This window comes from Aotus nancymaae, unplaced genomic scaffold, assembly GCF_030222135.1.
Source record: "Aotus nancymaae isolate 86718 unplaced genomic scaffold, 86718_ANA_hifiasm-v0.15.2.pri h1tg000036l, whole genome shotgun sequence".
Lineage (NCBI taxonomy): Eukaryota > Metazoa > Chordata > Mammalia > Primates > Aotidae > Aotus > Aotus nancymaae.
The window spans coordinates 35,256,251-35,499,548 of record NW_026988450.1 but is presented as its reverse complement, the minus strand read 5'-3'; the positions used below and the strand labels follow the sequence as shown (position 1 = coordinate 35,499,548).

Below are 243,298 nucleotides of genomic sequence, written 5' to 3'. Positions count from 1 at the left end.
TTTAGCAATATTGAGGTAGCTACCAGTAGAAATGCATAAAAGTGATTCTCTCTCTCGGAAAAAAGGCTAGGTTTCAGCAGTTGGGAAGGAGATCTACATATTTATAGAGACAGACTTTAAAGACATAATCCTAAAGAAATACAGTTGATTTAATGGGAACTAGTGGAGGCAGCAATCATATAGTAGAAGGAACACTGGACTCAGAATAGAAAGACGTGGATTCCTGTCTTCTAATATATCCGTGGTTAGGTTAATACATCTCTTTGAGCTACGGTTTTTTAAATTTGTAAACCTGGGATACCAGTTACATCACAAGGCCGTTGGGAAGATCAATACAACCGTGTATTAATTCCCTATACGCTATTAAAAGTATCACAGAAATGCAACCTAATTTTTTAAAACCATGACTCCCCTAATTACCCATAGAATTTTTTGTGAAACCCATATAGTGGGTACTCCATTTGCAGTCCGTGTTTCCACCACCATCAGACCTTAAGTAGGATTCAAAACTTCTTCATTTTCCCATGAAAGAATTTCATTCGAGTAAGAAATTTTATTTTACTTGAGTAAAATAAAATATTTTGCTCGAGTAAGTAAAACATCTTATTGAAGAATTTTAGGGAAAACCAGGTTTTTTTTTTTTCCTCCACACATGCCCTAGCATACAGGGGCATCAATATCCTGTCCAGAGGCCTCCTCCCACTAGTTCTTCTTCCCAAAACCAGCTTGCGCTTTGAATTCTTTGTTCCTCTGCTCTGGCCTCTCTCTTGAATTTACCCTCTTGAGTCGCTCAGTCTCTTCCTTTCCCTTTCTCATATTGGGCAACTTAATTCTTACAATTATTTATTTCCAAAAAAGACGCATTAGTGCCAAGATTCACTCTACTTTTGAAGGCAGCAGATAATTAAAATGACAATTTTTTTTCTTGCATACTTGTATTCTCGGGTCTATTTCTGAGCTTTCAATTGTGTTCTGGTGACTTATCCTAGTACCCAAACCCTGAAAGACTCCTGGAGAGATGTAGCAGAAACAAGTCAGAGAGCCTGAAAACAGCGATCTCACGGCCTCAGTTCTCTGGGCGCAGGTGCGGAAGGTCCACTAAGTCCCACCCAATTGGGGTATTTCCCGCCCCCAAGCCCGTGGACCGGAAGCCATGGGGGGTTGGAAGTGCTGGGCTGGAGGCGGGCGGACACGGTTCTCTCTGGAAGGGCTGAGGCTTATTTAGACCCGCCCGCCTCCGTAGTTGTCTGAAGTAGTGCAGGGTCAGCCTGCGAGTTGCAGGTCATGGCGCTGGCCGCTCGACTGTGGCGTTTTCTGCCTTTACGACGTGGAGCTGTCCCGGGGTCTCGGGTCCCTGCGGGGACTTCGGGCAGCCGCGGGCATTGCGGCCTCTGTCGGTTCAGCGGCTTTAAGGTACCCCCTCGGTCCTGGCTCCCGCTCCCCACCTCCTACCCAGTGGGTTCCGGCTCCCCCTTCTTCAGGCGTGGCGGCCCCGCGCTGCCTACGGGAATGTGAACTGAACTGAGGAAGGAACTCGGGGCCACTGTGCCTGGAGCACTCAGACAGGTCCCTTCCCTTTTGCAGACTTCCGCTATTCTAAACTGGGGCTGTCAGGGAAGGAGTGGGGTTTGCCCCCACGCGCCCAGAAGCTGCCTCCTACCTGTCCTTCCTGTGCGAAACGTAGAACGGGACGGGAAAGAACCCTGACCGCTGTGAAATTATTCTCTGTAGGCGATGACAGATAGGGCCACAGCGCTTGAGGCTGCCCCTCTTTCAGACTTTGAGAAGTGTGAGATGTGATTTTAAAAATTCTGCGACTCAGAAGCAGAGATTTCATACTATTTAGGTTTTTGTTAAAAAATAATTATTTCTGAGTTGCCTGTTTTATCTGCATAAAGTCAATGAAGGATGTCCGCATGTTGTAGTCTCAGTTCTGATATTTCTATTGGAATGCTCATGGGCCTCTGTTATTCTTGTCAGGGAATTGGGGAATGGCATTAGTGCATATGATATATTTCACGTGAAGTAGTTGTTTCATTATTTTAAGCTCTAAAATACATTTTTAACTGCTCAGTTAAAATTGTTCAGAATTATTGGACTGATGGTGGGGAGGGGTGGTTAAAAGTTAGGCATATTTCCTTTCCTTGGAAGTTTATAACCAAATGGGGAGATGTTAGATAATATAGGGAGAAAGATGGGAGGAGTTCTAAGTATGAAACTAGTCTTAAGTTTTCAAATTAGAACAATGATGGGTTTGAAGTCCCGTTGTAGGCCTGGCTCCTTGGCTCACGCCTATAATCCCAGGACTTTGGGAAGTCCAGGCGAAGGATTGCTTGAGTCCAGGAGTTTGAAACCAGCCTGGGCAACACAACGAGACCCTGTCTCTACAAAAAAATTTAAAAGTTAGCTATGTACATTTTTTATATGTAGTAATTACTATATTTCATAATCTTGTCTGTAAGATTCATTTTATTTTGTGTTGGTTTCTCATACTTTACTTCATACAATTTGCAATACCCATGCATTCGCAAATAAGTTGTAGCTCTGCCTTTCCCAGCAGGAATGTGATTTTTAGATGAGCTACCACTCCAGGTGGTATCTTTTTCTTAATAAGATATGCTTTGAGACAGTTTTACTGAATAATTTGATAAAGTAAAAATTTTAAGCTTCCAGTATTATGATAAAAAAATTAATGCAATTTTTGCTTGGGGTAGCAGTGCCTTCAAATTTTCAGTTTGTAACTCTGACCATAATTGTTTCCATAGGTAATGGGAAACCCAGGAACTTTCAAAAGACGCCTTTTACTTTCAGCTTTGTCTTATCTGGGTTTTGAAACTTACCAGTTTCTCTCTCAGGCTGCTGTGGTTCATGCCACAGCCAAAGGTAAGCAAAAATTAAACATACGGAACACTTAGTTATTTTTTGTTATTTTGTTAATAGCTTGGGTATTTTTATATAGATAATGAAACTAATATTGTTATGGTCTAGACTATTTTCTGCCTTTCTCTGCTTCTTAGTCTGATATCTCATTTATATATGTATTTTTTCTAGAAATGAGAGCTGCCTCAGTGATGCTTTATTAACATTTTATATTTTTGTAGAACCCTTAAGCTAAGAATTAAGAATATCCTTTTAAATTTTTAAATGGTTGAGGTTGAAGAGTTGTAGGGGGTTAAAAAAACAAAACAAAACATGCTGCAGAGACCATGTATGGCTCAAAAAGCCTAAACTGTTTTACTCTCTGGATCTTTACAGAAAAAGTTTGCTCTATAATGATGAATGAAACCAGTGTCAGGGTGTTATATTCTTCTTGATATGGTTAACAAAAGGTCATAGTACTTTAAGGTAGATATGTTTTATTTACAAACAGAATGCTGCTGGGTAAGGTTGAAAGTGAAAAAAAAATCAAATTTCTTATTGGCATAATATAGATAAGTAAACATATATTAAGACTTGGCCGGGTGTGGTGGTTCATGCCTGTAAACCCAATACTTTGGGAGGCTGAGGTGGGAGGATCACTTGGGCACAGGAGTTCAAGACCAGCCTAGGCAACAAAGTGAGACCCCATCTCTACAAAAAATCACAAAATTGGCTGGGTGTGGTGGTGCACACTTGTCTTAGCTACACAGGAGGCTGAGGCAGGATGATCACTTTAAATCCAGGAGGTCAAGGCTGCAGTAAGCCGTGATCTCACCACTGCACTCCAGCCTGAGCAACAGAGCAAGACCCTGTCTCAAAAATAATAATAATAAATAATAATAATAATGATAATAAAATTTTAAAAAAGACTTGCCAGTTAAAAAAAGTTAGTTAAACCAATTGTGAGCCAAAATTTCAGTATATTAGAGCAATATTACTTGAAGGAATTAATGGGTTAAGCTTTTTTGTTTTTTACAATTCTCACTTTTTAATTATAAAGGAGAAGGTGATTGGGGAAAAAGTAAAGATTTGATTTTGAATAGATGGTTTATTAAACTTCTGGTAGAAGAATTAGAGAATGTGATCTAAAGGTTACTAGTTATCTATTGATTTCATTTATCTATGATTATCTTTTTCTTAAAAAAGCAGATAATTGAGAAGCCCTGCACTTTTATCTTCTTTTTTTTAATGTATTACATTTATGAAGAAGGACGAAGCATAGGACTTGGTTTTGTTATTGACTGAATGACATATTTCAGCAAATACTTAAAATAATTCATCTTTTTAAAGCAACCTAGACTTTAATTCTCACAGCAACCTTATAAAATAGGGCAAGTCTTATTATCCTATCACATTATAATAATTTTTTTAAATAAGCTCACAGAGTTAAACTTCTTGAAAATCAAAATGTTAGAGTGGAGATTAGAACTTTTTTTTTTTTGAGAAAGGGTCTCACTCTGATGCTTAGACCACACTGCAGTAGCATAATCACAACTCACTGCAGCCTTGACCCTTCTGGGCCCACGTGATTCTCCCACCTCAGCCTTGTGAGTAGCTGGGACTACAGATGCACACTACCACGCCTGCCTAATTTTTGTATTTTTTGTAGAAACATGTTGCCTGGGCTGGTCTCGAACTCCTGGGCTCAAGCAGTCCACCTGCCTCAACCTCTGAAAGTGCTGAGATTACAGGCATGAGCCATGACACCCAGGTCCTTATCTCTATTTCCCTTTGAATCTATCACATTTAGTTTCAGTGTGTTTTTGCACCATTATAGAAATGATTGCAAAGATGTAATGCTTTCTGAAGTAATAAAATACAGAACTTTGAAAGGCAAAACCAGAATTACTTTTGGCTTTATCATAGCCCATTTTTTTCTTTTTTTTTTTTTTTCCAACTTTTATTTCAGATTCAGAGGGTACATGTGCAGTTTTGCTACATGGGTAAATTATGTGTTGCTGGAATTTGGTGTACAAATGATTTTGTCACTTGGGTAGTGAGCATTGTACCCAATACGTAGTTTTTTGACAGTTGCCCTCCTCCAGCCCTCCCCATTCTAGTAGGCCCCAATGTCTATTCTCATCTTTGTGTCCATGTGTACTCGATGTTTAGCTCCACGTTACAAATGAGAACATGCAGTATTTGTTGTCTGTTCCCATATTAATTAGCTTGGGATAATGGCCTGCAGCTGTATCCATGTTGCAGCAATCGATGTGTTTGGGTTTTTTTTTTAATGGCTTTATAGTATTCTGTGGTGTGTATATAACGAATTTTATTTCTCTGGTTCACCACTTATGGGCATCTCAGTTGATTCCATGTGTTTGCTAATGTGAACAGTGCAGTGATGAACTTAAGGATGTGTGTGTCCTTTTGGTAGAACGATTTATATTTCTTTGGGTATATTCTCAGTAGTGGATTGATGGATCAAATGGTAGTTCTGTTTTAACTTTTTGACAAATCTCCAAACTGCTTTCCACAGTGGCTGAACTAATTTATATTCCCACTAGCAATGTTTAAGTATTCCCTTTTCTCCACAATCTCATCAGTGTCTGGTTTTTTTTGATTTTTTATTTTTAAATTTAAAGATAGGGTTTCACCATGTTGGTCAGGCTGGTCTTGAACTCCCGACCTCAGGTGATCTGCCTGCCTTGGCCTCCAAAGTGCTTGGATTACAGGAGTGAGCCACCGCGCCCGGCCTTTTTTTTTTTTTTTTGACATTTTAAGAATAGCCATTCCAACTGGTATGAGATGGCATCTCATTGTGGTTTTGATTTGCATTTCTGTGATGATTGGTGATGTGGAACATTTTTTCATGTTTGTTGGCTACTGCTTAGATTCTTTTTTGAGAAGTGTTCATGGCTTTTGCCCATTTTTTAATGGGATTATTTTTTGCTTGTTCAATTGTTTAAGTTCCCTATAGATTCTGGATATTAGACATTTATCAGATGCATAGTTTGCAAATGTTTTCTTTCATTCAGTAGGCTGTCTGTTTAAGCAACCTGTTGGTAGTTTCTTTTGCTGTATAGAAGCTCTTCAATTAGGTCCCACTTACCTATTTTTGTTTTTGTTACAATTGCTTTTGGAGACTTTGCCATGAAATCTTTGCCAAGGCCTATGTCCAGAATGGTGTTTCCTAGGTTTTTTTCTAGGGTTTTTTTTTTTTTTATATATAGTTGTAGGTCTTATATTTAAGTCTTTAATCAGTTTTGAGTTGATTGTTATATATGGTGAAAGAAAGGGGTCTGGTTTCCATCTTCTGCATATGGCTAGGCAGTTAGCACCATTTATTGAATAGGGAGTCCTTTCTCCATTGCTTGTTGTCAGCTTTACTGAAGATCATGTAGTTGTAGATGTGCAGCTTTATTTCTGAGTTCTCTAACCTGTTCCATTGGTCTATGTGTCGGTTTTTGTGTCAGTATCATGCTGTTTTGGTTACTGTAGCCTTGTTTGAAGTCAGGTAGTGTGATGCCTACAGCTTTGTTCTTTATGCTTAGGATTGCCTTGGCTATTTGGGCTCATTTTTGGTTCCATATAAATTTTAGAATAGTTTTTTGTAATTCTGTGGAAGATGATGTTGGTAGTTTGACAGGAATAACAAATAGGAATCTGTAAATTGCTTTGGGCAATAAGACCATTTTATCAATATTTATTCTTCCTGTCCATGAGCATGGAATGTTTTTCCATTTGTGTCATCTCTGATATCTTTTTAATTGTGGTGAAAGATCTAACTGTATTCCTAAGTATTTTACTCTTTTTGTGGCTGTTATGAATGAGGTTGCATTTTTGATTTGGCTCTCAGTTTGAGCATTATTGGTGTATAGAAATGTACTGATTTTTGTACATTGATTTTGTATCCTGAAAGTTTACTGAAGCTGTTTATCAGTTCTAACAGCTTTTGAACAAAGACTATGGGGTTTTCTAGGTAAAGAATCATCATCTGTAAAGAGAGAAGTTTGAGTTCCTTTCTATTTGGATGCCTTTCATTTCTTTTTCTTGCCTGATTGTTTTGGCTAGGATTTTCAGTACTTTATTTAAAAGGAGTGGTAAGAGAGGGCATCCTTGTCTTGTTCCATTTTTCAAGGATGCTTCCAGCTTTTGCACATTCAGTATGATGTTGGCTGTGGGTTTATCAGAGATGGCTCTTATTATTTTGAGGTGTGTTCCTTCGCTGCTTAGTTTTGTTGAGGTTTTTTAACGTAAAACGATGTTGAATTTTATCAAAAGCCTTTTCCGTGTCTTTTCAGATGATCATGTGGTTTTTGTTTTTAGTTCTGTTTATGCAATGAATCTCATTTATTGATCTGCATGTTGAACCAGCCTTGCATCTAAGGAATAAAGCCTACTTGATTGTGGTGTGTTATCTTTTCAGTGTGCTGCTGGACTCAGTTTGCTAACACTTTTTTAAGGATTTTCGTGTCTATATTCTTTTTTCTTTTTCTCTCTCTCTTTTTTTTTTTTTTTTTTTGAGACAAGGTCTCATGCTACAGTGCAGTGGCTTAATCTCAGCTCACTGCAACCTCTGCCTCCCAGGCTCAAGTGATCCTCCCACCTCCACCTCCTGAGTGACTGGGGCTATAGGTGCATGCCGCTATACATGAGTAATTTTGTTTTATTTTTTGAGATGGAGTTTCACTCTTGTTTCCCAGGCTGGAGTGCAATGGTGTGATCTTGGCTCACTGCAGCCTCCATCTTCTGGGTTCAACCAATGCTCCTCTCTCAGCCTCCCGAATAGCTGGGGTTACAGGCATGTGCCACCACTCTTGGGTAATTATTTTTAGTAGAGATGGGGTTTCTCCATGTTGGTCAGGCTGTTCTTGAACTCCTGACCTCAGGTGATCCGCCTGCCTCAGCCTCCCAAAGTGCTGGGATTACAGGCGTGAGCTACCATACCCAGCCACTCCTGGGTAATTTTTTGAATTTTTTTTTGTAGAGTTGGGGTTTCTCCATGTTGCCAGGCTGGTTTTGAACTCTTGAGCTCAAGCAATCTGTCCACTTTGGCTTCCTAAGATGCGGGATTACAGACATGAGCCACTATGGCCTGCCCATCTGCCCTCATCTGAGTTAATGACCTGAAGTTTTCCTTTTCCATTGTGTCTCTGACAAGTTTTGGTATCAGAATGATGCTAGCCTCATAGAATGAGTAGGCAGGAGTCCCTTCTTTTCAATTTTTTGGAATAATTTCCATAGGATTGGTTCCAGCCCTTATTTGTATGTTAGGTAGACTTTGGCCATGACTCCATCTAGTCCAGGGCTTTTTCTGGTTGGTAGGTTTTTTTAACTACTGATTCAATTTTGGAACTTGTTATTGGACTATTACAAGGATTTCAGTTTCTTCCTGGTTTAATCTTGGGATGTTTCTAGGAATTTATCCATTTCTTCTGTGTTTTCTAGTTTGTACACATAGAGTTGTTTATAACAGTCTCTGAGGGTTTTTTTCTTTCCTTTTTTTTTTTTTTCTGAGATGGAGTTTTGCTCTTCTTGCCCAGGCTGGAATGCAATGGCATGATCTTGGCTCACTGCAGTCTTTTCCTCCTGGTTCAAGTGATTCTCCTGCCCCAGCCTCCTGAGTAGCTGGGATTACAGGCATGCACCACCATGCCCGGCTAATTTTTTGTATTTCTAGTAGAGACAGGGTTTCTCCATGTTGGTCAGGCTGGTCTCGAACTCCCAACCTCAGGTCATCTGCCTGCCTTGGCCTCCCAAAGTGCTGGGATTACAGGCAAGAGCCCCTCATCCAGCCTGGTTTTTGTATTTGTGTGGGGTTGGTGTTAATATTCCCTTTGTCATTTCTGATTATGTTTATCTGGATCTTCTCTCTTTTGTCTCTTGATTAATCCAGGTAGCAGTCTATAAATTTTGTTTATTCTTTTGAAGAACCAGGTTTTGGTTTCGTTGGTCTTTTGTATGGGCTTTCATATCTCAATTTTGTTTGGCTCAGCTCTTAATTTTGTTATTTTCTTCTGCCAGCCTTGGATTTTGTTTGCTCGTGTTTCTCTGCTTCCTCTAGATATTATTTTAGCTTGTCAGTTTGAGATCTTTCTAACTTCTTGATATAGCCATTTAGTGCCATAAACTTTCCTCTTAGCACTGCTTTAGCTGTGTCTCAAGAGATTCTGGTATGGTAAATCTTTTTCATTAATTTCAAATAAGTTTTTGATTTCTGCTTTAATTTCATTATTTACCCAGAAGTCATTCAGGAGCAAATTGTTTAATTTCCATGTAATCGTACAATTTTGAGAGATCTTCTTGGTATTGATTTCTATTTTTATTGAGCTATGGTCCAAGAGAGTGTTTGGTATGATTTCATTTTTTTAATTTTTTATTTTGTTGAAAATTGCTTTATGGCCAACCATGTGGTCAATCTTAGAGTATGTCCCATGTGCAGGTGAGAAGAATGTATATTCTTTTGTTCTTGGGTAGAGCATCTTGTAGATGTCTGTTAATGTCCATCTGGTTAAGTGTCAGTTAAGATCTTGAATATTTTTGTTAGTTTTCTGCCTTAATGATCTGTGTAATACTGTCAATGGAGTGTTGAAGTCTCTCAATATTATGGTGTGGTTATCTAAGTCTCTTTGTAGGTCTCTAAGAACTTGTTTTATGAATCTGTGTGCTCCAATGCTAATTGCATATATATTTTGGTTAGTTGTCTTCTTATTTAACTGAACCCTTTATCATTGTGTAATGTCTTTCTTTGTCCTTTTTTATCATTGATGATTTAATGTCTGTTTTCTCTGAAATAAAAATAGCAGCCCCTGTTATTTTTTGTTTTCCATTTGCTTGACGTTTCTCCATTCATTTTCTTTAAGCCTATGGGATGAGCACATGCATCATCATTGCATGTGAGATGGGTCTCTTGAAAAAACAGCATGCAATTGGGTTATGCGTCTTTTTTTTTTTTTGGAGACGGAGTTTCGCTCTTGTTACCCAGGCTGGAGTGCAATGGCGCGATCTCGGCTCACCGCAACCTCCGCCTCCTGGGTTCAAGCAATTCTCCTGCCTCAGCCTCCTGAGTAGCTGGAATTACAGGCACGCACCACCATGCCCAGCTAATTTTTTGTATTTTTTTTTAGTAGAGACGGGGTTTCACCATGTTGACCAGGATGGTCTCGATCTCTTGACCTCGTGATCCACCCACCTCGGCCTCCCAAAGTGCTGGGATTACAGGCGTGAGCCACCGCGCCCGGCCCGGGGTTATGCATCTTTATCCAACTTGCCACTATATGTCATTTAAGTGGGGCATTTAGTCTGTATATGTTCAAGGTCAATATTGATATGTGAGAATTTAATCCTGTCATCATGTGGGTAGCTAGTTGTTATGTGCACTTGATTATATAGTTGCTTTACAGTGTCATTGGGCTATGAACTTGTGTTTTTGTGGTGGCAAGTACTGGTTTTTCATTTCCATGTTTAGCACTCCTTTAAGAACCTCTTGTAAGGCAGATCTGATGGTAAGAAATTCCCTTAGCATTTACTTGTCTGAAAAGGATTTAATTCCTCCTTTGCTTATAAAACTTAGTTTAGCTAGATATGAAATTCTTGGTTGGATTTTTTTTTTTTCTTCAAGGATGTTGAATATAGTTCCCTAGTCTCTTCTGGCTTATAAGGTTTCTGCTAAAAAGTCCACTGTTAACCTGATGGGCTTCCCTTTGTAGGTGACCTGCTCCTTCTCTCTAGCTGTCTTTATGAGTTTTTCTTTCATGTGGACGTTGGAGAATCTCATGACTATGTGTCTTGAGGATGGTGGTTTTGTATACTGTTTTGTAGGGGTTCTCTGCATTTCCTAAGTTTGCATGTTTTATGTGTGCATGCTGGCGAGGCAGTGGGCAGAGGCTATAAGTGAGTGTGCACCTGTGGGGGTACATCTGCAAAAGTGCTCCCATGGGAAGGTGGGGGCCGCTAGCAAGCATTTCACCGGGACAGCTGAGGCTGTGCTGCAAATGGGTGTGGCCAGGCATGGACCCTGGGAGAGGCTGGCAGACAGGGATGTTCAGATCAGACAGGCCTCACTCTATGCAAAAGACAGCCCCGCCCTCTCCATGTCTGGCTGCTAATAAAGGCTAAGGCCACCTAGAGGAGTATGGTGAGCCTTGGGGAATGGATACCCATGGCCATGCTCCACTGCAGCTGTTCCCATGCTAAACCCTCTGCTCTCCACAGACTAGCGTTCTGTCTCTGGCAACTCTCCAGATAGTTCTCCCTGCCAATTCAAATGTCTTGAAGGAGTCTTGGGGTCTCCTGCAGCTAGATCTCTAAGGTCTGTGACAAGAGTGGGCCACTCCACATCTGTTTTACTCACCCTTTCCCTAGGAGCCGCTAGGTGCCAGGAGTGAGTCCTGGTGCTTGGCAACTCCATGCAGAGTTCCCAGTTTCCTCCTTTTTCAGACTTAAGGTCTGCATCCTCCCTGTATCCACTCTCAATGTCTTCTTTCTGAATATCTGTTCAGCGTGTGCCAGTCTACTTGATGGTGGTTTCTCTTGGGAGAAGGTTTCCTGGCTGTGCCTAGTCAGCCATCTTGGCTACTCTAGTTTTTAAAAAGTGTCTTAAGGACATAAAAAGTTACTACATATTTATTTTTATTTTATTTTGCGACAGTCTCACTGTGTCACCAAGGCTAGAGTGTGGAGGTGCGATCTCAGCTCCCTGGAACCTCTGCCTCCTGGGTTCAAGTGATCCTCCCACCTCAGCCTCTTGAGTAGCTAGAATTATAGGCATGTGTCATGATACCCAGCAAATTTTTGTATTTTTAGAAGAGACAGGGTTTCACCATATTGGCCAGGCTGGTGTTGAACTCCTGACCTCAAGTGATCTGCCCTCCCTAAAGTCTGGAATTACAGGCATGATCCACCACAACCAGCTGATATTTGTTAGATTAAAAATAACTTTTTTTTTTTTTTTGAGATAGAGTCTCACTCTGTCACCCAGGCTGGAGTGCAGTGGCACGATCTCAGCTCACTGCAACCTCCACCTCCTGGGTTCAAGCGATTCTCCTGCCTCAGCCTCCTGAGTAGCTGGGATTACAGGCATGTGCCACCACACCTGGCTAATTTTTGGATTTTTAGTAGAGACGAGGTTTCACCATGTTGGTCAGGCTGATCTTGAACTCCTGACCTCGTGATTTGCCCACCTTGGCCTCTCAAAATGCTGGTATTACAAATGTGAGCCACTGCACCCAGCCAAAAATAACATTTTAAGTTCCTAGACCTCTGTGAGGCCTGCACAAGCTTGTTGAGGCCTTTATAGCCACAGTAGGGGAGGGTGAGGGATCAAATGATCACTGGTTTCTTTCACACTTCAACAAGCTTTTGTTTTGTTTTGTTTTTTGAGATAGAGTCTCACTCTGTCACCCATGCTGGAGTGCAGTGGCATGATCAAGGCTCATTGTAGTCTCGACCTTCTGGACTCAGGCAATCCTCCTGCCTCAGCCTCTCTAGTAGCTGGGACTAAAGACATGTGTCACCATGCCTGGCTAATTTTTGTGTTTTTGGTAGAGGCCAGGTTTCACCATGTTAGCCAGGCTAGTCTCAAATTCCTTGCCTCAAGTGATCTGCCTACCTCAGCCCCCCAAATGCTGGGATTGCAGACATGAGCCACCGCGCCTGGCCTTAACAAGCTTTTATGCCACTTTCCAGCATTTGCTTTGTCCACTTCTTAAGTGAGCTAAGCTATTGAGTTCTGCAGTCTATTCCATTAGCAATTTCTAAATACGCAATAAATTATGATTAACTATGGTTATGCTGTGCAGCAGATCTCTAAACCTTATTCCTCCTGTCTAACTGAAACTTTGCACCATTTGACCAACATTTCCCCATTCCCTCCTGCCACTCAACTGCAGCCTCTGGTAACTGTCCGTCTACTCTCTACCTATGTGAGTTTGACTTTTTTAGATTCCACATATAAGTGAGATCATGTAGTGTAGGTTGAGTATCCCTTGTCCAAAATGCTTGGGACTAGAAGTGTTTCCGATTTTGGATTTTTTTGGATTTTGGAATATTTGCATATACTTAATGAGATATCTTAGGAATGGGGCCCAAGTCTAACACAGAATTTATGTTTCATTCAGGTTATGTGCATAACCTGAAGGTAATTTTATACAATATTTTAAATAACTTTGTGCATGAAACAAAGTATGTGTACACTGAACCATCAGAAAGTAAGCGTCAGGTGTGGAATTTTCCACTTGTGGCTCTCACAAAGTTTTGGATTTTGAAACATTTCAAATTTTGGATTTTCAGATTACATTAGAGATGTTCAACCTATATTTGTCTTTTTGTACCTGGCTTATTTCACTTAATGTATCTTCCACTTAATATAATGTTAATCCACAGTCTTGCAAATGACAGAATGATAGAATTTTCTTCTCTTTTAAAGCTATATGTGTGCTACTTTTTAAAAAAATCCATTCATCCATTAATAGGCATTTAGGTTGTTTCCTAAGGCGTGGCTATTGTGACTAATGCCTCAGTGAATCTGGTAGTACAAATATCTCTTTGACATACTGATTGCTGTTCCTTTGGATATACATCCAGAAGTGGGATTGCTGGATCATATAGTAGTTGAATTTTCAGTTTTTGAGGAACCTCGGCTATAGCTTAATTTTCTTAAAACAAGCAAAAAAATCACTTTATAATTAGTTGATTGGTATAATTTTATAATTTGTGAGACTGCAGGCCATAGCCTTTGAAAAAAAGATTAACTGAAAAATACAGAAACTTTTTTTTTTACCCTGGAAAATGATCCATATGTTTCTATAAAAATATAACTTCACTTGCCCTTACAAGTTTTTCTTTGTCTTGTATCATTCTTCCATTTGCTATATATATATATTTTTTTTAAGGAATTGGGTCTTCAAATAATTCCACTCTTTAAAATTTCTGCTTAATTCTCTTTTAATCTGCTTTATGCTTATTCAAAGCCAATTTAGAAGCTTTTTCATCCTCTATTTACTGGAACGAAGTTACATTCTTAAGTGGGAGTATTTTGGAAATGAGTTGAAGTTTAAGGGCATAAATATCATTGACATTTTAGTTGGATAGGATTATAGGACTGACTTTTAAAATGGTTGTATCTATATTTACCACAAGGTGGTACCAGATACCCACTTGTTATCAGGAACTGAAGCACTCCTGTAAGAACATTTTCATTATATTATTATTATTATTATTTTGAGACAGTCTTGCTCTGTCCCCCAGGCTGGAGTGCGTTGGTGCGATCTTGGCTCACAGCAACCTCTGCCTCCTGGGTTCCAGCAGTTCTCCTGCCTCAACCTCCCAAGTAGCTGGGATTACAAGCACCTGCTACCACGCCCAGCTGATTTTCATATTTTAAGTAGAGATGGGGTTTCACCATGATGGCCAGGCTAGTCTTGAACTCCTGACCTCAGTTGATCCACCCACCTTGGCCTCCCAAAGTGCTGGGATTATAGGCGTGAGCCACTACGCCCAGCCTCATTAGCTCCTTAAGTTAAACAACATTTAAAGCCCCTTGAAGAAAGGTATGCTAATACATTCATAATATTTTTTTGTGCTTGTGAAGGCTCATGTGTAAAATGCTTAATTATAAGTAGGAGCCTAACTTAAGGGTTCCTTTTTATTTTTTAATTTGTTTTTGTGTGTTTTTAAAAATTTCTTTTCTGTTCCTTTTTGAAAAATCATTTATTATGATAGCTTTATGCTTATTTCTACTTTGTTTTCATACAACTTCTTCATTATTTCTGCTCTTTCATTATAGGTCATTTCTGTATCTGATTTCATTTGCTTATGTATAAAAGTTTTTATGTTTCTTCAAATTACTGTCATGTTGACTTGGGAAGACCTATTTTATTGTGTCTTTTTTCCTTTATAATCTTTGAAGTTGAAGAAATACTTGAACAAGCAGACTACCTGTATGAAAGTGGAGAAACAGAAAAACTTTATCAGTTGCTAGCCCAGTACAAGGAAAGGTAAGCAATGTATGATAGGCCTTAGCTTGTGGTTTCCTCTACATTTTTGTTATTTAACAATTAAAATGACCCTTGGTGCTTGAGGTTTTAAAAATAGATTATTGTAGTTTTTACTTCAAAATATTTCTTAGAGTTTATAATACACTATTTGTTTCTTACATTAAATGTTGCATGTATCTCACTGATTTAGAAAGGATGGTTCTACTTAGTCTAGTGGAATGTTGAAATTTATTTTTTTTTTTATTTTTCCATTTTGCTTTAGATCATACAGGATAGTTATTGAATATATGTTTACTCCTTCTAGCTATATTGTGTATTTCTCATTCCTTTTACAAGACCAGTGCTCTAACCCCTGAGCTATGGAGCCAACTATTCTCATTCCTTTTAAAGCAATTTTTTATTGGTATAGATTAAATGAATTCACTGAGATTTAGGATTACTGTATGTCACCATTGAATAGTAACTGTGTATCACTTCAGAAGCATAGTCTTTCAGAGAAACCAAAAATACCCCTTTTTCTATTTTTTGTATTAGATTGTATGTTTAGTGTAGAATATCAGTGTGCACTCATTTTTGGGAGGAGTGTGGAGTGAGAGAAAGACTCAACCCTATAAAGTAAGTCATATGGCCAAATAGCATTTCTAGATCACTAATCTACCTCACCTCATCTGCTAAACTAAACATATTGAGTCATTTTCATCTGCCTTTTTAGATTTTCGACACAGTTTTCACCCCAGGACTCATCAATTTTACTTTCTAGATATCTACAGGATTGATCTTTTCTTATCCATTCTCCCCTCAGTAATTGAAGGTGGCTGGTTTGACATTTTATTGTCATTTCAGTGATAACTTGAAAAATAAACTATAAGATAGTTACTCCATATTCATTGAATAATAGCTATCTTAACTAAATTAACCTTTAGCTTCAAATTTTCATTTTTTGTTAAAAGGCAAACATTTAATAAAAAAGTATTTAATTTTTATAATTATTTCTGTCAGTTGTGGTGGTTAATACCTTATTAACCGTTTCTTATATAATTATATGGAAATGGCAGTTCTTCAAAGCATCCAGTGCTCTTACTTGAAATAACCCATGCATCATGGCATGGTATTCAGACATAGAATTTATTTTGAGATTACATTATATTCAACCATTCATTCATTCATTAGCAAATAATTGTCATATACCTATTGGGTGTCAGAAGCTGTATTTGGGACTAGGGATTCAGCAGTTTTGTATTTTTAGAGCATGACCCTGTCTATAAAATTTATGTATTTTATGATGCTGTATGAACTACTCAGTGAGCTATTTGAAACGCAGTGCCAGTAAGGCCAAGCCTCGAGTTAATATGTTGAGTTTTGTAAGGCAAGTGTTTAAAGAATTCGAATACAAAGATATTTTTGAAGGAAGTCAGTATTTTAGATACTAGAAGTAAGTTAATACTTATGAATATTAGACATTTTCATAGGAAATTTTTTTTTTTTTTTTTTTTTTTTTTTTTGAGACGGAGTTTCGCTCTCGTTACCCAGGCTGGAGTGCAATGGCGCGATCTCAGCTCACCGCAACCTCCGCCTCCCGGGTTCAGGCAATTCTCCTGCCTCAGCCTCCTGAGTAGCTGGGATTACAGGCACGCGCCACCATGCCCAGCTAATTTTTTGTATTAGTAGAGACGGGGTTTCACCATGTTGACCAGGATGGTCTCGATCTCTTGACCTAGTGATCCACCCGCCTCGGCCTCCCAAAGTGCTGGGATTACAGGCTTGAGCCACCGCGCCCGGCCTTTCATAGGAAATTTTAGCAGGTGTTTTATATGAAAGAAAATAATACATTTAGGATTATTAATAATGGCTTTTGATACCATGTTGCTAGCTTCCTAAGCTGAAAGACCATAATGGATTTATTAGTAGTGTAACCCTTAACAATTTTTAAATATGAGCTAAAATGGTTGTTTTATATTTTATTTCAAATTAGTGAAGATGCAGAGTTACTGTGGCGTTTGGCACGGGCATCACGTGATGTAGCTCAGCTTAGCAGAACTTCAGAAGAGGAGAAAAAGCTATTGGTGTATGAAGCCCTAGAGTATGCAAAAAGAGCACTAGAAAAAAATGAATCAAATTTTGCAGCTCATAAGGTGAGTTGCTTAACTAGGCTATTACCATGTACTGAGAGGTACATTATTTTATACTTTTCTATTATCCCTAATTTACATAGGAAAAACAATTTCTCTATCTCAAGGTTTTCTTTTTAATTCAGTCTTATATCTTAAGGATACTTTCTCTATTTTAAAGAAGTAGGAAATATATTTTTTTTTTTAGTTTTTCAAAGAAAAGTCTGTTTTCTTAAACCTTTGGTCTAACTTCATTTGTATTTGATAAATTACTTTTGTGAATGCTTATTTTTAAACAGAAGTTTAGCAATTTCATGAATTACCTATATGTATATTCTTAGTAGTATAAGTGCTTCACAAATATTTTCTCTTTTTCCTCATGTTATATTTCTGTTTTATTTAGAGGTAGGAATATAGCAGCTGGGCAACTGAGGCCTAGAATGATTTCACATGTAACTCTGCTGCTTTCAGGACTTCTTGTTGGTTCAGAACGTTTTTCAGTAAATTGTATGAGGAGACAAGGAGGTGGTGGTCATTAGCCTTCTGGATTAGGACATTTCTTTCTTTCTTTCTTTCTTTCTTTTTTTTTTTTTTTTTGTGCAGGCTGGAGGGCAGTATTGCAATCTTAGCTCACTGTGGCCTCAATCTCTTGGGCTCAAGAGATCCTCCACCTCAGCCTCCTAAGTAACTAGGACTACAGCATGTGCCACCCACCCTCAGCTAATTTTTTGGATTTTTAGTAGAGACGAGGTCTTGCTGTTTCTGGTGCTCAGGCTGGTCTTGAACTCTGGAGCTCAAGCAGTCCTTCTGCCTTGGCCTCCCAAATTGTTGGGATTACAGGTTTGAGCCTGGCCAAGGATTAGCACTTTTTTTTTTTTTTAATCATGTTTATCTGTCTCCAGTAGAGCTCCAAGTCATATGACAACCAAATTCTATACCAGTTTATTTCCAAATGCTCCTTTTAGGAGTTGGTACCCCTCCCACCCCCAAAAATACTACTTATAAAGGATAAAACAGGTACACATTTTAAATGTTTACTGAGACTTGTTTTATGGCTCTGAAAATGGTTCATCTTTGTAATTATGTATTCAGCTATTGTTAGGACTGTCTTATGCCATTCAAGTCAAGTTGGTTGATAGTATTGTTTGAGTCTTCTAAATCCTTAATGATTTTCGCCCACTTGTTCTATAAATTACTGAGAGAGTAATAGTAAAATCCTCAATTATAATTGTAGATTTGCTTGTTTCTTTTTGCAGTTCTATTAGTTTTTACAGCATGTATTTTAAAGTGCTATTATTAAGAATATAACATTTAGGATTATATTTTATTAATTGACCTCTCAATCATTGTAAAATGCTCTTCATTACACATATTCTTGGTTTTTTGTTTGTTTGAGACAGAGTCTTTCTCTGACACCCAGGGTGGAGTGCAGTGGTGCAGTCTTGGCTCACTGCAACCTCTGCCTCTTGTGTTCAAGCTATTTCTCCTACTTCAGCCTCTAGAGTAGCTGGGATTACAGGTGTACACCACCACGCCCAGCTAATTTTTGTATTTTTAGTAGAGATGGGGTTTCACCACATTGGCCAGGCTGGTCTCGAACTTCTGACCTCATGATCTGCCTGCCTCGGCCTTCCAAAGTGCTGGGATTACAGTGTGGCTAACCATTTAGTACATTTACAGTGTTGTATAACCAACACCTCTGTCTAATTGCAAAACATTGTCATCATCCCTAAGAGAATACCCTGTTTCTGTTAAGCAGTCACTTTCCACTCCCTCTTAGCTCAAACTCTGGCAAACATGAATCTCTTGTCTCTATGGCTTTATATATTCTAGGTATTTCATATGAGTGGAATCATATTATAAGAAGTTGTTGCACTTCATGGAACCCAAAGGCAGGGTGCAGTTGGGACTTGGGAGAAAATTGGCTTGATTGCTCCAAGGCTTCATTCATTGTCTTTCCACTCTGCTGTTACCTGAGTATCTTTTTCCTTGCAGACATTATTTTTTCTCCTTATCCTAAATCTTGGAACTTTCCACAGTACCTGGGTTTATGAAGTGTGGCTATTTTAGATTCATTTCTTGGGGAAGAAACTCGGGTCGTCTCAGTTTGGGTCTGCTGTCCAACAGTGGCTGTGGAGACAAGGTCAAAGTTGACATTGTGGCAGTTCTTACTGTAACAATGCACTGTGGGAGGAGATGGGACTCCAAGAAAAGAGAATGAGAACATAAAACAACATTCAATTACATATTCTTTTAAGTTGATACTCAGACCGTAAATATGAACCATTATCTCACTGAGTTGGTAACTTTCTTAGAAAATTGACCACTTTCTACCATGTTACAGTTGTCTATAAACAGGTCCTGTCTCTGAGGGTTTTGTTTGTTTTTTTACTCACTCTGTCACTCAGGCTGGAGTACAGTGGCGTGATCTCGGCTCAGTGCAACCTCCACCTCCCGGATTCAAGTGATTCTCCTGCCTCAGCCTCCCAAGTAGCTGGGATTACAGGCACGTGCCACCATGCCCAGCTAATTTTTGTATTTTTAGTAGAGATGAGATTTCACCATGTTGGCCAGGGTCTTGAACTCCTGTCCTCAGGTGATACACCTGCCTCAGCCTCTCAAAGTGCTGGGATTACAGGTGTGAGCCATTGGGCCCAACCTTATCCCTGAGTTTCTAGAGAGCCATGTCTACTTTTCTTTATATATTCCATTATTAAATGTAAATAATAAATATTTATGATATATTCCATTACATTTATAAATTACATTTAATATAGTTTTTATGCTCAGTAACATTTTGCTGGATAAGAATGACTATTGGGGCCGGGCGCGGTGGCTCAAGCCTGTAATCCCAGCACTTTGGGAGGCCGAGGCGGGTGGATCATGAGGTCGAGAGATCGAGACCATCCTGGTCAACATTGTGAAACCCCGTCTCTATTAATACAAAAAAATTAGCTGGGCACGGTGGCGCGTGCCTGTAATCCCAGCTACTCAGGAGGCTGAGGCAGGAGAATTGCCTGAACCCAGGAGGCGGAGGTTGCGGTGAGCCGAGATCGCGCCATTGCACTCCAGCCTGGGTAACAAGAGCGAGACTCCGTCTCAAAAAAAAAAAAAAAAAAAAAAAGAATGACTATTGAATAAATATTATACAGTTTTACCGTGTATTGAATGGAATATTAAGAATATTGTTCTTACATTTTTTTTTTTAATTTTCAGTGGTATGCAATCTGCCTTAGTGATGTTGGAGATTATGAAGGCATCAAGGTTAAAATTGCAAATGCATACATTATCAAGGAGCATTTTGAGGTACTGATGAATTATTAAAGTTCATGAATTTTAAAAGTCAAATTTTTCTGTATAGATTTTTATTTTCATTATCTATTGTTATATTTCAAACCACCTGTGATAACAGTGGAGTAGAGCCATGACAGTTTGTTCTTTCTTTTTTATTTCTGAGATGGAGTTTCGCTCCTGTCTCCCAGGCTAAAGTGCAATGGCACAATCTCAGCTCCCTGCATCCTCTGCCTCCTAGGGTTAAGCAATTCTCCTGCCTCAGCCTCCTGAGTAACTGGGATTATAGGCACCCACCACCACTCCCGGCTAATTTTTGTATTTTTAGTAGAGACGGGGTTTCGCCCTTTTGGCCAAGCTGGTCTCAAACTCCTGACCTCAGGTGATCCACTCACCTTGGCCTCCCAAAGTGCCGGGATTATAGGCATGAGCCACTGTGCCTGGCCAACAGTTTGTTATTTATTACAATTCTGTGGGTTAACTGAGCGCAGTGGTGCTTCTACATTGCTTGGTATAGCTGAGGTCATTTAGACAGCTTCATTCACCTGGGCCCACAGCTGAGACTACAATGTTCAAGATGGCCTCTCACCTATGAGAGTTTCTCCTCACTTGTTTTTTATCACTCAGTCGTCTAGCTCAAACTTCATTATAGCGTGGTAGTTAGCTTCCAAGAATGAGCGTTCCATAGGCAAAAATCCAATGTGCAAACTTGTAGCAAGCCTCTGCTTGCATCATACTTGGTAATATCCTGTTAATTTAAACAAGTCACAAGGACAAGCTCAATTTCTGTGGGAAGGGACCAGTGACACAAGTTTCTGAATATGGAAAGTGAAGCACGGTCCAGTGTAACAGTCTTTAACACAATTGACACACCACTCCTTGTAGTAATAATTCTGTTTAAGATTGATAGCTGTGTATGTATCATGTGTATGTTTTATTAAAAATATTTTCCTGTAAAGTTAATTATAGTAAGCTGTTAGGTGCTAAGAATTCCACAGGAGTCTGTATATTTCTTAACCTGTATGAATGTCATTGTCTCAAGAAAAAAAACTGCCACAAAAAACCCAGCATATTTTTCTTTTGAGATTACAGGAAGAAAAATAATGGGAACATGCATAGGGATAGTGCAGAATGTGCTATTTAAATAGCTTTTCATAATTTTATGGTTTAGTGTCAATTCCTAGTTAATGTAACTAGTGAAAAAGAATGCCTGGGAATCAAGAGACCTAGCTTTTCTTGTTGAAGCATGGATAGTAATATATACATAATAACTGACATTTTATAATGTAACGATTTACCTGTTTTACAGTTTAAAATCCTTGAAATCAGATTACATGATATAATCACTGGAACCTTACATTGTAATTGGCAGTGATACTTTCTTAGTGGCACATAAACTAATGGTGTGTAATTTTTGATATTTTAGATTCAGGGAAATACAGTAATTTTCTCAGTGGCATAAGGTAAATCGTTTAATTTCTCTGTGCCTCAGGATGTAGAAATATATGACATAACTTCCAAAGTGAATAATGAAAAACTGTAGAAAATATACAACTGTATACTTTTCATTTAAAAAAAAACAGTGAAGGCTATAGGTTGTAAAAAACAATATTTTATATAAGCTTTCAAATGTACAATTTAAATAGATTTTAAATGGCAGTATTTATGTATTAAAAAGATTATACTACTTCTATTTTGAATTCCATTATATATCTAAAGTGGTAAGGAATTACCATCTTTGGATTATTTTTGAAAGACCAGTGACAGGAAGGATTATAAAAGAGTTTGCTGGAAAGTACCCCCTTTCAACCCGTCCCATAAGAAAACTAAACCTCTGGCCCAGCTGCCCCATTTTGTTGAACATATTAGATCTACCTTGATTTTTTTTAAAAAAATACCCATCTCCAACTAAGACACTGTTTCCTGGAAATAAAGCCCTACTCTACAAAAAAGATGAAGATGGCCTATAGGAAAAGATCTTTTCTCCAGGAAGCTAAAAAACAGGAATTACCAAAGACAACACCTTCTTGGCCTGACAGAGACCATTGGTGGGGCTGGCAAGAATCTGAATTTGGAATCTACATCCATTGGGTCTTAGGTCTTCTCCTTCCTTCTTCTGTGTCTTTCAAATGACTTTCAAAATAAAACCTTATTTTGGCAAAGGCAAAAACAAAGAAAAGAAAATTAAACCCTAAGGCCCAAAGGCATCCATTGTGATGAATTAACTTCCTTCCTATGCATCTAAAATGATATGGCAGTATCTCTGTATCATTCTTAGGAAAATGGGAAAAAATAGTTACTTATATAATTTTTTGTAGGGCTTAATTTTTAGTGGAACTCCAACTGGGAAAGGTTGCTTAAAAATGCATATAAACACGTTAAAATACTTGTTTAATTTTTATCATGACCTTATGAGTTAAGTAAGTATATGACTTTTCTACAAAAGGGAGAAAACTTAGTTGTGGCAAAAAATATAGATTTTACAACCCATTCAAGGTCATTGAGCTGTGACTTCAATCCTGGCAGTCTGGCTTCAGAGACCATGCTCTTATAACCATTGTAAACATTTTAAAATGTATATCTCACACTTTACTAAACTGAAAGCGAAAATGTGGGTTTATAGAAAAGCGTAAACTAGAAATCTTAGTTTTTTTTAAAAAGGAATCTTTTAATATGATCAACATTAATCTGTAAGATTTCTTTAGTGGTTTTCAATGAAATAATGGATAAAAGGAGGAACAGTTTAAAGTTATTCTTAGTTTATGCTTTACACTAATTCACATAGTAAGTAGAAATTAGGGAGATTCTTTCAAGACATTTTACATTGTACATAATTATTCTATTAATATTCTTTTTTTCTTTTTTGAGATGGATTTTTCTCTTATTGCCCAGGCTGGAGTGCAATGGTGCAATCTTAGCTCACTGCAACCTCCACCTCCTGGGTTCAAGCGATTCTCCTGCCTCAGCCTCCTGAGTAGCTGGGATTACAGGCATGCGCCACCATTCCTGGCTAATTTTGTATTTTTAGTAGAGATGGAGTTTCTCCATGTTGGTCAGGCTGGTCTCGAACTCCCGACCTCAGCCTCTGCCTGCCTCTGCCTCCCAACATGCTGAGATTACAGGCATGAGCCACTGTGCACGGCCTTCTATTAGTATTCTATGAAGTGGTTTTTTTTTTCCTTTTGGTAAGTACAGATGAGGAAGTTGAACAAAATACATAAAGAAGACTTTGTAAAAATGGAAAGAAAAGACTTCCAAAAAGACTTTTTAAAATTAGTTTTTTTCTGAAAACTAAAATGCACGTTTAGTTCTTCTTTAGGAAAGAATGACTTTTATTCAGTATTCATCTACAGTTTGCCAAGAAAGTACTTTCTTATACATTTTTCTTTTAATCTGGAAGATACATTAAGAACTACAGATTAATTTGCAAAATTAATTCATGTATTTCATGTTTTTTCTCATCGTGACACTTACTATAAATGTCTGAACCTTATGAAATAGTAACCTTAATACAAGTCATTAATAGTGTATTGAAATAAATTTAATCAAACAATCAGGAAGAGAGTTGGTATTAATTAGAAAAATTGAAACACAGGATTGCAATTTTTTAAAAATCATGGCTTTTTCAGCAAATACTGTAAAGCACTTATTGGCATTTAGAAAACAAATACGATTATTTGTTTTTCTCATTTCTTGTTAGAAAGCAATTGAACTGAACCCTAAAGATGCTACTTCAATTCACCTTATGGGTATTTGGTAAGAAAATTTCTTTAAATTAATATTTCAGTAGTAGTTAGTGTGATATTATTTTGTAGAATGTATATCTTCTTTTGCATATATAAGAAGATATTAAATATTTTAACATATTAGCTGACAGAATTTAGAGTGTCATATCCATTAACTAGCACTGTAAATGTATTGCTAGAATACACTAAATTTGATTGTGACCATGTTAAACATTGTTATTCAAGTCATTTTGAAACATGTACAGACTGAAAGGACTATTCTTACTTACCATGCTAAATGAAATTAGATAAGTGTAACTATAGTAATATAGTAGAATGCCCCAAGAGGGTCTTTGTATCTTCAAAGTGTGTCGGAGTCTTGATTAATCTGAGGAACCACATAATCTGATTTTCAGTATCTTTCTATTTTTATGTGATTTTATGCCTACTGTAGATTATTATTTTGCTGGTATGAGGGTTTATCAAAGTGTTATGTAACTTGATGGTTTAAGAGTCTATTTTGAGATAGATAGGCCACTGTTTTGAGTATAGTCTGCAAAGCTAAATATTTACTGCTATCTAAGAAAGGTACCAGTGTAACTGTCCTGTATCAAACTCTTATTTATAAAAGAGAAATAAATATATTCTTCAGGTAAAGGACATATTAAACTAACACTCACTCACTGAGGATCAGTGATAATTGAGGGGCAGCCACTAAGTCAGATGCTAGTAAGCAAACCCAAAATGAAATAGCAATTTCTGCTTTAAGGACTTTAGACCGTAGTAAAAGATCTAACACTTTTTTCCTACTTATTTCTGAAAGTTGTAAAGATCTTTGGAGGTTAGTCATTTGCCTTGCCCCTTTAAAAATGGACTCAAGTTGGTTGCTGTTACTATAAATTTGATGTTTAGTTTTGTTATTTTTCTTGGGTAAGGTTTTTTAACTTCTCTGAGTTTTTCTTATATAAAAAAATAGGGTAAATGATCCTATCTCATATATAATTGTTAAAAGGAGTGACAGAATAATCAGTCCAGTACCTGGCACACTGCACTCAGTGGCAGATGTATATTATATTACTGTTATTAGTATGGCTGCTTATTATTTATATTAATCACAAAATACACCCCCCAGCTAATGGATAAGTATGTCAGTCTCTGGATTACCTAGTAGCCATCATGTAAAGTACAAGCTGTTTAAACATATAGTAGAAGATTCCTTTTATAATATTAAGATGCTTAGTTACCTTTAAGAGAAAAGAAGGTACAATTTGAATGTATAAAATTGTTTTATTTCTCTGTAGGTGCTATACATTTGCTGAAATGCCTTGGTATCAAAGAAGAATTGCTAAAATGCTGTTTGCATCTCCTCCTAGTTCCACCTATGAGGAGGTAGTATGATGTCCTTTGTTAAGTCAGTGCCAATTTCTTAACCACAGTGCCATTTTACAGTGTTCACACATGTGGAGCTCTGATTCAGTGAGGGACTTGAGCAGTTTCTAATGATCCAATTCAACTATGTTATCACAAAGCTAAAAACTTATTATCCATGACTGGTGAGTGGTTTTCTTTTTACCCCTTTTAGGTGAGTGGCTGGTAATTCTGGAATACTGTCATCTAAAATGGCTTGTGGCTAAAATCTACCTTCATTTTCTGTTTGAAATCTAAACCATATTGAAGTCATAAAATAGAACAAGAAATACAGCAACTATTACCCAGCATGTTTTAGGTATATTATACACAGTAACAGTCAGTTAGAAAAAGCGCATGCTAAATTAGCTGGGCATGGCAGCGTGCACCTGTAGTCCCAGCTACTCGGGAGGCTGAGGCAGGAGAATTGCTTGATTCCGGGAGGCGGAGGTTGCAGTGAGCAGAGATCACACCACTGCACTCCAGCCTGGCACCTGGCAACGGAGCGAGACTCTGTCTCAAAAAAAAAGAAAAAAGTGCATGCTTGAGTTGATAAAAGAACACTCATTATAACTTTTATTTTAAAAAGCATATGAAAGGTTCATATTCTCTCATATTTTCAAGGCCTTTTGCTTTTTCTGTTAAAAATAAAATTTTAGAGTGATTTCTGGTTAAACTTTGGGTTTACTCATCATAAGCTTTTCAGAGTAAGAAAACAGGCAATCAAAAAGCTGTACTTGTATTAGTTACATTATAACAAGGAGCTTTTTTTTTTCTTTCTGGGAGGCTATAGTGTAGAAATTGATGTAAAGAATATTAAGTTGTATTCTTTACACACAGTTGAGAATTATTATTATTATTATTATTATTATTATTTTTTGAGACAGAGTCTTACTCTGTCACCCAGGCTGGAGTGCAATGGCATGATCGTGGCTCACTGCAACCTCTGCCTCCCAGGTTCAAGCGATTCTCTTGCCTCAGCCTCCTGAGTAGCTAGGATTACAGGTGTGTGCCACCGCACCCAGGTAATTTTTATATTTTTAGTAGAGGCGAGGTTTCAACATCTTGGCCAGGCTGGTCTCGAACTCCTGACCTCGTGATCCACCCGCCTCGGCCTCCCAAAGTGCTGGGATTACAGGCATGAGCCACCACGCTTGGCCGAAATATTATTAAAATAATGCATTTGCTGGGCACAGTAGCTCAAGCCTGTAATCCCAGTATTTTGGGAGGCCGAGGTGGGTGGATCAGTTGAGCCCAGGGGTTCAAGACCAGCCTGGGCAACACTGCAAAACCTCTACCAAAACATACAAAAATTAGCTGGGTGTGGTGGCCTGCGCCTGTACTTCCAGCTACTCATCTGGGCTGAGGGAGAAGGATCACTTGAGCCTGGGAGGCCAAGGCTGCGGTAAGCAGTGATTGCACCACAGTATTCCATCCTACACAACAGAGTGAGACCCTGTCTTTAAAAAAAAAAAAAAATCATTCATTCTAAGGACAAAAAATATAGTCAGCTTTACTATGTCAAATTAGTTATGTTTCCTAGAAATCATATCATTAGAGCTTGCATTACAAAAACAGTAGCTTAAGTAGGACAAAAAGAATTAGAGAGTTTCAGACTCACAGTAACATTATATGTAGGAATTTCAATAATAATGGACTCTTAAAAATTCACTAGTATAACCTGAATAAATTCAGCTTTTGATTACATTTAGTTTTTACTAAAAGTCACTAGTTATAATTTAAGAGAACTGTCAAAATAGCCAAGTTACATGTGATAATGTGTTCTTTCCTTTCTGCACTTGATGTTACTTTGGTACAAGTTCTAAACAGCAACCAAGTTATTGAAGTGGTCCATGTATTGTTATCTTAATGATGATTTTCAAGTGTTACATTCAGTTTGGGTGTTAGCTCTCACTGTTGAAGAACTGACCAATTAAGATGATTTACTTCCTGACTTTATAGGAATAGCTCTTTGAGACAATGCTTTTTAAATATCATCTGTTTTAATCTTTTTCATTATGTTTGGGCTCTTTTTTGACAGGCCTTAGTCTACTTTCACCGGGCAGAACAAGGTAAGGTATTTTTCGTTACACATATTAATATAGTTAAAATTGTATGAATGCTGAATATATACTATAATAGCAATTTCTAAAGGAAAGATATTTATTCTGTTATACTTTTTTTTTTGGTGCCAGATATTGTAAAACAATTTTTAAAGTCTTTATTCAGTAAAGATATACTGAATGAAAAATAGGCTGCTACTGAACTGCAGTTTAGAGCTGCAGTTCTGGAATGTCCTTCATTTGGTGTAATTCAGTCTTCCTTTGTGAGAGGAATCTCTGACATGGTAATTGTCTTATTCAAGACTGTACATATTGGCCAGATGTGGTGGCTCACACCTGTAATCCCAGCACTTTGGGAGGCTAAGGCAGGAGAATCACTTACGTCCAGGAGTTTGAGACCAGCCTGGGCAACATAGCAAGACCTCATCTCTGCCAAAAAATAAAAATTAGCCGGGTGTGGTAGCACACACCTGTAGTCCCAGCTATTGAGAAGGCTGAGGCAGAAAGATCACTTGAGACCAGGAGTTCCAGGCTACAGTGAGCTTTGATTGCGCCACTGCACTATAGCCTGGGCCTCAGAGTGAGACTTGTCTGAAAAAAAGAAAAGATTATGCATCTCATTAGAGACATTTAGTAGGAATTCTGCTATTTAGCCAGGCTAGTTCTATTGCAGATATTGTGAAAAAGAGTTTCAGGTTATGCTTGGTTTGAAAAACTGACTAGTCCTATAAAACTGTCACCAGCCTATCCTAAATTTATCCTTTTTAATATTCATACACTAAGTTGGGGGGGGATAAGAGACATAAGTATATGTTACCAAATAGACCATAAAAACCATTTAAATATATTCTATAAAACTTAGAAGAAAATTAAGATGTCATGTTTATCAAATTTGAGCTCATACACATAATGGACTTGTTCAGATGTTTTTATGATAACAGTTTTTTAAAAAACATATCCTCTACAGAATTTTATCAGTGTTACATATCTCTAATTTATCAATTATGATTTATTCATTATTACCTTCTATTGATACCCTCTTGTAATCATACTGTTTCACATATCATGAATATGAATCTAGGAATGACCTTTTTATTTTTAAAAGGGACTTAAAAGTTAATTACAAAGTAAAAATAAAGGACCTTAGAGACTTAAGGGTTGGGGGTGTTGAGAAAAACATGGTCCTGCCCTCATGGAGCTAAAATAATCCTTGGTAACTTCAGTCATTCTTCAGTGATCTGACCTTATTTCTTTCTGTTCCATATTTAGTTCAGAAACACCTCCTATGACCTTAATCTTTTATTTTTCCAATGAGACTTAACACTCAATACTATGAAAATTTACATGTCTAAGACTGTAAATTCAGAGAAGATGGGGACTTTGTCTTTTTGGCTCACAATTGCACCCTCATTACTTGGCACAATGCTTGGCAAATTTGTTGAATGACTTGAGTAAATAGATGAATGATTGGATGAATGAATATATGAATATATTTAACCCTAGGACAACCTAAGTATATCAACATAGCATCACACAAATCTGCTCAAATAAAAGAAGTAAAACAATTTTAGGTAAGGAGCAAATGGAGTTAATCATTAATTGTATACAGGAAAAAGTATGCCTTGAATACAGAGGATCTCAGATTGTTAGGAGGAAACTGTGTGATGCATTAAGCGGGTGAGATAGTTCCATGCTTTCATTCATGGTCTCCATTGGTGTTTTTTTTTTTTTTTTTTGGTTTCTCATAGCACTTCAAAGTTTGTGTATCTAGTAAAGCATTCCTATATTACATTTAGTTGTGTTCATGTTTCTCCTTTTCATTATAAAGTTGAAAACAGTAGAGGTTTTGTTTCATTCTCTATGCTTAAGTATAGCTGACATCCAGTAAATGTTGATCAAATGTGTATATATCGTTGTCATGATTTCACTCACTTATTCAGCAGATATATATTGAATGTATGTTATGTTCCACACACTGTTGTAGGCACTTGGGGTACAGTAGAGAACTTAAAGAGATTAAAAAGAATATCACTATCCTCAAATAGCATACACTGTATCAGGAGCTTCAGCTTCTGATCTATAAAATGGAGATATCCACATATAAAATTGTGAAAATGAGAAATGTGTATAATACAGTAATACAGTGCCTGGCACATTTGTAGATATTCATTAAATGGTAATTATTATTTTATAAATATTTGTTTGAGATATAAACAGTTGAACAAAAGAGAATTCCCATTAGTCTCTTCACTTATTGACCACACAAATTTATTGAAATTTAGACCCCAGAATCAAACCTTTAAAAATAAAAGCAACACTCTTTCATCTGAGATAATTTTTTCTTTCCTATGTGCAGTGGACCCAAACTTCTACAGCAAAAACTTACTTCTCTTAGGAAAGACATACTTGAAACTACACAACAAAAAGCTTGCTGCTCTCTGGCTAACGAAAGCCAGGGACTATCCAGCACACACAGAAGAGGATAAACAGGTAAAACATCTCCCATAAAGTAAGGCAGAAAGGTTTTGAGGTACTATTAAATGGTGAATTAAGAACTTTAAAAGTATAATTTAATTTTCTAAATGCATAATATTGCTGAAAACAAGTGTGTTCATTTCAAGTGTAAATTCATTGGCATTTATATTTCTACATAGGAAACGTTTAGTTACTATAATCAAGCAGATGTTATGGGTTGCCTGCTATAATACAGAATTATTCCTATTTGACACACATGGCAGATTAAGATTTCTAAAACATGAAAGTGTGTACTAAACTGGAAGAGCTGAGAGTCTCATCTGGTCACTGTCAAGAAATTTTGTTATAATATCCTATTTGGTTTTTGGAAACTCTTAGAAACTTAAATTTATAACATGTATTTTTCCATTTTAGATACAGACAGAAGCTGCTCAGTTGCTTACAAGTTTCAGTGACAAGAATTGAGAACTTTTCAGAGAAGATGTATGAAATAGCTAATAAACACTGCCTTTTTGTTGAATTATAAAGTTCACATATGAAGCATAACTGTTCTGTGGCTTTTGAAATGTTGTGACCATTTAACAGTGTAAATATTAAAAATTCTAGGTTTCTTCACAAATAGTAAGGTAAGAGAAATAATTGCTGTAAGAATGGTAGAAATAAATCTCCCTGGCTCAGGCAGAGAGATTATTTTGCATCCTGGATACCAGCAATGCAAAATAGTATGAGATTTCTAAGGATTGATCACATTGGGATGGGAGATCAAGCAAAGAAAGCTTTGTAGAGGAGGGGAAATAGATCTATAGGGGATATACAGGGGGATGGATTTTCAAGTTGGACTGATTCTAAGTTGAGATCTTGCAGAGAAGTTGTGGTGAAAGAGTTAGGATGTTGTGGGTTCTTGGCATAAAGTAGTAAAATGATATAAAAATATATGTACTTGGAGCTAACAGGAGAGGACTGAAAATGGAGTGGTTTTCTTTTTTCTTTTTATTTTTTTAAGACAGTCACACTCTGTATCACCCAGGCTGGAGTTCAGTGGTGCAATCTCAGCCCACTGCAGCCTCTGCCCCAAGGGTTCAAGTGATTCTCCTGCCTTAGCCTCCTGAGTGACTGGGATTATAGGGTTGCCCCACCAGACCTGGCTAACTTTTGTATTTTTGGTACAGATGGGGTTTTGCCATATTGGCCAGGCCGGTCTCGAAATCCTGGCCTCAAGTGATCCACCTACCTCGGCCTCCCAAAGTGCTGAAATTATAGGCATGAGCCACTGTGCCCAGCCAGTTTCCTTTTTTAAATATAGTGTAGTCTCATGGTAGATTGAATTTGTCATCAGACAAAGTCAAAGTTCCATTCTCTAATGGAATGGAAGGAACACAAAACTTAAGAATGAAATGGAATACTAAGATGTTTTAAAAAGGCAGGACTGTTCTACTTACTTGAGGCTGGAGTGGCACCACTGCAGATCTTTAAGTTTTGTAAAAAGGAGTATCTTGAATGCCACTTAGATAAAGAGAGACTGTGTATGTAGGTGGATTTTTCCCAAAGTATTTGGGAATTGTAATGTTACAATGAACTGTATGGGTATGTACTGTTTATTGTGTACATTTTCAAACAAAAAGGAAAACTGAGAGTAGTGATTTTTGTACACCCATCTCTTAGATTCAACAATTTTGCTGTACAGGTTGTGTATCCCTTATCTGAAATGCTTGGACTAGAAGCATTTTGGATTTGGGATTTTTTTTCAAATTTTGGATTATCTGCATACACACAATAAGATACCTTAGAGGTGGTGGGACCCAAGAAAAATTCACTTGTTTCATATACAGCTTATGCAAATAGCCTGAAGGTAACCTTAGACAATATTATTTTTAATAACTTTGTGCATTGAGAAAGTTTGTAGACATTGAACCATCAGAAAACAAAGGTGTTGTTATCTCAGCCACCCATGTGGGCAATTTGTGGTTGTTTGATGTCACCATCATTCCTGTGCTACCAATAAGCAGTCATTTTCTTATGCTTATTGACGCATAAATACTTAACAGTAAAAAAAATGACATAACTTGCATGGGAACAAAGATGGTTAAAAAAAGATATGACATAGCATTGATACGGTGAAAAAATAATGTAGCTAAGCAACAGTAGCATCACCAGAAACCTGCATCAACTGTTAAACGGCAACGACAAACAATGGCAGGCTCTCAAGTCTCCACTTAAGATGCTATATTTTATCTTTGTAGGTGAGGAGAAACAGAAGCAGTTGAAGGGTCAGGAAGGTGGGTCTTTCTAGGGATGTGGTGGCATTCTGCTGGGTGGCTTTTTAAAATGGGTTTTTTTTTCTTTAGGGAGACCGAATAAACTGTTGTGCACCTGTGTTTTGACTGACCTGTTACACCAGGTCAGATGTGGAATTTTCTATTTGTACCATCATTTTGGCACTCAGAAAGTTTTGGATTATGGAGCATGAATTTCAGATTTTTGGATTCAGGGATGTTCAGCCTATATTTATATATACACGTGTGTGTCTGTGTGTGTATAGACACATACATTACTATACCTTTTGAAATTCATTGCAAGCTATCATAATAGTTCACCCCTAAATGTTTCAGCGTGCATTTTCTCAGAATAAAGACATCTTCCTAAATAAAAACCATTATCACAACTAGAAAAGTTAACAATAATCTAACATCATCTAGTATCTACCCATATTCAAATTTTCTCAAATGTCCCAAAATGTCTCATGCTTTTTAAAATCAGGATCCACAGATTATACATTACATTTGATTTGTTGCTAATCTTTCAACCTAGAACAGTTCCCCATCTTTTTCTTGTTGGAACATTGACTTTTTGAAGAGGCCAGTCCAGTTGTCAAAGATTCTCTCTCATTCCAGATTGGCCTAATTGACCATACTTTGAGAACTGCTGTTCCATCTTATTTCCAGGACTCAAATTAGTTCTATTAGATCTTTGCCTGACTTTCATATTTATCACTTACCAATTTTTCTTTTAGACTTTTTGTTTCATTTTCTTGGCTCTTTTATATTTTCCATGTCCCATATTTTACCTTTGGTTGAATCTATTCTTTCTTAAATACTTTATAATTGCCTTCACTTCTGAGATGTGTTTATCTCTTTTTCCAAATTTTTTTCCTGATTTTACCCAGTCATTCACATCTGCATTTTGTTTGTCCAGTTCTGAATTTTTAAGTTGCTATTTTGGATTTTTTTCATTTCTTTAATTATTTAATTCACATATTATGTTAAAGTTTACTCTCTTCTTTCTCATTTTCAATTTTCTCTTTAGAGTGACTTTATTTTTTTTCCCTAGGAATGTAATTTTATGTTGCGTTACCAACAATACTAGGTCATCAAATGGGAAGAGGGAAAGGATACTTTTTGCTAAGTTTTTATTTTTGTGATATCAATAATAAAGCTTTTTATGGAGGTGAGGTTTTACTTCCTGATTCCTTAAGAGAACTTTAAAAAATATTTTTACTTTCAAATAATTATTATAGATTCACAAATTGGAAAAAAAAACCAGAGGTCCTGTGTACCTTTCTGTCAGCCTGTCCCAGTGCTAAGATCTAATATAACCATAGTACAATAGCAAAACCCGGAAACTGATACTGATACAGGCCGCAGACCTTATTTATATTTTACCACTTTTAAATGCTCGTATGTATAATTGTATGCAATTCTATCACATATAGATTTTTGGTAACTTGCCACCATAATCAAGATAGAGACCTGCTCCATCATCGCAAAGATCCCTAGTGCTCTTCCTTTACAGTCACACCCATCCACCCCCTCCCCCACCATCCCTAACTCTAGCAAACACGAATCTCTTCTCCATAATTTTGTTATTTCAGCAATTTTATACAAATGGAATCAATCATACAGTGAGACCCTGTGACATTCTTTTTTCACTCAGCATAGTTTCCGAGACCTAAATTCTATCATCAATAGTTTGTTCCTTTAATAGAGTTGACTAGTATTTCATTGTATGGGCATACCATATCATCCATACACGGAAGGGCATTTAGGTTATGCCTGATAACTGGCTATTACAAATAAAGCTGCTATAGGCATTATATGCAGGTTTTTATGTCTACTTAAGTTTTATTTCTCTGGGATACATGCCCAGGAGTGTGGCTACTGGGTCCTTTTATCTTCATTTTTTCCCCTTTACTCTCTGAGGGTAGGTTTCTTCTGCAAGATGTGCCTTCCCAAGATTCTGATTCTGTGCACTAAGTCTCTTCCATTTGACTTCCCAGGAGCCTGATTCCCCACATGTCACATTGGTTCTTGACATTTCCCCTCTAAGGGCGAGACCCACTACTGAGAATGAACCCCAGGAATCCCTTATATTCTCCTTCCTGTACAGTCCCCACCTTATTCTATTCTTGTGGGCATTCCAGAGCTGACTGCTGGCTTGAGATGCTTATTTTCCCACATACATGTATATAGAATTGGTAATACTGTCTTCTAAGCATATTACATAAGTAGGCGATACCCTCCCTTATAGAGGTTTCCTTCCTTCCTTTTGAGCATGTGAAAAGAATGCTGAATTTGGAAAATGGCCATGATCCTATAAGAACCTAAAAGCTCTCAATTTCTTGATGGCAAAGTTAACTGAGTTTCTAATTGGGGGCTGTGTACTAGCTGTGGATGTTGTAAAAATGACTTCTCTCATACTTTCCTCATCTATAAAATAAGCATCATTAAAGAAACAAAACACCAATTTCATGGAGTTGTAAGGAATAAGAGAATAATTTATGTAAAGGATTTACCATGAGATAACTGGTATTATCTCTGATTTTGTTCTTGGTTGAGAATTGAGGAGAGAAATTTTGGAATTTAGATGTCACTTTTGGACTTAGATCAAATCCCCAGTTGACCTAAAGTTTGGCTTTTAAGGTCAACTAATTAAGTGTTACAGGAGAACTGTTGTTTGTGTTATTTGAAAAAAGGAAGATTTTACTTCTGCAACATCCACCAAGTCTTTTTAGGTTCAACCAAACAAACATTCAGACTTAACAAGCCTACAGTAGGCTATATTTGGCACCATTTTACTCAGAAGGCTATAGGACAGGAAACACAGCTTGCCAGCAGGGCAATTTTGAACTTCCTTTCAGAAGATGGTTTCCTAATAGCAGTCTATGCAACAGTATCTCCTAGGAGATGACAGTCTCCTAGGACTGTCATCTCCCCAGATAACAGCTCAGGGTACTCTTTAAAGGACACCCAGTATAGGAGTTTTTCACTCAGGTATGCCCAAAGCTATGGCTTTCTATCATGTATCTGGAGATTTCCCAGTCCAGATGTAACTTACCAGTCAGGGGTCATGTTTACCAGAAAGCAAAGTTGCCTGGCAATACAGTTGACACATACCATCCTCCTATTTAGTTTTCAGGGTAGGAAGAGCTAGATAGTTAACAGAAGTCATCAGGGGAAAAGATTTTGTTAACCTTTTCATTTTCAACTACTTGGGAAGTACAGGGGTAAAAAACCCCAAAACACGGATAAGCTACTTTCCCTGCAAGACAAATAACTAAACTGATCTAATAGACAGAATGGTGTTGGGCCTGTGATCCATTCCCTGGGCCATTTACTGGTGGTGGGGGCAGGGGAGCCACCAAAATTAAGTAGCAATATAAACCCGTCTCTGAGCCTCCCTCTCTTGTCTATTTCCTCATGAACTGTTTTGGGCACAGAGAATCTTGCACTTTTAATTTCTTTCTGGTTGATCCAGCATAGAACAGGAATGGGAAGGGAGAAAAGAGAGAAGGTGAGCGGGGGACCATTATTTCTACAGTTTTTCTGACTGCTACTAGGTAGATAAATCAAGACAGCTCTGCCTCTAGGTCTTGGATATCTATAGTTGGGTGTGAAAACTGGATGACCCTGATGAATTCTCCAAAATAAAGCTGGTTTGGTCTCTTGTAAAGCTCTGTGTAGCCTCACCTGGTGAATCTTAATTTCTTGAGGAGGGAGACCAGTACCCTGAAAACCAACTGGAAAGCCACCTTCTTCAGTCAAATCTGCTAAATCATACCTCCAGTGAATGATAGTCAGTAACTTCTGTCATAGCAAAGTTTATACAGCAGTGGTACCATTTGTAATTCTGATACTTAATTTTTTTATGGTATAAGGAAAATTAATTAAGGCAGTCCTTTTTCAAGACAAGTTAACTCTATCACATAAGCTGTCTTATACATTAGAATTCTTTTTAATTCTTTAGGCTTGAAAATAACCAGTGTCCGCAATTAGGATTTGGAAAAGGAGTCTATTCACCAAGCAGATTACTGCCTTTCTTTCACCTTTACTATGAATTCTGAATAAAATACAGAACACACTCTCAATTAATATGTAGAAAAATAAAATTTTGGTAAAACAACACTGTTTATGGAAGTTAAAATGTATACTGTTTTTTTCCTGTATGTACTTAGCAGTGATATATTTATAGGCAACACATTCTAAGAAGTCAGTTCCATGGCTATAAAAAATGTTTAAGTTAATGAAATTTACAGTGCATATTAAAAGCATGATACAAATGGAAATTTAAAATTTTGTATTAGGAAGCCCAGTTTGCTAAAAATGGCACTAGCATCATTAACATCAGATTTTAATTTGTTACACATTTTTCTAACTCAGCAAAGGCCTTATGATGAAAAACAATGAAAAAGTGTTACTTAGGACAAAAATAATTATCTATATAGAAAGGGGGAGACCCAAAAGATTTTTATATGCTTATTTAATTCAGATAAATAGAGCTGTTACGAATTTGAGAGGAATGAAGATATTCAAACACTAACAGAAAATCATTAGCCTCATATTTGTTAGCGCATTCAAATGTTTATGTAACTCTTCAATCCATCTGGCTTTATAAAACCAAAACTTTGAACACAAAAAAAAGTGGCAGAGTTCACATTACCTTTTATATGTTCCTAAGTATGAAATTGCATCAATTTATTATGAATTAAATTTTGAAGAACACATTTTAAAACAAAGTACAAAAGTGCCTGATTCTTTTTAATTCCACAAATACCTAGCATCCCAAAATAACGTGTAAACAGACTTCTATGCTACTCAATGAATCCTTCCAATTTCAATAATAAACTAAATAGTATCGGATCTAGTATATGAGTTTCATGTGTAAGTTATGGTTTTATCCATTGCTTTGACAATATTACTGATGTAATAGGGAAAATTTTTCAACTATTTAAAACAATCTGATAGGTTCAGGCACCTATCTTCAGAAAAGCCAGCAGCATTTTTTTTTTTAAACATATTCAAAGTAAGATTTGGCCTAAGCCCTTAATACCTTCCTGAATAGCCATGCAACTAAACATCCTCAGGAGATGTTACATAAGGGAGAGAAGAACATGGAGCAATTTGCACTTTTTCCCCTAGATAATATTAACAAGATAAAGCAAATTCAGATATTAATGAATGAACGGCTGTCATGTTTAATACACTTGGAGCTCTATAAAACTAGAGCCACTATCATATATGCTTATATAGATATATACGTATTTTTAATAAAGTCTCTCACTTGCTTCAAAATTTAAGGATGATCTTTTTCCTGGTCAGTCATTTCAAGGGAACAATAAATAAAGTAGAAAAGGATGAACTCTTTTGCATATTTCTGTGGAAGAACGGAAAACATACTTTTGAGAGGTTTGAAAAATTCACTGTACAGAATGAACAGCTTATATACACTATCTGTGCAATTTTTCTTGGCTGGGGTATTTAAATGCAAGAGCCCCTCCAAAATAAGAAGCCACATTCATTCTTGTCCAAATCCCTCTGTCTCTTCTATTGCAAAGAGAAGTTTTTCCTTTAGTTGTTCATAACTCTTATATGGTGGTAGGTCCAAGCGATTAAAACTGAACAGAAACAAAAACAGAATCAGATGTTTTCAATAAAATGAAAAAAATTCTAATAGAATATTTTTCAAAGCACACAGAAAAGCTGAATGGCTATGTGAATACATATTATATATGTAAAAATTTTGCCAGAAGTATTCTAACAGACAATTTACTACTATAACATTACTTAATTGGTATATTAACATTTCTAAGTTTCTAGAGCAATCCAAATTTAAGACTTACATATAAAAACTATTTTAACATCTCCCAGAGAAAAATGGAATTACAAATATTAAGTGTAGCAATATGGATAAAGACTGGAATTTTTTTTTTAAAGCATTAATTTTCTCTTTACTATTCCTGTTACATGTGTCATGAGTCCTCCTAACTTCTTTTAGGATAAGAGTCCATTTCGTTCATCCACTCACTCACTCATTCATCAGTCATTTACCTAGAGTCTTTATATAACAGATACTGTTCTAAAAACTAGTGATACAATAAAGAAAGCTAAAATCCCTGTCTTCGTAGTATTCACATTCTGGGGTGGAGACAGTCAATGAACAAATACATACGTTTCTTTGTCTTTTCAAATAATCTAACCACATATAAAACACTTCTAAAATGATACATTTTCCAGTCCTGCCAGACTCAAATAATTCCATTCTGGGATTAACTGATGAAAAATTTTAAAATACTTAAAAATGCTTAAAATAACCATGTATTTTTCAGTTTACAAAGGTAGAGTAACATTTCATTTTGTGAGGCACAGGAGTGAGTAGCTAGATTAGGATTTGGGTGTTCAGGGTTTTGGTCCCCACAGTAGCAGTGACTAATGAGATAGCTCTGAGTAAGAAGCTTTCTGTACCCTCATTTTCTCATATGGAAGGTTTTTAGAGATTACCCAGGTACTCTCTTGCCACTCCCACCACTTTCCATGTGCCCTTGACCCTCCCCTGTCAGAGTCAGGAAACCTGAAAATTAAGAGCCTTTGAAACAAGGCAGCTAATTAGAACAGAGTTGTTCTAAGACTTTATTATTGTCTTAAAAAAGAAGTTAAAGATATTAATAGCAGCAATTAAGTAGACCATATGTTGCTCTCCCCTTTATACTTGAAGGTAAAATATGATAGCAAGGTCAGAAAAAAATATTTTTAAAATACTTCCTATACAGGACAACCGGTCACTTTCTGTTCTCTTACATCTTTCACATACAGCCTTTGCCAAATTCTGTCATTCTATCTATCATATATTCCATATTTTCTCCTGGTTATTTAGAGACAGGGTCTGGGTCTGTTGCCTAGGCTAGGGTGCAGTGGCACTGTCTTGACTCACTGCAACCTCAACCTCCCAGGCTCAAGTAATCCTCCCACCTCAGCCCCCAGAGTAGCTGGGAGTACGGGCGCATGTGCTACCATGGCCATTTTGTAGAGATGAAGCTTTGCCGTGTTGTCCAGGCTCCTGATCATTTCTACTGCCACTACATCCCTCTGTACATACTTCCTCATCATCTCTTATCTGGATCATGAGAGAATTTCCTGCCTACTTAACTGTGAGTCCATTTTGTTTTGTTTCTTTTTTACTTTTTGCTAAAAAGACATACCAGTTTATGCCACTCTTCAAAAACCTTCGCTGCTTTTGAGTTGCTATGGGTGGGGAGGGGACTGTGGTGGGGAAAGGAAGCTTATGCTCTTTACCATCAACTTGGTCCATGCTCTCCCGAGCATACCACACATCTTGCTTCTCTGTGACCCTGCTCTCTATGGTCTAGAATACACTTTTCATCAAGAACCAGACCAAATGCTACAACTTCCTCTTTAAACATCTTACACGGATAATATCCCTATCCATAAGCTCCCTTTATTTCTGTTTTAGCATCTATTTTAATCTACTCTGAATTAGGACTGACTGGTTTCTCTCATTAGATTCTAAAATTCACAAGGGCAGTCATCTCTGTACTCTCATAAAGCTGATCTGTTTCACATAGGGTTGATATTTAGTAAATGTTGAGTTGAAAAGCATGAAAGTGGGTTACTTGAAAACATCCAAAACAGGCTTCTGTTTTAAAACACTGGCTATTATGTTTTGTGCTGTTTTACAAAAAGACAGACATGCTAAAATTGATTCTGCTTTCTTCAGTCACTGACCCCAAGACTATAGAACCCTGCCATCACCAGTAAAGGAAGTTTCTAATTTAAAAATCCTGTTTTCTTACCATGTCTTTCCAGTTTATTTCAATTAAAATGCCAGCCTGTTGACCCATGACTTCATCATCCTATCCTGTCCTGTCCTCAGCCTCTTGTTCTCTCTTTTTGCTTTATCTACAGCCCATTACTTATAATTACTTTAGAAATCATGGTCCATCATTATACATTATAATGTATTTGTATTTTATTTGTATTTATAAAAGTATTTGCAAATAATTTTATTTTTCATTTATTTTGGAGACAGAGTCTAGCTCTGTATCCCAGGCTGGATGGAGTTCAGTGGCGCAATCTCGGCTCACTGCAACCTCAGTCTCTGGGGTTGAAGTGACTCTCCTGCCTCAGCCTCCTGACTAGCTGGGATTACAGGCATGCGCTGCCATGCCCAGCTACTTTTTGTATTTTTAGTAGAGATGGTGTTTTACCACATTGGCCAGGCTGGTCTCGAACTCCTGGGATCTGCCCACATCAGCCTCCCAAAGGGATTACAGGCGTAAGCCACGTCACCCATCCTACAAATACTTTTAAATCTCACACCTCTCCCTCTTTTGAATTAACTAATCAACTGAAATTCTGACGAACCCAACCTTCAGCTTTCGTGATCCTTTCACCTTAACAACTGGAAATTGCTGGGGTGGAAATCATGCATTCAAGTAGGTTGTCACTTCAAATGTACTACTAATCCAAGTGCACAATCCAGTTTTGCCTAGCAATCTTAGCCATGTTCCTCTAATCAGTACATTCCTATTCTCTAACAATTCTCCCAATTCCTTCTTTTCTTTCAAAAGTTTTTCCTTTGTTCACTCTGAGCCAGTGACTTCTCCTTATACTTCGAGAAAACAGAAATCAATGGGTAGTAATTACTTTCCCTTCACAAAATTTGAAATCTATTTTAATTCTCCCCTTGCCTCAAAAATCTCTCAACACACACACACACACACACGTATGTGTACATATCAGATCCACCACTTTAATCGAAGCCAGAGGTCTTCAAATTTTGATCACAGGATCCCTTTTCACTCTTAAACATGTTGTCAACCTCAGCTGGGAGTGGTGGCTCATGCCTATAATCCCAGCACTTTCAGAGGCCAAGGTAGGAGGATAACTTGAGTCCAGAGTTTAAGACTCACCTGGGACAACATCACAAGACTTTATCCCTACAAAAAGTTTAAAAATTAGCCAGGCATAGTGGTGTACACTGGTTGTCCCAGGTACTGAGGAGGCTATGGCGGGAGGATTGCTTGAACCCAGGAGGTTGAGGCTGCAGTGAGCTGTGTTGTGCCACTTACTAACCTGGGTAAGACAGCAAGACTGTCTTGAAAAAAAAAAATTTCCAACTCCAAAGAGCTTTTATTTATGTGAATTATAGTTACTGATATTTACTGGATTAGTAGTTAAAACAGAAGTTTAAAAAATACTCATCTTGATATGAAAATAAACATAACATTTTAATGGGAAAAACCCAACTACTTCCGAAAAAAATGGTGGAAAGAGTGACCTTGTTTTATAGTTTTGGAAACCTTTTAAATATCTGGTGTAATAGAAAACATCTGGATTCTAATCTATGGCCCCACACAGATAAACAGAAAGTGGAGATAAGCTCTACTCATCTCGTCAGGTAATTATTAATATTATTGATACTAACTAAATTTGACAAATGTATGCACAATATGGGTTTGAAATCAAGTCAAAGAGCTCTCTGTACTTTGTTACACAAAGTCTGTTGTTTTCTCTTGCACTTTGTTTTTGGTTTTAGTTTTTTTGAGACAGGGCCTTACTCTGTCACTGACTGGAGTGCAGTGGTGTGATCATGGATCACTGCAGCTTTGACTTCCCTGGCTCCAGTGATCCACCTCAGCCTCCAGAGTAGCTGGGACTACAGGCTGCACCACCACACCTGGCTAATTTTTGTATTTTTTGTAGAGAGAGGGTTTCGCCATGTTGCCCAGGCTGGTCTCGAACTCCTGAGCTCAAGTGATTGTCCCACCTTGCTCTTCCAAAGTGTTGGGATTACAGGTGTAAGCCACTGTGTCTGGCCTCTCTCTCTTGCACTTTGAACAGATCTTTTACCCATGCATCATTTTGTAACATTCATTGTAACATTCACTGGTCATTTGAAAATAATGGCTCATCAAATTATAAGGATTTTCTAAATGTTGACAAATTTAATTATATAATAGGAAAAAAAATCACGTTTGTTAAAATACCACTAATCTCACTGAAGAAAGTCTTCAGAAGCTGTCAAGCTCATGGTGGTAATTATCACCACCAATAAATGCCTGTTGTTTTCCTTAAAATGACAAGCTAACTTCATTACTTCTCAAGAAAATGTCTGCCAAATACCCAAATCTACATAAACTGTTGGTGGGTCATTTTTTCAAGTAAAAATAGTGTTCCATAAAAGAAAGCAAATTAGTTCAGATTTCAACTCCAACAACTGCCCAAAAGCTTTCCTTCAAGAAAATCACTCTCTGGTATGCACAAGTGCTATTTCAGACTATTCTGTCACATGAATGTTAAAAAACCATATACTCAAGCATCAAGATTAAATATAGTAATTTTTACTGCTTTATAAAGAACTTCAGTGAACCTGCTTTTTTGCTTTTTTTTTTTTGCTTTAAACCTCAAGTGTATGGAGTTGAAGAACACAGAGGTAGCAGTTTGGTGCCATTGTCACAGGTTCACAAACCATTGCTTTTGCACCACAAGTAGAAATTTCAAAGGCAAATAATGACTTAATATGAAAATAGTTTTGACCTCTTGAAAGAACCACCTATCTCTAGGCTGTCATCTTTGTCCTGGGTAACTGTAACAATTTTGTAACTACTCTCCCTGCATTCACCCTTGCATCCAATTCCTTCCCTACACTGTTGTCTGAGCAATTTTTCTGGGATTCGATACTTGTTATTTAAAACTCTTAAAAGCTGTCTAATTTTTCTTTGATATCGCAATTATTTACATTAGACTATAAGGCTGTATATAATTTAGTCCCGGCCTACATCCCCCTATTTGTTCATCTCCCTTTCTTCTGATTTACCAAGTTCCAATCATACCTATCATCTTTACTTCCTTCGAAAACAATTTCTTACTTCAGGGTCTTTGCTTACTTTAGCATTTCTGTTCAAAGAATGCTCTTTCTCTGCTTATTCCCACAGCATGCTACTTATTAAACTTAATTTAAACAAATTACCCCTTCCAAGAAATCTCCTTGACCACCAAACCCAGAGTAGGTTCCTATTAGTTATTCTCTATTAGAGTACTCTCGTTTTTCCCTTCAAAAGACTTGCCAGGATTTGCAAACAGTTATCTATTTGTCATTTGTGCCCCACAAACTTATTAAAAATAGTGAATACTTAAATCTTACTTTATACATAGTGGGTATACTCATATTTGTTGAATCAATGGATGCATTTCTCAAGTATTTCTATTAATGAGAACACACTAAAGTGTTTAGTTATAGAATGCTGTATTAATCAATCTGTACTCAAAATTGAAATTCTGACTAATGAATAAACAGTTATACTGGATCTGACATATTTTTTTTAAAAAAACAAAACAAAAGATTCTCTCTGGCTTTCACCTTCATATTTAGGAATCTTGAACTTACCACGTATGGCTTCTTGGTAACCAGGTGTCTTTGCCAACTTTTTCAATGCAAAACTTTTGAGGCCCATTACTTCCTATACCAGGAAAATAAGACAAAATTTATCTGGTCCTTTAAACTTTTTCTTCTGACAACTATGTAAATAACAGAACATGTTGCATAGTCATATGAATGATGCAAAATAAAGAAGAGATTCACAATGTAAACTGCTTCTGCCTGAGTAAGCTTCTTACTGCTACAGAGATCCAGCAATAAGAATTATATCAGCGGGAAGAAAACTATTTCTACAGAATGTCACTTCCTTCACAATCACCCTAGGGAGCAAAGCAATGGACACCTCAGCTTTATGAGGAGACATTCATTTTTGTTTTACAAGAGCTTTGATATTAGCCATTCATTTTTCTTTCTTCTAAATGAAGCCCTACCTACAGCACAGAAGAGTAATTTTTAGGTTCAAGTCTACTGTATGTTCAAAGGCCATTATTGTCACAAAATTATACACAGAAAGATCACAGTGAAACTACATTTACCCATGAGCTCAGCAAATCCTCCTAGAGGTAAACGGCAGGTTCCAGTGACGAACTGCAATAGTCGCATTCTTACTTCATTGTCTGTCTCTTTCACAAACTGTGTAATGAAATCAAATATACTTTAATATGAAATAAATGCTAAACTATCTTCAATCATGAAAGCAGTAGACACTTTAAGAAATTAAGTAACACTGAATTGGTTCAAAAGACGTGCTAAAAAGTGGTTATAGGGTCTGTCACTTACTAAGGCTGGGTACCATGCTAAGCACACTGTGAATCTCACTTCAGTTCATCCTCAGGAGAACATGGAGGCTGGCCACTATTATTACTACATCCATCTTGCAGCCAGGAAATACACAAGAAACTCGGAAAGGTTAATTCATTTACCTAAGGTCATACCAACAAAAGGTGCAACCAAGGTAGATGTTGTTGCCAGGTTGTAATATAACAGCTATCACCTATTAAGGGTTCCTGCCAAACAGTGCGCCACTGCTTTCAATGGATTTAGTTCTTACAACAATTCTATGAGTTAGGTATAATCATTAGCATCCCATTGTACATATACACATTCCTCTAAAATTATCTATTTCATTGACCATTTTCATAGACATAAATGGGTAATGTGGTGAAATACTAATTTGATTGGTTTGAGTATAACAGAAAGCGAGGAACATAGGGAGCAGATTAAGAGTAGACATGTATCTTAAAAATAGGGAATAAACTTCAGCTAAGGATAAGACAAAACAGCTGTGCTAATCATGACCCAAAATGTTTCAGTGAAGAATTGTGCTGAGGTACATATTTCATCAAAACACAAGAAACAAAACCTATTCCCAGGTCTGGCATAAACCTCACCACTTTCCCTAAAAGAAACCCAATTTAGAAAACAAGTATTCATTTGGATTTATAGGCTTATTAGCTATGTAGGTACAAATGTCTAAACAGAAAGTCAGGGAGCACCAAGTGAAATGAAGCTGATAAAAACCCTAGAAGGGAAGATTTCAGACAGCTGTATGCATACTGTATGTAATGCAATTCAGATAGTTTGGGCTTGAAAATGGATTTACTCCTTCCTACTTATGTATTTATTTATAATACTGTAGAATGCAAAAGGTTGTGAAAGTGTGCTATATGAAAAGCAGCTTTCCTACCTTTGCCTCCAATTGCTCAGCTCCCTTCTAGATCTGTTTCCAGTTTTTTTCTGTCTTCAAAGATGATATATTTCCATACTAACACACTTTTACTACACAGATGATAACTTTTTAACCAAATAGCATCATATTACACACATTGTTTACCACCTTCCTTTTCCACTTAATACTGTATTGAAACATCATTCTCCAATATTTTTGTTAATTTTGCATTTTTAAAAAAGGAAAGAAAGGCTGGGCACATTGGCCCATGCCTGTAATCCCAGCACTTTGGGAGGCCAAGGTGGATGGATTACTTGAGGTCAGGAGTTCAAGACCAGCCTGGCCAACATGGTGAAACCCTGTCTCTACTAAAAATATAAAAACTAACAGAGTGTAGTGGTGCATGCCTGTAATCCCAGCTACTCGGGGTTGGGGCACTGAGGCAGCAAAATCACTTGAACCCGGTGGGCAGAGGGTGCAATGAGCCAACATCCTGCCACTGCACTCCAGTCTGGGTGATAAAGTGAGACTCTGTCTCAAAAAAAAGGAAAGAAAAAGAATGACTCCAAGGTATAAACTTACATAGAATGGATGGATGGATGATAGTTTATTTACTCAGTCCCCTCTTTATGGACATTTAGGTTGTTTCAAATCTCTGTTAGTATACCAATAATGCTGCATTAAATACATTGGTATGTGCCACTTTACACATGTTGAAGTACATTTTAAGATAAATTTCTAGAAATGTCTGCATCTCTTTAAAATATCAAGCAATAAACTCATGACATATATCATTATGAAAAGATGCAACTTTTGGAAAGTCTACTGTAATACAAAACCCAGCATTACTCTTCACCTGAAAATGAAACAGTTAAGCAGAAGTAAACCAGAGGTCCAGTCATTAAGTTGCTCAAATGAGTCCCAAATAGAATACTTATCTGAAGAATATCCCTGACCTGGAAATTTTAAATCCTCAGATAAACACACAAAACAAAAAGTATTAAAATAAGATGTTTGAGATCAGTGTGGTACACTTGGATTTCCTGAGACCATCCTATTACAGTTTAAGCAAAACACACACACACACACAAATATGTAAATAAATGAATAAAGTCATTTTTGGACATTATTCCCTCGATCATTCTAATTCCCTAGCATATATTACCTCAGAGGAATTAAAGTATCTTCACTGGCTCTCTTTACAAACATACTTCCTCATTTACTTACAGAATTAAGTGGAATTTAGACTACTTTGACATCACTAGAAAAAAAAGCTACACATACAACTATTACCATTAAACCATTACTTAAATAAGATTCTGTCATTCACTCCTTCATTTTAGCAAGATAGTCAAAGAAGCAATAGTACTTTTAACGAGTGTTCACACTGTTCACTTAGATTTAGAATTGGAAAATTATAAACTGTGTCCAAAAGCAGTCTCGATTAAAAATAATAAGCCATTTTTAAAACCACCATTTCATCAGAAAATATGTTGAGTACTTTGTTTCAAAAAAGATAAAAGCAAATACCTGCCAAAACCAAATTATTTGCTTGCTGTTTCTTGTATAATGCCGATAAACAGTATTTCTCTGCCAATCTGCCAAGTCAACCTCCTGCATGCCACACAACATAACCTGGGAAATGAGCACAGGATCAGGCCACAATAATGATTTAGTGAAGAGAATAATTATATGACTGAAATTTCCTGATGAACAATTATGCATAAGGCAAAATCATGTGAAAAGCTATATGCACTGCAAATAATGACCACAATTAGCAAATCCCACAAAACTGTGGCAATTTAGCCTAATGGATTCCCTGGTACTTTATTTTACCCATGTTTATTGAACTCAAACCGAAAACCACATTTAGAGTGACTATTCTTCAAGAAAAACAGCTGTACTGAAAAGCATGTCTCCTTTACCATATGTATATATGGTATGAGGTGTGTGTGTGTGTGTGTGTGTGTGTGTGTGTGTGTGTGTGTTTGGGAGATCTCTAACTATATCTATATATAGATATATATAATCAAACTGGGTATCCAAATTGATTAGTTACAAACCTATTTCTGGTTCTCATTTTAAAAAAATCTACGTTATCTTATATACTTAAAAAAAATACTAACCTACTATTAATCATTTATCCAGCTTATCTAAGAATATTCTACATATGTGAAATTGTCAACCTCAACTTGTATATGAAATGAACACTACTTTAGGCATAGTAAAATATGTAATACTTATCTTGGTTTTTTTCATAAGTCAACTTTGAGCTATAATTTACATACAATAAAATGCGCAAACTTAGGTATGTAGATTTTCAACATGTGTAACCACCATCACAATCGAAATATAGAATATTTCCATCATATCCCTTTTTGTAATCAAAATCATCATCCTCACCTCTAATTTTAGGTGATCAATGATTTCACCGTAGGTTATATTTGTCTTTTTTTTTTTTTTTTTTTAAAGGGAAAGAGAGAGAGAGAATAGGAAGGATGAAAAAGGAAGAGAAAGAGAGAGAGAGAATGGGGAGGAGGGAGAAGGAAAAGAAAGAGGGAGAGAGAATGGGAGTATTGCTTTCTTGCCCAGGCTAGAATGCAATTTAGTAATGGGTATTGAAAACCTCTTTTATACTGATAATTATACTTAATGATGTAGTCAGGAAGGAATAAGGGAAGAAGATAACAAACAAACAGCCAACCAATATTTAATTTAAACCTATGAAATGGTATGCGATTACTGAGGAGTGATTTACTTCCAATTATATAGTCACCTTTGGAATAGGTGTGAGGTGGTAATGTATGTTTTGTGTATTTGAAGTGGAGAGTTCTATAAATGTTTATTAAGTTTACTTGTTCTGGGTCTGAGTTCAAGTTCTGAATATCCTTGTTAATTTTCTATCTCGTTGATCTATAGAATCGTTAGCTCTTCTTGTTGCATTGATCCTTTTGCCATTATGTAATGTCATTCCTCGCCTCTTTTGATCTTTGTTGCTTTAAAGTCTACTTTATCAGAGGCGAGAATTGCATCTCCTGCTTTTTGTTTATTAGTTTATTTTTACTCTCTGTTTGATTGGTAAATCTTCCTCCTTCTCTCTGAGTCTTTGTGTATTGTTGCATGTAAGATGGGCCCGGATGCAGCATACCGATGGGTTTTGGCTTTTTATCCAATTAAAATATATGTAAGTTTAATACCGGCGTTTGATGCTAGCTGGCTGTTTTGCCCATTAGTTGATGTAAATTTTTTATTGTGTTAAAGTTCTTTGCTTTTTGATATATTTTTGGAAAGGCTAATATTGGTTGTTCCTTTATATGTATAGTGCTTCTTTCAGAAGCTCTTGTAAAGCAGGCCTGGTGGTGGTGAACTCTCTAAGTACTTGTTTGTTCGCAAAAGATTTAATTTTTCCTTCGCTCATAAAGCTTAGTTTGGCTGGATAGGAAATTCTGGGTTGAAAGTTCTTTTCTTTAAGGATGTTAAATATTGGTCCCCACTCTTTTCTGGCTTGTAGGGTTTCTGCTGAGAGATCTGCTGTAAGTCTGATAGGTTTCCCTTTATGGGTAACCTGACCTTTCTCTCTGGCTGCCCTTAGTATTTTCTCCTTCATTTCAACCCTAATAAATCTGGCGATTATGTGCCTTGGGGTTGGTCTTCTTGAAGAATATCTTTGTGGTGTTCTCTGTATTACCTGGAGTTGAATATTACCCTGCCTTGCCAGGTTGGGGAAATTTTCCTGAATGATATCCTGAAGAGTATTTTCCAACTTGGATTCATTCTCTTCATCACATTCAGGTACACCTATCAAACGTAAATTAGGTCTTTTCACATAGTCCCATATTTCCTGGAGACTTTGCTCATTCCTTTTCATCCTTTTTTCTGCATTCTTGTCTTCTCGTTTCATTTCACTGAGCTGGTCCTCGACTTCTGATAGCCTTCCTTCTGCTTGATCAATTCGACTGTTTAAACTTGTGCATGCTTCGCGAAGTTCTCGTGTTGTGTTTTTCAGCTCCATCAATTCACTTATATTCTTCTCTAAATTGTCCATTCTCGTTAACATTTCGTCAAACCGTTTTTCAAGGTTCTTAGTTTCTTTGCATTGGGTTAGAACAAGTTCTTTTAATTCACAGAAGTTTCTTATCACCCACGTTTGGAAACCTGCTGCTGTTATTGGAACACACGTGTAATCTATTAAGCCTTGTTCCGTTACTGATGAGGAATTGCAATCCCCTGTAGAGGGAGAGGCATTCTGATTTTGAGTATTCTCTACCTTTTTACGCTGGTTTCGTCCCTTCATTATATATTTGTCCGTCTGTCGTCTTTATAATTACCGACTTTCTAACTGGGTCTCTGACGTCCAACTTGTTGATTCCCTGCGCCGAAATCTGAGCAATCCACTGAGCCGGCCAAAACAGCGGTGTTAAGATTGATGGTGCTTTTCTGCCCGGAATCTCCGGACTCTGCACCAAGAACTGGCGTGCTAAGGCACCAGTAAAACCGCCACGTCGGCCACAAGAGTCGCCCTGGCGACCCGTGGGGCTCCTCCACTGGGAATCTCCTGGTCCGTGAGCAACTAATATTCGTCTGAAAGTGTGGCGTCCTCTCGTTCTTTGCGCTTTCACTGGGAGGTACGTGCCCGAGCTGCTAATCATCAGCCATCTTGGATCTCTCTCCCATATTTGTCTTTTTTAAGAATGTCATGTATATGCATACATACATATTTTTGTCATATATAGTGCATACACATACACACATGTCCTCTTGTTTTTCCCATTCAACATGTTTTTGAGATTTATCCATGTTGGTGTTGGAACCAGTAGTTCTTCTTTTCTATAAGTGAGTAGTATTCCATTATATGAATATACAACAATTTGCTTATCTATTCACTTGTTAATGAACACTTAGGTTACTTTCAATTTTTGGCTTTGATGAATAAAGTTGTGATGAACATTTATGTACAAGTCTTGGTTTGGATATATATTTCATTTCACTTTGGTAAACATCTAACAGTAGAACTGATAGGTCATAAGGTAGATGTACATTTAACATTATAAGAAACTACCAAAACTATCTCAAAGTGGTGTTTTTGAGTTGCATTTCTCCAATGACTAATAAGCATTTTTCCATGTGTTTACTTGCCATCTGTGTATCTCCTATTGTGAAGTGAGCCTTTGCCCATTTATAAATGTTTTCCTGTCTTTTTACTGAGTTACATACGTTTTTTGTTAATATATTCTGGATATAAGACCTTTGTCTCAATAGTTTCTCCCACTGTATATAGGTTGCTTTTTCACATAGTAATATCTTTTGAAGAGTAGTTTTTAGTTTTGAAGAAGTCTAATTTATCCATATTTTTCTTTTATGGTTATTGCTTTTTGTGTGTTAGAAATAAGTAATAAAACCAAGTAATGTAAATCCTCCAAGTCTGTCCTTTCTCAAAATTGGCTTTGCTCTTCTAGGGTCTCTGTATTTCCTTATAATTTTGAAATCAGCCTGTCACTTTCTATAAAAAATTCTGCTGAGATGTTTAATCTCTAAATCAATTTGGAGAGAATTGACACTTTTAACAATATAACATGGTGTATCTCTTCATTTATTTAAATCTTCCTTAATTTTTCTGAGCAATGTTTTGAGTTTTAAGTATGAGGTCTTGTGTGTTTTTGGTTAAATTTGCTCATTTTTTGATGCTGTCACAAATGAAACTAAAATCTAAATTCTAAGTGTCTGTTGCTAATACATAAAAATACAATTGATTTTTAAAGTATTAACTTTGTACCCACGCCTTGTTAAATTCACTATTATTTCTAGTAGTTTTTTGGTGGGTTGCCTAGCATTTTCCAATCTAAGCTGAAAATCATGTTTTCCTCTGTGAATATAGGCAGTTTTACTTATTTCCAATCTTTATACTTCTTATTTCTGCTTTTGCCACTGGCTAGGGTATTTGGTAAAATATTGAATAGAAGTGGTAGGAGTAGACCTCTTTGCCTTGTTCCCAAACTCAATGGGAAACTTTCAAAATAGTATCATTTAGAATAATGGTAAGGTTTTTTGTTGTTGATGATTCCCTTTATCAAACTAAGAAAGTTGCCTTCTACTCCTAGTATAGTAAGAGTTTTCATAAAGAATGACTACTGTATCTCTTAAACATTAAAAAGATGTTAATGTATAAAAGGGGGCGTGATTATGCATTACTGTGAATAATACCATTATTGTGAATAATAGTGTGAATGACCATTACTGTGGTAAGAAAGGCAATGATGGCAGTAGAAGAAAAAACAACAGACTAGGAGTAAAACTCAAGACGGAGCAAAACAAGACAAAATCTGTATTTTCTCACAGCTCTACACTCTTAATTGACTGGCATTCTTAATTGTACTCTTAACTGATTAGCTCAAAGCAAATAATCATTAAGGGCTTTAGTCACCTTATATGTAAAAGAAAAGTATCATATGGCCTCCCCACATACAGGGCAGTATGTGAGAACATTACAAACCCTGCCAAGGGTATATAAACTGTATGTTCCTAGTCTTAAACTTCTTGATCTCCTGTTTTAGTTTCATCTCCACTTCAATATAGGGCTCTCACTATATCACTATAACATCCCTCTTTGACTGAGTGGGCCTCTAAAATAGGCATTCTTTTTTTTTTTGAGATAGAGTCTCGCTCTGTCGCCCAGGCTGGAGTGCAGTGGCACGATCCTGGCTCACTGCAACCTTCACCTCCTGGGTTCAAGCGATTCTTCTGCTTCAGCCTCCCAAGTAGCTGGGACTACAGGTGCATGCCATCATGCCTGGCTAATTTTTGTATTTTTAGTAGAGATGGGGTTTCTTGAACTCTCGGCCTCCCAAAGTGTTGGGATTACAGGTGTCAGCCACTGCGCTCAGCCAAAATAAGCATTCTTAATTGGAGGTATGGAATACTTAGGTCTATGAATTTAGAGGATGCAAGATGTCTGTCTTCAGATTAAAAATTAAGTCTGTGGTTTTAAAAAAGATTAATAAATGCTACTCTAAAAATGTCTTCCATGCTAGTCTTCTAATATGCTTCTGTTAATTTGTGTAAGCAAACTGTTAAAAAAGATGTTAACCAGGATTAGTAGCAGTCTATATGTCAGCCAGGCTCAGAGTCCTGATTTTCATACATATCAGCTTTCCATATCCACAGCTTTCATATCAGCAATTCAAACCAATGGTGGATTGAAAATATTTGAGAAAAACAATAATATGACAATTTTAAAATAAAATAATTAAAAATATAGTATAACTATTTACCATAGCATTTGCATTGCATTAGGTGTTTATAAGTAATCTAGACATGATTTAAAGTATAAGGGAGAAGTGTGTAGGTTATATGTAAATAGTATGCTATTACATACTGTAAGGACTTGAGCATCTGTGGATTGTGGTGTCCATGGGTACCCTACAGAACCAATCTCCCACAGATACCAAGGGACGACTGTACTTACTAGGTTAGTTAGAATTGCCAAAAGGCTAATTTCTACATAGGAATATTACTGTAGAGTGCTATTTTTCATAGGCACATTTGATTACATGAATGAAGTTTCTTAATAGCAGGCCCAAGAGGGCTACAGTTAAAATAGCATACCCAAAGTAGGCAGAGAGGAAATGCCAAGGACTGTTCAAATGCCCTATGTTCTAATTTACATAGGAAAATAAGACTTCGAAAATTCTTGGTAACTAATCATTAGGGAAATGCAAATCAAAACCACAATGAGATATCCCCTCATACCCATTAGGGTGGATATTATTAAAACAAACAAACAAAAAACCAAGAAACAGAACATAAGTGTAGGGAAAGATGTGGAAACTGGAATCTTTCTACATGTTTAATAGGAATGTAAAATGGTGCAACTGAAATAGAAAACAGTATGGTAGTTCCTCTAAAACTTAAATAGAGGATTACCATATGATCCAACAATACTATTCCTGGGTATATATCCAGAAGAAACAGGATCTCAAAGAAATATCTGTACACCTGTGTTCACAGCAGCACTATTCACAACAGCCAAAAGATGGAAGCCACACAAAGGTCCCTCGAGGGACAAATGGATAACACCATGTGGTAGTGTATATACCTATGGTAGAGTATTATTTGGTCTGAAAAAGGAAGAAAATTCTGACACATACTACAGCAGGAATGAACCTTGAGGATATTATGCTAAGTGAAATAACCCAGTCACAGAAAGTAAATTACTGCATAATTTCACTCATAGGCGGTATCAAGAGTAGTCAGATTCACCGAAACAAAGTAGAATGGTACTTGCCAGGGGCTGGGGAAAAGGGAGACTTGTTGTCTAATGGATATAGAGTTTCAGTTTTGCAAGATGAAAAAATTCCTGAGATTAGATGCACAATGTGCATATATTTAACATTATTGAACACTTAAAAATAGTTAAGATGGTATATTTTAAGATATGCTTATTTTATCACACACACACATGCCTGATATACTTCTAACAAGCCTAAATACAGTTAGGACCACTAAGTACTCATGGCTTAAAACTCTGATCTTTGAAGCAGTTCACTACTAAACTGAAATTTCAGAATTATCAATAATGTTCCAATAACTCTTCAAGACCCCTAACAACTGACACTGATTGATGATTTTGTGCTCATGGCATCATATGGTTCAGAGAACATAATTAAGACTCTTACCCAGTGCTATGATAAACACCACCTTGACATCTGGACAAATGAGAGGATTCAAGATTGTGCTACAGGATTTTAAAATGTGTGAACACTGTTCTGTAAAAGCACAAAATTAGTCCCTCCCCCTACTAACATTCCCTACAATAGCATAATAAAAGAGCCTAACCTCTAATTCTTTTTCATCGAAGTACTGTAGCCACTGAAGAGGAACAACTTCATTAAAACCATCAAGGAAAGCTTTGGTCTGTTCTTGTACTCCTCGAGAAAAACGCCATTCTGTCATTAAACTGAAAATAAAGATGGTATTTAAAAATAGGTAATTTATATGTGAAGTAAAATACTTAAAAACACCAAGAACTTCTATTAGCTCTTTCGCTTTTTCTAAATGTCACATGTATATGCACAACACACATACATAAATGTGATGTGTGTGTATATGTATGTATGTATATAATTTTAGAGTTAACACATTTGAGGAAATCAGTTCTAGCACATAGGTAGCTATTAAAAAGGATGCTTTTAAAATAAATAGGGAAGGAAAAAATAGAAAAAAGAAAATAAATAGGAGGTTCCTCACTAGTAAGACAGCCAAATCCTAGCACTAATTATTTCCTGTTTATATCTAGCCAAGTAAGTACAAATATCATGTGCTCACTCGGGAAAGGAATAGCTAGTTATTTAATAGGCTCTTCTTACACCAAGCATTGCCATGACAGACCTGAGGACTCTGACTCAAGGGAGGCAAGGGATTATCTCACTATGCAATGACCATATGTCAAGAAGCCATGTGCTGGTGTAGGTTTATGGTCTGAGAGGCCTTAAGGCTGGAGAACAGGTTCCTTACCTGATGGTTTATTGGAGAACATGAAGATTGCCTAACTAGAATAGAAGAACTCAATTAAGATGGAAACAAAACATTCTAAAGAGACATATATAAAGCAGCTGTAAGAGCAGGGAAGTATGATAGAAAGGAAATAAGGAAGAAAATCTGTATGACACAAAATCTGTAAAAGGAGATTCCAAAAGGAGATGGATCTGGAAAGGTCTTCCTAGAGAAGCAACCTACACCACCTCATACACAGATTCTAGCAGATGAAAAGAAAGCCAAGCTATTCACACTCCTCCCATTTCTAACTCTTCTTTTTGTTTCCTAGAGGAAGCTGGCCTTATGCTTTTCTAAGGCTGCCTCCAAAACTTTTCTTCAATTACTAAACCCTCTTTGTCCCATATCCTCAACTCCAACTTTTCTTCCCATTTGTCCACATAGGTATTCAGACTATTCTTTTCCAAAAACCCTTCCTTTAATCCAGTGTCTTTTTAAAATTACTCTGTCCTCTCTTTACCACCACACTCATATATAAGAGTACAACATACTCAGTGTTTTCACTTTCTCACCTCTATTCAACCAAATTTTAAACCAAGGTAATTATAAACCTGGCTATCACTGTAGGCTCCATTATAGCCACTAATTCTCACCATCAACTTATCCCCTTAAAACATCAATTCTGCTCTTCCTGTTTTCCCTGTCCCAAAAACATCTCCCTCTATAAGGCAAGCTTTCATGTATCTTCTTTTTTTTAACATAGGGTCTCACTCTTGCCTGGTCTCACTGCATCCTTGACCTCCGTGGGCTCAGGTGATCCTCCCACATTAGCCTCCCTAGTGGCTGGACTACAAGTGCATGCCACCATGCCCAGCTAATTTATTTTTATTTTTTGTAGAGATGAGGTTTTGCCATGTTTCTTAGGCTGGTCTTGAACCTCTGGGCTCGAGTGATCCACCCACCTCAGCCTCCCAAAGTCCTGGGATTACAGGCAGGAGCTACCAGCCTCCCATGCGTCTTTTAAGACCTAACTTAATATATAATGTCCAATGAAGAACTTTCCTGATTCCTCCCAGCAAAAATAGTTCTCTTCCCACTTTGGATTCCAGTAATTCTTCATATCTATTTCTACCATTCATTTACTTATAGATTCACTGATGGCCTATCTTGTGCACTAAAAAAAAAAAAAAAAAAAAAAAAAAATCACAACTAGAGTGTTATCACATAATTTTCAAGAGCAAGATTAAAAAAACCAAAGTCTGTTATTGAGACTGAAACAAAATCTTCCAAAAACTACTGCATTCATAATTAGCTATCAATAGTATTAAAGTAATAAAATATTTTGAAACAGTGCTTAACAGAAAGTAAATATAAATCTTAAATGGTAAAACTTTATTTAGAGTGCTTTTGATATTTGAAACCACTGATAGCATTTTTTTAACTGCTCAGGTTGTGGTATTTATTTTTGTTGGACTTTGTGGAAGGCTCAGGTTTAACTAATATAGAAAGTCCAGTGCTTTATGAATAATCTTTGTGAATATATTTTCCTCAAAATATAGTGTTACTGTTTTTTTCCAGTTAGTGTAATAAATGCACATTGGAGAACAAAACAAAACAAAAATACCTAACAGAGTACAAAGGTATAAAAGAAGAAATCAGTTATTGGTAATTTCTCTCACTTTTTTCTGGTTTAGCAGAAAAAAGAAGAGGCTGAGAATGCCAAGCTAAGAAGGGTACATTAAACTTAGTAAGCAGATACACTAAGGATGTAAATTTGAAAGGTCATAGCAATTTACAAGTTAAGATGGGAAAAAAGCTGGGCGTGGTGGCTCACGCCTATAATCCCAGCACTTTGGGAGGCCAAGGGGTGTGGATCACGAGGTCAAGAGATTGAGACCATCCTTGTCAACATGGTGAAACCCCGTCTCTACTAAAAATACAAAAATTACCTGGGCGTGGTGGTGCACGCCTCTAGTCCCAGCTACTTGGGAGGCTGAGGCAGAATTGCTTGAACCCAGGAGGTGGAGGTTGCGGTGAGCTGAGATCGTACCATTGCACTCCAGCCTGGGTAACAAGAGCGAAACTCCGTCTCAAAAAAAAAAAAAAAGAAGGGAAAAAAGAATGGCTATGACATTTTATAAAAGCCACATAGCAGTATCTATTAAATACTTTCTGATCCAGTAACTTCACTTCTTAAAAATCTAGCCCACAAAACTAAGTAGCAGGATGTATGGATTCATGCTTAAGGAAGTTTTCTGCTGTCTTGTTTGCAGTGGCCCAAACTGTACACAACCTAAATGATCTCTATTGGCAGGAATAGCTGAAAAGTATAGAATACGTACACCACAATTTACCTAGCTCTTAGAAAATAAGTTAGATTTAACTGTACTGTCCTTAAGATGAAAAAAAGTAAGCTACAGAGTAATATGTATAATCCAATCCATTTTTCAAAACAAATATAAAAAACAAAGAATCTGAAAGAGACAGATGACAGCTAGAATCTAAGAGGGTGAAAACAGTAGTCTATTCATAGAAGAAATCAGTAAGAGGCAACAGCTAGGAGAAATGAAAAGTTGGATTTTAGACACATTACATTTAAGAGTCATTTGTAGTTCAGGTGTTGGCACATTATGGCCTGTGGGCCTAATCATCTTTTTTTTTTTTTTTTTGTTTAGCATATGAGCTAAGAATAGCCTTTGCATTTTTTAAAAAATGGATGAAAATATTAAAAGTATTTTAGGATATGAAAATTATATAAAATCAAATTTCAATGTCTTTAAGTGTTTTACTAGAAGACAATCACACATCTGTTTATACACTACCTATGGCTACTTTTGCACTGTATCACAGAGCTGAGTAGTTAAATAAGCCTAAAAAGTTTACTGCCTGGTTCTTTCCTGAAAATGTTTGGATTTACCTGGCTGGCAAATGGAAATTATTTCTAAAGTTTAGATACAACTTTAACAGAAAATTGATGCTATGTTAGCAAATTATTTAGAGAAGCAGACTGCAATAAAATATTGGGAAAAGGCCTATATTTAAGAAATAGGAGGTTTAGAAAACTGCCATTAAAAAAGAGCAAGTGACCAGAAGTGGTGGCTCATGCCTGTAATCCCAACACTTTGGGAGGCTGAGGAAGGAGGATGACTTGAGGCCAAGAGTTTGAGACCAGTTTGGGCAATACAATGAGACCCTGTCTTTACAAAAAAAATTATTTTAAATTAGCATAAGCCTATACTCAGGAGACTAAGGCAGGAGGATTGCTTGAGCCCAGGAGGTCAAGCCTGCAGTAAGCTATGATCATGCCACCATTCCACCCTGAGTGACAGAGTGAAACCCTCTCTAAAAACAAAATTAAAAAAAAAAACAAAAACAAGAGAAAGTAAAGAAAATCAGTATGACATAGGATCACAGAATTCAAGAAAACACGGAGTTTCAAGAAAGAGGCTGTGGTGAGCACTATTTAAAAACCTACGTTAAAAAAGGGAAAATGATATGAAAAAGTAAATGATAGAATGGTTACAGCAAATGGCAGTGGGAAAATGAGGGTCAACATATATTCTCTTTTCTTCAAGAACATTGGTACTGGTGAGAAGAACTTCCCAAAGGCGTGAAAAGGGGATGCAATTATGGGTACAGACAGAGGATTTAGTTCTGACGTGTTCTAGAAATTAAGCTTAACAAGGTATATCACCTTACCCAATATATTCATCTTTGTTCTCCTCAGTCACCAGAATATTGGAACCTCCCAACTTCAGGTCATGTGAAGTAACTTTTCCCAAAATCTCCATGTCAACAGAAAAGTACATTTCTAAGCCACATTCTTCAATGTTGTTATCTCTGAGTGAAATATATATACACTAATTAACAAAATGAAACAAAATGGGTTTCAAAAAAATAGCTTATTGCAAAATAAAAATCTTCAAACCTTATCCAGATAAGGGAGTTATAAAATTCAGTATCAATAGATTCCAAATCCTTAATAGTAAGTTTTTTACTTAACATACGCTTGTAGAATGGTAAAGAGAAACCAGTATCGATAAACTTTCCATGAAATAATGCCTGCAAAGGAAAATGAAGCATTTTATAAGAAAATTTGCAAAATAACAATTTCTTAGAGAACAATGATAACAGAAAAATCATGACACTTTACAAGTAAACAAAGATTTGAATAAATGAATGGTATAAATTATGAAAATTAAAATATATAAAATGCTAAGTATGAAAAAGCTAAAACAAAATCTATTTTATAACACATAGCTATATAATATATATCAAAAATTGTATAGGGTGATAAATGACTTCTATTACCATACATATAGCTATATAATATATATCAAAAACTGTATAGGGTGATAAAGGACTTCTATTACCATACCCTGCCTCAATCTTCCTAAATGTTTTATAAATTAAATTAACCTAATTGGATAAGGAGTGCAGAAGGTCCCTGTGCACCTGAAAAGGCCACTCTCCTGTTCCTTTCTTGCTCTCACCATTGCCTGTGAGGTTTTCAGGACTAACCCCATTGTGCCTTCACTCCTATTCACAATAACCAGCACGGGAAGCCCCAGACTCCCAGCAACTTTGGAAAACTAAAACATCCACTGAAGCTATTAACACTATACCTTAGCCCCCTCATGAAGTTATGTCTCCCCTTACTCAGTTTAGATTCCATAGTCAATCATTAAAATAACTCCCTTCAAACCCTACCTCCACCAGTGTATTTCTAGCAAAATCACAAGCCTAGCTAAGTTCAACTCTCAAGTTACTAAATGCCTGTACCTAAGCAATGGAACATGCTAGAAATGCATAAACAATCAAGATGACTGCTCCATGACCAACAGTCATATTTCCTTACTGGTCTATTTCCTGGTAATCACATTTCCCTACTGCATTCACTCTCCCACTTTCCTTGATGACTATGTCATTCCTACTCCTCTTTCCTCAAATATTTACTTCTCCCCACTCATTCTGAGTTGATGACCTTACTTCCTATTTCACTGAGGGAAACAGAAGCAACCAGAAGAGAACTTTTGTGTGTTCTACTATATCTGCTCACTACTAGCATCTGAATCCATATAATCTTATTATGGGTAATCTTTCTATTACTTGGTACGTGTGCTAAATAAATTTCTTCCTCTCCAACTCAAGCCCATTGCTCTCATATTCCTTATATTCTGACTTTATTAAATTCTTTCTTTTTTCTTATTAATATAGTATTTATTTGTCTTTTCTCTGTCAAACCCTGAGCCAGCCATGTTCCCCAGCATACCTGGGGAAGTATAGGAAAAGGAACACACAGGGCTCACCATACATGGGAGAAAGAACTATGGAATATGGAGACGGCTCCTTCACATGGCAAAGAGGATGAGAAAGACCACCATCAGGCAAAAGAGCCCCATGGCCTCCGAGAGGGCAAAGCCCAGAATGGCGTAGAAAGAGCTGTTGCTTCAGAGAAGGGTTCCTGGCATAACCAATGATGAGGCTCCCAAACACAGTCCCAATCCCAGCCCCAGAGCCAGCCACCCCAACTGTGGCAGCCCCAGCCCCAGTGAACTTGGCTGCTGTGTCAATGTCCCTTGAAATGGCGCTGGTTTGGAAGCTGCGGCTACAGACAAATGAGGTAAAGGGATGTGAGACTACCAAGCTGCTGGGGCTGTCATCTCTCAGTGTCTCCGGTCGTTTCAGCAAAACTGCAGATAGCGGCCGGCTCACCAGCTGTGAGGTGCTCTTGACCAAGGAGGAAGTGGAGACGAACTTGGAGCAGGCAAACATTTTCAGGGGGTGAGAGGCTGTGGCAGGAGAGCTGCTCCCAGTGCAGAGAAGACAGAGGAGGGCTATTCAATTCTTTAGCCTCTAACTTGGTAGTACAGTTTAGACGTTTGTCTCCTCCAAATCTCCTATTGAAATGTGATCCCCTGGCTGGCTACCCATATACAGAAGAATGAAACTAGAGTGCTACCTCTTATCATACACAAAAGTTAACTCAGGATGGATTAAATACTTAAATGTAAGAACTAAAACTATTAAAATCCTAGAAGAAAACCTAGGAAATGCCCTCTTGATATTAGCCTTGGCAAAAAAATTTCTGGCTAAGTCCTCAAAAGCAACTGCAACAAAAACAAAAATTGATAAGTAGGACCCAATTAAACTAAAGAGCTTCTGCACAGCACGAGAGGGAGTAAACAAACAACTTACAGAATGGGAGAAAATATTAAACAACTGTGGATCCAGCAAAGGTCTAATATCCAGAATTCATAAGGAATGAATTTATATAGTGATTATAAACAATCATATAGACTTTTAATACTCTCTGTGTGCCAAGAATTCCCAAATGCCTATCTCTAAACTAGATATCCCTTCATTGCCAGACTTATACCTCCAACTATTTCTTTAACATCTCCATTTGGATGTCTACTTCAGACTTAATGAGCCAAACCTAAATATTCTTGATTTCCTCCACCTCCAAAATTTACAACCAGATAAGCAGGCCATAAATATTGTTGCCATACTTGACTCTCCCTCACACCCTGCATCCAATCTGTCAGAAAACTCTGTTAGTTCTAACCTTGCAATATACCCAGAATCCAAACCACTTCTCACTTCCTCCACTGCTACAAGACACAAGTCCAAGCCACTATTATCTTTCACCTGGATTGTTGCAAATGGCTTTCCTGCTTTTAGCTAGTTTTCCTATGCCCCCAATTATAGTCTGTCTTCTACATAATGGTAAAGCAAGCTTAATAACATTTAAGTCATATCATGTTACTTAGATCATATCATTCACTGCCCTAGTCAACTCTTATGTGAATTTTCTAAAGATTCCAGACAGCATCTCCCAATCTCATCTCCTACTACAATCTCTCTCACATACTCTGCTGCAGCTATACTGGTCTCTTTCTCAGTCAAGAATTCACTTCCACACTAGAGCCTTTGTCTTGTCATTCCCAAATATTTACCAAGATACCTGCAAGATTCAGTCCCTAGCTTTCTTCAATTTCTGTTCATGTATCATCCATCAGTGAGGCTTCCTAGCAACACACTATTTCCTTCAGAATATATCCATTGATTATTTGTTTCTGTCTAATAGACTTTAGGTGCCTGAGCGCATGGACTGTGTATTTTTTTCATTTCTGGAGCCTAGAACAGTGCTTGGCATTACAGTAGGCTGTCAATAAATTTTTGCTGAATGGATTAATAGATAATAAAATGCAAATAAATGGGTAAATAAATAAAAACACTTCCCAAAAGACAATACTTCCGTAAGAGTTCCTGCAAAGCTCTAAAAATGCCAAAAACAATAAAATACAATTGTTAGATAGCTCAGATTTTCCTTTTATAGAAAAGCAGGCTGGGAGCAGTGGCTCGCATTGTAATCCTATCACTCTGGGAGGCCGAGGCAGGCAGATCACATGAGCCCAGGAGTTTGAGACCAGCTTGGGCAACATGGTGAAACCCCAACTATACTAAAAATACAAAACAATTAGCTGGCACAGTGGGGCGAGCCTGGAGTCTCTGCTACTTGGGAGGCTGAGGTGGGAGGATCACTTGAGTCTGCAAAATGGAGGTTGCAGTTAGCTGAGATCATGCCACTGCACACCAGCCTGGGTAACAGAGTGTGATCCTGTCTCAAAAGTATTAAAATGTTTTCTATTAAAAATAAATAAGCAAATAAAAGTAGTCATACTATAAATGGGTTTTAATTTTAAAAATGAAAGGACTTTTAAAGACTAAGTGGCTCTATCAATAATCTTCATATTCACAATCCTGATTTTATATAGGTACTCAAAAAATATATTTTTATACTCTCTTTCCAGGAAAACTTTCTTGGTAACCAAAATTTGTGAATAGCAAATATAATGTTTATCTTTTTTTTTTTTAAAGCCTTCTCAAATACATTTGTAACAAATTTAAATAAATAAAAATAATAAAGTCAAGAACTCACCATGGCAATAAAACGACCAATGAAACAGAAGTATGAAAGATGGTCTGGATTAATGGTAGATGCTGGATTGATCTGCAGACAATAGTTGTTCTTGCCCGCATACTCAAATAAGCAATACATTGGGTTCAAAACTTCATGTGAAAGCAAGAAAAACCATTCTCTATAAGAAAATAAATCAAAGTTATTTTTTAGCATTAACATGTGAACTTAAAAACAGATCTTAAATATACTCATATATACATCATACCTCTGCTCAATAGCCTTTAAGAACTCCACTGCCCAATTCCTCAGCCCTCCATTCAAGTTCTTCTATGATCTGGCTCTCCATTTTAAGTTACCTGCTAGTTTCAATGTGGCCAAACTACAAATTCACTGATCCTCATATAGATATAACATGCTTATTTTTATGCAACACTTTTGCTTGGATATGTTTTCTCAACTTCAACTCAGCTTAAATCCCACTTCAACAATTTTTTTTGAAGCAATTTCCAGAGTATTTGTATTAATATCAGTCACTGACTACTCTGTGGTAACAATCTCTCAATATTATTAATTTTTATGCACATGACTTGCCCCATCCATCAGACTATAAGTTTCTCAAAGGCAAAAGCCACGTATTTTTTGTATTCTTAAGTCTTACAAGCACTCTAGGACACTTATACAAGAGGTTTTAATGTACACTTACAGGTGATACTGAGATACATAACACTGCTGCTATAGAACAGTTTTAACTTTATTGTCACTGCATTAAAAATGAAATTAATATTTAAAAGGTTAAATCTTTAAATGTGATAAGCAATCTCTAACCTTTTACCACCCATTTTTTAAAGTTCAATATATGAAATCCAACTAGATAAAAGCATTACAAGATAAACTCAGTCTCCAAAAAGGTTCTTTTCAACAGCAATTTCTTCCAAAGAAGGGTTCCAAACTCAAATGCATACAGTGATATGTGAGTACAAGGGGCTTCCTTCTCTATTCTCTAGATGGGGCTCACATTCTCTGCTTAGCCACAATCCTCCATTCCTCATATCCCTGCTAAATTATTGGTTTTAAGGAAGAAGAATGTACAGGCATATTATTGTAGTCCTCAGACAACTGGGCAGTGGAGGACACTGTAGTGAAACAGAGTATATGCTAACCTATGGGAAAACAGCGAGTCTGATTGAGCTCACTGATGCCACATGAGAAGGCGGGATTGTTGGTCTATTGTTTTAAAAAAGAAGTCAGAAATCATTCTTAAGCATAATATAATGATTTTCAAATGTCTAAGTAATTTAAAAATTGTAAAATCACAATGAGGACCACCTCTCTGTAGGCTAGATCTGGCCTGGCAGCCTGTTAATAAATGCTTTTCTAAAGCTTTTAAAACACAATCCCTGACACTGCCTGAACAGTAGAGAAGGGAGTCCCTAAACAAAATCAACTAGAAATGGTAAATGCCAATTCTTAAAACTAAGTCCAGCTGCAACATAGTAGTAGTTGAACAAAGTGACTTCCCTCTATGATGAGGCTGAAGTAAGACATGCCCCAGGTAAGAGGACACAGCAGGACTAGTGAGACTGTGTTTAGATACATATATAAAATCTAGGAATAAACCCTCCAGATGCTTCAGATCATTTTTAGCCAAGAGCCCAGAGAAAACTGAATCAATTCAAAAGAAGAATGGCTAACACATGGCATCTAACCTTTTTCCTGATGCTAGCAGAAAAGGAAGAAAAATTCCTAACTAGCAAGAGGCAGAAGAATTAACTTTCAACATATTCTTCTTGATACTCTCAAATAAACTGAAGAGACACAAGAGGTTGAAAAATTATGAGACAACAGATGAGCTAGCAGAGCCTAAGGAAGAAAATGAAGAAAACAGTAAAACCACTAATGAAGAAAAATCACATTAGAAGCAGCAAAATGTAGGGCAGTACTGCAAACAGTGACATGAGGATAGGCTTGAGAAAAACCAAAACAAAATGGAAAAGCACAAAGATAAAAATGATTAGAGAAAAGATGACAGACATGTAAGACTGACAAAGGAGATTCCACATACCCATGACTGATGTTCCTGAAGAAAAATGGAACAAATGGAACAGAAAAAATATTCAAAGACATAATAGAAGAAAACTTCCCTGACATTAAGGAAGATCTTAATATATTCCTAAAAAAAGATACAAAACAATCAACAATGAAATTATTGAACTTCAAGAAAAAGGACTGTGTGGGCACCCAGAGGAAAAATAAGGTTCCTGCAAGGGGCTGGCCTCACACTTCATAGTACTAACATTCAATGATAGAAAACAGTGAAGCAATGTCTGAGTACTGGAAAACAAGTGCTGTGCAAGAAATTTATATCTAGTAAAATTGTTGTTTATATGTAAAAGCAACAGGGAACATTATGCAAAGACTATAGGAATATATCAATCCTGTAAACTCTGTAATAAACCATTTGATGATGAATCTAGCCCACCAATACATGAATTAAATAAAGAATTTAGGAATAAAAAAATCATGTTATGGAGGAACTGGCTATATGCATTAAAACCATCAAAATATAAAACTTAGACCCAAATAGTTGAGGCAAATTAGAACTCAGACAAGAATGTAAATGTTAATAAAGACAGACATTGTAAAAATACCATATTTCCTCATTTCTAAGATGTACCTTTCTTATATCTGAACATTTCTGAAATTGAGATAAACTCAGAATGGATGCAATATGAAGATTATTGTGGTAGGCAGTGTTTTGTTTCTGAAAAGTTTAATGATGTTACATGTAAACGAGGAAATATGCTAATATAAACAAAACTCTGATAATCCCACATATAACGTATCTGTTCCCACCAGTAACGCTTGGTTCTGTATCTCTTTTTGCCAGTTGTGTTAAAACTGTGATTTTGTAATTCTGTGTACCTCTGAAATATGAGTTCAAAAAATGAATTGTTTCTACGAAAAGTAAGTTTGAATTCTTTAGAAAGATTTAACAAAAATGTTTTGCTAAACAATAAATTGTTGCCAAATTAGTCTAGGGCAGAACAAATAAGTGACAAAATAAAAAAATAAAAGGATTTTTCACTCATATTGCTTCACAAGTGTCTACTGTTAACAATATATTTAGTGAATGTAGAAAACTTTATTCCCAAAAGAAACTAAGATTGGATTAAAAACATAAACATAAAACCAACATGATGTTATAATAGCAAAAAATAAGAATGTATGCATGGTAATCCATTAATTATGATATTTCTATACAATATTGTACAGCCATTTAAAAAAAGAAAATATTCAGACTGAGTGCTATGGCTCACATCCGTAATCTCAGCACTTTGGGAGACCGAGGTGGGGGAATCTCTTGAGCCCAAGAGTTTGAGACCAGCCTGGACAAAATTGTGAGACCCTCATCTCTACAAAAAGTTATAAAAACTTTTTTAAAAAAAAGAAGAAAGAGAAACAAATGAACTATTCACTCACTCACGCTATATATATGCTAACATAGAAAGATGTCCATACTATATAAAAAACCAAAATCAGATTCTACATTTTGTACATTATATTAATTCTGTTAAAAAAGCAGCAAATATTTATTACACATATATACAAATCTACATATACGTAGAGTAAACATATAGAAAGATAACCAAGAGAAGTAGTAATAATAATGGTTACCTTGTGTATTTAAACAAAAAACTCTGGATTGTTAATTCAACAATTTAATACAATATATTCACATATGTTTTCAAGAATACTTCCCCTGTATACAATGAAATATACTTATTTTGAAGCAGATATGCAATTTTTCATTTTACCTTGCTAGGCCACCATAATCAAGTCCTTCTTCTCCTCTAAATATTACATATAAGCGCCTCCTCAAGTCATAGGGTTTTAATGCCATAATCTAATTAACAACAAAAACATGAATATTTAAATACTCACATGCAGTGCAAGTTCCTTTCAAAACAATTTAAATTTATGCTATATTTTCAAAATTACAGATTTCCTTATCTTATGCAACAATGCTTTTAACTCAAGAGATGAATTGGTTTGTTTCACAAACTAGATAAAGACACACATATCAATCAATCCCGAACTCACTTTCACATATAGTTGACCTGTAAACAACATGGGTTTAAGTCAACATGGTGACTGCACATGTCCACTAATACTTGAATTTTCTTCAGCCTCTGCCACCCCTGGGACAGCAAGGCCAAGCCCTCTTTTTCATCCTCAGCCTATTCTATGTGAAGACAATGAGATGAAGACCTTTATGATGATCCACTTCCACTTAATGAATAGTATATGTATTTTGTCTTCCTTATGATTTTCTTAAAAACATTTTCTTTTCTCTAGCTTACTTTATTGTAAGAATACAATATATAATACATATATTATACAAAATATGTGTTAATTGACTCTTCACATTATTGGTAAGGCTTCCACTCAATGGTAGACATTAGCAGTTCAGTGTTTTGAGTAGTAAAAAGCTATACACGGCTTTTCAAATGTGCAAGGGGTCAGCACCTATAACCCCTGTGTTGTTTAAGGGTCAACTATACTCTTTCCCCCTTCTAGTATTAAATGATAGTTATACTTTGAGTTAATGGCATGAAGGAAGAGTTTGACACAAAAGGCTTTTAAGGTTAAAAATACTATCTCCCCTGCTAGTTTCACCAAGCTATACCAAAATCTTTCAACAGGTGACTTGCACATTTTTCTGACAAGTAGCACTTAGAGGCAAAAATTTTGTTCTGCATCCTGCTTATACCATACATTCCACTTCTCAGTAGGAAAGGAACTCTGAATATACAATGATGAATTTATTCACAGGCTAATATAACTTAAAAATAATACCTATACCCAATTTTCATAATCCTTAATAGCTTACATCAAGGTTACTGGTAAGTAGGCTTCTCTTTTGGATAGAAATAAATTACTTCCACCACACATATGTCAGGACCAGAGCCAAGACTGGCAAGTCTGGGTTGGAGTACAGCTCACCAGCATGCCTCCTTCAGGGCAGTCATGGGCTCAGTGCTATATATCAAATAGACCATGATTCTTCCCAAGACAGGGTAAAAAACAAAATAAAGTCTACCCTGAATTCAGATGTACACTTACTAAAATCAACCTAAACAGAATTTAGAACAAGTTGACCTATTTACACTTACTTTGCTAAGAATTTATTAACTAAAAAAAAAAAAATCAATTTGATAATAATTTAAGTATCATACCTAAAGTCCCATAGTAAAATTAAGTTATGGTTTGAAATTCTCTTTGGGCTCAGAGTATCATTACTCCATTTTGGCTTGTACAAAGTTAATAAAAGTCCCTGTATGTCTGAGTACACAGCAAAATTTGGTTCATCATTGTAATACTAAACAGGGGAATGAGACATCTCATTATGAAAAATTCTCCACTACATCAGAAAAAAACTGACAATACAGCCTTTGGATTTTTTATACTTAAATATTCTGCAGATGATTCAGGAAAGGTAAAAATATTGCATTCATTTATTCACTCATCAAATATTTATTGAATACCCTCTATGCCAAAGGCGTCATTCTAGGAACTAGGCAGAACAGCAGTAAATCAATAGTCCATGCTCTCATGGAGCTCACATTCTAGTAAGAGAGACAAAATATACCATGTTACGTGGTTAAGAAAAAGAATAAAGCACCATATATGGCTGGAATGTGACTGTAAGGGAGAAAAGCAGGACTGCCATCTTAAAATAGTAAGCTCAGGGAAGGTCTCACTGAGATCACAACATTTAAACAGAAACTTAAAGGTGAGAATAAACAGTTATTTAAGGAGTACTCAAATGGAATATAGTATCTACCAATTTAATTTTAATTTGATAGGATTATCGAAACATTTTTTGTTTGAGGTAATATACTCTTAGCAAACGATTAAGTGTCAAAACAAGAATCAACTTGTTCCAAAAGCTGTTTAAGCTTTATTTTAGTAAACATGTATCTAAATTCATGATAGAATGTCTCTCAGTCTCAGTACCTTTACCTATAACATGGAGATACAAGAAGAGCTATCTCAAAAGGATGCTGTGAGGATAAATGACATAAAATGAGAAATATAAGATGCTAGTGTTTTGCAAATGATAATCATTCAGTATATGGTAAGGTTTAGTATAACTATTATTAAAATGAGCACTCTGGTCAGATGCAGTAGCTCAAGCCTGTAATCCCACCACTTTAGGAGGCCGAGGTGGGTGGCTCACTTGGGCCCGGAGTTCGAGACCAATCTATGCAACATGGTGAAACCCCAAATCTATAAAAAGAAAAGGCACTCAATAAGTGGCAGTGGCAGTCATTATTATTATAGCTGTGTTCTGAGTGGTTTAAAAATCTCTAAAACACTAACTTTCTTTAGATGTATAGATTACAATGACACAAACAGTGTTGTTTTATTCTGCTAAAATCTTCCTTACCTGTTGGAAGGAATCTTCAAACAATGTCTGCCGGGACACATTGATCTTTACATGACTGGGCAGTGCATTAGACTGAAAACAAAAATAATATCATAATATCATCTAAGTTATAGTATATGTACTGTATAAAGATAAGACTAAATTACTGTGAGTATAAGATTTATTTACCACTGTAGTACCTGGCACAAATAACGGAAGTGAGCAAGTTTCCACCTAAAGCTGCGTTCATATGCAATTTGTGGACCACCTTTAGTTCTAAAGAAAAACAAAAATAAACCAAATTAATTCATAATTAAGTTGAATATTTAGTATTCAGTATAAAATCAGAGTGTACTAAAGTCCTACAAAATACTATAGGAAACTTTCTGCTGGGAGAGAAAGGTATACATACATAGCGGGCCAAAAGAAGTTCAAGCAGCCGGGCGCGGTGGCTCAAGCCTGTAATCCCAGCACTTTGGGAGGCCGAGGCGGGTGGATCACGAGGTCAAGAGATCGAGACCATCCCGGTCAACATGGTGAAACCCCGTCTCTACTAAAAATACAAAAAATTAGCTGGGCATGGTGGCGCGTGCCTATAATCCCAGCTACTCAGGAGGCTGAGGCAGGAGAATTGCCTGAACCCAGGAGGCGGAGGTTGCGGTGAGCCGAGATCGCGCCATTGCACTCCAGCCTGGGTAACAAGAGTGAAACTCCGTCTCCAGGAAAAAAAAAAAAAAAAAAAAAGAAGTTCAAGCAATGGGGACTATCACAGCAAGAGGACTCACACATACATAAAGAGGGACATTGTATTTATGGCTGGATCTTTTGTTAAGTAGTGAGTTAAATGAAATATCAAAGTCTACTACAGACTATTTCAAAGAAAATCTTAGATAATTCTTAAATCTAAGGAGGACAGTGGCTCCAGACAGAGGAGACATGGAAGGAAATTCTACCACGTCCTAAATCTAACCTAAAACCCAAACAAATATTCCTGGAGATAATAAGCAAAGCAAAATCGAATTCCTAGAAACAACATTGTCATCCAGGTCATATGGTTCAGGTGGTCAGTGAGAAAAAAAAGCAAAGTTGGTGGCATGGCACCTAGGAATATAGGTTTTACAATATGGTTTGACTGACATTAACAGAGCCTGGGTCTCTTGCCTATTGACTGAGGGTCTGACAGGCACAAAGAACTTTCATAATCTTAAGGAACACTTTGGAACAGATGAAAAATGCTCTCTTGTGTTGTCAGGTTCAAGTGAATTCGCCTACTCAACAAGCATTTACTGAATGCATAGCTAGTACCTGGCTTTCTTCTAGACAGTGAGAGCATTACTTATTAAAATGCCTGTTTTGTGGAGCTTATGTACCAGTGAAGGAGACAAGACAAAAAAAATAACAAATAAGCAAAGTACATATGTAATATATTAGAAGGGGACAAATGTCTTATCATTCCTGACCTAAAAGAATAAAAAAGGCATTGTTAAAAGGACAAAGGATAAGGAGTGATATGAGAAGAAGCATTTTGTAATTCTCAAAAGGGTAAAATGAGGAGAGCTCAGAGACAAAGTGACATTTGAGTGAAAACATGAAGGAGAGGGCATAAACCATATGGAGATTCAGGAAAAGAGCATAGCAGGCAGACACAAGGGCTAAGATCCATGGTGGAAGCTGAAGGTGTTCAAGGCGCAGTTAGGGCCAATGAAGCTGGAACATGGAGAATGAGGAGGAGCGAAAACCAACAAGAAGTTGAAGAGATAAGAGGGGTCAGATCCTATAAAGCTGTTTATGTTGTTGTAAAGTGTGCTTTTTACTCTGATTGAGATGGAAATCACTGAAGTTTTTTGCAAAGAAATGATTTTTAATTTTTGTTTTGGAAATTCAGTCTCTCTGCTGTATGGCGAATAACATAACATTGTACAAGTTGTGGGAAGAAAGCAGAGAGAAGACTCTGCTACCAAGCCAGCGAGACAACAGTAGCTTGGATCAAAGTGGTGGCAATGTGGGTGGTGAGACATACCTGGGCCCTAGATATGTTCTGAAGTTGAGGTAAGCAGAATTCTTGATGGACTGTTTGTGAGGTAGGAGAAAAAAAGGAGTTGAGGACAATTCTGATTTCTTTTTTCCCTAAGATTAAGTCTTGCTTTTGTTGCCCAGGCTGGAGTGCAGTGGTACAATCTCAGCTCACTGCAACCTCTGCCTCCCTGGTTCAAGCGATTCTCCTGCCTCAGCTCCCTAGTAGCTGGGATTACAGGTATGTGCCATTTTTGGAACGTCCGGCTAATTTTTGTATTTTTAGTAGAGATGGGGTTTCACCATGTTGGCCAGGTTGTTCTCAAACTCCTGACCTCAGGTGATCTGCCCACCTCGGCCTCCCAAAGTATTAGGATTACAGGCGTGAGCCACCACGCCTGGCTGATTTCAAAATTTTTGACCCAAGCACATGTTAGAGTGCGGTCACCATCAACTGAGACAGAAAATATCACAGGTAAAGCTGGGTTTTTGTTGTTGTTGTTATGTTTTAAATTTTTTTTCTTTTTTTTTAAGGATGGGGCCTTGCTATGTTGCCCAGGCTGGTCTCAAACTCCTAGGCTCATGTGATCTACTTGCCTCAACTTAGTGCTAGGATTACAGGTATGTGCCACCACACCTGGACAGAGAGCAGATTTTACAGCAGATTTTTTAAGGAGTTATAAGTGGAGATGTCAATAAGCAGCTGAATATAGAAAGCAAAATTTCAAGTGAGAAGCCTGACTAAATTTATGAGTCATTAGCAGACAGATGTTTTAAAAGCATGATACTGAATAAGATGCACCAAGAGAATGAATATAGTTAGAAAAAAAAGGTGGGGGGGAGCTGAGGATAAAAGGAAGACTTGGCAAAATAAAGACAGACCAGAAAGGCAGAGGGAAATCAATAAAGTATGGTCCACAGCACTACTTTTGCCAGGAGAGAGAAATGGATAGTGTCAAATGCTCCTGATAAGTCAAATCAGACAGGACTGCAAACCAATGCCTGGATTAACAATGTGAAGGTCACTGATGCCCTTGCAAGTTCAGTGTCAGGGGAACTTCCTTGGAATTGGTTTAAAGGAGAAACTATAAACAGCAATACAGAGACAACCCTTCAGGTAGTTTTCCTGTAAAGGGAAGCAGTAAAAATGAACTGTGGGCTGGGCGCAGTGGCTCACACCTGTAATCCCAGCACTTTGTGAGGCCAAGATGGGTGGATCACCTGAGGTCAGGAGTTCGAGACCAGCCTGGCCAACATAGTGAAACCCTGTCTCTACTAAAAATACAAAAATTAGCTGGATGTGGTGGCGAGTGCCTGTAATCACACCTACTCGAGAGGCTGAGACAGGAGAATTGCTTGAACCCAGGAGGTGGAGGTTGCAGTGAGCTGAGATTGTGTCATTACACTCCAGTCTGGAAGACGGTAGCAAAACTCCGTCTCAGAAAAAAAAAAGAAAGAACTGTGACTGAACATATTCGTAAAGGGAAGAGTTGTAATTTTTTGCCTCTTTTTTTAATATAGGAAAAATAAATGCTGATAAGAATTTAGTCGAGAAATAAAACCCGATGATGTAAGATATAAAGATGGTAACTATTGGAGCAATTAAGTAGAAAAGGTGGGGGTAGGAATCGAATGTACCAGCAGAGGGACTAGACTTTGATAAGAACAATGACAGTTCAACTACAGGAACAGGAGGAGGAGAGATGGTAGGAGATGAACAGATATGGTGATACAAATTTGCAAAAGACCTTTTATGATTGCTTCCATTTTCTTAGTTATGCAAAGACATTATACCTTAGAGTAAGAATGAAGGAGAGATCTGTCAACTGCTTAATTAAGGTATCTTTAAATCTAGAAAATCCAGTTTCACTGACCATCTCATTGTAGCAGTGTGATGTGGCAGTTAAGAGCACAGAGACGGACTGGCTGCCATGGTTTGAAACCAGTCCATTACTTGCCTTACAACTTTGCACAGTTAGTTATGCTCCCTATACTTCTCCTCACCTGGTAAAGGGAAAATAATAGTATCTACCTCAAGGGGTTAGTGGAAGATAAAATTAGTTAACACCTATAAAGTACTTAGAACAATCCTTGGCATATAGTAATCACTACATAAATAGTTGCCATTGTTATTATTAAGGAATTACAAGCCACAAATCCATTCTCAAATGAGAGCAAAGACAGCTATACTAAGGTATTACTTGTGTAGGTTTTCTTGAACTAAAAAGTAAAATGTTTTGCTAAACTTGAGGATGAATCTCATGTGCTCACTAAGCAACATTTAAAGGAAAACTTCAGGTTTTCACTTACACAGATGACTTCCCATTGCGAGGATCTTTGAATGTTGTTGTTCTTGTGTTATGATCAACAAAGTACCTTACACCTTCACGAGTATATCTAATTTCCCAGCCTTCTGGCAGGGGTTCTTCGTTCTGTAAGCTAAAAGATAAACTTAAAATCATAAGATGAACATTTTCTAGGTACTAAAAATATCTGATTCAAGATTGGTTGATTCTACCTACAGCTATATGCAAGATGACTTAAGGCTGCAGTATATACATACCCTTGAGTTCTTGGATCTTCCCACTGGGTTGTTTTCGTGTTATGATTCACAAAGTAAACCCTGTCTGTCGAATCCACTCTTTTTTCTAAAACATAAAGTGAGCATAATATTTAATAACTATATTATATATTTCATATATATATACACCTTATAGATTATTACCAAAAATATAACAGCTTACCCCAGCCTGGTGGCAAAGGTCCATAAGGGTCATTTTCTGCAGCTAACATTGAAGCCTGATTGCAGAAAAGATGGGGGAGAGAAATAAAATAACAGTGTTTTAATATGAAAGTAGAAATAAGCCAAGCATGTGGCGGAATCACATTTTATAATAATTTTTTTAAAATATGATAAAAAATAAGCACAGGGGCTCACGGCTGTAATCTCAGCACTTTGGGAAGCCAAGGTGGGAGGATCACTTCAGCCCAGAAGTTTAAGACCAGCCTGGAAGATCTTGTCTCTATTAAAAAAAAAATTTTTTTTTAAATTAGCCAGACGTGGTGGCACATGCCTCAAGTCCCAGCTACTTGGAAGGCTGAGGTGGGAGGATCAACTGAGCCCAGGAGTTAGAGGCTACAGTGAACTGTGATCACACTACTATTGCACTCTAGCCTGGGCGAAAGAGCAAGAAGCTATCTCAAAAATATATCTTTGTTAACAGAGAGAGAGAGAGAGAGAGAGAGAGAGAGATGGATGGATAGACAGATAGATAGATAGATTAAAGAAATATAGCAATTTCAAAACACAAAGGTTTTTTTTATTTTTTTTGAGACAGGATCTTGCTCTGTTACTCATACTGGGATATAGTGGCATGATCTTGGCTCACAGCAGCCTCCGCTTCCCAGGCTTAAGCAATCCTCCCACCTCAGCCCGTTGAGTAGCAGGACTACAGACATGCTGCACCACACCAGGCTAATTTTTGTATTTTTTGTAGAGACAAGGTTTTGCCATGTTTCCGAAGCTGGTCTTGAACTCCTAGGCTCAAACGATCCATCTTCCTCAGCTTCCTACAGTGCTGGGATTACAGGTGCGACCCACCACTCCTGGCCAAGACACAAAGTGCTTAAAATGTCATGAAGAGGAGACTATCAACTAATCAAATTAATTATTAGTTTTTCCAGAATGATTTAGAAATAATATACTGGGATCAATACTTTAATCTCCCAGTCCTTCCATACTAATCTCTAGAGGGAACATGAAATGGGAGATAAATATATAGGAAATCATGGTGTTTAAATGTGGCAATATTATTTGTTTAAAAATAGAACAATTATCACAATTTTCTTTAAAGCAAATGCCTACTAATAAAACTAACACTCAACTCTAGTATCATTTGTAGAAATTTTTAATTAGTACCTTTTATATTTTCACACATACATAAAACATTTTTATGTATGTTTCCACATTCTTATTATAACCTAGAAATATATTCTGAGAAAATATAAGCATTCTATCAAGAATTCTAAAATAATGACAAATATAAAAATCATTACTTGAAAAATTATTTCTTAAAATATATGCTTGATGAATAAAATACATTCTTGATGAATATAATCTTGTAACACACCCTGTTACAAAATAGATGCTTGATGAATAAAATATATGCTTGATGAATAAAATAAAATATATTCTTGATGAATATAATCTTGTAACACACCCTGTTAATTGTACTCAATATTTATCTTCCACCTGTTCTTAAGAACCAAATCCCTGTTTTGTTTGAGGCAGGAATGTGGCCATAAAGATCATTCCATTCCCCCTCCCTTGCAGCTGAGTTGGTAGCGTGACCAATTCTGGCCAATGAGGTATAGGCAGAAGGCCATGATGAGGGCATCCTTCTCTAAGTAAAAAAGACAGGGCTTGCAACAACAGAGCCATCTGCCCTTTCAATTCCTCGTTCTCTTTCTTTATGCCTAGACTGTGGATGTGAGGCCCACAGCACAGTGCTCCATATAAATGAAGTAATAGGCCTGAAGCATGATACAGATGGCAGAGTAAAAAGACAGAAAGAACCTGGGTCCTTGATGGCACTCCTGAGTCAATGCAGCATTTGTTTTAGACCTCTACCCCAGACTTGATGTTGTACTGAGATAATTAAACCTCAGTGTGTTTAAGGGGATTCTATTACTTGCAAGAGAACATTCTTCTGATACTCATCTGTTACTTTATTCTGCCCTGTTCACCAAAGGTTTTCATGTACAGGTAAGTCCAAGCAAAAACAAACCCACACAATATTGAGGGAATGTATTCTCTCCTCGGGTCCACAAGGGGGCATGGTTTCAAAGACAAGAACTTCCCAGTGACATGCTCAACCTGCATTTTTTCACTTCTCCATCTGGGAGCTTAGAGGTTTTTGTTTAACTTTCACTCACAAGGTAAGATAGACTGCCCAGAAATCAAAGGTCAATCCCTCTAGCAGGAGTTTAAAGGAATTCCTTTCATAGGACAAAAAATTTAAATACAGCAGGAATAACTCCCAGGTTAAAAGTCCCCTTCTCTTGCATATGTTTAGACTCCACTTCTGGATCCCCTCTCATGACAGCATGGGAGTTCGCTCTCTTTCTATTTCTTTCTCCTTTCTCTCTCTCTCTGCCTAAATAAATCACTTTCTGCAAAACTCTTTGAGGTCCAGTATTTACTTAAACAAACTCACCATGTCCTGTGGGGTCCTCTTCCCCATTCTTGGGTGAGTGAGGGACCAAGGGCCTGGAAGAACACATCTTATCCGGGAGCTGAGCCTTCCCCACGTCCCGCAACCCAGTCTCAATATTATAACTATACATAGCTAAACTATGGAACCTTACCACAAATTTCTATACAAGTCATGAAAGAACCAGCAATTGAAGGCAGCAGGAGACGCTATGGAAACTAGGCTGCCCACTCCCTCCCTGCTAGCTACATACAACCAAGAGAGTGGGTCAACCTGCAAATGAGAACTTATTATTTAATCTCTGAAAACAATGTGGTTGAGGCCAGACACAGTGGCTCACACCTGTAATCCCAGCACTTAGGGAGGCCGAGGCAGGTGGATCACTAGGTCAGGCGTTTGAGACCAGCCTGGCCAACGTGGTGAAACCCTGTCTCTTCTAAAAATACAAAAATTAGCCAGGAGTGGTGGCAAGTGCCTGTAGTCCCAGCTACTTGGGAGGCTGAAGCAGGAGAATCACTTGAACCTGGGAGGCAGAGGTTGCAGTGAGCCAAGATCACACCATTGCACTTCAGCCTGGATGACACAGCGAGACTCTGACTAAAAAAAAAAATTTGGTTCCAAGAGCCAGACTGCGGGAGGATTATGCAGAAAGTTACTTACATTTTCTTTTTATGTCTCTTTCCTACTTCCTTTCTATCTGCTAGCTTCTACACTTTAGGTTTTTTCAAGTTACTTCAAAACACTATCTGCAGTTGCCCAGTACTTAAAATTTATCTTTTCTACCTTCTATGATCAAACCATTTATCAAAGGAGTTTTGTTTTGTTTTTTCCACTCCTCTCATGGATGTTTGCTTATGGCAATCAGTAAATCACCACTGGTCAAATTCTCAGACAGCATTAGATTTTTTGGACAAAACTTTCCAGTTCTGGAAATACCTTTGATGGGGCAAAACAGATGAGTGTTGCTTTTTAGAATCTAGAAAGAGAATCAGAATAGCTAGAATACTGCAAGACTGGCTCTAAGTAAAATCATAAGGTAACTGGTTTTGTTTAAAGGAAACAAAATTATTATAAAGGTGGAGGATTAAAAATTAGTAAAAGTATTATTTTATTAAGGATTGCATTTATGAAACTATCCCTTAGTAAGGATATAAAACTTAGTGTATGAGTTATGTTAGTAAACTATTATATTTTTAAATATTATTAAGTGCTTATATATATCAGAAACACTATTTATTAAACATTAACTAAAAAATATCTTGTGACACAGTCTATACCATTTCAAAAAGTATCAAAATAAATATGTGATTATGGTCAAGGAATAGCAAAAAAAAAAGAAAAATCACCATAATAGGGGACAAATGCCTGAGGGAGGAAGTTATGTCAACGTCTTATAATTTGCTAATTACCGAATAGAGGTATCGTTGGTTAAACTGTTGCATAGCTCCCTGCAACTGGTTCCGCTGAGATTGCCACTGTTCAAAATTTCGGACAGATTCCATGGTAGGCCGCTGCCATGTTGTTGTTCTGGTGTTATGATCCACATAATAAACTCTTCCACGATCATCAACTCTTCTTTCCCAACTACCACAAATAAAACAAACAATAATAAAAATAAACAATCATCTCTTAATATAAGAAAATGAAAAGCAGTTATTCACTCAATTTAAAAATCAAGATATGTTAAAATAACTTAAAAATAATATAAGTATTGATTTTTTCAGAAAAACAAAAAAACTATGAACTATTTATTTTAGCTAAATTACCTTTCCATTCTACCAATAATATCTTTTTTCTTCTTTAATCACTTTAATGTTTAGTTCCCACACTAGAAGTGGTTGCTTATTTTCCTTTTCTTTTTTTTTTTAAATGTTATTGTAAGTTCTTGGATACATGTGCAGAACATGCAGGTTTATTACACAGGTATAAATGTGCCATGGTGGTTTGTTGTACCTATCAACGTATCACCTAGTTTTAAGCCCCGCAAGGGGAGGGAGAGCATTGGCACTAATATAATTTCTAAAGACTGTCTAAAAAGACGCCACCGAATGAACAGTTTCAGTATCACTCTGGCTACTCTTTCTGCTTTTTTAGGGGGATGGAGTTTCGCTCTTGTTGCTCAGGCTGAAGTACAACGGCACGATCTCAGCTCACTGCAACCTCTGCCTCCCAGGTTCAAGCGATTTTCCTGCCTCAGCCTCCCGAATAGCTGGGATTGCAGCCACACACCACCATGCCGAGCTAATTTTTGTATTTTTAGTAAAGACAGGGTTTTACCATGTTGGCTAGGCTGGTCTCAAACTTCTGACTTCAGGTGATCTGCCCACTTCTTGGCCTCCGCAAGTGTTGAGATTATGGGCATGAGCCACCACGCCCGGCCACTCCATCTTTTTCATCATCATCTTTTTCTTTCTCTTTTTTTGAGATGGAGTTTCCCTCTTTTGCCCACTGCAGTGCAGTGGCATGATCTCAGCTCACTGCCACCTCCACCTTCTGGTTTCAAGCAATTCTCCTGCCTCAGCATCCTGAGTAGCTGGGATTATAGGCGCCCACCACCACACTTGGCTGATTTTTGTATTTTTAGTAGAGACAGGGTTTCACCATGTTGGCCAGGCTGGTCTCAAACTCCTGCCCTCATGATCTGCCCGCTTGGGCCTCCCAAAGTGCTGGGATTACAGGAGTGAGCCACCATTCCTGGCCTCTTTTTTTTGATAAGCATTTACTGACAGTGCCTGCTGTATACCAAGCAATCTGCTCTATAGCCAATGCCCGTGTTCAGGATGAGTTAACTGAACTATTTTTATTACTTTTTAACTCACCTCCCTGCCATTATATTGCTGCCAATTATCTTCCTGAAATGCAGGTGGACTCCATGTCATTCCACCCACAATGGCTCAATGGCATGGCATAAAAATGAGTTGTCCACCTTTTCAGCCTCATCTCCCTGAGATCCTACAAGGGTGATACACTAGTTCCAAGTGTATCACGTGTTGAATTTTGTCATGCCTTTGCCTCACAGAATACCCTTCCCTATTTCCCACCAACCAGAATTCTACTCATCCTCCAGGGTTCACTCTAACTCCCACCTGTTCTACAAATGTAGGAACTATTAAACCTATTTTTGTCATTAATGTATACAATGATCTTAAAATCCTTTCAGTAACCAATTCTAAATTTCTTATATAAACTTGTTGCTAAAAATACAATGGGCTCACAATAGATTCTAAAGATGAAATTAAAGACAATCTCTGCCTAATTTTTGGACAAGAGTTTCAGTGAAATAATCCCCATAAACTGTAGAGAGTTATGAAAGAACACAAAGTTAAAGGAAGACTCATTTGTGAATGGCCTTAAGTGACAGCCTAATAACATGAAGTTTAGTATGTAATAAAAACATTATTAATTTAAAATCTTCTACAATTTTAGGTATAAGTTCACTAGTGGCAATCTATCTAGATCATTGTTTTGAGCCACTTTAATATTTAAGTCATTAAATCTTATGAAATAACATAGTTTAGAACACTATCCATGGAGAACCATATATATAAACTGTCCTAAATATTACCTTTCCTTAAAAAAATAATAAGGACTGACAATTTACCCAATTTTGCAATATCTCTCAGTAACTCATGCCAATGTTTGACAGTCTCTTGAGGAAGCTCTACAGACTATCTGCTCTCATTGACTAAACATTCATTATTTATAAAAAGGAAATGTAAAGAAATTGAATATATGCAGAATGAAAGAATCAAATTTTGCTGTACTAAATAAATTTAAAAACCACAGGTGAGATAAAATATAACTGCAGGTGCATAAAGGTGCTATATTACCCTGGAGGTAAAGGTTGTGGTCTCTCCCATGTGGTAGTTCGGGTATTATGATCCACATAATAGGTTCTACCATGAGGATCTTTTCTTTGTTCCCACCTTTAATAAAAATACAAAAATAACAGTAAGAAATAACACTCTAGGACAATCTTAAAAATGACTCTCCTTTGTAATCAGAAAAACGACCGATAAACTTTACATTAAAAGACTATACACACAGCTATATATATAAAGGATACTATATATATAAAAGTGTTCGTTTTCTCAATTATTAGTACTTTTTAAACCTCTTAATTGTTCCCTTTTTATTACAGTATTGGAAATTCAAAAAGTATAGTTAGCAGAAAAGGAACAGAATACCCCACATTTTAAAAAGGTAGTAATTTATAGAATTCCAAATTATCAGAAAACAGAAATTGAATCAAGAATAAAGGAACCTTCAACTTAATATTAAATCCAAGGCACAAAATGTCTATTAAGTAATATATTGACTTTGCTACAATTTCAAAAGTACCCATCTAAAAGATTTTTAGCAGAAATACCTTAAAGAAATATGTGGTGATACTGCTCCATGAAAATTCTTTCACCTGTGTGCATAGTGTCTTTTTTATGTGTGCATATTTATTTCAACTTTGGTTTTGGTAGGTCTCTGAATTTATAGAAATTATTATTTTATCTTATTCTATTTTGAAGACTCTCAATCTCTCATTTCTCCTATTCTCATTTTTTCTTCTGTGATTCCTGTTAATTTCTCTTCAGTCTTTTCTTAATATGGTATATATAGAATAATTTTTAAAAATAAAAACTGGTGGGCCAGGCACAGCGGCTTATGCCTGTAATCCCAGCACTTCAGGAGGCTGAAGTAGGTGGATCATCTGAGATCAGAAGCTTGAGACCAGCCTGACCAACAGGAGAAACTCCATCTCTACTAAAAATATGAAAAAAAAAAAAAAAATTAGCTGGGCATGGTGGCACACACCTGTAATCCAAGCCACTCAGGAGGCTGACTCATGAGAACTGCTTGAACATGGGAGGCAGAGGTTGCAGTGAGCTGAGACTGCACCACTGCACTCCAGCTTGGGCAAAAGAATAAAACTCTCTCAAAAATATAAAATAAAATAAAAATAAACAAATAAATAAAAACTGGTACTTCTGAGTTTAAGATTTGTTTTCAATTTTTAAGTAGAATAGCCAGAACATATTTTCCTTATTCTTAAACACAAGAACTCAAGAAGGTAGTGTTTAAGAAGGGGCATGAGAGAGTATTCCTGGGATGCTGTCAGTGTTCTATGTTTTGGCTTGTGTGATGGTTAAAATGTGTATTTTGTGATAAATCAGCTTCATCTATATATTTTGGAGGAAAGCACTTTTCTGTGAACGTGTGATGTTTCCTAATAAAACGATTTTTAAAAATGTGAGTGCTTATCAAGAAGCCCTAACCTAGAATGGTGAGCTTTGATAAAAGTTGTCCTGCACCAACAGGGAGGCTCAAGGATCTCCCATAAAGAATCCAACAATCTTCCCTTCTACCTTCCTTCCCCATCTGCAAAGTTTTGAGAGAGGATCAAGTAGCTTTTCCCTATTATTTGTTAATATGGTAAATTTATATTTTCAAATATTAAATCAATCTGTGAGAATCCCCCAAAAGAACCCAATTAAATTTATTTTTATTAAGTGTTTATTATTTTCTTTAAATTATTTTTATACACAATAACCATATATACTGAAACTACTCCCTAGTTTGCACCCATACATACATAAATACTTAAAATGACAAATGCACACAAAAAAATTTAAAAATTTGTTTAGGCTGCATCTAACAAACCTAAGTCACAAAATGCTTAAGTAGTAACCATAAACAATAAAGAGCCCCAAATTCACAACTGACTTGGGGTAACAAAAAAATTATTCAACTTACCTATTATATCCTACACTGGAACATTCATGCTAATCGGTAATGCAAAAACTTAGATATTCTTTATAAAGCATTTCACTAAAATCAGACACTCTGAAAGTTAAGGTTTACTCTATTTGTTTCTATAAAAAACCTCATGGGAAAGAAGGAGTTAAATATAAAATTTCATTTTAAAGGCCTTTGAGGAATATGTCTAAGATGTACCAATGGACTATTTATCTGTATGAAAGCTAACTACCAAAACCAAATGAATACCTAAAAACTTAATCAAGTTTCACTTTTGCTATTATTAGGTACTAATTCCCATAAGCAGTCTTTGAATTTTTATTGCTATCTTATAGTCAAATTTCCTGGTTTCAACTATTTCTTCAAATATCCTTAACTATTTTTAACTTAGCTTTAATTTTTTATCAAAATTACATATACTTTCAGATAGTTTAATATATACCTTCATAGCTATATAATTATATATATCATCACATAGTTTTAACAGTCATATAGTCTATGAAACTTATTGCAAAAAAAAAAGCATCTACTGTCTAGTTCACTTGATTTTCCACTCCCCAAGGCAACATTTTTAACTGTTTCAATTTTTTAGGTATTTACCTCTTTTACTTATTAACTTGCTTAACTTGTTGTGATTTATTTAATTTCAAACATAATGTATTGACTTCTTACTAGGTCTCCTTCCTGCACACAAACACATTTACATTTACCCTCCTCCCAACCATTCCAAACATACACATATGTTGTACCTTCCCTTATAGTTATCATTGTAACTATGAAAACTCTTCCCACAGCCGAGACATGGAACATACCCTGATTTCTTTTTAAAAAAATACTATTAGCTAGAAAAATTATCTCCACTTCCCTTACTTATTGTCTACATTCTTATCATTAAACCCCAAATACTTTTCCAGTTGCATAAATGTCCTCCTAAAATGTTCAGGCTCATAGCTGTTCTGTGATTGCCCCTGCCTTCTGATTAGCTTCCAGTCTAGACTGAGTGTCTGCTGTCCGAGACCACTTTGGGCTTTCTTTCACCATTGTGCTGGCATTCCTTTCACTCCTCTCCAAGCAGATCCTCTAATGCCTGCATCCAGTGTCTTTTACTTTCACTACCTAGTTTTGGGAAAACACAAGTCCTAGTAGCTTTCTAAGAAAGAAGACATAGGAAGTGAACTTTCGGAAACCTAGGATGTGCAAAAATGTATTTATTCTACGCAAACACTAAACAGTATGGCTGGATACAGAATTATATGTTGGGTATAATTTTCTTCAGCATTTAAGGCATGAGCCCACTGTCTTCTAGCTTTTCCTGTTGATTCTGGGAAATCTGATGCCATTTTGATTAGTATGAAATGTGCTTTATTTTTTCAATCTCTGAAAATGTTTAGAATTTAACTGGCCCCACTGTACTAAAATTTTCACAACAAACTGTCCTAAAATAGATCTGTTTTCATTTATCATACTGGGTTTTGGTGAGCTTTTTCAATAAGGAAATTTGGGTTCTCCATGTTTGTGAAAGACTGTTATTTTGTTAACGACTTCCTCCCATTTTCTCTCTTTCTAAAACTTTTCTTATCAGACTGTCCGAATTGGTCCTTATGTTTACTCTCTGGCAAATTTCTTTACCTTTATCAGTCAAATTTTCCACTGAATTAAATTTCAAGAGTTTTTTACTTCTTTGAGTATTCCATTTTTACAGCATTAGGTTCTTGTTTTATGTATGTCATATCTACTTTTATCCCTCAGAGGATATTAAAATAATCTGTTATCTTTTTTTTTTTTGAGATGGAATCTTGCTCTATCCCCCAGGCTGGAGTGCAGTGATATGATCTTGGCTCACTGCAACCTCCATTTCCCGCGTTCAAGCAATTCTTCTGCCTCAGCCCCACAAGTAACTGGGACTACAGGCATGCACCACCATGCCTGCCTAATTTTTGTATTTTTAATAGAGATGAGGTTTCACCACATTGGCCAGACTGGTCTCAAACTCCTGAGCTTGTGATCTGTCCATCTCAGCCTCACAAAGTGCTGGGATTACAGGCATGAGTCACTGCGCCCAGCCCTAGTCTGTTATCTTAAAACTATTTTCTAGGTTGTTTGTTTTGATCTCCATCTTGTAAATTAAGAGGTTTCCCTCAGATGTCTAATGAGCAGAGCACCAAAAACTGGGAGTTTTATGTCCTTGGGTGGGGCTCGTGGATTCTGGGATTAATTAAACATTGATAATAATAGGGCTGTTTTGTTAGAAAACAATCAGTATTTTCAGTCTTTTGGGTAGGTCTTCAATGGAAGATATTGTCAGTCTCCTGGGTGAAGAGGTAAAATCTTGGTTGTCAATATTCTGGGACCTGGGTTAGGTGTGTATTTGAAAATTTACTTTACAACCTTCTTCACTTATTAACCTTTCAAATGTTCACTTATGTCTGCTGATTTAAGACAGTATCTCTGACCTCCAATGTGCCTGGTGTTCCCAAGCGTTGAGTATCTCCAGTGAGGAAACCCATAAGCAGAGCAGAAGTTCTGGCTGCAGGTAAGGGAATTAGGATTTCTCAAACATTCGATCTTGCCATTTATAGTGTCATCTTCACTACCACTTCCAAAGGTATCCTATGCTACCAATGCATAGACTGAGCTTTTCCCCCTGACAGGCCAGAATCCAGCTCTCTTGGGTTTACTAAGTGAGGTGCATTTAACCATCCTCCAAATGACTGCAGCCCCCACCAAGAGCTTGATGGTAAACCTAATGAGGACCCCAGGAAGCACCCAACTAACATATTTCCAGGTTCCTGATGCTCAGAAACTATGTGAGATAAGTTTTGGGGTAATTTATTATATAGCAATAAATAATATACAAGGAAACATTACAAACCGTTCAAAAGAATTAAGGTAGACCTACGTATTTAGACCATATGCTCTACAAAGTTTGGGCCTTCATCTGTTGTGCTGGCAGCACCTAGCACAGAGCCTGCCACAGACAAGGAGTTCAATAAATATTTGTTGATTAAATATTTGGTCAATGTGTGAATTTACTTGTACTGATTTGGAAATATGACTTTTTTTAAAAAAGCAACTGAAAAACCATATTCAGTGTGATCCTATTTTATGAAAATATTTTATGCAAAATAATAATTTATATAGCTGCTCTCTAGCCTCTTCATCCGCTTTTATCTTTTCTCATAGAACTTGTCACTATTGGACATTACTGAATGAGTTTTTACATAAGGCCACTGTTTGTCTTTCCGCTGAAACACAAGCTCTACACAACAGGTGCTATATAACAGAGTCTTGGGCTTTCTTGCCCTGCTGCACACACCCAGAACAAGGCTCTCAAATATTTGCTGCTGGAATAATATATATAGATACTACTTTGAGTGGTGCACTTAAGAAGTATTAATATTTCTATATGACTTAAATATTGTATTTGGTCATGTCTTAATTTTGTAATCAGAAACAGTTTTAATATTGGGGGAAGAAATAAACACAACCAAGCCCTCCATCCATATAATGGGTTATGAAGCCCTTTTCTGTTTTATCCTGAGTTAACAGCAAGTATTTCTAATTTACCATTTAACAAATATTCAGTAAGCATTTACATTCCAAGCACAATGTTAGTCATTGACCTTGTTAGATCACTTCCAGATTTCAGTGCTTTGGTTCTAAATAGAATTAATCTTTCTCAAACTAAATTTCTTGCTACACAGAACATTATATTCAGAACTGCTTTTGGTTATCTTATTTATAATTTTCTAGACCCACAGAATTCATTTTAATAGATCTATAATGCACTAGATAAGGAGTAGGCAAAGTTCTACAAAGAGCCAGATGGTAAATATTTTAGGCTTTGTGAACTAAGAGGTAAAATCAAGACTATTACATAGGTACTTACATAAAAAGAGGCTCCTGCCCTGCTCCACCCACTCTACCTGTGCTGGGGCATTCCATGTTGTGGGCATGGTGTCACCAGTTTCCTCTGCTGACAACATTCTCTGAACACAGTTTTGGTCCACAGGGGAGCAGCCTGGCCAATTTCACTGTCTACCTCAGACACTCCTGAATCCCTGTGTGTGCCCTCTCTCCTCCCCTGGCAGCTGGCCCAAGGGAAGTCACTGTGCTGAGATGTCACTTCCAAGGTATGTGTCCACTGGTTGGGACCTGGTAGCTGCCAAGAGTGTGTCCCCCAAATCTGAAGGTGACCAGAGAAGACCTTGGGCAGCAACAAAGGAGGAAGATACTTTTAGGAAGAAGTGGTCTAGGGGTAAAGGGGGCTACTCTGGCTTTGTCTCCATGACTCACAGTGACAGCCTGCTAGAGCTGTACCTGTGGGCCCTATAAAAGTGGTAGACTGGATTTGGCCAGAGACCAGATAATCCCATAGTGAAAAAATTCATGAACACCCCTCAAACAGGTGCAAATTACCAAATTACTGAGTAATGAGAATTCTCAATATAACTCTAATTTATAATTGCCACACTTCACCTTCAACTATAACCCTCTTCTGCCTAGTATTTACATATGGTCTCCCTGTCTCATTAAAACATTATAATCAAATTTTCAAAACCTAGTACTGAACAAAGACTTTGATTAAAAAAAAAAGAAAAAAAGAAATGTGGAAGAATTTTGTGAAATATATTACAATAAAAATAATAAAATTTGGTGACTGATTGGGCAGCTGCTGGCTTCAAACTTAGATAACCACAATCCCAGAGTTGCCTTGTCATAACCACAATCCCAGAGTTAATCCTCTTTCTGTCCAGTATTGGCCAATCTCTGCCTCCAACGACCTACTCCTATCAGCAGATCAACCTGTCAGTCTCTTTCATTTTATAAAACAAAACAAATATCTACTTCTCAGTTCTGTATGTTCTCTTGCTCACTTCTATCAAACAGTCCTCTTTCCCTTTGTCTTCACAGAGAAAGTTTTCTACATTAGTTCACATTTTCTAAAGAGTTCTCTATCACACTTTCTCCCCTCTCATTCACTCCCAACTCAGAGAAATTTGAATACAGCTCTTATTATTTCCCTGAAACCACACTCTGTCATAGGTCAACAATAAATAAACTTTTTGTAATTAAGTTCAATGGGTGCCTTTCAGTTCTCATCTTACTAAAATTTTTCAGTGGCTTTTGACCTTGTTAACCATTTCCTCCAGAGGCATTTACCAGTCAGAGCTTTTGCCCTATTATTCAGTCATTCTCAATCATTTAATGAAGCACAAATTCACATAGTTAACAAATATATTGAGTGCCGCTATATGGTAGGCACAGTTTTAAGCACGAAGAATACAGAAATAGACAAAATTCCCCTTCAGTCTAGTGGAGAGAAAAGAGACAGTAACACTGTCTGTCATGTAATTTAAGTGTTAAAAAGAAAAATAATAAAGGTTACATCATGTTGATTAGAAGCCTACTCAAGAGTTCATACTTACTCCAACTGTAGTAAGCCCTACAGCAGGGAAAACTAATCTATAGTAGAAAAATCAGAAGAGTGATTGCCTCAGAATCACAACTTTCTAGGGTGATATTAATGTTCTATATCTCGGTAAACATTTGAGTAACATAGACACATACATTTGCCAAAATTCCTCAAAATGGTACATTCAAGACTTGTGCTTTTCTTTCTTTGTAATCTTTACCTAAAAAAAATTTAAAAACATATTGAATTTCAGTTAATGATTTGCAAGCTGAAGTGTTGAGGGGCAAAACATACTGATGTCTGCCACTCACTGAAATGCATTAAAAATCGGATGGATAAACAGATAAAGAAATGAGATAAGGCAAGAACAATAAAGTGTCCATTGTACAATCTAGTGGGAGGTATACGGATTTTCATTGTAAAATTATAATTTTCCATACTTTTGTAAATTTTCAACACAAAATGTTGGGGAAAATAAGGCAGGGTACAGGGATGTGGGGAGACTGGGTTGATGTGGACAGGAGACTCAAAGAAAGGCCTCTGGAATGAGGCAACATTTTAACAAAAACCTGAGTACATTTGAGAATAAAAGAGCACATACAAAGGTCTTCAGGTAAAATCATGTTTGGCATAACATTCAAATGTTATCTCCAGGATAGACTACTCATCTTCAGTTCTGTAACAATACATGTAACTGCCTCCTTGGTATATGACATGAGGTAACGTATAGCAACTGGATGCCCTACAAAATACAGAACACTTTCTCCTCACTCTCCTGCCCCAAGTCCAACATTCTATCATTATTTCAGTCAAACATATAAGCACTCAGTTGCCTAACCACTATTGGGGGCAACGGGAGATTCAGAATGTATTTTTAATCTCTCTGAAAAGTAACTCAATATTAATACACTGTCCAATTTTTCACTGACACACACTTTAAATTAGATTTTGATACACAGAACTTTTTTTACTTCATCTACATTATCTCTATACAAAGTGAATAAAAAAAATGTGGAGAGTAATGGATTGTTTAACAAACGCACTTGAAGCAGCAATTCTCAAACTGGCTGTACATAAAGAATCAACAGGATTTACACACCTGCAATCCTATCCTGTTGTTAGCTAAATGACTCAGTAAGTTACCAAACAAAAGAAAACAAGGAACTAAGGTAACATTTTTCAGCAAAGAGGGAATATGATGTGGAATTGAAAACTGCTGATCCAAAGGGTTGCACAGTCTAGTGCTGTGTAGACCAGAAGGATCCACCTTGGTTCCACTACTTTTCTATTCTATTTCTCCACAACTTATTACCAAGACCCATCTTATGTCAACCTAAAAGATCAGCATTTACCTCACTTCAGGCTCTCTTAATTTCTCCCCTGGATTAGTGGCTTTTTCACTTTTTTTGACCACAGTTTAGATACTAAGAAGTGTGTTTTATATAAACATCTCTGTGTATACCAGATTGCTATTTATCTACTGATTTCACACACACACACACATACACACACATGTACACACACACACACACCAGAAAAACAAACTTTCAGGAAACAATGCTTACACTTACCACATTTAACATCTTCCAATATTTCCCATTCTCATCTATATTTTTTATTTCATTATGTGTTCAAATGTTGGTCATAAATAACCTATTAATGGGTTGCACTCTACAATTTGAAAAACACTAATCTAGATTACTACAAAAATCTAATACAAAGATCATAAATGATGGCAACGAGCCTGCTGAAGCATTTATCTGGTCCTGACAGAATTAGGTTCATGTACTTATTGTTTTGAACTAGAATGCCAGATTTCCTCATTTATAAAACAGCCTAGCCGCTATCCCAACTCCTTAACTCCTCAGCTCTCTATACCACTGCAAAAATAATCTTAATGAAAGCAAAGAGGATTATGCCACTCCCCTGCTTTACTGCTTTATTCTTTAATGCTTATTTGTGGTTTTCAGAAAAAACTCCCAAACCCTTCACAATCACACAAAATTCTTCATAGGGCTGTTTGCTCTTCAGCATTATGTATCTTGCTGCCTCAAACGCTGAATTCAAACTGTGACAAAATAATAATTCCTGGGTTCAGCATACTCATTTTCATGGGTGCTAGGGATTTGAAAATGCAGTCGGCTCTACTGAAAATGAAACTTTTTACCACTTGTGCCTCCACTATTTGCTAAGTCCTACTCTTCTTTCAGAATCCACTGAAGTGCCATAGCTTTCAGAACGTATTCTTCGACGTCAACAGCACAGGTTACTCCTATTCCTCCTCTGCATATGTTCCTTGTCATGGCATCCTAACCTTACGTCTAGTGTACCTTTAATTATACTCGCTGACTGTTTACTTCGCTCCCCCAACCCCACTGAGATGATGAGGTTCTTCACAGTAAGAATAGCTTTTTATATATGTTTGCCACAGTGACTGGCACATGAGAGACTAGGATAAATGACTAACATACCAAAGACAGGAGACACAGGACAAGAGCTTTTTGAGAGGGATAGGAAAGCTAACAAAGGGTCTGAAACATTTGCAGGAAACAGAAGAGGGGAAAGCAGTTGAAAAATAAACTCAGAGAAAAGTCTGGCCTGACTGTATAGATTTAATAAATCTATACAGTTATAAATAGATTGTAAAATAATCTATTCAATAGTTATAAAATAGTTTAATAAATCTAATAATTAGTTTAATAAATCTAATAATCTAATAATTAAATAGTTATAAAATAGTTTAATAAATCTATCATTTATAAAATGATGGAGAGCTGGCCAGAAGTGGTGGCTCATGCTTGTGGGAGGCCAAGATGGCAGGATCACCTGAGGACAGGAGTTCAAGACAAGCCTGGCCAACATGTTGAAACCCCGTCTCTACTAAAAATACAAAAATTAGATGGGCGTGGTGGCAAGCGCCTGTAATCCCAGCCACTCATGAGGCTGAGGCAGGAGAATCGTTTGAACCTGGGAGGCAAGGTTGCAGTGAGCCAAGATCATGCCACTGCACTGTAGCCTGGGCAACAAGAGTGAAATTCCATCTCAAATAATAATAATAAAAAGAATGATGATGATGATGATGATGATGATAGAGAGTGCTAGATCTACTGTGGTAAGCACACAAAAGAAGACCAAAGGCTGAAACCATAATTAAGCACTGGACAACATCAGATGAGCCAGTAAAGGGCACTGAGAAAAAACAGTTCCAAAAAAACCCAAGATGCACTAACATAGTGACTGAGGTAAGACAATGAGAACAATAGTGTAGAGACATCTAGAAGTGCAGTTTCAACAGCCACAAGAGTTGACATTCTGATTACCGTAAGCTGTGTTGGAAAGCATTGTACCCATTATTTTTATTGCAGCACTTTCTGACTATATTGTATATACTGTACACGCTTACAACTCTGAATCACTAAAACTAAATAAGCTTCTTGAAGGCAGAGACAATTAATCATTAATTAATATTAGTATTATCAGTGCCAAAGGTCAAAGAAATTGTTAAGTGAATGCGGAGGAGATGAACAAATAGAATACACATATAGAATACCCTTTAAAGAAAATCATGGGGAGTGGAATAATTACAATGAGAAACTTAAAAGAGATTAAGAATTACTAAGCAGCAATGAAAAACTGAGTCTTTTTATAGAACCAATCAGCAAGGTATGTGACTCCCCAGCACTCAATATTAGCTGAGGAAAAGAAGAGCTGTTTGGTCTCCAGCATGAGGTCTGGAAAACAGAACACCAAGGATGCTAGAGAACTGAGGATATTATATGGAGAGTCATGGTCACACTTATGAAAAGTAAAAATAAACCAAGAATCAAATCAAGAGGGTCTTGCTAATTAACATCAGGTTTTTTCTTTTCCCTTCATACTACATATATTTCAACCAGATGAGCAATTGTTCTTCATTTCAAAAAGTACTTGCTTTGTAGCAAGTAAACAAATAGTGTGATTCAGATTCCAACTTAGGTTTCAAAGTTCTGAACAATGGAAACATTTTATATACACATTCAATAGTTATATGTTAACAGAAAGTTCCTACTTTAATGCAAGTCAAACATTAAAATTTAACATACCCTGATGGCAAAGTTTCTGTGTTGGCATTCCCAGACTGCTGCCGTACAGGATCCATACACCCATCTGGCTGTCTTGATTTGGCTGCTTCAAAAGCAGAACTACTTCCAGAATTAGAGGTGTCAGGGTCTAATATACTTCTAGCTTCAGATCCCAATTCTGCACTGGTAGAAGGAATACATTCATTGTTTTCTGAGGAAGTCAGTATTTCTTGAACTGGAGGTTCTTCAACAGTAGTACTAGTGCAATGTGGAGACAAGGCATTTTCTTCAGACACTACTGGAGTACCCATGACAGAAGCATTAGCAGTTGGTGCAAATGAGGATGATTCTCCATTAACTGAGAAGGGAAAATTAATAAAACAATTTATCAAGTAATGATAAAGCAATCAATTACCTAATCAAATGACTACACTTATTCAGAGCCTAATCCAGACTAAGCAACTACATTCTCCAAACAGCAGCCAAAGTAATTTTTTCAAAATATGTAACATAAAATAAAATAAAGATTATGTTTTTTGTTGCTCAAGATTTCAGGAATGATAAACGATAAAAATTTAAGTATGTATAATAATAACCTTAAGGAGAGAGGCACCAACATTAAGATAACCAACATTTTCCCTCCAAATCACCAATTCTGAGAGAAAGTCTGTATGGGCCAACTAAACTTTAAAATGATCCCTTTCAATTGCCCTTCCCTTGTGCAAATGGTAGCTAACACCAAAATAACTGTTTTGCCAATAGTAGGAAATGTATGACGGCATCAATTCTAAGATAGTACTATAGGGGTTGCAAGAACCCATTCTACACTTTTTCGAGAAATAACCCAGTACTGCAAGCCAGTGACATGGTTTTCCTAATTTTTATTTTAAGTGTGATTGATATAGTTCACCATTTTATATCACTATAAAAATGAGTCACTGTAAAGGTGAATAGATTACAGAACAAAATTTATTGGAAGACCATATATCAAAGTTCTAATGGAAATGGCAGAGGGAGACATAATCACAAATTTCAGGAGAATTAATGATAAAAAAAAAACCACTCATATTAAATGCTACTGGACATGGCTAAAGAAGTACCCAAAGATGTAATAAAGAATAGTAATAAAAGAGCTTAGAATTCATTCCAGATACAGGGAGGAGGGAGGGGGAAGTAAGGAGAAGGAAACAAGTTTTGATCAAGAGACCCAAAAAACAGATCAGGATTTCCTAATGTACTTGATAAGACTCAATAACTTACTGAAAATACAATATCTCAGTTCTCATCCTAGACTTACTGAATCTCTAGGGGAAATTCTAGGAAGGAACCTGGGGATCTGCACTTTCAACAAATAAATATGAGTTTTTAATAAGGAAAGTTTAGAGAAACCATGAAATATACCTTTCCAAATTTTATAAAGAAAAATGTTTAATATAAATAACATTAGAAATACCATGTATGATTTTATATCAATGAGTTTGAATTTGGCTAAACTAACTCAAGAGAAGGAAAAAAGACAAATCAGAGTAGCAATGGAAAAGGTGATGAAAGTTCTAATAACATCCTTCCTAAAGGCCTGGGCTCAGACAGATTTTTGAGAAAATTCTATCAATCCTTTATCAAATAGATCATTCCTATGTTATTTAAAGTGCTATAACACATTAGGGGAGAAAAAGTGAAAAGGAGTTTCCTAACTCATTCTGGGAGGGTAATACAACCTTTCAAAGCGGAAACTGAACAACAGAACAAGAAGACTGCAGACTAACATCATATATAAATTCAAGGATGACTTGAGATTAGGAAACTACATTAGAAAATCTACTATGTTAGCAGATTAAAGGATAAAAGTCATATGATTATTTTCAATACGAACCAAAAAGCATTCAAAAAATCTTGGTAAAATACCTGATAAGAATAATCAGGGAAAATTCACAAGTAATCTGGATTATCTATCACTAACCTACAGTCATTAATATACCACAATTGTAAAACATTTCAAGAACCTTTTTTTTTTTTTTTTTTTGAGATGATGTCTTGCTCTGTGGCCCAGGCTGGAGTGCAGTGGTGCAATCACCGCTCACTGCAACCTCCGCCTCCTGGGTTCAAAAGATCATCCTGCCTCAGTCTTCCTAGTAGCTGGGATTACAGGCACCTGCCATACCTGGCTAATTTTCCTATTTTTTTTAGCAGAGTGGGGGTTTCACCTTGTTGGCCATGCCAGTCTCAAACTCCCAACCTCAAATGATCCACCCACCTTGGCATCCCAAAGTGCTGGGATTACAGGCGTGAGCCACTGTGCTCAGCCTATTTATTGTAAGAACTTCTATTAAGATCAAGAATAAATTAAAATCAGCAACAAAACCAGGAAGATCACAATTACCACTCCAATTCAATATTGATTGTATTTGACAATCTATTAAGAAAAGTTATAACAACATTGGAAAGAATATAGTGAAATTTATTTGTAGCGAAAATGACAAAAAGATTATTTATTTAGAACACACAAAAAACTTAAAAAAAATTAGAACCAATTAATTGGAGCTAAAACATTTCAGAAAAATGAACAAACACAAGATCAACATCAAAACTAAATCTAAGACCTATGTGAAGACATTTTTTTTCTTTCTTTGAGACAGAGGCTCACTCTGTCACCCAGGTTGAAGTGCAGTGGTGCGATCTTGGCTCACTGCAACCTCAGCCTCTCTGGTTCAAGTGATTCTCCTGTCTCAGGCTCCCAAGTAGCTGGGATTACAGGTATGCACCACCACTGGCTAAATTTTTTTGCATTTTTAGTAGAGATGGGGTTTCATCACATTGACCAGGCTGGTCTCGAACTCCTGACCTCAAATGATCCTCCCGCCTCGGCCTCCTGAAATTCTGGAATTACAGGTGTGAGTCACAGCATGCCCGGCTTGAAGAAAACTTTTAAAAATATTACTTAAAAGACAGAATGAATACAGATATAAAATATCTCTCAATGGGAAGATTCAGTATTGTTAAAATAATAATAGACAATAAACAACTCTCATTGAAATGCAAATGCTGGTAAGCACTAGGAATTCTCATTCATTGCAGTGGGAATGCAAGAATACAGCCACTTTGGAAGATAGTTTGGCCATTTGTTACAAAAGTAAACATACTTTAAACACACAATCCACCAGTCTCACTCGTCAATCCAACTGAATGGAACTTATATTTACGTGAGAGCCTGCACACAAATGTATATAGCAACGTTTTTTATAATTGTCAAAAACTGAAGCAACCAAGAAGCCTTAATAAGTGAATGGCTAAACAACTGTGGTACATCCTTACAACGGAATGTTATTTAGTGACAAATGAGAAGGCAAGCCACAAAAGACATGGAGGAACCTTAAATGCACATTGCTAAGTGAAAGGAGCCAATCTGAAAAGGCTACACACACTGTAGGACTCCAACCCTGTAAGATTCTGGAAAGGAAAACACTATGGAAACTGTGTTTCAAAACAGTGGTTGCAAAGTATTTGAGGGATAGATAAATGAAACAAATTTTAGAGTAGTAAAACTATTCTGTATGATACTGTAATGGTGTGTACATGACAATATGCATTTCTCAAACCCACAGAACTAGTACAACACAAAGAATGAACCTTAATGTAAGGTAATGTAAACTACAGACTTTAGTTAATAACAATGTATTAATAATGGTTCATTAATTGTAACAAACATATGACAGTAATGGAAAATGTTAATAATAGAAAAACTCTTGAGTGGGATAGGAGGACATACGGAAACTCTCTACTATCTGCCCAATTTTTCTGTAAATCTAAAACTGTTCTAAAATATAAAGTCTATTAATTTTAAAAAGCTAGCTTAGAAACTAAGAATTTCCATTCAATAATTCAATTATTAAGGCTTCTTGGTTGCTTCAGTTTTTGACAATTATGAAAAATGTTGCTATATACATTTGTGTGCAAGCTCTCACGTGAATATAAGTTCAATTCAGTTGGATTAAGGAGTGAGACTGGTGGGCAAGAAAGCAATACTCCCATTCTCTCTCTCTCTTTCTCTTCCTTTTTCTTCCTCTTCTTCATTTTATTCTTTCTTTCTTCCTTTTTTTTAAAAAAAAAAAAATTCAATGAACATTTGTTTCTCAATATTGTTCAGAACCGCATTAAGATGCCACAATAATCTTTGATTGGAGGGATTACTGTTCATATATGTCAATGGTTCTTGACTAGGGAAGATTCTGCTCTCCCCACTTCCAAAGACATTCATTTAGCAATGTCTGCAAATGCATTTGGTCATCACGACTAGGAGAAGGTAAGATGTTACTGGCACCTAGTGGATACAGGTCAGGAATACTGCTAAACATTCTATTAATACAATGCACAGGATAGCCCCCTACAACAAAGAATTATCAGGCCCAAAATGTCAATGGTGCCGAAATTGAGAATCTTTTTGCTACATCATGACTGCCCCCCCATTTTAACCTGGAATATCTGCCAATGTTCACAGCAACTAAATTACCAAATGGATCCCCTTAATGAAGATTCAAAAGAACAGGATGTGGGGGGAGGGGAAGCTCTCATGTATAATAACTGTCTTTGATGAAAATAATATTGTTTGTCTTAAACCCCTTAGTATTGGCTCACAGTCCCTAATTTGAAACTCTTAGTGTCAGGTGTGTTCCAGAATTCATGACTTTTCAGAATTCAGAAAGATAGCAGACAACATAGTAGCCCATGCCTGTAATCCCAACAATTTGGAAAGCTGAGGTGAGATGACTGCTTAGGAGACTGAGACCAGTCTGCACAACATGGCAAGACCTCATCTCTACAAAAAAATCTTAATATTAGCCAGGCATGATGGCACATGCCTGTAGTCCCAGCTATTCAGGGACCTAAGGCAGGAGGATCACTTGAACCCAGGAGGTTGCAGCTACAGTGAGCCATGATGGTGCTACTGTACTCCAGCCTGGGAGTCAGGGCAAGACCCTGTCTCAAAAAACAAACAAACAAATAAAGGCAGTGGCATATATATTGTATATTACACTATGCCTGGAGGGGGTTTGGGGACCACACATTGTGATTAAATACATTAATATTTCTGCAGCAAATTGTAGAGATGTGCATAGGAAGCATGATAAATAAAAAACATAAATAGCCTTCCATCAGTTCTAGTCATTTTGACATCAAGTGAGTTTACTAAAAGCAAACAACAACAAAAACAAAACAAAACAAAACAAAAAAAACCGTTTGGTTTCAGAGATTTCAAGATTGTGGAATTGCAGATTAAGAGATTAAAGACATTTAATATGTTATACATAGAACATACATACCTCCATCTCATCTCCAGAAACAAAAGTTAATTTTTGAAGTACTTAATTAGAAAAAGTAATGCCATTTTACACCAACATCTTAAAAGAACAGGGATTACCCACTCCTTGAAAAGATACCTGAATTCATCTTCCTATTGAGTGATGAACAATCATAAAAAAAGACATCAGTTAAATGGCTGCTACCAACAGAGCAGATTCCGGAAGCCTCTGTAAACCGGCCAATAGAATGATGACAGTTGGATTGTTTTGCCAGATGTCACTAGCAATAATCAGAGGTGGTGAAAAGGCTGGGGGAATGCTGTTTGAAGCCTAGCAGTATAAAAGATAAACAGTATAAAAGATAAAACTTTGAGATCCTATAAAAACCGCATAGATCCTATAAAAACCACACACATCAAAATGAATAGGAAGAAGGCAAAGTGCACAGAATCAGATAGTGAAATGTCAATTACAGTTCTACTTCCTATCTGTGCCCTCTTGGTGCCTCAGTTCCTTCATCAGAGAAAAGGAAAAATACTACCATCTATTTCAAAGAGTTATTGTGAGAGAGATAAATCAGGTAATGGATATATACTATTTAGAACATGCGGGGCACAAATACAAGCTATTAACATTATTTTACAGATTATCATAGATTTTCTTACAGTAACTATGAATGTCATGAGAATTATTTATGATGGAACCTTCATTTCAAGTTCCCCACATCCATTTTACATTTACCTTAAAATTTTAGGCAAGGATAAATGAGAGAGAAATGTGAGAAGTGAACTTATCACCAATGGAAAGAATCTATAAAGTATCAGATAAGCTGTAGAGGTATAAATAAGATTCTATGATGAGGAAAGCCCCAATTTCTTCTCATTTTTACATCAACATCTGAATACGTCCAAATGCCAAAACATGCATCTAATTAGTAGTCAATGGATACTTTCACCAATGTATTCAATCAGCTGAATATTTTAGGAATAAGAGCAAAATGTCCAAATCCATATTCAAGTTTAATATCCCTTACCTAAAATGCTTGGAACAAGAAATGTTTCAGATTTTAGATATTTGTTTAAATTTTGGAATATGTGCATTTTACTTACCAGTTTAGCATCCCTAATCCAAAAATCCAAAATCTGAAATGATCCAGTGAGCATTTCCTTTCAGCATCATGTCAGTGATCAAACAGTTTCAGATTTTGGAGCATTTCAGATTTGGGGTTTTCAGATTAGGGATACTCCATCTGTATTACAAACAGTAGCAGTTTTAACTGGTCTGTTCTTAATTTAGAGATAATCAGAATAATTCAAGACAATATTTCATGTTCTGCTTTGCTAACAGAAATCTCAGAGACAAATGTTCTTACTAGAAAGTAGGTGAAAATCAGAAAATAAAAGAACTTTGCTCATTATTTTCATCATAGGTGTATCTACTCTTCTCTTTGTTTTCTAGCCACCTTAATTTAAGACTAAAAATTTCTACCTTCCTTGAGTACTTGGGAAACCATCTTTTAGTCTACTTCTTTTTTTTAAAAGGGCAGCATTCTTAAAGAAATTACATTTTACAAATATCATTCATGTGTCAGTTCCCACTGTTTACAAAAACTCTTATACAACTCTTGGTAAACATCCCCCAAACACCAACCTTGGGTAAAAATACACAATTAAGACTTATTACTATCCAAGTGTGGTGGCTCATGCCTGTAATCCCAGCACTTTGGGAGGCTGAGGTGGTTGGATCACTTGAGGTCAGGAGTTTGAGAACTGCTTGGCCAACATGGTGAAACCTAATCTCTACTAAAAACACAAAAATCAGGGGGCATAGTGGCACACATCTATAATCCCAGCTACTCGGAGGCTGAGGCATAAGAATCTCTTGAACTCAGGAGGCAGAAACTGCAGTGAGCCAAAACCTGCCACTGCACTCTAGCCTGGGAGACAGAGTGAGACTCGGTCTCAAAAAAAAAGAAGAAAAAAAGATGGACCTTATTATCAAAAAGGTCCATCTATTTTAATGTAATTACTGAATTGCTTCTTTACATGTTTTTACTTTTCAATACTTTACCATAAATAGACAAACACAGAAAAGAACATAGGCTTTTGAATAAAAAGACCAGGATTTCAACTTGATTCCCAACATGTGTGCTAATTATCTTAAACAAGTCCTAAGATGTTTAAGTTTCAGGAGACTCACCTGATAGAGTTAATATACAATGATCAAACAAAAAACAGTTTATGAATCTTATAAGTGAGTCCACTAAAGATATAGAGGACATCTTCCCTAGGCATTCCTTCTCTAATACAGTAACGCTTACTTTTGGAAAATAAACTTTCTGAGAGCTATTCAACTCCCAGTACATCTTTCCAAGTTAGATGTCAAGAATAATAAATTTGTATACTAAAAGATGGGATAAAAAAACCATTCATTACTCACTTTTACTAATAAATCAATGAATTAACTAAATTCCTTTCAGAAATATATTTTATATCATGAATTACATGTACTATTCGTGGCATAAAGCTTAAGAATCTAGCTCTCATATAAGCACTTGTTTAGTAAAATATGTTGTGACCTCTAAAATACTTTTGAAATATTTTCCTAAATAATCTGTAAAGTTTCAAATTATTAGGAAAAATTTCAGGCACTGTAATTTTTAAATTCCAATCATAGAATAGAAGATTAAGAAAGACTGCACAGGCTGGGTATGGTGGCTCACACCTGTAATCACAACACTTTAGGGAGGCAGAGGCAGGCAGATCACTTGAGGTCAGGAGTTCGAGACCAGCAAGTGGCCAACAAGGTGAAACTCTGTCTCTATTAAAAATACAAAAACTTTTAGTTAGGTGTGATGGTGAGGCAGGGCAATCGCTTAAACCCAGAAGGCGGAGGTTGCAGTGAGCCAAGATCGCACTACTGCATGCCAGCCTAGGTGACAGAGCAAAACTCCATCTCAGAAAAAAATAAAAGACTGCACGATAAGGGAGGTATAGGCATGGATGGATACATCAACTTCATTTACTTTTCCTTTAAACAAAGTGTCATAAATAGCCTTGCTTACCAGTATCATCGGCAGGCTCAGATGTGAGTGGTTTTGGAGCTGGTGTATTTTTGGGTCTGGCAGCAACCTGAGACGGAGATGAAGGTACGTTGTCTCCATTAACTACATACGAGCAGCATGAGTTTTGGACTACAGTGCTTGTAGGTACATGATTATCTATTCCATTAGTGCCTTCGACAGCCAACCTTGAAAAAATAAATGCCTTATTTCAATCATTTAAGTACAATTAAACAACATTATATCAGAATTTTCATAAGAATTATTTACTGAGTTCTTACATTCCATTTTTGTTATTTTTTTCTTTTCAAAGATTCTATTTCCAAACAACTGAGTTCTTATGTTTCAAGTAAAATGATAAGTAAATAATGAACAAAGATATGGCATGTTTTATACTAAAGTTCTAATTACTTTTCAGTTCTAAGTGTATCCATTCTGCAGATAAAAAAAATACTGAGATATACAAACATACTAAGTCAAAATACAGTCTCACAATACATTCAAATCATACATTTTAAATATTTTAAGCCTAATATTAATCTATTTTAAAAGATCTGAAAGTAGTTTCAAAAAGTTTATGAAATTACATGAATCATAAAAATCAACTACAAACTACTGTAATTTTTTATTTTTATTTTTTTAGAGACAGGATCTTACTCTGTCACCAAGGCTGGAATGCAGTGGCTCATTGCAGCCTCAACCTCTTAGGCTCAAGTAATCCTCCTGCCTCAGCCTCTTGATCAGCTAGGATCACAGGTGTGCATCACAATGCCTAGCGAATTTTTAAAATTTTTGTAGAGATTAGATCTCCCTTTATTGCCCAGGCTGATCTCAAATTCCTGGCCTCAAGTGATCCTCCCATCTTGACCTCCCAAAGTGCTGGGATTATAGGTGTGAGCCATTGTACCTGGCCTCAAACTATTATAACTTTATTAAATCTTGAAAAATGAATGAAAAAGTCTGCAAATATTAGTTACAAATTAGTATGTACTAGACACTAAAATTATAACTACAGGATGATCAAAAAAAGCTAAATATTATACCCCAGAACTATAAAAACGTATAATATATACATTAGCAAACAAATAACTCTAACAACAAAGTCAAACATTTTAAGTCTTATTGGCAGTGGAGGAGTTGGGCAACTTGGTGAGACACTCATGTTTAAGACAAACAAACAAAAAATTGTAAAGGAGTTGCAAAATACCAAGTAAGTGACCAGGAGAGCTTTTCCAAATAAACAGGTCATCCCATCTCTGCTCTTCACAGAGCAGTCTGAGCACTATTTTAAAATATAAACCAGATCAGCATGACCCTCTCCTGGTTAGTCAACGAATCTTTTGAAAATCAGCCACATCTTTCTCCCATCTCTCTCTTTCTAACCTATTTCTCTCCAAGCTCCTCCTTGCTCACTTTGCAGCAGATATCAATTTTACTATCAAAAACATACTGAACAGTCTTCAAATGTTTATTACAAATTATTATATGCCAGGTGGTAAAATAACTACGAAATTATCAGAAGAGGTTAAATATCATTCTCTAGAGTTAGAAACATTTGTAGGACATAACTGTAAACAAACTCAGGGTCTCTGAAGTTGCTACTTCCTCTGCCTGGAACACTCTTCCCTCAGAAATCTGCAGAGACGGTTTATTCTTGGCTTTTTAATCTTAGCTCAAATCACAATTCCTCAGAGATGATTCTTTGGCATCTCTTTTAAAAATAGGCTCCTTCCATTCCTGTCATCTTGTCCTGTTTAAATGACTTCATAGTGCTTATCCCTATGTCCAATTAGTATATTTATTTCTTCTGTTGTTCACTATTTACCTTTTTTTCCCCAAAACAGAGTCTTGCTCTGTCATCCAGAGCTGGAGTGTAATGGCGTGATCTCGGCTCACTGCAACCTCTGTCTCCAGGGTTCAAGCAATTCTCCTGCCTCAGCCTCCTGCGTAGCTGGGATTACAGGCACGCACCACCATGCCCAGCTAATTTTTTTGTATTTTTAGTAGAGACGGGGTTTCACCATGTTGGCCAGGCTGGTCTCAAACTCCTGACCTTGTGATCCACCTGCCTCAGCCTCAAGTGTTAGGATTGCAAGCATGAGCCACCACGCCCAGCCTACTATCTACCTTTATCCCATCAGAGTGTACATTTCATGGGAACAGGGCTGGTATTCTTGGTACTCGGACTAATATCTGGCATCAAACAGGCATTCAGTAAGTATCTGCTGAACGAACAAATGATTAATGAATCCTACCCTCCTTTCCCTTGTCACCTATATATCTGGAACAAGATGTGTTTAGGAAGTTTGGGCAGGTAAAGACTGAGATGATTGTGATTTGTAAACCCCTCCCCAGTCAGCTAGCAAGAATCAGTGATTCAGAAGTCTAGGTAAAAGAACCCATCTGAATTTCTCCTGGTACTGTAGAACTAATCTTCAATTCAAAATATGTTACTATGCAACTGACAATATCTGGTAGTAATTCAAGCTCCTCTACCCATCTAAATTGTTTTTTACTTATATAGACACTAAATATATTTAGTTAAGCCAAATTACACTCAGAGGGCATACTCATCTATTCAAGTGGTCTAATGAGAATCACTAATGGCAAGTTAGAAGAAATGATACTAATAACTATAGATTAATAAATGTCACACTTTGTCATATACCAGCATGCTTTATTCAAGGTAATGAGTCAATTTTATAACAATATATTTTTATATTTTCAGGTGTTAATTCCACTTTATGTGATCTATTATAAACTTTTATTCAAATTTAAATTACTTCAAACAAAGAACCTATATTAATTGTCATGAACCACGAATGCCAGAGAGTTCCTGAAATGGTAGAATGAGGTCAGAGAAAAGGCCACAATGATGTCTGAAGGAAGGCCACAATCTGTGAAGCATTTATCTTCTCATGATCTACAGGAGAATGCCAATCCAGAGAGCGGTATGATACCTATTTATCCATAGTATCTGACTGTACTCATAAAATATGCCTAAATACAAATTTTAAAAAGCCATTTTCAATAAAAATAAATAAAACATTGTATATGCTACAACATAAATGAACCCTGAAACATGCTAAGGAAAAGAAGCCAATCACAAAAGGTCACATAGTATATGAATCCGTTTACATAAAATGGCCAGAACAGACAATCCACAGAAACAGAAAGTAGATTCATGGCTGCCAGAAGCTGGGAGCCAGGAAAAACGGAGAGTGACTACTCATGCATACATGATTTATCTTCAAGGTAGAATGTTCTGAAATCAGACAGTAGAGAGGGTAACACAACTCTGTTAATATACTAAAAACTACTAAAATGTATACTTTTAAAAAGTGAATTTCATGATATATGTATGCGATCTCAATAAAGCTCTAATTTTTTAAAAAGCTGCTTTCACAAGAATTAACCAAATGACATGTTTAGACATAGCTTCTAAATTCTGCAGCAAATTCTAAACTCAGGTAAATTACAAAACTTCTTATTCAGGAAATATGTTCCACATCATGTTGCCATCCATATTCAAATAAAATAATTCTACCTGGCAGTTGTCCTTGCTGAAGGCTCTCCATTTTCATGTAAGGCATCACCATTTTGCTGTATTTCTACTGAACAACAAGAAAGAAAGAAACTAGATTTTTAGACACTTCTTGATCATTCTTTTTCCTTTAAATTTTACAAACATATAAAGTTAGCTTACTGGTTGGAGATGAGCTGCAGTTTGTTAGATTTTCTTGCTCAATCACCAATCCATCAAGCACAACTGTCAATTCACCAGTTTGCGCTACGCCGTTCTTGTTTTCCAAGGAAAGTTTTAATTGTTCTTTCACTCTTTCCACTAGAAAGAAGAATATTCTAATTTAAAAGCTTTGCCACATATAAAAATGCTTCGAAAACCAAAACTACATTTCAAGAATCACTTTAATCAGTACTTGACATTTGGAAGGAATTCTTTGCATTTTTATCTATATCACAGCAGTATGAATCACTTTGACACCTAGTTAAGTAATTCCTCTTCTCCCCACACCCCACGCTTTCAACATCACCTTTAATTGCTTCTGTGCATATTATAAATTCTGGAGAACATATAAATATATCTAAATAATAAGTGTAGCGATTGTCTAAACTTGCTCTTCAGCTCAAGGCACCTCAGAGAACTCTTGTGGTTGAGGCAAAATTTCTGCCCAAAAGTCAGATAAGTCTGGTTTCAAATTCCAGTTCTGCTACTTACTGGCTGTGTATTAAGTTATTCAAACGTCTTTAAGCCTTGGTTTCTTAATTACAAAATGGAGATGATGGACTTCAAACTAAAGGGACAATCTTGAGGACCAAACATAAAACCATACAGACAGCCCTAGCACCACCACTTCTGATAGTTTTTAAGTGCTCGATAAATGCTAAGTATCATGACAATTACCATTTTTATATAAGGACAAATACTTCCTTCCCATTATTAGAACATCTAACTCTTATTTTAACTCAAGGTCATTTTGCTTCAACTTCTATGTTATACTATATATTTAGACTATGTATTAAACTATATATTAGACTTCTATATATTAGACTATATATTAATAGTTATTAGTGGGGGCCTGGAGAAATGAGGAGATGAAGGTAAAAGGATACACAGCTTCAGTTAGAAGGAATTTTTGTTTCTTTGAGATACTGCACAGTATGATGTATATAGTAAATAATGTGTTGTACATTTCAAAATTGCTAAGAATAAATTCCAAATGTTCTCACCACAAAAAAAATAAAAGTATTTGAGGTGGTGGATATGTTAATAAGCTTGCTTTAATTATTCCACATTCTATTAACTGATCATAACATTACTCTCTACCCCATAAATATATACAACTATAATTTGTTAATTTATAATTTAAAAATAAAAACTAAAAGAAAAAGTTATCAGTGATCACTTTATTATTCAAACTGAGGCCAAATACTTCAATCTGATCTTCAGTGGCTTTCTGCAGTTTTTGTGATCATGGGACATTTCATGATTTAGATAAAGTCCTTAACTTTAATCTTTCCTATATTTAACAAATTTGGGTGGGGAGGGGAGTTTCTCCATATACGAAATGTCCAGCAAAAATATGTTCACAAGTTATCCATGTACAGAAAAGACAAGACAAAAATCTAGAACTACTAATCACTGGACAGAAATTCTTTGTGGTCAGGCCTGGTGGCTCACACCTGTAACCCCAGCACTTCGGGAGGCCGATGTAGGAGGATCACTTGAGCTCAGGAGTTTGAGACCAGCAACACAGTGAGATCCAGTCTCTACAAAAAATTTAAAATTTAAGGCCAGGCACGGTGGCTCACGTCTCTAATCCTAACATTTTGGGAGGTGAGGTGGGCGGATCACTTGAGGTGGGAATTTAAGACGATCCTGGCCAACATAGCAAGACCCTGTCTCTATTTAAAAAAAAAAAAAATTAAAAAACTAGCCAAATGTAGTGGTGTGTGCCTGTATTCCCAACTGCAAGGAGGCTGAGAGGAGAGGATCCCTTAAGCCCAAAAGTTCAAGACTGCAGTAAGTGATGACTGCACTACTGCACTCTAGTGTGAGTAAGAGCGAAATCCTGACTCAAAAAAGAAAGAAGGAAAGAAAAAGAAATTCTTTGCAAAAAAATGTTTGAAACATGTAACAAAACACCTTATAGAATACTCCAACCATCTGTAGCACCATGGACCTCATTTCTACCTTACATCCAAAAAAACAAACAAACAAAAAAACAATGAAAACAACCAGAGAAACTAAAGGAAATATAAAAGCACACTCAAAAAAAACTACAAAAGTGGCCAAGCGTGGTGGCTAAAGCCTGTAAATCTCAGCACTTTGGGAGGCCAAGGCAGGCAGATCATGAGGTCAGGAGATAAACACCATCCTAGTCAACATGGTGAAACCCCGTCTCTACTAAAAATACAAAAAAATTTGCTGGTTGTGGCAGCATCCACCTGTAGTTCCAGCTCCTCAGAAGGCTGAGGCAGGAGAATTGCTCAAACCCGGGAGGCGAAGGCTGCAGTGAGCAAGAGGCTGCAGTGAGCCGAGATCACGCCACAGCGCTCCAGCCTGGGCAACCCAGTGAGACTCCATCTCAAAAAACAACAACAACAAGAACCACCACACTACAAAAGCATGAATTTCAGCTTTCTCCAATAATCAGTATCTGAAGAAAACTATATTGACCAACAATCAATTTGATTCTTGTCATCTCCCATGATTTCAAGTGTCTGGAATTTGGTGATTTGGCTTCTCCCTGAAATATATAGCTGTTTGAAAAGGTTCCTAAAGAATAGCCTTTTAAAATCTCTTTAGCGTATGTTTCTTGGTAAATTCTTTCATATTTGTTTATCTGTAAATGTTTGCATTCTCATCCTCAAAAGACAGACTTGTTGGGCATACAATTTTATATTGGTAATGATTTCCTCCCAACTCTTTGAAGACATTTTCCCTTTATCTTCTCCTATTACTAATTCTGCAATTCTAATTCATAAATCTTTACAAATAACCTGTTTTTCTCTACAGCTGCTTTTTAAATCTATTTGTCTTTGATGTTATGCATTTCACTATGATATGTCTAGGCATGACTTTCTCTTTGCTCTCGTTTGGGACAGTATGAATCTGTGGATTCATGTTTTCCATTAGTGTCCAAAAACTTACAGCCATTCTCTCTTAAAATATCTCCTCTACTCCACCTTCTGTTCAAGGGATCAGCAAATTAAGGTTTGTAGGCTAAAATCTGGATGATTACCTATTTTTTATAAGTTTTATTTGAACACAGTTATGCTCCTTCATTTACATATTTTCTTGGTTTTTTTTTGAGATGGAATCTCGCTCTGTAGCCCAGGATGGAGTGTAGTGGTGCGATCTCAGCTCACTACAACCTCCGCCTCCCAGGTCCCAGTTCAAGCAATTCTCCTGCCTCGGCCTCCTGAGTGGCTGGGATTACAGGCACACGTCACCATGCCCAGTTAATTTTTGTATTTTTAGTAGAGATGGGGTTTCACCATGTTGGCCGGGCTGGTCTTGAACTCCTGACCTTGTGATCCACCCACCTCAGCCTCTCGAAGTGCTGGGATTACAGGCATGAGCCACCATGCCCAGCCTCATTTACATATTTTCTATGGCTGCTTTCAGCCATATGGCAAGTTAATAGGTGCAACAGAAACCATGTGACCTACATGCTCAAATGTTTACAATCTGGTTCTTTATGGAAAACCTCTGCTTATGGTGGCTTATTCCCTTATGTTTATTCTTTGATGTTAGCTTAAACTAATTTTAAGCTAATTTTTACCAGTGGTTTGATGGTATGCCCTAATTTTACAGTGGTTTGATGGTATACTCAAGAGTTTGGACTAGAGGAGTTCAAGCTCAACTCCCTTATCTCTGACTGTTAGCCAAAAGTTCAGTGTCATGAAATTTGCTATCAGCATGGCCGACTATTCTAATTCTGGTTCATGAGGTTTTCTTTACCGCAACCCCCTCATCTCCTGGCTTTTTCTCTTTTAAAGAATGGGCTGCTACCTATTTGCAAAATCATCAATGTCACAAAGATTTGTTCAATCTAGAACCTAGCTATTCTGTATATATACTGTAAACCACTGGAGGGTGTTTACAGTATATATTATTTCACAGTTCTGAACATGGAAAGTTGAAGTATGACATTTTGGATCATAAAACTGGAAGGACAATCACATAAATAATTCCCATCTACATGTGTATGTATATGTGTGTGTGTCAGAGGGATAAGGATATTCTGTCACAGTATAAACAAAACAACTCAGACGTATTTATCCATTCAATATTTGAGTGCCTACAGTGTCCCAATATTCCTGTAGCTAGGAAGAAGCAGGACAAACCCTGCACCACCTAAAGGAGACCTCTTTACCACTGCTTTGCTCATATCCTTCAATGCACTTACCGCTAAAAGAATGTTTTTGTTTTTTGATCTACCTCCCCAAATGAACTCAAGTCTCTAGCAAAGCAGAGATCTTGTCCATCTAATTCAGTGATGTAGCCTCAGCTTCTGGGAGAAGGTAGGTGCTTAAAAAACATTTAAACTAAGTGATTAAGGTAGTCCTGTCCTAGGGGAACTATCTGTTGTAAGGCAGAAGCTAATTTTTTTTTGTACCTCCTAGACATTTTTCCTTAGCGTTAATACAGCAACTAAAGACAGAACAATTTAAGTCTCTGAGGAGGTAAGCATATAACTAGGTCATCTGTCCTACAAATCATGGATTTGCTGAAAACACGTGTTTCACAGATTTCTACACTCAGCTCAGAGTCACATTTTGAAGCAGTTTTTAAAAATTGCTCAAACAATGTATTATCTATTGCTGAGTAACAAATTATCCTAAAATTTACTGGCTACAAATAACAATAATCACTCAGTATTGCCAGTAACTCAAGAGGGGCACACATACATCTGCTAGGTGGGTGCTGGCTGCTGAGAGGAGACCTCAATGCCCCTCCACAGGGTGTTGTGAGGGTCTTCCCAAGGGTGGCTGATTTCCCATGGTGAGTACTCGAAGAGAACAAGGCAAAAGCTGAAATGCCTATACAACTAAGTCTCAGAGGTCATCACTTCTGCCATAATCTATTGGTGACACAAATCATCTCTAACTCAGTGTGGGAGGGGACTACAGAAGGACGTTAGAATATCAGAAGGTATGAATGCCTGGGGCCACTTTAGAGGCTAACCAAGATACTCGTAAGTATGAGAAAAATAGAATTTTTAGAAACAAAATGAACACATTAGGTTACATAGCTTGTAAGTGACAGTCTCAACAATAGCAAGGTTTTCTAATTCCTAAGTTTTTTCATTACAGCATGCTATAAGTTGATGTTCAACAACTTACAAAAGTAAGATCCCACTTCCTACCATCTAACAAAAAATTTCAAAATTTATAAAATAAAATAATATAGATAACTATCAAAACTAGGGATTGGAAGCAATTCTCTGCACAAAAATAATGTAAGGTTAATAAAATTTAATGACTAGAAAAATATTAAACTTGCATAAAACAAAACTCACAATAAAAAATAAAAAGGCTGGCTGGGCATGGTGGCTCATGCCAGTAATCCCAGAACTTTTGGAGGCTGAGGCAGGTGGTTCACTTGAGGCCAGGAGTTAGAGACCAGTCTAGCCAACACAGAGAAACCCTTTCTCTACTAAAAATACAAAGATTAGCCAGGCGTGGTGGCGCATGCCTATAGTCCCAGCTACTTGGGAGGCTGAGGCAGGAGAATCACTTGAACCCGGGAGGCAGAGGTTCCAGTGAGCCGAGATCACTCCACTGCACTCTAGCCTGCGCAACAGGGTGAGACCCTGGCTCAAAAATATAAATAAATACAAATTAAAAAATAAAAAGGCTAATGATTAACTGCGAGAAAAAAATAAGAGCTCTTATGAATCAGTGAGAAAAAAACTAAACAACCAATAAAAAAATCTACAAAGAACATGAAACCACCATAAATGGTGAAGTATAAATGACTAATAAACATCTGATCTTATTAATAATCAAAGAAATGCTTTGATAATAAAACTCCTCATCTTTTTTATCTATTAATGTGGCAAGTATTTTCAAATGGGCACTGTCATATGCTACAATGTGCATACAAATTAATAGAACCTTTCAGGAAGGCCAGCTGAACTTTCTGAAAACTTTTCCTTCCTGTTTACCTCCTGGTAATTTCAATATAAAATTATTTTCTAAAGAATAAAGAGGCACTTATATCACGGAATATGAAAATACTGTTTATTCAAAGCTTTGACTTCAAAATATCTGAGTTTGTGTTGATAGTAAGTGAACTTATAAAACAAAACTTGTCATAGTAAACTAAATAAATAACTAAACTAAATAAGCAAATTCATTCAGTTAATAAGGCTAAAGAAAATTATAATATAAAATCAAATTTGACTATGCTCTGTCCAGTACCACAAATGACACATTTCTCCAGTGTATTTCCCCACCATTCAATATAAAGAAAGAATTATTCATTATAAATCATTTTGGATATAATTTACTTTGAAATGAACTTAATGGATTTCAACAAGCTTTTCTTGACAAAAACTAAGTTCTTGGCGCTATTAACACCATAAAAAAAAATCTTAGTCTAATTATCAGCATTTAAATGGCAGCCATCTCACCCCTCTCTGAAATATTTAAAGTATTTCTCTCAGCCTCAAAATCGGAACACAAAGTGAAGTTCTATATATAATCTAATGTGTATATTAGCTATACTATTCCTATAGTTTTCACCTATAGGTATAGTGACAAAGATTTTCTCTTTAATCAAACTCCAGTCAGGGTCCTCAGGGCCTTCTTGACTAGGCTTCAATCTTGGTCTAGAAAAACTACAAACTCAGTACTAATGATTTCATCCACAACTCCCAGCACCACTACCACCACTGCACACACACTAAAAGACTTGAGCAAGCACTACCATAGTTCCTAACGGCTCAAGGCTCTTAGAAATGACCCTAACTCCCCTTAAAATACCTGCCTGAGAAAGTTTACGGCTGCCAAAAGAATTTACTGTCTCTAGTAGCCATCACCTGATGATAGGCCCCTGAATACTCTTTCTTAAAGCATTTACTTAAAAGGGATTACAATGGTAAATCCTTCCTCTGTCTCCCAAAACATGTGAGTGTCTTTCTCAAGGCCCTGAAAGACATTCCTTTAAAATGTAATCATCAGGAAGGACAGGGCTTTTGTCTTCCTGTCTCTGTGGGAGGATAGAATCCTGACTTTGTGACTTGCCAGCTACCAAATACAAGGGCCTAATTGCATTTACACTGACCAAGCTTTTGTAATTTTTCATTTTCCTGACTCCACTGAGCCTCCATTGACCCTCCCACCCCCACTCCATTCTCCTTTCAAAAGACCCAGTAACCTCTATACAAATCAAAGTTGAGTTCAGTTCATGCTGGAATCTCTTCCTTATTGCAAAAAGGAATACTGATTAAAATATGTCCTGATCACTCTAAACAATGTCCAGCTTTATCTGTGACAACAGAGGGATTTTTTTTCCTTTGTAATTTAAGAAATAGTGAGGCTGAGTAAGTGAAACATACCTCAGATATCAGTATGTCATACTGACGACATAAAGGAAAGAAAGCTAAAAATGCCACACACCTTTGCAGAGCCAAATAAATAATTTCCATAGTTTGGAATGTTGTTCAAGTGATCTGAACACAGAACTGAAGGTTAACTGAAGCACAAATGATGGCTTAAATCCACAAACATTCTGAGACAATGTATTAGAGGACTACAGGAGAAAAAGCTTTAGGCATCAATCAACTAGGCTTATTCTACAAAACAGATGAAGGTTAAGAAGTGAAAGCTCACTAGGACTTAAATGTGAAGGGAAACAATCTCCCTAATAGCCACAGTTAGTTGGATTCTGGGAAAAACATATAAATAATTTATGTTGGTTAGTCTGGGGTTTTATTTAAGGTTATGAATGGCTATAACAACTCATACCAACAAGGATGAAGAAATAAAAAACCATAAAAATAGAAAAAATATCTATTCAAATAAATCACTCCCCTAACATTACCCCAAATATATCAGAAAAGACTGATATAAAACCATGAAATATATGAGAAAACAATAGGGAGCCTTGAACAGAGGAAGAAACTTGCTTCCTAAATTTGAAAAGGAACAAATGACCTCAACAACTGCAAAATCTATTTTCATATGGTAGACTGTTGGGTTCCTATTATGGTAGAATGGGGGACTGGTCAAAAACCACATATTCTTTCTGTGTTTTGTATGTTTCTTCCTAAAACTCAGTAAATGTTTATTTAATGAAGAAAAGTCCCAGATCTGAGAAAGTAAAAAAACACAATTAATTTTAAGGATTTCTAACTTTAAGCAAGTTATCACAGCATATCAGAGGTAAAATATGCAACTTCTTAGAAGATGGGAAGCTTTGAATCAAATATATCAAAATAACAAAGGAATCTTTATTTTTAAAAAATCATAAATAAGAAAAGCCTATTAACTGTTAGGCAATGGGAATATGAAATTAAAAAGCAACTCAGGTCTGATTTAAAGGACTGCAGAATTCAAAAGAATAAATCCTTATATGAAAAACTTTTAAAATCTTAGGCAAATGAAATAAGAATTATTGGTTAATATAATCTACCAAGATTTTAAAATAAAATTATAAGACCTACCATAAATGATTTTGTGAAAACTAAAAATACAATGGAAACCATAAAAATTTCAAAACAATATTGGAAGCAATAAAGAAAGGAATGACAAACAATATCTATCAAAATCAGAACATAGGCCAAACAGATGACACAGTGAAATACCTAGGGGAAAAAAACAAGCAATATGATTAGATTGTATCAGTAAGTGTGCTGGAGGAAACACAAAAGACAAATAGCAGCAAATCATAATGAAGGAGAAAACAAACAGATTTCAAACTAACAATTAAGAAAATACTCAAAGAGCTTCCAGAATTGATCCTTACAAAAAAGACGACCTAGCCAAGCATCAGGAGGCTGAGGTGGGAGGATCGCTTGAGTCCAGGAGTTTGAGGATACAGTGCACTAGGATAGCACCTGTGAACAGCCACCAGTCTGGGCAACATTCAAAAAATAAAAAAAAATACAACCTGATACCTAGTGATAAAAAAATTAAAACTCGCCGGGCGCAGTGGCTCATGCCTGTAATCCCAGCACTTTGGGAGGCCGAGGCGGGTGGATCACGAGGTCAAGAGATCGAGACCATCCTGGTCAACATGATGAAACCCCGTCTCTACTAAAAATACAAAAAATGAGCTGGGCATGGTGGTGCGTGCCTGTAATCCCAGCTACTCAGGAGGCTGAGGCAGGAGAATTGCCTGAACCCAGGAGGCGGAGGTTGTGGTGAGCCGAGATCGCACCATTGCACTCCAGCCTGGGTAACAAGAGCAAAACTCCATCTCAAAAAAAAAAAAAAAAAAAATTAAAACTCTACATAAGAGAAACATAAAAGTAAGTAGGAAGGAAACGAAAGCTATTTTTAAAAAAAGGTAGAGATAAATTCTGACTTTGCAATTCACACAAAATAGTCTGAGACTGCACTGACCAATACAGTAGCCAGAGGCCACATATAGCTATTTAAATGTAAATTTAATTAAAATAAAATAAAATTTAAAATTAAGCCCTTTAGTTCTACTAGCCACATTTCAAATGCTCAGCTGCCATACATGACTAAAGGCTAAAAACTGGATAGCACAGATATAGACCATAACCATCACTGCAGTTCTATTGGACAGCAGCCTTTAGAAAAGGGTGCTTAAATAAAGCTAACTTTTCATTATGAAGATAGAATAAAATTATATAAAAATATAAAACAACTAGCCAGGTGTGATAGCTCACACCTGTAATCCCAGCACTTTTAGAGGCCAAGGCGGGCAGATCACTTGAGGTCAGGAGTTCGAGACCGACGTGGCCAACATGGTGAAACCCCATCTCTACCAAAAATTACAAAAATGAGCCAAACATGGTGGTGCATGGTAGTGCTTGTCTGTAGTCTCAGCTACTCAGGAGGTTGAAGTGGGATAACTGCTTGAACCCGGGAGGCAGAGGTTGCAGTAAGCCGAGATCACACCCCTGCACTCCAGCCTGGATGACAAAGTGAGAACCTGTCTCAAGGGGAGAAAAAAAGAAAACAAACATATATATAATATGAATGTGTCAGTAAAATTCAGTGGCACTGGGATTACACAAGAATATATGCTAAAAGATTAGAAATCAAGATTATGGTCAGGACAAGTGATAATTTAAAGCAGAATCTATAGAATCTGTGTTATTATTCACAGACTGACTACTTTGGTACTCCCTTCTACCTTTTCCACAAGATTCTTGGTATTTTATCCTTTAAGTGGTTCTAATATAAGTATCTTTCCAATAAAAGATACATGCCTAATATGCAGGACCACTGCTAATGAAAGAATGTGAAAATAACAATCATTTAAGATGTATACAGCAACCAACAAAAATAATTTAGGTTAAAAAAAAGTTGGACCACCTCTGCCTCAGTCTGATGGCATACCATAAAATTCTTATGCTGACACTTAATCAGCACTGTGGTAGTGTTAAAAATTAGGGTCTTTAGGAAGGGATTAAGCCACAAGAGCAGAGCCCTCATGGATGGGATTAGGGACTTGATTAAAGGGCTGAGGGAGTGGGTTTGCCCTCTTCTGTCCCTTCTGCCATGTGAGGACACAGTGTTCATTCCCTTCAGAGGACACAGCAACAAAGTGCCATCTTGGAAACAGGAACTGGATCCTCTCCAAACTCGAACCTGCCGGCGTCTTGACCTTGGGCTTCCAGATCCTAGAACTGTGAGAAATGAATTTCTGTTCTCTATAAATTACCCAGTCTCAAATATTTTGTTATAGCAGCACAAATGCAGTAAGACAGAATCTACAGAAAAAATTTAATCCCTACATCTGAATGATACTCAGTTTTTTCAGTTATAGTTATTATAATTAGTTTATGTTTTCATTTGTAGAACTATTAATTATACCTCCACCCCATTCCAAAACAAATTCTGGGCAAGTTTAAGTGCATTTATGTTGAAAGGTAAGGAGCGTTAAGTAAAAGTTACATTCCAAAAGCACTTAGACAAAAACAATGACTATACCACAGGGCCATCATTGTCAAGACTCGCCCCCACTCCTCACACACACACAAAGAAGGAGGAAAGGAAAGGAGAGAACGGCCTGCTATACGAGTGGAACATAAAATGTGTACTCAGGCTACAGTACAGCAGCTATTCACAGGCACAATGATAGTTCACTGCAGCTCTGAACTCTGGGCCTCAAGAGATCTTCTTGCTTCAGCCTCCTTAGAAGCTATCTTACGCATAATTTTTAGGCACTCTCCATAACAATTCCATCTATGTTAAAGAATGAAATACAAAAACACACTAAACAAATGTATAATAATTGAAAATAACAAGGACATGATTAGTGACAGGCTGCTTTCAATATAGGAGAACCAACAAAGCATACTCAGAAGACAAGAGGAAGACTAGCTGGACAGCGCTGTCAGGGTACAAAGATGTAAGCAGGAAATTAGACAAACTGAACTAAGACTCTGTAAGGCACTGAAACCAGAAGTTGAACTTGATCTTATAGAAAAGTGATTTTCAAACTGGTTTCAGGAGGAGGATCCCCCAGAAATTAACTCAGGAACTGCTGCAGATAACAAGAGTAAGGGCACATGAGCATGTTCATGACTGTGCTGTTTAATACTGTCGTATGTTTCACAGAGTAAAATTTTTATATAGAATAAGATTCCATAGTAAGATTTTACTTGAATAAGCAAGTTTCTCTGTTAACATTTTAAAAATATCTTTGGCTGTGGACTGTGGGAAGCACTGAAAAAACACAAGTGAATAATATAGTCTCTACTTCCAAGTTGCTTATTAATTCCATTTTGTTTGTGGTCTACAACTGTTATAACAAATTTTACCTCAGATTCCTACAATAACTTTCCCACTAACACCAAACCATGTCCTTTCATCCTTTAAAATTACCCTTGAGAGCACCCACATATACTTCTGGTCAAAGTCACCTGCTCAATATTGTAATCTGCCTTCAAGGACTTTAATCCTGTCCGCCATTCATTCACACCATGGGCTTTTAAAAAACTGTCTTGCCAGAAATCATACTGGAAGTTTTCATGCATGCTAGATCCAAGGTACTTTCTATCACAATCCTATCCTTTATAGAGGGCAATTGAAGAGGACTCAATCAAACACAACTGCATAAAATCCGAGCCTACTCCTCAATTACTTACGTAGGTTGAATAATAGCAGTATTAATTCATAACCCAAACATTACCATTCTAACTTAATTATTTATTTTAACAGTTACCGCATTTCTAGCAGTCTGCATTCATTCACACCATAAACTTTTTTTTTTACATGTCTTGCCAGAAATCATACTGGAAGTTTTCATACATGCTAGATCCAAGGTACTTCCAGAAGAGCTAGATTGTCTTTGGCTGTTGTTCTCTTCTTTCATTGCCTCAACATCTAAAATCTCAGTCTACTTTCTTTCCTCTCAGGAGATTCCTCTTTCACTTCATCCCTTAAAAATCTATTCTCTGCAAGGTGAAGAACATAGACACACTGCAGAACATCCCTCCATTGGGCCCTTCTTCACAAATATATACATTTTATTCAAGGTGCTATCAAACATTTTCTGTATAGGGCACACCTCAGAAACATAATACCTCTAATCAATAATCTTGCCCCTCAAATCAGAGTTTAAGGATAGGAACAAAAACTGTTTTTGGTACTGAATATTTTTATTCATCAGTAGGTTGTCATGTTTTCCTTGGGCTACCTATTTTGTTCTTAGCAGTTTTTGTTTACTTTTTTTTTTTTTTTGAGATAGCATCTCAGTCTGTCACTCATACTTGAATGCAGAGGTGTAATCTCAGCTCACTGCAACCACTACCTCCTAGGCTCAAGCAATCCTTCCACCTCAGCCTCCCAAGTAGTTGGGACTACAGGTACATGTCACCATGCCCAGCTAATTTTTTATCTTTGATAGAGATGGGGTTTCATCATGTTGCCCAGGCTGGTCTCAAACTCCTGAGCTCAGGTAATCCACCTGCCTCAGTCTCCCAAAGTGCTGGGATTATAGGCATGAGCCACCATGGCCAGTCTGTTTACTTCTTTTTAAAGGTACCTATATAACACCCCCAAAATTTAACTGGAGCTCATTCAACTGATACCCAACTAAAACTCAGAGTACAAGTGCTAAACCAAGAGGCTGGATCAAAGGCAACCAAGAATTCTATCATTCATTTATAGAAGTATTTTTAAATTGCTTCAAGGATGTCTTAAATCATATTAACTTTATGTTACTTTTAATAAAAATTAAGCAGCTAAGAATCAGAAAACTTATGTTTTAATCACAACCCGGTAGTTAGATGTACACGCTTGAGCAAGTCACTTAGATTAAAATCTAATTTTAATTACTCTATTTTAATTACTAATTTGTCTATAAAATGAATGACTAAAACTAATACCCACACTTAAAATCTAATTTTAATTACTCTAAATTATTTTAATTACTCATTTGTCTATAAAATGAATGACTAAAACTAATACCCACAGGTGTCTTCTATCGTTAAAGGATTATGATTCTATTATGAGATTTAATTCTTCAAATAAATTTATTTACCTTTTGTTTGGAGCTGAATCGTACCCCCCCCACCAAATTCGTATGTTAAAGTTTTACTCTCTATTACTTCAAAATGTGACGTTTTAGACACTAGATTTTTGAAGAGGTAATTAAGTTAAAATAATGTCATCAGGATGGGCCCTAATCTAATGAAGGTGTCCTTATAAGGGGAAATCTGGACACAGACATATATACAGAGGGAAGACCATGTGAAGATACAGGGAAAAGATGTCTATCTACAAGCCAAGGAGCGAGACCTCACAAGAAAACCAACCCCACTAATACCTTAATCACAGACTTCCAGCCTCCAGAAACGTGAGAAAATCAATTTCCATTGTTTAAAATACCGAGTCTGTGGTATTTTGTTATGGCAGCCCTTGCAAACTAATTCACTGACTTCTTAAGTGTGCAGGATGCTACTACTACAATTTCTGAAGTTATCTACTCACTGTATCCATGTTTATTCAATTTTATTTTTCCTGAGTATATCCTACTCAATTAAATCCTAAGAGATAATTTTTATTTATTATTTATCTATTTATTGAGACGGAGTCCCACTCTGTCGCCCAGGCTGGAGTGCAGTGGTACAATCTCGGCTCACTGCAACCTCCACCTCATCAGCTCAAGCAATTCTCCTGCCTCAGTCTCCCAAGTAGCTGGGATTACAGGCATGTGCCACCATGCTTAGCTAATGTTTGTATTTTTAGTAGACAGGGTTTCACTCGTCTTGAACTCCTCACATCAGGTGATCCGCCTGCCTCGGCCTACCAAAATGGTGGGATTACAGATGTAAGCCACTATGCACAGCAGAGGTAATTTTTAGTTTATACAAAAACTAAGGGTTTCATTTTGAAGTGTATTGACATTACAAACTTCTTAGGATCATTTGGCAGATAAGAGGATAGTTATCTTTATATATGGAGGTTCAGTAGAGTCTAACATAACAGAATTGAAAACAATCTAGATGTTCAACAATGGGAACATGGTTAAATAATAATAATCCAGGCAAGCTACTGTATATTTATAAAACTTATTACTTATTTCTGTACCAAGATAAATTGCATGACTCATTGAGAAAAAAAAAAAAGGCATGGCATAGCAGAGAATCAAACTTACAATGCTTTAAGAGAAAAAAAAAGTTTTAAGCCAAATATATAAAAATTACTATGGCTTATACTAACTATTAATTACTATTTCTAATTATTGTAAGACATATCATATTATATTTTAACTCAATTTTTTATTTCCAAAAAATGTATCACAACTGTTCCTTAAGTGACATGTGGATTTGCAGAAAGAACTTTTTTAAAGATCAACTTGTTATTTTCAACATTAGCATTTCATCCTTACTTCATTCAGCAAACCTACTTTTAGGAATTAGTAAGAAAATCTCTAAGGAAAATAAGCGTCTGCACATTTACAGGCACACATCCACCCAGTTATAGGTAAATAAGCACCTGCACATTTACAGGCACACACGCACGCACAGTTATAGGTATGGGCGTGCACATTTACAGGCACACATCCACGCACAGTTACAGGTAAATAAGCGCCTGCACATTTACAGGCACACACCCACGCACAGTTACAGGTAAATAAGCGCCTGCACATTTACAGGCACACACCCACGCACAGTTACAGGTAAATAAGCGCCTGCACATTTACAGGCACACACCCACGCACAGTTACAGGTAAATAAGCGCCTGCACATTTACAGGCACACACCCACGCACAGTTACAGGTAAATAAGCGCCTGCACATTTACAGGCACACACCCACGCATAGTTATAGGTAAATAAGCGTCTACACATTTAAAGGCACACACGCATGCACAGTTATAGGTAAATAAGCGCCTGCACCATTGTGGAAGACAGTGTGGCAATTCCTCAAGGACCTAGAAATAGAAATTCGATTTGACCCAGCAATCCCATTACTGGGTATATATCCAAAGGATTACAAATCGTTCTACTATAAGGACACATGCACACGAATGTTCATTGCAGCACAGTTTACAATAGCAAAGACCTGGAACCAACCCAAATGCCTATCGATGATAGACTGGACAGGGAAAATGTGGCACATATACACCATGGAATACTATGCAGCCATCAAAAACGATGTGTTCGCGTCCTTTGTAGGGACATGGATGAACCTGGAAACCATCATTCTCAGCAAACTGACACAAGAACACAAAATCAAACACCACATGTTCTCACTCATAGGCGGGTGTTGAACAATGAGAACACATGGACACAGGGAGGGAAGCACTACACACTGGGGTCTGTTGGGGGAAAATAGGGGAGGGACAGCGGGGCTTGGGGAGTTGGGGAGAGAGAGCATGGGGAGAAATGCCACATATAGGTGAAGGGGAGGAAGGCAGCAAATCACACTGCCACGTATGCACCTATGCAACAATCTTGCATGTTCTTCACATGTACCCCAAAACCTAAAATGCAATAAAAAAATAAAAATAAATAAAATAAAATAAAATAAAAATAAAATAATAAAAATATAAAAAAAGAAGAAAATCTCTAAGGAAATAAGAAAAGCAAAAATATTTACAGATTTTAGCAAGAGCATATTTTGAGTGAAATGTTACAAGCTAAGTGTCAGACAACAGGAAACTAAATAAATTATGGTGTGAGAAATCATTATATGGCACTTAAAAATCATTAACTAGAGCCCTGGTTTTTTCTGTGTGTGTGTGTGTGTGTGTTTTTTTTTTTTTTTTGAGATGGAGTCTCATTCTGTCACCAAGGCTGGGAGTGCAGTGGTGCAATCTCGGCTCACTGCAACCTCCACCTCCAGGGTTCAAGCGATTCTCCTGCCTCAGCCTCCCAAATAGCTGAGACTACAGGGGCATGCCATTATGCTGGCTAACTTTTGAATTTTTAGTAGAGATGAGGTTTTGCCATGTTGGCCAGGCTGGTCTCGAACTCCTGACCTCAAGTGATCTGCCCACCCTGGCCTCCCAAAGTACTGGGATTAGAGGCATGAGTCACCGTTCCCAGTCAGAACCCTGGTTTTTAATATTCAGTGAATCACACGTTTTGAGAATCTGATAAAAGCTATGAACCCTCTCCTCAGAATTGCACATATATGTATATACCCCCATATTTTTGCATATAATGATAGGAGGTTTACAAATAATTAAAGTCTAAACTACCTTAAAAATCCCAATCTAGAAAAACTATCATGGAAACATAATATTTATAGTACATTGTAATGTTAAATTTCTAAAAGCAGAGGATAAACCAGTAGATGCAAAGAAGAAAAACATATGTATGTGTCTATGAAAAAGAAAAGGAAACAGACCAAATTACTAAGATTGGGTATCCCTGGATAGTAAAATTATAGAAAATTTGTATATTACTTTATAATTTCTATCTTCTTCATATTTTTTCAATAAACTAATTATATAATAATAAAAGAAGACTTAAGTATAATTTATTTTACTCAAATAAAATTATTAGTCAAATGACAAAATAGAGTAGGATCACATAATGATAATTTTCTCAAGTTTTAAAGTATATAATAACAAGAAATAATAAATGACTGATGATCACTGATAACAGTGTACTTGTGGATGACTGAGATCACTTTGTAAATCCACAGAATGGAGAAATATTTCCTATTTCATATAATGCCACAAAGTTAATCAACCACAAGCAATAACTGAAGTTCTTTAGGAATACACAACTATGTTTTTGTTTTTAGGCTTTGGGGTATGTTCAAAGTGTCTAAAATAAACTTATAAAAAAATAAAGATCAGAACAAAAAACTTACATTTTCTATTGTGTATCAACAGAGCTTGTTTCAAATCTATTGTTGCTTTTCCTAATAAAGCATCTGCTTTTAAAGTGTGATGGCTCCAAACTCGAAATTCCAATGTAGTCTGTGGCGTAACATTTCTGGAAGGGTAAAATTATAACAAAAATACAGAAGTAGACATCATCATTATATTAATACATAACAATTCCTACTAAACCATTTATTTTAGTAATGTTTTAAAGACCATGAATTCCATTTATTTTAGAAGAAATATTGTATGAAACAGGAAACTACCTGAATCATAAAGAAAAATATTTTACGTTCAAATACATTAGGACCTTAATAATAGATGAGGATTTTTGGAATTAGCAAGCCAAAACACCAACACAAAAGTCTTATTGAGACTTCATAGTAACACTGTTTCTATTTGAACAAATGTCTAAAGACTTACATAATACTTTTGCTATATACAAATTTATACCACTATATTTTGAAATGCCAAAATTAAGAATGACTAATTTTCAGTCCTCTTTCTGTACCAAAACAGAGAAAATGTCTATATGGAAACAATTTGGTTTATAAAGCAAAGCATGCAATATTACGCATCCTCTCCTTTAAAAAAAATTAACCAAACATTTCTCCATACTTTAAATTGTCGATCCACACTTTAAAAATCACTCATTACTTTTAAGTCATTTTACAAAATAAAAAACATATTCCAAAAAACACACTCCCTTCTGAAGATTCTGCATCTTTTATATAAGGTACTTACACAGTTAGCTGTTCATCCCATTTTGGATTAGAAGAACTACTGGATTTTGCTGTTTTCCTAATTTCTCCATCTACAACTACTTCTGTATATATTGCTGTTCCGAACCAGTTCTTTTTTCTTTTAAGTTTGGCACTAGAAACTAACAGAAAAATGATAATTCACTAGTGAGTATGTGTTGCCAAAAAGTAGTACTACACACTAATTAATCAGTAAGAATGGGGTTGTGCTTCTTGTACAACTAGAACTCTTCTGATTGGCAGAATGAAGGAACAATACAAAAGGGCTATTGATAATGCCTGAGAGCCATTTGAATAAAACTGAATAACAGTTTTATTGAGCTATAATTCACATACCATATAATTCAACCACTTAAACTGTACAATTCAATGGTTTTACTATATTCAGAGTGGCACAACTATCACCACAATCAATTTTAAATCATTTTTGTTACCACAAAAACAAACTCCATACCATTAAGCAGTCACCCTCCTTTCTCTTCCCAATCAACCCTCTCCCCACCCCCATCCCTAGGCAGCCACTATCCTACTCTCCATCTCTTTAAATTTGCCTATTCTGGACATTTCATACAGATAGAATCATATAACATGGGTTTTTTTGTGACTGGCTTCTTTCACTCAGCATTAAATTTTCGAGGTTCATCCATATTGTAACATACACCAGTACTCCACCCTTTTTCTTGCCAAATAGCATTCTATCATATGGGTATATGACATTTTATCTATCATCAACTGATAAATTTCTGAATTGCTTCCACTTTGTGGCTATTGTGCATAAAGCTGCTATGAACATTTGTGTGCAGACTTTTGTGTGGACATATGTTTTCATTTCTCTTGGGCATATACTTTGAAGTAGAATTGCTGGCTCATATGGTAACCCTCTTTTGAGTAACTGCCAGGCTATTTTCCAAAGTGGCTGCACCATTTTATATTCCAACCAACAATATACACTGATTCCTCCACACCCTTACCCAATAACTGCATTAAAGGTCAAGGGAAAAGTGTTTTCAGATGCAACATCCCCATTAATACGCTGCCACATAGGATTAACTTGTCTTTCTGAAATTGCATAATTGTGGCACTTAAAAAAAAATGCTTTAATGCTTTACCTGCAGAGTTAGCTTCAAAAAGAAGAAAAGTAGAATTGACATTTTCAAATAAAAACTTAAAAATCAAAGTTTCATTATAAAAATTAATCCTAACCCCTTCTAGAAAGTGAATTTTAAATCTAATGTACCTGAGATACGAAGAAATCAGGGACTATCTACTTTCTGGGCAAAATACTGATGACCAGGCAGTAAGAACAACTTACCAAGATCACCTCCATAATCAATTACCTATGAACACCTTAGGTCAGCGATGAGGAAGGGGAAAGCCTCTTTCATGTCAACACACTGGATGTTAAGGATATGAAAACAACCAAAGCTATATAAGCTTCTTTTCTATTGTAAGAGAATAATAATCTAAATAAAGAGTCACACAAATAAATCACTGAAATATAATGTGACAAATCCAAGATTCAAATCAAATTATATATTTAAGTACTGGCAACATGGCACTTAAAGAGTGTTCAATGTTATGTCTGAGGTGCTACTATCGGGGTCTTAGTAAAACTCATTTCCATCCTTCACTGTTCCAATCATCTTTAAGTTCAGTACAACTGGACTAATGTGACGGCCCAGACTTGCTCTCTCCCAAGAAACTCCCCAAGATTCTTTGAATAAAAGTGCTCATATATTTCCTTAGTATGTGTAGATCTTAACCATATAGCAGAAGACTGGAAGAAGGGACAGGCAGTATAAAATGGTGTTAAAAATGGAAGGTTAGACATATCTGGGTTCATTTTTCAACTGTGCCACTTACTAGAAGCCTGACCATAGTCAGTCAATTAATTTCTCCATACCTTACTTAAAAACTTAGAAAAGCAGTAGTACCTGATTCTTAGTATTGGTGAGTGAAGGCATGCAAAGCGCTATCACCATCAATGAATGCCTGGCATCCAACAATGGTAGCTGATTATATAGTATTAACTCTTTTGAGTTCATTGCAGATCCATCCAAAATATGTCCACTGAATACCCTTAATTAACAAAATGCTCAACAATATTATAAGCTGGTAAGGTAAGAAAAGAGATTTTTAAAAGATAATAATCTCTAATTTCATGAGGAATTTATAATGTGCTAGCAAAATTGTATATATAAATAACTATAATACTGTGTTTTTAAATAACTAGAAGAGAGCCTTATTAATTCAAAAAGTTGTTCTAGTTAGTAGAATATAGTTTTCTTTTTCCCATTTAATGAGTTTTCTTTGGTGTTATACCCAGAATGTCCTCCACTCTAAAGTTATATAAATATTTTTAAACTATCAGAAAATGAATCACGTGTGGGAGGTAGGGGGAGTTAACTTAAAAATCCCACTCACAATAACGTCCCCTCGAAAAATCTAGCAATAAACTTAAGAAATAGTAAGAGTCACATGAAGAGAACTGTAAAACTTTACTGATGGAAACAAAGACTTAAAGAGAGTGATATGATATATTCTTAGATTTGGAAAGTTTAACACTGAAATATTTCAATTATCTCCAATTTAATAAATTACTTTAAAATAAAAACACCAACTTACTGGTTTTGAGTGTTTTTGGTGGGGGAAAAGGAAAAGGAAGGGAGACTTAAATATTCAAATAAAAGCCAAAGAAAATTTGAGAACAGCAAAGGTTTAAAATGCAAAATAATAAAAGGAGATTTCTTAAAATATTTTTTTAAAGTGCCATAAAGTAAAAATAATTTAAATGGCTTGACAGTGACGTAAAAGAGAAGTGACGAGAACAGAACAAACAAGATGGTAATGTGTAACAGTGGCATTCCAAATCAATAGAAAGATAGATTAGACCATAAATGTTGAAACATTTGAAAAGAATGAAGTCTATAATTCACACCACTCATAAATAAGTGGCATACAATTTTAAACTTTTACTTTAAAACATGAAATTAATGCTCTAGAAGACACAATAGCTAAAAAAAATAAACATGAATATAGCAGCCCAGTTGTCCTTCAATCTCATCCTTTTTATACATCTTGCATACTTTATGCTTCTGACTCTTTCCTGTTGAAAGTCTAAAATCTAAAATATCAAAGATAATACACTTCTATATGCTATTATCTTTAAGTACCTGGTACATTACAGTATATTAACCATATTACAATATGTAGTTTTCTGTTTGATTTTTTCCATCAGTTTTCCTGCGTTCCGTGATCAATGCTCTTATTCTTATGTGTTGCTGCCAATCAGATAAGGGTTAAGAACAGAAATGAGAATAAGAGTAAATATGCTAATAATAAAAATAAATTAGGATATTTTAATAATTTGGCTTAGGGCAGAGAATTTCAGTTTACAGACAATAACCAGCCAGACTGCAATATTAGAGGGGCCTTAATCTGGGTATTATCTGATTGTTTTTAAAAAGAAAAGAAAAGGCTGGGCATGGTGGCTCATGCCTGCAATCCCAGCACTTTGGGAGGCTGAGGCAGGTGGATCACCTGAGGCCAGGAGTTTGTGACTGGACTGGCCAACAGGGCAAAACCTCGTCTCGACTAAAAATACAAAAAAAAAATTAGACGGACATGTTGGCATGCATCTGTAATCCCAGCTACTCGGGAGGCTGAGGTAGGAGAATCACTTGAACTCAGGAGGTGGAGGTTGCCGTGAGCCTATCGCACCACTGCACTCCAGCCTGGGCAACAGAGCAAGACTCCATTTAAAAAAAAAAAAGAAAGAAAGAAGAAAAATCAATACAGAAGTCACTGGAATCTAATAAAAGGAGCAACAACTTGGAGTCTTAAGACCTCAGTTGGTTTCTCTTTATTAATCCAAGGCACTTAGTCCCTCTGACTCTCAGTGTCCTCACTGACAAATCAGGAGAAGTAATCTTTATTGCAGAAGATATGAGATCAGTAAGACTGAGAATTTTAAGGTGATTTTTATTTTAAAACTTAGATCAACAAAATGAAAGACAAAGACAAAAAGAAAAGAAGGCACTAAAATCTGGTGCCATTTAGTACAGGTCCATAATCATTATTTCTCAAAAGGGTCACTGTATTGTAAAGAAGAGTAGCAACTGGCGCTCAAAATGATAAATACTGTCAGGACATTGTTTTGGCTACTTAGACTCCCTTGGTTCACATCTGTTTTCCAATTGGTTCTCCATATTTGATTCACCTGATAGCCTTTCAGTAAGTTCTGAGATGGAGCCTCACTCTATCTCCCAGGCTGGAATGCAGTTACACCATCTCGGCTCACTGTAACCTCCACCTCCACAGTTCAAGGGATTCTCGTGCCTCAGCCTCCCAAGTAGCTGGGATTACAGGCATGCACCACCATGCCTGGCTAATTTTTATATTTTTAGTAGAAACAGGGTTTCACCATGTTAGTCAGGCCAGTCACAAAGTCCTGGCTTCAGGTGATCCACCTGCCTCAGCCTCCCAAAATGCTGGGATTACAGGCATGAGCCACCGCACCCGGCCTAGGTTTTTATTATTTCAATTAAGAACTCTTACACATAGATCAACATCATTTGAAAGTTACACCTCAGGTGTAGTGTCCATAGGTCCTATGCAAGTTATAATGAACTGAAAATGTGGTGAAAATGTGGCTCTAAGCTTTGAATACAGAGCAAAAGTAGAAAGAATTATGTAAGTGGTTCTTCAGTGGAGTACCTATCAATTTCATCAGCAGAACTGCTTCAAAAATATACATGCCTATTATTCACAGAAAACAAAATACAAATATCCCTTATGCTTCAACCTTGCTTACAATGAGAGAAATGCTATTTTAAATAACATTAAGATACCACTTCAGTATCTAATTATGAACAATCCCAAAGTTTAAGAACAGATTTTGGTTAAGCTTTGGGAAAACAGGTACTCTTATGTATAGCTGGTATAGATACAAAATGCTGCATGCCCCATGGAGCAGAACTTGGCAATAACTGGCAAAATTACATGTATTTACTCTTTGACCCAGCAATCTCATTCTAGGATCTTATCCTATTGATACATAAGCAGAAATAAGGAATGACTTTTGCATGAAGCTATTTGTTGCAGCACTATTTGTAATAAGAAACAGTGGAACTCCCATGTCCAGCAATAAAAGACTAGTTAGTTTTTTTTTTTACATCTATTCAACAGGGCATGATGCAATGATAAAAAACAATATTCTGTTATGAAACAAACTCCAGAATAATACTGTAAAGTTAAAAAAAAAAGTGAAGCACAGAAAAGTATGTAAGAATTAGGGGATTAGGAGGAGAGATGAGATACATATACTGTACATATATCTGCTTGTCTTTGCAAAAAGAAGCAACAAAAGGATAAAGCAAAACTAATAAAAATGTGAACCTACAGGGCAAGGGAGAAAAGTGGGAAAAATGAGGCTAAGTAGGCAGACCTCTCTAAATGTACCTTGGTTTTGACTCTGGGACTATATAAATATCTTACATGGTTATAAAACAAAATTAATTTTTTAAAAAACTGAAAACAAATGACATTATCAATTTGGTGACACAACCAAATAGAGAATTACTAAGGTACTTTAAAACATGGTATTTTGCTTATACATTCTAGAGGGGGAAAACACACAAAGAAATCTTAAACTACAATGAGTGGACCTATTGTTTTTGGTAATTTTTTAAATTACATTTTTTTCCTTTTTTTCACCTCTTCCTCCGTTTTTGGTAATTTTCATGTTATTTTGAACTGGTGTAGTAAGATAAAACAGGTATTATGTTAATGTCATTTTGAATGAAGATTTTTGGGTTAAGAGAAAAGAAATACAGGCCAGGCACAGTGGCTCATGTCTGTAAACCCAGCAACTTGGGAGGGTGGTACAAAAGGATTGCTTGAAACAAAGAGTTCAAGACCAGCATGAGCAACATAGTGAGACCCTGTCTCTAACAATATTTTTTAAAAAAATTAGCCAGGCAAGGTGGTGAACGTCTGCAGTCTCAGGTACTCAGGAGGCTGAAGCATGAGGATCACTTCAGCCCAGTGGTTTGAGAGTACAAGGAGGTATGTTTGCATCACTACACTCTAGCCAGAGAGACAGAATGAGGCCCTATCTCAAAAACAAAAAGATATGAGTATAAAGTCATATTAATTTTAAAAATTTTTATTCCTTTTAGTAGAAAATGGTTCTTAAGAGACTACAGTTATTATTATGAATTGGAAATATCAGCATGAATTCAGAAATATTTTTTTGAGATGGAGTTTCGCTCTTGTTGCCCAGGTTGGAGTGCAATGGCACGATCTCGGCTCACCACAACCTCCACCTCCTGCATTCAAGCAATTCTCCTGCCTCAGCCTCCCGAGTAGCAGGGATTACAGGCATCCACCACCACACCTGGCTAATTTTGTATTTTTTTTTTTTTTTTTGAGACGGAGTTTCACTCTTGTTACCCAGGCTGGAGTGCAATGGCGTGATCTCGGCTCACCGCAACCTCCGCCTCCTGGGTTCAGGCAATTCTCCTGCCTCAGCCTCCTGTGTATCTGGGATTACAGGCACGCGCCACCATGCCCAGCTAATTTTTTGTATTTTTAGTAGAGACGGGGTTTCACCATGTTGACCAGGATGGTCTTGATCTCTTGACCTCGTGATCCACCCGCCTCAGCCTCCCAAAGTGCTGGGATTACAGGCGTGAGCCACTGCACCCAGCCATACACTCAGAATTTTAAAATATTTTTTAATTTTTTGCATTCTACAATAAACATTTCCTAGCTCTGTTAACTGAAACCTCCTAGAAACAACTAACCTCACAGTATCATGGGAATTATAGTACTATGTAATCCCACTTAAATATTTGCCCAATGATTGAACAAATGGCTAAACATATGTAAGAAAGCCTTTAGTATCCTGCTCTACCCTATTAATCATTTAAGAACCAACTCAATGACACTTATTCAAAAGCCCCAATTCTCTCACCATTACAGAAGCTATATCTTCTCTTCATCCAGCATAGGTTCAATAAATATTCACTGAATAAATAATATACTTTTGGAGGGCATCTACTTTTGAGGCCTGTTGCAACAAATATGCCATAGTATGAATCTAAAATAAATTATATTTCTGGAATAAGTCTGCTGAATTAGGTATTCAAAAGAAAAGTTCATTGGGAAATCACCATATTAAATATAAAAATAACTTACCAGTTACCTGTAACTGCAACCTTCCACTGTGGTTATTACTAGTATCAGACCTTGGTGAAGCAGTGGCCATGTCCCAAAATTCAGCTAAAACCTATTTTTAAAAAAGTGAATTTATTCATGTGTTAGATAAGAGTTTGTAATTTTCAAAATGTTAAAACTATTTGTTTAAATCAAATAAGTTCTCAAAAAGTATGGAGAAATTATCAAACCTACTACCAACCCATTAAGAAAAAAACTAAAGTAAGTTGAAATAACAGAAAAAAAATGGTGAGTAGTAAGCAAAATAAAAATAAACATTAGAATGTTGCCCTGGATATGCCGGCTGCAGGAACACTGGGATCCAGAGACAAAGCACTGGGCCTGCTACAAGGGGAAGGAGCTGAGTTTCCCACAGTAAGCAAGGGCCCAAGTCAGTAGAAACTTCTAACATACAGCAGAAGCATATATGTCCATTGGTAGAAAAATGGTTAAATAAATTAGGCTAACTCATACAATGGAGCATTATACCATACTGAGAATGAATGAACTACAGGTAGGGGGTGGTGGCTCATGCCTGTAATCCCAGCACTTTGGGAGGCCAAGACAGCTGGATCACTTGAGGTAGAGTTCAAGACCAGCCTGGCCAACTACAAAAAAAAAAGACAAAAATTAGCCGGAAGAGGTGGCAGATGTCTGTAATCCCAGCTACTAGGTAGGCTGAGGCAGGAGAATTGCTTAAACTCACGAGGTGAAGGTTGCAGTGAGCCAAGATCGTGCCACTGCACTCCAGCCTGGGCGACAGAGCGAGACAACATCTCAAAAAAAGAAAAAAAAGAACACAGCTATAAGCAACAACATGAATGTATCTAAGAAAAACAACAGTAAGTAGAAAAGAAAAAAGACAGATGAGTTCTGAGCATTAAAACCTTCCTCTCAGTTCTGTCTCCAAGATTTAACATTCAACACTGAAATCATGAAGAAATTCTTCCAACCACTAACGACAAAGAAGAAATGAATTCTTTCGGTGGTTATCATGACCTCATCTTTCATTATGCATTTCCTTTGAAAACTCCATGATTCCATGATTGAAAAAGAAATCCAGAAACATGGGGTACTGTGGATCCTGAGTCTCAAGAGTCTGTCCAACAAACAATTGCAGGAAGTCCAGTAAAGAACTGCTAAGGTCCAAACGGCCACCAAATAAGTTGTCACTCTTCCAAGGAATACTCTATGAATGTTATGGAAACATTTCTGCACACAATGAAGAAACTAGTATACAGAAATGTTTATTTGTCTATGATACAGCAATACCTACAGAGTCCAAAAATAAGTCTCCACAATTACTTTCTGTATAAATTTGAATTTGCCTACTGAGATATTTCTGTCTATTCTTATGTCTGCTCAAACATCTTTTATGATGTTTAAATGTTTTCCTTGAAACGTATAAAGATTTGTAAATTAGATTTTTCTCTATAATAAAATACCATATGTGCAAGCTTTAAAAAGCCTACAAACATGATTATGAAACTCAAATCAAACAATCATATTTGTGGTATTTTAAAAAGAAAAGATGGAAACAAATTCAGGATAGCAGTTATTTTAGGGCCTGGGAAAAGATAAGAATATGGAATCAGAGAGGTCTTCACAGGTAGCTCTTTAACCACATTGGTATTGACCTAGTTCTTCATTTGAGGGATTGGTTCACAAATGGTTTTTATTATTGACTTCTATATGTTACATATAATCTGGTACATTCAAATTACATGGTTTTTTTTTTTTTAATTTAAAGAATGTATGGAAGACACAGAAGTAGATACAGTAAAGTTTAGTCTTCCAAGAAAAAGACACTTCTTCCTCCAGGCAGTAAATGAGAGACCTAAGGATAGGTGAAGACATAATTCATTTGGAGGTAGATTAAAAAAAAAAAAATCAAAGGGCTTTATGAGGGAACTAAACAGAAAGATAACTACTGAGAATAAAGGCAAGAGGCATAGATTACTTATTTGAGAAGAATCTTAGAACTTTGTAATACTGTGCAGACTGGGGAACAGTGCCAACCAGATAAAAAACTATTCACTTTACTATATGGAACTCTCTCTGTACCCTGATCCCTACCCCCAATCTATGTTTCCCTTTATTCTATATAAACTCTTTCATATCACCCAATCCCCAGACTTAAGAGCACATGTTCTGGTAACCAGTAACTGCAAATTTAAACTGAAAACCATGAGAGATGGTTCAAAAATGATAACATCCTGAATTAAAAGGGAAGAGACACAGCAAATAAAATTAATCAATTTCAACAATTATCCTCCACACTTCATTTAATGAAATAAAGTTGTATGGCACTTAAAAGATAACATAGTGTCATATATTCTCTCATCTGAGCACTACAGTAACACTGTGTGAGGAGGGAAGCACTCTGTGCATCTTACAAATGAGGAAACTGAGCCTCAGGAGTGTTAGAAGTCTACAGCTGTATTTTTTATGACAACATATTACTAGGTCTACATAATTAACTATCAAAATGTATGAAGTCTGACTATTAAATACAGTCTTAGTTTTTAAAAAATGGTTAATCACTTACTATGTATCAGGAACTGCTAGACACTGGAGATACAAAGATGAGTAAGACACGATTCCCTCTTTCAAGGAGCTCATAGTCTGTGAGAAGACAACCCTGTAAACAAATAAATAGCTTTCAGTGTGATAATTCTAAAATAGATGCAAAAGGTAAAGTACTATATCTGGGGCACACAAGAGAAAGTAGATAATCCAGCCTACAGGGATCAAGAAAGGGATCACAGAGAAGATAACCTCTGAGGGAACTAGATCTTGAAGTGTATAATTTTTCAAGAGAGAATTACAGAAAGTGTGACACATCCAGAGAATTGCTTGCATGGTGGACAATGGGACATAAGGACAGTGTAATGTGATCAGGCAAACAGAGAGGGTCTAAACTGCATGGGATCCTGTGGAATGGTTCATATTGTATTTAAAATATACCATGTATAGGACTTTAACGTTTATCCTGATGGTTTCAGTGATGAGAACTGTATTTTGGAAAAATAACTTTGGAAGCTGTGGGGGCTAGATTTAAGACAATAAGCTATCTGAACTAAAGCACTGGTAGGCAGTATGAAAGAAAAAACTCAGGATACATATAAGGTATTTAACCAGATGACTATAGGATAGCTGAGGGTTACAAAAAACCAAGAATCTGAAAAACTAAAATTTCCCACTTCATTGTCTGGGTGGACGATGGCTCCCTAACCAGGATAGAGAGAAGACTAAGACTATTCGAATTTAATTTCCAGTTCTGCCACTTAAGAGTTGTATGACCAAGTTAACTTTTCCATGGCTCATTTCCTCTATCAGTAGACTAGGAAAAACAAAGTCATCTACCTCATGTTACAATGAGAATTAAATGAGATAATACATGTAAAACACCTAACACTTCGAGTATATGGCAGGAAGTAAAGACTGAATAAAGACTAGTTATTGTTTTTATTGTGGAAGAAGGAAGTTAAAAATACAAGTTTCATTTGGATATGCAGTTCAAAAGAAAGCTGCTAACAATTGGGTATAATAGACAGCTAGTTAGAGAAGTATGCAGTTGAGGAAACAGGTCCATGGAGAAGAAATATCTTGGAGTCACAGTTTGTGTAAGTGGTATTAACATCCAGGGAAGACAATGGTTTTGTTTACAGAGGAGATATTTTGGAACAAATGTTGAGCAGAATGAGAGACAGCTGATCAACTTCTGCTGAGCCATATTAATACTGTGCTTATCATAAGCCCTCAGGGACAACAATCTGCATAATGGTATGACTTTTATCTAGTTGTCCTTGGTCCAGGATATGAGAAAACAGAAAAACTGTACAATCAATTTAGGTTCAGGAATTTAGAAAGCAGGGTTGGCAAAAGAAAAAACAAAGTCTGAGTTTTAGGTCAAAATCTATGCTCAGAGGGTATGGTCAGTAATATCTAAGCTGATTATGTCAGTTCAACACTTTAAAAATGCCACAGACTTGTATAAAGGTTCACTATTATTCAACTGTAAAGAACAGAAAAAAGTCCTGAGTGTAGATAATAAACTACATTTCCAGTACTCTTTGATAGAATTTTATAGATCAAATCCTCATTTAGAAGCTTTATCTTAGTTGCCTGCTTACTTCAAAATGTCTTTCCTAAGTCAGAAGTAAAATTATGAGTGAGAAAGAAAGAAACAAACAAACAAACAAACAAACAAACAAAGAAAGAAAGAGAAAAGAGAAAGAAACAAAAGCAAACCATCCAATTAGAATAGATCTGATTCACTATGCACACTCTGCAGTGTTAAGGCTTTGAAAAGTCAAATAAACACTATCACATTATCCATCTGCCTGGATCAATTAATAAACATACTTACTGGCTGCCTAGTTTATAAAGTTGGCATGGCAAGCATACAGAAATGGTAGAAGACAAAGTCCTGGCACTGAGTCTAATTTTGAAGTCAATATTAATACACAAGAAATGACAACTCAGTAACAACATAGGATGGTATGTAACAAGAGCAGTGTAGTCCAATAAATGTGGAACTTAAAAAGTTAGAAAGCCTACACTTAGGCAAAATTATTTTATCACATACAAAATTTAAAACTCAATGAATGTGGCAAAGATAAAAATGGATGAACTATGCAATCTCCCCCCTTGATATGGGTAAGATTCAGCAGCTCCAAAGCATAAAATAAATATTTCATTAAAATATACACTACAAAATAGAGGATTTTAAATTAAATTACATATAGGAATATAGAAATATTATTTCTACATAGAAATACTGTTGGTCCTTTCAATGAATTTATAAAATGACAGTAAACAGGAGAGTGACCAACTCACCCCAGTTTACGCAGGAACATCAGGTTTTAATCTTGTATCCTGGGAAACCTCTCAGTTCTGGGCAAACTGGGATATTTGATAATCTTACTGAACAGTGTAATGGCTCTAACTGCCTAGACAGCTCTTTTGATGTATCTCAGAGAAATTTTTCTAGTGGAATCCTGTTATAAAAAAGTATAATTCTGTTGGATTTTTCATTTCCATGTGACCTGCAAATTCAGAAAGGAAAAACCAATTTGATAAGAACTACTCATCACTAGGGCTCAAAATCATATCACTGGGACTACATGTTGGGAGAAGGAAAGAGGGAATAGTAAGAGGCTTTCTCAATACCCAGGGTCTTTTAGCCCTCTGAATCATTTTCTTTTCACAGACTGTCCATATCACCACCACTGACCTCTCTAATCAAAGGCATTTCCAACTAGTGCTACTGTTCTTCCCTACCCTGTGCCATCAACTATCATTCCCATACCATCATACCCCATGTCATCATAGCCTTTGCGTCTATGCCAACAACTCACCTGTCCTGTATCTTGCTGATCTCCCTTCCATTCACTAGCTCATATGACCCCATCCTGGATTTGATGGGTCCTATCTGCTCACAATCTCCCAACAGTTATCTCTACCACTATATTCTCCCCTTAGAATTGGTCCACTTAACTCAGGAACTACAGTCTCTCCAGCACTCTCCAGCACTCCTTTACTGTAGGGGACCTATTGACAATATCATTAATACTTTACATTTGCATAGCACTTCATAGTTTCAAATTTTCACATACATTATGTCAAGAAAACAGGCTAAGTACAATTGTTTCCCTTTTTACTGGTGCAACGTTAATATTACTCTTCATTTCTATCTCCCGTTGGGCTTTTCTTCTCAGGTTCTGTCTTTATTGTGCCTTTCCCTCTACCTTCAAATAAACTTGGTGTTCTCAATGTATACATCTAACTATTTGGGACAGAAGCTATTGGATTTCTTTTAAAGATTTTTATATAAAAATAGAGATGGGGGTCTCACTATTTGCCCAGGCTGGTCTTTAAACTCTGGCCTCCAGTGACCTTCCCACCTAGGCCTCCCAAATTGCTGGGATTACAGGCATCAGCTACTGTGACCAGCCAAAAAATAAAGCTTTCTTGTCCGCACTTGACCTTTCCCTATAAATATCACTGATTGATCCACTAACACTCAAAACACAAGAATGTCCCTCTCCTGATAATTTACAAGTGTGCTGCAGAGTAAAACAGAATAGCACTTCTGAGCTGTACCATTCCAGTGACTTGAAGAGTACTTGCAATATCTGTCAGACAAATGACAAATAAACATGGAATCTACAGGTAACTATTAACCTCTGAATTTAATTTGAGTGTTTATTTTAACCTAAAAATGCCTATCTAACCTCAGGATCTAATAATTTCGACTATCTTTCCTCCATCTTTCTGTATTTTTAGTCAACTTGAAAGTTCCTTTCAGTGCACAGTATACGTCCCTTTAGGAAGTATTTCTGAGAAAAATGTATTTTTCTTCAAGATGCCCAATTTCCTAAGTTAGCATTAACCTCCAACTCTTACTATTCATTATGACCCAATTTCAGATCTTCAACCAGAGGGATTTCATACATTAATTTTTAATGAACGTTAATATGTTAATTTTTCCTGAGTCTTTTGGTTCTATTTTCTCTTACCCTCTAATTTTTACATCTTCTTTTACAGCAACATAAATCTGGGCCTTGTTTCTTGACTTTTCTTTTTCAGATATATCTCACATCTCCTTTTCATAAATGCAATCTCTTCCTATTTTTCAGCCATTTCATTTCTTATAGAACATGAGTTTATATTCAATTGTATTTTTAATTTTACTTTATTTTATTTATTTATTTATCTACTTATTTAGAGGCAGAGTGTCACTTCTGTCGCCCAGGATAGAGTGCAGTGGCATAATCATGGCTCACTACAGTGTCTAACTACTGAGCTCATGCCATCCTCCTGCCTCAGTCTCTTAAGTAGTTGGGACTATAGGCACGCACCACCATACTTGACTAATTTTTTTGTTTGTTTTTGTAGAGATGGGGTCTCTCTATGTTACCCAGCCTGGTCCAGAACTCCTTAGCTCAAGTCAGCCTCCCACCTCAGCCTCCCAAAGCACTGAAATATTTTTTATTTTTGAAGTTTTATTCTTCTCAAACAACTACACAGAAAATTCTGCTTTGAGGTAACAGTAAGCTACCTCAAAAATTCACCTCTCATTAACATGTCTAATGTAACATAAGCAAAAAAAATTCTTACATTAAAATGCACCATACATATCACAATTTTGAGTTTGAAGCACCAAATCTTGATTTTTCTGTAGATTCCCTGTTTAATGCCAACTTTAACCGTTTCTAAGATACATGAAAGCCTTGTTCTCAAAATTATTTTATGACAAATCTACTCTAAACTATTAGTTACATAATGAATACTAATTCATTTCTCTCCCTCAAAGCAACCAACACATAAAATTCACTTTATTTACAGAAATTCAAGTCCAATAGCTAGTGAAACTATTTAACCCAATTCTCTTTTCATTCTCATTAATTCTAATGAAGTACATTTTTTAGTACTTCAAATTCCATCTATCTCCTTGCCTTCTAAATAGCCCTGCATAACAGCAAGGCTTCAGTCATAGCAGAAAATATGATCAGAGCAATTTAATGTACTCCTCTTATTAGGGTTCTTGTACCAATTAATGAGAAAATAGTTACAATTACGTACTCAAAGAAAAACTAACTAACCGCCCTTTCAAGCAAAATGTGTTTCACATATAATTTGAGCCAGCAAAATTTACAGGGTCTTCTTATCTATACAGAATGAAAATTCCTTCCCAAAAAAGTAATAAGTAATTGTTAAACCAAGTTCATCCTAAACCTGCCTCCTTACATATCAAGTTCAGACTAAAGATTTTTCTGTACATATTGAACTATAACCTAAATGGAGTTGTAAACACACTGTGGCCTACTCTTGTGCCAATCACTGAATTTGGCCAATCAAAGGTGGCCAACAGTTCAAACCACATTCAAATAAGGCAAACATCAAGCTGTAACCAATCCAGCTGTTTCTGTACCTCACTTTCACTTGCAGTACATCACTTTCCTTTTTATGTCCATAAATCAGCTTCCACCAGGGCTACACTGAGTTTTTGAGCCAACTCTAGCTTAGGAGGCTGCCTGATTCTCGAATCATTCTTTGCTGAATTAAACACTGTTAAATTTAATTCAGCTAAAGTTTGTCTTTTAACATAATTAATAATAGACTGTGGACAGAAGACCAGAGGCTATGCTAGCAGTAACTATGACACACCAAAGTATAGGTCAGTCCAGAAAATCAAATAGCAAAGATACTTCTATTCTGAGCTGATAGAAGTGTTGGTTTTGCTCTTTTCCAAACCAGAGGTTAGCAATTTCTTAAAAATTACATTTACTGAAAACTTACTGTAAAACCCTAAACTTCTAGTAATGTTAGAAGTTCTAAGAAACCCAAGTAAAAATCTGTTGACAACTAAACTTTCACTTATAAACTTTCAAAGTCTGGTGGTGGTCCAATTATTTTGGGGAGGGGAAGGAGGAACTAAAAATCCTTTAAAATAGAAAACTATCATTTACCAGAGTCTACTCTGAATTTGGATTTGAATTTCTGTACCCACACTTACTAAGAAGCAGCATCACAGCACTTAAGAACAAATTCTGCAGCCAGACCGCCTGAGTCCAAAACACTGCTCCACCTGACTATGTTTGACTTCCAGCAAGCTCCTTTTCCTCACAGTGCCTCAGTTTTTACAAGTATGGGAATGATAACAGTAACTACTTCACAGGGTTAAAATTGGCAAAGCACTAAAAATACTACCTGGCACACAATAAATGTTTGATAAATAAAATCACAAGACGACAAATAATTTTTTTTTGTTTTTGAGATGGAGTCTCACTATGTCACCCAGGCTGGAGTGCAGTGATGTGATCTCGGCTCACTGCAACCTTCGCCTCCAGGGTTCAAGCAATTCTCCTGCCTCAGCCTCTTGAGTAGCTGGGGCCATAGGCGCCCACACCCAGCTAATTTGTGTATTTTTTGTAGAGACGAGGTTTCACTATTTTGGCCACACTGGTCTCGAACTCCTGACCTCAAGAGATCTGCCCACCTCAACCTTCCAAAGTGCAAGGATTACAGGCATAAGCCACCACGCCTGGCCCATAGACATACAATTTAATTTAACCTCTTTCAGTAGTAGATGGCTTTGTTAAACAAAAATTATGGGAAGCCATTGATTTTGGACTAAGCTCCTGCACTAGGCCCCAACAGACCAGACCAAGACAAAATGAAGTCACTCATACTAAATGCTACATAATCAAACAGAAAGTTCAAGGAAGCAGATAGTCAAAGCAGACCAGCTTTCCCTTAAAACAGATGACAGTCTGCCTGAGTCAACATAATAAGGAAGTCCCCTCTGCTTTAATCTTTACAAAAAAGTAACCTGACATTAACCAGTCAGCATTTTTTCTGTTGTTGTTTCCTTGTCCCCATCTTACGAAACCCAGTGTTCTGCCACTACCCAGCACAAGTTTTCATTCTATTTTGTAAAATGAGGGCTGCCCCATTCATGAATTGTGAATAAAAGCCAATTAGATCTGTAACTAAATGTGTTATAATTTTGTTTTTTGATACCTTCAAGGTAAGATGATATAAGTACTTTGTGAATTATCGAGTACTATATAAATGCTAAATTATTAAGCATGAGAAAAACAATATTGAATTATATTAAATATAAGGAACAATTTTCAATAATGAAAATAATTCACTTACAGAAAAATACATATAGTCCTGATATATTTACATAATTTATATCAGTTAATTCTAAACACTGAGGTGCTTTTGAGATACTAATCCCAACTTTTGTTTTAAATAATCTCTGATGGAAATTTCTGTAAAAAGACATTGCACTCGATCCTGTCCTAGCAGTAAGTCTTTGAAATTAAATAAGCCCTCCTGCTTTCTGAAGTAGTATACCTACATACTGTCGCCTTCTAGAATAATGCCTTCCCTCCCTTCTCCTCCCTCATTTAAACCCTCCTCTTTTGGTCATCAAACAGATTTGGGGGCTCATGTATTATTTTAAAAAATAAGAGCAACAAGAAAAAGGGAGAAAGAATTCCTGTGATGAACTCACTTCCTAAAAGAATGCCCAAGCTTCTTTCTCACCCACTCTTCTACCCTTGCAATTTGGTTGCTGCTCTCACCACTCTACTGAAATATCTCTGCTCCCCTTCCAAAGCCAAATAGTGGCCATCTCACACCTACTTTCTCCTGGACCTGTCTGCACCATCATACTACAATCCAATCACTCAGTCAACACTGACATGGCCTCCATTCTTTCCCTGAAAAATACTAGCATAAGCCTCTAATTTTAACTTTCTAGTAAATCAATTTACCATGTGGCTAAAAGGAAAAAAAAAAAAGCTGATCAATTATCAAACAAGGCATTAGGCAGTCTAACAATTTTTTGAATGAAGTTTTTCAGCTTATATATATACGTGTTTTCAGGTGATATATTAAACAGTAGAAATACAAAAACCATATAAAATATGCTCTTTGCTCTCAGTGAGATTAAAATTTAGTAGCAGAAACAGACAACTAACTCAACTTTAAGCTCATCGACAGAAATGGGTGTGCAGAGACTAACCACATAACAAAAGAGGAGCATCTTAATATTACTTGGAGGTAAGAGGTAAAGAGTTATCAGGAAATAATTCTGAGAAATGGTAACAGTTGAGATGAGTTGTGGAGGACTCCAATGCAGCAGGTGCATACAAAAGAAAAGAAGTGGAAAGGAAAGACATGCTTTCAAGACATTTTGTGCCCAGAGAGGTTAAGATGACTAGCATAAGCAGGTAATAAGTAGTTCTTTTAGGAAGGATATGGGGAGAGAAATGTAAGACACAAAATTAGTAAGGCAGAAAGAAGTTATACCATGAAACTATCAGGAAAGCCATATGGAACCACTACCTTTTCCGCATAGAAGGAATATATGTGTATTTTAGAAAAACTCCTCTGGCAGTGTTTTGAGGGTAGCCTGAAAGTAGTCTAGGCAGAAAGTGACCTGAAATTAGGGGAAAGAGAAGAGGAAGCAGAGGTATTAAGGAGCAGAATCTATAATAACTGGTGGACTGAGATGCAGGGGTAAAAGAAGGGGAGACATTTAAGACCTCCCAGATTTCTGCCTAGGCCAATTCCTTCTTACCATCACCACCACTACAATTCTTATCTCCAAGCCCGTAATTTCTCATGTAAACTAAGCACAACTTCCTAAATGGTCTCCCTGCCCCACTCTTCACTCCCACCCTAGATCCATCTTCTTTCCAGCAGTCAGAGTGATCCTTCTAAAGCAGGATACATCATGGTAACTCTGTTTCCAATGTTCTCTCATTTTAACTACAATAAATCAAAATTCATAAATGCCTATGTGATCTGTTGCCCCACTTCTTACTTCTCCTCTTTTTCCATTCTGCCATTCCTCAACCTAATTACCTTGAGTGCTGCTGAGGAGCCTTTGCATTCACTGCTCCATCTCATAGTCTTCTAGCTGTCTTTTCTGTCTTAGGACTCAACTTATATATGATCTCTTCAAAAAGAATTCCTGATCACCATAGGCCAACTCTAATGCCTCACCCTATTTTACCTGTCCTAGTAATCCTCCATTGCTTACTGTCATATATTTTGCCCCCTCACTTCTATCCATATGCCCACCTCTGCCAAGATAAGATCCCTGAGAACAGAGACTCTACCTTATTCACCATTCTTTCCTAGAACCTATGCCAGCCTGGCTGCGGAAAGGCCCCCAGTAGTTACTGACTGAGACACAGCAGAGCAAAGAGATATATGCTGGAGGTAAAGGTGTGCCTCACCTCCTATAAGCAGAGCCTGAGAGTAAACTGAAAGCCAACCATGCTGTGACGGGTACCCAGTGTATATGCATTCACTGAGGAAAGGCCTACTACATAAGGCAGAACCTAGGTAACCCCAGGACTAAAAGGCTGGACAGCAGACAGGAACTATGAAAAGGGGTGAGGAAAACCAAAAGAAAACTTCAAGGAAGAATTTCAAGGAGGACAAAACAGTGGCCAACCCCACCAAGTAAGATCAGTAAAAAGAGCAAATTGTTTACTGGACAACATGAGAGCTACCAGGCCATTAGCAAGGAGAGGGCCTGTGGTTTACGAGCGGAAAAAAAAAAAAAAAAGCCAGAAACTTATTTTCAGAATATTTTGACTATAAAAGAAAATAGAAACATAAGCATAAAAGATGTTTAGAGGAGAGAGATCCAAGATGGCTGATGATTAGCAGCTCGGGCACGTACCTCCCAGTGAAAGCGCAAAGAACGAGAGGACGCCACACTTTCAGACGAATATTAGTTGCTCACGGACCACGAGATTCCCAGTGGAGGAGCTCCACGGGTCGCCAGGGCGACTCTTGTGGCCGGCGTGGCGGTTTTGCTGGTGCCTTAGCACGCCAGTTCTTGGTGCAGAGTCCGGAGATTCCCGGGCAGAAAAGCACCATCAATCTTAACACCGCTCTTTTGGCCGGCTCAGTGGATTGCTCAGATTTCGGCGCAGGGAATCAACAAGTTGGACGTCAGAGACCCAGTTAGAAAGTCGGTAATTATAAAGACGACAGACGGACAAATATATAATGAAGGGAAGAAACCAGCGTAAAAAGGTAGAGAATACTCAAAATCAGAATGCCTCTCCCTCTACAGGGGATTGCAATTCCTCATCAGTAACGGAACAAGGCTTAATAGATTACACCGGTATTCCAATAACAGAAGCAGGTTTCCAAACGTGGGTGATAAGAAACTTCTGTGAATTAAAAGAACTTATTCTAACCCAATGCAAAGAAACTAAGAACCTTGAAAAAAGGTTTAACGAAATGTTAATGAGAATGGACAATTTAGAGAAGAATATAAGTGAATTGATGGAGCTGAAAAACACAACACGAGAACTTCGCGAAGCATGCACAAGTTTAAACAGTCGAATTGATCAAGCGGAAGGAAGGATATCAGAAGTCGAGGACCAGCTCAGTGAAATGAAACGAGAAGACAAAAATGCAGAAAAAAGGATGAAAAGGAATGAGCAAAGTCTCCAGGAAATATGGGACTATGTGAAAAGACCTAATTTACGTTTGATAGGTGTACCTGAATGTGATGAAGAGAATGAATCCAAGTTGGAAAATACTCTTCAGGATATCATTCAGGAAAATTTCCCCAACCTGGCAAGGCAGGGTAATATTCAACTCCAGGTAATACAGAGAACACCACAAAGATATTCTTCAAGAAGACCAACCCCAAGGCACATAATTGCCAGATTTATTAGGGTTGAAATGAAGGAGAAAATACTAAGGGCAGCCAGAGAGAAAGGTCAGGTTACCCATAAAGGGAAACCTATCAGACTTACAGCAGATCTCTCAGCAGAAACCCTACAAGCCAGAAAAGAGTGGGGACCAATATTTAACATCCTTAAAGAAAAGAACTTTCAACCCAGAATTTCCTATCCAGCCAAACTAAGCTTTATGTGCGAAGGAAAAATTAAATCTTTTGCGAACAAACAAGTACTTAGAGAGTTCACCACCACCAGGCCTGCTTTACAAGAGCTTCTGAAAGAAGCACTATACATATAAAGGAACAACCAATATCAGCCTTTCCAAAAATATATCAAAAAGCAAAGAACTTTAACACAATAAAATATTCACATCAACTAATGGGCAAAACAGCCAGCTAGCATCAAATGCTGGTATTAAACTTACATATATTTTAATTGGATAAAAAGCCAAAACCCATCGGTATGCTGCATCCGGGCCCATCTTACATGAAACAATACACAAAGACTCAGAGAGAAGGAGGAAGATTTACCAATTGAACAGAGAGTAAAAATAAACTAATAAACAAAAAGCAGCAGATGCAATTCTCACCTCTGATAAAGTAGACTTTAAAGCAACAAAGATCAAAAGAGGCGAGGAATGACATTACATAATGGCAAAAGGATCAATGCAACAAGAAGAGCTAACGATTCTATAGATCAACGAGATAGAAAATTAACAAGGATATTCAGAACTTGAACTCAGACCCGGAACAAGTAAACTTAATAAATATTTATAGTACTCTCCACTTCAAATACACAAAACATACATTACCACCTCACACCTATTCCAAAGGTGACTATATAATTGGAAGTAAATCACTCCTCAGTAATCGCATACCATTTCATAGGTTTAAATTAAATATTGGTTGGCTGTTTGTTTGTTATCTTCTTCCCTTACTCCTTCCTGATTACATCATTAAGTATAATTATCAGTATAAAAGAGGTTTTCAATACCCATTACTAAATTGCATTCTAGCCTGGGCAAGAAAGCAATACTCCCATTCTCTCTCCCTCTTTCTTTTCCTTCTCCCTCCTCCCCATTCTCTCTCTCTCTTTCTCTTCCTTTTTTCTCCTTCCTATTCTCTCTCTCTTTCTCTAAAAAAAAAAAAAAAAAAAAAAAAAAAAATAATACTTAGGAAAAATGCCAAAATAAATGCAAAATTTATTATCTGAAAACTACAAAATATTTTTGAAGGGCATTAAAGAAGACCAATTGATAAACAAATAAATTAATTAAATTAAACAGAAAAATATCCCATGCTAAAAAAAAAAAAAAAAAAAAAAAGATGTTTAGAGGATTCTTTTTAACGACGAAAGAGACCTGAGCATTGTTTACAGGCAAGCAGAAGCTGTAATCTTTTGCTGGATGATGATCACTAACACAAGATCCTTCAGAAAGCAGAACTGGCTGAGATTAAACATAGGTAAAGACAAAAACCGCTCTTACTCTGAGATCTGAAAGAGAAAAGGATGGTTGCAGGTGCAGGTATCTTTGAAAATTTCTGGAAAGGAAGTCAAGGAAATGTTACCTTAACTGGAGAAAATGTCTCCAATTTCTCCAGTGAAGTAGGAGACACTCTTTGAGGCACTGGGAATACAATGATCAATAAGAATAGACAAAATTCACTGCATTATCAGGTATATGACAAAGGCCCAGCTGAGTAGTGGCACCAATCCCCATAGACAAGAATTTTCTTCCAGTACATTTTACTAGTTCACGGTTAGAAACAATGAAACTGTTAAGAGTTGTTTAGAGCATAGGTTCCAGAAGAGAAAGGGGCACACTGCAACTATTATCAAACTAGTTCTGGTCATTCAAATCCATTATTTATACACACTCCCTCTCTTACTTCCATTCATTAAAATTTAGGTAGAGAAAAAAAGATGATTCTCAGAAAAAAAAGTTCACTATTCACACATATTTCTAATTCATTGCTGATTTTCCCCAATCTGGCTGCATGGCAGAATCACCTGGGGGCTGTGTTGGGCATTCTTGGTGATTCTCATACAGATCTGGATATCAACAACTTTCCACATGTTCCTCCCACTACTCCTCCACTTCATGTCTAATCATCTGTCAGTTCAGGTGTCATCTCTCCAACTTTGAACTAGTTGCTATGTGTCTTCAGAGCACTCCAACCATGTTTTTTTCTTTATCTCCCCCATTACACTGTAAATGCCTTTACTACTATGCTTCATCATAATTCCAGCCTCTAGCCCAATGTCTGGCCTCTGGTAAATACTCAATAAATAGGCCAGTCATGGTGGCTCATGCCCATAATCCCAACACCTTAGGAGGCCAAAGTGGGTGGATCACTCACGCCCAAGAGTTCAAGACCAGCCTGGGCAACATGGTGAAACTTTGTCTCTACAAAAAAATGGAATTATATATACCCAAAATAATGGAAATTTAAAAAAAAAAAAAAAACTAGCTGGGCATGGTGGTGTGTGCCGGTAGTCCCAGCTACTTAGGAGGCTGACGTAGGACAATCACTTGAGCCTGGGGGGTTTGAGGCAACAGTGAGTTATGATGGCACCATTGCACTCCAGCCTGGGTGACAGGCTAGACCGTGTCACAAAAAAAAAAAAAAAAAAAAAAAAAAAACCTCAATAAATGTGTGTTAAATGAAGATACACAATAAAACAATATATTATTATGTTAACTGGTAAAACAACAATAAAAGATGGCTAGAGTTGTTAGGTTAAAAAAATACCTGTATAGCACAGAACAGAACTGAAATTTTAAATTAAAATATCATTAAGAAAATACTATGCAAGTGGGACAATACCCACCTATACCCTCTTCCATCTCTGCCCTAATTCTAAGATTCAAGTCCATATTCACCTCCCCAATATTTCATCTCCAAAACCCAAAACAAATGCTCAATAGAAAAATGTCCAATACAAAAGTAAAGGACCTAAAATGCAAGTTTGACTTATTAAATATTCAAAGAAACAAAAGAACATAAACAAGGGAGAAGCTTATTACATTTGGATACTCCACAGCCCTAATTAAACATTCCAAACACCTCAGAAGTAGTATGCTAATCCCCAAACTATCTATTATTAGACTCCAAAAGTTTAAGGAAAAGATGGCTTCTTAAAATTTAACACAAATTTTCCCACAGAAACATTGTAACAAATGGTGGTAGGATACCAAGACCAAGCCACAAAAGTCCACTGGACCTATAGCAGCCAAATTGCTAATACTTTACAAGGAAAATTATCGATCGTATGCTAGGGCTTCCACAGATACTTATTTGTGTGCATATAAAATCAAAGCAAAATTCTAAAATTGCTGAGACTAAAAAACAGTACCTAAAGCTCTTTGCATGATGCCCAACACAAAACAAATTATAGCTACTTTTATCCAGAATCCCTGATAATTAACTTTTGTCATCAAAACAGCTTTATTTATCTCACTGAATACTGAATTCCAAGAGTGCCAGGGCAAATCCTCACCACTGTATCTACCTTGCTTCCCTCAAAGCTTGGAAGTGTTTAATACATATTTGCTACTGAAGAATACTTAATGTCAACCAAATCCCCAAAACAACTAAGTAAACATGGGCAGTAAAACCAAACGGCCTATTTATTCTAGATGCTCTTTTAAATGAACCATCATACTTTTCATACTGATTTTTTTCCCTTAGAATTATCATCAAAATGAAAAAAGTATTTGGCTGTTAGCAGTCAAATAAAAAAAAGTGTAAAAATTCATGTAGAAAATATCCCTCCAAGAGTCATCAGTTTAGAAAACACTGTTTTAGACAACAAACAGTCCCATATTAAAAGCCTGAGACAGAGCATCTAAACTTCACTTGGCCTCAGTTTTCTTATTAAATGAGAATTGGAACACAGAACATATTGATAATTTCTAGCTTAGGATTATTCACTGAAAATAGTGCATATTTCATGAAAATATGAAATATCCAGAAACAAGCCATCCATAATTGTACCAAACTCACAATGATTCACACAATTATTTTTCTCAAATGTACTTTTATAAGGTTGCAATCCTTATATACAAATTATTTTATTTTCTACTCTCCACCCCTATTTACAGTAAAAACTACCCATTACCAACTAGATGGAGTCGTTGACCAACATCAGAGAACAATTTAATTTATGCTTACAGTTGCGGAAACAACTTTGCAACAATATTCTAGAAGGCCACAAGGTGGTGATGTTGCGCCATAAAAATGAACCTTTTTAAAAAAATAAAATACATTATACCAACTTCCCCAAAACGAAATTGATAGCTTTCCTCCATTGCAGGAAAGGATATCAGTTACAATGTTTACTAGAAAACATTAGAAAGAAAGGAAAATGTATTCATCAAACTTAGTAGCAACTACTCCAATTTTTAACCTAAGCTATTTAAGACAGACAAAAACATGGGGCTTTGGCAGCATTACTCTATTATCACACTGATTTTTCTTTCTCTCCCAGCTCCACCTCCTCCTCCACCTCTAAAAAAGGCAAAATATATTTTTACTTATCATTCATTGATGAATTTTATTTTTCCTATCCTTAAGGAGATGATTCTTACTTCCCTGTCTTAAAAGAATTACTAAAATTTAGCCATATCAACAAAACATAGACCTAAATGGTATCAGTACTGAGAATGAGGTAGTTTTTTTCTTTTAATTTCTCAGCTCCTTATACAATATTGTGTTTGCATATTATACCAAACTACCAAAGCTGTTACTATATATATATATTTATATACTATATATATATATATATAAAATCAGAAAACAAGTTTCCCACTCCTGTGCTGCATGTTTCTGAAGAAAATATAATTCAAATAATACTAAGTACATTAAAACTTGGGTTCCAAACTTGGAATCAACATATAAAAAGTGCTGTGTAAATATTTGCTAGGTAGAAAGGTAAGATGATAAAACTAAGACCTAGTGTACTTAGGTGGGGCACCTGAGTGATGTAGAAAACACAGCCAGTCTTAAACACAGAACCTAAACCAGGCCACTGACTCCAAAATATAAGAACAGTAAACATTTATTCAGCTATTATATATCAGTCACTTTACAAAAAAATTGTCACTAACATTATTAATTATCCATTAGAATCATCATTATCATTCCCATTAACAGATAAGAAAAAATTACATTTTAGGAATTGAAGTAAATTGCCAAGGGCCATGAAACTAGTAAAAGTCTGAATTTGAAGCCAGATTTTCTTGAGCTCAAAGCTCTTTTTACTACATATGCACTGCAGAAATAAAACATAAAATAAGAAGTGCTGAGCTAAACCCATGCCTTAAAATGAGAAGTTTGCTGTATCAATCTGAAGTTACAATTCTCTTGTTTTATCAACTTAAGCTTAAGTCAGGTGGTTTTGTGAGCTGTTAAGCTAGCCTTTGAAAATGTCTTTCCTTAAGGTTAAGAAAGAACAATTAATCTTAAAAAGGTAAGTCTTCGAAAGTGTAAGCACATTAACAATGGAGTAGGTAAGCTTTTAGAGACTATGTTTAGTAAATAATTTCCATTAATTTAGTAAATAAATTCTGGGAAAGCAATCAGGACAACATGACATGCTCACTCTAAGAAGATCAAACTTCATGTAATTCTATTATGTATAATCTCGTATTTCGAAATGGCACAAACATTTCCATAATTGGTCACTTGATTCAAACCTATATTTTAATAGTATATTTGCTTAACAGGCTTTTTCCCTTATCAAAAATTTTTATGATTTTGGCATTCCTGAAATACATGTACTTGCCGCATTTATGAAGCACCAGAAAGCAGAGTCATGAATGCTTGGAGCTGAAGCTGAGGATGAGAGGTGATTAAGAGAATTACTCAGAAACACAGAGCTTCTTAATGGCAGGCCAAACCCAGAACTGCTGATGAGACCAGCCTAGCACTCTTCCACACTGTGTTGGTCATCAGGATATCATGACTCAAAGTTATGTTCATCTCAAAACATATCCTGATTGTTTCTTAATACATTAAGAATTCTAATTTATCAGCATTTAAGCAGCCATGGAGATTTCCTAACTCTTTAATTCCAAAGTGCCAGTTTCGAGTTTGAGAAGAGCACATTTTGGTAATGCAATGTAGAGAACAGTTTTTAAATCGGACAGACCTACATGCAAACTTCAACTCTGTGCATATTTAACCTGAGTCTCATTTTCCTGTCTGTTAAATGAGATACTAACACCAAATTAATATAGTATTGTGAGGCTTTTTTAAAAAGGTGTTTAATATTAACTCTGGGAAAGTGTAACTCTTTCTAGAATACAGAAAATGCCCAGTAATTGTTAATTTCCTAACCCCATCCCAACCTGGTCGCCACCACTCTAACCACACTCTCAATTATTCTAAGGCACAGAAACTCTCAATATTTTTCTTCTATGCTTTCACAATAATACAGAGAAAAGTAGGTAAAGCCATTTCAGTCACATAGCCACGCTGTAAAATGAAATGCAGCAAAGCCCCTCACACACCTACAGTAAGGATTAGAACAAAATTACATTTAAGAACCTGAGAGGAATATAGTACTGCCACATTTTCTGTTATAAATACACAATTTCAAGATATTTTCAAGTTATTCAGGTAATAGATACACAATGTTAATTTCACTATTTACAAATGCTCTTCCTAAGCATTTTAAAGCATGCTGTAAAGTATAAATTTTCATCAGATATTCCATTCTTAGAGGAAAGTATTAGAATCCAAAACACAGGGACACAATCCTTTATCCACAGATCCAAAATGCAAAAAGCTAAAAAAAAATTAAAATAAAAAAGCTGAAAGTTCATTTAGCAACAAAATCTGACCTGATGTGTGGTTATTTATTAACTTTACTTATCCACACACAAGCATCTGGCAAACAAAGTACAGGCACTGCCCTAGACTTCACGGGAGTTTTATGTAACAGTATATGAAATGGATTACCTTTCCAAAATTCAAGAAAATTCTGAAATAGATCTGACATCAATGAGAAGGTATGAAAGACTCACCCTAGTGAGTATGTACTGAAAACTAAGTGCCAGGTTTAAGTCACAAAATAAAACTACGAATTGGGTATTATTATTCTCACCATACATATGACAAACTAGGGCTTATTATTATTCTCACTATACATATAATAAAACTAGGGCTTACTCAAGTTAACTTAAACAGTAGCATTCAGCCCATGAGTGCCAATACTCAAATCTACGTTTGTCTTACTTTATTTAAGGCCCAAGCTCTAAATAGCCAATACTTGAATGGAAAATTAAATCTCAAAGAAAGTTTTAAAACAAGTTATAATTAGCAAAACTTTTAACCTAGAAAAACGGTACTCCCAAGTATAATATATACCTTCCGTTCGGTATTCACTTGTAAATGTCGACACAATATTTCACAGGGCATAGACAAAAAGAGATGGCTACTGTTTTTCCCCTAAAGAAAGGGCTCACAGAGACAGCGAAAACAAACACAAATACAATAGGCTTCTCGTGGCTAGGTGCTGTGGCTCAAGCCTGTCATCCCAGCACTCTGGGAGGCCAAGGCAGGAGAATCACTTGAGGTCAGAAGTTCAAGACCAAACTGGCCAACATGGTGAAACTCCCATCTTTACAAAAATTAGCCACCAGGTGTCCAGAACCTATAATCCCAGCTACTTGGGAAGCTGAGGCAGGAGAATTGCCTGAGCCAGGGAGGCAGAGGTTGCAGCGAGCTGAGACTGAGCCACTGCACTCCAGCCTGGGTGACAGAGAGAGACTCCATCTCAGGAAACAAAAACAAAAACAAAAATAAAAACAATAGGCCCCTCAAACAGAAATGCCAACTAACCCTTTCCACTCAAATTTAGAAAACAATAAATCATGGGTTTGGCATATTTTTGACCACAAAATTACTAACAGAGTAACCAATGTTTATTTCAATCATATTTTTAGTTTTTTCCAGGAACATTCCCCAATTTAAAGATCTACTCTTCAGATGACAGGATCAGATTTTGAGTCCTGCTGGTCACAGGTCTGAGGAGGGTTTAAGTGAGGTAGCCCGCAGGTGTCATCACTGTGGCCCTAAATAAGAGTTAGAGGTCAACTTGAAATTTGTTTTTGTTTTTTCATTAGTTTAAAATTCAAACCTTTTCTCCTGACTTTCCAAGTCAACATCCTTACCCTAAGCAAAGGCTTTTCCCTGTTAAGAGACACATCATGCCCCCAGGCAACCTACTTTCTATTCAAAAGACCAAATTTAAAATTTGACACATTTCAGTGAAAAATCTCTATTTTTAAGTGGCTTACCTTAGCTAAGTGAAAAGCAATCAGACTATTTAACAATGAATCATAACTTCTAGCTTAACTCTTTCAGTAGGCATTTTTTAAAAAGAATTAGCTTCGCTCAAAAGAATTTCTGCTTTTGTATAAGTATGGAGGAAATTATTTGAACAAGGAAGCCTAATGGATGCCTCTCTGCAGTATCATTTCTCTTGTCTACTTCTCACTGTAATCACCCTGTATCAGGTTTCTAGAGTTAGTTTGGATCAAGTCTTTGGCAATTATCTTAGGCCATTTTAAACATCTGGAAGGTTCAGATGTTAAGCTTTCTTTGTATTTACATTATACATGTGTACTTAAAGAATACTTGAGGGCTGGGCACAGTGGCTCATAACTTTAATCCCAGCACTCTGGGAGGGAGGGTAAGGTGAGAGAATCACTTGAGTCCAGGAGCTTAAGACCAGCCTGGGCTATAAAGTGAGACCCCGCCTCCCCCCCACCATCTCTACAAAAAATAAAAAATTAGGCAGGGCACGATGGCTCGTGCCTGCAATCAATTCCAGAACTCTGGGAGGCCAAGATGGGAAAATCACTTGAGGCCAGGAGTTCAAGACCAGCCTGGCCAACATGGTGAAACCCCATCTCTACTAAAAATACAAAAAAGCTGGGTGTGGTAGCACACACCTGTAATCCCAGCTACTCAGCAGGCTAAGCCATAAGAATCACTTGAACCTGAGAGGGAGAGGTTGCAGTGAGCTAAGATTGCACCACTGCACTCCAGCCTGGGTGACAGGCAAGACTCTGTCTTGATAAATGAATGAATGAATGAATGAATGAATGAATGAAAGAAAAAAAAATTAACCAGGTGTTGTGGCACACATCTGTTACTCCTAGCTACTAGAGAGGCTAAGGTAGGAGGATCGTTTGTGCCCAGGAGGTTAAGGTTGCAGTGAGCCATGATTTTACCACTGCACTCTGGCCTTGGGTGACAGAAAGAGACCTTTTTTACAAAAAAAAGTGGGGGGGATACTTTAGCTAGCTAGAAAAATGAACTCTGACAGAGCACACCAGGACCCCAAATAACCGACTCACTTTCTACCAATAGTTCTCAAACTAATGTGCATAAAATCTCTTGAGATATTTGCAAAAATTGAAGATTCCTAAGCTCCACTCTCAAGGACCATATCAGAGATCTGGTCTCTGCATTTTGACAAACATTGGTCTATACTATATTTCTTCTAATGATGGTATTAATGATTTTTTGTTCCCAAGCTTCACATGTTAAGTCGGTATCCCAGATTTCATGCTTACTCTTTTAGCAACTTTTTTTTTTTTAATTAAGAAGTGAGATTTGGCCAAGTGTGGTGGTTCACGTCTGTAAATCCTAGCATTTTGGGAGGTCAAGGCGGGGGATCACTTGAGCCCAGGAGTTCAAGACCAGCCTGGGCAACACCTCTATCAAAAATAAAAAATTAGCTGGGCATGGTAGTGCATCACTGTAGCCCCAGCTACTTGGGCGGCTGAGGTGGGAAGATTGCTTGAGCCCAGGAGGTCAAGGCTGGTATAAGCCATGATCACACTATTGCTTTCTAACTTGGGAGACAGAGCTGTTTGAGAACCTGTCTCAAAAAAAGAGGAGGGTGGAAATTTGATAAGGAGCTCTGCCCATGCCAAAACTAAGCTAGAACTGTCTTTAAGAAATGAGTAGATCCCAGCAAAGTGAATACCTGTTTGAATTTTCAATGTAATAATGGGCTTATTGTGTTCTAGCCACTATGCTTTCTGCTTTATAAACATTATTTCAATTAATCCTTACAAAAATCCATTAAGGAAAGTATTATTTACATTTTACAAAAGGAGAAACTGAGGCAATCCTGCCATTAAGCAATACTAACAGACTTTAAACTATGACTCTTAACCTGTATAACAAAATTGCCTCTATTCTTAAAAACGTAAAAAGAGAAAAGCTATCTAGTTTGTTTACTTCTAAGGTAAAGAATATCCTACTTTATGCAAAACAGGTTCATTTAACTAATTCTCCTCCCCAGTCTAACTAAACATAGACAAAAAGTAGTACATCTTGGCAAGTCGAGGCTAATACACAACCATAGTATCCTAATTTCAAGTCAGGACTCAACAGTCTGCTTCCACCCAGCCTAGTCAATCAGATTTACGAGTACACTAAACGGCTATCAAAAGAACTTGTTTTCCTTGTTTCATAAAAGGCTATCGTACCTACATTCTGTTAATGCCAGGATGTTTTTTAACTACCCAAGTAATTTAAGGTAGGGAGGAGAGCCATCAAGAAGCACCTTCATGTAACTTTATCTGTGCCCTTCTTTGTGCCCTGGCCTTTCCTATTTCTATAAATCATGTTTCTCAGTACACCCAATTACCAAACTCCTCCCCACAAGAGCCAATGTACTATTTTCAGAAATTTGCAAAGAGATTTGCATTAGGATGCAGGGGCCTATTTTCAGTGTACATGAAATGCTTCAAAAATGCTTCACAGCTACGCACTAATAACCTACATTCTTAAAATGAAATGCATTCACTACTCTGCTCAGAAACTATAATATAACAAAAACTAAACACTCTTTCTTCATTTCACCTTTAACCATAGCATTACTTAGCAGCCAACTAGAACTAAAAGCAAAACAAAACAAAATACAGCTGAGACTAAAAGTGATAGTGGATAAGGTTAAGCGATAAAGTAAGAAAAACACAGATAGCAATCAATGAATCTACCAGTTCTTGGAAAGGAGAAACACCATCTTATTCATTGTATTTTCATAAGAGAGGATTTCCATTCAGTCTCTAGAAGGAAAGACAATTTTCTCTACTATAATGATACCTCTCCAAGGAAGAGTAGCTTACCCCAAGCTTTTTCAAGACACTGTAAACAGAAAACCCCATACGGGGTGGGGGAGGGGAGGGCAGGGGACAGGTGGCTCACTTTGGTAAAGGCCAGAGTGACAGTCAAGAAACCCTGCTCCTCTAGGTCTCAAATCCAATCACAAGGGCAGAGGGAATCTATCTCTGCCCATCTGTGGCCGCTTCTCTGCATGGGATGCTGTCTGTTCCAATTCATGAGATAGAGTAAATCACTACTTCTGAGCAGCATGGACTCTTGGGTCCTGTACTTTCTTAGATCCCACTACCCTCAAGTAGAAAGCAAGTCAATCCTGCCCCATTATAGTGGCATACTAGGAAAAACCTCAGAGGCCACAAATGTTCTCTTCTTTTCTAACCAAGGATAGTGCCAGCTATTCCCATCTGCATAGTAAGCCAGATGTGCTGTCATTGCACTTTTTAGACTCAGTTTTCCCTGTGGCCTGCTCAGATTCAAAATCCAGACTTGGGAAAAGTAGTAAGCTGCCTAAGCTTCAGCTTCCAAAACAGTTTTCTGGAAGCCCTGTTTCGGTGTAATAAAGCTGATGCTATATTTAAATAAAATTTATGGTAATCTGTTACACTGGTGGCCCCAAATGGATTCACACATTTGTACCCTTGAAGCTGGGCTAGATTTGTAACTTGCTTTAACCAGTATAATGAGGCAGAAATGATACTGTGCCACTTACAAGCCTAAACCTTAGAAAGATTTGGTTGCAGGCCGGGCCCAGTGACTCATGCCTGTAACCCTAACACTTTGGAAGGCCATGGTGGGAGGATCAGAAGTTGAGGAGTTCAAGGCCAGCCCAGGGAAATATAGCAAGACTCCATCTCTACAAAAACTTTAAAAATTTAGCTGTGTGTCATAACATAAACCTGTGGTCCTAACTACTCGGGAGCCTGAGGTCAAGGCTGCAGTTTAACCATGATTCTGCCACTGAACTCCAGCCTGGGCAACAGAGCGACACCCTGTCTCAAAAATAAATAAATAAAATTTAAAAAATAAAATATAAAGCAATGATTATTTACTAACACACCTATTTCTCAGTTGTCATGAGAACCAAACGATAAATATAGTTACTGTTTAGACCAGGTACGGTGGCTTATGCCTGTCATCCCAGCATGTTGGGAGGCTAAGCAGGGGTGGTTCACAAGGTCAGGAGTTCGAGACCAGTCTGGCCAATATGGGGAAACCCCATCTCTACTAAAAATAAAAAAATTAGCTGGGTATGGTGGTGGGCACCTGTAGTCCCAGCTACTTGGGAGGCTGAGGCAGGAGAATCACTTGAATCTGTGAGGCGGAGGTTGCAGTGAGCCAAGATCATGCCACTGTACTCCAGCCTGGGCGACAGAGCGAGACTCCATCTCAAAAAAAAAAAAAAAAAAAAAAAAAAAAAAATATATATATATATAGTTACTATTTTAAAATGTGAAATGCTATACTAACATACAGTATAATAGATACTCTTCATAATGCCAGCAAAAACAGTGAAATTCATCTATACATGTGTTTTTATCATTTTTCCTCCATTAAGTATTAGTAACTAGTTTCTTGGATACCACTATAAAGGGAAATTTATTGGGTTATTCATTGCTCATTATATCATATTTTTTATACAAAGAGTAAAAAAGAACTCAGTCTTTCTAATAATTATGAAATCAAAGTTTATTAACATGTAATAACATGCTATGATTACCTACTACCAGGGAGATAATCTTATAGGTACAGAAAGGTCAACAGTTTACCAATCACACTATGATTTAACCATACTAGTTAGCTACTTAATCCATCCAAAAATAATTGAATAGGTATCTTCATTTACTTTGTAAAGTCTCCATTTTTATTTGATAAAGGTTTCTGAAAGAAAGTATTCGGAAGCAAGGTATAAGAGAAGAAAAAGTTCTTAAAGTTTCTTATTTCGCTTACATCACCTGTCTCCTTCCTAATCCCCAGCCCAAATTGAGACAAAGAAAGTAACAATCCCAATGAATGATCTGACATTGCTAACTGCTCTTCTCTACCCAATTCATCCCTCAGACTCCAGTTTTCATGAACATATTAAACAAGGAGGGTAGATACTCTGATAAAAGTCTAGGACTCAAGAATCACAAAATTTTAAGAACTAGAAGGAATCTTGTGGGATCATGTAGTCTTGCTGACAAGCTCATTTAAAGGCAGCAACTATATTCAATTGATGATAAAGCCATTGCATTATCTTCATACAAGAAAGAAAACCATCACTGTTAACAATCTCCTGATTCCACTTTACCCACCAGCTGAATGATGCTTTGAGCAAATCATTTAAACTCTTGGGCTAGTTTTTTCTGTAATATAACAGTAAATAAGACTAGTCAAAATTAACAGTAAACTGTAAACCACAACAAAAATGTAATATTGTGTCTCTGTATATATACAGCATCTCTCTACAGTAAGAGTTCTTATCAGTATATAGAAGAATCTGAAGGTTCTACTGTTTTAAAAAGCTCCCAGTAGGCAGGGCACAGTGGCTTACACTGTAATCCTAGCACTTTGGGAGGCCAAGGCGGGCTGATCACTTGAGCTCAGGAGTTCAACACCAGCCTGAGCAACATAGTGACACCCCGTCTCTACAAAAAAAATACAAAAATTAGCCAACTGTGATGGCAAGCGCCTGTGGTTCCAGCTACTCAGGAGACAGAGGCAGGAGAATCTCTTGAGCCTGGAAGGTGGGGGTTGCAATGAGCCTGGAAGGAGTAAAAGAAATTCTGCCTCAGGAAGAAAAAAAAAAAAAAAACTCCAAGTAATTCTGAGATGGGTGTCATGGATGACCTTCAGATGGTCCATGGACTCCCCTAAAACTATAGCCACAAAGCACAGGTACATATGGAAGTTTTCCAGGCCAGCAGATTTCTTAAGTTTCACCAAGAATTAGTAATCCCCAAAAGGTTGTAAAGTAGCACACATATGCTGAGGGTAAAGCTTCATGATTTTGCTCAAAATGGTACCACGTTCTCCCAACCAACCTAGATCAGAATCAGTTATTTTTACTTTCTTCATTTGCCCTCTCATCAAATTTTGGCTATTCTACTTCCTTTCTTTCCATTCGCGTGCACCACACCTCATATCCTCACTATCCATGACTACAACACCTGGGAGGTCTTTCTACCTCCAGGCTCTCCCTATCCCACTAATCCTTCTGAAACAAAGTGTTCCAATTGTTTCACTCCCAACCCAAAATCATCTGTGGAAGCCCCACCACCTAATAAATCCAAGGTTCATAAGCCTGGCATTAAAAACAACCCATAAACTGTTCCAAATTTTTACTTCATGTTTTATCACCCTTTATCCAAATACAAATAACACTATGTTCCACCCAAACGTAATTACTTGCCTCTCCCCAAACAGGAACTCTGTGCTCTCTTAGAGATCCCTCTCTGCTTGGATTACCTTTCCTGCCTATCCAAAGTCATAGTCATCCTTCAAAACCACGATTTCAGAAGCCAGAAGCTCTACGAACTAACCCTCTTATCCCTACCTTGCCAAGTAAGATCTGAGCTCTACTCTCTTTGAAGTGGACTTCTGAGAGGATTTTGGTACTGTTTATGAAACCTATATATTAAAAGACAAATAGGGCATTTGTGTATAGCACTATCTACCTAGTATAAAAGCATAAACTGCTAATCAGTTCATCTTTGTATTCCTCAAAATACCCCCCACAATTATGCAGTAAATGCCTAACAACTGTACAAGGAAGTAAAGGAAATTTCAGCCACCATGGGGTAAACAGCAAAGATTACTATCTCTTTGCAGGCAGAGACTTTATCTGTGACATTCTCTATTATGCCAACTTCCAAAAAACATAACTAGTAATTATTGCTTTTCAAAACCCTGATGTCGTAGGTCTTACCAGCAGATTTGCATTTTAAGGTAGGAACTATCTGAAAATGTTAATAAGCTAGGTCCCAAAGAACTATTCCACATATTTTACTATTCTCAATCTGAGTAGCTCCCAACACTTGGCCACTATACCTTCCATTTTTAAAATATTAACTATTTAGGAAAAATGATCATTTCTAGTCGCAGCTAATTTCCAACTTGATAGCTAAAAACAAGTCACACAATACAAGAATGACTTTCTTTGCTTGCATAATACACACAGATTTGGTGAGGCAGGTAAAATGGGATTTACACATACATATGAACTCTTGTAAAAAAAAAAAAAAAAAAACCCGCAGATAACTGTAAACCAAGTATTTCTGGCAAAAACACCAAACGGGGAAAACAGAGACAACTTTGGATATGATTTTTTTCCCCACTACTATTACCAGTAACATTTTAAAGCAGAAACACAAAATCTTGTTCCACATTAACCTACACACACACAAAAAAAATTGTTAAACTTATTAAACAGAAAAAGAAAGCAAAATCAAGCCCCTGGAAAATATTTTACTGGAAGAGTGAATGTCAAAATTCTAACAGATGCTACTCTTCTTTGGTAATGAAGGTTTCATATAATTACCAGAGCAAAGAAAACTCCAAATTCACAGAGCAGAGAAGACTGTGAACAAGACTGATCATTTAAAGGTCGTAAAGGTAAGGGGCAAACAACAAAATGAATTTTTTTAAAAAAGAAAACGAAGATGAAAGGTAAGTGTGTAAGTCACGGACAAGATAAGGACTGGTAAAATCTGCAAGGTCACCGGGACCTACCAGGTCACAAAAGGTAGAGGTGGGGGTTGCGCTGGGTGGGGGGGCAGGGAGGGGAGCTGCAGAGTCGGTGAAGAACCGGGAGTGACAAAAACATGTCAGAAAAAGGCATTCCAAGGCTGGAGTCCTTGGTTTGCAACGTTGAAATTGGGGTGAAACTCAGGGCACGGGCAATTGAGTCCTTATATTTGTGTTCTGAGTGAGGTGTTAGGAAAAGGTGAAGGAAGGCGAAGAGAAGGCTAAGGAAGAACTGCGGCTGCAGAGTCACGGAAACACTTCGCTCTGCTCCAGGATCACTGGCACAGGCCTGTGCCAGGGCCAACTCCGGGCAAGACCCATGACCCCACCCCAGAAAACTCCCGGCTCCCGGGCTGGAGAAGGCAGCCAAGGCAGGGCGGACCGTCCTCTCACCGCCCCCTGGAGGGTCCCGCCGGCGGGCGGACGGCGCCGGGTGCCGGGCACGGCGGCCAAGGCTCGGGGCCCGCGCCCCCTCCCTCCCCGCCCGCGTCCCCAGCCCCGCGCCCCCAGCCCCGCGCCGCGCAGTCCTTACCCGGCGCGAAGCTGTCGGCTCCCGGCAGCCGGGCGGCCACAGCAGCGGCACCTCCTCCTGCGGCGGGCGCCCTCACCCTTCCGCGCCCAAGATCACCATCTCTCAGCAGGCGCGGCGGCGGCAGCAGCCACCCAGGCGTCGGCCCCGGCAGCCCAGGCCGCCTCAGACACTCGGAACCCGCACGCCGAGCTCGCCGACACCCGACCCTCCCCCCACCCCCACCCCGGCCACGCGCCACCTCCAGGCGACCCCACACCTCCCTTCCTCGGGAGCGCGCTGCGTGGCAGCGTCGCCGGCGCCGCGCCCCGAGCGCGCGCCTCCCCGCCGGCCCCGGCACCGCGCGCGACGCCGCGACCGCCCAAAGCCTCCAACTCCGGACCCGGAATCTGCCTCCCCCGAGCATGCGCAGCGAGGGCGCTCGGACGCTGCCTTAGGAAAACTCCGCTCCTCCGGGTCCTGCGAACTGTCGAGCGAAGGGGAGGGACAACCAATAGCAGGGAGGGGCGGGGCCTGAACCTGTGGAAGGGGCGGGGCCGCCGCTGAGATTTAGGAAGAGGCTGTTCTAAGATCGCGCTGGGCGCTGAGAACTCGACTTTCCGGTAGGCGGCGGATCCCGGAGCAGGACTTCTTAAGGTCCTGGGGCAAAAGTACGCTGTTCATAAATACTCCTTGACCTAGCTGAGGGTTTGACTTAGAACCCATCGCAAGAGTAAATAACTGCATTTATCCATGGTCATACCCGAAGACTTGCAGTCTATTATTTATTAATCAAAACCTTCACTCCCCCTGCCCTCACTCACATCAGCCCAGTGATAAAGCTAATACTTACTGAGCAAGTACACGTATTGGCACAATTAACCCACACAACAATCCCATAAAGTAGCGTCTACTGTCTCCATTATACAGAAAAGTCAACTGGTTTAGGAGGTGCTGTTAAGAAAGACCAATGTGCAAATAGAAGTTAGTGGAACCGCATTACTTAACAGATGATCCGGTTTTCTACTTCAGAGAGGCAGAAGCCTTCAGGCATGGATTTCCACAATTTTTGCCCAACCACCTCATCAACTCCCCCATAGATTATCCCTACGTCTACACTTGTTTTCCTTCTGTCTGGGAGGCTAGATGTCCCTGCCCACTCCACTGCCTGCTCTCCACTGAGAGCAGTGCTTCGGCACTTTTTTTTTTTTAGAGAGAGTTTCACCCTGTCACCAGGCTGGAGTGCAGTGGATTTTCCGCTCACTGCAACCTCTGCCTCCCGTGTTCAAGCGATTCTTCTGCCTCAGCCTCCCGAGTAGGTGGGACTACAGGCGTCTACCACCACGCCCATCTAATTTTTGTATTTTTAGTAGAGACGGGGTTTCACCATGTTGACCAGAATGGTCTCGATCTCTTGACCTCGTGACCCACCCGCCTCGACCTCCAAAATTCCTGGGATTACAGGCGTGAGCCACCGCACCTGGCCTCCTTGGCTCATCTTTAACTTCGCCCTCTCCGTTGCCTACAACTACTCAGCATAATCACGTTTTAAAACTAGGTCCTAAATTTTCCCTTGATTTTTAAACCTCTAGTTCTCTCGGTCCTTCCATTTTAACTGAGCTTATTGAAAGAACTGTGTGCCAAAAACAGTGCCAACACTCCATGAGTGTGTATAGGATTCGATAAATCTCTTGACTGAACAATCCACATTCCTGCCTGCTATGCATTAGTTCTTGCCCTCTGGCTTCGCACTTGAATTTGGTGCACATTGTAACCACAAAGATCATTCTGAAATACCCATCTGTGTCACTCCACTGCTTAAAATCATTCGTTGGCTTTTTGGAGCTCTCCTGACAAAGATTAATATGATATTCAAGGTTGCTTTGATGCTCACATGCTCTGTCTCTTCTGTTAGGAAAAACTCTTCACAGTTCCCCTTATGTGCTCACTCATCTCTGCTTTAAACATGTACTAAGATTTTCTTCATCTTTTTGTTTTTGCTGTCCAGTTCCTTTAAATAAATGCAATAATGTGCTTACAAACACGGCCTCAAAAATTCCTTAGATATCCCCAGCAGGGGTCTGCTCTCCTCCTCCAGAATGTATGCAGGCCTCCTGCTTCCTGCTCCGTGTCTCACTTTCAGCTCCACTCATTGCTCAGTTTCCTCCCCAGCTCAGAAGCTCTTAGTACTCATCTTGTCCCCAAGTTGACACCCAATATTGAACTAGCCTTTTGTTATTGATTATCTCTTTGGTTTCAAATCAACAATATTATAAATAGCATTCCATGAAGCATTGTCCATGTCCTTATTTACTGTTGTAGATAAATCCTTAAAAGTAATAAAGTATGAACAAGTTTAGCCCTTTTGAAGCATATTGGCAACTACCTTCCTTAAAGAGCATAGACTCAGGTATCACATCGCCAGGGATCAAAACACAGCTCTGCCACCCACTGCCCCTTTCTGACTTTCACAGGCCCTAGGTGCTTATACCTGTGTGGGCCTTGTCTTCCATAAAACAATGCTACAAAATATATTTTATTACTGCGTTGGTATGAGACAAATATATTAACATTATACATTCAAACATTTTCTTTGACCTAAACATTCAATTTTTTTGCCTTCTGATATTAAAATAAATTAAAGCATTTTTGTGGGCTCCTAAAAGTATTATAAGCCAGAGGCACTGTGTCTAGTGTGCCTTATGGATAACCTGACCCTCCTGCCACCTATGAACTGTGAGATTTGGTCAATTGTTTAATCTAATTGTACCTCAACTAGAAAATTAGCATAGTGCTTCCACATGTTGTAATAAAATATGTATATAAATTGCTATAAGTGACATGCATAGAGCTACTTAACACATAAGCATGACACATAATCAAGAAATTACTGTCATAATAATCAATTTTCCCACAGCACTACATGATAGTATGTGATTGTCCTTCTTCCATGTGCCCAGATCATCATGGTATGTTTTCATATGTGTATGTATGGTAGCTTATTGTTTGTCATTTGTCCATTTTTCTTACTGAGGTATTTCCCAAAAGGGTGCTTCACGTAATGTAGATATTAATCCTTTGTAAAACTATTGATCTTTTCCATTTTTCTATTCTTCCATTATTTTTCACTTCATACATCTTTCCCATCCTGAGATCATATAATTCATGTCTTTACTTTTTTCTACTTGACTATTTCACTTTTTTCATTAAATAATTTAATTTTCTTGAATTTATTTTGCAATGATGATCTAACTTTTTATTCTTTTAAAAATAACTCAAGGTATTCGCCCAAACCATTTGTTTAAACATTGTTCTCTAACTGTAGTGGCTTTAAAATATATCTACAGGCTGGGCACAGTGGCTTATGCCTGTAATCCCAACATTTTTGGAGGCCAAGGCAGGTGGATCACTTAAGGCCTGGAGTTTGATACCAGCCTGGCCAACATGAGAAAACCCTGTGCAGTTTGGCTGTGTCCCCATGCAAATCTCATTTTTTTTTTAAATGGAGTCTTACTCTGTCGTGCAGGCTGGAGCACAGTGGTGTGATCTTGGCTCACTGCAACCTCCGCTTCCCAGGTTCAAGTGATTCTCCTGCGTCAGCCTCCTGAGTAGCTGGAGTTACAGGCACAAACCACCAAGCCTGGTTAATTTTAATTTTAATTTTTTTAAATTTTTAGTGGAGATGAGGTTTCACCATGTTGGCCAGGGTGGTCTCAAACTCCTCATCTCAAGTGACCCGCCTACCTTGGCCTCCCAAAGTGCTGGGATTACAGGTATGAGCCACCATGCCCAGCCCCAAATCTCATCTTGAACTGTAGTTTTTCATAATATCCACATGTCATGGAAGGGACCCAATGTCAGGTAATTTAATCATGGGGGCAGTTACTTTCATGCTCTTCTGGTGAGAGTGAGTGAGTTCTCACAAGATCTAGTGGTTTTATAAGGGGCTTTTCCCACTTTTGCTCAGCACTTCTCCTTGCTGCCACCGTGTGAAGAAGGATGTGTTTGCCTCCCCTTTTGCCGTGATTGTAAGTTTCCTGAGGCCTCCGCAGCCATGCTGAACTGTGAGTCAGTCAAACCTCTTTCCTTTATAAAAATTACCCAGTCTCAGGTACGTCTCTATTAGCAGCACAAGAACAGACTAAAGCACGCTGTCTCTATTATACTTTTAAGAATTTTTTTTTTAATTTCTTAAAATATGTCTACAAATGTGTTGGTACGTCTGCCCTCAAAAAGTGAAGCCTAGCCAGGCACAGTGGTTCATGCCTGTAATCCCAGGACTTTGGGAGGCCAAGGTGAGAGGATCACTTGAGCCCAGGAGCTTGAGACCAGCCTGGACAATGTAGTGAGACCTCATCTCTACTAAAAATCAAAAAAATGAGCTGGGAATGGTGGTGTGCACCTGTAATCCCACCTACTCTGGAGGCTGAGGTGGGAGGGTCACTCGAGCCCAGGAAGTCAAGGCTGCAGTGAGTCATGATTGCATCACTGCACTCCTGGTGACAGAGCAAGAGCAAGACCCTGTCTCAAAAAAAAATAAAAACAAAACAAAATAAAACAGGAAGCAGGGGTTGCAGTGAGCCAAGATTGCGCCACTTCACTCCAGCCTAGGTGACAGAGCGAGACGCGCTCTCTCTCTCAAAAAAAAGAAAAAACAGTGGGGCCTAATTCTCTTCCAAATGAATATAGACTGTAATTAGTGACTTGTTTCTAATAGACATAATATAGCAAAAGTGACAGTGTGTCACTTCCAAGACTAGGTCATAAAAAGGCATCACGGAGCCTCTCCCACTTTCTCTCAGATCATTCTCAGCTGCCATACGGCAAAGACACATGAAGCTGCCCTGTGTAGAAGCCCACATGGCAAGGAACTTAGACCTTCTACCAACAACCATCAGAGTCTGAGGCCTGCTGCCATCACCATGTGAGTGAGACATCTTAGAAGTGGATCCTTCAGCCTAAGTCTAGCCTTCAGATGATTGCATTTGACTGCAGCCTCATCAGAGATCTTGAACCAGAACCACCCAACTAAATTACTCTCAAATGCTTAACCCATAGCAACTATAGCTGTAAAATAATTGTTTGTTCTTTTAAGCCACTAAATTTGGGAGATAATTTGCTATCCAGAAATAGATAACAAATACACTAATCCTGTTATTCTTAACTTGGGAACCATTTCATGTCCTGGGAGACTTTGGCAATGGCTTACCACATTTTTTCATGGAGGTAGGTTGGATGTTCCATTGGCATCTAGAGAGAGGGTAGATGCCACAGATGGTGCTGAACATCCTACTGTGCACAAGACAGCCCCGTCACCCCACTCAAAAACAAAGAATGATCAGATCCAAGTGGCATTAATGCTGAAGGTGAGAAAACCTGCCCCAACCTATTTTCCCTTTGACCTTAAAAGTTTCCTATTTCCCTGTACATGTGAAAGAGGTAGGGTTTGCTTTATTTCCACTACTCATTTGAATGCTGCTTCACTTGTTTCTTTTTTTTCTTCTTTCTACTTTTAGGTTGGGGCATACATGTGCAGATTTGTTACATGTGTAAATTGCATGTCACTGAGGCTTGGTGTGCAAATGTTCCTGTCACCCAAGTGCTTGTTGCTTAACCCTCTTTAGTATTCTCCTCATTCTCATGCTTCCCTGCTGGTCAAAGCCAAAACTCAGATAGCATAGCGAGCAGTGCCCCTTAAGACAATCTGTGCTTCCTTAAGAACTCCTTTGAAGCAGTGAAAAAACAACATGAGGCAGCCCTCTCCTTTTTTGATGGTCCTCTCTCCCATTTACCTTCCTATAAGTACAACGTAAAGTAATCAGATATATCAGTCTTAAGGGGTTCCCACCCCTTAAGATATAACTTAAAGCAGTTATATCTTATGAAGGAAATTATTTCTGGTGAAACTCATATATATATATGTATACATATGTGTATATACATATATATACACATATGTATACATATATATACATACATATATATATATTAGAGACAGTTTCACCAAGTTGACTAGCTGCTCTTGAACTCTTGACCTCACATGATCCACCCACTCTGGCCTCCCAGAGTGCTGAGATTACAGGTGTTAGCCACCGCACCCGGCCTCTGGTGATACTCTTTTTAATTTTTTTTATAGACACAAGGTCTCACTATTTTGCCCAGGTTAGTCTTGAACTGCTGGCCTTCTTGCCTTGGCCTCCCAAATCACTGGGATTACAGGTATGAGCCACCATGCCTAGCCTTTTTATTTTTATTTTTGTGATAGCCTTTTTTTTTTTTTTAACAATCTTTAATTACCAAACCCCCAGTAGGGCCAACTCTAACCCAACTAACAGCAAAAATAGCATCACTAAGATCAAGGATGGAGGTGTAGACCCAATAAAGGAAAAAAAATATGTGTGTATATATATATATATATATGCATGAGTACTTAAAAAACTAAAACTTTCCAGTGTTGCAGAAAAAAAATATCCCAAAGTGATTTCAGTCAGTGAAAAAAACAGCACTTGACAGTCTGTGGGACCTTAAAAACTCCAACTGTAGATAACCCCAGGAGAAAATCACCCCCACCCCATAAAGACAAAATTCCCTTTTCTTCTCTTCCTTGTTCAAATTCCACTGCTTATTCCACCAACACCCAAGGAATAACAAGACCCAGTTTACTTCCCTCGGCCCCTGTCTGTTAGGGCTCACAACAATCTTAGCAATCGTCGCCTCTGCTACAATCAGGAAATTGAGCCCTAATTTCTGGGCCAGATTCTGGAAACTTACAAAATATCTTTATGCTTCGAGGGGCCTGAGGATTCCTTCAAAGATCAAGGGGGCAATGGAACAGGCAGAGACTAGCATACCTGCCCTGCAGGGATGAGACAAGGGGACCTTTCTAAGCAAAAACACCCCAACACCTGTCACTGAAACCAGGCAAAACTACGGAGCAGCAGGCACCAAACTAGGGCTCTGCCTAAAAGGCGGACATCTCCCCACTTCCGCCATAAAGGCAAGGGAGATAAAGACAGCCAACTGAGTATTTGACATCATCTGTCTTCGGAGAAGTTGGTGTATTTTAGGCCGAAGCCCTGTTGCAGAGAAAAACATTTGGTCAAAGGGTAGCCTTTGCTGTTTGTGGCTGAATACAGTTACCATTCCTGGGCAGCCTGGTTCGTGGCTGCTTTTTGGAAGCTTTTCCTCCTTATGCAGAGTACTTAAGAATTAATAGGAAAATTTTCAATGGAACTTCGTAACTGACAAATACGTTAACAGCAGCTTCTCAAAAAACAAACAAACAAACAAACAAACAAAAAACATTGGAGACAGGCCACCCCTCAGCTGATGATCACAGCTCCTTCCAGTCAATGGGCTTCTTGCCCGACTTCTGCAGCAGCTCGTTGGTCTTAGAAAAGTGTCTACATCCAAAGAACCCTCTATACACTGACAACGGGAGGGATGAGCCGTCTGTAGGACATAGTGCCGCTTCCTATCAATGGCACTGCCCTTCTTCTGAGCGTAAGAGCCCCAGAGCAAGAAAGCAAGGCCATTCGAATTCTGATTTAGCCAGGACACGCTGCATGGGTGAATTGCTCCCAGCCTCTCTCCTTATGAGAGTTGGCTTGATGCGCTTGAACCGTGAGGACACCGTTGAGTAGCAGGACACTTTGCTTGGCACACCCAGATAAATCTCCATGGCCAGGATGAACAAAACCCTCTATGTCTGTAGACAGCTCTTTATAAATGTTCTGCAAACTGGGTGGAGGTGGAAAAGGCCTTTGAACACTAAAGCAGAGTCCGTGAGCTTGATTAGGTCCATCATATGGATCCCGTCACAGGACGACAACCTTCACATCTCTTATGTCACTCATCTGGGTCCAGGTGAAGACTTGGTGTTGGGGTGGATAAACAGTGTTTTCTTTCTTTCTTCCACGACAAATCCCATTAGCTTGATAAAATACGGTTTCCCGAACTCCCCGCTGAGGTGCTGCTTCTTCCAGCTCTCCCCAAAGCTCAAGAGCACGTTGCGGGCCACGAGTCCGAGGAGGGCCGAGACCTTGTTCTTCTAGATCCGGTCCAACTGCTACGCGCTCAGCGGCGAGGAGGGCGGCGTCCCGGGCTCTTCTTGCTCGGCCGGGGCCTTCTTGGAGGGGCTGGCCGCCTAATCTCCGCTCTCTTCAGCCACTGCCGCCACGCCAGTCCCCAGGTCAGCCGGCTCGGGGCTGGGGGCGCGTCGCTTCCTGGCGGGGCTGGGGAGGAGGAGTAGAGCGTCTTCTAGAGGCAGCGAATTCGCGCCGCTGGGGAACCCGCGAGGCTGGTCCTGGCTGTGGCAGTCAGCAATTGGCCGATACTCTTTTTTAATTGAACGGAATGAGGTATTATTTATATACACTAAACCTCATTTAAATGGTACAGTTCAATAAATTTTAACTAATGAATACACCAGGGTAACTATGACCACAATCATGATAGAGAACATTTCCAACACGGTAAAAAGTATTCTCAAGCCCTTCCTCTGCCGAACTACTTCTGGTCCTAGGCAACTACTTGTTTGCGTTCTGTCACTATAGAAAAATTCTACTTTTTACATAATTTTATTTTTTATTTTTGAGACAGGATCTCGCTCTTTCACCCATACTGGAGTGCCGTGGCAAGAACACAGCGCACTGCAGCTTTAATCTCTTGGACTCAAGGGATCCTCCTGCTTCAGCCTCCTGAGTAACTGGGACTACAGGCATGTGGCACAGGGCACGGCTAATTCTTTACTTTTTTCTTGAGATGGGGTCTTGCCGTGTTGCCCAGGTTCGTCTCGAACTCCTGGCCTCAGGCAATCCTGCCTCAGCCTGCCAAAGCACTGGGATTACAGGTGGGAACCACTGCGCCTGGACCCACTTTTTCAAGAATTTGATATAAATGGTATCATCCAGTATATACTCTCCTGTTTGTGGTTTCAGCTCAGCATATTTTAGAGATTCATTCATAATATTGTGTGCAGGAACTATTTCTTCTTTTCTAGTGCAGTAGTAATCCCTTGTATGGATTTGCTACAATTTGTTTATGTTTGTCCTATTCATAGGTAATTGGTTTGTTTCCAGTTTTTGGCCATTGTGACTAAAGAGTCTATGAACGTTTGGTTAAAAGTCCTTGTGTGGACATATGTTTTCATTTTTCTTGGACATATAATGCCTAAGAGTAAAATAGCTAGGGCATATGGTCATGTATCTGACTTTATGATAAATTGCCAAACTGTTTTCTGAAGTAGTTGTACCATTTCCATTTCTATCAGCAATATATGGGAGTTCCAGTTGCTCCATTTCTTCTCCAATGCTTGGTAATTCTTTCTTATTTTTAATTTTTGTTTTTAAATTTGCATTTTCCTAATAACCAGTCATGTTGAGTATCTTTTCCTGTCCTTATGGGCCATGTGTGCATTTGAACATAAGTATCTGTCCAAACCTTTTGTCTACTTCAAACTGATTTTTTTTCTCTTATTACTGGGGTGTGGATATTCTGTGTATATTCTATCTTTTATACTATCCTTTGTCAGATATTGATGTTGTGACTATTTCCTCCCAGATTATGGCTTGCTATGGCAATCATTGTCCAAGACAGATCCCATTGATTCTGGCCTCCTAGTATATACATACTCTTGTACAGTACTTTCCCCTATTGACGGACCTATGTGACTAAGAGAAAATTGTATAAGTGATAGTATGGGGCTTCTAAGGCTATATCATTAAAGATATTGCAACTCCCACCTTGCCCCTCTTGGGTTACTTGCTCTAGAGAACGCCAGTCCTTTAGCAGGGCTCTTGCAGACAGGAACTGAGGTTTCTTGATAAATGGACAGCAGCAATTTGCTGCCATATGTGGCACCTTGGATTGGATCCTCCAATCCTTCTCAAGTCTTCATATGACTGCAATCTCATGTGACACTCTATGTCAGAAGTAGCCAGCCAAGAAATTAATATTTTTCGGATCTGCAAAAACTGTGAGAAATAATAAATCATTATTATTGTTTTCAGCCACTAGGTTTTGGAAACATTTTTTATTTAACAAATATACTTGCATTTTTATTTTCTTAACAATATGTTTTGAAAAGTCAATGTTTTTAGTTTGATGAAGTTTGCATCATTTTGTGACATATTTAAGAAATTTTACTTACTCTAAAACAGTGAAGATTTGTTAATACCTTTTTTCTTAAAGTTTATAGTTTTAGCTTTTACATTTGGGTCTATACTCTATTTCAAATTAATTTTTGCATATGGTGAGAGAAAAGAGTCAATGTTCATTTTTTTCTCTAAATGGATGTATGGTTGTTTCAACACCATTTGTTGAAAAGACAATCCTTTCCCCATTGAATTACTTTGGAACTTTCGTGAAAACTCTATGTCTATTTCTGGACTCTGTATTCCTTCCATTGAACCATATGTCTATCCTTACGCAAATATCACACTGTCTTGATTACTATAACTTTAGAAAGTCTTAAAATTGGGAAGTGTAAATTTTCCAAATTTGTTCCTTTTCAAAGTGATTTTGACTCTTCCAGGTTCTTTGCATATTTTATGCTTTTTGATGCTGCAAGGGATCTTCAACATGTTCATAGAAATATGCATATTTTGAAAAAAGCTTTGCATGGATTTTAAAATTTTTTGCCCCCAAATGAACTCATACTAACTTGTCACAACATGTATAAGCAGGATCTAGTTTGAGTTATTAAGAAGTATAAGACATCAGTTTGAAAAAGGCCCCTATCAGAGTGGCATGAATTCTGCTAGAGTTGAAGCAAGAACAAACATCAAATTTATGGGGAAGCTTGGGTAGAACAATAGTAAAATCATTGACATTTTATGAAAAATTTAGGGGGACAGTGCACCAAAGAAATCAGCAGTTTACAAATGGATAATTCATTTTAGGAAGGGAGGAAGATTATGTCAAAGATGAAGCCTGCAATGACAGACCTTCCACATCAATTTGCAAGGAAAAATTTCATCTTGCTCATACCCTCATTCAAGAGGCCTGACAAATAGCAGGAGAAGCAATAGCCAACACTATAGGAAACTCCAATCTCATAGTTTATGTGATCTGACTGAAAAACTAAAAGAGAGCAAACTTTTCACTCAACAGGTGCCAAAACCATTGTTCCCAGATCAACTGCAAACAAAAGCAGAGCTTTTAATGGAAATTTTAAACAAGTAGGATCAAAATCCTCAAGCATTTCTTTCAAGAATTGTAACAGGAGATGAAACATGGCTTTACCAGTATAATCCTGAAGACAAAGTACAATCAAAGCAATGACTACCGAGAGGTGGAAGTGGTCCAGTCAAAGCAAAAGCAGACCTGCCAAGAACAAAGGTTGTGGGAATAGTTTTTTGGGATGCTCATATTGCTTGTTGACGTTCTGGACTGCCAAAGAAAAATAATATCCGCTTGTTACAAGAGTGTTTTCAGAAAGTTAACTAAAGCTTTAGCAGAAATATTCCTGGAAAAGCTTCACCAGACAGTCCTTTTCTACCACAACAATGCTCCTGCTCATTCTTCTCATCAAACAAGGGCAATTTTGCAAGACTCTCAATGAGAAATCATTAGGTATCCACCTTATAGTCCTAATTTGGCTATTTCTAACTTCTTTTTATTTTTTAATCTTAAAATATCTGTAAAGGTCTCCCATTTTATTCAGTTAATCATGTAAAAAAGACTGCATTGACCTGGTTCAATTTCCAGGACTCTCAGTTAGGGACAGATTAAATGACTGGTGTCATTACTTACAACCATACAACCATGTGTCGACCTCAAAGGAGGTTATGCTGAGAAAAAAAGTTTATATTCTTTTTTTTTTTTTTTTTTTTTTTGGAGATGGAATTTCGCTCTTGTTACCCAGGCTGGAGTGCAATCTCAGCTCACCGCAACCTCCGCCTCCTGGGTTCAGGCAATTCTCCTGCCTCAGCCTCCTGAGTAGCTGGGATTACAGGCACATGCCACCATGCCCAGCTAATTTTTTGTATTTTTAGTAGAGACGGGGTTTCACCATGTTGACCAGGATGGTCTTGATCTCTTGACCTCATGATCCACCTGCCTCGGCCTCCCAAAGTGCTGGGATTACAGGCTTGAGCCACCGCGCCCGGCCAGAAAGTTTATATTCTTTATCTCTTAATTCAATTTTTTGACGAACATTTTGAAGTCCCCTCATATTATAAATGATATTTCATTTTTAGTGGTTCATTAATAGGGTATTTAAATACAATTCATTTTTTAATACTAGTCCTGTACACTGAGATCTTGTTTAAAAACCTATTAGTTCTAGTAGTATTTTATAGATTTCTTTGTATTTTCTGTGTATACAATCATGTTTCTGCAAATAAAGAGTTTTATTTTTTCCTTTCCATTCTGTATGCTTTTATTTCCTTTTCTTGCCCTATTGCATGAACTAGAACATCCAGTACAATGTTGAAAAGAAGTGATGAGAAAGGACATTATTACCTTGTTCCTGATTTTCAGGAAAAGAATTCAGTGTTTTACCATAAAGTATGATACTATCTGTAGGTTTTTTGTGTATGTGATTTACGAGTTCGAGGAAGTTCCCTTCTTTTCTTAGTTCACTGAGAGCTTTTTATATTTTTAAGATAAGGTCTCACTCAGTCACCCAGGCTGGAGTGCAGTGGCGTGATCATGGCTCACTGTAGCCTCAACCTCCTGAGGTCATGTGATCCTTCCACCTCAGCCTTCTGAGTACCTGGGACTACAGACGTATGCCACCATGCCCAGCTCATTTTTTGTAGAGACAGGGTTTCACTATGTTGCCCTGACTGATCTCAAACTCCTGGACTCAAGGGATCCTCTCACCACAGCCTCCCAAAGTGCTGGGATCACAGATGTGAGCCACTGTGCTTGGCCTGTCAAGAGCTTTTTAATAATGAATAAATGTTAAATTTCTATCAATGCTTGGTGAGGGGTAGCATCTTTTGAGAGGATCTTTTTGTTTTTTGTGTTTAGACTATTAATATGATTAATTAAATTTTTTTATTTTCAAATGTCAAACTAACCTTACATTTCTGGGATAAACCACACTTGGTCATGGTGCATTCTCCCTTGTACACATTGATGAGTTTTTATTTGCTAATGTTTTAAAGGATGTTAATGAATCCAAGTTCATTAGGGATATTGATCTGCAGTTTTCTTGTAATATCTTTGTCTATATTATCAGGCTAAGACTGACCTGATAAAATGAGCTTGGACGTGTCTCCTCCTTATCTATTACCTACACTGGGAGTTTTCTTTTTGAGAAAGTTTAAACTGTAAATCTAATTTCCTTTATAAATTAAAGACAGATCACATTTTCCATTTTTTTCCATGCCAGTTTAAGTAATTTTGTCTTTTAAGATATTTGTCCATTTCATTTAAGTTTTCAGGTTTATTGACCCTGAATTGTTAATAATATTTCTTTGTTATTCTTTAATATTTGTAGAATTGTAGTGATGTCCCATATTTTATTCCTAATATTTTTACTTTGTATATTCTCTGTCTTGTACATGATCAGTTTAGTTAAAGGTATTTCAATTTGATCTTTTCAAAGAAGAGCTTTGATTTCATTAATCTTATTGTCTGCTTATTTTCTCTTTCATTTATTTCAGCTTTCATTGTAATTATTGCTACATTTCTACTTACTTTGGGTGTATTTGCTCTTCTTTTTATAAATAAACCCAGCTACTGGGGAAGCTGAGATACAAGGATTGCTTTGGCCCAGGAGGTTGAAGGTGCAGTGAGCCATGATTACACCACTACATTGAGCCTGGGTGACAGCAAGACCCTGGAAAGAAAGAAAGAAAGAAAAAAAAGAAAGAAAGAGAGAGAGAGAGAGAAAGAAAGAAAGAAAGAAAGAAAGAAAGAAAGAAAGGAAGGAAGGAAGGAAGGAAGGAAGGAAAGGAAAGGAAGAAGGAAGGAAGGAAGGAAAGAAGGAAGGAGAAAGAAAGAGAGAGAGAAATAAAAGAAAGATAGAAGAAAAGAAAAGAAAGAAAGGAAAGAAAGAGAAAAGAAAAGAGGAAAGAAAGAGAGAAAGGAAAGAAGGAAGGAAGGAAAGAAGGAAGATAAAGAAAGGGGAAAGAAAGAAAAGGGAGAGGGAGGAAGGGAAGGGAGATAGGGAGGGAGGAAAGGAAGGAAGGAAGAGAGAAGGAAAGAGAAAGAGAAAGAAAGAGAAAAAGAAAGAGAAAGAAAGAAAGAAAAGAAAAGAAATTTAACTGCCGTTGTAACAGTACTAAGAGGTGAGAATTTCAGTTGCTGATTATGTCATGAGAGCTCTATCCTCATGGGTGGGATTGGTCCTCTTATAAAATGGTGAATTCAGTCCCCTCTAACTTTCTCTTTGCCCTTCCATTTTCTGCCATGTTATAACACAGCAAGAAGGCCCTTCCCAGATGCCAGCACCTTGATCTTAGACTTCCCAGCTTCCAGATTCACAAACGAATAAATTTCTTTTCACTATAAATTACCCAGTCCCAAGTATTCTCTTATAGCAGCACAAAATGGACCAAGACATGTACCATTTTGTTGTTGTTTCCTTTAAAATATTTTTCTATATCATTGGTTTTGAGCTGTTTGATTATGATGTGTCTTTGTATGATTTGCTATGTATTTACATACACAGGCCCACCCTTCGAGATTTAAATAAAATTGGCTCCAACCCCTTAGCCAACAGCCCATTGGAAGTCTTGTCTCTCTCCCTCCTACAGCCTCTCTGAATTCCCAAAAACATATGTTCACATGGTCTCTTCTGGCTGTGTGAATAAGCTCCTAATTAACTTTTGCTTTCACATATACACATCCCACATGGCTGGTCTCTTTTCTGTTCTACACTTGACACAAATCTCAAGACTCTTTTTAATTTCTTCTGATCACCCTATCCCCCCCAAAAGGAAAATGTCACTTTTAAAAGTTATTCTTTGTTTGTAGCATCCTCCCCTCTGAGAGTAGAGACAAAAGGGATTTGCATACAGCAAAACGCAACCAATATCTTTGGGAGCTCCCTGCTTACAGAAGCCCTTCAGCCAACCCATGGCCAGGAATTTCTTACCAGCTGCTTCTCTCCACACACATGGTGCTGCTTCTTCTCTTCACTCCCTTTTCATACAAATTATTTTTTAATTTCTTAAGTAGAGTAGTCTGCTCATCTCTCTGTTTCATTATGTTCTTCCAAACCATGCTCCCAGGATATTGCCTCTTACTTTTGTGTAATATATTAAGATATCTTTCTCAAGAAAATGATGTATTTTCCAAGAGAAATACCCACAGAAAATGTCAAAATCCCTTTTTTTCATCTCACGAAATAATAATCTATTTTTAGGTCATCTATTCTGTTCCTTTCATTTTTCTTTTTTTGTTTTTGTTTTTTGTTTGTTCAATTGTTTTTTTAGACAGGGTCTTGCTCTGTTGACCAGGCTGGAGTGCAGTGGTGCAAACGTAACTCACCGCAGCCTTTACTTCCTGGGCTCAAGCGAAAAAAAAAGGCTTGTTTTGAACTCCTGGACTCAAGCAATCCTCCTGACTTAGCCTCCCAAAGTGCTGGGATTATAGGTGTGAACCACCATGGCTGGCTTCACTATCACTTCTAACAGTCTCTTCATTAAAGAATATGAAGAATATTACACAATATAATATTAGAATATTAAAGAATATAAAGAATATGGCATATATTCTTCATAATTCTTCATTAAAGAATATGAATAATATTAAAGAAAATAAAGAATATGGGGCATTTATTTACATCACTTATATTTCACCAGCAAAATGTTATAGTTTTCTTTATATAGATCTACCAGATTAAGAATTTGGCTAGAAAAACTATATTAAATAATATTTAATCTATACTAGCACATCAATTGCTTTTTTCCAACCTATCTTTCAAGATGATGTGTAATTTTTCCCTTTTTTTCATTGACAGGTGGTATTATATTAATAGGCTTCCTCATAATGATTTATCCTTGTATTCCTAGATTAATCTTTTCTTTTTTGTAGTGGTTTTTTATATTAAACAGACTATGGAAAGCACTTGACAGGCCATCTCATCTGAGGGGCCTCCAAGTACCTGTAGTCCTCCATCTCTGGGATTCATTTTTGCCCAATAACACCAACACTAACAGCAGCTGAGCAGAGCAGTGATGAGTTCTTGACCCAAAGATGTTCATTTAGAAAACCAGCCTATTGCCTAAGACAGGGCTTGGGAGAAGAGCTTGCCAACCCTCTCCTGGAAGATGACAGTCTGGCAGTATCAGACACTCAGAATGAGATACGGAAAACAGACTGGCATGGAAACAAAGTGAGAGCAGCAATAATGAGGGGCCATGGGGTAAGAGTAAAAATGGTTAGATTGAAGTAGCGGTAAAACAGAAACAGACACTGTAGAAGCAGAGATACATTTAGCAACAAATATGGAAGAGTAGCAAGAATAGAGAGCAAAGGTACGTGCTGTGAGGATCACAGGGCAAATGGGTTTCCCATGTAGATTACTGTAGTTGTGAAGCTGTGGAGCATCAGTGCATCCTGAATGGCATTTCTGTCTTTCAGGAGACCTGGCCCTATGACTATGGAGAGATTATTTTTGCATATGTCCTCTGAATCAGTGGAAATTACTTACATATGGCTTTTTTGCTGCCTGAAAAATACCAAGCAGCCAACCAGTAGAATTATTCTCCTAAAACGCTGCTAGATTCAATGTTCCAGTAACTTTTTTAAGGATTCGTTCGGAGGATTTGGCCACAGCCTTCTTGTGTGTGTGCCTGCACCTGTACACAGTCTCTTTGTAGGTTAAATTTTGTTATGTTACCTCCTACTTCCTTCTCTAGTGAATCCTCTATATTACTGCCTTATCAGTTCACTTTGATGGGTTCAACAAAATTAGTTGCAATTTACAATTGAATTGCAATTGCTATTATTGCATAGCTTACCTTCACTTTTATATTTGATGAGTGTACTTCAGATGCTGAATCTATATCTTTTTAAATCCACAGTAAAACTGGGTGCCAAATTCCAAATAAAAATTCAAAACTTTTAAACACTATTACATTTTTTAGAGTACTCTACTTTCTGAAGTATCTGGAATTTGTTATATGGAAATGTTATGCTAGTTCTCCCAAATAGGCTTTTAAGGTTTAGTATCATAGTAGGTTTAGGAATCCAGGTGTCTCACAGATTGGTTGCGTTAATGATCGCACTTTATATCCTCCATGAAATCACAATGTTTGCCTTATAACTTTAAAGTGCCCCCGCACCCCGCAATCAGTCCCCACTCTAGCCTTGAGCATGTGATTTGCTTTGGCCAATAAGATGTTATCAGGCCAGGCACAGTGGTTCACTCCTGTAATCCCAGCACTTTGGGAGGCCAAGGTGGGCAGATCACCTGAGGTCAGGCGTTCGAGACCAGCATGGCCAACATGGGAAAATCCTGTCTCTACAAAAAATACAAAAACTTAGCTGAGTTGTGGTGGCATGCGCCTATAATCCCAGCTACTTGGGAGACTGAGGCAGGCAAATCTCTTGAACCTGGGAGGCAGAGGTTGCGGCTTGAAGGGCATGTGCTTTTTCATTGCACTCTTGTATGACTGGGCCTGCCCACTATTCTCCTCTACTATACTATGAGAACCTCCCCTGGGCTAGCCTGCGGAAAGGATGTGAGAGACGTGGAAGAGAGCAGAGTTGTCCCTCACATCCCAGCCAGGGCCATCCTTGATCAGCCAACTGCCAACCAGCCACAGATATGTGAGGACATCCAGCTTAGGTCAGATAAATTTTCCAACTAACCCCATTTAAAATCTGTAGTAAACTAAATAACTTTATTATTTTAAGGAAGTGAGTTTGGGATGGTTTGTTATAAAGCATTATTGTGGCAATAGACATAGATAACACAGAGATGCTCAAATGGTAATTCATCAATGAGGTAAACTCACTGCGTTTTTGAGGTGCCCAGTCACAGATCATTTTTTCTTTTTTTTTTTTTTGAGGCAAGATTCCACTCTGTCTCCTAGGCTGGAGTGAAGTGGTGCAATCTTGGCTGACTACAACCTCTGTTTCCCAGATTCAAGTGATTCTCCTGCCTCAGCCTCCCTAGTACCTGGGATTACAGGTGTGCGCCATCATGCCTGGCTAATTTTTGTATTTTTAGTAAAGGTGGGGTTTCACCATGTTGGGCAGGCTGGTCTCAAACCCCCAATCTCAAGTGATCCACCCACCTCAGCCTCCCAAAGTACTGGAATTACAGGCGTGAGCCACCACACCCGGCCTATTCTCATATATTTATATCTCCTTTTGTTTACTTCCATCTCAGGAAAACTTGTTCTACTATTCCAGGAGCAGTGATGGTACCAGAGAATGTTTTCCTGCTAACAATGGACTTGCCAAGAAAGAGGGCTAACTTTCTCATATATAATTATTTAGGCATTTAAGGTAGTAAAAATGTAAATAGGTTTTATATAATCAGGACTGTAAAGACAGTGATGTTCTCTGCCTCAAATTATGATGTGGATTTGAGCTACGGGTAAGAAGAAAAAATAATAGGCTGAGTGTGGTGGCTTATACCTGTAATTCAAGCACTTTGGGAGGCGGAGGTGAGAGGATGGCTTGAGCCCCAGGAGTTCAAGATTAGCCTGGGCAACATAGAGAGGCCCCTCTCTACAAAAAATTAGCCAGGTGTGGTGGCCCACATCTGTGGTCCCAGCTACTCAGGAGGCTGAGGCGAGAGGATTGTGTGAATCCAGGTCAAGGCTGCAGTGAGCAGTGAGCCATGATTATTGTGCCATTGCACTCCAGCCTGGGCAAAATCCTGGAAAAGAAAAGAAAAGGAAAGGAAAGCAAGAAAAGGCAAGGCAAGGCAGAAAGGCAGAAAGAAAGGCAGAAAGAGAAAGAAAGAAAGAAAGAAAGAAAGAAAAAAGAAAGAAAGAAAGAAAAAAGAAAGAAAGAGAAAGAAAGAGAGAGAAAAAGAAGGAAAGAAAGAAAGAGAGAGAGAAAGAAAGAAGGAACAGGGCATGGTGGCTCATGCTTGTAATCCCAGCACTTTCAGAGGCTGAGGTGGGTGGATCACGAGGTCAAGAGATCGAGACCATCTTGGCCAACATGGTGAAACCTGTTTCTACACAAAATTAGTTGGGTGTGGTGGCGTGCACCTGTAGTCCCAGCTACTCAAGAGGTTGTGGCAGGTGAATCACTTGAACCCAGGAGGCGGAGGTTGCAGTGAGCCGAGATTATACCACTGCACTCCAGCCTGGGCAACAGAGCGAGACTCCATCAAAAAAAAGAAAGAGAGAAAGAGAGAAGGTGAGAAAGGGAGAAAAAGAAAGAAAGAAAAGAAAGAAAGAAAGAAAAAGAAAGAGAGAAAGAGAGAGAAATAAGAATGTATTCAGGCTTGTGAATGCTTTCAGTGATGACCTTTCTTGATGACTCAGATTGTAGAATGTCTTTTAAAGAAATTTAGAAATACAGGATATCAAGTGAAGTTCTTGTTCTTACATTAGGCAGACATAGGTTTCTAAAGAGAAAACATAAAGACTTCAGTTCAACCTCATATACATTTATTGATCACCTGTTACGTACCAGGCATTATAAATGAAAAATTAATGAAAATTAACCTCTGCCCTCAAGGATCTTAGAGTTCAGAAAAGAGACAGGCAAAAGAATCATGATTTCAATATACTACGGTAAACTCAGGATGGGGTATGTACATGAAGCTTATGGTAGTTGAGGGGATGTGGAGGGCCTGGTGGGGGACTGTGTCTATTTATTTATTTATTTATTTATTTATTTATTTTTGAGACAGGATCTCACTCTGTTACTCAGGCTGGAGTGCAGTGACACGATCTCAGCTGACTGCAACCTCCGCCTCCTGGGTTCAAGTGATTCTTGCACCTCAGCCTCCCGACTAGCTGGGACTACAGGTATGCATAACCATGCCCAGCTAATTTTTATATTTTTGGTAGAGACAGGGTTTTGCCATGTTGGCCAGGTTGGTTTTGAACTCCTGGCCTCAAGTGATCTGCCTGCTTCAGCGTCCCAAAGTGCTGAGATGACAGGCATGAGGCACTGAATTGGGCCGAAAGATGAGTAATTTAGACAAGTAAAAGAGGGGCTTAGGTTGGAAAAGATTCTAGCAAGGAGTAATAGCATGAGCAGTCAGATACTATACAGGAAACCATAGAACATAATGTGGCGCCAGTAAGTATACTTGCCCAAATATTATCAAAAATCTAATAGATATTTTTTGATCAGATATGCATTATTTTTTATAATAGAGTTTTGCTTTATTTTACACGTTAGGAAAAATAATCTATGAACCTTCTAGTACCTTCTGAATTCCTGTAAGCTTCATGTGAACAAAGATAAAACTAATCTTATTCTCTCCTGCATTTCAGCACCCAGAACAATGCCTGGCACTTTGTATGGATTCCAGTTGTTAAACAAATTACTAAATTCTTGAGTTTGTTAGTCTTTGCCATAGTCCAATATAAATTTAGCCGTTAAATCATTCTTTAAATTTACTTTTAAAGACTCATGTTCTTGAATAACTTGACTTTCTCAAATTGTCTTCAATAAAGGATAACTTGATATTTCCTTTTATAATTCTTCCTATTTGGGGATTTTTTTTTTTAAATGCAAGTCTTGGTGTTGTTTTTCTCCCTATACATCCATCTGTTCACTATTTATTCAGCATATGTTTATTAAATACTTGATTATGTGCTGGCATTGTGCTACACATCAGGAGTAGAATAGTGACAAGTCAGACCCCGACTAGGCCCCATTGGAGCTTATAGTCAAGGGAGAAAAACAGGCAGATATTCCACAAATAATTTATGAATACCTTGTTGTTGCAAAACAGAAGTGAATAGTTCTATGAGAGTTTGTAATAATTTCTTTTAGCCTCTATTCAGTATGAATTATTATCCGATGATTATATAATATGTTTACTTTATCAAGTTCTTATCTTACAATTCTCCACTTTCTGCTTTAGTATGCAACATTTATAGCTAATACGTTGCACAAAGTAAGTACACTATAAATAATACTTGAATGAAACAATAATTACTTTCTCATACAATTTGCATTTTATACCATATTATTTTGTTACTGTTGAATAAAAATACCTGCACTCTTTGTGGTAAGACCAATATAAGAATTATTCTCTTAATGATACATCTGTCACCTGGATGAAATAATGGGAACAGTGTAGGTGATGTGTGTTGTCTAAAATTAGGTGTACAGTACTCCATTAGAGCCTTGATCTATTGGCTTAATTTCTGTGTAAAGTGAGGTTATTAACCACATCTATTTAGTTATCTAATTTTAATCAATAGGTATTCATTAAAAATCCATGTAAGTTTTGTAGCGTATGCTGAGGAGTATTCAAAGAAGAATAAAACAGGTTTCTGCCCTACAAAAATTCAATCTAAATGCCTGTGACAAAAGAATAGTCATTTTTGCCTATTAGGGAGGAAAGTAAGCCCTGTAAGAAAAGGCATTCTACAAGACGTCATGGTTAATCTGTAATAGTTCTTGAAGAATGAATAAGGCTTTGTCAAGGAGGTGGTAGCAGGAAAGGCATGCTAGAGAGAAGACTTCAGTTCTTCATACTAGGGAGCATGTGCAAGTGCAAGGAAGCCTGACACCCTTTTCTAGCCTCTTATCAACTATTTTTAAAAAATGATTATACTTTAAGCTCTGGGATGCATGTGCAGAACGTGCAGGTTTGTTATATAGGTATACATGCACCATGGTGGTTTGCTGCACTCATCAACCCGTCATCTACATTAGGTATTTCTTCTAATGCTATCCCTCCCCAGCCCCCCACCCCCCAACAGACCCTGGTGTGTGATGTTCCCCTCCCTGTGTCCATATGTTTTCATTATTCAACTCCCACTTATGAATGAGAACATGCAGTGTTTGGTTTTCTGTTCCTGTGTTAGTTTGCTGAGCAGAAAAACCACTTGACCCAGAAATCCCATTACTGGGAATATACCCAAAGGATTATAAATCATTCTGCTATAAAGACACAGACACACGTATGTTTATTGCAGCACTATTCACAATAGTAAAGACTTAGAACCAAGTCAAATGCCGTCAATGATAGACTGGATAAAGAAAATGTGGCACATATACATGGTGGAATATTATGCAGCCATAAAAAAGGATGAGTTCATGTCCTTTGTATGGATAAAGCTAGAAACCATCAACTATTTTTTAATTTACATTCTTGTTCACTATTGCTTCACAAGCTCTTGCTTCTAATTCTGTTAGATGAAGATTTACAAAATGTTTATCTTTACCATGTCTTCAATTTAATTTCCTTTGGAAAGTGGAAAAATTAGAACTACATTCTGTCCGAACAATGGGCAATTCAGACACTCATATAAGCTAGAGGTGGCCGGGCACAGTGGCTCACACCTGTAATCATGGTACTTTAGGAGGCAGAGCCGGATGGAATGCTTGAGTCCACGAGTTCAAGACCAGTTTGGGCAAAATGGCAAAACCCTTCTACAAAAAACAACAATACCAATTAGCCAGGTGTGGTGGCCCGTGCCTGTGATCCCAGCTACTTGGGAGGCTGAGGCAGGAGCTTGAACCCAGGAAGTCGAGGCTTCAGTGAGCTGTGATTGCATCATTGCACTCTAGCCTGGGTGACCGAGCAAGGCCCTCTCTCAAAAAAAGAGGAGAAAAGAAAAGACAAGAAAGTTAGAGGCATCCGAATTTTTACGGTAAATACCACCTAACAAGTTGTTGGCCTGAAAAGAGTGGCCTCTTTGGTAGTTGTGGTTGGTGGCTGGACTTTATAGCTTCACTGAACCTTAATGCTGATCATTTCTTTCCTGTTCACCATCTTAGAAAATCTTCCCCCAATCACATGCGTGGCTATTGTGTTTGTAGCACAGGATTATAAATTTTCCAGCCCTAATGACTAATTACAGGTAAGTGGAAAAATAACCGAGGGAAAAACAACCCAAAGCTCACTTGAGCCAGTTAGAGTCTCTTTCACAAGAATTCAAACGAAGAGGCATAGAGTTTGACTTAGTAATCAGTGGTGGGTACTGGAGCTGTACCATCTGGACAAGTCTGAACCAAATTGCTTCACAGCAGGGCAGGGGCTCATGTTAAGCTGAAGTTTACCCAGGAACTGAAATGAGGAGCCTGGTAAAAGAAGCCTAGAGACACGAAGCAGAAGGAAATTCAAGTACAGAGAGATGCAGAAAAGAAATCACGTTTCCTGAAAGAAAAAAGAAGAGAAGTAGCTTGTCTAAAGATTTTTTCAACATTTATGAGGCCTAGTGGCACCATTTACAGTTGGATTATGTGAGATTTCCATGTATCCTTCAAATAAATTCCCTTTTTATCTTGTCTGTTGGAATGTCTTTCTCAGCACCCCAGGCAAATGGTTTTGGAATGAGAAGTTGCTTAACTATTTCAGGGAATCCTACACTCTTTGGTAGACTGACCGCGCCCTTGACCTAACAGGTCTTAACCAGGTATTCCCATGGCTGCCCATGCTTCCTCTGCTTGTGCCCACAGGTATACCTCTCAGACTGTTGACATTTTTTATAATGCACTGAGTTTTTCTCTGCCAATTATCAGGTCCAGTGTTTAGATATCTTATTCAAGATGCTTTACCACCAAGTGTTGAAATTATAACATCTTAACTTGTTGAAAATATTCTGCATAGTATAGATTTAGAAGACATTGCTGGAACATTTGTAAGACTGGCATGTTGGAGAGGCAGAGGCGGGTGGATCACCTGAGGTCGGTAGTTCGAGAGCAGCCTGATTGACATGGAAAAACCCCATCTCTACTGAAAACACAAAAATTAGCTAGGCGTGGTGGCACATGCCTGTAATCCCAGCTATGCTGGGAGACTGAGGCAGGTGAATTGCTTGAACCCAGGAGGCAGAGGTTGTGGTGAGCCGAGATGGTGCCATTGCACTCCAGCCTCGGCAACAAGAGTGAAACTCCGTCTCAAAAGGAAAAAAAAAAGAATAGACATGTTGGCCAAAATCATTGTGCTAACACAAGGAAAACAAAAAACCAGGTTTTTCATGGACGCCATCATTGTGGGGCATGTCAGCAGCATGTTCCATCCAATTCACAACAGCTAGGCAGAGTTAGGCCCTGCGTAGGATTAGGCAAGTTTGGCTTGTCACAGAAAGCAAGCAGGATAGTCTGGGGATGACAGCACAGAAAGGAGAGGAGGCTCAAAGTTAAATGGAATTTGATATCAACAACATCAAGGCAATCAAGAAAAATAATCCAACAGATCATAAATCAGTGCATGCTTGGAGGGAGCCATTATTTCAATCAAGGCATGTCTGCTGAAAGAGGCCTATAACTTCATAGCAGCCCAGAGCTACTGGACAACATTCCTGCTTCTGGCTCCTAAAGAGCCTCTTGTAGCCAAGAAGGTCTAGGACCAGTTAGGAGACATCGGAACTATTGTCCAGTAAGGATGAATGCATTATCTTCTGATTCCTATAGGGACTCTAATGAGTCACACCTCAGTGGAGCCATGCTGGTACCTTGAAGAAGCTTTTGTTTTACTGAATGTCAAGGTCAATCTCTGTTACATTCACTCTAGTTTAATTTCTTCATGATACTTACCATCATCTGAACATTTGTTTATTTGCTTATTGTCTGTCTCCAGCCTCTTCCAGTAAAATGTAAATAAATTCCTTTAGAGCAGAGACTTTAATCTTGCTTTTCTCCCCCTGTGTTCTCAGCATCTCAAACAATGCCTGGCTTTTCGTATGTTCTCAGTAAATATTTATTGAATAAATAAACAAAAGTCCATGAACTTGGTGATACAGTCATGGACTTTGGTCAACAGTGTAAGAGTCCTGGTGATCCAGACAGTCCTTGGTTAGAATGCCTACATTTCAAACATATCTGGAAAACAGCTGTCCCTGACTTCCCACCCGGTCTCCACCCATATTCTGCCTTCAACTCTGATATTGCAAATTTTCTAAGAATGAAGAATAACTGTTCTTTTGGTAAGAAGAATATGCTGTCTGCTTGCTTCTGTTGAACAAGCCTCAGCCACAAACGCTTTCTCTCTCCAGCCTGCTGCTGAGATGACTCTCCAACTTCTTCACCCCACCCCCACCCCTATTCTGTCTCTTTCTTCTTGATAAACAAACTCCTCAGTTCTTACAGATAATAAAAACGTGTCTCCATGGGGAAGTGTAAGTGCGCATATTTTCAGGAAACAGCTGAGATTTCTCATGTACTTTGCTTTTTTGAAAAGCAGCCACTTGGCTCAATATGTATACAGCACTTGTTTACTAATTAACAAATAGCCTCCCACTGAGTCAGTCTTTCTTCCTCTCCCAATTTCCTTGTTCATTCTTGGAAAACTGTTTGAGTGAATAAAAACTTGGTCCAGGCCAGGTGTGGTGGCTGAAGCCTCTAATCCCAACGTTTTGGGAGGCTGAGGTGACTGGATCACTTGAGCCCATGAGTTCCAGACTAGCCAGGGCAGCATGATGTAACCCCATCTCTACAAAAAATTAGCCAGGCATGGTGCGTGGTCTGTAGTCTCAGCTACGCTGTGCCCTGGGGCTGAGGTGGGAGGAACACTCTAGTCCACAGGTGCAAATTGCTGTGAGTCGTGATTGCACCACTGCACTCCAGCATGGGCAGTGAGAGACTCTGTCTCTAAAAAGGAGAAAACAAAACAAAAACTTGGCCCAATGTTTCTCAACATGTTGCGTGACTACACTAATTAGCATAGACACCACCATCCTTTAAATACATGTCTCTTTAGATGGCATAATCAAAGTGAAAATAGCATTCTACTACCAAAAGTAACTTTTGAAGATACTAAGAGGATGTACACTTTATATAATGACTATGCACACAATCTCTTTCTCTGAACGCAAGAAGAGTACATTTTATTAAGTTGCAGGATAAAATAATCAGATTTAAAATCCAGTAACAATATTTGCATTAATGGTTAATAATTATCAATAAATAAACAGATATTTATTGACCACCTGCTACAGACAGTGTTCTGTGATGGTTAATCTGTATGATACAAAGAAACATAAATGTGTCCCCAGACTCTTTAGATCTATTTGATAAGATAGGCTATATGTTTGTTACCAAAAAAAAAAAAAAAAAGTTAACACAGTTTAAGGAATGAATGATGACTTCTATCAAAAGTGGTCACTGAAGGTTTCAGAGAGAAGATAGGATTTAGGATAGACTTTGTAGATTAAGTAACAGGAAATTATGTTAAGAGCTGCTTTGTGTAAACCCTGGGAAACTTGAGAAAAGATACAGCTGATTTGAGTTTTATCTATGACCAAAACTTGGAAAGATAAGAGCTTGAATTGGGAAGAGATTTTGCAATTTAAGATCCTTTAAAAATTGTTATCTCATAAAAATTATATATTTTCCTTCTGGATATGTAATTTCTTTTGGTGATGTTTCAGTTACTATTGCTGTGTCATAAATTGTACCAACATTTAGCAGCTTACAACATCGTTCCTTATGGCCGTGAATTCTGTGGGTCAGAGACAAGAACGGGGGCTCAGGGGAATGACTTGTCTCTGCTGCCCAGTATCTGGAATTTCAACCAAGGAGACTTGAAAGCTGAGGGTGACCTGATGGCTGGAGGCTGGAATCACCTGGAAACAAATTGATGCTGGCTTTTCACTGGGACCTTAATCCCTCCAGAATCGTTGACCAGAGCATTTACACACAGCTTCTCCATGTAGCTTGGGCTTCCTCATATTATGACAGCCTCAGGTAGTTAGGCTTCTTCCTCGGAAGCTCGCAGGACTCCAAAGATGAGCATCCCAGCAACTAAGGCAGAAACTATACTGCTTTTTCCCTCTCAGCCTCAAAAAGTCAAGCTGTGCCACTTTACCGTGTTCTTTGCTTATAAGAGAATCACAAGTCCTACAACCAGGCTCCTCCTCATAACACTTTACTGTCCTCACCTTAATTCAGATGAACTTTGTCCTTCACAGTAATGATGTCTTAGGCTTCTATTAGTTTTTAATATACATAAGCTATATTTTATGTTCTTAACAAGCTCTCCCGGTGTCTTCCTTTTTTCTTGGTTTCTGTATCATTCTAGTTTGGTTTTCTTCATGTTACTCTCTATTGTCTCCTGTTTAGTCTCCTTTATGATCATATTCCCTTCTTTTTTCAGACCACCACTTCTGGGTGGGTGTTTCTTGGGGCTTCATTATTATTATTATTATTTTTAAGACAGGGTCTTGCTCCATCACCCAGGCTGTATAGCGCAATGATCCAATCACAGCTCACTGCAGCCTCAACTGGCCCAAGTGATCTTCTCACCTCACCTCAGTCTCCCGAGTAGTTGAAAGCACAGGCACACACTACCATGCCTGGATACTTTCTTTTATTATTTATAGAGACAAGGTCCTCTTGTATTGCCCAGGCTGGTCTTGAACTCCTGGACTCAAGTGATCCTCCCTCCTTGGTCTCCTTGGGGCTTTATTTTAAATTCTCTTCATCTTATAATCTCTTTAAAACTTTAATTATTTCCTTCCTATAACCCCTTTTCTGATAAATTAGTTCCATATGTTTATTTCCACAACTGCCTTGATTACTGGTAGTCTCTACTTATAAACTGTATATCGAACCCTATGTGCTCCTGGGTTTCAGATTCGTATTTCCAAAAGCCAATTTGATTTCTGCATAAGTCCTCCAGGAACCTCTACCTTCACATATCCAAATCTGAACTCACTAGCCTATGCCTATGCCTGAAGTCAGCTGATCATCTTCAATTTCCTGTCTTGAGGATCCATCCACATGCCCCACTTAGAAACCTAAAATTCATTATTAATTCCTCCCTTTCCTTGTCTACCTATACTGCATCTACTAATATACTAATCCTGTTTTTTTTTTTCCATCTTCCTACATATTTCTGGAATTTATCATCTCCCTTTTTTTTTCTGGAGACAGTGTCTCACTATGTTGCCTAGACTGGCTTTAAACTCCTGGGCTCAAATGATCCTCTCACCTCAGCCTCCTGAGTAGCTGGGACTACAGGTGTGTGCTACTTTACCCAGGTGAAATCTTTCGTCTGCTTTTTATGTCTACTGCCTGAGTTCAGACTTTTAGTATTTATCTGCAGAACTACTCAATGGCCTTCTAACTGCTCTCCTATCTTATTTACTTCTCCCAAATATTCTACATCTATCTTCCAGGATCTGCTATCTATATGCAAATCTGATCATGTTCCCTCCACAGCATAAAACTCCTAAATGCTTCCCCTTTGCAAAGTGGGGTTAAATGCTTGTTGTAGTGATTATTAGAAGTAAAATGCTTGGTGCCACAAAGTGGAACCAACACTCAGGAAAAAGTTTTCTCAGCAAGGCAATTTACTTCTATAGAAGGGCACTTCTTGCATGCAAGGCAGAGGCAAGGGAGAGTGTGCAGAACAAAGGAGAGCAGCAATTTTTATCCCTAATGCAGACCCTGTTTCTGTTCCCTCCCTCTGTGGGCTGGGGTCAGACTGCACAATCTAGGCTAATTCTAATTGGCTACTGTTGACATCACTGAGGAGGCAAGGGTGGGTTTTTGACAGGAAAGACGGTTACATAAGTGATGGGAAATGCTTAGGCATGTTTGGTCACAGCAGAGTAGAGTAGGGAGGGCTGATAGATGAATGGATAAGATTACTTTTTAAAATAGAACAAAGAACAAGAAACTGAAACCCTTTGAAGAGGAACTAATTGTTCTTAACAATTTCCCCCTCTTGAATTTATACATTTTCTTCTTCAAACGTATCTAACATGACTTGGTTTTGTTGTTCTTCCAGGAAAAAGGGTCTATTAGTATATGATTGGGAGAAACCGGGGAAAGGTTTTGTGACAGCTGTTTCTATAAGTCTTTGAACTAGTCCACAAATGCAGGGTATGATGCAGCATCCAACAAGAATGAGTACACCTATTACTACAGCAAGAGAAGTAAAAATCGAGGCCACAATTCCTTTCCATTTACCAAACCACCTCACTAGCCATCCTGTGAAAGGGTTATCAACTCCAGAATTTCTAGCTAGTTCATTGGATAAAGTGGTAAGTCCCTGTAAAACCTTTGTTATGCTCCCATTGGGGGCAGTATTGTTTGGGATGAAGATATAACATTGAGTTTTAGTCATAACACAGACTCCACCTTTTTTGGCTAATATGTCCAGGGCTATTCTGTTTTCCCAAGCCATTTGGATAGGAGGCCCTAATTGGCCAGCTATTCCTTTGACAGCATCCCTGGTGTCATTAATAAACATCTGCTGATTATAATAGATGTAATTTATCCAGTCTACATTTTAATTAATAGTTACCCATGGAAATCGTGACTCAAATCCTGTAACTATTTGGTCTTGGGCTTTGAATCTATCAGATACCCCCTGTGGGACTCCTATTGCGCCTAAATAACTTGAGAGTGAAAAGGCTCATAAGGGGCTTCTCTTACTTTATGGTGTTGTGATTTTTCTTTCTCTGGTTGATGAAATGCCAGGGTGAAAGGGATAGCCAATTGGACAAGAGCACAAGTGCCACTCATGTTACTTGGGAGAGTGTCCAGTGAGGGTCCACCACAATACGACCACACATCTGCTCGATGATGGCTCAGAGCAGACTGATGAGTAAGCTCCTGGAAGGGCTAAGCTCACTGCATCCCATTAAGCTTCCAAAGAATGCCAAGTTTTCCCCTTGTCATGAGAGACGCAAGGTGAAATGGATGTTGGGAGATGGAAGCTGGATGGCCCTTAGGGGCTGACCCACAGGGTGTTGGACTTAGGGATAAAGCAGAGAGAGAGCTTGGCAGGATGTATTGCCCCAAGCTGCAGAGTCCTGGAAGAGAGCTAACATGTAGTGTATGCCCAGTCAACTGGAGTACCATCTGAGTGGAAAGGGGACAACATGGGCCTCTGGACAGCCATGTGCACAAGTATAACAATTGCTTTTGTTTAATGTGTGGATGGAATATTTGATCCATTCCAACCAGGCATTTGTATCTTGATATCCTGTTTCAATTGCTAGAGTTTGCCTTAAATCATCTACTTGTACAATATTTACATCTACATTGTTGTTGGGCAGGGTAGAAGGTTTAGATGGAGATGGAGGTGGCAATAAACACATTTCAAAGAAGCCTATAGGGTCATATCTATTGGTCTCTACTCCTAAGCCATAAAAGCGCTCTAAAGAAGGTGTAGGGTTGGTGGAGGTAGGGGTATTAATGGAGGTAGTTGCTGGGTTACAATGGTGAGACTGACAATTAAGAGTGGGTGGTTCTTTTGGTAAAATGGAGGTGAGACTTTAGATTGGTACAGCCCTCTGGGGAGGTCCAGCCCCGATCTCTAGTGGTCCAGATGATATCTGCCCATTGAGAGCATATCTCCCAACCTGGGGTGTCCTGGTACCCTGCCATGAGCAAGTTGCAGGGTTAGTGGCTTCTCTGAAGGGGCAGAGGTATTTTTCTAAAGTAGAGATTTGTCTTTGCCATGGTTCATCCTCACAAGGTATAACAAGGCAAGCATCAAAGGTAATGATTTGGGGTGAGTCTGACCTAGTTACATTGATAAAAGGTAGTCAGTAATAGAATGAGAAAAGAAGAAATAGTAACAGAATAAATGAAAGAGAGTTAAGCTTTTCTTAGCTTTAGAGTGAGAGGTTTTTCCCTTTGGATAATGGCCCATGACCCCGGAGGTGGTGGTGTTTTCTTGACTCCAGTGTGATGGGTCCATCCTTTTTCTGCTGTCTGGACTGCGGTTTTAGTGGTTTGGAGAGCACCAGGTAAAATCCTTAACAGGCTCACTCAAGTTCCTCTTTCTTTCAGCTTTTGATAAGGACATGATTCTCAGGCTGATGTTGATGGACTGAGAACTCCAGGGTTAGCGCTTGTGATAGGAGACCTTTGGTTTTAGGAAAAGGGAAAGGAGAGGAGAGACCAAGTATATAATTTCTGAGGGAAAGGCTATTTTTAACAGGGCAATAGGAAGGCATTTGGTAACTAAGTCTCTAGAACTAATTTGGTTAACTGGTTCTTTAAGGTCTGATTTATTTATACCTTCCCTTATGAAGGTGGGTGCCAAGGAATATGATATTCTTATTTAATGTCTAGGGCTTGGGATAGCTTTTTAACCCACTGTGAAATGGGTTCTATTGCCTGAGTTAATATTTTCTATTAGCTCAAACTTGAGCACTATATTTTTAATTAATGTTTTAACTATATTATTGGCTGTTGCATTTGAAAAAGGAATAGCTTTGACCAGTGAGTGGGGTACTTTACTATCATTAATAAGTATTTTAGATGACCTACTGGAGGCATCTCTGTGTAATGAATTTGGGTACTTTGGAAAGGTCTTAAACCTGGACTCCTTCCCATAATTATCAGTAAGCAACTATCTGTAACTTGTTCGGCTAGGGTATAAATTCTTATACATTTATAAACTCTGAGAACTATATCACACATGGCTTGGGGTCCCCAATGGGTCCTCTGATGCAAATGGGAAAGAATTTCTTTTATAAAGGGATTTGGACAATATTTCTTTTTGATCTGGCAATATCTATTTTCCTTCTGAGTTTCATTTAGCACTCGTTTTTTTTTTGAGATGGAGTTTCGCTCTTGTTACCCAGGCTGGAGTGCAATGGCGCGATCTTGGCTCACTGCAACCTCCACCTACTGGGTTCAGGCAATTCTCCTGCCTTAGCATCCTGAGCAGCTGGGATTACAGGCATGCGCCACTGTGCCCAGCTAATTTTTTGTATTTTTAGTAGAGACGGGGTTTCACCATGTTGACCAGGATGGTCTCAATCTCTTGACTTCGTGATCCACCCGCTTCGGCCTCCCAAAGTGCTGGGATTACAGGCGTGAGCCACCACTCATTTCTATTAGCTTTTCTTTCTCAGCAGAAGAGAAAACGGGATCACAGCAGGAGGAAGGAGGTATGGAGTTAAGTGGAAAACAGGTGTTTCAGAAGAAATGGCAGCGTGCTTGGCTTATCTGATCTGCTAAGTGGTTTTCCAGACTCTTAAAACACAAGCTTTTCTGGTGTCTGGAGACATGGACAATAGCTGTTTCTTTTGGCAACTAAAGTTTATTTAATACTCGGGTGATTAACTCTTTGTGAACAAGGTTTTGACCTTTACTATTAAGAAGACCTTGTTCCGTTTAAAATTTTTCTAAATGTGTGAGCCACCCCAAAGTCAGAATCAGTATAGATGGTTCCTTCCTGGTTTTGCAGGTATTTTAAGGCTCAACTCAATGCAAACAGCTCACAAGTTTGGGTAGACTAATCATTAGGCAATTTTCTTGACTCTATTTCCTTAAGAACTTTTCCATCAATTATTGAATACCTGTTGTGTCTTTTCCCCTCAATCACTTGGGAGGAACTTCTATAAATGAATGCTGAACTGTTTTGAAAGGGGTCTCTCTTGAATTGGGCCTAAGCTTTGTGTGATAGTGAATTAAATCTAAACATGTGTATCCTCTTTTTAGGTTGACTCCCTGTTAAGAAACCTGCTAGGGAGAGAGATCCAAGATGGCTGACCACTAGCAGCTTGGGATTGTAGCTCCCAGTGAAAGTGCAGAGAACGAGAGGACACCACACTTTCAGATGAATTTTTGTTGCTCACGGACCAGGAGATTCCCAGCGGAGGAGCACCACGGGTCGCCGTCACGGCGGTTTTGCTGGCACCTCAGCGTGGCAGTTCTTGGTGCAGAGTGAGTGGGACTGGGTCCGCTTTTGGCCGATTCCTGGGCAGAAAAGCACCATCAATCTTTTTTTTTTTTTTTTTAAAAAAAGGGAGAAAGAGAGAAAGAAAAAAAAAAAGAATGAAGAAGATGAAGAAAAAGGAAGAGAAAGAGGGAGAGAGAACAGGAGTATTGCTTTATTGCCCAGGCTAGAATGCAGTCTAAAAATGGGAATTGAAAACCTCTTTTATGCCAATAATTGTGCTTAACAATGGAGACAGGAAGGAATAAGGGAAGAAAGTAACAAACAAGCAGCCAACCAATATTTCATTTAAACCTATGAAATGCTATGCAATTATTGAGGAGTGATTTACTTCCAGTTATGTAGTCACTTTTGGAATAGGTGTGATATGGTACTGATAAGAATGTATGTTTTGTGTATTTGAAGTGGAGAGTTCTATAAATATTTATTGAGTTTACTTATTCTGGGTCTGAGTTCAAGTCCTGGATATCCTTGTTAATTTTCTATCTCGTTGATCAGTCTAATATTGACAATGTGATGTTACAGTCTCCCACTATTATTGTGTGGGAGGCTAAGTCTCTTTATAAGTCATTAAGAACTTGTCTTATGTACCTGGGTGCTCCTGTATTGGGTACGTGTATATATAGGATCATTAGCTCTTCTTGTTGCATTGATCCTTTTACCATTATATAATGTCGTTCTTTGCCTCTTTTGATCTTTGTTGCTTTAAGGTCTATTTTATCAGAGGTGAGAATTGCAACTCCTGCTTTTTATTTATTTATGTTTGCTCTCTGTTTGGTTGGTAAATCTTCCTCTGTCCCTTTGTTTTGAGTCTTTGTGTATTGTTGCATGTGAGATGGGTCTGGATACGGTGTACCGATGGGTTTTGGCTTTTTATCCAGTTAATAATATATATGAGTTTAATACTGCCATAAGATGCTAGCTGGATATATTTTTGGAAAGGCTGATACTGGTTGCTCCTTTATATGTATAGTGCTTCTTTCAGAAGCTTCTGCAAAGCAGGCCTGGTGATGGTGAAATCTCTAAGTACTTGCTTGTTTGCAAAAGATTTTATTTTTCCTTCGCTTTTGAAGCTCAGTTTGGCTGGATATGAAATTCTGGGTTGAAAGTCCTTTTCTTTAAGGATGTTGAATATTGGCCCCCACTCTTTTCTGCTGAGAGATCTGCTGTAAGTCTGATAGGCTTCCCTTTGTGGGTAACCTGACCTTTCTCTCTGGCTGCTCTTAGTATTTTCTCCTTCATTTCAATTCTAATGAATCTGACGATTATGTGCCTTGCGGTTGGTCTTCTTGAGAAATATCTTTGTGGTGTTCTCTGTATTACCTGGACTTGAATATTGTCCTGTCTTAGTAGGTTGGGAAAGTTTTCCTGAATAATCTCCTGAAGAGTATTTTCTAACTTGGATTCATTCTCTTCGTCACATTCAGGTACACCTATCAAACGTAGATTAGGTCTTTTCACAAAGTCCCATATTTCTTGGAGACTTTGCTCATTCTTTTTTATCCCTTTTTCTCTAATCTTGACTTCTCATTTTATTTCATTAAGTTGGTCTTCGAACTCTGATATCCTTTCTTCTGCTTGATCAATTCGACTGTTAAAACTTGTGCATACTTCGCGAAGTTCTCGTGTTGTGTTTTTCAGCTCCATTAATTCACCTATATTCCTCTCAAATTGTCCATTCTCATTAGCATTTCGTCAAACCTTTTTTCAAAGTTCTTAGTTTCTTTGCATTGGGTTAGAACAAGTTCTTTTAATTCATAGAAGTTTCTTATCATCCACCTTCTGAAGCCTACTTCTGTTAATGGAATGCACTCGTTCTCCATCAGGGCTTATTCCATTGCTGATGAGGAACTGTGATCCCCTGTAGAGGGAGAGGCATTCTGATTTTGGGTATTCTCAGTCTTTTTATGCTGGTTTCGTCCCATCATTGTAAATTTATCCACCTGTCATCTTTGTGATTTCCGACTTTCAAATTAGGTTTCTGAGTAGATGTCCAACTTGTTGATTCTCAACACCGAAATCTGAGCAATCCACTGTGCCGGCCAAAACAGCGGTGTTAAGATTGATGGGGAGAGAGATCCAAGATGGCTGACCACTACACTAGCAGCTTGGGATTGTAGCTCCCAGTGAAAGTGCAGAGAACAAGAGAACACCACACTTTCAGATGAATTTTTGTTGCTCACGGACCAGGAGATTCCCAGCAGAGGAGCCCCATGGGTCGCCAGCGCGAATCTTGTGGCCGGTGCGGCGATTTTGCTGGCACCTCAGCGTGGCAGTTCTTGGTGCAGAGTGAGCGGGACTGGGTCCCCTTTTGGCCAATTCCCAGGCAGAAAAGCACCACCAATCTTAACACCGCTGTTTTGGCAGGTGCAGTGGATTGCTCAGATTTTGGTGCTGGGAATCAACAAGTTGGACATCCACTCAGAAACCTAATTTGAAAGTCGGAAATCACAAAGATGACAGGTGGATAAATTTACAATGATGGGAAGAAACCAGCATAAAAAGGCTGAGAATACCCAAAATCAGAATGCCTCTCCCTCTACAGGGGATCACAGTTCCTCATCAGCAACGGAATAAGCCCTGATGGAGAACGAGTGCGTTCCATTAACAGAAGTAGGCTTCAGAAGGTGGATGGTAAGAGATTTTGCCATCACCAGGCCTGCTTTGCAGAAGCTTCTGAAAGAAGCACTATACATATAAAGGAGCAACCAGTATCAGCCTTTCCAAAAATATATCCAGCTAGCATCTTATGGCAGTATTAAACTCATATATATTATTAACTGGATAAAAAGCCAAAACCCATCGGTACACCGTATCCAGACCCATCTCACATGCAACAATACACAAAGACTCAAAACAAAGGGACAGAGGAAGATTTACCAACCAAACAGAGAGCAAACATAAATAAATAAAAAGCAGGAGTTGCAATTCTCACCTCTGATAAAATAGACCTTAAAGCAACAAAGATCAAAAGAGGCAAAGAACGACATTATATAATGGTAAAAGGATCAATGCAACAAGAAGAGCTAATGATCCTATATATACACGTACCCAATACAGGAGCACCCAGGTACATAAGACAAGTTCTTAATGACTTATAAAGAGACTTAGCCTCCCACACAATAATAGTGGGAGACTGTAACATCACATTGTCAATATTAGACTGATCAACGAGATAGAAAATTAACAAGGATATCCAGGACTTGAACTCAGACCCAGAATAAGTAAACTCAATAAATATTTATAGAACTCTCCACTTCAAATACACAAAACATACATTCTTATCAGTACCATATCACACCTATTCCAAAAGTGACTACATAACTGGAAGTAAATCACTCCTCAATAATTGCATAGCATTTCATAGGTTTAAATGAAATATTGGTTGGCTGCTTGTTTGTTACTTTCTTCCCTTATTCCTTCCTGTCTCCATTGTTAAGCACAATTATTGGCATAAAAGAGGTTTTCAATTCCCATTTTTAGACTGCATTCTAGCCTGGGCAATAAAGCAATACTCCTGTTCTCTCTCCCTCTTTCTCTTCCTTTTTCTTCCTCTTCATTCTTTTTTTTTCTCTCTCTCTTTCTTTGTTACTTTTTTTTCTTCAAAAAAAAAAAAAAGAAAAGAAAAAAAGAAAGCTAGGTTAGGTTCAGTGGTTAGTGTTAAATTATCTCTTTTTTTTTTTTTTTAACAGAATAGCCTTGTACTTTCAGATTCTTCAGTCAATAAACCACCTTTCTGCCTTTTTGATTCAAGATGGTTAACTTGATGGGGCGTGCTTACAACTAAATTTCCTCCTAAGATTAGTTTTTGACTCGCTCCTTTCAATCTTTGGGGGGTAAAGGACATACCCTTGCTACCAACATAGGACATAATCTATTTCCTCTTGGGAGGTGGGTCTCCTACTAGCAAAATTTTCTATTAAAAGTTCACAAATCCATTCCTCATTTGACCCAAAGTTTGGCCAGAAAACTAAGGTTTGAGGATTGGTTTTTGAGTCCAAATGGAACAACAATATTTTTATTATTTGTTGCTTTTTCTTATGTTTAGTCCGCCATTATCTTTTCAGGATATTAACATGAGACCTAAAGGACTAGCATAGGGGATTTGACTATCCCCGTTTTTACCTTTCCCTGTTTTACTAGGGGTGTTTCCCATCTTGGAGGTTTTGGGTGGTTCTTTGAGAGAGTGTGGCTCAACCTCTTTTTACTAGAGATCTCTTGCCTTCTTTTTCCAAAGGCTTGCTAAGGCTCGATTTTTCATACTAAAGATTTCTTGCCCATTTTTTAGCCCCACCTGCTAGAGGTTCCTTGCACCCTTCTCTCAACTCATCTGCTCTGGCTGCTTCACTGGAGGGAAATTAGTTTCGCTCAGCGTCGACAGGACTGTACAAATTTCAACATCAGGATCCCTACGAGAGGGCTGCCATTAGCTATATGAGGTAACCATGGAACCACAGATTGGACTCGCTCACTCTGCACAGCAGTAGTGCTTGTCACCATTCACATACATTCAACCTCGAAGATATCCTGACCACCAAGGAAATACTTTGCTAACCCCGTGGCTTTTCTTACCTTGGCCTGTGCACAGAGTTACCTGGTCACCATGGTGTTTTTGTTGGCAAGCCTTTCCTTCACATGTTGCTGAGAATCCAGGTTTATTCATCACAGCAGGTGGGGGTCTAGATCTTTAGCCCCTCAGGCCACTGCAATGAGGCAATGGGACACGTCTTCCTGGGGAGAAGACCAGAGAATGGGAATCCCGGACTAGATCCCAGATTGTTAGAAGTAAAATGCTAGGGCCAGGAGCGGTGGCTCACGCCTGTAATCCCAGCAGTTTGGGAGGCCGAGGTGGGTGGATCACGAGGTCAAGAGATCGAGACCATCCTGGTCAACATGGTGAAACCCTGCCTCTACTAAAAATACAAAAAATTAGCTGGGCATGGTGGCGCGTGCCTGTAATCCCAGCTACTCAGGAGGCTGAGGCAGGAGAATTGCCTGAACCCAGGAGGCGGAGGTTGCGGTGAGCCGAGATCGCGCCATTGCACTCCAGCCTGGGTAACAAGAGCGAAACTCCGTCTCATAAAAACAAAGAAAAAGAAGAAGTAAAATGCTTGGTGCCACAAAGTGGAACCAACACTCAGGCAAAAGTTTTCTCAGCAAGACAATTTATTTCTATAGAAGAGCACTTCCTGCATGCAAGGCAGAGGCAAGGGAGAATGTGCAGAACAAAGGACAGCGGCAGTTTTTATCCCTAATGCAGACCGTTTCTGTGTCCTCCCACTGTGGGCTGGGGTCAGACTGCACAATCTAGGCTAATTCCCATTGACTACTGTTGACATCATCGAGGGGGCAAGAGTGGACTTTTGATGGGAAAGATGGTTACATAGGTGATGGGAAATGCTTGGGCGTGTTTGGGCACAGCAGAGATAGGGAGGGCTGATAGATGAATGGGTAAGATTAATTTTTAGAATAAAACAAATAACCACAAACCAAAACCCTTTGAAGAATAACTATTTGTTCTTAACAACATGAAGATCAATCAAATAATTACAAAAGGTTTTCAAACTCAAAAGTGCTATGCAAATGCAGTCTGTTCATGAATGTATTCCTAGTGGTGATAATAAGAAGAGGGTGAGGCCATGCAATAATACGATTCCATCCTAGATCTTATTGCAATAGATTGATTTCAAAATGACCCCAGTTTTCCCATTCTTATCTGCATTCATACCGTTTACTTATTTGGTCAAAATAGTCGGTTTTCCTAGTTTTTGAGTCTGGGCTGGCTTGTGATTTTCTTTGGCCAACAGAATGCAACATTATGTAAATTCTAAGTCTGAGCCTCAAGGAGCCAGATGCATGCATATTCTCTCTCTCTCTCTCAGACCTCTGCCACCACCTAAGAACAAGTATAGACTAACCTGCTGAAGGATGAGAGACCATGTGTGATCTTCCCAGATAAGGCCATCCTGAACCAGTTAGCCACAAGCAGATCTGTAAGCTGCCCACAGACAACATGAGTGAGCCCAGCTGTGATTGACCAAACCCATACCAGATTAGTGGAACTACCAAGCTTATCCAGAGATATGAGAATTAAGAAAAAGATTGTTTTAAAAGCATTAACTTTTGGTGTGGTTTGTTATGCAGCATTATGTGGTAGTAGACAACTTTCTGCCCCTACGGTGCTTGACAACACCATAAATGTAACCTTTTCCAAAATCTTGATTTCAATCATCTTACCCTCCAGCCACCACCTTCTATCCTTCCATTTGCTTGCCTTAGTACTCCCCCTACTCCAGTATTTTGAGGCTTCCAAACTATAGAGTGTACCATTTTGTTAGTATCCATTTATTCCCTTCTATAGTCACTTAGGAAGGTGCTTAGATTTGATGGTCCATCATTAAATTTTCTCCCTAGCAAAGGCTTCTCAACCCTCTTCTTTGTTACGTATAATTGGCTGGCAAAACTCCAGCTCAAGCTGAATCCAACTATTTGTCTTCTCTGCCTCTAGCTAAATAGCAGAATATTGCAAAAGAAAATGACCCAACTATACTAACTTCACCTCAATTCATGACTATACATGTCAAGTGAGTACTCAGCACCAGAAATCCCACTATACTTCTCTAATAATATTACTCTTCTCTTCTTATGGTTGACTGTTTCATACCTGCTCTGCCAATTTGTTCTCTCTAGCTCTCTCTCTCTCTCTCTCTTTTTTTTTTTTTTTTGAGACAGAATCTTGCTTTGTTGCCCAGGCTGGAGTGTAGTGGTGCAATCTTGGTTCATTGCAACCTCCGCCTCCTGGGTTTAAGCAATTCTCATGCCTCAGTCTCCAAAGCAGCTGGGACTACAGGCACATGCCACCACATCCAGCTAATTTTTGTAGTTTTTGTTGTAGACAGGGTTTCACCATGTTGACCAGGCTGGTCTTGAATTCCTGACCTCAAGTGATGTGTCCACTTCAGCCTCCCAAAGTGCTGGGATTATGGGCATAAGCCACTGTGTCCAGCCCAATTTGTTCTCAATTAATTATCTTCCTCACATTTCCTCAAGAAAATAGAAGTTATTAATGTAAAGCATTCTTACTTTGCTCTATAAATTAATTCTACAATCCTTTTCTTATTTTCTTCTTCCCTCTTGTCACAATAGACAAAAGTATCTCTCATAGCCAAGGCCAATGTCTCCACTTGTGAATGAAATCTCATGCGCTCTCTCCTACTCAAAGATTTTTATTCTTGCGTTTTGCCCTCTCTTTTGTGCTTCCTTAGTTTCTCGTTTTTTACTGTATCATTTCCATTAAGATACTAATATGATCTCACACACACATACACAAATTGGCCTTGCGTACCTTCTTCCAACTTCCCCTATATCACTCTATTCTCCTTATCTCACACTCCATTCTACCTTTATTTATTTATTTGTTTTTTGAGACAGAGTCTCACTCTATCGTCCAGGCTGGAGTGCAATGGAGTGATCTCCACTCACTGCAACCTTCGCCTCCTGGGTTCAAGCAATTATCCTGCCGCAACCTCCCAAGTATCTATGATTACAGGCATGTGCCACCATGCCTGGCTAATTTTTTGTATTTTTAGTAAAGATGGAGTTTCACCATGTTGGCCAGGCTGGTCTCGAACTCCAGACCTCAGGTGATCCATGCGCCTTGGCCTCCTAAAGTGCTGGGATTACAGGCGTGAGCCACTGTGCCTGGCCCATTCTACCTTTAAACACATCTGTCTGCTGAAACTGCTCTTGTCAGTGTCACAAAGGTGAACTTTTTTTTCAAATCCAGTGAATATGTTTTTCTGTTTTAATCTTACTTGGCCTCCCAGCAATATTTGACCCTCTCTACTACTTATTCCTTTTTGGAATATTTTTTTATTCCCGTTACTCCAGAAACACATGCTCTTGATTCTCCTTCTACTCACTGGTTGCTCCTTCTGTTTTCTGTTGGCTCTTTCTTCTCTTTCTTACCTATAAATGTCAGAATTCTCTAAAATCCAATCCAGAGCCACTGTCTCTTAGCTTCCCACTCTCTCTCCTCTAGGTAGTCCCAATTACTTCCAGCTACTGTGATTCATTTCCTCAACCCGTATTTCTCCTCTAATATCAAGACGCATGCATCCCAATTCTAATATTTAGACTTAAATATCTCAATGCCTTTTTAACATCTTTACATGGATGCTGGAGACATATGCTCAGAACTAAACTGTTTATATCTCTACTAGAACCTCTCTTAATGTTCCTTATTTCAATGGGTGGTTCATAATCTGGTGGAAGAAACAGATAAAAATCAACATTTATAAAACAGTATAAGTGATTTAATAGAGTTAGACATAATATACTATATACATGTAAATAAGGTAAATTTAGTGTAACTAAATGCAATGGAACATAGAATTCAATATTTTTCATTATTATAGAACTCTTTGCTATCATTTAAAAATGGATTCAAGTATACATCACTTGTGATTCTTTTCAAATGTATCTTTTTAAAATACTTTATTTTTAAGAGAAGTTTTAGGTTCGCAGCAAAATTAAAAAGAAGATGCAAAGATAACCTAATACCTCCTGCCGTATGCACATGCATAGCCTTTCCCATTATCAACATCCCCCACTAGAGTGGTACGTTTGTTACAACTGATGAACCTACTGACACATCACTGTCACCCAAAATCCACAGTTAACATTGAAGTTCACTCTTGATATTGTACATTCTATGGATGTGGACAAATGTTTAATGATGTGTATCCATTGTTAAGAACCAGAATATTCCAAGGCGGGCGGATCACGAGGTCAAGAGATCGAGACCATTCTGGTCAACATGGTGAAACCCTGTCTCTACTAAAAATACAAAAAATTAGCTGGGCATAGTGGTGCGTGCCTGTAATCCTAGCTACTCAGGAGGCTGAGGCAGGAGAATTGCCTGAACCCAGGAGGCGGAGGTTGCGGTGAGCCGAGATCGCGCCATTGCACTCCAACCTGGGTAACAAGAGCGAAACTCCGTCTCAAAAAAAAAAGAACCAGAGTATTTTCACTGCTCTAAAAATCCTCTGTACTCCACCATTTGTCCCTCTCTCCCTGCCTAACCCCTAGCAACCACTGATCTCTTAACTACCTCCATAGTTTCACCTTTTCCAAAGTGTCATATAGTTGGGATCACACAGTATGTAACTTTTCCAAATTGACTTCTTATGCATTTAAGTGTCCTTCATGTCTCTTCATGGCTTGATAACTCATTTGTTTTCAGTACTGAATAATATTCCATTGTCTGAATATACTACAGTTTATTTACCTACTGAAGGATGTCTTGGTTACTTATTTTGGCAATTATGAATTAAGCCACTAAAACACCCCTGCACATGATTTTGTGTGGATATATGTTTTCATCTCCTTAGAAGTAGAGAAACGTGTTTGCTAAATTGTAATATGTTTTGTTTTAAAAGAAATGACCAACGTGTCTTCTAATGTGGCTGTGACATTTCAAATATATCTTTTCTTCCCTCTCTACAGATGCTGTGTCTGTCTTATGGGCTATTAGAGTTACCCTCTTGATAACATGAGTCATTCTTTTTGATGTTTCTACCTGAGAATTTGGTACCTTTTTTTTTTTTTCTTAACCAATGTATTTTCTTTACATTCTTGAATTGGACTACACAAGCCAAATGGGCCAGCTGCTTTTGTGATTCTCAAAGTTTAAAGTTTTTCCTTCTCCAGCTAGAACTATATCACTAGTGACTATTGTGGCAACCATTTTGATGACCACATCAGTTTAATTACTTTGATGAACTCTCTTCACCTTGCAAATCCTCTTTGAACTGCATAATTCATAAAAGGACTACTAAAACTAAGAGACCAGTTTTAAGTTTTAGTGGGCTTTGTAATTTTCCTTCTCTTTGAAAAGACAACATTAGTTCTATGGTATTAGAAGAAGATATTCAGAACTCCAATATGAAGAATTATTTATGACTCAACTAATTGCAAAACATGTCATGAAAATGTGGTCTAGGTCCAATTTTCCAGCGTATTGGTGTGAATCATATATAAGCCCTATCCAATGTGAGGTTTATTTAGTTAAGTATAAATATATTTTCTCATTAGAGAGAGGATATGTTTCCTGAAGCAGTTAAGCAAAAGTCATTACTAGTTCCTTGACAAGATGATTCATTTTTATTTTTATGCATCTATTCATGCATAAAGGTGAGATTTTAAAAAATTAATGAATTGCTAATGAAACAGTATTCTGTAGTACTCAACAATCAGTTTCAGATTTAGCAAATTTAGATTTAATAAGTGAAACAGGCAACTGCTTGTGAAGGGTATCTCCTGTCCATCAAATGTCAGCTCATCTCCTATCATTTTAAGTATTTGATTTTTCTTCCTTTGAGACTGGAGAGCTTTTTTGGTCTTCAAAGATTCCGTAGATAGAGAGGAAGTTGTTGATGGGAAAATCATAGGCACAGTGGGTTCTGATTACAGCAATATAAATGTGCACAAATTTAGAGGCATGAGAGAGGATATTTGGGAAAAGTGGTTTTATCAGGTGATGCCTTAAAAGTAATTTAAAAAGTTAGTATACAACCCCACCACTATTTAATTTGACTAGCTTTAAAAAAAAGTAATTTGGCGAAGTGTGGTGGCTCACACCTGTAATCCAGACCAGAGAATTGCTTCAGGACAGGGATTCGAGAGCAGTCTGGGCAACATAGCAAGAACTTTGTCTCTAAAAAATAATAATAATAAATTAGCTGGGTGTAATAGCACATGCCCCTGTGGTCCCAGCTACTCAGGAGGCTGAGGCAGGAGGATCACTTCAGCCCAGAAAGTCAAGGTTGCAGTGAGCTGTGATTGCACCATTGCCCTTCAGCTTGGCCAACAAAGAAAGGCCTTGTCTTAAAAAAAATGATTGGTGAGGAGTCCCTCCTCCTCATTTTTTTTGGAGTAGTTTTAGTAGGAATGGAACCAGCTCTTCTTCTTGAATTTAATAGAAATCAGTTGTGAATCCATCTGGTCCTGGGCTTTTTTTTGGTTGGCAGGCTATTCGTTTGGGATTCAATTTCAGAACTTGTTTTTGGTCTGTTCAGGGAATCAATTTCTTCCTGTTTCAGTCTTGGGAGGGTGTATGTGTCCAGGAATTTATCCATCTCTTCTAGGTTTTCTAGCTTGTGTGCATAGAGGTGTTTGCAGTAGTCCTTGATGGTTATTTGTATTTGGTGGGGGTCAGTGGTAACATCCTCTTTGTCATTTCTAATTGTGTTTTTTATTTGCATCTTCTCGCTTTTCTTCTTTATTAGTCTACCTAGTAGCCTATATATTTTATTAAGTTTTTCAGAAAACCAACTTCTAGATTCACTGATTCATGGTTTTTCATGTCTTGATCTCCTTTAGTTCAGCTCTGATTTTGGTTATTTCCTGTCTTCTGCTAGGTTTGGAGTTGGTTTGCTGTTGCTTCTCTAGGTCTTTTAGTTGTGATGTTAGGTTTTTAATTTGAGATCTTTCTAACTTTTTGATGTGGACATTTAGTGTTATGATTTCCTCTCTTAACACTGCCTTCTGGTGTGCTGTGTCTTTGTTCTCAGCAGTTTCGAAGAACTTCTTGATTTCTGCCTTAATTTCATTACTTACCCAAAAGTCATTCAGGAGTAGGTTGCTTAATTTCTATGTAATTACATAGCTCTGAATGTTTTTCTAGTCTTGATTTTGATTTTCATTGCACGATGGTCTGACAGTGTGCTTGGTATGATTTTGGTTCTCTTGCATTTAAAAGAACAAAGTTGGAGACATCACCTTACCCAACTTCAAACTGTACTATGGGGCTACAGTAAACAAAACAGCATGGTATTGGTACAAAAACAGACACATTGACCTAGGGAATAGAATAGACAGCGCAGAAATAAGGCTGCACACCTATGACCATCTGATCTTCAACAAAGCTGATGAAAACAAGCAATGGGGAAAGGACTTTCTATTCAATAAATGGTGCTGGGGTAACTGTCTAGCCATATGCAGAAGATTAAAACTGGACCCCTTCCTTACGCCAAATACAAAAATCAACTCAAAGTGGATTAAAGAGTTACAGGTAAAACCCCAAACTATAAAAACCCTGGCAAACCATTCAGGACATAGGCGTAGGCAAGGACTTTATGACCAAAGCACCAAAAGCATTGGCAACAAAAGCCAAAATAGACAAATGGGACCTAATCAAACTCCACAGCTTCTGCACGGCGAAAGAAACAGTCAATAGAGTGAATCGGCAACCAACAGAATGGGAAAAATTTTTTGCAGCCTACCCATCTGAAAAAGGGCTGATATCCAGAATTTACAACAAACTAAAACAGATTTACAAGGAAAAACAAACAAGCCCATTCAAAAATGGGCGAAGGATATGAACAGATACTTTACAAAAGAAGACATACATGAGGCCAACAAGCATATGAAAAAATGCTCATCATCACTGGTCATTAGAGAAATGAAAATCAAAACTACATTGAGATACCATCTCACGCCAGTTAGAATGGCGATCATTAAAAAATCTGGAGACAACAGATACTGGAGAGGATGTGGAGAAATAGGAACACTTTTACACTGTTGGTGGGAGTGTAAATTAGTTCAACCATTGTGGAAGACAGTGTGGCGATTCCTCAAGGACCTAGAAATAGAAATTCCATTTGACCCAGCAATCCCATTACTGGGTATATATCCAAAGGATTATAAATCGTTCTACTATAAGGACACATACACACGAATGTTCATTGCAGCACAGTTTACAATAGCAAAGACCTGGAACCAACCCAAATGCCCACTGACGATAGACTGGACAGGGAAAATGTGGCACATATACACCATGGAATATTATGCAGCCATCAAAAACGATGAGTTCGCATCCTTTGTAGGGACATGGATGAACCTGGAAACCATCATTCTCAGCAAACTGACACAAGAACACAAAATCAAACATCGCATGTTCTCACTTATAGACGGGTATTGAACAATGGGAACACATGGACACAGGGAGGGGAGCACTATACACTGGGGTCTGTTGGGGGGAGTGGGGGGGACAGCAGGGGGTGGGGAGTCGGGGAGAGATAGCATGGGGAGAAATGCCACATATAGGTCAAGGGGAGGAAGGCAGCAAATCACACTGCCACGTATGCACCTATGCAACAACCTTGCATGTTTTTCACATGTACCCCAAAACCTAAAATACAATTAAAAAAAAAAAAAAAACCCTGGAAGACAACCTAGGCAATACCATTTGGGACACAGGAACTGGCAAAGATTTCATGACAAAGATGCCAAAAGCAAGTGAAACAAAAGCAAAAATTAACCAATTGTATCTAATTAAACTTAAGAGCTCCTGCACAGCAAAAGAAACTATCAACAGAATAAACAGACAACCTATAGAATGGGAGAAAATATTTGCAGACTATGCATCTAACAAAGATTTAATATCAGTATTTATAAGGAACTTAAACAAATTTACAAGAGAAAAACAACCCCATTAAAAAGTGGGCAAAGGACACGAACAGACACTTTTCAAAAGAAGACACACATGCAGCCAGCAAGCTTATAAAAAAACCCTTAATACCACTGATCATTACAGAAATACAAATCAAAACCACAATGAAATATCATCTCACACCAGTCAGAATAGCTATTATTAGAAAGTTACAAAATAACAGATGCTGGCAAAGTTGCAGAGAAAAGAGAATGCTTATACACTGTTGATGGGAGTGTAAATTAGTTCAACCACTGTAGAAAGCAAAGTGGTGATTCATCAAAGAGCTAAAATTAGAACTACCATTAAACCCAGCAATGCCATTGCTGTATATGCTCAAAGGAATATAAATTGTTCTACCGTAAAGACACATGCATGTATATGTTCATTGCAGCACTATTTGCAATAGTAAAGGCATGGAATCAACCGAAATGCCCATCAATAGTAGATTGGATACAGAAAATGTGGTACCTATACACCACAGAATACTATGCAACCATGCATAGCACTGGATGGAGCTGGAGACCATTGTCCTGAGCAAACTAACACAGGAACAAAAAATCAAATACTATATATTTTCACTTGTAAGTGGGAGCTAAATGATGAGAACACATGGACACTTAGAGGGGAACAACAGACACAGGGGCCTACTTGACTGTGGTGGATAGGAGGAGGGAGAGGATCAGAAAAAATAACTATTGGGTACTTAGGCTTAGTGACTGGGTGATGAAATCATCTATACAACTATACAACAAATCCCTGTGTCACAAGTTTACCTATACAGCAAACCTGCACGTGTACCCCAATTAAATCTTCATGTGGCAGGACAGGCATGGTGGCTCATGCCTGTAATCCCAGCACTTTGGAAAACTGAAGCGGGTGGATTGCTTGTGTTCATGAGTTTGAGACCATTCTGGGCAACATGGTGAAACCCTGTCTCTACAAAAAATACAAAAATTAGCTGGGCGTGGTGGTTCCACCCACAGTCCCAGCTATCTGGGAGGTTGAGATGAGAGTGACAGAGGCAGGAGGTACACAGGGGCAGGTCCCTGGCAAAACCCCACCTTTAAGCCAAAAAGCCTGAAACCCACAGCTCAAGGTGAGAACTTCTATTCCTGTTTGCCCTCTCTCCCCGATTGGATCTTTCTGAATAATGTCCTTTTACCAATCGAATGTTGCCTTTTCCAAAACTACCTATAGCCCACCCATCCTGTGTCTTTAAAGACCCCATACTCAGTCAGTAGAGGGGAAAGATGGCTAGACATTGAGGAGAGGCAACTTACTGGCAAAACCCCACCTTTAAGCCAAAAAGCCTGAAACCCACAGCTCAAGGTGAGAACTTCTATTCCTGTTTGCCCTCTCTCCCCGATTGGATCTTTCTGAATAATGTCCTTTTACCAATCGAATGTTGCCTTTTCCAAAACTACCTATAGTCCACCCATCCTGTGTCTTTAAAGACCCCATACTCAGTCAGTAGAGGGGAAAGATGGCTAGACATTGAGGAGAGGCAACTTAAGAGAGGTGGTTGGACTTTGGGGGAAGAGCCAGCTGGACTTTAGGGAAAAGACTAATTGCCCTCCTCTTCCCTTTCCAACTCCCCTGTCCACTGAGAGCCACTTTCATTGCTCAATAAAATTATCCACATTCACCATCCTTTAATTGGTCTGTGTGACCTCATTCTTTTTGGCATCAGACAATGGCTCAGGATTCACTGTATGTGGCTACCCAAAAGGACTGTCACACTGACCCTTGACCTCAGTGGCAGAGGGCAGCTCTTCCACATGACAAGGCAAGGGGCCAACTGAGCTGATAACACACCACTGTCCATGGACAACGGAGCCAGGAGAGCATTGTAATATGTTTTCTGGGCTTCGGGATTGCAGGCACCCCTACCTGGGCACTGCCATGGGCCCCACCAGGATAGAGAGACTACTTCAGTAGTGGAAGCCTTTGAGCACCAGAGGGGGCATTGGGATAGAGCATCCCTTGCTCATATCAAGAAGCTATGTAAAACATTATCCCATCTGTGACCTCTCCAGACTCATCCCACATTGCTACCAGAGAAAAGAAAAGATGAGGTTAGGCTGGGCACAGTGGCTCACATCTGTAATCCCAGCACTCTGGGAGGCCGAGATGGGTGAATCACTTGAGGCCAGGAGTTCGAGACCAGCCTGAGCAACATGGTGAAACCCCATCTCTATTAAAAATACAAAAAATTAGCTGGGTGGTGGTGTGCACCTGTAATCCCAGCTACTAAGGAGGCTGAGGCAGGAGAATCTCTTGAACCTGGGATGTAGAGGTTGCAGTGAGCCAAGACTGCACCACTGCACTCCAGCATGGGTGATAGAGCAAGACTCTGTCACACAAACAAACAAACAGACAAAAAAAATCAAAATTAGTCAGGCAAGGTGGTGTATACCTGTAATTCCAGCTACTTGGGTGACTGAGGCACAGGAGGTGAAGGTTGCAGTGAGTCAAGATTGTACCACTCCACTCTAGCCTGGGAAACAGAGTGAGAGCTTGTCTCAAAAACAAACAAACAAAAAACAAAACAAAACAAAACAAAAAGATGAGGTCAAAGAGGAAGATGGGAGTTTGCACTGACTGAGATTAAATTCTAAATTTACTTCTTTTAAAATCAGAAGTGTCTGGAATTACATTGGGCAAGTTGATGTCAATTAGCAAACGTAGGTACTCATGAGCTAATTTGTGTTCAAGTCTACGGAAATGAAAAAAGATATGCTTTTTGGAGTATTTGAGAACATTTTGACTATTCATTTCAAATCTGCTTCCCAAGTAAGGGGACTGACGCATTGTCACATAGACTGTATTAAAATAGTGTTACTTATTATTACTGACAATATCATGCACATAAGTTTACGAAGCCATAGGAACAACTGAGAAGTGTTTGACGTTTTTCTCAGGTGTACCTTGCTGAGTGCTTTTCCTCTTTGCTGTGATTTCAGACCTCTCACTCCCTTATTTAGTAACTACTTCTCTCTAACATGTTAACTGATAGATTTACTCTTCCCAGGAGTATTTTCCACTGGCAGAAGACAACCAAACACAAAAGCTTTTCACAATGAAGAAAGAATGTGCATCTAATTATGGGGTGCAAAATCTGAGACTAGCTGCAGAGATATTTTTGGGGTAGACAAGAGGGCTTGTTTTTCTCAAATTATATGTCAGAAGCGTCTGCCTACTTTATATTTTTCCTAAGCTGCACAGTTTAGTGCAGGATCCTCAAAGTGCTAAATTAAAAAAGAGAGTTAACAGTAGAGATTTGTGTTTCTCCTGGCAGAATTTAAGAATTATTTCAGCCAAGTTTCCAAATTTCTCCTGTACTCCCTACCCCTTTCACAGGCCCAAAATTATACCATTTAGTGTTGATCTTTTCCAACTGTGAATAACAATAGACTTGAAGGTATTATTTGTGTTTTTTATATCATTGATGTTTTTCTGCCTTGAGATTTGTTAAATGAAACATGTTGATACTTAGGTTGGCTCCATGGAAACCCTCACAAATGATTCATTCTACTTTGGTCAACAGCATGCTTAGCCATGCCACCATTGCTCCAAAAGTGGAACAGAGCTTAATCAATCTACTATAATTCTTAAATATTAATTTCTGGACAATATTCCTTTTAAAAGTAATGTATATCTCTTAGAAAAATCTGTCTAAGCTAACAATTGAATATTAGTTCTTTTCCTCCCCATTAATTCATCTGCTGTTTGTTATGTCTTTAAAAGAAGGTACTTACAAGCTTATATGGATTTTTATAGATGCATTAAAATTTTTTTTTAATATTATTGTTCAAATAGCCTTATTTTCAGCTTGGCTTTAATCCTGATGATCAAGTCTTCATAGATACATTTTAATCTGTATTATTCTCCTTTTGCTAGAGAGAATTTTTATTATAATTAATTTGAATGTACTTTCAATTTTATCACATTTAGTTTGAAAAAAAATCACTTAATATTTAAAATTACCTTTGAATATATCCTTCCAGGAAATGTCTGAGAATGGATTTCCCAAATTCTACAGAAAAATAAAATTTTGGTAACCATCAGTGTGAAATCTCTATACATTTTTTTTTAAGTGGGATCATATAGATATGCAAATACATATTCCTAGATATATAGCCGCTAGCATATGGCAACAGACACATTTTAAAAATTGCACATAATTTGTCTTAAAAAGAACTTTCATTGTTAAAAAGAAAATCAAATGCTTTTATCCATGGGGCTGCTTCTTAAAAGATGTGCATGCTCGCAGAAGCTGTAGTCTAGCCACTGGCGTGGCTTGTTCTAACGCCCAAAAGTGAAGGCAGGATCTGCCCAGGCAGGGTGCTTCTTGTAATGATAAAGACACTCTGTTCTCATTGATAGATGAATTCAAAACTGCCTCTACCACCCATCCGTTCTTCCTGTTGTCTTTCCCTTCTCTATTAAATCTATAACATGCTCTTAATGAAAGTTAATGAAAATAAAATCTTTTTATTTTTCCTGAAGCATATTTTGTGCCCTCATTTCAAGTTAAGAGGACTTGTTTGCTCTGTCGGCTTTTTAAATTTCTAGTACCGCTATTTTAAACTTAAAACTTAATTTATTTCATTCTGCATACGTTTCCTGGAACTCTTAAATATCTGAGGACAGGACTACTATGTTTTTAAATACCATTACAAATAAGATACATACTTAACATTTTTTATCCTTATAGATGATTAACTTTTAGCTTGAAATTATTTTGTATGATATAGGTTCCATACAACTTAGAGTCAGACTCCCATTAACTTAGAGTCAGAGTTTCAGATTCAGATGTGGAAGCTATTTAAGTAAACAACAAAAAGAGGTATAGAGTCAAAGCATCTCAGAATGAAAAAAATGCCTGTGTGCCTAGGGCATGTTTAGTTTGTATAGTCCTAGTAGTGGGGAATTCTCTACCTTCAGAAAACTGAGCTGTGCCAGTAGGTTTCCCAAACGGGTGATAAATTGGTGAGGTCTAATAACTCTTTTATTTAAATACTTGAAGAAAACCATCATCATTCCCCCCTAGTTCACATTTTCTGTAGGCTAAATATCCCAAATTTCTCTATAAAATATCTAATTCTGTTCTGATTTATCAACCTGATCAATTTTCTCTATTTAATGGACATTCTAAATATGTCACGACCACGAGTGAATGCAACTCCTTCAGATATATGCTTACAAAGGGTGTGTGTAACAGGACTGTATCCTTGCTTATTCTAGGTATTAAGTGTTTTGACTCTCAGATTTCATAAATCTTTTGTCAAAACTAGGGTCTGAGAATTACTTTTACCAAAGACAGTAAATACAGCTTCCCAGGAATGTATTCTCCTAGAAAAAATAAAAAGAAATAAGATAACAGTGTCAGAAAGGAGAAATATAAAATTTATCTGTCAGGGAAGTGAAATAAATTTGTAACACAAATTGTCTATTGTATTTTAAAATAAGGTCTTACAGAAAATGTATTCAGTCAGTTTGTTTTCAAATTCCTTTTCTGTGGATACTAAATGTCCTTTATTCTAGGAGACATGATTACGTGGAGTGGTATAAGGATTGTAGCCAGGATCTTTTAAAGTATATTCCCTTGAAGACTTAAGGGCAGAGATTTAATTGCTGTACTTTGTAAAATGCGGCTAATAACATTTCCAGCAATACCCATACTTGTGTAGATTATTCCACATATATGTGCAACACACTTTGAAGGTAAAATGCAACAGACACCCTGACTCTGGGGTAGAGGGCTAAGCAGATCTTTAATGACCAGTTTGTCAGCATGTAATCAAAAAAGGAGGTGGTACCTAGTGAGTTTACAGTTCATTCGTGGTTTAAAGTAGCCCAGGGAGAGCAGAACTGGATTTTCCAATTAAATTTCTCATTTGTTGTTGTGGTCCCCCACACAACAACTTTCCTCCTTGAGTTTGAGGAAAGAACTCAAAATAGAGTTTGAACTATAAATGAAAGATTTCAGACAAAATTTTAAAAAGGATATTATTAAACATTGTACCCAGTAGCATGATTTGATTGCAATCAACAGAAATTAACCCCATTGAACTTAAGCAAAGTCATTGGAAAGTTACAAAATTTCTCCAGGAAAACTGGGCCTGAGAATGGGCAAGAAGCTCAGAGGACAAAAAACCGTGGGCTCATGGCATTGAGCTGCCTTGTCAGGATGCTACTGACTCAAAGAGATGCCATTTCATTCATTTTCAGAGTCTATGTTTCCTTGCTCAAGAGTCTCTTTGTTTCAGCTTGTCTCTGGAAGGAATAGGACCCTGGTAAATATCCTCTAGATAGGTGGTTATTAAGCTTTTTGGTCTTAAGAACTCTTTACAGTCTTGAGGATTATTGAGGACCCCAAAGTGGGTGCTCATTCATTAATGTGGGTTATGTCTACTTACATTATTTTCTGTGTCATAAGTTAAAAGTGAGACACTTTTTACTTTAACCTTTTATTTATTATTTTAACAAAATTTAAAATATCAATAATAATTATATTGCATGTTAACCTAGATAACATATGTTTATAAAAAACAACTAATTTTCCCCACCCCTCCTCCCCGAAATGTGCAAAGAGCGGTATTGCATTACATTTGTACAAATCTCTTTAATGTTTGGCAAGACAGTAGACAGCTGAATTCTCATATCTACTTCTGGATTCACTCTTGTGCAATATTTCATTTCAGTTTAAATATATAAAGAAAATTTGCTATCAAACAGATATATCGTTAGAAAACAGAGCAGCAGTTTGGTAGTTTTTTCCAGTAAAATGTGGATAAATCATGCTAAACTATATGATAGAGACAGTAATCTGAAAGCTTGAAGCCTTGGCTAGTAAGCAATGTATCTCAGCGGAAACCTCTGAGAACAAGAAGAAGGCACTGGGATGGTGCATCTATTTCCATCACCGCAACCCATCTTCATCTCGTGTCATTCCTAGGAGAAAGATGCTGTGAAGAGGGAACTCGATAACGTACTGACTAAGATTAAATTCTGAATTTATTTCCTTTAAGCTCAGAAGTATCTGGAGTAGAACATGGTCACATAGAGGGTTTTCCAGTTTTATATGTAAACCCATTCCAGCATGCCCACTTCTCTGAGCCTTTTCATCCCTTCCTCCACTAATTTGTCATGGCAGATCTGGCATCTTTTTTAATGTGGGCCACTACTTTTTCTGATCTTCCTTGGAGCTATCCCTCACCCAAGACCCTGACCAAGATATTAAGCCCTGTGGTAGAGGAGAATGTTTCCATATTAGCAAACTCACCCTTATTCAGTTTTATGTTCCATCTCTGTTAATGCAATACTCTCCAGATACACTCACTTTCTCAGTTTCTGCTGGGCTGTTGCACTTGAGAACCATGAACACCCAAAGTGGTTCCCGTTTGTCTGAGGCAGTTCTCTGGAGAATGGGAGGGCCATGTGCTGTTATCAGTCAGTAATAAGAATTAAACAGTTATTGGTAACAATATGTACAAATCTTTGGAAGGCTCAACATTGCTGAAACCAAATATTGAGAGGAAAAGTCTCTGATTTTCTATGCATTACAATTTTTTGAAAGGTCATTATATCTGAAATCTCCTTCTACTTGTTTACTGTTTTTTTCTACTCTGCATTGCTGTTATGAGAACTTCAGCAAATAAACTGAGCAAACCAAATGTGTCATTTTGTAAACATCCACAGCATTTTTCTTTTTGCACATTGGCTATTTTCTCCAAAACATTATTATCAACCTTTACGAACACTTCCATTCTGGAAGAACTCCATGAACTTTTATTAGTAACATTTAGTGAAGAAAAATTATTTAATACGCTTTCCCTCTCTCACTCTTTCCAAAGTATATCTTTCCCTTCTTCCCCCTCCCTTTCCTTTTTATTTCTTTCCCACACTCTCTTCTTCCTTTTTTCTTTCTTTCCTTCATTCTTCTGTCCCTATATCTAACTTTCAGTCTTTACTTGGTTCATTGTATGGTGCAATGTGCCTATTTTTCACATATATGTATTTTCAGAATTTTTTTCTTTTTTGACACCATCTGTCTTTGCATCAGACAGGTATTTCTCTCACGAATTTAGGAGTTCTACTCAGCATACCATGGAACAGATTCAAGAGCAGAAGACTTTCCAGATTTTCAACTTTTAAATACTTTCTCGAATATATCTCCTGGAGAAAAGTAAATCATTTTTGGAGCATATGCTGGATGTTACAATTGTGAATTTTTAGTTTAAGTCAAAAGGAAGGATAAGAAAAAAATAAGCTATCTAACTTTTATCATGTAGATTTTTTTCCTTTTTAAAAAAAATCAATGCTTTGTGTTTTAATGCTATGATACTGTATCAGTAAGCTAGGGCTGCCATAACTAAATATCATAGACTGAGTGGCTTAAACAACAGAAATTTATCATTTCACAATTGCTAGAAGTCCAAAATCATGGCATTGGCAGGGTTGGTTTCTACTGGGGTCTCTCCCTTTGGCTTGTAGATGGCCATCTTCTCCAGGTGTCTTCACAGGGTCTTCCCTCTGGGTGTGTCTGTGTTCTAATTGTCTCTTCTTATAAGGACAATAGTCATTCATATTGGATTATGGTCCACCCTAGTGATGTCATTTTAACTTAATTATCACTTTAAAGACCCCATTTCCAAATATGGTCACATTTGGAGGTGCTGGGGGTTAAAATTTTAATATGAATTTTGAGGGGACACAATTCAGTCCTTAACAGATATTTAACTACTATTTAAGAATTCCTCAGATTCTGATGAATGACAAGGTTTAAATGTTATCATTTGATATGTAACATTGTTTTAAAATTGCTCAGTAGATTCTGCTTCCAGGAAGATGAAGTCAACATACTTTTTCCTATTCTTCCCAATAAACTGTAATTAAAAAACCCTTGACAGGGAAAGAGATCCAAGATGGCTGACCACTAGCAGCTCGGGATAGTAGCTTCTAGTGAAAGTGCAGAGAACGAGAGGATGCCACACTTTCAGACGAATTCTTGTTGCTCACGGGCCAGGAGATTCCCAGTGGAGGAACCCCACGGGTCGCTAGCGTGACTCTTGTGGCCGGCGCAGCGGTTTTGTTGGCACCTCAGTGCGGCAGTTCTTGGTGCAGAGTGAGTGGGACTGGGTCCCCTTTTGGCCGATTCCCAGGCAGAAAAGCACCATCAATCTTAACATCGCTGTTTTGGCTGGCGCAGTGGATTGCTCAGATTTCGGCGCTGGGAATCAACAAGTTGGACGACCACTCAGAAGCCTAATTTGAAAGTCGGAAATCACAAAGACGACAGGTGGATAAATTTACAATGATGGGAAGAAACCAGCATAAAAAGACTGAGAATACCCAAAATTAGAATGCCTCTCCCTCTACAGGCGATCACAGTTCCTCATCAGCAACGGAACAAGCCCTGATGGAGAACAAGTGCGTTCCATTAACAGAAGTAGACTTCAGAAGGTGGATGATAAGAAACTTCTATGAATTAAAAGAACTTGTTCTAACCCAATGCAAAGAAACTAAGAACTTTGAAAAAAGGTTTGACGAAATGCTAACGAGAATAGACAATTTAGAGAGGAATATAGGTGAATTAATGGAGCTGAAAAACACAACACAAGAACTTCGCGAAGAATGCACAAGTTTTAACAGTCAAATTGATCAAGCAGAAAAAAGGATATTAGAGTTCGAAGACCAACTTAATGAAATAAAATGAGAAGTCAAGATTAGAGAAAAAAGGATAAAAAAGAATGAGCAAAGTCTCCAAGAAATACGGGACTATGTGAAAAAACCTAATCTACGTTTGATAGGTGTACCTGAATGTGACGAAGAGAATGAATCCAAGTTGGAAAATACTCTTCAGGAGATTATTCAGGAAAACTTTCCCAACCTAGTAAGACAGGACAATATTCAAGTCCAGGTAATACAGAGAACACCACAAAGATATTCCTCAAGAAGACCAACCCCAAAGCACATGATCATCAGATTCACTAGGGTTGAAATGAAGGGGAAAATACTAAGAGCAGCCAGAGAGAAAGGTCAGGTTACCCACAAAGGGAAGCCTATCAGACTTACAGCAGATCTCTCAGCAGAAACCCTGCAAGCCAGAAAAGAGTGGGGGCCAATATTCAACATCCTTAAAGAAAAGGACTTTCAACCCAGAATTTCATATCCAGCGAAACTGAGCTTCAAAAGCAAAGGAAAAATAAAATCTTTTGCAAACAAGCAAGTACTTAGAGATTTTACCATCACCAGATCTGCTTTGCAGAAGCTTCTGAAAGAAGTACTACACATGTAAATGAACAACTAGTATCAGCCTTTCCAAAAATATATCCAGCTAGCATCAAATGGCAGTATTAAACTCATATATATTATTAACTGGATAAAAAGCCAAAGCCCATCGGTACACTGTATCCAGACCCATCTCACATGCAACAATACACAAAGACTCAAAACAAAGGGACAGAGGAAGATTTACCAACCAAACAGAGAGCAAACATAAATAAATAAATGAAAAGCAGGAGTTGCAATTCTCACCTCTGATAAAATAGACCTTAAAGCAACAAAGATCAAAAGAGGCAAAGAACGACATTATATAATGGTAAAAGGATCAATGCAACAAGAAGAGCTAATGATCCTATATATACACGCACCCAATACAGGAGCACCCAGATACATAAGACAAGTTCTTAATGACTTATAAAGAGACTTAGCCTCCCACACAATAATAGTGGGAGACTGTAACATCACATTGTCAATATTAGACTGATCAACGAGATAGAAAATTAACAAGGATATCCAGGACTTGAACTCAGACCCGGAACAAGTAAACAATGAATATTTATAGAACTCTCCACTTCAAATACACAAAACATACATTCTTATCAGTACCATATCACATCTATTCCAAAAGTGACTACATAATTGGAAGTAAATCACTCCTCAATAATTGCATAGCATTTCATAGGTTTAAATGAAATATTGGTTGGCTGCTTGTTTGTTATTTTCTTCCCTTATTCCTTCCTGTCTCCATTGTTAAGCACAATTATTGGCATAAAAGAGGTTTTCAATTCCCATTTTTAGACTGTATTCTAGCCTGGGCAATAAAGCAATATTCCTGTTCTCTCTCCCTCTTTCTCTTCCTTTTTCTTCCTCTTCTTCATTCTTTTTTTTTTCTTTCTCTCTTTCTTTCTTCCTTTTTCTTTAAAAAAAACAAAACAAAACAAAACAAAACCCTTGACTTCCTATACAAAACAGGAAAACTCAATGGTGGAGAGAAGAAGGCAGACGAGCTAGGGATCTTGAGACCCAAGGAATGACATGAGTTAAGTTCTCTGGGTTTTCTTTATTTTTTTTACCTTATATCTCTCAGACTAGGTACTGAAGAAACTGGCAGCCCAGAAGTCATTGGTCTGATACACAGTTCTACAAAAAGGTCACATGTACCCATACGTTCATTCCAGTGCTATTCACAATAACAAAACAATCAACTGATGATGGGCAATCACCATTGATGGGCACCTAGGTTGATTCCTGGGTGCCCATCAATAGTGGATCAGATAAAGAAAATATGGCACATACACACCATGGAATACTATGCAGCTACAAAAAAGAGCAAAATCATGTTCTTTGCAGCAACACACATGCAGCTGGAGACCTTTATCCTAAGTGAATTGATGCAGGAACAGAAAATCAAATATTGCATGTTGTCACTTATAAGTAGGAGCTAAGCACTGATGTAAAGATGGGAACAATAGACACTGGGGACTACTAGAGCAGGGAAGGAGGAAGGAGCCATGGGCTGAAAAACTAACTATTAGGTATTATGCTCACTATCTGGGTGATGGGATCATTCATGCTCCAATTATCAGCATCATGAAATATACCCATGTGACAAACGTGCACACATACCCCCTGGATCTAAAATAAAACTCGAAATTATTTTTGTAAAACCCAAGTAAACCTTGTGCTCTTTAGCAAAAGGGTCAGGAAAAGGGAAGCCAAACAAAGTAGAAAACTTTTAGAAAATAATCATTCTATTTCATCTAAGCATCACAAAAACAACTGTGCTCCACCCTTATTTCACCAATAAGGGCCAAGTGGATGGCGTAGACTTCCACCTTGTCAGGCTGTAGCAAGGGTCCCTAATTCTTCATCCTTTGCTTAACAGCTGGGACTTTCATGCCCTCTGGGTGGTAAAGAGTTTCCCTTCTCCCTGCCTGTCGACAGAGACCAGCAGGGACAAAGGACTTCCACTATGCTCCTGTGATAATGAGGCACTTTCACCCTCCCCACTGAGGTGGTATGGGAAGATGTCTAGTGGACAATTAGGACTTTAGCCACAACTCAAAAGTAAGAATGTCACTCCTCTCATGGTGTCAGTGGAAGCCACATGGGAAGCACTAATGAGACACCTTGCTCCTCCTAGCAAGGAGGTATTAGGAGAGGCCTAGTAGGGAGCTTGAGCTCTCATTCCTATATAGCAGTAATGAGGAACCCCTGGCTTTCTGGGTGATAATGGAGGTTGAGTGGAGAATCTGGACTTCCATCCCCCACATGACAATGACAAGAAGGAGCCCCACCACCCATTGGAGTAATGTCAGAGGAGGTCTGCTAAAACACAAATATAGAGTCTTTTTTTTTTTTTTTTGAGACAGAGTCTTGCTCTGTTGCCCAGGCTGGAGTGCAGTGACGCAATCTCAGCTCACTGCAACCTCCGCCTCCCAGGTTCAAGCAATTCTCCTGCCTCACCCTCCTAAGAAGCTTGGATTACAGGCACGCGCCACCACACCCAGCTAATTTTTATATTTTTAGTAGCGACGAGGTTATAGGATGATACCTAAAATGATCATTTCAGTAAAAAATCAATTGTCACTCTGAGAACCATGAAGATTTCATACTGAATGCAAAAAGAAAAACCTCACATGCCAAAACTGAGATGACACAGATGTCAGAATCATCACCTCATGAGAATTTTAAAGCAGTCATTATTGAAATGCTTCAGAAAAGCAACACAAACACACTTGAAACAAATGAAGAATAGAACATCTCAGAAAAGAGTAGAATTCACAGCAAAAATCAAAGTCATAAAGAAGAACCACATGAAAATTTTATAACTAAAAATGATAAACACCAAAATAAAAACTGCCTCAGTGGATGGGCTCAACAGCAGAGAACAAAGAAAAAGATCATTGAACTTGAAACCAGAGCGATAGCTTTACATAATCTGAACAATAGAAAGAACATAGCCTAAAAGAAAAAAGTAGAGCTACTGGGACATGTGGGACTATAATAAAATATATAAATTGTGTGTCATTGGTGTTCAGGGAAAGGAAGAGAAAAGATGGAACTGAAAACATATTCAAAGAAATAATGGCTGCAAACTTGTCAAATTTGGCAAAAAAAAAAAAAAAAAAAAAGAGAGAAAAGAGATTCTAGAAACTGAGTACTCTCCAAGTAGGATAAAGAAATCTACACCAATACCCATCATAGTTAAACCTCTGAAAACTGAAAACAAAGAGGATTCTTGAAAACAGCCAGAGAGAAATGACACATTACCTAGGGGAGAAATGATTCAATGACAGTGAATTTTTCATTAGAAATTGTAGAAGCCAGAAGGAAGTATGACATTTGTCAAATACTGAAATAAAAGAAACAACGACTTAAAATTCTATATCCAGTGAAAATATCCTCCAGAGGTAATGGGGAAATCAAGAAATTCTTAGATGAAGGAAAATTAAGAGAATTATCACCAGCAGACCTACTCTAAAAGAAGGATTGAAGGAAGTTCCTGGCACAGAAAGTAAATGGTAAATATCTTGGAACCAGGAAGAAAGAAAGAATACAGAAACAAGCTAAAATATGGGTAAATACAAATGTAAATGCATTTAACAGAATATATTTTCTGACCACAATGGAATCAAACTAATAATCAATAACAGAAAGATTATGGGAATATTCCAGAACACTTAGAAAATAAACAGCATATTTTTAAATAATCTATGGGTCAAAGAGAAAGTTTCAAGAGAAATTTGAAAATACTTTTAACTGAATGAAAATGATGAGTCAGCATATCAACATTGTGGGACAGTTGAAGTAGTGCTGCGAGGAACATGTATGGCACTAAACGCTTACATTGCAAAGGAAAAGTCTCAATAATTTAAGTTCCTTTCTCACAAAACATCAAAAAGAAAAAGATCTATAAACCCCAAGCAAACAGAAAGAAAAAAAGATAAAAGCAGAAATCAATTCCATTGAAAACAGAAAAACAAAAACAGAAAAAGTTCTTGGCCACGTGAGGTAATCCCAGCACTTTGGGAGGCCAAGGCGGGCAGTTCACTTGAGGTCAAGAGTTTTAGACCAGCCTGGACAACCTGATGAAATCCTGTCTCTGCTAAAAACATAAAAATTAACCAGGCATGATAGTGCATGCCTATAATCCCAGCTACTCAGGAGCCTGAGGTATGGGAATCGCTTGAACTCAGGAGGCAGAGGTTGCAGTGAGTTGAGATCTCGCCACTGGGAGATAGAGCCAGACTCAGTCTCAAAAAAAAAAAAAAGAAAGAAAGAAAGTGCTAGTTTTTGAAAAGATAAAATTGGTAAACTACTAGTAAGACTGGCAAAATAAAAAACAGAGAAGACATAAATTACCACCATTATTAGGAATTCAAGATATGTCACCGTATATCCTACAAACATCAAAAGGAAGAAAATTCTACAGATGACTCTACATACATAAAATTGACCTCTTTGATGAAATGAACCAATTCTTCAAAAACAAAACAAAGCCAAATTACTACAATTCACCTGATAAGGAACAGAATTTTTGAATAACTTGATTATTATTAAGACAATTGAAATCATCATGAAAATCCTCCCCAAAGTGAAATTTCCATGCCCAGATGATTTCACTGGAGAATGCTACCAAATGTTTAAAGAGAAGTTAACATCTATCTATATAATCTTTTCCAATTGACAAAACAGGATCTTTTGCTCAATTGAAAGGACAGAATCTTTTGCTTGTTTGAAAGGAACAAATACTTCCTAACATATTCTATGAAGCTATTATTATCCTGATATCAAAACCAGATAAAGACAGTGCAAAAAAACATACAGACTAATATCCCTAATGAACATAGATGAAAACATTTTTAACAAAATTACATTGGTCAATATAATTTAGCAATATATGAAATACAATTTAGCAGTATATGAAAGTAATTATACATCATGACCAAATGAGTCTTTTTGAGGTATATAAAAAATGATAAGTTGTAAATCTAACAAAGGATGTACAGAACTTGTATGCTGAAAACTTATATGCATTTATCCCAGAGAAATAAAAACTTATATTGTCTTAAAAACCTGCACACAATTGTTCAGAGCAGTAGTATTTGCACAGTCATTGGAAACATACCAAATTATATAGACTCTGTTTCTGTCGCTTACTCATGTTGACTTTTCAGCCAATTAATTTCTCCGAGACTCAGTTTCTTCTGTTATAAAATGGGCTTAATAATCTTGGCCTCGTGGAACTATATTATAGTCGGTCCTCAAGTACTATGACTAAACATGCCTGGATTTAAATTAGGGTTAGTCAGTCACCCTTCTCCATCCCCACCTTTGCTTTATAAGACACTTTTGTAAAGGAGTCAAAGCTCACTACTACGTATACCAAATTTCCCTTTGACAAGAGTTTGGTTAATTTTGTTCCAGGAATGCCACTACAGTTTTCCTCATTTCTTTCATTTTTGGTGCTTTCAGACTCTACATATGATGAGAAAACAGATGGAATACTGGAAGGAAGGATGAAAGCTACTTTTATTTTTCTCCCTCTGTCACCCAGGCTGGAGTGCCGTGGCACAATCTTGGTTTGCTGCCACTTCTACCTCCCGGGTTCAAGTGACTCACCCTCCTCAGCCTCCCCAGTAGCTGGGATTACAGGCATCTGCCACCATGCCTGACTAATTTTGTGTGTGTGTGTGTGTGTGTGTGTGTGTGTGTGTATTTTTTGTTTTAGTAGAGATGGGGTTTTGCCCTGTTGCCCAGCCTGGTCTCAAACTTCTGGCCTCAAGAAATCTGGCTGCCTTGGACTCCCAAGGTGTGGGGATGGATTACAGTGGTGAACCACTGAACCCGGCCATGGAAGCTGCTTTGAAAAGAAGAAACCTGAAAAGTACTTCACCTGCTTTCTCATTCATTTCTCCTTGGCGTTTGTAAAACCAGCAAAGAGCATACCTCACATAGTATATTACGTGTTGCCAGTGGAGAGTGTCCAGGTTCTTGGCATTTTGAACAAAGAATTGAACAGAGCGCACAAACAAAGCAAGGAAAGAAGCAACAAAAGCAAATTTATTGAAAATGAAAGTACACTCCACAGGGTGGGAGCCAGCCCAAGCATAGTGGCTCAAGAGCCCAGTCGCAGAATTTTCTGTGGTCCAAATATCCACAAGAGGTTTCCCATTGGCCACTTGGTGTTCACCTCATGCAAATGAAGTGGCGGCCTACAATCAGTCTGATTGGTTGTGAAAAGCAACCAGTCAGAGGCTGAAGTGAATCTACAAAGTTACACTCCTGTGCAAAAGTCTGATTGGTTTGCATAGGAGTACCAATCAGAGGTACTGTCAGTTTCCCATCTGCCATGCAGAAAGGCAGGGGGGTGGCAAAGGGAGTCGCCTCTGATCCTTTTGTTACTTAAGTGTGGAAAGTTGGGGTTTTCCTTTTGATTTAGTCCTAGAAAGTCAGCTTGAATAGGCCTTAGGTTCCCTGCCTCCAAACCCTGTTCTCCTTCCTCATTGGTATTTTACACAATTTTTCTACATATGTTTATTGCCTGAGGCACGAGCCCACTCAAGTTTGTTTTAAAAGATGTGCCTGTGGGGATTCTTGTAAAGGTGCCCACAGAGAGACAGAAAAAAAACAGAACAGAAAGTTCTGGGAACCAGCCCACCTTGAGCTTCTTTCTGCACATCAGTTTCATTCTCTTACTGCCATTGGTTTCCTCACCCTCTACTACATGAATTTGCTGCTTCCTTACACCTCTGTCTTCCTTTGGCATGAACTGAGGCTCCAGAACAAACAATGAGGCAACGTCTGCAGAGTGCTATCAAGGCTGTGCAAATAAATATAACGGATACTCATAGAAACTAATGTTCATTTTCATTAGAAGGCTTCATGGAGAAAGTGGCAATCTGAGCTGAACCTTGAAAAATGATCCCTAAGGAAACATTTTAGGCAGAGTAAGCAATAGAGGTAAAGCTATGGAGACAGAAAAGAGCAGAATGTGTACTGAAATTGTCGTGGAGTCCTGAGATGACTGTAATGCAGAGCATCTATAATGCCATAAACATGGCTCGAGTCACCAAAGGAAGTATGCTATGCAGGAGACAAAAGGAAAGTTGACATAATTATAGGGACTGCCTACTCTTTTTATTTTGGTATAAATTTAAGGGGTACAAGTGCAGTTTCATTACAGCAATATATTGTTTAATGATGAAGTCTAGGCTTCTAGTGTATCCATTACTCAAATAATATACATTGTACCTATTAAGTAATTTCTCATCCCTCACCCCCCTTCCACCCTCCCACCCTTATGATTCTCCGAAGCCTATCATTTCATACTTCATGTCTATGTGTACATATTATTTAGCTCCCACTTATAAATGAGAATATGTGACATACGACTTTGTGTTTCTGAATTGTTCTGCTTAAGATAATGACATCTAGTGCCATCCATGTTGTTGTAAAAGACATGATTTCATTATATCTTATGGCTGAATAGTATTCTACTGTGTATATATTCACCATATTTTCTTTATCTGATCATCCATTGTTGGGCACAATTTTGATCCCGTATCTTTGTTGTTGTTAATACTGTTGCAATAAACATATGAATGCAGGTGTCTTTTTTATAATTCCCAACACTGGAATTACTGGATTGGATAGTAGTTTTATTTTTAGTTTTTTGAGAAATCTCTAGACTGTTTTCTATAGCGGTTGTACTAATTTACATTCCTACCAAAAGTGTACAAGAGTTCCATTTTCTCTATATTCTTGCCAACATCTGTTTTTTTTTTTTTTTTTTGACTTTTTAAAAATAATCATTCTATTAAGATGATATCTCATTGTGGCTTTAATTTGCATTTCTCTGATGATTAGTGATGTTGAACATGTTTTTATGATCTTATTGGCCATTTGTGTGTCTTTTTTTGAAAAATGTCTATTCATGTCCCTTTGCTCATTTTTAAATTGATTTGTCTGTTTTTGCCTTGGTTGCTTGTGCTTTTGAGGTGGTAGTCATGAATTCTTTGCCTAGACCAATGTCTAGAAGAAATTACCCTAGGTTTTCTTCTAGTATTTTTATAGTTGCAGGTCTTAGATTTAAGTATTTAATCCATCTGCAGTTGTTTAATGGTAGTTCCCTAGTCATGTGGTTTATTTTCTGGTAACGTTTTTGAACCCTCTGTGAAGTCCTTTATTCGTGTTTGCTAGCAAATAACTAAAAGAAAAACAAACGTTTTCCCATTCATCATTTGTTTAGTGTCACTGAATTATTAAGAAATATTACTTGTTTTTCCTGCCATATATTATAGTTATGCAATTGTGGTCACAATTTAGGATAATTATATTTATGCAATTATGAATTCCTACCTGGAAATATTTTCTTAAATTAAAAATAAAGGGGGGATGTTTTTCATCAACTAATTGCACCAAGGATTTGTGAGATGGTATCTATAACATTAAATGAACTGGGATAATTTGGGTAATTGTTCAGCAAGTATTCACTCCTCCTCCCCTCTCACTATAGGTGGGGTCTGCTTTACCAACCTCATTGTGTTGGATGTGGCCCTGTGACTTTTTTTACCCAATGGAATGTTAGTAGTCATGATATGAGCAGAAGCTTTAGATGTGCTTGTTTCTTAATTTGGCATTCTTAGTGGCATGCTATGAGGAGAGCATGCCTCAGAAAGAACAAATACACACAGAAGAAACCTGAACCTAGCTGTAGGCTGAACCCAAGCCAGAAGCAGAACCACTCAGCTAAGCCCAGTTTAAGTCATCTGTACTGCAGTTGACCTGCAGATGCTTGAACTTGAGAATGAATGCTTATTTCTGTAAGCAATTGAGTCTGATTTAGTTTGTTATGCAGCCTTATTACAGCAATAACTAATATATGAACAATGCATTTTTATTGAATAACATTGAAAAACTTAGCCAAGGCTATAAAAAAACAAACAGATTGAATATATACATATATAGTCATTATTCATGTGGATTTTGTTTTGAGATGGGATCTCATTCTGTTGCCCAGGTTGGAGTGCAGTGTCATGATAATAGCTCACTGAAACCTAAAACTCCTGGGCTGAAGGGATCCCCCTGCCTCAGCTTCTGACTATGTGGGACTGTAGGCCCATGCACCATGCCTGGCTAACTTTTTCTTTTTTTATAAAGATGGTGTCTTGCTATGTTGTCCAATCTAGTCTTGAACTCCTGGGCTCACACAACCCTCCTGTCTCAGCCTGCCAAAGTGATGGGATTATAGGTGCAAACCACCACGCCTGACCCACATGGATCTTTATACATGGCCTTGGATCTGAACTCTGACCTTTTTGCTCACACATTGCTCCCTTGGAGAAACTAGATATTGATCAGATTTGCAAGTAAATTCTGGTCACAAGAGTGAGTTAGGTTAGGTTAGGAAAAATCATTCCAAATCATGTGATTGCCACGAGTAACCTGGCTATCAGGGCTCTTGGTATCCTAATTCAAGTTCTGTCTCTGCTCAGTCTTGCTTCCTTTGTTCTTCCATGGGAGTTCTTGAGATTACTGCCTGTAATCCCTGTGTCAACTCTATTTCCCAAGGAATCTGGATGAAAGCAGAAACAGTATGTGGAGTATTTTTATCTTATATATGTGATATGGTTTAGATGTTTTGTCCCTCCAAATCTCATGTTGAGATTGTGCCCTCCAGTGTTGGAGGTAGCCCTAGTGGGAGGTACTTAGGTCATGGGGATGGATCCCTCATGAATATCTTGGTGCCCTATTCATGGTAATCAGTGTGTTATCACTCTGAGTTCACTTGAGATATGGTTGTTTAAAAACAGACTTGCTCTCTTGCTCCTTTTCTTGCCGTGTAACGTGCTAGAAGGGAGAAAACATACCCCTCTCCTTTTGTCATGAGTGGAAGCTTCCTGAGACCCTCACCAGAAGCAGATGTTGGTACCACGTTTCTTGCACAGCCTGCAGAACTGTGAGCCAAAACAAATCTCTTTTCTTTATGATTTACTCATACTTAGGGTATTTTTGGTAGCAGTGCAAATGAATGAACACAATATGTTAAAAAATAGTGACTTGATAAGTGTTTTCTACATACATGTACACACACACGCACACACAGATGCATACACACATAACTGTCTAGAAAGATACAATAAGTTGTTATAATGGAAAGGAAAGGGAGATTGTCAATGAGAGGATTTACTCTTCTCTTGATACCTGTTTTCTTTGAAATTTTCTAAGAATTTACATAACTTTTTCAATAATTAAAAGGACAAAAACAAATATGATAAAAAGCTCCTGTAGCCTCTATGAGACTAGAGAGTTGAACCAAAGGATGAGTCGACTACAAACCAACTAGTTTTGCCAAGGACATGGTGTTCAGTTGTACAAAATACCATAATATTTTAGCAGTAAATATGCCTAGGCATCTAACTATAAAGATACATCATCCAAGTAGTGCAAGAAACCAGTTTTCTAGTTTCCAAATAATAATAGTTTATTATTATTATTTTAGATAGCATCTTGCTCTCTTGCCCAGGTTAGAGTGCAGCAGCGTGATTATAGCTCACTGCAGCCTCAAACTCTGGGCTCAAGCTGTCCTCCTTTCTCAGTCTCCCAAAGTGCTGGGATTACAGGTGTGAGCCATCATGCCCAGCTATTATTTTACTAATACAAGATCAATACAAAGAAGTTAAGCAATGTAAAAAAGTTATTTTTTTAAATTGTACTTTAGGTTCTGGGGTACATGAGCAGATCATGCAGGATTGTTGCATAGGTACACACATGGCAATGTGGTTTGCTGTGTTCATCCCCCCATCACCTACGTGTGGCATTTCTCCCCATGTTATCCCTCCCCAACCTCCCACACCCCCGCTGTCCCTCCCTTGGACCCCCCCAACAGACCCCAGTGTGTGATGCTTCCGTCCCCAACAGACCCCAGTGTGTGATGCTTCCCTCCCTGCGTCCATGTGTTCTCATTGTTCAATGCCCGCCTATGAGCGAGAACATGCGGTGTTCGATTTTCTGTTCTTGTGTCAGTTTGCTGAGAATTATGGTTTCCAGATTCATCCATGTCCCTTCAAAGGACACAAACTCATCATTATTTATGGCTGCATAGTATTCCATGATGGATATGTGCCATATTTTCCTTGTCCAGTTTATCATTGATGGGCATTTGGGTTGGTTCCAGGTCTTTGCTATTGTAAACAGCGCTGCTATGAACATATGTATGCATGTGTCTTTATAAGAGGATGATTTATAATCCTTTGGGTATATACCCAGTAATGGGATTGCTGGGTCAAATGGAATTTCTATTTCTAGGTCCTTGAGGGAGTGCCACACTGTCTTCCACAATGGTTGAACTAGTTCACACTCCCACCAACAGTGTAGAAGTGTTCCTCTTTCTCTACATCCTCTCCAGTATCTGTTGTCTCCAGATTTTTTAATGATCACCATTCTAACTGGCGTGACGTGGTATCTCAATGTGGTTTTGATTTGCATTTATCTAATAATCAGTGATGATGAGCATTTTTTCATATGTTTGTTGGCCTCATATGTGTCTTCTTTTGAAAAATGTCTGTTCATATCCTTCTCCCACTTTTGGATGGGTTTGTTTGCTTTTTTCTTGTAAATCTGTGTTAGTTCTTTGTAGATTCTGGATATTAGCCCTTTGTCAGGGGTAGGTTGCAAAAAATTTTCCCATTCTGTTGGTTGCTGGTTCACTCTAATGATTGTTTCTTTTGCTGTACAGAAGCTCTGGAGTTTAATTAGGTCCCATTTGTCTATTTTGGCTTTTGTTGCTAAAGCTTTTGGTGTTTTAGTCATGAAGTCCTTGGCTATATGTTCTGAATGGTTTTGCTTAGGTTTTCTTCTAGGGTTTTTATGGTGTTAGGTCTTATGTTTAAGTCTTTAATCCATCTGGAGTTAATTTTTGTGGAAGGTGTCAGGAAAGGGTCCAGTTTCTGCTTTCTGCAACTGCTAGCCAGTTTTCCCAACACCATTTATTAAACAAGGAATCCTTTCCCCATTGCTTGTTTTTGTCAGGTTTGTCAAAGATCAGATGGTTGTAGATGTGTGGCGTTGCCTCCAAGGCCTCTGTTCTGTTCCATTTATATCTCTGCTTTGGTACCAGTACCATACTGTTTTGATTACTGTAGCTTTGTAGTGTAGTTTGAAATCAGGTAGTGTGATGCCTCCAGCTTTGTTCTTTTTGCTTAGGATTGTCTTGGCTATGCGGGCTCTCTTTTGGTTCCATATGAAGTTTAAGGTGGTTTTTTCCAGTTCTGTGAAGAAGGTCATTGGTAGCTTGATGGGGATAGCGTTGAATCTGTAAATTACTTTGGGCAGTATGGCCACTTTCACAATATTGATTCTTCATAACCATGAGCATGGAATGTTTCTCCATTTGTTTGTGTCCTCTCTTTTATCTTTGAGCAGTGGTTTGTAGTTCTCCTTGAAGAGGTCCTTTACATCCTTTGTTAGTTGTATTCCTAGGTATTTTATTCTCTTTGTAGCAATTGTGAATGGGAGTTTGCTCATGATTTGGTTCTCTGTTAGTCTGTTATTTGTGTATAGAAATGCTTGTGATTTCTGCACATTGATTTTGTATCCTGAGACTTTGTTGAAGTTGCTTATCAGTTTAAGGAGATTTTGGGCTGAGATGATAGGGTCTTCTAAATATACAATCATGTTGTCTGCAAATAGAGACAATTTGACTTCCTCTTTTCCTAATTGAATACCTTTGATTTTTTTTTCTTGCCTAATTGCTCTGACTAGAACTTCCAATAGTATATTGAATAGGAGTGGTGATAGAGGGCATCCTTGTGCCAGATTTCAAAGAGAATGCTTCCAGTTTTTGTCCATTCAGTATGATATTGGCTGTAGGTTTGTCGTAAATAGCTTTTATTATTTTGAGATACGTTTCTTCAATACCTAGTTTATTGAGAGTTTTTAGCATAAAAGGCTGTTGAATTTTGTCGAAGGCCTTCTCTGCATCTATTGAGATAATCATGTGCTTTTTGTCTTTCATTCTGTTTATGTGATGGATTACATTTATAGACTTGCTTTTGTTGAACCAGCCTTGCATCCCCGGAATGAAGCCTACTTGATCGTGATGGATAAGCTTTTTGATGTGCTGTTGCAATCAGTTTGCCAGTATTTTATTGAAGATTTTGTAAAAAAATTTTTAAAAAAAGGTTTTTTAAAAAAGACTGCCAATTCCACTATATAGAAATAACTTTACTCCAAAAATCTTTCTGTACATATATACAGATGGAAGCATAGATCTATAAACTGGTGGAAGTAATTCTTAATGAGATCATATTCTAAATAAAGAATATTAAATTTAAATGTATTTGAGCTGAAGAGAAATACAATTTTCAAGGATATAATGCTCTCAATGATTTCTCTACATTTAAAAAAAGATAATAAAAAGCATTAAGAAATTGAAGTCATTAAAAATCACTTCCCTTTATTTCAAACAGTATTGATAGGAGTCCCTGCTATGGAAATATGAGGACATTACTAACAGAAGCTAGCACGTATTGAGTGATGACAATGTTCCAAGCATGAATCTAAATGCCTTATGTGTACTAAGTCATGTAATCCTTAAAGCAATCCCATAAGATAGAAACATCATTCCCATTTTTATTGTTTGTTTTTTTTCTGAGACAGTCTCACTTTGTTGCCCAGGCTGTAGTACAGTGGTGATATCTCAGCACACTGCAATCTCAACTTCCTGGGCGCAATTGATCCTCTCACCTCAGGCTCCCAAGTGGCTGGGACTATAGGCACATGCCACCACACTTGGCTAAATTTTTTAATTTTTTTGGTTGAGGTGGGGTTTTGACATGTTGCCCAGGCTGATCTCGAACTCCTGGGCTCAGTGCCCACCTCAGCCTCCCAAAGTGCTGGGATTACAAGCGTGAGATACAGCACTTGTCCTCATTTCCATTTTTTTTTTTAAACGCTAAGGTTCAGAAAGTTTACATGATTGCATAAAGCCATGTCACTAAGGTTTCAGCAAAACTAGAATTCAGATCTGGGCCCAGAGCCCCTAGGCTCCTAACTTCCACTGCCTCCTTTCTCATTGGTGCCTGCATTCCCATTGATCAAACTTTTTTGTGTGTGCTGTCAAATTTGTATTATTTATATTGTTTTAGGTGCCATTGTTTTTCAACCACATTAGTTTAGTATTTATGCCACGTTTAAGTGGATTTCATGCCACCCCACTCCTTTCACATGGACGTTCCCTTTCTGAGTTTAGTAATTTGTTTTCGTCTCTTTCTTTCTCTCGATAAGAACCTATGAATCCTCTATTTCTGGGGTTCTTTCAGATTTGAAAAGGATTGTTTGAATTTTGGACATCTTGCTTGAATATAATCTTCTTGAGCTATCTGCTTTTTTTTTTTTTTTAAGAAATTTTCTTTGTATATTTCTCCACTGTTTTAGATTGAATCATGCTGTGAAAAAGTAGACAGGGTTGGCATGGTAGCTCACACCTGTAATCCCAGCACTTTTATAAAATTTTCTTTATCTTTAAAATATTATTTTACCAAGGTGTGGCTTTATTGTTGTTGATTATTCTGTATTAAATGTTCTTTCAAGTTTATCTGTTTAGTTTGCTGGAATCATCTTTTATTTGAGGGTTGGTTTTTTTGGTACTAATTCTTTGGGAACTTTTATTGTTACAGGAACTATGTTGACTAGTGTCAGGATGCTCCTGTTGAATTTTTGATATCTGTGTTCCATATTTTCATTTTTCAATCCCTACCCCCTTCTCCAATATGTTTATCTAGTGATTAACTTTATTGGTGATTATCTCAAACCTTTTTTCTATCTTAATAAATCACTTTACATTTATGTCTATTATGTTTCTAATCTATTTGTAATATCCACAATAATGTTGTTCTGGTTCTTTATGAATTCGGTAATCTCCCATTTCTTCTCTTTCTGTTCTTTTCTTATCATACTATTTTTAGCCCTTGTTTTATTTGTTAACATAGTAGATTACCTTCTCATTTCTTTTCACCTTATTCTTGCTTGGTTCATGTTGTCCAGAACTTATCTTTGCTCTAATATATTTATTTCCTGATTCCCTTTCCACTGCCCCTAAGAAGAGCTGACATTTACCACGACCAGGGTAATAGGCATATTCAGTAGGAGAATATCCTGGTCATTATAAAGCCAGTCCCACATGGCTTTCATATGATGCATATCAGCTGCTTCATCTGGAATGCTCCATTTGGAATATTATATGGAGAGCTGGGCAGTCTCCTCCAGGTAAACGGACCTTACAGTGGTGTTTATCCAGCTTATTAGGCTGGACATTCTCTCTGTGCATTTGGAATACATATACTCATCAATGAATAGCCTCCTGTGCATTTGGAATACATATACTCATCAGTGGTTTAGCAGTGAGCTGTGGGTTCTTCATCAACCCAAACAAGCTTTTTCATTCTGTAGCATTTAATATTAAAGATATTATCCTTAAAGTAGTTATTTTTACAATCTATCTAGTAAAGGTTTTTCCAAGGGTGATGATACCAATCTACCTAATGAAACCATCCTTTTATATTATACACTCTGGTTTTAATAGTTACTTGATTTTGTCCTTCTCCCACATTGACTATATTTTTGGTAACCACAGGTCTCAGAGGTAACTTTTTTTTCTTTTACACAGAGTCTTGCTCTGTTGCCCAGGCTAGAGTGCAGTGGAGCAATCTTGGCTCACTGCAACCTCCGCCTCATGGGTTCAAGCGATTCTTCTGCCTCAGCCTTTTGAGTAGCTGGAATTACAGGTGCCCACAACTGCACCCAGCTAATTTTTGTATTTTTAGTAGAGATGGGGTTTCACCATCTTGGCCAGGCTGGTCTTGAACTCCTGACCTTAGATGATCTGCCCTCCTCAGCTTCCTAAAGTGCTGGGATTACAGGTGTGAGCCACCACGCCCATCCCTCAGAGGTAACTATTACCTTTAGTGAGCAAATGCAGCCCAGCTGCAGCTCCTTAAGGTGAGCAACCACATGGTCACCCAGGAGTCAAGTTTTCTCGTTCCTCATCTTTTAATTTTTCTCTTTATAATTTAGTTTTCTCTATACAATTTTTTCCTTCATTTTAAAGTGACTCTTAGTCTCTAAGCTAGAAACAAATACATGTTTTAAGCAAAAACCAAGTCCTTGTGATTTAATGAACTTCACCAAAAACATCTTTCACTCTCCTACTATTTTAACTCTTAGTAATCTAAATTCCCAGTGAAAAAAACTGAGGTTACTTAATTTAACACAACATGACTTAAAAATTTTAAATTACTGGAGAGAATTAATCTTACCAAAGATTACCAAGGTTATGTGAATTAAAAGGCATCTGAGCTAGCTGCAATCAATTTGATAAGCACTTACTTTTCTTTAAGTCAATTAATTAGAGCACTTTTCATATAGTTTGATAGTGAAATTCACTTCCACATGACACATATAAACATATAGATATAACAGACATACAGCCTAAGGCAGTTATAAAAGACCTTTCATTTGCTTGCTTACTTTAGATTATTCATGAAAAATATTACAGAAACCAACAAAAGGTAAAGGAGAGAGTTACTATCCCAGGCCTTTTCAAAAGAGAGAAAGAGCTGAACTGAGATATCGATCTGAAGAATTTCAAAAAGAAAAAGATTAGAGTTTGAAAAATTAAAAACTTCATGCATTAAGAGTAAATCAATATTTTACTTTTTTTTTGAGACAGAGTCTTGCTTTATCACTTGGGCTGGAGTGCATCTTGGCTCACTACAACCTCTATCTCCTGGGTTCAAGCAATTCTCATGCCTCAGCCTCCCAAGTAGCTGGGAATACAGACAGGCACCACCACCCTCAGCTAATATTTGTATTTTTAGTAGAGATGGGGTTTCACTATGTCGGCAAGGTTGGTCTCTGACTCCTGTGACTGCCGTTCTACATCCATTCCTGTCTGGCTTAGAACATTTAACTCACTGTAAGTCTTTTGACTCTAAATCCCTCAGCCATAGGAGTCCCACTGAGGGACAGGATGGGCCCCAGGCAGGCCACCATGCCACCCTGGCAACATTGTAGGACAAAGTAAAAATGTGGTGGCCATTGATGTCGCCTCTGGCAAATCTTGGCCAGAAGGGGTAGAATGTAAACCAAAACTAAAATTCTAGGGCCCCTTTAGCCAACTGAAAGGAGCCCTCTTCTCCACCAGGACACTCCAAAGTTAACCTGAAAAACTGGTTCAGGCCATGACAGGAAGGGAGGGTCAGACATGCCTCATGCCCTCCTCCCTTTTGGAATTCAGGAAAAGCTGACCAGCATTTAACATCAACACAGACCTTAAGTTTGATAAGAAACATTTGCAATCTATTCTCCCTGAAGCCTGCTACCTGGAGGCTTCATCTGCATGATAAAACTTTGGTCTCCACAACCTTTTATGATAACCTAGACATTCCTTTCTATTGATAATAACTCTTCTGACCAATTGCCAATTTGAAAAATTGTAAATCTACCTATAAACATGGAAGCCCCTTCCCCCTACCTTTAAGTTGTCCTACCTTTCTGGATTGAATCAATGGACATCTTTCATGTACTTGATTGATGTCCCATGTCTCCCTAAAACATATAAAACTAGGCTATGCTTAGACTATTGTGGGCACATGTTCTCAGGATCTCCTGCGGGCTGTGGCATGGAACATTGGTCGGTCACTCATATTTGGCTCAGAGTAAATCTCTTCAAATAGTTTACAGAGTTTGACTCTTTTTATCAACAAGAATGAGTCCTCTCTGGCTTCAGGTCAGTTCGCCAAATCAGTGTGTTTCCCTGAAAGTGAGTTCATGTCATAGTTAGCTTCCTCTATTGAACCAGTTTCTCCCATCACTCATTCCTACAATAAAAATAGGATGACTCAGTTAGTTTTACTACAAAAGCAATGTACTGGACATAGAGACAAATTACAGGCATTTGTTTGACTTGATAGTACCAAAACTTGAAATTTGTACTCTTGAAAAGTCCTCTCTGATGTGTTGGCTCATATCTGTAATCCCAACACTTTGGGAGGGTGAGGCAGTAGAATTGCTCGAGCTCAGGAGTTTGAGACCAGCCTAAGCAACATGGAGAAATCCATCTTTACAAAAAATACAAAAATTAGCCAGGCATGGTGGTGTGCATCTATAGTCCCAGCTGCTCAGGAGGCTGAGGTGGGGGATCACTTGAGCCTGGGAGGTCAAGGTTGCAGGGAGCTGCAGTTGCACCACTGCACTCTAGCCTAAGTGACAGCCAGACCCTGTGTCAAAAAAAAAAAAGTCCTAATATTTCAAATGCTGCTGTGATATCTTTGAGCCTCACAGGGTCCTAATGGCCTAACTGTCAGTTCCTCTGCCTTTGCCAGATATTCTCCAGACCCATCAGAAGAGGCTCACCACCTGGCCAGTTCGCTTCTTAGCTGGAGCAGTCGCACCCCACCTAGGCCTCAACCCAATGAGAACCAGAGACAGCTTATCCACTTGTTACTACAAAGCCTGACTCCCACAGCACTTGCTGGTTCAGTATACTCTCAATTGCAACCCCTGTGTGTCCCTGCACGGCAGGAAGCATCCTATTTCTCTGAGCTGTGAATGCATTTGACTAACAAATTGCTGTCATTTTCATCTGTTCAGTGTTGGTTGCCACGTGTTTGGCCATCTCATACTACTTGGGGTTGAAGGACTCCTCCTTCACCAGCAGGGTAATAGATGATGATCAGAACAGGAGGGTGAGGAGGCTCACCACACGGCATTGGCCAACTTTGCAGCAGAATTTTGTAGTTTTTTTCTTCTGACCATTTTTGTTAAGAATATGACCTTAAGTGGCACCTGTTTCATTGTTTGGTTTAGTGTGTTTGTTTGATTGATGGTTCCATTACTTAAATGTTGTGGAGAGACAGTTTCGAGGTGTAATTTTTTGTTTCAAAATTATAGGCCATCATCCTGTAGAAAAGTATAGAAGGACAATGTATAGGGGTGTCGAGGAGCAGTCGGCACCAATATCATTATTGGACATGAGCGATAAATAAGACAGCAAACTTTAAATAAGAATGACCAGCCTGGGCAACATGGTGAAAACTTGTCTGTACCAAAAATACAAAAAATTAGCTGCGCATGGTGGTGCAGGCCTGTAAATTGTTTGAGACAGAGGTTGCAGTCAGTTGAGATCATTCTGCTACACTTCAGCCTGGCCACACAGTGAGACCTTGACAAAAAAAAAGAACTCAGTACCACTGTACCATATGATGGCATATGTCTTATTAGTTTATGATAAGCTGTTATTAGTACGATTGAAGACAAACTGGAATGACTGAGTTCCAGAACAAATGCATCCCAAAGAACAGGTATTTAGAGATGAACTCTACCTCTGAAGATTAAAAAATTGCTTTAGGAAGGGCATGGTAGCTCATGCCTGTAATTTCAGCACTTTGAGAGGCTGAGGTGGGAAGATTTCCTGAAGCCAGGAGTTTGAGACCAGTCTGGGCAACATACCAAAACCCCATTTCTATGAAAAATAAAAAAATTAGCCAGGTGTAGTGACATGTGCATGTGTGCCACTGACTTGGGATGCTGAGGTGGGAGGATTGCTTGAACCCAGGAGATTGAGGCTGCAGTGAGCTGTGATAGCACCATTGCCTTCCAGCCTGGGGAACAGAGCAAGACCCTGTCTCAAAACAAAAATTTCTTTAGAACGTCTTGCTTTCTACGTCTGAAATACTCTTCAGGATCTATCTTCACATGGATCTCTGTAATATACAATGACTTTCATTATAAATGCATTTTATCTCTGCAGACTCCCTTAATTTGGCAATTACAAACACTGCTGTCTTTTTACCCGTAAGTAAAAAATAATCTGCTAGTCCATATGTTTGATCTTGAGTCTGACAAATTTGTAATGTGCCATACACATCTGCCTCTGTGCTGACTGAATCAGCTGCCTGCATCTACATGGCATGACTTACTTTTACTGCTGACTTTTTTTTTTCTTTTTAGGTGGAGTCTTGCTCCATTGCCCAGGCTGGAGTGCAATGGCACAATCTAGGCTCACTGCAACCTCTGCCTCCTGGGTTCAAGGATTCTCGTGCCTCAGCCTCCCAAGTAACTGGGATTATAAGCATGCACCACCATGCCTGGCTAATTTTTGTATTTTTAGTAGAGACAGGATTTCACCATGTTGCCCAGACTGGTCTCGAACTCCTGACTTCAAGTGATCTACCCGCCTCAGCCTCCCAAAGTGCTGGAATTACAGGTGTGAGTCACCATGCTTGGCCAGTGCTGACCATTTTTAAAAGAACACTCTGATATGGCTCTTCTCTCTTTCCTTCCCCTCCTCTTCTGTTGTTTTGTCTTGTTCTGCTTCTCCTTCCTCCTCTCTTTTTCTTGCTTTCGCCATTTTCAGCAGCTTGCTTTGTGCTTTTCCTCTATTATTTTAACTATACCACGTGGCCAATAAACCTTAGAGAATATTCATTTATTCATTCATTCAATGAAGAATAGTTTTTGATTAGCTTCTGTGTCAGAAATCAAGGCAGGGACTAAGTTTATAGAGATGAAAACAACAGAATCAACCTTTAAAATGTTCAAAATATAGCAGGGAGACAAAAGAATATCAGAAGTACAATGAATGCCACAATGAATATATTCAATGATTTTATGGAGTACAGATGAGGGGCATCTATTACATTAAAATTCACTGAAAAGTGGAATTTAATATCCTTAGGTATTCACAGGAGAGCTTTATCCATTTTGAATCAATAAAATGATCCCATCTCTAGAGAGTCTTTCCAAATGTGCCTTCTGCAGTTTGTGACTCCTGTAACATGACTTGATAGAGATATATGTTAAATAACCTTTTATTTTTAGCACCTTTTGGACCAATGTAGTATTTATTTTTGTGATGTTGAACTGCATTGCAAGCCAAGAGGGCCAGATACTTTTGTCATTCCCCATCCATGATGTTCCCACATTTCCAGTTAGGGTTGTGATGATAATGTTTATTTGTTTATTTAATATATTTCATTTTTAGATGAAGTCTCACTCTGTCGCCCAGGCTGGAGTGCAGCAGCATGATCTCGGCTCACTGTAACCTCAGCCTTCTGGGTTCACACAATTCTTCTGCCTCAGCCTCCTGAGTAGCTGGGATTACAGGCGTGTGCCACCATGCCTCACTAATTTTTTTGTATTTTTAGTAGAAATGGGGTTTCACCATGTTGGTCAGGCTGGTTTTGAACTCCTAACCTCAAGTGATCCACCTGCCTTGGCCTCCCAGAGTGCTGGGATTTCAGGTGTGAGCCATTGTGCCTGGCCAGATAATGTTTATTGTGTATTGATTTTGATCACTGAATTAAATAATCCTCTCCATAAATGAATTATCTTTTGCAGATTTAAATTTCCTTATTATTGAAAATGTAATTTAAATGGATATACCAAGAGCTGAAGCAACCTTGGTCTTATAAGGAAAGAATGTCTTCATATAACTCTTTTTCCTTAAAAAGAAGATGCTACTGTAACGATCTGATAGATAGTCAGAACATCTGTGTATAGTACTCTTTGCCCACCCAGTCAACTGTGAAGTTATTCTATGATAATGTTGTTTAAGTTCCAATTTTTCCAGTTTGTTGTTTTGCATCTTACCTTGTAGACCCTACTTAATAAGAACTGTCAAGTTTAATATGTCAAAACAACTCCTCACTATAGAGAGGGCAGGTAGCTCTTGCAGTAGTTGAACAAAGACCTTTACTGCTCTCTAGGAAGAATGATCTGTTTGAACAATTACATAGTTAGTCATGCATGCAGGTTTAATAACCATTAATCTATCATTCATAAACTTCTTAACCTTATTCCTTTGGGTTGGAAAAATTATTTGATCTTCAGTGCCTCAAAAGGATAAGGAGAATTTTGACCGCAAGAATAAATGGGTAACAACATTCCTATTATAAAGTTCTTGGTCAAAACCTTCTTGGCTTAAAAAACTATTTAGGAAAAGATGCTCTAATTAGTAAGCTTGTGGCAAATACCTAAGATGATGATGATGATGGTGATGATGGCAACTAATATGTATGAAGCAATTACAGATGCTAAGCACATTGTTAAGAGTTTAACATGGATTGTCATATCTAATACTCACATCAGCAATAAGTTAGATACCTTCATTGTCTGTGCTTTGTGGATAAAGAAACTGAGGCTTAAACAAAATTAAATGAAGAGCCACAGGTATGCAATTAATGTGTATTCTGGCTAAGAATCTAACCTTGGATTTCTGACTTTGCTGTCAAATGTTCTGTGAGTGTCCTGGGCTGCAGGAAAGAACAGCTGGAATAAGGACTAAGGCGGCTGTTTTACATCTGTCGTCCCATTTCAGCTTTCTTCTAAATGGCTTCTCTCAAATTCTACTTTAATTGCTAATTTATTCATCCAGCAGTCATTTAGTGGCCGCCAACTACGATCTTGGGACTATGCTTAATACTGTGAATATAAAAGTAGTTGTAAGGTGGTTCCCTCCTTCAGGCAGCTCATGGCTCAATTGGACATCTAGAAAATAATAAAGAATTATAGAAACAGCATGGTGAGGATCATGCAGGAACAAGCCAGGAGCGCTGGGCACCCACAATGGGGCACTAGGGAGATTTCATGACTATCAGGGTGACACTATGGCATGGTTTGCCTTCATTTAGTAGTTCCAAGAGATGACCAGGTGTAGTAGTTCATGTTTGTAATCCCAGTACTTTGGGAGGCTGAGGCAGGTGGATCAGTTGTGGCCAGGAGTTAGAGACCAGCTTGGCCAACATGGTGAAACCCTATCTCTACTAAAAATACAAAAATTAGCTGGGCATGGTGGTAGTATAGTCCCAGCTACTTGGGAGACTGAGCCAAGAAGATTGCTTGAGCCCAAGAGTTTGAGATTAGCCTGGGCAACATAGTGAGATCCCATCTCTAAAAGAAAACAAAATTAGCTGGGTGTGATGGCACATGCCTATAGTCCCAGCTACCCAGGATGGTGAGGCAGGAGGATCATCTGAGTCCAGGAGAACATGACCCTGCCTCAAACAACAACAACAACGAAAAGGAAGCAGGAATATTATCTGCTTTCTTTGTTAATATAACTCATATATCAAGAATAGCATTTGGCACTTAGTATTTGAATAAATAAGTAAATGAATGTCAGTAAAATATTTAGCAGAGTCTGACTCAGAGTAAACATTCAATAAAGATGAACTTTTATTATTATTATTATTATTATTTTAGAGACAGGCTCTCAAGGTCTTGCTAAATTGCCCAGGATGGCCTTAAACTCCTGGGCTTAGGCTGTCCTCCTGCCTCAGCCTCCTAAGTAGCTGGGATTACAGGCTGCATCTGATTATGATTATTACCTGATATATATTTGCATTTCAAAAGTAGCAAAGCTTTACAAGGGAAAATTCACTAACAGTTGTCTTGTGTGTCCTGTTTAGTTATCTTCTGCCCATTTCTGTTTAGCCATCATTCTCAGCTGTCTCACTAATGAATACCCTAAAAGGTGTTAAGTGATTGGTTTACCTTTAACACTAGTGTTTAAGAATTAAATGTCTGAACACAGAATAAATCAAGAAAAGAAGGATGAATACTTAATTGTGTGATTTGGAACCAGTGGTTGAAATATTGGCACCAGCAGTGGAGGTATTTTTGGAGAAGGGAAGTGGCAAAACTCAGGAAAGGCTGAGGGAATTGTTTGTCAATGTCTTTAATTCTTTTTTCTCTCTCTGCACCTTTTAAATCATACCATTAACCTGCTACATTCTGACTATCACATAGCCAAATGACGTTTTGTGTGTTTATAACATGAACTTTTTCTACTTTGAGTTATGATTGCTTGTGTTGCCCTGAGGAAAATCTTAACCACCTCTTCCTGGCTAGGGCAGGAAATGGCTGTAATCCTGACACAGACGTGGAGTTGATAACTCAGAAGTGTGCCTTATTTTAATCAAAGTCCTGACGAAGACAACCTATTAAATCTTCTTCTCTTATTTAGTTTTAGTTTAAAAGTTCAGAAGTGGCTCCGTTGTTTCAAGTGATTAACCTAGATGTCCCTTTCGGACATAGAAATATGCATGGACCTATCATGAGGTTTCAAATTAAAACTGTCAATCTACCATGGTTTTCTTTTTCGGATAAAAATTAATAGGCATATTGTTTATACAATTGGAATCTCTGAAAGAGAGATAAATAATTAGGATTTCAAAAACTTAGTGAAAATTTAGGTTCTCAACATATAGATCCATGTAGAACAGAAAATTTCAGAATTTATGTAAGTAACACCATATCTAGGAACTGCAGTAGCAAACTGGTAAAAACCAAATATAAAAAGTAAAATCTTAGACCCAACCAGAGAAAGACAAACTACTTGGAAGGATGTAACACAAGAGATGACTGATTCTTGGTTAAGAACAATGGAGGTAGACTGAGTAGACAGTAAAATAAATTTCAAAAAACCATTATAACTACCATTATAACTTTAAACAATTGCTTATAAGGTGAGAATATTCTTTAAAAATTGGTGTAATAAAGACTTTATGATAACCAAATGCTGAGAAATCTAGCATGGTTTTGCTTCCAATGATCACATCTTCATTTTACCTATCAGTAATATTTCTCTATGGGATACTTGTTTTTATTGACTTTTAGTATTCTCTAACTTATAGTTCATTTTGTCTGCTGAACACCATTGATTGTGAGCACGGTCAAGTGCTTCTTTCCCTGACAAGCTTATAAATAGCTGCCAATTTCAAATAAAGATTAAATATGTGGTAAATCAATAGTGATGAAATACTATAATAATTTTATTTCTGAAATGAGCTACTATATGAATGCATCTAAATTCATACTTAACCTATTATATGTTCATATTGTTTTAAACAATTTATATCTCTTTGCATTGATCTGCATGCTTATTTCATTAAAAAACAAGGAAGGTTAGTATTTACCTTATTAAATGATTTCTTTCTGTATTTTCTCTGTGGAATTTGTAAGTTATGTTCAAAAGGAAATAAGCTAAAATAAAATATTCTCTTCAGTTTTCCTAAACATTTCTACTGATGCTGATTCTTTTTAAATTCTTTACTTTATTTTTATAGAGATGGGGTCTTGCTATGTTGCCTAGGCTGGTCTTGAACTCCTGGGCTCAAACAATCCTGCTTCAGCCTCCCAAAGTGTTGGAATTATAGGCATGAGCCACCATGCCCAGCCTCTACTGTTACTACTTTGAAGAGAAGGGCAACACCATTTATCCAATCAACATTTTTTTCCCTGTGTGAAAGTGGATATATTGGGATATTCATTTCTATTTTTTTCCTGTGTACATTTTTAAAAATTCTCAAGTGCCTTAGGGAAACAATGTATTATGTGTGTGTACATATTCAATTAAAAATAAGACATATCAATTTCCTGATCAAATACTACAATTATATTGCAATATTTTATTCCTGTGCCTTAAGGCTTGTTATTCCCATTTTTGCAGATTCAGTCTCACAGCTTCAAATTCACAGTATCTGGCAGTAATTTAAATTTAAATGGTAGCAATCATAGAGCAGAATTATCATTTCTTTGATTCTAAATATAAACTTCTCTTAACTGCTTTGGAAGACACATCATACCACTGAGTTATGAATAACATTGTTTTACAACTAATACATATTAGTCTTTCACATAAAATTGTAACTGCACTTTCTCTTTTTGGTTATTAACAAAAACAATACTTAGATGAAAATGAGAATTAACTGAACATGGACAAATAAAGTAGTAGAAAAATATTTTATTATTACATTTTTTCTTTTTCCTTTATGCTTTGTAAATTTTACAACTGTTATACTAATAAAAATGTACTTTCTCAGTGATGTGCTGGAGTGGGCTTGTACTGGTTCACAAGAGCTGATGGTTGTGCACCTCTTCCCATCTCCAAGTCTAGTGACATCAGGTTTATAGCCTGAAATTGGTTTTAGTGGGATTATTTGGGTTATAGGAAGTAGCTATAACCAGGTCTCTTTAGACCTGGAGAGCTGGTTGTTAAACATCTACCAGCATACTACCTTTAGTATTGTATCAATGTTAATTTTCTGATTTTGACAATTATACTAAAGTTATATAAGGAAATATCATTGTTTTTAGTAAACACACCCTGAAATATTTAAGGACAAAGACATTTTATATCTACAACTTACTTTCAAGAGGTTATAGTCATGCACCATGTAACAATGTTTTGGTCAATGATTGACTGCATGTACAATAGTAGTCCTATAAGGTTATAATACTGTATTTTCACTGAAACTTTTCTATGTTGAGATTCATTTAGATATACACATACTTATCATTCTGTTACAATTGCCTATGGTATTCTGTACAGTAACATGCTGTACAGGTTTGTAGCCTAGGAGTGAAACCACCTTTGCGAAGATTACGACAGTAAAAGAAGTCTAGCATGGCTGACTGCATCTTGCTTCTAACTTCACAGTCTGGCTGCTCTCGCTCATTCCTGGGTGTGGGCTAAACTAACCATGGGGGGAATTTACAGCTTAACTTGGAAGTAAGGAAAATAATAGTCCCCTGCAAAACTAACTTTTTCTTTGCTCAGAGACTGAAGCTGCCTTTGTTAAATGAATAAAAAGCCATGAGATTAGGATTATGGGAGGGTCCTGAGTTCTGCTAAAATGTAGTTATAGTTTCTATAATCCCTTATTGATCAGGAGTCATGTGGCCAGAGGTTACAAGATTTGTGACTTCCCCAATTGCTCTCCAATAGATAGCATCACTGTTGTAGTACCTAAGATTGGTCTTTTGAGATGTTTTGCAGATTTTTGCATTCTGGCAATTGACTGACCCCACATGGACTTGTGACTCATGACTCAGCCAGTCCTGTGGCCCCCATCCAAAGGTGGACTCAGTGCATGAAGACCATTTCTACACCTCTCTGATTTCAACCACAACCAATCAGCAGCATCTATATCCTAGCCCCCTGCCCACCAAATTATCCATAAGAACCCTAGCCTCTGAGTTCTTGGAAAGACTGATTTGGGTGATAACTACAGCCCTTCCACTTGGTTAGCTCTGCATTAATTAAACTCTTTCTCTACTGCAATACTGCAGTCTCAGTGAATTGGTTTTGTCTGTGCAGTGGGCAGGAAGGACCCACATCAGGTGATTAAAGGAGCAGTAGGCTATACCATATAGCCTAGGTGTCTAGCAGGCTATACTACCTAGATTTGTGTAAGTATACTCTGATGTTCACACAATGATGAAATCATTTTATGAGGCATTTCTCAGAACATATCCTCATTGTTATGGGATACATGACTATATATATATGTTTGTGTGTGTGTGTTTGTGTATGTGTATAGTATATAGACATAGGAGAGTTATGGCAGGAAGAGACAGAGAGGGAGAGAATGATAAAGCAAATGTGGTAAAATGTTAACACTTGTGGAATTTGGGTAATGGTTATCAGAAATTCTTTGTATTATTTTTGTAATTTTTCCATAACTCTGAAATTATTTCAAAACAAAAAGTTAAAAAGAATGTCCTTGAGGGTAGCATATAGTGCTACAAGAAACAAAGAATGAAAAAGAACAGAAAAAGCAAGAGCACATTCTTGAAAGGTAACATAAAGTAGTGTTTAGGAGTATGGACTCTGGAGCTAGGCTGCCTGGGTTCTGAAGTCAGCTCTGTGTTATTTTCTGTGATCTTGTCCCACTAAACCTCTGTGTTTCTCTTTCATCTGTAAATTTGGATAATAATAATATTTATGGGCCAGGCATGGTGGCTCACGCCTGTAATCCCAGCACTTTGGAGGCCAAGGCAGGCGGATCACCTGAGGTTGGGAGTTCAAGACCAGCCTGACCAACATGGTGAAACCCTGTCTCTACTAAAAATACAAAAAATTAGCTGGGCACAGTGGCGCGTGCCTGTAATCCCAGCTACTCAGGAGGCTGAGGCAGGAGAATTGCCTGAACCCAGGAGGCGGAGGTTGCGGTGAGTCGAGATCGCGCCATTGCACTCCAGCCTGGGTAACAAGAGCGAAACTCCATCTCAAAATAAAATAAAATAAAATAAAATAATAATAATAATATTTATGTGAAGGAAAACGGTTTCTCTACTTAAGACACTTCTGATAGTAAATTTATGAGTTTTCCACATCACATGAATCCCTAATTTTCTTCAGACATATCTGTCCTATAATTTAATTCACTTTTGAAACTAACTACCCAGACCCCACAGG

At 37.7% G+C, this 243,298-nt stretch overlaps 2 protein-coding genes and 2 pseudogenes across 6 annotated transcripts; 1 reads left to right on the top strand and 3 right to left on the bottom strand.

Annotated features, from left to right (window-relative positions):
- Positions 1 to 1,166: 1,166 nt before the first annotated feature.
- Positions 1,167 to 31,444, top strand: RMDN1 (regulator of microtubule dynamics 1). 2 transcript variants are annotated; one of them, XM_064384344.1, is made up of 10 exons: positions 1,167 to 1,413; positions 2,766 to 2,883; positions 14,771 to 14,858; positions 16,831 to 16,990; positions 20,183 to 20,272; positions 23,958 to 24,013; positions 25,284 to 25,371; positions 27,431 to 27,461; positions 29,809 to 29,942; positions 30,342 to 31,444. In XM_064384344.1, exons 1-10 carry the CDS (start codon positions 1,285 to 1,287, stop codon positions 30,390 to 30,392), a joined length of 945 nt encoding a protein of 314 aa, XP_064240414.1. In that variant the 5' UTR covers positions 1,167 to 1,284; the 3' UTR covers positions 30,393 to 31,444. The 2 variants fall into 2 exon arrangements, with proteins under 2 accessions (XP_064240414.1, XP_064240415.1); XM_064384345.1 differs by lacking the exons at positions 23,958 to 24,013; positions 25,284 to 25,371.
- WWP1 (WW domain containing E3 ubiquitin protein ligase 1) lies at positions 14,717 to 158,946 on the bottom strand. 4 transcript variants are annotated; one of them, XM_064384340.1, is made up of 25 exons: positions 158,561 to 158,946; positions 131,464 to 131,556; positions 128,898 to 128,988; positions 121,681 to 121,819; positions 120,924 to 121,048; positions 103,626 to 103,763; positions 103,467 to 103,533; positions 99,923 to 100,107; positions 91,583 to 91,919; positions 80,167 to 80,262; positions 77,746 to 77,920; positions 73,868 to 73,922; positions 73,687 to 73,771; positions 73,434 to 73,562; positions 69,311 to 69,386; positions 69,132 to 69,203; positions 66,496 to 66,584; positions 62,699 to 62,858; positions 58,682 to 58,815; positions 58,453 to 58,593; positions 54,097 to 54,217; positions 46,795 to 46,899; positions 44,132 to 44,228; positions 43,605 to 43,677; positions 28,296 to 37,815 (listed from the first exon to the last, which is right to left on the bottom strand). In XM_064384340.1, the coding sequence occupies exons 3-25, from the start codon at positions 128,965 to 128,967 to the stop codon at positions 37,716 to 37,718; spliced, it is 2,769 nt and encodes a 922-aa protein (XP_064240410.1). In that variant the 5' UTR covers positions 128,968 to 128,988; positions 131,464 to 131,556; positions 158,561 to 158,946; the 3' UTR covers positions 28,296 to 37,715. The 4 variants fall into 4 exon arrangements, with proteins under 4 accessions (XP_064240413.1, XP_064240410.1, XP_064240411.1 ...); XM_064384343.1 differs by lacking the exons at positions 28,296 to 37,815; positions 158,561 to 158,946 and adding an exon at positions 14,717 to 19,096; XM_064384341.1 differs by lacking the exon at positions 158,561 to 158,946 and having other exon boundaries at positions 103,467 to 103,530.
- LOC105730019 (ATP synthase F(0) complex subunit C2, mitochondrial-like) lies at positions 59,132 to 62,212 on the bottom strand (annotated as a pseudogene).
- A 6,923-nt stretch (positions 158,947 to 165,869) lies between the features above and the next one.
- On the bottom strand, positions 165,870 to 168,388 carry LOC105729999 (uracil-DNA glycosylase-like; annotated as a pseudogene).
- Positions 168,389 to 243,298: the final 74,910 nt, after the last annotated feature.

What these genes read in the sequence shown, in the direction of transcription:
- RMDN1 (XM_064384344.1), top strand. Translation starts at nt 1,285, where the DNA reads ATGGCGCTGGCCGCTCGACTGTGGCGTTTTCTGCCTTTACGACGTGGA. An exon ending in GGTTCATGCCACAGCCAAAG is followed by an intron (nt 2,884 to 14,770) that starts GTAAGCAAAAAT and finishes TAATCTTTGAAG; the next exon opens with TTGAAGAAATACTTGAACAA. An exon ending in ATTCACCTTATGGGTATTTG is followed by an intron (nt 24,014 to 25,283) that starts GTAAGAAAATTT and finishes ATTTCTCTGTAG; the next exon opens with GTGCTATACATTTGCTGAAA.
- WWP1 (XM_064384340.1), bottom strand. Translation starts at nt 128,967, where the DNA reads ATGGCCACTGCTTCACCAAGGTCTGATACTAGTAATAACCACAGTGGA. An exon ending in CCACAACCTTTACCTCCAGG is followed by an intron (nt 77,921 to 80,166) that starts GTAATATAGCAC and finishes TATTTGTGGTAG; the next exon opens with TTGGGAAAGAAGAGTTGATG. An exon ending in ACCTTTGCCACCAGGCTGGG is followed by an intron (nt 73,772 to 73,867) that starts GTAAGCTGTTAT and finishes TTTATGTTTTAG; the next exon opens with AAAAAAGAGTGGATTCGACA.